The sequence below is a fragment of the Phascolarctos cinereus genome, unplaced genomic scaffold, assembly GCF_003287225.1.
Source record: "Phascolarctos cinereus isolate Bilbo 61053 unplaced genomic scaffold, phaCin_HiC Scaffold_4;HRSCAF=312, whole genome shotgun sequence".
NCBI lineage: Eukaryota > Metazoa > Chordata > Mammalia > Diprotodontia > Phascolarctidae > Phascolarctos > Phascolarctos cinereus.
Window position 1 is genome coordinate 510,735,356 of NW_027555847.1, and position 288,358 is coordinate 511,023,713.

At 36.7% G+C, this 288,358-nt stretch overlaps 2 protein-coding genes across 2 annotated transcripts; both read right to left on the reverse strand.

The window, feature by feature from the left end:
• Positions 1-62,686: 62,686 nt before the first annotated feature.
• On the reverse strand, positions 62,687-232,438 carry EPB41L3 (erythrocyte membrane protein band 4.1 like 3). The gene is given in 24 exon segments (XM_078153493.1): positions 62,687-63,777; positions 65,013-65,129; positions 65,400-65,480; positions 65,950-66,048; positions 67,508-67,639; positions 68,654-68,764; positions 68,767-69,039; positions 69,816-69,935; positions 78,601-78,792; positions 79,523-79,558; positions 81,955-82,008; positions 86,948-87,511; positions 92,531-92,751; positions 95,656-95,831; positions 96,575-96,672; positions 100,870-101,022; positions 107,778-107,865; positions 108,324-108,542; positions 110,012-110,087; positions 114,556-114,598; positions 115,849-115,953; positions 159,038-159,235; positions 167,734-167,936; positions 232,392-232,438. Coding segments are annotated over 22 exon segments (3,342 nt in total). The 5' UTR covers positions 167,926-167,936; positions 232,392-232,438; the 3' UTR covers positions 62,687-63,777; positions 65,013-65,018.
• On the reverse strand, positions 69,942-72,073 carry LOC110199956 (uncharacterized). Its single transcript, XM_020974979.1, has one exon. The coding sequence runs from the start codon at positions 71,054-71,056 to the stop codon at positions 70,352-70,354; it is 705 nt and encodes a 234-aa protein (XP_020830638.1). The 5' UTR covers positions 71,057-72,073; the 3' UTR covers positions 69,942-70,351.
• Positions 232,439-288,358: the final 55,920 nt, after the last annotated feature.

The window sequence follows — 288,358 nt, forward strand, 5'->3', positions numbered from 1 at the left end:
ATTGTAGTGAGCATATAATTGTAATGAGAATTATCAGGCTGAGAGATATCTTTGACCCAAACCCACCCACCTTAGGGTGGCTCAGGGCATCATAGAATCAACATACCCTTCCATAATTAGACCCTATTACTCAGGACTGACCCCAGTAATCCAAAAGATTGCAGGACTATCCCTGAATATAATTGGCAAGAATGGGTTTTTGAAGTGCCTATGATACTCAAACCAGGCATCACAAAGCCCCTACCATCAATCTGGATGCCACATTTAAAAAGGAAAAGGATGGTTATATAGCCACTGGAAAATTATACTATAATCGTGTATGTATATAATTATAGTGTAATATGTGATATAGTATAATATAATTACATATGATTATATGTATACATACATATGTATGTGTATAATTATATATACATATATAATACATAAATTTGGATTCTGTGATAAGTATTTTAGAATTGGTTTCTGCTGGCCCAATATCCTTATTTTGCAGAAGAGGAAACTGAGGCACACAGGGAAGTGCTTTACTGAATTTCCACAGTTACTAAAAGAGCTAGACTAGAGGTTAGACATGATATAGTAGGTGATAGAAAGATATTATCATTTCTTGAACATCAAAGTGACATGAAGAAAGGGATATTTTAAGAGTATTCAAGTTAACTTTTTAAAAGATAGCATTTTGCCGCTTAACCTGATTTCAGCCTGCTGAAAGAAGTTCATACAAAGCAGATTTCAAGGTGAAACAAATTGTAGTTGAATGAAGAGTATTTGCTGATTGAGTGTAAGAAATCTTCATTTTGTGTGGAATTTAAAAATATCTGTGGTTGCCATGGAATAGTGATAGTCATTATAACACATAAAAACAGTAGCATAAAAGCATTCTAGAAACTCATAAAATACTCATCTCCTTATGAAAATATTATGTGGTAGGAGTTGTAGCATGATCAATAAAATGCTAAATACCATGGCTGGATGCATTTCTATATTTCTGCTTATTAATGGTATCCATAAAGAAACTATTGTATTCAGTGAGAATTTTATAGACTGATAAATTCCATGAACAAATGTCCAAGTAAATTCCACACAGTTATAGACAATATTTCATTCACACAAACAATGAAAAATAATCAGTTTCTTTTTACTCCTATGTGATACTAGTGCTCAACATAGCCAGAAGGTGATTATGATGGGGATAGAGAGGACCACGCTCCCATACATATACAGCCCTGTATAATCCTACCACATCCACATGTACCTCAGACTATGCCTAGTAGCTATCCCAAAGTGGAAATTGCTGCTTGAGGAAGTAGTGGGGTTCCCTTCAGGTGGGACTTCTCACTAGAAGTCTTCAGGTGGAGGCTGGATGACCAATTGTGGAGTAATGCTATAGAAGGCATTTTTCTTATTTTAGATGGTTTCCAAGGTTTCTGAGATTCTATGAAATCGTCTTATGACTGAGAATAACATGGGAATCTTATTTCTTTATAAGGCTTCTGTTGCTTTTTAAGATTAACTACTCACATATTTGAATTAAAGTTTTTATATCATACATTAAATTACTAGAAGTTTTAAGATGGAAAGAAAAAAACCTTCTGTCCTAAAATGCCCTCTGTTACAACTGGCTTACCAATAAACAACCTGCTTCCCATTATACCTATCATTAAAGTAATTTCTTTAGTTTAAGACATTATGTCTTCAAAGGCCCTGTTAAGATACATATAGGTTACCTGGGGCAGAAGGAAGAAAGGAAAGTCTGATTAACTCCCATTAATAATTGCCAACAGTGTGTCAGATTCATTAGTTTAAAGTGGAGAGGCCAAGGTCTTAAGATAATGATACAGAGGACAGGTAAGTTTCAAAGGAGAGAATGAAAAAGATCAGAGTTGTTCCTCAGGATGGGAACACCTGAGTGAGTTGCTGGAGTGAGAGGCCTTGACCATGTAGGTGAAAATGTCTCAGAGGGGCAATAAATGAGAAAAACCAAAGACACTACTACAGTCTTTTCAATTATCATTTTAACAGTCCTCCAGACTGTGCTTATGGTTGGGGGTGAGACAGGACTAGACTTTTAACATAGAAGTGAGTGGTATATAAGCAATCATCCAATCCTGGACATAAACTGAAATGGATTATAGTACTCTGCAGGGAAGTCTCTTCAGGGCCTTCACTTTGCATGGCTTGAAGAGTCAGTGATGTTCAATGGAAAGGGCACTGGATTTAAAATCAATGATGTGGGTTCAACTCAGAGTTGAACATTCCAGTTCTGCTACTTATTACCTTTGGGACTCTGGGCAAAGTTATTTAAATCTCAGCTTCCTCATCTGTAAAATAAGGGAATTGGATTAGATGATCTCTTTCAGTCCTATGTCCTGTGATTCTAGTCCCAGAAAACCCAAGGGGTCCTAGAGTTGATTACCTACAATGATGGAATCCAAACTGTATGTAACTTCCTTGGACAATGAATAAAGATTGTGATGTTAAACCAAGTGAAATCCGATTCCAATTAAGCACACAAGGTGTATTAGCTTATTATATTATATGGATCTTGCTGAGAACCTTCCTTTCTCTTTCCCCTTCTTCTGATTTAGTGCAGAAGAATGGTAGCAAATGGCATGACACTCATCTTGCAAGGAGAAGAAAAACACTATTGATCTTTGGAACTATTGAAAGTTAGAATGGGCTGTGTCAGGAGGTAAGCAGCTTCACCTTCACTAGAAAACTTCAAGCAAAGGTGAATAACCCTTTGTTAGAGATGTGGTAGAGAGGATTGTTGGTTAATTGCAAGTAGGACAAGATGATCTCTGTGGTCTCTTCAAACTCAGAGATTCAGAGATTTTGTGACTAATGGTTCTGTTTTCTTTTTTACATTCTTTCAAAGAAATATTCTGTAATAATGTGAATGGTGTGCTTGCGTTTGGAAAGTTGGCCTCAGTATGCCAGGCACTAGGTAGCATACAGGGAATTTTCACAGAATCCCTGGTGGTAGCTGTAAGTTGAAGGAAATAAAGAAACTTCACACAATATACTCAGGCCCTTTATGCCAGAAGAGCCTAGGTTGTGACACAAGGATTAGTTGGATTTAGATGAAGTAGGCTGAGTTTTGCCAATCATATTCTTACTGCAAAAGATTCAGAAATAGGGGAATTCTGTTATCATCAACAAGATCCTTGATTGCCTGAAATAGAAAGAATATCAAGTCGATTAAGTTCATATTTAAATTAAGCTTAAGGTTTTAAAAATACCATTCATGTTCAGGAAGTAAGAAAGAATACTTTTTTTCTTAACTCTTTCAACATACTCTAGTTACTATATTTTTAAGGAATGAAAATACTATTTGACTCAGAAAAGTCTTTGATCAAAAGTATTTTGATCCATTTTAGCATTAATTCAATCTTTTGCCAATATCCTAAAGGCTGCATAACTCCAATGACAATGATGGTTTGCTCAGGAGAAAGTAATGTCAAGGAACATATGTTAAAAACTAAGAACAGAAATTATCACTAAATTAAAATTATAGGGATATACTTAGCTGAAGAATAAAGGATCTGAGAAAGTCCTCCCCCATAGAAGTAGGGAATACATTCCAAACATCTTGCATTATGTGTTATAGGGACATGTGATAGATATGGCTCTAAAGCCAGCATCCTCTCAGTTCAAGTTTGATGCTGGGACAAAATGAGTCACTTGCAAGTCACTGAACATTTAACAAAGGAGGATGTTTACTTTGCCCTAAGAAGGCAAGGATATACAGCAAGGATACAGTGACACTTAGCATATCTGGACATTACTCCCCCCACCCCTATCTGTACCACCACTGCCAATTCCCATCTGGAAACACATCTGGTCAGTCATCAAGGTATGGTGATTTGCATGGTCTCAGGTGCCCACCAAGTCTGAGGGGCACCAAATACATGCTTCTGTGACCTTTTATGCCCTCAGACCAAGAGCTGCAGCCAATCAGATTGTGTAGGGGAGAAAGCTGTCTCAGGGAAGTCATGGAAACTGTGCCAAGAAACTGCTGGTCCCATCAAATACCTTGATCACAAAGTCTTAATGATCTTCTAGGGATATTTTACTATTTGAATGTCTACACAGTCTTCTTGTCATGTTTAGTACTAAAGAATGGAAGGGGAAAGGGAAAAACAAACACAATCAAACACAAAAATGTGAAGTCTAGGCCTTTCCACTTCCCTTTGGAAGGACCAAGTCTCAAGTCATTTAAAGGACAGTCCTTCTAGCATGGGTAGTACTAAAGGGAAAGAAAGAAAAACAAATAAAACAAAAATGTAGAGGAATACAGAAGCCATAATGATAATGAAGTTGACACAGGCATTGCCAGAGGCAGCTCAAAAGAAATGCAAGATGCACAAGTTTAGAGAATGCACCCTAAATGTTCACATGGACTATTCGTGCCCAATCTGGGGTAGAGCCTTCTGAACTCATACTGGTCTGATCAGCCAAAGTCAGACACACTGTAACATACTAATGTCACTTTGGTCCTCTTCGAGAATGAAGGACAACAACCAGCCAGTCTCTCACCCCCTATAACCAATCTGTTGACAAGATTTGTTGATTTCTCCTTTACATTTCCTGAATAAGTCCGCTTTCTCTCCTCTGACACTACTGTAGCACAGGCTCTCATCACCTCAAGCCTGGACTACTGCAACATCCTGCTGGTGGGTCTATCTGCCTCACGTCTCTCCCCACTCCAACTCACCCTCCATTCAGCCTCTAAAGTGATTTTCCTAAAGCATAGTTCTGCCAGGTCACTCCCCTACTCAATAAACTTCAGTGACTCCCTATTGCCTCCAGGATCAAGTACAAAATACTGTTTGATGTTCAAAGCCCTTCCTCATCTAGCCCCCTTCTACCTTTCCAGTCCTCTTACACCTTACTCTCTGCCATATACTCTTCAGTCCAACAACACTGGCCTCCTTGCTTTTCCATGAGCAAGACATTCCATCTCTTGGCTCTAGCCATTTTCTCTAGCTGTCCTCCATGACTAGAATGCTCTTCTCCATCTCTACCTACTGCTTCCCTTGTCTTCCTTTAAGTCCCAACTAAAATCTTATCTTCTTCTTCTTCTTCTTCTTCCTTCTTCTTCTTTTGCAAGGCAACAGGGTGAAGTGACTTGCCTAGGGTCACACAGTTAGTAAGTGTCAAGTTTCTGAGGCCACATTTGAACTCAGGTCTTCCTGAATACAGGGCTAGTGCTCTCTCCACTGTGCCATGCAGCTGCCCCCATATATTATTTCTTTAGGAAACTTTCTCCACCCCTCTTACATCTAGTGCCTTCCCTCTTTTAATTATTTTCTATTTACCTTGTATATAGCTTTTTTGTACATATTTGTTTGCTTGCTGTCTTACCCATTGGATTGTGAGCTCCTTGAGAGCAAAGACTGTCTTTTGGCTCCCTTTGTATTTCCAGCACTCAGCATTGTGCCTGTCACATAGTAGGCTTTTAAAAATATTTATGGACTGACTTAACCTTACATGTCATCCTTCTCAAGCACTGAGAGAATTGCTCCATGTTAGTGGGAGCCTGCACTGTGTTTCATTTATTTTTATTTTATTTTATTTTATTTGGTGAGGCAATTGGGGTTAAATGACTTGCCCAGAGTCATACAGCTAGTAAGTGTTATGTGTCTGAGGCCGGTCTGAACTCAGGCCCTCCTTCATTCACTGCGCCACTTAACTGCCCCCACTCTGTTTCATTTAGAATAGTATTCATACATCAATAGAAGAATCTTTGACACAGGGTTCTACAGTGCCATACCTGGCCACCCAAGCCCTTCACCCTCCACATCTGCAGTGCCCTTCTACTTCAATATGATGTGTGTCACGTAGCCATCTTTTCCTATTTAACAACTAATATGTTAAATGTTAAGGGCAGGCCTGACTCAGGTCAGTACTCTTATTTCAGGTTCAATGTTGGAACAAATTGAGAAACTTACAGATCATTCAAATGTTAATAAAATAAATGTATATAGCTCCAACATAGAGAAACACTAGCACTTAGCTGAGGGAAATATCCCTTCCCAGGCTACCTCTGAGCCTCCTCACAGATGCCCCTGATCAGTAAAGCAGGGTGTGTTGCTTTCTGTGCCCTCCAGTGACCAAGGAGGCATGTCAATCTGGTCAGAGCCCTTCAGGAAGCTGGATAAAGGGATATGGAGTTTGAGCCTTAGCCACCAGACCCAACTGAGTCCTTGGAACACTCTCATCATCTTTAAGAGGAAAAAAAAGCTAGTGTAACCCACATGGGAAGGGGAACTCTGGTAAATAGTGATCCTATCAAAATGTGCAGCCTGCCTTGTCATACATACCTTTACGTATTGACATGAAAGCTCAGGACCTAGGAAATTACTTCTTGCTGGTAAAGCAGACATCCCAGAATTCCTAATCATGAGAGGCCTTGCATGTGACTTAGGATAGACTTCCCACAGTTCTTATAAGTCTCAGAGGTTGAACTTAAGAAACTATAATGACGTGATTGTTGAAGATGCAATTCTGTTACTGATATGAGAGAAGCCATAGTGATTGCCAAAATCAAAGGAGGATGGAAACACTCAGATTATGGGTTAAAGATGGGACTACAATTCTGTTGCTGACCTAAGTAACCAGGAAGGTTGGTGAGATATCCCATCCCAGCTAACAATTCCTTCTTACCCAGGGAATTTTGTCTACTCCGACAGAAGCTGATTCTCCTGTTTTAACTTTTTGTTCCTCTTCCCTGCCCCACTAGAGGCTAGACCAACCCCTTTTATTCAGGCAGAAGGGTTCACTTTCATTGTATATGTTACTTAAAATGTATATAATGGGGAACTGGCCAATAAGGGCTCAATCCCAAGAGAATATACAGTATGTTTTACTGCTACCAATCCACATGAAGCGTTAATGAGCCTGCTTTTTAGAAATACAAGATGGAGGAGCCCTTTCCCTTCTAATGACGGAGAGAGCAGAAACAGGTATAGTCTATTTTCTGTCAGCTTACTTACATGGTGATGAAAAATCTCTTAGTTGGCTGCTGAGAAAGAATTAAAGGTCCATTGCTGAAATACTCTGGGAGTGGGAGAAATAACAATAATGGAACTAGCAGCAACTTGCTGCCTGGGTTGGCTGCTTTATCTCCCCACATAGCTGCCATTCCGGTAGCCGTGAATGCCTGGTTCTTGTCTCTACTATCTCTTTCGTGTTTCATTCTTTTCTGATCTTAGGTGAATTTACATTTTAGACTGAAGAGACCAGGTTATAAATTTGTGAGCATAAATAAAAAAGAAGAAAAGAAAAGTCAGGAGAACCATCAGAAGTACCAGCAACCACATCTGATAACAGCAACAGCCAAATCTGATGAAGAGCCAGGAGAAACCAGATTGACTCAGAGCAATGGTGACCCAACTTGTCAGCCAAGACACCATGCCGTGAGAGCAAGGGAATGACTGGTCCATTGGTTATGACACACCCCAAAGTGAATTTAGTGGGGACAACATGTTGTAGCAACTATTTAAAGTTTGATCCAAGTCCCTCCAGGGACAGAGTACGCAGAGCAGAGTGTGCTCCTGGTTTGGGACATGGTTTGCCTTTGTATTTGCTATACACACACACACACACACACACACACACGCACACACACACACACACACACACACACATATATATTAGTAAACATCCCTTTATAAAAGCTAATTGATGTTAACTGGTTACATGATATTGGGAAGATATTAACTAGCAAGTGATGTTGAGAGGAACACAGTATATGGGGGGTTAGGAGAAAAAGTTCTAGAATCCTTATACCCAACATGTTTACCCCAAACCTGAGGAAAGCAATAGCAATACCAGAGCCTTGTACTGCATGTATAAATCTTAATTGTCATTAATACTGTTTGTGCTAGGTAGTTTGAGAGAGTAGGAAGAGATTTTTTTCCTTTGCTTAGCAAGTTAGGCTAGGGTTAAGAGGAGTAGAGAAAGACTGCTAGTGTTGTTTTCCTTAAGCATTGCAGTATACACATGTAGGAGTACCCAGGTCCAGCAAAGATATCCATGAACCGTCTTGGGGAATTTTCTTGAACTTTTGAGAAAGGGGTACCAATCAGTAATGGCCCAATGAATATAGGATAAAGATAGGGACATCAAATGGAAAGAAAAGAGATGTATTCACATGCTAAGGAAACTGATCTTGCTTAAGGCAAATTTAGATTCCTGGGGTACAGATTTAATTTTTATAACAACTGTCCAAACCCATTTAAAATATACATCCAATTAATAGTATTTTTGGCAACTTAGCATAGAAAAGTAAAGCATTTCACAGAAGGAGGGAGTAGGGAAATAGGAAGATCTGTCAAGGGAGAAGAGGAGAATATTTGTATTTTAAGTAGAAGGATTTATTATCAGAATAAGAAAAGAGGGAAGGAGAGAAGTGTGAGAAATCCAATACTTTCATAGGTATGAAAGCATTCCTTTCAGACAAAACTGCAGGTTCTCTTATCTAAGATGAGACCATCCACTCTACCATATCCTTTCATAGAGGTTGGAGACTTTTTAATATTAAGTCACCATGTGGTAGGAGAATTTCTACATTTTTAGTCTATCAAAATGTAGCTAAATAATTGTGGTTAATATATTTTTTTCTCACAACTGGAAATAGAAAACATTTAGGCCATAAAATCCTAGGTTGGATTTATTTCCACATAGCAACTTGAGAGAAAAGTCCAGCCCTCAAAGGAGAGAGAAAAGCAAGGCCACTGATTTGACTTGAAACAACCAATTATGCTATTATTGTAAGTGACAGCCGGCTATCTGTGCTCAAAGTTGTCACTATCTTGGGGTTTAAGGGTTCATTACCTCATTTATGAGCTCCCCCTTGTGGTTAGCTATATAGAAACAAAGCCCCTCTTGTCAATGTCTTTGTTTCTTCAATTTGTAAGACAAGAGAATAAAGAACTGAGGATGTAGAGGGAAAAGGACCAAATGAAGAGACTCAGGCAACCCAGATTTGGGAGTAACAATACAAGTTACTTAAACAGTTACTTGACGACATCCAATTCTGTTTACTTTCATTAAGCACCTACAACACGAAAAGAACTATTGTAGGTTCTAGAAATAGAAAGATTAAAAATAACATAATCCCTGCCCTGCTTACTATCTAGTAGAGGGGTAAGACGTCAGAAATAGAGCTGAAACAGACCTTAGAGTTTATATAGTCCAACCCCTTCATCTTACAATAATCATTTATGGACACATAACATTCTCTCTGAGTACCTCCCCCTTAACTTGTACTCAAACCCACAGGTTGGATCCCTAGAAGGATGATTACTCTTCCCTCTTAAGAGTGATCTTTTGAGCCCCTAGCTTCTCCTAGTACTATAACTCACAAGTCACCACCAGGGTGCTTCCTATTAACAGATAATAGACAGCACTTAGTAACTGTCTTAGTAGTACTTAGTAAGACATTTTTTCTTTTTTTTATTATTAATTTATTTTGATTTATCAACAATCACTTCCATAAGCTTTTGAGTTTTGAATTTTTCTCCCCCTCCTTCCCCCTCTCCCTCCCCAAGATGGCTTGCAATCTGATATAGGCTATACATATATATATTCCTATTAAATATATTTTTACGTTAGTGATGTTGTAAGGAAGAATTAGAACCAATAGGAGGAACCATCAGAAAGAGGAAACAAAACAAAACAGAAGAAAAAAATAGCACATAGCATGCTTTGATCTGCATTCAAACTCCATAGTTCTTTCTTTGGATGTGGATACCATTTTCCATCATGAGAAGGGCTAAGTCTATGAACGTTAGTCATTGTACAACGTGGCTATTACTGTGTACAATGTTCTCTTGGTTCTGCTCATTTCACTCAGCATTAGTCCTTACAAGTCTTTCCAGGTTTTTCTGAAGTCCACCGGCTCATCATTTCATTACATTCATATACCACAACTTGTTCAGCCATTCCCCAATTGATGGGCATTCCCTCAATTTCTAATTCTTTGCCACCACAAAAAGAGCTGCTATAAATATTTTTGAACATATGGATCTTTTTCCCATTTGTATGATCTCTTTGGGATACAGCCCTAGAAGTGCTATTGCTGGGTCAAAGGGTGTGCACATTTTTATAGCCCTTTGGGCATAGTTCCAAATTGCTCTCTGAAATAGTGGGATCATTTCACACCTCTACCAACAATGCATTAGTGTCCCAATTTTCCCGTGTCTTCTCCAATATTTGTCATTTTGCTCTTTTGTCATGTTGGCCAATCTGATAGGTGTGATGTGGTAACTCAGAGTTGTTTTAATTTACATTTCTCTAATCAATAGTGATTTAGAGCATTTTTTCATATGACTACAGATGGCTTTAATTTCTTCCATTGAGAACTGCCTCTTCATATCCTTTGACCATTTATCAATTGGGGAATGACTTGTATTCTTACAAATTTGACTTAATTCTCTATATATTTTAGAAATGAGGCCCTTATCAGAGACACTCATTGTAAAAATTCTTTCCCAGTTTTCTACTTTCCTTCTAATCTTGGTTGCATTGGCTTTGTGCAAAAACTTTTCAATTTAATGTAATCAAAATGATCTATTTTGCATTTTTTAATGTTCTCTATCTCCTGTTTGGTCATGAATTCTTCCATTCTCCATAAATCTGATAGGTAAACTATTCTCTGCTCTCCCAGTTTGCTTACAGTATTAGCCTTTATATCTAAATCATGAACCCATTTTGACTTTATTTTTGTATATAGTGTGAGATTTTGGTCTATGGTTTCTACCATACTCTAGTGAAGACATTTTTACCGAAGTAATGTAGCAAGAAAAGTAGTTAAAAAATATTTCCCTCATAAACCTGTGATGCACTCCTCAGCAAATGCACATTTGCCCATGGGAAGAAGGGACTCAAACTTAAGAGTATAATGGTAGTGAAACATGTGTTGGATAAGCAATCTCTACGAAAGGATATGGTAAAGTGGATGGTCTCATCTACTGTTGTAACAGTTACTTGCTGTTCTTGGATAAGAGAACCTGCAGTTTTTGTCTGAAAGGACTGCTTTCATACCTATGAAAGTATTGGATTTCTCACACTTGTCTCCTTCCCTCTTTTCTTATTCTGATAATAAATCCTTCTACTTAAAATACAAATATTCTCCTCTTCTCCCTTGACAGATCTTCCTATTTCCCTACTCCCTCCTTCTGTGAAATGCTTTACTTTTCTATGCTAAGTTGCTAAAAATGCCATTAATTGGACGGAGAATTGCAAAGGCAATTCACAGCTCCAGATCTGTAGGGCCCCATGTCATCCCTCTCTTCATTGAGGCTGATCAAAGTTAACAAAAGGTGTGCATCTGGCCTCCTTTGATTAACTGACTACATCTTTAAATTTGATCAGACTGAGCCAATCTGGCTATTTTCAGCCACATTTTACTACTATCTCTTTTCTGTAGCACATTCATGCACAGCATTGGACACTGTGAACTGAATTAGTGAGGGGGAAGGACTTCCTTCCCCTGCTCTCCATCTTTTACCCTAACTCCAAGAAATGAGTCTGGGAATGTTTGTTTCTCTTCTGTGTTGTTCATCTGTCTCAGTTTCATGTTCCAGAAATGATCTTTATGGTGCCCAGCAGTTTCAGCCATGATGACCTTGGAGGCAGAATTGCAAGTAGGATGGTGCAGCCAGCCAGTCCAGTATGGAAGCCCTGAGAATCCAGGGTGCCTAAGACTCAAGCCCTAGAGGTGCTGGTCATGGACCTGTGACTATACTCTATGGGAACTGAGCTAAAGTATAAATTTAATCCCCTTCTTCTCCCTAAAGACAAAGGTGGGGCAACAGCAGAGCTCAGGAGGCAGAGTGGATTATGCCTCCCATGTGTTGGAAAAGTAAGTTTTTATATTTGTGATTATACCTTTTGAAGTAAATATTTCCTTGTAAAAGCTAATATGACTATTACTAGCTAAATAGAACTGGAGTTCAGGAGTACCCTTGGGGGGAACATAAGGAGTGGAAACTACATTTGAGAAGAACCTAGACACCATTCTAAACTCCCTTAAGGGTACCAGAGAACCTTGGGATTAAAATGGTAAAATTTAACCTAACTGGCCTTCAGGCAATGGGGGACAAGATGGCCAGTATTACACAAAGCCATCGTAAACAGAAATCAGAGACGTTATGCAAATTAGAATATACCAAGACACCCCCTCACACACAGATAGACAGAGAAAACTGATCTCACCAAAGGAGAAATTTCCTGAATCTCTAGTTTGGCAAGCAAGGAACAGCAATATATTTGAGGCATCAGCCCTTCAACCTGTTGGCTTCTTCCCAGAATCTCTCTCTTTTTCCAGGTACCTCTCCCTAAAGAGATCCTGGAACCATATGTATGCTCTCTCAAAGCTGAAAAATGAAAGACCAGGATCTCTCCTCTTTCAAGCTCTTACCAATTCTGCCCCTCATGAAGCATGGAACATAATAATTTTCTCTGCTATAGAGGAGGGTCTTATGCAATGCCAGGTTTGAGCTCTGGTTTACACTAGAGTATATAAATGTCAGTGAAATTGTGTGATGGAGACAGTATGTGTCATAGTGAGAACAAAATTATATCCGTGGTACTGGTTGTAGTTCTTTGTTCTCAAAGAGGACCAAAATGACATCACTATGCAGCCTTCTGGGAAAGCTAGGGAAGACAGTAGGTGAGAGTCTGTGGCTAAATTCAGAAGGACCACATGCTCTGAGTTTTTTAGTACTCTTCCCCATGGGGCTGAGTTGAACAGAAGGGCTAGGCTGTTCCTACATACAGGGGAACCCTGGGAAGAACACATAGCTGAATTTAGTAAACCAAGCCCAGAGGAGTACTCCGTAGCCATAGGTTCAGAAATTCTGGGAAGGGTGAAATAGTTGAGATAGCCCAAGGCATGGGAAGACAGAAAGACACATGCATGGCAGCAACTAGAGAGATATTGCCTGAGAAAGGCAATAGTTTTACAGGCCTAAGTAAGAGATGGATTACTGAGCTGCTTTCTAATGGTTGGACTAACTGTATCTTTGCACTAGGGTTCTGTAACCTAACAGTGTGTGGTGGAAGGGAGTTGGGAAAGGGGGAACATATTGCAATGCAGACTTCTTATGAAATATTGTTGGTAAAAGCAACTACATACGGAGTAAAATTTTACCATGTGGAGGGATCCTGAACACCATACTTTACTCTGAACACCACACTCAAAGTAGGTATCTACACAACTAGAGATTAGAGACATCACAAAAAGTATCTATTATAAATCTGTTGAAAATTTATGCTCCTTTTAAATATCTGTTATCTTCTTCCCCATATTTTTTTTTCTTTGACTAAAACACCACTTTTTTTTGATGTGTTTTCTTTCCTATACTGAACTCAAAGGTTACATCTTTCTCAGCTCAATTACATGTAGAAATGTTATTATGGATTCAAATATCCTTTCATTCTGACAGATCCCAAACCATATGGCAAACTATAAAATGCAGTCACCTCTAGCAAGAAACTAATGTAATCTGACAGCTCTACAGAATAACTCAAGAAAGGCAATGAAAATTATCCTTCTGGTTAAGACTGTGGTGTGAATTTGGATAATCATAGTGGGCTTAATTTTTTTTCAATATTAGAATTTAGGCAATTCCTGTGGAAAAAATATCATAGAACTTGTAAAAGAGTGCCTATTATTAACAATTTGGATTGGTAACATATTTGGATACTAGGAAAATGGTAAAGACAATAATGGTCTTAGAGTGATACTGTCTACCCCATACAGTTCTGCTCCATTCTTGGGTAACCAGTTCTAGGAATTTGGATGTGACTTAAGCCTGAAGTTCATGTTGAATTCTCAAATGAACTTTAGAAGGTCTAGTCCAATCAAAAAAATTTAGAAGATACCAGATACTTGGATTTCTCCAGGGTCAGTCTATACAGTAAATTAGAACTCTTCTTCTGTTCAGGGGGGAAACCAAAGCTAGAGTTGACCCCTAGGCCACTTGTGACCTAAAAATGAGGCCTTCATAAGACTGGACAAAGACTAGATCAGCAAGACTAGGTGTAAGCATTATTTCTAGGACTACTTTCTTTTTTCTTGTTATCCCACAATCACCCAGCATCCCATCCTTACTTTGGGAGAGTAGAGGCTCAAACTAAAGTATTATTTCCTCAGGTAGCCACAAAAGTTCCTCTAGGGCAGAGATTCCTGAGTGATTTTTGTTGGCATTTCTTCTTCCTGGGTCAGGGCCCTGCTTCTCCAAGTTGTTCATGTACCCATTTTGACCTTAACTTGGTATATGGTATGAGATGTTGGTCTACACTTGGTTTCTGCCATAATTTCCCAGTTTTCCCAGCAGTTTTTGTCAAATCATGAGTTTTTGTCCCAAAAGATTGGATCTTTGGGTGTATCAGATACTAGATTTCTATGGTTATTTACTACAATGTATTGTGTGTCTAATCTATTCCACTGATCCACCACTCTATTTCTTAGCCAATACCAGACTGTTTTGATGATTACCACTTTATAATACAGTTTGAGATCTGGTACAGCTAGGCTACCTTTCTTTACATTTTGTTTTCCATGAATTCCCTTGATATCTTGATATTTTGTGCTTCAAGATTACTTTTGTTATTATTTTTTCTAGTTCTATGAAATAATTTTTGGTGGTTTTATTGGAATGACACTGAATAATTAAATTAATTTAGGTAGAATTGTCATTTTTATTTTATTGGCTCAGCCTCTCCATGAGCAATTAATATTTTTCCAATTGTTTAGATCTGACTTTATTTGTGTGAAAAGTGTTTTGTAATTGTGTTCATATACATCCTGGCTTTGTCTTGGGAGGTAGATTCTAAAGTATTTTATAGTCTACATTTATTTTAAATGTAATTTCTCTTTCTATCTCTTGCTGCTGGACTTTGTTGGCAATATATGGAAATACTGATGATATATGTGGGTTTATTCTATATTCTGCAACTTTGCTAAAGTTGTAAATTATTTCAACTTTTTTCAGTTGATTCTCTAAGTATCTGCAAAGAGTGATAATCTTGTTTCCTCATTTCCTATTCTATTTCTTCGATTTCTTTTTCTTCTCTTATTGCTAAGGCTAACACTTCTAGTACAATATTGAATAACAGTAATGCTAATGGGCATCCTTGCTTCACCCCGATCTTATTGGGAAGACTTCTAGCTTATCCCCATTATATATAATGCTTGCTGATGGTTTTAGAGAGATGCTAGTTATCATTTTAAGGAAAGCTCCATTTATTCCTGTGCTCTCTAGTGTTATTGATAGGAATGGGTGTTGTATTTTGTCAAAGGCTTTTTCTGAATCTATTGAGATAATCACATGATTTCTGTAGGTTTTGTTATTAAGATGATCAATTATACTTATCATTTTCCTAATATTGAACCAGCCCTGTGTTCCTGGTATAAATCTCACCTGGTCATAATGTATGATCCTGGTGATATATTGCTGTAATCTCCCTGTTAATGTTTTATTTAAAATTTTTGCATCAATGTTCATTAGGGAAATCTCTAACTTGCTCAAGAAGGGATATGGTCTCTTAAATTGTTTCTCAATCTCCTAAAGAGTCAGAGACTATTCTAAGATATGTTCTTTATTCCAGGCATATGAGGCCTAAAAGATCCATGAAAACTTCAGGCATGTCTAGAAATATAAAAGAAACCTTTAGGGACTATTTCTCTAAGAGCCTGGAGTTTTTGTTTTGTTGTTGTTATTTTTACTTTATTCTGGAGGCTTCTTATTCACATATTTAAATTTCAAGACTTGTGTGATTTGAAGAGAACAAAAGCCACATGAAGAAAGTGGGACTGTCATCTTGTAAAACCTAGTAAATCATCCATAGAGGCAGAATAGCTCAGTCTCAAAATGTCACAAGACTAATTGTATAATATTCTTATACTGAATTATCAAGTAAATCACATTAACTGTCCCCCAGAGGTTATTCTTCAAAGGGAAAAAAAAGAGTGGCACAACATTTAGAGAGCCTGAAATCGATACAGCTTAGCCTTGGCGTCAGGAAGACCTGAGTATAAATTCTGCTTTAGCTATTTACCTAGCTTTATGACCACTTAACCTGTCTTCCCCCTGGTTTCCTCATCTTTGAAATGGGGATAATAGCACCTCTCTCATAGGGTTGTTGATCACAAGAGATATATAAAGTCTTAAAAACCTTAGGCCAGTGTACAAAAATGGGGTCTTTTTATTTTATGTAATGGTGTTAAAGCTAAAAAGGCATTCGGTGCTTTTCTAAAGTCATAATGTCCTATGCTGGAAAACACTATACCTTCTCTCATCTTTATTTTTACAGCCTCAACTGTCCTCTCTTTACTTAACCAGCAGTAAATCCCTGTACCTATTCACTCGCTCAACTGACTGACACAAAGGTGGGGATTTAAATATGTATATGTGTATATATATATATATATATATATATATATATATATACACACACACACACACACACACACACACACACACACACACATACACACTACATATGTATATATACACACACACACACACACACATATACATACACACACATATGTATAGTAGGGATAAGAACAACCTGTAATTTCTATGACTTTCTTCAATGTAAGTTATTGAGCTATTTTTAATTTTTACACATGTTAAAACTTAGGAATCTTTTTAAAAGAACCAGGAGAAATGCATAGGCCCAATAAGAGTGGACCCTGTATATGGAATGACTTACTTGAGCCCTGACCTCTGAAACAATTACCATTAAAAGCGTATTTGCATACTGTTGAATGACTTGTCACTTACTGGGCCAGGAAGCTAGGAAATGTCCTTCCACCTCTTTGCCCTCATTTCTTTCATTAGTCTAAAATAGAAGCTCTGTACACGAGGGAAGGAAAAGCTGTGAATTGCAACCAACCTGTATTATGAGATGCCCTCATGTTACAGAAAATTAATGATTTTTTTTAAACCAGACCTATGATTTCCTCAATGTATTGTTCTCCTAGTAAGAGATTTTCTCTACCAGCACCTTCTCTGAAACTGAGAGTCTAGAAAGCTAAGCCTCTGAAAGGTTGTGACTTGACCAGGAAAACCAAATGGGTATGCCAAAGGCAAGGCTCGAACCTAGGTCTTCCCAACTTTGAAACCAGTACAACAGTCTTCCAATACTCCCCCTTTCTTAGAAAATCTAAATTCCAGAATAGGAACTTGCTGGTACTTCAGCAAAAGTAAAAAGGAAAACTTTTACTGACAGAAGTGTCCTTTAAATGAATTTGGAACTCTTCCTGTGAGGTTGCTTGAGGTGCAGGCATGCATGTACACACTTGACCACGCTCCCCTTCCAGGCCCACCCCCACCCCGTCACACACCGATTTATTTGGTCTGTTAGTTACGTCCATACCATAAAGAAAAATTTCCACCAAAAAAAACCCCATCCCTTTAACACACTTAAAGGCACTAAGATATAAAACAAGAAAAAATAAAAATAGGCTTTTAAAAAACTGTATGTTTTTTATAAAAACTGTATTCAAAAGCTTTCCCCAGAAAAGTCATCTGCTTACACTTCTCCACCTGATCTTTTAATCATGGCATTAAAAAAAATAAGCAATTGCAATATCAGAATCACAATTTGAAGATTTTTCTAATTAGCAAGCTTTCCAGGGTAATTATTGCTCACAAAAAGCAACGCTTGATCAAATAAGGCGAGGCAATGGTTTTATTTCCAATTGATATCAAAATCTTCTTTTCAATGTGTAAAGACATGATTCTAAGCAGGAAGAAGACAACATTCAAAGGCAAAAACCAGAACTGTTCTTACCTTAAGTTTTCTTTACTCTTATTTCTAATATAGACCTTCAACCTAGAGCTTTTGGAATGGCTCTACAATTCTCACTAAACACTGACCTCTTAAGAGGTGTGGACTCCTGAGACAAAGGTTGCTTTTTGTTAAAAAGGATTTCACTAGCACCTAATAGAAAATAAAACAGCTTCCAGAATTTAAAATGAATGAGGTACAGAGATGGGAAATATCTTATATCCAGAACACCATCCTAAGACTAATTAGCCATTGACCTCAACTATCTTCTAGGCCTAGAACGACTACATGTGCAACTACTATGCTTTCTTTCTCATTTTCCAAGCCTGCACTCAGGTCATCCTGCTCCTCTACCTCCCACCAGATTCTGGGCTTTGTCCCTGGGATCCTGGGATCCTAAGCTCTGATAAGTGAGCTTTCACTTAATCTTCTCAGAACTAGATCTTCATTTTGTCGCCATTTCCAAATCAAGTATACACGCATACTTCCCTTCCTTAGTTTTCTATGTATTGTTTCCCACCACTAGACTGTAAACTCCCTGAAGGCAGGGACTATCTTATTTACATTTATACCACCAACATTTGTGCACATAATGCTCACACAGTGTTCACAGAGCTCACACAGTGAGCGCTAAACAAATGTTTTTTCATTCATTCTTGTAGTCATGAAAGAGATGTTGCCTACCTATCCCTGTTAACATCTAAAACCAATTCTTCATTCTTTTCATCTTGAAAAATTCAAGACTTCTCTTGCCTCCTACCAAGTACTGGCTTCATATATGAATTATTATAGATAAGGAATAAATTGCTTCTAGGCAATTTCAAACCCATGATTAAACCTGTTCCAGCATAGCAGTCATCTATACTTATTACAATTTGATGCATCTGTCAACAGTGAAACACCCAAAGGAACAGGTATGCACAGAGTATGTGTGCTGGCACACCTTGGATGAATATTGACATTGGCCTTCTCTCAATGGGAAGAAATTACTATACCTTCATTCTTATAGGTGAGGGTTTTACCTTGAGAGTGGGCCCAAGGGCCAACAGTACTCACCCTAAGGTGTGCCAGCGAACCCAGCATGTTCTCTATGTAGACCTGTGAGCAAAGGCCTTTATACTTGTACAATACCATTTATACATGGCAGGGAGGTAAAGTAGATGTGAAATTGGCTTCAAGGCCAGGAAGCCCTAGATTCAAGTCCTGACTCTGACATATATTAACTGTATGACCCTGGCCAAGGCACTTAAACTTTCAACATTCAAGTTAACTCTCTAACGCTAATAAAGTTTCAAAGAAGATACCAATCTTCTAGAAGGCATTTCTTCATCTGAGAGTTCCCTATACCAAAAAAGTCACAGGTCTAGTCCTTATCTCTATCCTATGTATAAATTAAATATTTTGCAATGTATAATTTCCACCCACTTATAGAAGAACAGGGTCATTTCACCACATGACACTGTCTCTCCATGATACATGAAGCAGCTAGGTGGTACAGTGGGGTAGAGAGCTGGGCCTGGAGTTAGAAAGACTTCAGTTTAAATCCAGCCTGACACGTACTAGCCATGTGATCCTAGGCAAGTTATTTAACCTCTGTTTGCCTCAGTTTCTTCAATTGTAAAATCAGGATTACAACAGCACCTACTTCACAGGGGTTGTTGTGAGGATCAAATGATATAATATTTGTAAAGCACTAAGTACAGTGCCTGCAACATAGTAGGCACTACATAAATGCTTATTCTCTTCTGTTTCTCCATTTATACTTAAATGCTTTCTCTTGCAACTGGTAAATGTTTTCAGGTGAGTGACCGAAAAAAATACATACACACACACACACACACACACACACACACATATGTGATGCATGTGTGTATGTTATAATAAAAACAAATTTTCCTTTTATGTATCACATAAATTATGTTTCTGTCCTTAACAGCAATAAACATGGTACTAAGGTAAAACATAATTGGTCGTTCAGTTGTTTTTCAGTTATGTCTGACTCTTCATGACCCCGTTTGTGGTTTTCTTGGCCATGATATTGGAGTGCTTTACCATTTCCTTTTCTAGCTCATTTTACAGATGAGGAACTGAGGCAAACAGGATTAAGTGACTTGCCCTGGATCACACAGCTGCTAAGTGTCTAAAGCCAAATTTGAACTCACAAAGATGAGTCTTCCTGACCCCAGGCCTGGCACTCCATCCACTGCGCCACCTAGCTGCCCTTACCTTACACATAGTAGTCAATAAATGTTCATTGATTTGCTTTTATTTTCATAAAAAAATTACACAAGTGCATTCTTAACTCAGAATATCATACAATTGGATTTTCAGTGGTACCTAAAGAAATATTTATCTCCAAATTTTCTTTTGAAATTCAAACTAAGTGCATGAATTTCTTCAATGGATATGTGATGTCATCAGTGTGCCAGAGTTCTAATTCATCCATGCTGGCTTTTCACCCCAGGCAATTGTTGCTCATGATCTTCCATAGAGGATTTGTCCAGTGCATTTGAAGCTTTTCTATAAGCATTTTAACATTTGGTGGATGCTAGTACCATACTTAGGCTGTCCATTTCTTAGCTCTAAGTCTCACTGCATAACTATCTATTTCCTTTGCTGATCATGAGTTGCTATGTTTTTAACCACTTCTTACACACATCATCTTTGCTAATATGCTGCAACAGTAAATTCATTCATTAGTTTATAATGTAGCCATATAACATCACCAGAAGAATATAAAGGTTAAAAGAGGAATTCTGGGATAAACACTGGTTAAAAAAAAAAGATAGTTTTCTTTATTTGAAGATAATATAATGATTAGCTGGAAAACTTCAGAGAATTATGAGGAATCTAGTTGATACAGGTTTAATTTCTAAGATATACAAGGACTTAAGTCAAATTTAAAAGAATAAGGGACATTCCCAATATTCAAGGGATATGAACACTTTTCAAAGGAAGAATTCCAAGCTATCAACAACCTTATGGGGGGGGCACTCTAAATAACTAATAGAGAAATGCAAATTAGAAGAACTCTGAGGTACCACCGCACACCCATCAGATGGGCAAAGATGATAAAAAAGTAAAATGACAAGTACTGGAGGGACTATGAGAAATCAGGTTCATTAATAAATTGTAGGCAGAAATGTCAACTGGTCCAGCCATTCTGCAAAGCATTTTGGAGATATGACCCAAATGCTATTAAACTGTGCATGCCCTTTTATCCAGTGGTACTGATGCTAAGTTGATAACCCAGAGACCAAAGAAAGAGGAAAAGGATAGATATGTAGAAAAATATTTATAGCAGTTCTTTTTGTGTTGGTAAAGAATTAGAAATTGAGGGATGCCCATCAATTAGATTATGACTGAACATATTAGGGTATATTAATGTGATGGAAAAGTATTGTACTATATAAGAAATTATGAAGTCATAGTTTTGAAGAAACCATGGTAAGTCTTGTATGAACTGATGCAAAGTGAAGTGAGCAAAACCAGGATAACAATTTATATTAAAAAAAAACCACAACAATACTGTAAAAACAAATAATTCTGAAAGATTTAGGAACTTGGATTAAAACAATAACCAAGCACAATTTCTGAAGACTCACAATGAAACCATGCTTCCAACCTTCAGATACAGAGGTGATGAACTGAAGAGTATAGAGTGAGGCTTTTGCTTTGTTTTGTTTTGTTTCGGATACGCCAAGTAGGGAATTTATTTTGCTCGACTAACATGTTTATAACAGGTTTAATTTTTCTTGCTTTCTCAATGAGAATGAGGAAAAAGAGGGAGGAGAGAGAGAACTCAGTACTGAAAATAAAATAAAATTGAAGATTAAAACAAATGTTAAAGGCCATATTATTATTTTAAATAGAATAAAATGGAAACAGATACTTTTTACAATTATAGCATGAAGAGAAATTCTTAAGCAAAGCACAGAAGACATGATGAAAGAAAAAAATAGACAATTTTGATTAGCCAATTTAAAAGTGTTTCACACGTACAAAATCAATTCAGCTAGAAGGAGAAACCATTGAATAGGAAATATTTTTGCATCAAATATGTATAATTTTTAAGATATATAGTAAATTACCACTAATACATAAGACCAAATGCAATTCCATAATAAATAAAGGCTCAAAGAATATGCATAGTCTGCAAAAGAACTGCCAACTTTCATTAACTACATGAGCTTATGCTCCTGATCATTAATAGCAAAACAACTCTTTTGTTTTAATTCACATTGATTAAATTGGCAAAAATGGTAAAAACTTGGGGGAAGGACAAGGCTGAGAAAAGATACACCTATTAGTCCAACCATTTTGGGAACTGATTTGGTATTCTGTGAATCACTAAATTCTGTGAGTCACTAAATTCCTCATACTCTTTAACTTAGTGATCCCAGTACTAGGCACACACTCAGATAAAAATAATAGCTAACATTTCAGGCTTACTTCATGGGGGCAGTGAGGTGGTGTAGTGGATAGAGCACCGGCCCTGAAGTCAGGAGTACATGAGTTCAAATCCGGCCTCAGATCAAACACTTAACACTTACTAGCTGTGTGACCCTGGGCAAGTCACTTAACCCCAATTGCCTAAAAATAAAAAAATAATAATAATAATCAAAGTACTTCATGTACATTTTCCCATTAGACACCAAGGAAGTTAATGACAGAAATAAGTGTTCTATATATAACAAAATATTCAAGGCAACACTTGATGGTAGCCAACAAAACAAAATTGGAAAATGGTTGCCTATAAATTGAATAATGGCTAAACAAATTGTGACATATGCATATAGTAGAATATTTTTGCTCAAAAGGAAATGACAAATGTGAAGAATTGAAAGAATCATCCAAGGTCTGGTATGAGGTACAACATAGTAAAGAAAACAGAACTGATAGAACTAATGCCTACAATAACGTAAATGATAAGAAGTAGGCCAACTATGTTGAATTCTAATCAACAATCTTATCCTGAAGAAGCAAAGAAACAGACCTCCCTCCTCTCACTAGAGAGGTGGGAAGAACAGATGGGGAATGTGGTGCTATGTCAATTGACTGCTTAAATTTTTGTTATGGTGGTGGGCAACAAACTATTAAAAATGGACTTTTGAATCAGTAAAAGATTGCATCATTTCTCCAATACAATCCAGCCTGAACTCTTCCCCTTCTATGCTTCTACACACAGCTCACTGTCCTTTTGCAAAGTCTCCAAGATACATGTACTGAGGGACTGGCATAATGGGCTGCCCATTCAATCACGTGTCATAATGTGGGCAACATATATGTTTTCTCTAATTGTTTTTTCTTATGTGGGTTACTACACTAATCTGTTTTGAGAGGTTGTGAATCTAACTGAGGAAGCCATGTAGTCTTTCCAGGTTCAATACAAAGAACACAATGCCATATGCAAGCAGAAGTACCTATGTGGAGAATCTTACAACTTATAAGAAATCTCTCTGTTTTGACTTTGCATAGGGACTCCTCCATGATGCTTGTGAACAGTTTTAGAAAGCATGTATCTCTCTGGTTTTTTTTTTGTTTCGCTTAATATTCAAGGGACCATTAAACAAAGTTATCTCCATAGTTCCAACTATCAAGGAATTTTCTGTGATATTAACACACACACACACACACACACACACACACACACACCATGCAGCTTATTGGAGGACAACTTTAAAGACTGTGTTTTGCTCCACCAAATAAAACATTTTTGGATGGCCAACAACAAACAACATAAGCAAAATGAGATCCTATACTGTATTTCAATAAATGGTGTGACTGTAAAGATGTAGTCTGCTATAGAATAGCATTTGTGAAAGCCTATCTTCTATTACAACTCTTCACTTCATTAATGGTGTTTCATCAGTGTTCCTCTTTCATATTTTAATCAACTCTGTACTCCATTCACATGTAGATTATTCTCATAAGGTATTTCAATAGATTATAAAGTAGGCATATAAATCAGTTGTTATCAATATCTTCTTGAAAGGTAATTTGCCTTAACATCTCCTTTTTTTTTTAATTGTATATCTTTCCCTCTTTCAGATTTGTTGAGAATCATTCTCTCAGTGCTTCAACTGTGTTGCCTCAATTATAGATCTTCTTTGGGTATGCTTGGAACAGTCCAGGAATTCATTCCATCCTTTTCTTTTTTTTTATAGTAACTTTTTCTTTCTCATGTATCACATTAGGGATCATGATGTTTGAAGTCCAGATGTGGTGATCCCACCACCGTCATTGATAAAGTGAAGAGTTTGTAATGGAAATATTGACATTCCCCATGTTTGTCTGTTTTTCTCTTTTCAATTTCATCCTTAAATGGACTTAGGATGATCTAGCTTAATTGGATCTCATGTCAAGCTTTCAGGAAACTCATTTTCTCCTCTGTTGCTTCTCATTTTTAATGACTAGATAATGCTATAATCTTGCACTATTCTCCTCCCACAAGATTTTTAAAAATCAGTTTATATCCTACACTGGTTTTGTCTTTGGTTGTCATGTTTCCTCTTGGCCAGGAGATCAAATGTTTGCTAATATAGTTTGTGAACTCTTTTGACTTTCTCATTGTTAGAAATGCTTTACCCTAGTCATATTCCCAAAAGAAATACAGGAGTCTGAATGATGCTTAGGTTTAGGAGAGAAGATAATTGTTTTATATATGTTGAGATGTCGATGGGACATTAAGAAGATTCCTGCCAGCAGGTAAAAATGCAGAACTGAGGTTTGTTCAGCAAGATGGTTAAATAGTCATTTCCCTCACACCTTTCTAACCCCACCCCCAAAATAAACTATCCACCAAATATAGAGTAACTAAAGCTGAATCTACAAGACAAGACAACAGAAATACTTTACAAAGTTTTATATGTGTGTCTGTGTATAAATATGCACATTTATATACACATATACACAAACAACACAGGCTAATTAAAGACTTAGAGCTCCACTAAGTGCCCTCCATTTCACTCTTCAAACTGGGCACAGAGAGTGCAAATGGCCTTATAGGCTTGTGCTGAAAAGTTTGGCTGGGGAGTTGGTTACCTCACAGAAGTGACTGAGGCTTAACCTCCCCATCCTTCATACCCATAAAAGGTGGCAGGATACACTGATCTTGCCTATATACCTGAAGGAATAGGAGATTAACTGGTGGACATGAAGGAGGAAATACGCAGGCAGCTCAGAGTATCTGTCCCTGAGGAAACACTGCTGGCCAACCAAGTTGGGACTAGTTTTCTTATTCCCCTCCTTCGAGTTCACTATGGTTAAGGACTCAGGCTAAACATCCCCACTTGAGAAGACTGAGAACACCCAACTTTAGGGTCTTTGTCATGTTGGAAAAGGGAGAAGCCAAAGAGGGAGGAAGGAAACCAGTTGCAAAACACTGGGAAACAAAAGAATACAATGGAAACACGAAAAAAAACTAAAATATTTTGTTAAAGTTTAAGGGAGAAATTCTTAGTAAAATGTAGCTCACAAGTAAATAAGCAAACGGAAAGGTTTATAAAGAGAGGTGAAAAGCAGCAAAAACCTAAAGTGAATTCAGAACATTATGACCAAGTGTTAAACATACAATGAACAATGACTTAAACTCCCTTTTCCAAAGAGAATTCTGCATATACATCAGAGATCATAGAGCAACACCAAGAAACTCCATAATAGTTTTTAAAAATAATCAGATTTTTTGGAGGAAAAAATTAAGAATGCAATTAAGTCAGAAATCAAAACTTTCAATGAACATTTAGAAAACCATGAACATTAGTATATAAAACTCAGAAGATACAATAGACACTCCAAGGAAATGGAAGCTCTGAGAGAGATTATCAACTGGGAACAGAAGAATGTGGAAAGGGAAAAAAATTTGACAGAAGATAAGCAAAAGGAAACAATTTAAAAAGAACCTGTGAATACTATATAAGCCAAAGTATATGACCTTAATAAGAAAAAGAAAAATAGCTAATATTTACATAGCATTTTCTATGTATCCAGCACTGTGCTAAGCAATTTGCAATTATTATCCCATTTCATTCTCATAACAACCTTGGGAAGTAGGTGCTTTTATTATCCCCATTTTACAGATAAGGAAATTGAAGCAAACAGATGTTAAGTCATTTGCCCAGGGTCACACAGGTAGTAAGTTTATGTCTTGAGGTTACATTTGAACTCAAGTCTTCCTGACTCCAAGCCTGGGTCTCTATCTACTACAGCACTAAGCTGCCTTGAAGAAAGGACATGCAGAGATAACTTAAGGGTTATAAAATACGTGAAAAAAAATACAAAAAACCAAAACAAAATACATAGCCATACTGCAGAAAATAACACAAGAAAATTTCCCATAGTTTTTGAAAAAGACAACAACTGAATTCATACATCACTGCCACTGATAAAAACCTGCAGAGGGTAGGGGGCAGCTAGGTAGCGTAGTGGATAGACCCCAGGCCCCGGAGTCAGGAGGACCTGAGTTCAAATCCTGTGTCAGACCAGACACTTGACACTTACTAGCTGTGTGACCCTGGGCAAGTCACTTAACCCCAATTGCCAACAAAACAAAACAAACAAAAAAAAAAACTGGCAGAGGCCATGCACAAGGTCCCTCCTATCCAAAATGTTCTTCCATGATCCTACGTGGATCCTACAGGAAATGGTAGGACTTTCCCTACCATTTTGCCATTATTAGAATTCTAACAAGTCTTTAAGGCCATAGAATTTTTCCTAGGAGTTTCTTAATAAAATGCATATTATAGTTTGTGTGTTCAGGGAAGACTGGGTGGGAGAGAAGACACATTAGCAAATTTCAGCTTTCATTGGTTTATCAAATTAGTCAATTATCATCTCATCAGAAAATTGGGCCCTAACCTAATAGGGTTAGAATAGTTATGATAACAGTTTAATGTTGGGAAAGTTATGGAATATATGATACTACATTGCAAAACATTTGAAAAACTAGAACTCCAGTGGCCCCCAAGTGGACCCCACGAAAGCTACTACACATCTTAGGTACTTTCTCCACTGATGTGTTTATTTTTACCTGTCAGCCAAAGGACTCAATTCAAAGCAAAGACTTTTAATGTGACCTCATAGTTATAAAAATAATGGAACTTCCACCCACTACCCATAAATATTGAGCGTATTTTTTCACAAATTTGCACACTTTCACTGGGGAGAATGAACCATTCAGATCAAAAATGGGTTTTAGACACGTAGGGAATACATATAGGCTGGGCACCTATGTCAAGGGGTATACGTTCAGGGCACATATATCTAGGACACACATATAAAGAGTCAACTAATGCCTCAGACACTGAGGAACTGCTGATATCTTCTAATGATGTCACCCTCTCTGCTGGGCCTTCTCCCTACTTGACTTTCTTCTCTCCTCCCTACTTACTGAATGTAGTTTCTACTCCTTGCTATTGAGTGTTACATCTCTATTCCACACAGTTATCCAGCTATATTTAGGGTCATCTAATACCCTGTCCAATCTTTTCCAATAATGGTGGAATTAGTAAGCAGAGCTCCCTTAGCTTAATTATTCAGGGCTGCCTTGGACTGTCTTCTATCACTGGATGCCATGGTTACTATGATTAATATCTGAGCTGTTTACCTGTTATCTCTCACTCTTGCCACGTGACCAGCCTATCTTCTTTTTCTATTATACATTTCCCTACTGATGTCATTTGCTCCTGTTCTTCTATGAAGTTCCTTTGTTGTTAAATGTTGCAGCCTACTCATACCTACCATATGCCTTTCTGCTTCTCTCTGCATGAGACTTATTTTCTGTTCTTCAAAGACTGTTTTATTACACGTTTTTGCTCATTTTGGCTGTTGGTACTCTAAATGTGAGCTCCTTGTCCAATAATTAACAAGAAAGCAAACTGTTGGAGGCACTAAATCATATCTGGGCATTTTCGTTTTAAACAAAACCAGAAGAAAGAAAGAAGCTGCAGCTAAATGGAAGACTGGATATCAGGTAGTCCTCAGAGTGGTAAAGAAAGGACTTGGTTATCATACTTGTAGAATATTAGTATTAAAAAGATGGCCCTTTGTTTCTGGGAGAAATTTGGTGTAATGAAAGAAGCTTTGCAGTTTGCTGAAAGCAATCCAGCCTGCTCTACCTCTCTTGTTTTACCCTAGGTCCAATTTGTCCATTTTTATGTGCTGAAGGATATTGTACACATAATTTTGAAAATGTTAGATGTAAAATTAAAAAATGTATATTAATCTTAAGTTTCTAATGAACCACACAAATTTTTATGGGTACTCTTGTGTTTTAACCTTAATAAACATTTCTTTGCTCTACTCATTCTCTATGTCTTCTACATCATATTTTCATAAAATTTGAGGGACTGAAGGTCCTTAGTGATCCTATTATCCGAACTTTCATTTTTCAAAAAAGAAACCCAACCCCCACAGAAGGTAAGTCTGAGGTTATGCAAATAGATCATGGCAGAGTCAAGACTCAGGTCTCCTGACTCCCAAGGTTCTTTCCATTATACTACGTTGCTTTATATTTATTATATTTATTATTATATATGTTATTATATTTATTAAACAATTACATGATAAATCAATCTCCTCTAGGGTAAATGAAGAAAAAATTGTTAAATCAGTTTGTGGGTGCAGAATATAGCATATGAATAAGGCATGCTAAAGAGAGAACTCAGAAGAGAGTCAATTAGTAATCTCTGAAAGGAATTATCATTAAAATCATAATTGCACCTTTAGGTCTCAATTTCTGTAGATTAAACAGTGTTCTATTTATAAACCATGTGAATAATAACAGAATTCGTGCATTATAGAAATCAAATATAGAAATCAAATCACCATTTTTATTATCACTGCAATCATCCCAAAGAGGGAAGATAACTTAGCTATTTATTTCTTTTCTTTTCATTTTTTTAAAATTAAAAACCCCACTAAGGACCCCTAATAAAAAAAATTATTCTAAAATAATGATGCAAAAATCAGTCCAATGCCAAGATTAGTTAATCCCACATTTTCCAAATTAAGCTCTACTTTGATGATTTATATTAATAAATTGAGAATCACAATCATTTAGTCAAAGAGATCAGTCATCAATATTAAATATCAGAGTCAGAAATAGAGGCAAGCAAGGTATGCAGCTATCTACAGTGATACTCAGTAGGTACAACGAGGGACACACCAAAATGTGCAAAGAGAACATGGTAGCCAGGGAAGTGATGCCCAAGGAGATGGACCTGCAGGTCACTTAACTGTCTTTGGACCTTAGTTTTCTCATCTGTACAACAGAGGGGTTAGACTAGATGATCTTTTTTTAGATGATCTTTAAGGTCCCTTCTAACCTAAATGGCATCATCCCATGACCTATCCAAAGGGAGTGGAGTGGATGCACAGAGATTTTACATATCAATTACCCTACATGTTTAAGAGACATATACAGAAGAAGGAAGTAAGGGCAAGTACAGTGTGTCAATGCAAAAGAGTTATATGGCTTTTTTTTAAATATAAATTTATTTATTTTTAGTTTTCAATATTCACTTCCACAAGTTTTTGAGTTCCAAATTTCTCACCCCTCCCCCACCCCAAGATGGCATGCATTCTGAATACCCTTCCCCTGGTCTGCCTTCTCTTCTATCTCTCCCCCCTCCCTTCTCTTATCCCCTTCCGCTTCTATTTTCCTGTACAGCAGGATAGACTTCTGTACCCCATTTCCTGTATTTCTTATTTCCCAGTTGCATGTGAAAACATCTTTTTTAAAACATGTGTTTTTAAAACTTTGAGTTCCAAATTTTCTCCCTTCCTCCCTCCCCACCACCCTCATTGAAAAGGCAAGCAACTCAATATAGGTTGTACATGTGCAGTTATGCAAAACACTTCCTTAGTAGACATGTTGTGAAAAATAAACTCTATTTCCCTTAAACCTATCCTGCCCTCCCATTTATTCTATTCTTTCTTTTGACCCTGTCCCTCCTCAGAAGTATTTGCTTCTGATTACCCTCTTTCCCAATCTGACCTCCTATCACCCCCCTGCTCTCTTGTCCCCTTCTCCCCCTATTTTCCTGTAGGGTAAGACAGATTTCCATACCCAATTGAATGTGTATGTTATTCTCTCCTTAAGCCAAATCCTATGAGAATAAGATTCCCTCATTCCCTCTCACCTTCCCCTGTTTCCCCTCCACTGTGAGAGACTTTTCTTTTCTGTTTTTTTTTGTGAGATAATTTACCCCATTCTACCTCTCCCTTTCTTCTCCGAGTATCATCCTCTCTCATCCCTTAATTTTATTCTCCAGATATGACCCCTTAATCTTCAACTCACCCTGTGCCCTCTATCTATCTATCTATCTATCTATCTATCTATCTATCTATCTATCTATCTATCTATACATACATACAATTTTTTTCCTTCAACTACCCTAATACTGACAAAGTTCTCATGAGTTACAAATATCATCTTTCCATGCAGGAATGTAAACAGTTCAATCTTAATAAGTCTCTTATGATTTCTCTTTCCTGTTTACCTCTTCATGTTCCACTGAGTCCTGTATTTGAAAGTCAAATTTTCTATTCAGCTCTGGTCTTTTCATCAGGAATGCTTGAAAGTCCTCTATTTCACTGAATGACCATTTTTTCCCCTGAAGGATTATACTCAGTTTTGCTGGGTAGGTGATTCTTGGTTGTAATCCTATCTCCTTTGCCCTCCGGAATATTATATTCCATGCCCTGCGGTCCTTTAATGTAGAAGCTGCTAAATCTTGTGTTATCCTGATTGTGTTTCCACAGTACTTGAATTGTTTCCTTCTGGCAGCTTGTAATATTTTCTCCTTGACCTGGGAACTCTGGAATTTGGCTACAATATTCCTAGGAGTTTTCCTTTGGGGATCTCTTTCAGGAGGAGATCTGTGGATTCTTTCCATTTCTATTTTGCCCTCTGGTTCTAATATATCAGGGCAGTTTTCTTTGATAATTTCTTGAAAGATGATGTCTAGGCTCTTTTTTTGATCATGGCTTTCAGATAGTCCAATAATTTTTAAATTCTCTCTCCTGGATCTATTTTCCAGGTCAGTTGTTTTTCCAATGAGATATTTCACATTGTTTTCTAATTTTTCATTCTTTTGGATTTGTTTACTGTGTCTGATTTCTCATAAAGTCACTGTCTTCCAATTGCTCTATTCTTATTTTTAAGGAAGTATTTTCTTCAGTAATCTTTTGGACTTCCTTTTCCATTTGGCCAATTTTTCTTTTTAGGGCATTTTTCTCATTGGCTTTTTGGACCTCTTTGGCCATTTGGGTTAGGCTGTTATTAAGGTGTTATTTTCTTCAGTATTTTTTTGGGTCTCCTTTAGCAAGCTGTTGACTTGTTTTTCATGATTTTCTTGCATCACTCTCATTTCTCTTCCCAGTTTTTCCTCTACTTCCCTTACTTGCTTCTCAAAATCCCTTTTGAGCTCTTCCAAGGCCTGGGACTGATTCATATTTTTCTTGGAGGCTTTGGATGTAGGAGCTTTGATTTTGTTGTCTTCTTCTGGTTGTATATTTTGATCTTCTTTTTCACCAAAGCAAGATAATATAGTCTGACTGTTTTTGCGCTGCTTGCTCATGATCCCAGCCAATTACTTGAGTTTTAAACTCTTTGTTAAGGTAAGAGTCTGCTTCCAATGTGGAGAGTGTACTGTCCCAAGCTTCAGGGGTTTGTGTAGCTGTTTTCAGAGATACTTGTAGGGACCTGTAAATTTTCAGTTCTTCCAAGGTGGTATGATAAGGGGTGAGGTGTTTACTCCTTTCCTGGCCTGTGACCACAAGTATTCCTTTCTGTCCCATAACTGTGAGGAGGGGTTTCTCTCCACAGCCACTCCAAGCTCCACCACGCCAGCGCTCCTCCTCACCCCAGCGCTGCCGCCCAGAACTGTGACCCAGATCCACACACGGGCAAAGCAAGAGATTCCTGCCTCAGCACTGGCAAAGAGATCCCTGCAGTCCCTCTCTGATCAGCCACTCAATTCCCCCTCAGTCTGTGGGCCAGAAGCTTGGGAAGCAGCTGCCCCCCCAGGACCAGGCTCTTGGGGAATGGTGCTGAGACCCCGCCTTCCTCTTCTGACCACCGACAGAAACAGACTTTTCCCACTGACCTTCTAAGTTGTCTTTGGCATTCGTGGATTGAGGAGTCTGGAAACCTCCACAGCTGCCCACGATTCAGTCCTCTGAGGCCGGCTCCAGGTTTGCTGCGGCCTGCGCGCCCACGCTGCGCTGAGCTGCGCTCCCAGCCGGCGCGATACACCTTTCTGATCAATCATCCAGGTTGCCTTGGGCTGGAAATTTGTTTCACTCTGTCTTTTTGTGGGTTCTGCTGCTTCAGAATTTGTTTAGAGCCATTTTTTATGAGTATTTGGAGGGGTTTCAGGGAGAGCTCAAGCAAGTCACTGCTTTCACTCCACCATCTTGGCTCCGCCCCCCAGTTATATGGCTTTTTTAAAATAGTGTCAGGCCCCTAGCCACTGGGACTCACCATTTGACAAAAACTGCTGAGAAAACTGGAAAGCAATTTGGCAGAAAATAGGTATAGGCCAACAACTCGCACTGTATGTGAAGATAAATACCAAAGTGATACATAATTGCTACATAAAAGATGATATAAGCAAATTAGAGGAGAAAGTAAAAAATTACTTTTTGGATCTATGGATAAGGGACAAATTCATAATGAAAAGGAATGGAGGATCACAGAAGGGAAAAGAGATCATTTTGATTATGTAAAATTACAAAGGTTTTACACAAACAAAACTGATGCAGTTAAAATTAGAAGAGAAATAGGTGGCTGGGGAAAATCCTTACAAGCATGTTTCATTGATAAAGGTCTTATTTCCAAGATATATAAGGAACTGCTTAAAATGTATAAATAAGACTAACAGCTATTCCTCCAACTGAAAAATGGTCAAGGGACATGTTTTCAAAGGAGGAAATTCAAACAATCAATAACCATATAAAAATGTTCTAAATCACTATCATTGTACCTTTACAAATGATGATAGAGATAATTTTAGAGAAACTTAGGAAGGCTTATATAAATTGATGCTGATTAAAATGAGCAGAACCAGAAGAACATTTATAAATATCAACATTGTACAGGTACAAAAATGCTGCTATTATCTTGTCCTGAATTAATAGAAATATACTTTTACACTTTTATAATGTCTAAGACAAGGATGATAACAGGCCTATTTTATTTACTCTTCATTAGTCAACTCACATCTGACTCATGGATCCTTTTATCAACGTCTAATTTTCATAGGAAAAGAACAAAATGGTGGGATAGAATAATGGGTAGCATGCTAGATGTGAAATGAGAAAGATCTGCCACCTATGTCAATTATATCTATCCATTGTGTGACCATGGACAAATTACTTAAGCCCTTGGAACCTCAAAAACTCCCTTAGACTATAAGTTGGGTTGCCAACAACCTTGGGCACCCATTAAATCACAATTGCTTGATGGATTGATATGTGGATATTGGAACAAACTAGAGCATATTTGAAAGAGAGTGAATTGACAAATGGTTGAAAGAACTGGGGCATGAAGTCTGGAGAAATAAAGACTTGGGGGAAATAATAGTTATCCAGCTGAAGCTATTTATATGGAAGTGATGTTAAATTTGTTCAATGATTGGCCACAGAGGGAAGAATCAGGACTAATAAGTATAAGTTGTAAGGATGCATATTTGGTATTCAGCATCAAGAAAAATATTTTAACTAGAGTCACTGACAGATGGACTGGATTGACTTAGGAGGTAATGAGTTCCCTGGCACTATATGTATTTTTTTTTTCGGCAGTTGGGGTTAAGTGACTTGCCCAGGGTCACACAGCTAGTAAATGTCAAGTGTGTGGTCTGAGACCAGATTTGAACTCAGATCCTCCTGACTTCAGGGCCAATGCTCTATCCACTGCACCACCTAGCTGCTCCGACTATATGTATTTTTGCAGTGGCTAGGTGACCACCATCTATCAGAGATGTTATAGGGAAGATTACTGCATGAGGTTGTACCCATCTAGACCCAGCTCCCTTCCTTTCAGGAAGCAGTAGCTATGAATAGAAGGTACCCACAGTAGGTTCATCTAAAAGGTTTGGTAATAGGGGTGGGGAAACATCCAGCCCCACATATTTTCTCCTTGAGAGACTATACATGTTGAGATTCTCTCTTCCCCCCCTCCCTCTCTCTCTCTTTCTCTCTCCCCCTCTCTCTTCTCTCTCCTCCTCCCTCTCTCTCTCTCTCTCTCTCTCTCTCTCTCTCTCTCTCTCTCTCTCTCTCTCTCTCTCTCTCTCTCTCTCTTTTGCTCAAGCTCAGACTCTTTCTCTGACCTACTTGTTATCAGATTTTGATGACCCTTGTTTTGGCCTTAGACTACTGTTTCTGTCTGCTTCCTCAGATCAGCCTGAGTGCATCACAATAACATAATGACTTTCCATTTTGCCTCTGACCTTTTCCAGACATTTTTATAGCATGGCCTTTAATTAGTCTGCAGCTATCTGCTTCTCTTCTTCTGCTGCTGTCCTTTCATGAACTTTGTCTCAATGCAAACCTTCCTTTACATTCCAGTGCCCATACTCCCTGCTGTCATAAGCCACAAGATCCACCAGCACCATGGAAATCACTTGGAAGCCCTAAACCTCCAGTTCCACCCCTGGCCCCAAATCTATGGATAAGGCCAGGGAGAAAAGGAGAGATTAAAGGTTGTACCAGATCAGAGATCACAAACTCATGGATTGCCAGTCCATTGCGCAGCTTACAGCCCCCAAAGTGATAAAGTAGCACTTTGACTTTTTACTAATTGGACTGACAAGTCTTTGAGAAGAGAAAGATTTAGATGGCAGTAGTACAAACACAAAAGTCTTATAAACTTAAAAAACCAAACATAAAATATGAGTTTGAGACCATTGGACAAGATGATATTTAGAGGACTTGTATACAGTAAGGAGTTACTCTTGGCGTATAGGCCTTATATCAACTTCACAAGAATCATCTCCTTCCCTGAACTGACCCAAGGGAACCAGAGCATACTTATTGTACTTCATAGTGAAACTACTATCTATGACTCCATGTAGGTGAGCTAAATAAAACTCACTATTCTATCCTACTAAAACTTCAGCATCCACTGCCACCTATCATTCTGGCCCACATATTTTCATTTTATCCACAACAATATCATGTGATACTATGTTAGATGCTTTGTTAAAATATTGATAAACTGTACAGTGCTCTTCTGACATATTCTGATATGATCAAAAAAGAAACGAGTTTATTCCAACATTACTTTTTCCTGATGAAACCATGTTGTCTCTTTCTTATCACAACTTCCTCTTCTCTATTTTCACTAATCATCCCTTCAATAATATAGTCTAAATACTTTCTATATCAAAAGTTGAGCTCATGGCTCATAGCCTGAACACTGTTTCCTCTCCAACCCCCCCTTACTGTTTTTTTTATTAAATAAGGAAATTATCCTTTCCCCAATCCTATGGTACCCCTCATGTTCTCTATAATATTTCAGAGATAAATGGCAGGAGCTCAGTGATAATATCTGCCAGTTCTTTCAGTACTCAGGGATATAGTTCACCTGGGCCCAGTGACTTGACTTCTTCAAGGGCAGCTAAATATTCTTTGACTCTCTTTAGACTTATCTTGTATTTTGATTCCTTATCAGTCAACACTGCAGTGTTCTTTTCAGTACAAAGAATATTATACTTATTAGAAAAAAAAGAAGGCAAAGCAGCATTACATATAGTTCTGCCTTCTCTTTGTCATTCAGCATCACTGTCCCATAGACTCCAGCTGGTGGTCCTAATCAGTCTTTGATCCTCTTCTTTATTCTAGTGTAGCTTTAAAAACCTACATTGTTTTGTTGTTCTTAGGATTCTTTGCCAGCCTGCCCTTACTTAGAGATTTAGCTTGTTGGATGCTAAGCTTATAAGACCTTCCAGTGCTTTTGTATTCATCTTACATTGTGTTGTCCATCTTTGACACATCTTTCATAAAATATAAGTAGGTCAATGGGTTCCGTGTGTATTCACATCACACTCTTTAGATAAGTGTCTCCTTCCTCTTCATTGTAATTGTTTCTTAATGTGACTTCAGAACTTGGTTCTAGTAAGAGGAATTTCTTCAGTGCTAGCAGTGAAGACTTGCTTCCTTAGAGGTCATTCAAAAATAGCATATTTTTAAGTTCACAGTATTTAGATCTGGAAAATACTCTAGTCATAATCTAAGCATCATTTTTACATATATAATAACAGGCCCATAAAAGTGAAATGAATTATCCAAGGCCACAAAGGAAGTAAGTACCAGACCATGGATTTGAACCCAGGTCTTCTGACTCTAAAGCTAGTCTGTCACTATTATACCACAGCTTCCTTTTGAGTGCTTGCAAGTTGGTGATTTATTAGGGCTTGGGGAAATTTATGATTAATTTTAAGTTAGGAAAACTGATGAAACAGAGAAGTCTGGTTTACATTTTTTCCTTATAGGTAGAAAATGATATGAAATAAGTTGTATTGACAATTAATAAGGGATAGAATACAGCCAAAGTAGGAAGAAAGCAGAAAACTTGCGGGAAATTTTATAATGTTTCTCTGATAAAGGCCTCATTTCTCAAATATATAAGAAACTGAGCCAAATGTATAAAAAATAGAGCCATTATACAAATTATAAATTGTCAAAGGATACGAACAGGTAGTTTTCAGAAGAAATCAAGGCCATCAATGGTCATATGAAAAAATGCCTCCAAATCACTAGAGAAATACATATTAAAACAACTCTGAAGTAAGTACCACTTCATCCCTACCAGACTGGCTAATATGATAGAAAAGGAAAATGACAAATGCTGGAGGGGATGTTGAAAAATAGGTACACTGATGCATTGTTGGTAGCGTTGTGAACTGGTTCAACCGTTCTGGAGAACAATTTGGAACAATGTCTAAAGGGTTAGAAAACTGGGTATATCATTTGACCTATCAATACCACTACTAGGTCTGTATCCCAAAAAGATCAAAGAAAAAGGAAAAGGATGCGTATGTACAAAAATATTTATAACACCTCTTTTTGTGGTGGCAAAGGATTAGAAACTGAGGGGATGCCCATCAATTGGGGAATGGAGGAACAAGTTATGGTATACAATTGTGATGGAATATTATTGTACTGTACTGTAAAAAAAAAATGACAAAGGGGATGGTTTCAGAAAAACCTGGGAAGACTTATATGAACTGATACAAAGTGAAGTAAACAGAACCAGGAGAGCATTGTACATAGTAACAGCAATTTTGTAAAAATAATCAACTGTGAAAAATTAGCTACTCAGCTCAATACACTGATACACAGGAATTCCAAAAGACTCATGAAGAAAAATGCTATCCATCTCCACAGAGAAAACTGATAAATTCTAAAAGCAGATTGAAGCATGTTTTTTTAAAAAATTTCCTTATTTTGCTTGCTTTTTAAAAACCAATATGGCCAATATAGAAATATGTTTTGCATGATTTCACATGTATAATAGGTACTGTGTTGTTTGCCTTCTCCATAGGTGGGGGAAGGGCTGGAGGGAGGGAGGAAATTTGGAACACAAAATTTTAAAAATGGATATACAAATAGAAAAGCAATTTTTTTTTCTGGGGGCCTAGGCAATGGGGTTAAATAACTTGCCCAGAGTCACACAGCTAGTGAGTCGTGTTATGTGTCTGAGGCTGGATTTGAACTCAGGTCCTCCTGACTCCAGGGCTGGTGTTCCATCCACTGTGCCACCTAGCTGCCCCAAAAAAACAAATTAAAAAAAAATCAATCAGGGATGGAGAAGACACAGAGAAGGTTTAGGTATTTCCCATAAAAATTATGAAAATGTCATAAAAAGTAGATAAGAGATAATATGATAAGAGATAATGGAATTGCTTAGTCTTAAATTGAGACAAGAATTTGAAAGTTTTTATACCCATGAAGATTTCTTATATTGAGGAAACTGGATAGTTGTCTTCTATTTCTATTAAGAAAGGGGTAAAAGAAAATAGATGTAGGCTTCTGGATGAGGATTTAAGTGCAGTATGTGACAGAATAATCTGAGAGTAAGTATTACTGGACATTCAAATGCTTTGGCCAGAGGTACTTATGCTGTATTTATCAGGAGGCCTTCATAAAGGCAGTGGTAGAGAAAGAATTTTATTTCTCTCAGATTTTTTTCTTTTTAAAAAAAGTGATATAAAGGATAAGTAGATGACATAGTAAGATATATTCCAACCTTCTGCATCCATCTCGAAGTTTTCTTCCAACCCTATAGTAATTTAATATTAATGACTTTCCAAGTCATGCTCAGGACCTGATTGATAACAGAATCACGGACAGTTACAGCAGCCAATGTTTCATAGAGTAACTAAAACATCTGCAAAAAGTTTGGGCATTTATAAGATCACAGTATTGTGTAGCTGAAAGGCAATTTACAATTCTATCAACTCCTCAACCCGAATTCATGTAGATGTCTTAAACTATTTTGTTCATAAAGGCACTCAGAAAATGAGATCACACAACTCTCTTAGTAAGCCCTTTGAAATAAACAGATGGACACCAAATATTCATCAGAAATAATTTAATTTTTATCAAAAAGACATACAAAAATGTAGGATTGAAGAAAAACAAAAGAAAAATCCAAAGTCAAAATTATATGGAATAAAATACTGTTACTTGAAAAGAACTAAGGTGCAATTAAATAAATATTGAGAACAGAAAGGGACCACAGATAATATTCTTAATAGCACAACATGAACATTGGAGTGACTTTTTCTTGTTTAGAAAACATGCTGACTTTTAGTAGTAGACTCAATAATTATTTCATCACTGCTAAGAAAATGTTTCTAGAATGAAGCATTTGCCATAAATATTTCAAAGCTACTTACTACTCAAGGTGCTTATTTTTGAAAAGTGAAATCCCTGTCACTTCATGAGTACGTGAAATAAAACAACATGTTGAATGATTTGACAGGCCTGTTGTTGAGTATAAAATCAGACACAACAGTCCAAACAAACTCTAAAAATAACTGCACAAATAATGCCAGCCTCTAGCTCTATGTGTTATAAAAAGTCACCAGTGATTTCTAAACTAGAAAATAAGTTGCAGTAATTTTGAATTACAACAGTTTTTAATGCAAATCATTAATAACAAAAAAGCATAATGCTCTCGAAGCAGTTTCATCCATACCTTTACATAAGATGCAGATAGCAAATTTCCAAACGTTGGTTGATAAGTAAATTTGAAAAGTGCATCTATTTCACTTGCTTGTACTGCAAGTAAACTGTCCTTTTGTACCTAAAAACAAACACAATGCAAAGTGGAATATAGATAACTTTCAGCAATTTTGTGATTCTTCTTTTGTTCACTGTAAAGGACGTGTTCAACATAGATCAAAATCCATTCCTTCATTAAGTGGCTGGGGTTGTATTATCCAAAATTAAATTTGAATATTAACTAATAGGATGACATCAATAGTTCACAGATACATATTAAAATAATGAATTTCTAAATATTAAAATAATCATGGCCTCAACCATTATCTTGCTTTCAAAAGAATACAAAACCCTAAACTCAGTCACTATGAAACTCTTCTGTATTATTTTTGTGGAACTTTCACTGGCCTTGGGATAGAACATTAACACAACACTTGAAGAGTCAGTGGTTTTGTCAATGTGGGTACTCCCTCTACCAACACAGCTCATAGTTACTTTATTACTAGTTGGATGGTTTTTGAAGTTGCTATGGTCAAAACCCTGAGTTCAAACTGGTGATGAAACTTCCCAAACTGAACCCAATCTGGTCCTCATATACAGATAAACAATTCACTGCCAAGCCCAAACTTGAAATAGAACTTTCACTGAAGTGTCATGACATTTAAAAAGAATTTTAAAAATACTTTTCTTTCAAAGACTTTCATATACCACATTATTTCAGAAATTCATAAAGTTTCAAGTAAAAGTCACAAGGAGCTAGCTAGCTTGTGGACTCCATTTGGCAGAATATTCTGAGGCACAATAACAAAATTAATTCAAATATATTTACCTAGGTCCCATATAGCACACACTATATTAATGGCAGATATAGAAGTATTTGACATGGTCTCCACTTTCACAGTACTTATAATCAGTAGGGGGAGACAAACAAGTACATATGAAATTATGAAAGAGTAATTATCTTTTTTTTTTTTTGAGGCAATTGGGGTTAAGCGACTTGCCCAGAGTCACACAGCTAGCTAAGGGTTATGTGTCTGAAGCCGTATTTGAACTCAGGTCCTCCTGACTCCAAGGCCAGTGCTCTATCCACCCCCACCATCTAGCTGCCCCCAAGAGAATAATTATCTTCTAAGCTATGCAGGACTAACTTTAGGAATTCAGAGGGGGGAAGGGACATTCTGAACTAAAATAGTTTGAGTAGGTTTCATGTAGGACTCTGAAGGATAGTTAAGGAAGGGACAGATGAGTGACAGGGGAATTTCCTAGGTGCCTGGATCAGCACACGGAAGTAGAAGTGGGAATGAGCAGGAAATGTGCTCAAAACAGCAAGGAAATTAACTACGCGAAATAGATACTGCATGCTAGGGAACAGTAGGGAATAAAAAAATAGTTAAGATGAATACCGATTCCATAATTCTTCTACAGAAATAAAAAAAATATGGGGAAAGGAACCATGTGCCTTAGAACTGAGACTGACCTTAGATTTCGTATATAGTCCAATCTCTTTATTTTATGAACAAAGGCATGAGATAAGTTTGCACTAATAGTTAATGACTACAACACCAACCACCACAGACACTTATATACTGCTCTAAGGTTTGAGTATCAGAAAGGTTGAATGACTTACTCAAAGTCACACAACTAGTGTCAGAATTGGGATTTGAGCCCCTGTTTCTATGGACTCCAAGAACACCATTTTCCCACTACATATGACATATTAATTTATCTCATCCAGGAATATTCCCATTTTAATAGGGAACAAGATCACATCTTGGATATGTAATGGATGTGATAAGGGAAAAAAATTGGAGGCCAAATATAGCGTACCTTGGCAAGTCACTTAACCCCAATTGCCTCCAAAAAAAAGATAATTACTCTCATAATTTCACATGTGCTTGTTCTGTATGCATCTGTGCTAATGCAGTATGACTGGACTACACTTGTTTCATCAGCACCTATGCCTCTACATTGGTTTGCTTCTATTCCTCAGTATTTATATCATGCACTTGCTGTGTGCAATAAATTATACGAGACACCATGGGAGCATTACAGGGTGTGGTAAGGACTGTCATTCCCCTAAAGCAGTCCTAAATAATGGTTCTATTTAGCACTTAATGGATTTTTAAATGAGAAAATTATTTTAGATAACAAAGAATGATAATGGGAAACATGTTGTTTATAATATTTTAGGGCTTTAAGAACTACTGACTTATAAATATTAGTGATTAGGATTGGGGCAGAGAAGTGATAAACTCAGAACGAGCTAAGGTAGAGGATGAGTGCTTAGGGGAAAGGGGAAACTTTATTGAGGATAATCAAAGAAGAGCTGGGTGTATGAGGCAATGATAATAGGCATGAAAATGAAACTTCTCAACTTCTATTTTCTGTACCTACTAGGAGAATTAGCTCTGGAACAGTTAAGATACAATAAAAATAGATAATGGGGAGTTGATACTTAAGCTAAGTGAGGAGATGGCAAATGAGTACTCATTAGCCCTCAATGAAATCCTTACCTGACTCAGATAAACTACAGTATTGAAAGCAGTAGACAGCATGGTTGATAATCCTGAAAAGAACACAGAGAATAGGAGATGTGGATGGGCTTAACTTCAACTACATGTAAAATTGTAGAATGAATCATTAAAGGGATGGTTTGTGAGTTTTTAAAAACAGAAGCACTAAGGACCAGCATGATTTTATTAAGAATAAATCAAGCCAGACTAACTTCATTTACTTCTTGGGAGGGTTACTAGACTGATAGATAAGAAGTGCTGTAGACATAGTTTATCTGGATTTCAGCAAAGCATTTACTATCATTCTACAGGAGATGGAGAGATGTGTGTTAGATTATAGCACACTTAGGTGCATTTAGAATTTGCTAAGTGCACGTGAAAAGTACCATTAATGACTCACTGTCAACTTGGAAGGCATTTTCCAGTGGAATGGCCCAGGGATCTAGTCTTGGTTCTCTATTACTTAGCATTTTCATCAGTGAGCATAGACGAGTGCAACTGCATGCTTCTTAAAGTTGGAGATGACTCCAGTTTAACATGTAAGATCACAGAGTAACTAGCCAAATAAATATCAACAGTACATAGAACGATGGGCTGGATCAAACAAGATGGAATTTGATTGGTTTTGTTGCTGTTGTTGGAAGACCTGAGCTCAAATCTGGCCTCAGACATTTACAAGCAGTGTAACCCTAGGTAAGTCACGTAAACCTCTTTGTCTCAGTTTCCTCATCTGTAAAATGAGGTGGGGGAAGGATATGGCAAATCACTCCAGCATCTTTGCCAAGAAAACTCCAAATGGGATCAAGAAGAGTCAAACATGATTGAAAATGACTCATCAACAACAACAATGAATAGATGATTCATAAAAAAAGAAGTCTGTGAGTTTTAGCTGACTGAAAACTCAACAGTTGTAATAATATGACATCGCAATCAAAAAAGGTAATAAATTCTTAGGCTATATGGAGAGGCATCATGTCCAAAACAAGGGAGATGACAGTACTGCTATACTCTGCCCTGTTACTTTTACATCTGGAGTATTGAAGTCAGTTGGGGGTTACATGTTTTAGGGAGGATATTGACAAATTGGAGGGTAACCAGAAGACAGTGAACAGAATGTTAAAGAATATCAAGATCATGTCATATGTAGATTCTTTGAAAACAGCTGGGGTTTTATGTTATGTCTTCAGGTATTTGAAAGGCTATCATTTGGAAGAGGAATTATATTTGTTCTTCTTGGCACCAGAGGAGTGAACTAAGAGAAGTTGCAGAGAAACAAATTTCAGCTTGACATAAGCAGAAATTTCCAAACAATTATAGATATGCAAAAGGGAAGGAAAATATTAGTCTATGAAAGCTTATCTAGCCAAGAATTAATTTCCATTAATGGAGAATGTTACATAAAAGATTTCTGTTCAGGTACAGATTGGATTAGTTGGCCTCTGAGATCCTTTTCCACACCGAGATTCTGATATACTCTGATCTTTAATTAGAGAAGGAAGAAGATTTAGGTAAGGTTAACACTTCAACCAATACTGGTGTATGAATGACAAACCAGTCAGTTTCTAATAATGTTCAATATGCAGTGTGTGAGAATACAGGGAAACAAATGACTAGCTTAAGGCTTCTGGGAGTGGTGCATGTTTAAAACACTGTCTGGCCCATATTAGGTGCTTAATGAATTAATTGGTTGTCAGTTCTCCTTTGCAATTCTCTAATTTGCTCTTCATGGTTCTGAAAATTGACCATCTGGCAGAGGCTGTAGGAAACTCAAGTTCCCTTGGGTGTCTCCATATGTATCCATTGTCACCCCCCTACTACCACAGGACCTCAACATAGAATAGAGAGGATGTTATAGGTGATTCACATGGGCTCACAAGTGCGTTTCCACCTATAATTCATTACTCTCACATTTGAGCTTTGGGTTTATTGGCTTCTCCCTGAGTGTTCTCCTTTCCCAAATGGAGTCTATTAGGAAGCTAAAATTGTGCCATTCAGATCTGTGCCATATGTAAGAGCTCATTAATCAGAGACCCCAAAATATTGGTATTTCTGAGCACAGCAAGACCTAGAGTTTCACATAGTGTCAGAGATCGAAGCACCATCAGAATGATTCAGCTTCCAAATACCTCACTCTTTCCATGTTCCCCCTCAAGGCCCACACTAGGGGTGGACACAACCCCTTAAGGATTGCTACCTGGACAACTCATCCCTTGCAATAACCTATAATATTTCAGTTTACATTGTCTCATAACTTATCATAGAATCATAGATTTGGAATTCCAAGGGACCTTAGAGGTTCATTTAGTCCTGTACTTCTCAGTGTCGTTCACCCTTTCAGTGAGTCCATCAGATCAATACTAAGACGGTTTAATTTCCAATAGGTAAAATACTGATAGCTATAACCTATGTAAATAAAAGCTCTGTGTATGGGGTGCAGGGATCCTAAATAATATTTAATAATATAAAGTGGTCCTAAGACCAAAATTTTGAGAAGTACTGAATTCTAGTCCACCTCCCTCATTGTACAGATGAAGAAACTGATGGCCAAAGAAGTTAAGTGATGTGGCCATGGTGATACAGCTTGTTAGAGGCAGAAAGAGAATTTTAACTCAGGTCCTCTGACTCCACATCCAGCATTTTTCCCCCTTCGATGCATTCTCTCTCTCTATCATAGCACAGAATTGTGATTTACTTTCTCAATTCTCAAGAAAGAACTCAACAACATCTCCACACTTAGTCACGTGAACCCAGGAGCTAAATTGCATACTATTAAGATAAATAACTATCACGAGTCAAATAAATGTCTTGATGTTCTTTTGTAACCTACAAGTGATTTTTACAATTTCAGACACTTGCTGCCATGCAGGCATCTTCCACTCAGGTTCTCAGCCTAATAAGAGTGTGACTAAGCAATGACGATGTCTTAGAGATCTGGTGGATAATTTTGTAGCTGATGCTGTTTGATTGAATGAAGTCTCCTGATTCTAGCTAAGGGGCATCCAGTGGCAGACACTGGGACCTGCCACCAAACCTGTTGAGGGCTTACAATGTCTAATCCCATTGTAGGGTGTCAAACCACACTCTATGATCTCTTAGTGTTTGCCGAATTGAATTGAACTGAGCTAAATTGAGGCTTTCCCAAGGGATTCTGGCTGTTCTGCTGCATGGTTTTTTTTTTGTTTGGTTTGGTTTGGTTTGGTTTTATTTTTAACAGAAGTGGCTACTGTCTAAAAGAGTGAGGCCAATGGTAAGAAAACAATAACACTTAAGTGAAAGAAATCAATTTGTGCAACTGGCATTATCTTCACTTGCTGGTGAGCTTATTAAATTAAGGGAGTTTGAAAGTCACTACTATCCATGATCTAGTAAGGATCTTTTCATTTCAGACAAAAAATGAATGAAATCACTTACTCATTTTTCTTAACACCTGGAGACAACTCAACTATGAGTGCACTGTAAGACAGTACTGGGCACAAGGCCAGCATTTCCTGTAATAGCATGATCAAAGAATAAATAAATGTTGTTCAGTGGTTTTTGTTCATTTCACTTAAAGTCAAACTTTGATTAAAAGGAATCCAAATGACCTGAACCTTCAGGTAACTAGATTTGTTATTTTTGTTCTCTTGCAATTTTAGGTGAAAGAGAAAACTGATAAACACACAAGGTGATGTAAGAATAATTTTAAATAAACTTTAAAACCACTTCCAAAATGAGAGTGCATAATTCAGCCCAAACTCCTACAACTACATTCACAAGGGCATACAGTGAGAATCAATTCTCAAAACAACCATAGGCATCAAGACTCTCAATCACTAAAGAATAAGATGAAGTTTACTGTGTCCAGGTTTCTAAGGCATAAAAGTGAACGGAGTCTAGCCAAATTTGCAGAAACAGTGGTTGGAAAAAATATTTTCTGCTATTCCTTAGTTCATGAGAATTTAACTCATTAATGCAAACTATCATGAACTCATAAGTTCAATGTTAGAATTGGAAGGGACTTTATATTATATACACCAACCCCCTTACTTTATGAAAAAGGAAACCTGAACATTCTGGTCATTACTTCAAAATTAGAATGTTTTGTATGTTTAATCTAAAAATTGAGTCAGAATCAGACCATATATGAATGGGGGGGGTGATGGAACCAATCTTTCATTTGTCAATCAAACCAATTTAAAGCAACTCTCTTAATAAGGTGAGAACGGATCTTGAATCAATCAATTAAAGGCATTAAACCAGGTGGGAAAGGCCCTTAATAAATCTGAAAGGAATTAAAATCATTGGATTAAATAATATGATGCTACACATGGAGTGTATTGGGAGTTGCTGAAGAGACTCAGCCATGCTTTGAAGGATAAAATAGCAAGTCAGTCTGCATCACTGCTGGTGGAGTTGTGAACTGGTCCAAGCATTTTGGAGAACAATGACGACCTATGCCCAAAAGGCTATAAGGATGTGCATATCCTTTGACCCAGCAAAATTACTAGTAGTTCTGTATCCCAAAGAGATAAAAGGAAAAGAACATATATGTACAAAAATATTAATAGCTCTTTTGTGGTGGCAAAGAATTGGAAACTAAAGGGATGCCCATTCATTGGGGATTGGCTGAACAAGCTGTAGTATATAATTGTGATGGAATACTATTGTGGTATAAGAAATGATGAACAGGTTTCAGAAAACCTGGGAACACCAAGTGAATCGTTGCAGAGTGAAAGAAGAACTAGGAGATCACTGTACATAGAAAACAGCAACATTGTAAAGATGGTCAACTATGAAAAACTTAGCTACTCTGATCCAAGACAACTTTGAAGGACTCGTTATGAAAAATGCTATCCACCTCCAAAGAGAGACTAATTAATTCTGAGCACAAATTGAAATACATTTTTCCACTTTCTTTTTCTCATTTTTTCTTGGCTACATGGCTAAAATGGAACTATGTTTTGCATGATTTCACATGTACAAGTGGTATCATATTTCTTGCCTTCCCAAAGGCTGGGAGAAAGGGAATTTGGAACTCAAAATTTTAAAAAAGAATGTAAAAATAAATAATAAATATAAAGTATATAAATATGTAAATAAAATATAAATACACATAATAACACTATATTATAGAATAAAAAAGAATAAATTGGAAAATAAAAATACACAAAAATACTAGCTTAGGGGAAAAAAGGAAATGTTTGCGTCAATATCCGAGGATAAACTAGGCACACTATGAAAAACCACATTCAGGATTCTAAAAGGAGCCTAGATGAAAGTTTCATCATACCTGTACAGAATCTCATGAGTGTGCTCGAAGGGGAGGAAAAGACTTCCAGTAAAAGAAATTCCCCTTGCCACATCACACATTTTAAGTTTGAGTCCCACCTTCCCCAGGACTCTGTATGTACTTGTGGGAGAGTGAGCCCCTAGTCTAAGGGGAATGTTTGTTCCAACTCTTCTTACTGTACTATCTTTGTAATTGCCCCTTGCTAAAAAGTCAATTAAGTCTGATTGGTTAATTGATATCAACTGAACTCGATGAGGAAGCACATCATTGGGGGCTTACCAGCCACAGTATTAGGAAATTAGCCCCAACCCTTCAGCTGTACCCCATAGATCAGCTAATTACTTGCTGGGGACCCAGCCTGCCTGTGCAAGTAGAGGTTGGGAGAGTAAACCCAGGGCTAATGGGCTCACATATAAATGTATTATTTCATGTTTGGTGTTGATTGGACAATAAATATAATGCGATTTTGGAAGAGAAGGCATTAGTAACTGGGGGCAGGATTAGGAAGGGCTTCATAACAGGTGACATTTGAGCAGAATCTTGAGGAAAACTAGGAATTCTAAGCAGGGGACATGAAGAGGGAGGGTTTTGCATGTATGAGAGACAATCAGCAAAGGTACAGTGATGAAAAATGGAATGTTATGTATGAGGCACAGAACAAACACCACTTGATTGGCTTGTAGAGTGATAGGCAATCACGTGTAATTAGGCTGGAAAGAAGACTAGGTCCAGGCTGGGAAGGGCTTCAATTACCAGAGCAGTTTATATATAATCGTAGATAGGGACTCACTGGAAATATTGAGTAATGACACAGTCAAACCTGAACTTTAGGAAATCACTTTGGTAGTGGTGTGGAGGATGGACTCACGTGGGTCAAAAATTAAGTCTCAGAAACCAAATGGGAAGCAATCTCAATGGTTCAAGTGAGAAGTCATAAAGGCTTGAATTGGGGTGTTGGCCATATGAAGGAATAAAACAAGTTACACATAGTATTGCAACCTTTTAATGTACAGCTTAGGACCTGCCCTGTTTGGAAGATAGAGACAGGGTAGCTACATTATTAACATCTCCTTGTTGTTACTGCCTCATGTACATCCTCTGAATTACTCTGTTCTGCCCTCTTGGTTGTTCCTCTCACTCCTGTAGAACACTCAGTGGTAGGAGATACCAACTCCTCTATTCCACAACTCTCCCAACACGTGGATAAACAATGAGCTATTCTATAGAGCCCTTTAATCTTTTCTAAAAACAACTTCAAGGGGCAGCTAGGTGGTGAAGTGGATAGAACTCCAGCCTTGGAGTCAGGAGGACCTGAGTTCAAATGTGACCTCAGACACTTGACACGTAATAGCTGTGTGAGCCTGAGCAAGTCACTTAACCCCAACTGCTTCACCAATAAATAAAAAATAAATAAAAGCGACTTCAGGTGTATTATCTCATTTTACCCTTTAACAACCTTAATTTCAAAAGTTAAGTATTACTATCTTCATTTTAGAGATGAGGAAATTGAAAGATTAAGATAAGTGTGAGTTAGGTTCCACATTGGGGTACAACTCAGTTCTTCTGACTCTTAGATGTGGCTCTTGCTATTAGACTACCTCAAAGCCATGTATCTTCCATCTCTTAACTGTCAATGCCCCTCCCCCCAAAAAAGAACAGATGAGAAGTCATAATTTTTCATAAGACCCAGCTAAAGAGCTTCAAGGATCTTTAGGCCTTACAAGCTGAGTACAACCCTATGATTTTACATATGGGAATCTGAGACCTAGAGAGTTCAAGTGAATTATCCAAGGTAAAACAATTAAATGGTGACTCTAGCTCTTATGACTCCAAATCCATGTTTTCTTCTGCACCAGCCTTTAGTACAGTACCTGGTATACAGCAGGTGTTTAGTAAATACTAATTGACTGATTAGTACTGGTTGTACTATATTGCCTCCCCAAAGGCAGTTACTGAGATCTACTTACTTTGTAGGTAAGTGCATGGATTAGGTGCTGAGAAATTCACTATCACACATATGGAAGAACTATAATTAAGCCAGATATATGCACACGCCTCCCCAAATATCTTCATGTATACTCAACATCTTTCACAAATTTTTGTTGTTCAGTTGTTTCAGTTTTGTCTGACTCTTCATGACCCCTTTTGGGGTTTTCTTGGAGGAGAAAATGGGGTTTGCCATTTTCTTCTCCAGGTCATTTTATAGATTTTATAGAAGAAACTGAGGCAAACAGGGTTACGTGATTTGCCCAGAGTCATATAGCTAGTAAGTGTTGGGAGCCAGACTTGAATTCAGAAAGATGAGTCTTCCTGACTCCAGGCCTGGTGCCACCAAACTACCCCATACAAATTGACACATGCCTATTACAGACAACTGAGACAATTGTATAGAGTAATCATACATTCACTTTCCATTTTCACATGTGCAGAAAAACTAAAGCTTCAAATAATAGAACCATTCTAGAGAATATTTAACTTTTTTGAACCGACCTTTGATTTCATTGTTATAGGAAATTCTTATAACAACATATTTAGTGCTTACTGTGCACCAGGCACTATGCTAAGGCTTTACAAATATTTCATTTTATCCTCACAACAACCCTGGGAGGTAGGTGCTATTATTATCCTCATTTTACAGATGAGGAAACTGAGGAAAACAGAGGTTAAGTGACTTGCCCAGGGTCACAAATCCAGTTAACTGTGTGAAGCTGGATTTGAACTTACTGACTCCAGGCCCAGTACTCTATGAGCTGCCTCAACTCCTAGTGAATAAGCTTGCTCTACCAATGTAAACCCTCTTCCCTTCCAAACTTCCCTATTACTGTTGAGGGTACCACCATTCTCTCAGTCCTCCTGGGTCACAACTTAGGTGTCATTGCTGACTCTTCACTATCTTTCAGCTCCCCCCTTCCAATCCTCTGCCCCAATGCCTGTCGATTTCACCTTTGTAACATTTTTCAAATATTCCCAGTTCTCTGATATTGCCACCACTATGGTATAGGCCCTCATCACTTTAAGCCTGGACCACTGAAATAGGCTGCTGGTTGGTTTGCCTGCCACAAGTCTTTCTCCACTTCAGGCCATCCAGCACTCAACTGCCAAAATGATTTCCCAAAACGAAGGTCAGAACATGTCACACCCCTACTGAATAAACTCCAGTGGTTCCTTATACCTCCTGGATCAGACATAAAATCCTTCAGCCTTCAATGCCCTTCGTAACCTGCCTCCTCTCCCCCCTCCCCTGCCCTTTCCTTCATCAGTCTCCTCACATTTTTATCCCCCATATACTCTTTGATGCAGTAACCTTATGATTCCACCAACAAGATGCCCCAAATCCAGGCTTTTTCACCTACTGTCCTGGAATAATCCCCCTCTTTATCTCTACCTCCCAGCTTTCCTTGCTTCCTTGAAGTCTCAGTTAAAATGTCACCTTCTATAGGAAGACTTCCCCAATCTCTCTTAATTCTAGTGCCTTGCCTCTGTTGATTATCTCCTAATTATCCTGTATATAGCTTAAATGTCACCTTCTATAGGAAGACTTCCCCAATCTCTCTTAATTCTAGTGCCTTGCCTCTGTTGATTATCTCCTAATTATCCTGTATATAGCTTATTAGTACATATTTGTTTCTATGTCGTTTCCCCTTTACATTGTGAGCTCCTCAAGGGCAAAGACAGTCTTCTGCCTTTCTTTGTATTCCTGGCACACAGTAGGTACTAAATAAATGTTTATTGTCTAACTGACTGATTGGCATCTGTTCTGTAACTTGTGGTCTTAGAGAGTTGCCTAGAGCACTGAAAACTCAGGTGACTTTCCAAGGGCCACACAGCCAACAGTTATCAATAGTCAGACCCTGAACTCAGGTTTTCAGACTTAGGGCCAGCTCTTTATCCCCTACGTTAGAGACATACACACATGTACACACACGTATGTGTATAAATATCTATATATAGTATATATGTGTGTGTCTTCTCTATACATACTTATAAAATACATATATATTCCTATGTAATATACACAACTACTATGCGTATATATGTGTGTGCATCTGTGTGTGTGTGTGTATATATATACACGCTCATTCCTAGTAGTAATAATGGCTCTTTTTTCTACAGCCCTTTTCAGTTTACAACAGACCTTTCTCAACAACAGCAGGCGTGGCCAGTTTACTTACTACAAGTGCACAGAAAGGTCTTGCCACCACTTGTGTCCCTATCTTCACTCTGTCAGATACTGAGTATTTGAGTACGAGCTGCCCAAACCACCAGAAACTAGCCATTACTGAGCCACACATAGCATCTGCTGGTATTAAAACAAAGAAACAAATGCTTCGTAGTGTTGAGACAGAAAGAGCAAAGCAGATGTCAAAAAATGGAGTAAGACCCAGAAATTTTAGAAGACCCAGGCATATAAGAAAGCCACACTTTGGGCATAAATTAAACTTTTTTTGAAGAATATTATCTTTAAGATAAAACATGGCTACATTTTAAAATTACATTTAATTGTACTTAAATGATACCCTTGAAAACCAAATGTAGCTCCTAAACTGCTAATATGCATCCAAGGAATAGCTTATTCATCTGTCAGGATTAAGCATAAAGAGTTACTAAAAATACCTTCATTATCTGTACTAGAAGCTCATCTATCACCAATGCTAATTAGAGTGTGACTAAAAACCTCCAGGAGTCTGCAGATTCTTCTTTAAATTTAAAGACTATAAAGATCAAACTTGACGCTTATTAACTAATCTAGGACCTCATTTTTCCCAAATTCTCATTTTCTCAACATGTAGTCTCCATCATCAAAATTCTAGACAGGTGTATTATCATTACTGAATATATTCTCAGAACTTGGCATAATGAAAGAATGTACACTCCCTTAATTCTCCAGAATATTTTGACTCCTGCTCCTTTACTTTCAATGTTTTAAAATAAATTTTCACCTTTATATATTTATGCCCAAACTTCATTTAGCAATTGGAGAAAGAGTAAAACCTAGGCAGAAAGAAGACCCTTATTCCAAAGGAAAAAAGGAGGGGGAATGTTGCCAATATTTATGATAGTTGCTCTGTTTTCCACTTACATTCAGGTGATTTCCAGGATACTAAATCAAATTGTACTTGTATCTCTGTAGCTTGATAGGAAAGGAGTATGTGAAAATTCATTGTAATCTTGTCTAACCATTGAACTTGCCAAGTTTGTTTGTTTTTTTCGTTGTTTTATTATTTTTTTTTTTAGTCCAAGAGCTTTCCTGCTACCCACTGATGGCACTACCTTTGAGCAAAAAATATGATGCCTTCCTTATACCATTTAAGATACTTATTGTCTGTACTAACTAGGTTTCCAAAATATACTAACTCCCTGTCCCTGCTAAAATTTTATCATAAAGAATATGTCTCCCATCCACTTTTTATGACTTGTCCCATGTCAGGCAATTCATTTAGCATAAAGTGCATTCTTAGTCATTATGAAGGGGAAAAGTTGAAGAAAGGAACATACAAGAGGAAGTTACATATTTATTATCTAGTAGACCATCACCTGGAATACATATGGATTTGTCCTTGAGTGATTTCAGGCGTATCAAAATGAACATTAAAAAAAAAGATTATCCATAATATAAAACATATATAAGAAGCACCCTGCTTGTGACAACACATTAGTCAAGCAGGTCAAATACTGGTGGGTAGATTGGTAACCCTAATTGGGGTTTGGGACATGCATGAATTTCTTTTAAAAGTGAAAGTAGGTAAAATGAACATCAAAGACCATCATTTAGAGGAAAACACATAAGACAAGCTTTAACAATATATTTGTAGTTGGAGAGAAGCAGTCTTATTCACTTTGGTGAATTTATTTACAGTTTAGAAACCTCAAGCCCTTTTTAAAAAGTAGGCCTGGTTGGCAGACCACATGCTCTTGCTTTGTTTTTACCCTCACCCCCATCCTATTTCCCAGACAGTCTGTTCAGCCACATAATCTGTAAGGTCCTCCAAATCATAGGTCCCAGAGTGATCACCTCCTCCTCTTCCTCTCTCAACTAAACAGCTCTAATACACACCACACGCAAGGCCTTATGAAAGATACAAATAAACACAACCACCTCTGTCCTCAAATTTAAAATCTTACTAGGGAATTAAGGTACACACAAGTACGTTTGTGTGTCTATTATCTATCTCACAACACTTGACAATACAAGGGTCAAATGAAAGTATACACTTTAAGTGCTACAAGAATTTGGGTGAAGGAGAAATCTTGCTCACTGCGGTGGTCAGTGAATACTTCACAGATGTGGATAAAATTGAGTTAACCCCTGAAAGATGGGTAGGGTTTGCATACTTGGGAAGGAGAAGGGACTTTTAAAAACAAGGAATTAAGAATGCATAAGGCATTCAGAGGATAGTGTAAGGAACCTACCATGGATAATATGGAAAATTTTTGTAGGAATGGTTGGAGATAAGACTGGAAAGGGCAGTATTGTGGCAAGGCCTTGAATGCCTGGCTAAGAAATCTTGCTTTATCCTGTATGAAGGGGGAGGTCATTTAATTTTTTTAAACTAGGGAAAGTCATCAAGAAAATATTTTTTGGGGAATATAAATTTTGCATTGGTGGACACAATAGGTCAGAGAAGAAACTGAAGGGAAAGGAGGCTTTCACAATCAACACAAGACATCATAAGGCCTTATACCTAGGTATGGGAATGAAAAGGGAGGATCAATAGAACTTGATGAGCATCAGCAGAAGAGAATGAATTAGAAGCTTACTGCATATTTCACTCCTGAGTGTGATCTTCTTGATAGATCCCCTCTTTCACGGACTTATAAAACAACACACTGTCAGTCCCCTCATGAGGTATACAGTCCTCTTATGAAGGAGGTCAGCCACTGACAGTGTAGTAATCATACCCCAGTACCTATACCCCAGCTACACTAAATGGTATGTCATTTATAATTATTTGGAGTCATAACTGGAGGCTGCCACACTTTCCTTAAGTCCTGCAAGAAGAACACCACGATGCATGTGAACAAGTTTAGTGGCTTTAGAGACACCTAAGCCTGTGCATGTCAAAAAGAATTCATGTGGTTAGAATTTAAAACCCTGTCATTATCCAAAACTAAAAAATTACAAAAGATTCACAGGCTTCTCTGATTCTCAACCAACCAGTCATCTCTTTACTCCAACTTCTGAGATTTACAAGCAAAGGATTTTATTGATCATTTTTTTGGGGGGGGAGGGTGAGACAATCGGGGTTAAGTGACTTGCCTAGGGTCACACAGCTAGTGTCAAGTGTCTGGATTTGAACTCCCGTCCCCCTCATTCCAGGGCCGGTGCTCTATCCACGATCATTTCTCTTTAATTTCAAAAAGTAGCTTTTACCCAATTCAAATCAAAAGCCATTTATTGAACAACTCTTTTTGAACACCTTGACACTGTGCCAAGCACTGGGAATACAAAGAATGATTTTTAAAAATTGTCCCTGCTCTCAAGATGCTCCCAGTCCCATGGGAAAGACAACATGAAAATAACTACAAGGACATATACATAGGATAAACTGGAGATAAACTTAGAGGGAATGCATTATTACTAAAGGGGATCAGGAAAAAGCTTCTTGCAGAAGGTGGGATTTTATATTATTTTTGTCTGGTGGCATTTTATTTTTACTAGGGAAACTAAGCAAGCATTCTCGGTAAACAGTCTATATTCCAGCCAATGGCTAAGTTTCACTTTATCAACTTGAGGTCTTCAGGTCTGAAGCACTGACCACCTGGAAAAAGATAACACCAAGTGATAAAGAATGCCTATAGCTAAAGCTCTACTGTTCTTGTTTAATTTAAAGTCTGATGTTTTTTTCCCCCTCAGAAGGGCAAGCCATGCCCTTCAGAAATTACTTGTTTGTTCTCTAAAACACTGGCATACTTTAAAAAATCAGAATGCTCATTTCTAGATTGACTATTGGTGGTGGTTGTTTGAGGCTGGTTTCAGTGGTTGTTCTATCATTTGCTACTGACAAGAGGGCACAAATCAATTCATTGAGTCCAACATTAGCTTTGGGAAGGAGATTACCACTTGCTGAAGAGGAACTCTTCAAATAGCAACTTGACAGTGCTGAGAATGTGGAGGAGAAAGGATTCTAAATAAAATTCTGCAGTTTTAAGCCTCATGCTCCCTACATTTCTTTCCAAATATCTTAGGTCATATCTTCCGCTCAAGACTAGCTAATAATAGCCTTTTGAAAGACCTATTATTAAGTCTAAAAAACCACTTCAACAACAAAAATACCCTATTTCTTTATGTGAAGAAAATTGATCTTGATAAAGACGTATTTGAATGTGGCACTTTTCTACACAAGGTTTGCAAAGAGCTAAGAATGTGGTGGGGTTTGATCCTTCTTGATATTATGCCAGATTTTCCCTGCAGTTCTATGAGGTTCTTTTGGGTGAAGTGAATACGCTCTTCTAGGAAATTTGCTTAAGTTATTATTAAGGAGAGATGGAAGTTTGGGGAGAATCTAATTCCACATGGTGAGGAAAATGCTATAGCTACAGATTCGGAGAAATGGAGAGTTGAAGGGAACTATCAGCTTGAGGAACTGCTCTAAGTCTGGTCTTGAGCCTAGGAAAGGAGCTATTCCAAAGGCATCCACTTTATATCATAGCTATTCTTAGGAGGTAGCAGCAACAAAACTAGCAACACAGTTAAATAGCCCTGACAAGAAGTCATTCTTCAAGGCTTTTTAGCAATCAGGAACTCAATGTCTTAAGGATTCTCCTCTCATCAGATCTTTATTTTTAAAAAGTTAATCCTGCTTAACTGCAATTATATCCCCTCTTGTCAAGTCTGAATCTCATTCATCTTTATGCCACTTTATAACACAAGTCCCAGAAACAGGTAAATTTACCACAGTGAGGCCACTAATAGGCATGTAAGATAGTACTTCAAGTTGAATATATACATACAGCACAAAATAGAAGCAACTTGGGGTCTAAGTTCTAAGCAGAAGTTCTTAACCTGGGGTCCATGAACTTTGTTCAAAAAAATAACTGAATTGTATTTGAATATAATTTGTTTCCTTTGTAATACTATGTATTTGATTTTATGCATTTAAAGAACTTTACTCTGAGAAAGGGTCTGTAGACTTCATCAGACTGCCAAAAGCGGTCCATGACATAAAAAATTAGGTGAAAAATCCCTGAATTCTAGGGCTTGAATAAATTTCAAAAGCAAAAAGGCAGATGCGGACTCACTCAATAAGAGATAGGAGCAATGGCAAGCCTAAGTGATATCATAAAGAAAATTCATGATTGAGATTCCAAAGCCAGCTTACAGGGGATAATTTTTCACTGTGATTTCTTATCAGACTGGAAGACCACACTTTGAAGTCTTGAAAGAATATGGAAAGGGTTTTAAAGGGAACACAGTACAAGGAGAATAAAATCACACAAAACCCCAAGTTATTTAAACTATCTTTATTTCTCTTGCCTTGACAGTGTGATCTTCTCAATCTCACTGCATCTTGACACATTAATCCCAGTTATATGGGATGATAATTACAAAACAATTAGCTGAAGTCATCTACAGGCACTGGCTGAGACCTAAATTAATACCACTGAACATGGAAAAGTGATGACAGCTTTTTATCTTAGTTACAGGTGAAGGCAGTCTTTTTTTTTTTTTTCCCAACAAGCACTTTTTGAAATCTTGCCACAAATTTTCTCTAACAACACTATTACTAGCAGCATATACCTCAAAAACCCAAGAGGTGAGAGTGCACTTGAAATAAGGATTGGGGGGAGGGGAAAGTATAAGCGCTTGTGGGAAAACAGAAACTATATATGCTACAACGTGGTCGTCAGGCATTTCCACTTTATAGTTAAAGACTTAGGGAGAAGCAGCTTAAGGTAGTTTAGAATAGAAGCCTTAAGAATTTTTTTTTCTTACATACACATATATTTACAAAACACTGATTTAAGTTGGCAAATTCGGGGTAGTGGGTTCCTAAGATGCCATGATGTTGTAATCTTTTCAGGAAACCTGAAAGAATTACAAACGGCTTCTTTGGGAAGTCTTAACACATCATTTCTTCATGATCCCAGATATGAATATTACAGAAAGTCGGGGGCAAGCTTTTTCTTCTTGATATAGTAACAAACTAACTGTATTTTCCTTCTCTTCTATTTCTATTCATGCAATCAACACTTCGGAGTAGTTTCCAACTTAACAGAATGTTGCATTTTCCCCACTGGAAAACATTAGGTAAAAGTGGAAGTTATAGATACAGCTGAACATAGCAATTTCCTCAATATCAATTATGAAAAAGCACCTAAAGACAGTATATTTGTCATTTTCTATCAAATGAGATAAATGTATTGACAATGCTTTGTAAACTTAAAAGGCATTATTCATTATTCTTATCCCCCATGTGGTTAGGACACTTTCAGAGCGAACAAAGGGATGTGAGCCAGCTCTACTAATAACACTGGGAGAATGTGGAAAACAGTGCTTGAAATTTTTAAGAAGTTAAAAACTGAATCCTTACTGATAGTCCTGAATCTTATAATCAACAAGTCAGTAAGTCAACACGCATTTTTTAAATGTCTACTATGTGCCAGGCACTGTGCTAAGTCTTGGTGATACAAAGAAAGGCAAAAGCTAGTCTGCACTCTCAAGGAGCTCATCATCATCTGATGGTGGAGACAGCACACAAACAACCATGTACAGACAAGACATGTGCAAGACAAATTGGAGATAATCAATATAAGGCAGGCAATATGTTTAGGGAGGATCAAGAAAAGTTAGTTGGAGAAAGTGGGATTTTAGCTGAGTCTTGAAGGAAACCAAGGAAGTTAAAAGTCAGAGATAAGGGGGGGGAAATAGTATGGAGGACATAAGTTAAAATTGCCTGGAGTCAGGGGATGGGGTGTCTGACTTGAGAAACAGTAAGGAAGTTAGTGTCAATGGCTTGCAGAGGACATGTGTGTGGGTGCTTAAATGTAAGGAGTAAGAAGACTGACAAGGTTGGAAGGATGCACATTATGGAGAGCTTTAAAAGCCAAGCAAGATAATTTTATATTTGTTCCTGAGGGTAATAGAGAGGCACTCTAATTGATTCAGTGGTAGGGGTTGGGAGTGGGGTTGTGATTGACATGATCTGACATGGTCAGATCTGTACTTTAGGAACATCAATTTGACAGCTGAGTGGAGAACATACTGGAGTGTAGGCAGAGCAACCAGCAGGCTACTGGAATAGTCTAGACATGAGGTAAGGGCCTGCACTAGAGTGGTTCAAATATCAAAGAAGAGAAGGGCTGTGTAAGAGATGTAAATGTAGAAACCACAGGACTTTGCAACTGATTGGATATGGGGGCGGGGTAAGAAGTCAAAGACAATACCTAGGTTGTGAGCATTGGGAGCTGGGAGTGTGGTGGTATCAACAGTAATAGGGAAATTAGGAAGAGGGAAAGATTTGGTCAGTTTTGAACATGTTGAATCTAGTGTGTCTGTGAGGACATAGACCTCTTATATCCAATAAGGAATTTGAGATGAGACTAATGGTCAGGAGAGGTAGGGCTAGACAAAATAAGTCAGAATCATCTGCACTGAGATGATAGTTGAAATTATGGGAGCTGATGAGATGTGAAATACCAAATGAAATAGCATAGAGGGAGAAGAGGGCCAGGACAGAGCTTTGGGTGACACTCATGGTTAGCAGGCATGACCTCGATGAAGATCAAGCAATAAAAGATGCACCAAAAAGACTGAGAAGCAGTCAGATAGGTAATGGGGAATCAGGAGGGCACAGTGTCATGAAAACCAAGAGAAAAGAGAGTATCAAAGAAGGTGATTAACACTGTCAAAGGCTGAAGAAAGATCAAGGATGAGGAGAAAAAGCCATTGGATTTGGCAATTAAGAGATCATTCACTGATAACTTTGGAGAGACTAGTTTCAGTTGTGTGTTGAGGTCAGAGCAGAGTGAAGAATGGAGTAAGATGAAAAGTAGAGGTATTGATTGTAGACAGACTTCTCTAGTTTAGCTAGCAGGAATGAATGGATCAAATGAGGATTTTTTGAGGCCGGGGAGATACCTGGGCATGTTTGTAGGCATCAGGGAAGCAGCTAGCAGACATGGAGAGACTAGATAAGTGAGAGTAGGAATGAGAAAGGGCAATTGCTGGTGACGACTGAACTGAATGGGATTACTTGTGCATGTAGAGATCCTTGGCAAGAAGGGGCACTTCTTCATGTGAAACAGAAGTGAAGGAGGAGGAAGTAACATTTTAGTAATGTGACATAGAGGGGAGATTCTCAGCAAATGACCTTGGTTTTTTTATTTTTATTTTTTCTGTAAAGTACGAGATAAGATTCTCCCAGCTGAGCGGACGGGAGATAGAAGAGCCAGGGAGACTTAAGAAGGGATGAAAATTCTGTGAAGAGCTGCTGCAGTTTGGGAAAGAGGTGAGGGGTGGAGGGATTGGAGGTCAGGATGTGGACAAAGAATAGATTTTGTGGCTGTGAGGCCGAGGGAGAGGTGGAAAGACAACGGATGGTGATCAGATAAGGAAATTTCAGAGTTCATGAACATGGAAATAGAACATTGGAGAATGATGGAAAGATCCAGAGGGGTGGAGGAGAAGGTCATGAGAAATGAGTAAATTGAGGAATTCAGTGATTAGGGTGTTTGAGGAACTATCAGTATGTGAGCTTCAGTCCTCTAATATGAAGGGAGGAGGTGGGAAGGAGAAAGAGAATGTGAGTCAGGTGCGGAACTCATTGAGGAAGAAATTCAAAATCCTAGACATCTGCAGACAATAACCTATAGCTAGTAGTAAATGACAGGCACTAGAACCTTTCCTCAATTATAGAACATTTCAAAGATTTATTTTTCTTTTTCCTGTTCCTCTCCCTCTAAATGAAGTCACAGGATCCATCCTTATTCCTAAACCTACACTTAAAATGATACTTTACATTTCTGTGTTCTTTAGCATTACCTCTAAATAGTCTATGTGAGTACTATTATCTTGATTTTATAGAAAAGGAAACAGTTTAGTGTGCTCAAGGAGTTTGTCAATAGTTACACAAGTTAGCAGGAATAATGGAGCTGGGAGTCAAACCTTCCTAGAGATGGGGCTTCTCTCTACTACCTAATGTAATGACCATGTTTGATTTTAAAAGAGTTGTCAACAAGGATGTGCAGTCTGACAGTGCAAAAGAATAAAGGGGGAGTAAAACGAGTAGAAAGACCACCTCAATCTAAAGGTGGCAAAAAAGAATTCTCTCAGATATTCTTTGGTGCTTTTGCTTCCTGATAAATCTATCTAAAGTCCATAATATATTTCTCTCACCATGTTTGCAAATTTTTAAAAGAGGAGTCTAAATGAAGATCTATGTACCTTATTATGTTTCTCCTCTATTCCTTCCCCTTCCCTCCTGCCCCAATCAAATTTAATATAATTTTTAAGAAATATCATTAAACTCCCACAAAAATGGGACTCTTAAAACTTAAGAGAAACTGTTCTCAAGCAATTAAAAAAGACAATCAGAATTTGTCATCTCTGAGCTCTGAATTCTCCATCTACGAGACTAGGTGATGACAATGGTCACGGCCACCTTGGCAGCCTGACTTACATGCTCGTCTACCCCAGCAGTTATTGGTTAAAATGCTTTATTAAACAGCTGTGTCCAAGCTTTAGAAACCTCAGCTCCTTGTAAGCCTGATTTCAGTTGTAAGTAAGCCTAAACACCATATGGGAGGTTTCTAGAGAGGATCAATATGGAGAAAGACCTCAACAGGTCATGAGGAAGACATGACTAAGGGGAAAGAGAGAAGTATTCTACCTCGTATGTGATAAATAATAGCATTTTAAAAGGTAGTCATCGTTACAGGACAAATGTTCTCCTGGATCTTTAACATAACTGGATATAATGCTGTTTTATGCTTATTGCTGCCAGGGCTACTCTACATCTTAACAACGTACCTACCAAATACGGTTTCTCTCTGAAAGATCCTTTTCTTAAATTACAGCATTTATATTTCAGACTTACTGTTAACATAGTTACCTTCCTAGTTAAAAAGCTAAAGGTGGAGCTTGGATGAAAGGAATCACGAATCATACCATCAGAGTAATGGAAGATCTTCTAAGTCTTACTGCCTCACCCATCCTTCACAAACAGAGAAATTCTCTTTACACCAACCCTGACAAATGGCAATCTCACTGACCGACCTTGCCATCTCTCCATGGCAAAAAAATCTCACACAAAAAAATTCAAGTTGTTAGAGGCTGATTCAAGAACTTTTTTACTTGTATTAAAAAAAAATACTCTATGTGCCTTGCAGAAGTAAGAACTAGAAATATGTTTTTCTTCCTGAGACATTGTTCAAATTCCACAACAGAAATTGCTTCCAACCTCTCTGTGAAGATATAAAACTCACAGGAAGTATCATTAATGGCAGAAAAAATAAAATTGGAAAGAATTAGCATAATATGACTTCTATGTTTTTCCATTATTTTCTCCCCAAATATGAAGAATTAATCTGGATGAAGGCTTTTGGAAGAACCAAAACAAAAATAGGTCACCCTAACTTGCTAACTTTACATTGAAGAAGCATCACAAAGGTATTGTTATTCTGAAAATATTACACAAGCATGCTTTCCTATCTTATACATATTTTGACTGAAGCCTAAGAACATGACACAAAAGTCACATAAATAGTTAAATATAGATTTTGGTCTTTTAAATTAATTTTCATGAAGGATGCACTAATTCAGAGACTGTCAACCAAGTAGTTTGAGGAAATAAGCCAAAGAAAATGAGAAAAGACATTTTCTTAAATGGCTTTTTTGGTTATAAAAGCTATACAGCTATTACTAAGTACAGAAACAAATGAAGACAAGAATGCCACAATGGGGTTTAAGAATGGCAACATCTTTATGAACACAGATGGGACAGATCTTCATGCGGATAGTCCTTAGAGGTCATGTGATATTTCCCACAGGTCCACTGCTGATTTACCAGACTAGAATCTTCTATTGGTCACAACTGCATTTATGATGACTCATTTCCTCAATAGCATTCATAAGAGACTGGAAATTTGCACAGACTGCCAGCTAATTATAATTAGCTCTTGATAGTATTTGTTCTCTGGAAGAGGGTGACAGAAATCTTATCCCTCCACATAATTAACACATATGGCTTAATGTAACTTTTCTTCAAAAGGTGTCCTGCTCTTTGAGCAGGATAGTTTAAATTTCTCAACCCTGGGCAAAGCAGAAAGTGAAGGCATGAGGTCAGCACTAGTTTAAATAGCCACTGGCATGGGAGCAGATGCACTAAGGAAGGGCTCACACTTACAGTCACACAATAGTGAACAATCTGTGGAAGTACATTGAATGCATTGTGTGCAGAACATATACCACACTTCCATTTGTTTAGTTAGGAAACTGATGAAAAGTGAAAAGAGTAGACCCCTTCCTTTTCCTGAGGGCCTCCTCACACTCTCCCCAAAAAAATTATTCTAGAGCTGCTATAACTTTCTTCACTCAGCATTGGAAAGTGAGATTCCATGGTAGATTTTTTTTTTAATTTCAGTTAGACTACACAAAAAACAAAATGAGTGAGCATGCTTTTGCAGAGCACCTTTAACAAACCTTGCAATGACAAGAGTATTTTCATGCTTTCCATTCCATTTTCACTCTCCTCTCCCTGCCCCCACCACAATATCTCAAATGGTCCGAGTGCTACAGTGTGCTCCATTAAAAGACAAGACACCTATATCACGTAAATGAATGAGGCCTTTGATGTCATGCAGTTCCTGTCTTTGTAATGAACATATACAATATTAAGATTTTAGACATAGAACGATACAGTTTTGAATGCATTTACCACTTTTATTTCACTATGCAGAAACATACATTCACTATGTGTTGTGATGCAATTGACAGTGTGATGGAGATAGAACTCTTCAATGGATATTTATAACTGAACACTCAATAGTTTACAGTGGAAGTTCTGTACAGTTTAAGGCTTGGCTCTGAACTAGATTATAAATGTTGACCAGGTTTTGAAATGAAACATTTTTTTTCTCAAATAACATAAGGGAAAAAAATCAATTAAAAAAACAATACGGTTATTACAGAGTAATAATCTTGTAATATAAGGAAAGTACAAGTTTCCCCAAAATAATGACAATTTATAGATTCAGGACCTGTGAAGGGCAAACGGAAGCTTTCTGGATTTAATGCAGAACAAGGCAGACAACAGAAAGAAAATCAAGTCGAAATACTAAAATCATGACTACCTCGTAAGGTATTAAATCAGATATACAAAGCACATTTTGTAAGCATTAAATATTTCCATAGGATTAGGCATTCATCATTTTATAGGGGAATAATAATAATAATAATAAAACCAGAAGAAACAACAACAAGATTCAAGTTGTTTACTGAATAAACTGTGTTATTGGCACATCTAACGTGTAATAAAACATTATACACCGTACCTATACAGCTTCTAGCAGTGGAGAGTAATTTTCCTTTAATTTGTAAACAAAAAAGGTTTTGCCATCTAACAAATTATCATTTTGTTTAGACTTTAATAATAAACTGTGAAAGGCATGAATTGTTTATGTGTTACATGAGATCACTGTTTATATTGTTGGTTATGAACGTGCAGGTATAGCTGAAAACTTAGACATTTTGTAAAAATTAGAAATGCTGCTCTTTTGCAATTTAATTGTTGCTTCATGCAATATCGGTTTACTGATGCTGAATCGGATTGCTCTATTATGGGAAGATCTCTCTGCCAGTGTCTTTATTAACAGTCAAGATCAATTCTTCTGGACTGAAATTTTCCACGGACAGATACAAGTCAGTCAGTCGGGTTAGAACGGGGACTCCATATAGGCTCTGGTGTTCCTAATGGTGTGCATGACTGGATTCATATGCAAGCTAAATTATTCCTGCAGGAAAGAGATTTGATGAGTTAATTATTTATTTGAAGTCTTTGGAGTGACTCACTCCAATGGAGGTTGCAAGAGAAACGTCTCTCAGTTTAAATGCTTCCTCTGACAACAGATAACCACTCCATTCCAGTACACATAACTGCTGATGAAATGCTTTCTCTTAAAGAATTAATGCAATGCCACTGAAGTGGCTGTACTCACTCCAGAAGGCCTGTTTTCATCATCCAAAATAAATTAGTAGTCTGAATATAATGATCTTTAGATTTCTTTTTTTTGCAAAGCAGGAAAATAATTTTTTAAAGGAGATGTCACTCATCACACTATGTTTCTTATACCAATACTAGAGAACATAAATATACACTTATGTTTATAAGATGTTTTTCCAAGTCCAGAGGCCATTATCCAAAACAAACTTTACAAGCAGCTCAGCGGTTGCATTCAGCATTCAAAGCAAGGCATTGAGGGCTCTTGCATAGCAGGTTAGTACGCGTGACAAATCTGTGCACATACAGAAGACACAGTCTAGTTATGGTGCTCACCAAAGAAGAGCTAGACAGACATGCCATTTTGAAGAGGAGTCATTGCAAAAAGGCTGCATTGCTGCCTTATTCTGAGACACAATGCTATACAAGAACATACACATACACACACAAACCAATCTGAAAAATTCAAGAGATAGAAGACATCGAAACTGCAAAAAACCTCTCAGGCTTTCAGATACAAATGAAGATACAGCCTGGGCCAGAACCAAAACTACATTCGGGTAATTTTGCCATCGAACAGAGAAATGGGACCATTTTGTTTCCACAGTTTACAACATACAAATTGCACCTTTCAGAAAAAAAAATGGCTTTTGTTCTGATTAGGCGGCACAATAAGAGAAAAATGACTTTGACAGTTCAAATTTTGGCAATGAAAAGAGCACATCAAAGCAAGGATAATGTGGGACGGCCAGCAAGATCACCCGAGCCAAAGCTGTTCTCTTCTTAATTCTTTAACTGGCAGTAAAGGCTATGCCTCAGACTGTGAAGAAGCAAATGAAGAATGTACAGATCCGAAGGAAACCAGCACCCCTGAATGATAAGTCCTTCATACTCTTGGTATCCATCATTAGAAATGCCAGTGAGAGAAACAAGAAAAGAGAGGTGCATTAAGGTGAAGAATGAAAGGGAAGTGCCCTGTGCCACATGCCAGCCTAGACGGAGCCTAAGACAGTCATCTATGCCTCTTACCTGGGGTCAGTCCTCTCCATCTTCTGGTGTGATCTCTGTCTCTTTATGTACCACTACTTTGGTCACTGACATGTCAGGGTGCTGCTCTTTGGCCTCTTTAATTGCCTGAGCCAGCGCCTATCCCCGGGAAACCACAGAAGGGCAAAAACAAAAAGGAGGTGGAACATGCATGATCAGTAGCCAGGTGAAGATTCATGAGATCTTTACACAATTTACAAATGAGGAAAAATGACTTAGATAGGAATTATGCCATCATTCTTTGAAAAGTTTATCAATATACTTTTTTTTTTCAGAGAACATGCCAGAAAAAATAGTATTGTAACTATTACGGCTATCAAGTTTCTTTCTGGTCCTCTGCCCAGGTATTGTCTAGCATACACACGCTACCTGGTCATGGTCAATGTCTGCATCTCCTGTGATGACTATTCGCTTTTCAATTCTTGTCTCTGAAATGCCTCCTTTCACAGTCTAAAAGGAACAAAGGCACACTTCATAAATGTAGTCATAAAAAGAATACTCATTTTTTGCAGGAGGAGAACAAAACCTGAAAATACTGAGAGAACAGTTTTACATAGTTTGCTCTTTAAAAAATGAAAGAGTATTAATGAAAAGATTTTAGGGTTAGAATTGAGGATAAGATGGAGAAAGCCTTTAAGACTAGCAAATATTTAACGAACATCTATAATATATAAGGAATGGAACAAAGTGCTAAATTCCCTAAGGATAGTGTCTGCTTTATGTCTCCTAGCATAGAAGAGACACTTGATGAATATTCAAGAAGTGGTGATACATCTTATCAAGAAAAGAGTATAAAAATTGAGGGATTTTTTAAAAAATTCACTGAACTGAAGTTCCATCCTCAAAAAAGCTGCGTTTTTCATTTGTTTGTTTTGACTTTCTTTGGGGGGAGGGGGAATGAAATTTGTTTTTCACTTACTTTGGTGATGTGTGTGGTGGTTGTAGTACTTGTTGTTTCTGATGTGATCGTTTGTGCGCTCATCAATACACCTGGCTCAGTATCAGCACTGGAATCGACCTACCCCGCAAAGAGGAAGGGAGAAAAAACACACCCTGAGTTAATGAAAAATATTTTTAACAATTTTATCTGCACTGCTGAAATAAACACTCCTGTCTATATTCAGAAACAACCAGAGAGTGAGAGAGCTGAGAAGAAAATTCTTATCTTTTCCTCCATTTTCTTAACACAACAGAGCTTTATTTCTTTAGTCTCAAAACATATTGAGGAAAGTGCACCCTATCCCAAAATCAAAGAGCACTATATCTCTTTTGTGTAACAGACCCTTCGGCAGTCAGGCAAAGCCTACAGACCACTTCATAGGATAATTAACCCTATTATAGAGCTCTTCACTAAACAACGTTTTTAAACAGAATCAATACACAAGATTACAAATGAAATCAATTATATTAATTATCAAATGTTTTGAAGAAAGTTCACAGACCCTAGACTAAAAGCCTTTGATCTAGTCCAACACCCCAATTTTATAGATGATGAAACTAACTTGACTCAGGTCATACTGATGGCAAATGGCACACCTGTGATCTGAACTCCAATTCTCTGGTGTAATAGAAAACACACTGGCTCCACAGGAAGAAGACCTGGGCTCAAATTCTGGCTGTGCTACGCATGAACTGTGTGACCCTGGATAACTCATTTGAAATCAATAAACTAGAGATTTTCCAAAGGGGAGGAAGTACGATGGTAACAGTCCTGAGTTCATGTCACATGAGGGTCAATGGAAGGAAGTGGGCATTTTTAGTCTATAGAAGAGAAAACTCAAGGAGTACATAACAGCTACCTTTAAGCATTTCAAAAGCTGTCACGTGGAAGAAGAATTGTTCTATCTGGCCTCAAAGGTCAGAACCAGTAGCAATGGTTGAAAGTTGTGAAGAGGTCTGTGTAGGGTTGATTTCAGGAAAAAATTCCTAACAATTAGAGACAGCCAAAAGTGGAATGGACTACCCTCAAGCAGGAGTGGGTTTCCCTTCCTTGGAGGTCTTTAAGCAAGAATCTAGATGACTACTTTCCCATCTGTGAGAATGGGGTTTCCTTTCCATGCCAGCTTCATCATCTATAAAACAATGTGGTTGTACTAATTTCTATAGTCTCTCTTGGGTTTTTTTTTTAAATACTATGACTCCAAGTTCAGTGCTCAATGCTGCTATTCTTGCATCCTGTTTGTGAGAACCTATACCACACTGCCTGTGTTATGTTCAAAGGCCTACTTGAATTACAAATGGACAGGCAAATCTAGCTATTATAGCCATGTGCTCAATGATCTTTAATAATTATATTTAATAAGAGTTTTTAAAAAATTACCAATATCTATTGATTAGATAACAGAATGAGGTTTGGGCTTTCCAGCTGTCATTAAATGAAAATCAAATTCATAAAAACAGTTCATCTTAAATTCAGGCTAAAACACAGTGAGACTAAATTAAAGTAAGAATGTCTTGGCTTCTACCATGTGTCTTACCTGTGATGATTCATATGTTATGGTTTTTGTCTCTGTATGAACTACTGGCACTTCCTTAGTTGAAATTTCCAGTTTTATTCCCCCTGGGGAGACACTGCCAAAACTGATGGTTTCTGTCTTCACAGATGGTGACTGTGTCAATGGGAAACAGGAAAAATGATTATTATAGTTTAGAGACACATTTTTTTCCCCTGTGTCTTTTTTTTAATGATATAAGCATTATATTAGTGTGGAATATATGTATGCTGTATTACATGGGGAGCAAGGAAAACATGAGGCCCACATACATATGGGATAATAGAATCTCTTGGAATTCTAAGGCATTCTTTACATTTGTTAAAATGTTCTAGGTGAAAGAATTTTGGAGAAAAAAATTTCTAGTGATTTTTCCTCTCTTTTCCATCCTAAACTCCTACTGTACAGACTAATAACAAAATCCTTTGGAAGTAGCATAAGAAATCAACAGCCAGTTCATTAATCGCAAAAGGAGTTCTTCTCTAGGAGGACAAAGTTGAAGGAATAGTTTTTTACTGCAATTTTTGGCATTCAAAATATGGGACTTAGACTTCTTGATTCTTTTAAATAAATGTATAAAAGAGAAAAGAAAAACCTACCAAATCATCTAAATTTTTTTTTTTGGTGGATCAAACCTTCTATCCCCCATTGCCAATTTTAAGGATTACAAGAGTGAGATGTCCTATCTCCTGGAACTCTCTAGGTGACAACTAATAACACCGGCCTTTTCCACAGCACGTTACAAAGGGCTTCCTCACAACCATCTTGTTGTTGTGAGATAGGCAGGGCAATTACCACCGGCTCCATTTTACAGAGGTGGAAACATCTTTGAGTGGTTAAGTGACTGTTCCATAGTTACAGAGCCAGTTAAGTGACTGGGGCAGGACCAGAACCCAGGTCTCCCGATCCTGAGTCCAGGGTTCTTTCCACATCATGATAAGTGTTGCCAAAGATGGAAACCAGCAATGAGCCCCGTAACTGCCATGCAGGAAGGAAATATGAGGAGAAACAAACTGCACTTTGAAAAGAGAGAGAACCAAACTGAACTCTATGTGCTTATTTGAACTCTCTTGACAATTTCAGGACAGAATTGATTAGTTTGCCTTTAGCATAGAAAGGACCACTAGTTACCTCAAAATGAGGTTTTGATTCCAATGATTCCGAAATGAGGGATCTTGCAGTCTGCTCCTCCTCTCGCTCATGAGAAGCAGTGGCAATCTCTTCCTGTTTGATTACAGCTTTATCAGCTCCACCTCCTCCCTCTTCTCCTCTTTAGCCCCCTCAGTCAGAGCAGAACCCGCCTTCCCGACAACATTAGAAGCCACAGCAGATGCTGCTTGAGCTGCAGCATCCAAATGAGTTCCAGCCAGGTTAGAACCATCCCCACTTGCATGCACATTCATCACATGTCTCTCTTCCACCACCACCGTCTGCTGAACAACCTTCTCTGTACTAAGCTGCTGGTGAAGCTCGTGTGATTCCTCTATTTCACTGGGCTCCAACTTGGTTTCTGTTCTCTGCAGGGAAAAAGATTAGGATGTCAGGATGCCTCTTCAGAAACAAAAAGAGAAAACAGAAGGTGCTTACCCAGTTGCCTAATGTTTATGTTAAAGTCTAAACACTGGAAACAGGCATAAAAAAAAAATCAATCATCCCCAACTCCATCACTTTTCCTTCCCTCTTCCAACATCTGTTTTAGCCCCCAACAGAAATCTAGGTTATTACTTCAGAATATGTGCAACAGAAGAACAAAATGCACAGACAAAAAACCACACAGACATTAAAATAAAAATATTACAGCATATCCACACTGATATCAACACTCTAGGGCCAGGTGCTAAGCCAAGTAAAACAAAATAAAAATAAACACTGCAGAGATTCACAGTGTGAAAGCTTTATGAACTTTTTTCCTACTTTATTAGAGATGAATGAAAGGCATACAATAGACATAATAATAATATGCATAATAAACACGTGCTAGAAAAATAACCTAAGACATTCTGAGAGTGTTTTTTAGGACAAAGTGACTTGCATACACATGTACACACACACACATGTATGTATAAGCCGTATATGTCTATATACCTATAGACACGCATATGTACATGCATGTATGCATATATGTAGTCATATACGTGCAAAATCATATAAGTATACATTCATATATTTACACACGGGTGTGCACAAAGCCATAGTCTGAATGTACATAGATACCCACACTGCAGGAAGGACACAAAGCAAGAAACATAAACGTGGACAGTCAGAAAAGCCAAAAAGGAAAGCAAATGGCCACCTGAACCCATTTTTGTGAAGAAGTAGTAACCCCTCCTATGAACTCTGTGGGTTTTCTTGCAGAGTCTATTAAAGTGAAGATATCTGAGCCATCCAAGATCTTTTCACCAGCAGACTTAGTCTGAGTAAACAAAGAAATGTAAAGTCAGACACAGGACAGAACATTCACCCACACACACATTCATACACGTTATTTTAACAAAGCCATAGGCAAGAGGGAAAGGAAGGAAGGAAGAAAGGAAGGAAAGGAAGAAATCTGAGAGACTGAGGTCAGGAACAGAAAAGAATGGGAAATAAAACAGCACAAATCTGTAGTGACTCTAAGCTTTTTTTTTTCTTTTAAAAAGCAGAGTTATTAGGATTGGGATGATGCTGGTTTAAGCAGACCTTTCTCTCCCCATTTTCTTTGCAAGCCACAGCAGCGATATTACACTTCAGTTACAGGGAATTTGAAATAAAAGTGCAAGGCTGAATGTCTACACTGGACTGCCGTCCTTATTTAACGATGAGAAAATAAACAAGCTGGGTTGGCTGTTGTCAACATAAAGCCAAGTAGCAAGAGGAAACTGAAAGGTTCAGGGTAGAAGCGTATGGCTCCAAAAAAAGCCATGCTTTATTCTTTAAATTACAGGACATATAAGAGTCACTGGTTACCACCACTCGGGATGCAGATGACTCATTGACATAATGAGCAGTGGCAATGGTGAATCCTGGCTCCCGGGAATATCTCCATTCAGATGGGCTTTTCTCTTTTCGAGCAAAGAACCCTGCTTTTAAAGCCTCACTGTCTGGTGTTTGTCCTACTCCAGTAGGCTGTATACTTCCTAGGCCAGTACGGAATTCCAAATCCTTTTCCAGTTTCTGGGTTTTCTTCAGACATTCTTCATCTGGACTTGGCAGCCGGGATTCTGCTTCCTTTATGGGAGCCAGAGATTCTGACAATTTCCTTCTCACGATCTGCACCTCAGATCCTCTCCTGGCCTTGTCATCTGAGATGGCTTCTAGGACCTCATATTCTGTCATTACAGGGATGATTTTCACGGATTCTGTCATCCCTCTCTCAAATTTCTGAAGGGCTTCAAGTGTGGAGGGCTCCCCTGCCTTTTCACCCTCTTTAGCTTTTCCTGTCATGGTCACAATTTTTCCAGAGATGGTATCATAAGATTTTCCTAAAGTGTATGTTTTTTGTTTGCTCTCTTCTTTCCACTGTATTTCCCGTGTTAAGTCATCAAAACTCTGCATTTCAATAGCGCTGGATTTTAACACGTCAGCAGGAAGGTCACCAGTTTTGCTGCTCACAGTCACCACTTTGTAAGTGACAATTCTTTTTGAATCACCATCAACTACCTCAGTGGGTATTTTGTCTACAATAACCCAATCCTCTGTGCCCTATATTTGAAATATAAAAGCTAAATTAGAATGTCTGTTTCTCTGGTTTTTCAAGTAAGAATCCTTTAAGAAAACTAGAGGGGCTTTTTGAAGACACATAACTATGCTCACTTCTGGAGTGCCACAAAATGGCAGGTGGCAACGTTGCCATCTGATAGCTTTGGGTTAAAAACTCCTTTCAGGTAAAAAGTATTAGCTGTAAATAACATGCCACTCTTTGAGGCACCAGTCTAATGCTAAGTATGACTAAAGGCAGATATGCTTTTTGTGCTAAGCAGTAGGGCAGCACATGAACACATTGCATTATTTACAGCTTTTCATATGTGCTTTTTAGAGTAGTATGAGAAAATCAAAGGATTTTTAAAAATATGCTAGAAAATGTTTCAATGCTTTCTTTTCTGCTCCTTTTAAATAACTGCCAAAATCCCACAAAGTTTGGAGAAAAAGATGTCATATTCTTAGTTACATCTCTCTGCCTCTGTGGAATCAAGTTGCATCTCAGAGATGTTCTATCATTAAATATTTTCTGTTTTGAACATGGTTGAAATCTCTTATAAATAGTGACAGTGTGACTTTCAACTTTTCCCCATTTTGCTTGTTTTTCATCCATTCTCCTCAACTTTATGAAGAAGCCAAACTTCTCTACAATAAATCTCTCTATGAAAGTAGAGGACGAACAGGATGTGATGAGACAGCTAAAGAACTTTATATGCTATTAATAGTATACTATTAATATGGCATCTAATTTCACATTTACCACAGGCCAAAACCTGAACCCAGGCATTTGATCAAAATATAAATGTGTGTATGTATGTATATGCATATGAATCATCTTTATCTGTACATTGGTAATGGTTTAAGGAATTGAAAAATAACCTCTAGGGTTGATGGGACCGTTTTCTGCAAAATGATCTGATGAGAAGAAACCATAGTGCCAGCTGAATCTCTTTCTTGCAGCTTCTTTAATTCCGCTGGCTAATGGAAAAACCAATAAGAATTCAGAACTGTCATTATCAGTCAAGATCATCTGAGTTAATGGAATCCCATAAAGGAAATGTACATCAGTCATAGGAAAAGGTAAAGGTTTCAAAGTGATAGTGACTGAAAAAATACATGGTTTGTACATCAAAAACACAGATACATACTCACCTGAAGACAGAAGGCATCAAGAAAGAAAAGATTGGCATCTGCTAATAGCAATAGTTAGAGAGGCTACCCTAACTCCCCCCCCTCCCCAGGATCCAATCAGAAAATAGCACACCTACCTTCATTTTAAAATATGGTAACTGCTGCAAGGAAAATGAAAACTAAAGACTAATTCTAATGAAACTTATGTGTGCCAAAGCAATTCCATCTTGAAAATTCCTGTATGTTTGTTTTTTACCTGAGACTCAAGGAATGAAGAACTTCCCTGCTGCAAAAATATAATTTTTTCAGATATTTCTCTTTCTTCTTTGGTCTGTTTGAATAAAGGGGGTTGGGTTGGAGAGGGGGAAGTAGACAATTTCCAAAAAAGGAAAGTTAGGAAGAGAATTCTTATATTTTGCAATATAAATGCTTATCTAGTATTCATGCATTTTTCCAGCAGAAGCAGATTATTTATTGTGCTAAATTTATCTGAAGAAGAACCAAGGAGAAAATAAAAAGAAATTCGCTGATAATATCCAAGTAAATGGTTTTGTTCCTGGTTCCCTTGATGGAACAGTCAATACATAGACTTTTTACCTTCAAGCCTTTTCCCTTCCCCCATTTCTACTTTTGTGAATGTGCAACCAACTGTCTGCCACTTTAAATAGCATTTGGATATTAATTTTACAAAAAGTAGTTACCAGAAAAGTCATTAAGTTAGCACAGAAAGAAAAATGCCCGAAGTAAAGGAATCTATCCTTACAAATTAACAAGCATTAATTTCCTCAGTTCTACTTGTTAAGCCAGTTTACTTCTTGCCAGACAGAATATTTGTATCCTGAGAGGCAGTTTTTATGTCATTAATTTTAACAAAAGAAAAATTCTATATGTCTATATCTATAGATATCTATAGATAAAGATATATATATACACCTCTCTTCCTCTCTTTACTTTCCCACAAAGATTTAAAAGCTTATTTGGTCTTTTAATGATACAGTGAAAATTGTGTTTTATGCTAATTCAAAGACTTCTTGGACAAAGACTAGCAGGCAGTAATTGCTCAAACATAGTAATCTTAGAGAAAAGGAATAAAATATCTTATGAACTAGTTTATAATTACATTTTCTAAGAAGATTTCTAGTCTTTCTATTTGGGGATTATTTTATGTTAAAAAGGATGAAAAGCAACCACATTTAATATGGGTTTTGTTATCTCTTCAATCAATGTCTCTAACAAATTATAAAACAGTGAGGAGAGGTCAAAATTAAATACCTCCCCTCCCCCCCCAATTATGCTGGTAGGCACTGAAAGGGAGTTTTAAAAGCATCATTTTCCACTCACTGAAGTGACTATGATGGCTAAAAATGAAGGTAAACTTGGTCCTCAGGAAATCCTGGTATTTACCATCAGGTAATATCAGCATAGACCACTCATGATTCTAAATGTATATGTTTTTATGTGTGTGTATATACACATATATGTAAAGGTAGTATGTCAGAGGGAAATGGTCTAGATTTTAAAATGTGAACTCTGAATATAATCAAATTAACTACCCAAGATAATGGGAGTAGAAGAGATGCAGACAGTTTTTTCTTGTTGTTTTTTTCTTGTTTTTTTTTTTAAATAAAGCAGATGAGCTCAAACATTTATTCTGACTTCTGAGTATGGTCAATTTAGTTCAACATACATTTATTAAACACCTGTGTGCAGAGCATTCTGCTAGGTAGTAGAGGAGTTATAAAATTTAGATAAGGTATGATGCCTACCCTTACGAAAAGTTACTAAAGTTTGTAACTTTTGCTGCAATTTATGATACATGCACACACAATTACAGTGCAAAAAGCATGCCAGAGATGTGCAAAGAAAGCTCTATGGGAGATATAAGAGATTAAAAATCATTACAAATGGTAGCATGTGTGTTTGGGGGTGGAAAGGAGATCAGGAAAGGCTTCACTGAGGAGGACATTTCAGTTTTTCAGGCGCATATTTCAATCCTGTCAATCACTCATACGCCTATTCCTATTCGATTATATCAAACCCCTTCATACCTTCAGCCTTATTTTGAGTGCTTTAAGAACCAGCTCAATAATTTGGGAGTCATGATTTGCAGTTGTAACAGAGAATTAATTAGTCAGTAATCTTCAGAAGAACTGGAATTTAGGAATACTTCTAAGGACCAAGCTGCTCTTGTGAACTGACATACTGCTCCCTTTGATTAAGGGCTGTCTGTAAAAGACCAGGTCCTCATCTATAAACTAGACAGAAATTCAGAGACACATGACAGAACAATACAATCAACCTTGTATTATCCAAGAATGGAATGAATTAACTACATTAAGTCTCCCGGTCATGAGAAGATTCTAGCTAAATCTGCTGTTATGGGCAAGCCAAAAGAGGGCTGAGAGGAGAGGCCTCTCAAACTAAATATAATGGCATAAATGACAATATAAGTTTCTTGACAGTAAGGACTGCTTAATTTTTTTTTTTTGTTTGTGCCCTCAAGTGCCTAGCACAGCTCCTGGCACATAGCAGGCATTTAATAAATACCAGAGGATTGATTGATACATATGCAGAACCAGCCTGAGGAAAAATGGAAAGTAATTCTATCCCAAATCCTTTTGTTTTTATTTCACAACCTCCTCTTTCAACACGCTTCTTCTCCCTATTCTGTCCTTCTGCCTAACCTGGTAACTATTCTGAATTTTGTTCCAGAGAGGTTTGCTTTCTCGGCTAGACTTCAAGTTTGAAAGTATTCCCCAGGAAAGTTTAATCTAATAATAGGTTAGGGTATATTACTCTCTAAGAGGACTTGCCATTTTAAGAAGTCTAAAAGGAATACATCTTTAATGAAATTTTAGACATAGGTAGAGGTCCCTGTGCTGAGAATCTCTTCAAATCATGCCATATACAAGTGATAGGTATCACTCTACCTATTCAAGAGCTGGCCCTCTTTGTGTATGTATATTTAACTTCATTCTAAAACAAATATATTTTCTATATTACTGATTATCTTATATTATCCATGCTGCCTTTCTGCTATCAGTAAAGATATTTACAACTTGACTACATGATATACTGCTGGTAAAGTAAAACTAGGCTTTATAAAATTTAAATCAATGAAATTAGCAAGTAAATGCAAATGTTAAATGTTAGCAAAATGGACTGAATCCTATTAGCTCATTTATTTAAATAGATATTGATTTCCATTTCCTTTCCCCTTTTCAACTGTTCATAAATCAGAAGTGTTTAGTAAAACAATTGGGGTTCATTAAGATTCAGTTCAAATAGATAAAGCAAAAAAAAAAGTCACACTAAAAATCTGCAGCCTTTCTTCAGTTTTTATGAAATGCCATCTTATCAGAGATTGTAACAAAGGGAACAGTCAAAGAGACATAATCAGTCCTTGAGGCCAAGTTCTGTTGGCATTTTGTTGGCATTCTGTTGGCTGGTATCTTTTAGAATGGTGTGGAAGGGGAAAGAAATCCCATCATCTAAAAGTTAAATAGGGGATTTGATTTTATAATTTAAAAGTAAGCAAAATTAATCCATATGAGTGTTAATGCTCCTGATTCCCAATTTGAACGTGCTTTGTCATAAAAATGAACTGTTTAGATATTAACTTGTAGACCAATGCGTTTTATTTTCTGATATTTCAGAGTACAAAATTCTCTCATGCTTTTTAAAATGCAAAGAGCAAGATACATAAAAAGCAGTTTTATGTTGAAAATGGGTAAGAATTTTTAATGTATGAACTTTTAATGTGTTTATGATGCCATCAGTTGGGTCAAATCCTCACATTAGGTCTAGAGTTGACTGTTATCACATTATCCTGAAAGAATTGTATAATTGGAGAATTCTAAAGAGTTCATTCTGATTTCTTATCATTAGAGGAGATCAAACCTTGAAATTCTCAGAGATCCAGACAGGAGATTCCACAATCACCCCTGAGAACCTGTTCTTGTACTGTGGGATTACTACAGTCTAGAAACTCTTTAGAATTTAAACCCATTTTTCTCTCACCCTCTTCCTTGTAGGTTCAGAGAATTTCTGCCTATTATAGCCCTTCACATGCTTTTTAAAAAAGAATAATAAATTAGAAAAGGAAAAGAAGAGACTTCAAAAGTCTTTCCACTCAATCCCCTAATTCTAGCCTAAGCTCTCTGAAACAGAAGGATATACACACCTTGAGCTTAAAGATCAGCAAGCACAGAACCTATTATTGCTCTTGGTAATTTAATACTGGCTCTTCCAAGAAATCTCTGGCTCTCAGGTTATGTTGAACAAAAAATATATTAAAAGAACAATAGCTGTGGGGCAGAGGTAAGACCTTGGGAGCCTGAAAAGCTTTGATTATGTTTGACATGTGTGATGACCTTGATAATGCAAATCCAGTTGTATTCAAAAGTACGTTAATTTAAAAGAAGGTTAATTTTTAAAAAATCTTATTTGAGGCTCAAGTGGTTTTTTTAAAAAATAGAATGAGTATATATAGTAGGACAGGTGCTTTGATAATCCTACAATGGTAACTCATATTTCTATAGCATCTCTAGGTTTACAGTGTGCTTACTCTCTATAATATGAATCTATAATTGACCTTTTAGATTAAGAGCAGTAGTGACAAAGTTTCTTACTTTTCAGAAAGAATGAAAACTTTTATATGGAGGGATACTGGGTACTGCAGCCACTCTTATTAAACCAAGACTACACACAGAAATTGAGAATCTGGGATTGTAGTTTTCAGTCATGTCCCCTATTTAGTGTTCTTGGGAAAGAAACTGGAGTAATTTGCCATTTTCTTCTCCAGTTCATTTTCCAGATGAGGAAACCAAGGCAAAGAGGGTTAAGAGACTTGCCTTGGGTCACACAACTAGCTAGTAAGTCTCTGAGGCCATATTTGAACTCCAAAAGATGAATTTTCCTGACTCCAGGCCCAGAGCTCTAACCACTGGGCAACCTAGCTGCCCCAATTGAGAATCTACTGAACTACAAATATTCTGTACTAAACTCTACGGGAAGGATCAATACACTACATGTTAAAAACTCTTTAGAAGATGGTTTTAAACAGCTTAAGAGTTTTCCTGATCTTTTCTGTTTCCTGTAGCTGAGCCCTGCTTCACAGTAAAGCAGTCATTATCAGAAACAAATTAAATCAATGTAAAAACCTTCCTTTTACAGATACAGGAAGAGTAAAGAGACTAAATAAACAAAGAAACAACTTATTGCATGTTAAATTTCTATGTAGAAGCAAGTTATTATTCGTTCAAGGATTCCAAAATCCTTCCTATGTACTCTGAGGGGCTTGTGAGATGAAAGATAATTATTATTTTTTTTTTGTACAGACAAAATATATTCCTTCTCCCTTCAAAAACTAATTTTGGACTGATTTCCCAGTACAACCTGAAATATGTGTCTGCAATAGAATGCTGGCTGGAGAACAATTAACTGCAGATCACTGAAACCACATAGCTTTTTCAGCATCCCAGATCAAGGATCTAAGGAAGGCAGAGAAGCCCAATAGAAAGAATTATTGTCTCCCAAATGAAAGGACCCTGGTTCAAATCCTGCCTCTGATGCTTAATATTTAGGTGACTTTGAGCAAATAGCAACTTCTATGGACCTCAGTTTCCTTATCTAGAAAATGAGGTGGCTGGATTAGATGGCCTCTGAGGTCTCTTTCAACTCTATGATCTAATGATCTTCTCACAGAAAGCCATCAGATCCTTCTACTGGCTTCCTCTTATTTTACCTCACATCACCTGTCCCTGAAACAACTCAAGAAAAAGACTCAAGAGTTTGAGAGAACTTCCTTAGCTAAAAGAAGCAAAAAAAAAATGCTGAAAGAAAACTAGTATATCATATCACACTGTAATTTTCTGGATTTCTCCTTTTAATTCATTTCTCCTTTTAATTTAAAGGGTTTCTTCAAGTCCTTACTCATCTTTGGTAGTTTATAGTTTGTCCAGCTTTTATTATGCCTAATTTTTAATACACACTATCTTTTATTTTGTTATTCTGCCCTCTACATACTATCTGGTCCCAAAGCAAAATATGAATTAATGAGCTAGCTAATCCTCTGGAAGCATCCCATATTGAAAAGCCTTTTTGTGAGGCTGTTTTCAATTCATGCAACAGTCAGCAGGTGAAATCAGCTCAATCAGTCCATGCTCAGACCCTACTTAAATCTCTTTCCACATTGCAGAAGAACAAATGAGTGGGAGCAAAGGAGGCATGAAAGGATGATACTTCCAACATGAAGATGAATCACTGACCTCTTCAGGCACAAGTGGTTCAATCATTGGGGCATCCTCCTGTCTCATAGCGAGCCGCACTGGAGATGTGGAAAGTCTCTTTTCCCATTCATTAGTCACAGCAGTTTCTGTGGAGGTCTCTAAAAAGGTTCTTTTCAGCTCACTAATGTTGGTCTGATGTTTCATCAGTTCTTCCTGATTTTTATCTAATTCCTATATGCAAAAAGCAAAGAAAAAGAAACCAAAACCCAATGCATTACACCTGATTCTTTTTTTCTGCCTGCCTGTTAATAAAAATAAACATTCAAATGACAATCTGGTTAGTATAGAATAATTTTCAAGTAGCACTCTTAGGCATCAGGTTTCATGACACTGCCACACACACATGGGTGAAAATGTGGTATTTTTAAAAGGCAATGACAGAAGAAATCTACTTCAAATGAAATAAAAATCAAAATATCTAAAAGGTAGATTGTGAAGAGCTAGATTGCAAATAATCAAAGAGAATTCAAACATATGCACACACATGTAAAAAAAAAAAAGAAGGCATCTATCTCTAATACAGGATAAAGAAGGTCACAGGAAGCTGGAGAGGTACACCCAGTTTATTAGCAGGTGGAAGAACACATTTCATGCACCATAGTGAGAGTCCACAGGTCGATCACTGAGAATCACCACACACATACATGCACTGGTATATACCAATACCAACCTCTAACATTAGATTACTATGTTTGATATACACATTTTCACCCTTTATTCGCTTAATCAGACTATTCTGAAAAAAGTGGAGAAGAAAGGGAAAGGTAAGGGACATGGTAGTCAAAGGGAACGAATGCTATCATCCTACATACTGCATCAATAACAGACTAACTAACTACATGGCATGCTGAGAGATTTGACCACCACATCTTAGAGTACACATTCACTTTTCCATTTCTACCTGTGCCTTGAGGTCTGCATCTTCCTCCTGATCCGACTGTCAGCATCAAGAAAAAGTGGAAAATAAAGTCTTACCAAGACAAATCATTCTAAGACTGAAACAGATGAGCTGCACATTCCTGCTCCGTAGCTCTACCGTAGACTTCACATCACACAAGACTCACACACCCATGTATTAAGAGAGGGAATAGGAAAGACAGAACGATGGCTTCCATCTCTTCTAAGCACGCTTTCGAAACATCAATATTTTGATTTCCAAGTGTGATAAACAGCTACATGTACAGTTAAGGCTAAAAACAAGGACCTGAAAGGTTGTATCCCACAAGAGTTCAGGCTGAACCTTGGAAGCACATCTAATGGCTTCTGTAGGTACTGGCTCACTATCATTTCATGTATCACTAACAAAATGACAGCAGAGCTAAACCAGGCTTATATTCAAGGATCACATCAGCCTAGAAAGTTTAGGAAGAATCACATCACCCTAGAAAGTCGGTACTGTGGAGAATAGGTTTAAAATTCAAAAGGACCAAGTACATTAATTTATAAGATGAAACTCTAGTATAAACTACACACAAGTAAGATAGGCATGAAAATTACAAGTATGATTACATACATTAATATACAACGAGAGAATATAAAATTGGTGGCAGATCACAAGTTGAAAGGGGGTCAGAAAAAGGACAGTATTCATTTGTATGTCCTTAGATACACCATTTAACTTCTCTGCATCTGAGTTTCCTTATCAATAACACACTGTAATCCCCACACCATGCAACACACAGGATTCAAAAGTTCGTGCAAATGTTGCCTGTAAAAAACAGGACAACAATATTCATAGTACCTATCACTTAGCGACTTAGGGAAGATAAAATAAGACCATATATGTAAAGCACTTTGTAAACCTTAAAGAGTTATTTATATGTCAATATTTATGATGATAAATCATTCAACATTTATTAAGCACCTCTGGAGATATAAAGACAGAAATGAAGTAGCCCTAACCTTAAAGTTGACTATGACACAGATTAAATTAAAGCTAAAAGCACCATGAATATAGGCTGTATACACACACATGCATATACATACATGTGTATGTAGATGTTAAGTGTACATAAAATTTGGGATACATTAACCAAGAAATACTATTATAGTATTTCTATTACATTTGATAATTTTTTAAAAAATTCTAAAAATCATACAGAAGTTTCCCTAATCTGTACGCCAGATTTTACTATATTATTTCTAATTTTAATCTTAAATCAATAATTTTCAAATATTCAAGTTTTATATCTGAATGTTTGTTTGTTTCTCAATAACTACTCACATTTATATGATGCTTTAAGGTTTACAGGTTTCTTTCCTCACAACCATCTTCTGTGGCAGGTGGTATACCAATACTCTTTTCACACGTAAGGAAAAGAGGCTCTGAGTGGTTAAATGATTTTTTTCATGGTCATGACCAGTAAATCTCTTTCTCTGCTCTCCAGAATTGCCTTTCTATAGTCTGGGTTATTTCCAAGGCAGACAACTAAACTCACATCTCAAGCTGGTTCACCACATTATCAACAGTGACTTTCAGGTATTATTTAGAATAGTTCCAGATTCCTCCAAAGATCAATAAATCGTATAAATGTATCAGTGAATTTTTTTTAAAAATAGATAATTCAATTTACTTATATATAGACATCTAATTATTTCTTGACAAAGCACGCATGAGTAAAAAACAAATCTATCACATTGAAGGAAAGTTTTAATAAATTACTAGAAAAGGAACTCTTTCATTATGAGAGTGTAATGCCATCATTTTCCATCAAAAATATTAATTTTGGAAAAGAAAGTTTGTTCTCTATGATTGCCAGATTCTAACAAGTAAAGAAAACATGAATGATGTATATGGGCTGTTTAGATTTATTTTTTTTTAAGAGCTTTATTCCAAAATGTATGATGAGTGAAAAAAAGGAAGAACTACTGACATGGATTTCTAGGCAGCAAAATTCTTAGCATAAATTGTCAATTTTCATATACTGCTTGAATATACTTTTTCCCTCTTGTAAGCAAATGACTTTGGTATAGGCTCATTTTTTAAAAATTAGACTTCATGATTTGAAAAAGGAAAGAAAGGAAGAATCATTTATTTATATATATACATATATATATCTAGTTCTTTAAGGGCAAAAATTGGGTGAAGAGGGAAAATGGTATAAGGAAACTACCATACATAAACTTTTTTATGATTTTTATACTTGGTTAATAATAATATTCAAATCTTATTGAAGTCCCCTGATTCAGGTGAAAATTCATTTCCTTTACAAGCAAAGCCGTGTAAAATAAGCACGATGTCCAAAGTATTCATTACAGGCAAAGTTATACCATATGTTACACTTCCTTGGCTGACAACTGTATACCATATGTGCTCGTAGTTACTATACCAACCTCAGTGGCAGTGGTTTCACCATCAGCTGCAGTATCCGTCCGTTCACTGTCAGTCTATTGATTACACAAGTAATCAAGGTCCAGAAGGTAGGCAGGAATAGAAAATAAACACATGGTGTCAAACAGGGCAGGTCACAGCTCACATAGGTCCATCTCTATGACGGGGACCTACAACACACTATACCTTCCCAATAGTATGCAGCTTTAAGCAAGAGTAAAAGAAAAACCATAACTAGGTTTGGTCAACAGAACAGACTCAGAGGAAGACTCAAGATAGACATAGCATGATGCTTTATTGTAGTGACTATTTTAGCCAATCTGAACTGTCTGGGAAAAGAGTCTAATGGGTTTTTTCCTTGGGGAAAGTAGGTTTGTTGCCCTTTCCCTCCCATTTTTTCTTCAACTAAACCCTTGATAAATCTATTAAATATTTCTGTTTAATGTATTAAAAGTTGCCTTTCATGTTAAGCTTACTTGGAGTTGAGAGGTGAAATTTATTATAAAATATTTAAAAAAGCTACTATAACAGTCACCTGACTTTCAGCCCCTCATTTATACAGATTTGATTATTTACATTGTTTATGAACCATTAGGCTGTCTGCATTACCAATTAGTTCCTACAGGCAGATCAAAGTAACTCAACAGCATACGTAGCATTCGTGCAAAAATGTCATTCACTTGACAAAGAAAGTTGTTATTGAATGTTTTCCAGATTAAATATGTATATTTGCTTCTGCTTTTTCCAAAATAGAAAGTATATTGAACTATATTCTTAAACATGTCATTCTGATAAATACTGTACAAATAAAGCAGAAAAATAACATCTAGTAGATACAATAAAAACAAAGCACAGCATTCTATAGTCTAGACTGGACCTAGATTGATGTAGATGCACTCTTAGGCTTATTGGCAAGTTCTAGACCGGCTTAAAATCAGTTCTAGTGCCAATATTTTAAACAGTACAATTTACATAGATTACTTTCTCATGAAGATGACAAGATGTAGGCATTACTGTATTACACTGAATTCTAGTCTTTTCAGGTGACTTTTATTTTTATAACTATCTACCCAAATATGAAGAAGAGACTACTGATGAATACAGAGTCCCAGCTAGAATATGGAATAACTGAAGCTGGGATAATCTAGACGTTTGGACTATATGAGGTTGAGGAGTCTTCCTCCATTTTTAGTCTTCCAGAGGGAGTACAAAAAAGACACACATCTTGTATTCTGACTTTCTTTACTTAGAAAAGTTGTTTCCTAATTGGTGATATTTAAAAATCACTTTTGGATGCGTCTATGAAGCTATAAGAAATAGCTCTCTAGTTATTCAAAATTTCTATGGCTTTAGAAGCATGAAAGGAAACCTTAAAAATAGCTACTTTATTAGAGTAAATGATGATGTTAGGTCACTGGGATACAATGTCAATGTATATTTCTCAACATGAGGACAATTAAAATTTAAATATGGGTAAACTGGTATGGTCTCCTTTTCCTATTTAATTGTAAGGATGATGTTAAAATATCTTTGAATTGCAATGATTAGGGGGAAAGGATAGCCTGAATTAGTAAAAAGTCTAGTAAAAATGGCACATTTTGAAAGGAATTTAAGGTTTCATGAATAGATAAAAATGACTCAAAATTAGTATATAAACTACTTCAAGCGTTTACTACTAAATTTCAAGAAAAAGAGTTTCTTCTCTTAAGAAGGTAATGAGTATTTACCTTAAAAATGTGTTCACATTATGAATTTGTTTAGCAAATAATTTTTCATAAATAGTGCTAAGATCAAAACTCTTAAGTTGTCCAAACTTTCACAAATTCCAAATCAATGGATCCCAAATTAATGAAATTTTGTTCCATTTGCAGGTTTTATTTGTCAACTAAGGTAAGATAGAGTGCTCCATGATCTTTCATGATAAAACATGATGTCTGTACACTTCAAAGAATAATTTATTAAACCAAACAGTTTATTTCTTAGCATTTTGTGTACTTAAGCGTATTGTAGCAATGCAAATTGCACTGAAGAATCTTAAGGGGCCAAGTGCCATACAGTAGTGAGGCAGATTCCTCCTCCTTGTGTACTGAGATCTGATCAAAGCCTGTTGTTGTTGTCATTTGTCCTTCATTCTTGAAGAGGACCATGACATTAGGGAGGTGATGCCATGACCTGCAAGTGAATTGGATTTAAGCGAGGGAGGGCTGTGCAAAGTCACCAGCCTCACTTTCTCCTCCAGAGCCATCTGGGTCCAGTGGCAAGATATAGATCAGGACTGGAGATGGCTCCGCTGATCTAAGCCTAACGTCTTCCTGATTAACTCAATTCTCAAAAATCTGTCCCTTCCTCTTTTTTTTTTTCTGAAACTACCAAAAAGAAACTTATCAGCTAATAATTATTTTTAAATGCATTCTGGACACATGGGAGATATGGATCAGGATGAAAAGAAACCTGATTTTCAGTATAGAGAAAATTTCTACTTTTACAATGTGTTGTTGAATACCATTATCACTTTAAAATGTGAGCAATGATGTTACAATTTTAAGGCATCATCATAATTGACATTAGTTGATTAAAAAGAATAAGAAAATTAAGGAGCTGCAAAGAACCCTAAGAAGTCACCTAATCTAGCTGCCTCTGGTGAGGAATGATTGATTACAGTTTTGTGGAATCTAGAAAATATTATGGATAATGTAGGTAGATTGCATAATGCTGGTTATTTTTACCAGAGGAGTGAATACATTCCAAATATTCAGCCTCTTAACTTTTTTACCCAAATAGATGACCCAGCTAATAACCAGAACTACATTCAGAAACTAAGTGGTAACTTCAGATAAATGACCGAATACAAATTTGGTACCACTGAAGAGCAATGGAATGTGTGGAGGGTTCCTCATGCAGGCAGGGTTTTTACCAAGAGTAGAGGGCTAAGTAAACTCTTCAGTTGCTGGTTTTAATTTGTAGATTTTGAGTATTTCAAATACAAAGATAGCTATGTGCTAAAAAGCTTCAGTCCCATTTCCTCTTACTTGCAACAATTAACTGCTGTGATTTGTTTTGCCAATGTAATGCAGACATGCCCAAGTTTAACATTAATTTTCATGCATAGTTTACAACAAGATGTATACCCTGGATTAGGCACAAGATCTCTGTAGTTTCCTACATAAAAGTACAAAATTTTGCATAAAACTGCAAAACTTATATACCAATGCTAATGTTAATACTCTGAGTCATCAATTCAAGTGTTAAGTGGGAAAAGATCATTTCCAGAACTGACGTAAATTAAAGTTTTAAATTAGCAGATCAACACAAGCACATATTTGATCTATTCCTAGACCTTTATTAAATGTTACTATTACTGTTAAAACTAATGGTAGCATGGCCACAGATTTAAGGTAACCCTTAAAGGGCTTATTGTGTTGAGGTAACAAAGACTCTTTATAGCCAATGACCTAACCTATACAGTTTGTTAATTTCTGATCGACAGACATTATAGAATTAGCTTCTATTATGTGGCTCAGATATAGTATAGCCTTCTGTATTTAGCAACTAAACTCTTTCTCCCTCTACCCCCACTCCCCAAATCTCTGCCAAAACACGCACACTTTATGCTGTCTGCCTGCAAAGAAAGGTTCAGACCATATCTTAATATTGGTCCATGCATTACACCTTTAATTCCTATATGCTCCCAGGTGAAACCTAAATCGATGTATTTTAAGTAAAACTGATGAGACATTCTTCCTCTTCCTGTGTTACCTTGATTTTGTATTTTATCTTAAAGATATATGATACACACATATCTCCATGATATATATATATATATATATATATACACACACATACATGTACATATCCAAGAGAATATACCTTATTATTTAAGATAATACATGTACATATGTATTGTGTTTTATACTTTTCAGGAATATTTGCACTATCTGTTGCAATAAAATGCTCCATGTTTATGTGATACTGGTGCCTGGGAAGAAATTTAGGCAGAAAAAAAAATGACACCCTGATGACTATGCTTAGCAGATTCTGTTCTCTCTTTCTCAGAATGAAATTTACTGAGGTGCTCATGTTTCTATGGAAGTAGAAAGGATGCCAGGCAAAGGGTAATCTGTTGGCAGTACGGTTAATTTAGGTTGCTTCTACTTCACTTACTAGCATACTCATATTACAAGGAAGTATTCAGAATCAAAATCTTGGAATGGTTGTTCTAGAGAAGTTAATTTCCAGAAGTTCCAGAACTCACCTACCAGGACTCCACTGGTTGACTGTTCCGTGGTGGACTACTAGAATCCCCTGATATTGTCGGTGTGTTTTTGGATATATGGACCCCGAATTCATCATCAGTTGAAAAATTTGCCCGTTCTACATCCCTGACACAAAATATACGGGGCTGGTCTTGCCAATCCACAGGCAAATGTTTGAAGATTTTAGCTTCAAGTGGTTCATCACATGTCTCCTGATGAAGTATGTCTGGAACTGACTACATGGAGTTCTCTCTACTTACTGGCCTGACACTGCTCAAGTATAGTATGATCGAAACCTTAACTACCTCAATCATTACTCTAATAGCAAATTGGAATATTTTTCACGGCATCAACATAAATGTCTTCATTCTTATTTTTTTATCTCATACTTATTTTACATATAATGTATCTTCTTCGGTAGTTTTTCCTGATGTTTACAGCTGAATAAGAACTTTAAAATGGATGTCAGGTTTGATTCAGTATTTATGTTGCCAGGTGCACAATGCATTGAAGAGCTGAGAGATCTCCCAAGCTGGACCCAGACTATGACAAAACACAAGGTGTTGTGCCTAACCCCAGGGACCTTGTTATACTCTCAAACACACAAAACCTCTTAACATATTGGCACAGACAATAAATGAGGCTCTGAAAGTAGGACCACTATCGAAGCAGCCGTCTAACATTATTTCGGACTGAAGCACTGAACACAAAAAGGAACTGTGTTCTATGCCGAGGTACACACCTCTTCCTCTGAACTGTCACTCAGGTCATTGTCTAGTGAGGCGCTCAAGGAGGCTGCCTTGGGCTCCAGGTAGCAGAGGCACATAGCCAGAGGGAAGGAAAGAGTGAGGGCATACGGCACTGAGAAAGAAGCGGACAGCAGAAAGAAAAAGATGAAGAGGAAACAGGGCACAAGCGATGGAGAACGAATCGGCAGGTAATGCTGCAAGTTCGCAGGGAGGAAGTTGGTTTCAGAAAGGTTGGGGAAAGAGAGGTACCCATCATCGTCTAGAAGAGAAGGAAATGACTCTGGGAGTTGTAAGGAGAAGGAAAACAGCGTTGCGCCTTTGCAAGTTTGTTGTTTGTAGCTAAAGGCCAGATCTTGATCCCCTGCGTAAGCTTTCCCTTTCCCATTAGAATCCAAGTCAGGCTCACCACGAGTCTGCCCAGTGTCTTTGGCTGGCTCACAACCTAACGCTTTTTGAACATTCTCCTTACATCTCCTACGGAGTGTTGCTGGAGATGCAGTGGGACCACTGTATGAGGATGATGAGGAGAAAAATGAACTGTTGCCAAGCCAAGGTGACTGATGCAAGAAAGAGAGAAACAGAGAGAAAGAGAAAGCAGCAAAAAAAGGTGCAAAAAGGACAAAAAGAAAATCGTAATTAGTTCATTTTCTTCTAGGAATAAGTATAAAATTCTAAAACAAGAATTTTAGCACTAGGGTTGTTCACAGAATTAAAAAAAATATTCAAGCTGCATGCCAAAATTGTCATGAATGGCTAATGGTTACAAATTTTTAAAAAACATACAAATAAGTTTTTTATTAGCCTGCCTATAAAGTTATATATAAATATATGCATATACAAATACATTTTAAAAAGCTATAACATGGGGGTCTGTGCATGTTCAACTCTAGATTTTATGGAATTCAAATGGCTGTAAAATTTCTGCCAAAACAGATTTTAAAAGTACTTTCACTATGACACAGCAAAATAATTGCAAAGCTTTTGGGGTTTGACAACAGAAATAAATGCACTTGACAACCTGAGATACCAAGACTTTCAAGAACCTTTCCCTGACCTCTGGATGAAAGAAATGTAACTGATATTTCAGTTGGCTGAAAAACTGAAAATAAATCCTGACCTGGTACAACATTTTCACTATCCTTTTATTTCCATTGAGTTTGAAATCAAGTGAGCTGCTAAAATTTAAATTTCTGGCCTCATTCCTTTTCAAAAGGCTAGTATGACTTGGGCCACCATATCAAAGAGTAATCTGAAACAGATATAAATGAATTTCTACCCAGTTAGCTAATTAAATCTCAAATCAGACTTTTTTAAATCACTCACAAAAAACCAAGATTTCTTTTAGTTTTTTTTGGTCCCTTTGAATATAATTTAAGTTAAAACACCAAGTGGTTTTTAAGAAATTAACTAGGAAAAATTAGGATATAAAAAGAGGATGAGAGGATATTTCTTAAAGTTTGCTTCACTGGTACAATGGTTAGCTCGCAAAGAGAATATTTCTTGCCTCATCAACTAGTCATTTTTAACATAGTAAGAACAGGCATTTCTATGGATAGATTAGTCCAGAGTGTCCAAAGAAAGGTAAGACTCAACTTCACTGCCATGTGTCACACAGCACATCACATTTCATTATGACATTGTTTAAATTGTTGTTCAACATAAAAACACCCCTACCATATCATTTATCTAAATCTCATTATATTTAGCAGAACAAACAATGCTTTGTTCAGAGGTAGCTGACGACTCAGAGGATAGAGTGCTGGGCTAGGAGCCAGGAAAACCAGAGTTCAAATCTGGCCTTAGATACATACTAGCTGTACGACCATGGGCAAGTCACATAACCTTTGTCTGCCTCAATTTCCTCAAATGTAACATAGGGGTTGTTGTGACAATCAAAGGAGGGAATATTTGTAAAGTAAGCACTTAGCTCAGTGTGCGGCACATAGTAAGTGCTACAAAAATTTTATTCCTTTCTCTTCTTGGAATAATGAAACCTGGGTTCTAGCGTTAGATCCGCCATGGTGGGAACTTGAGAAAAATATAACCTCTCTGCCCCTCAGTTTTACCATCTGGAAAACATTATCTACTTCTCTCTGTCTCAAAGGAAGATTTTGAGCATGAAGAAATTAGCTATAAAGCTTTCTTTTTCAAACAATGAATAATCTGACGTACTATCAATAATAGCATTCTTAATTTGAAGACTCCAGTTGGGAGGTGTGGTCCCATTTTATGCCAACACTTTAGTGAATCTGGTTCCTAATTAATAAAGAAAAAAAAATCCCAGGTAAAATCTGTCACAACTGAAATACACCAAAGGAAATTTCACTTTGAAAAGAAATTAATAATAATTTTACAAGGAGCTTCCAATGTGAAAATGATTTCATGTATACGAAATAGCTTTTATAATTATCATAAACATTTTTTAGCATATAGTTATCACTTGTGTTCAAATCCCATCTTGAGCACCTAAAACAGGAGGTGTCTAATAATAGATGAGAAAACCACATTTTGACTTAAGTGGCCTCTCAATGAGATCTAGGTCAGGGCAGGGGGTAGGCTATTTCAGGCATTTGAGTCTTTATCCCAAAAGGCTTCCAGAGTAGACTATATCCAAGGCAGCTTCCTTTTCCTCTGGCTACCTGAGAGGCCACTCATATAAAAAGGAATACATTTTTGATGCACATTTCATGTATATGCCAGTGTTATTAATAAATTAGTATTTATTTTTAATCCTAACCCTAGGTATGGTAATGTCTTTGAGGCTCTACTTAGGAAGAGGTGCATATCCTGGATTGGTGAGACCTATTTACAGTGTTCTCCCCCACGGGTTGCCCCTGTCAAATTCAGCGAAATGTGGAAAGCTGGGAAAGCAAGATGCCTGGAAACTGGGTCAGTCAGGCAGGGAAGCATTTTCTAGCAACTGTGAGGTAATCTGAACTTCTTTTATTTTTTTCTATTGTGGGCAGTTAGAATAATGACTAAACTAATACTTCTGACAAGTGACTAATGGTCTGGCATCAATGAAGTATTCCCAGCATACACTGTGCAGTATTTTACAAAGCATCTTCATTAAACGAAGGAAAGCAGTGCAGGCATTTTCACCATTTTAAAGATAAGAAAACTCAATTTTAAGGGTGAAATGAGAAGAAGCAGAACGTGCATTAATATCATCATGCCTTACATGTATACATACTTAGTAAGGCCTGTGCTATATTAACAGATGTAAACCTGTATTTCTCCTAGTATGCCATATGAAAACACAATCACATTATACATGGAAAAAATTTGTAAATATGAGTCTCCATGAAGCTGATTTTCTAATACTAACAGGGTTCTGAATGAAAATCATCCTTTCTGGCTTGTACTAGAGTACCAAGTGCATACAAGTGATCATTAGCCTACAGAGAGAAGCACAACGTCTTCATTATTGGGCTTAAGACTACCTGCATTTTAGAAATTATTTACCAATCATGGTTTACACACATTTCATATGTGGGGTGAAAATATTTCTAAAAACAAAACTCTGAAGCATTATTTCGAAAGTGTTCAAGGGATGGAATGGACAAGTAAAATTTGGTCAGGTCGTGCTTTTGGGCCCCAGTGCTGAGCAAAGTACTTCCTAAGGAACATCTGGAAATGAAGCATTGTAAGAGAAGGTTAATGTGCTTCAATCACTGGGTCAGTGTCAATGTCTCAGAGAGTAAAAGGGTTTCACCTACTCAAAGCATAGGCTTTTAGGATACATGGATTTGCCATGTTTATGACAAATATTGTTATTTCCCTTGGGTACATTCAGCCACAGTTCTAATTACTTCTCATTCAAGTAAAACGTTTCAAAACCACAAGATTTTGTGGACTGGTTTATGTCAGAAATGGATACAACCCACTAGTGCTACATGCTTTAGTTAATACAATTAGCACTTGCTTTAAAAACCTAAGTAAGTGACTATTTTAAAGTCAACTGAAAAGAATGCTTCTAATTGTATTCAAATTGTACAGCTGCCATAAACAGCATGAAGCTAGCAAAACAATTAGCATAAAACTATCCACTGTCACTCAGCTAGATTACCTCAAATTTTAAAAAAAATACTAAATTATTGGTTTATTTACAGATCAACTCAAATGAAGAAATAAAACATTAAATAAGCTATCTTAAAAGTTATAATGAATGTGTTTAAGGAAGACTACACATAATCTGAAAACTCACGTCCTTATTTTCTGCTATAGCTACATTTGAATATCTAGTTAATTTATTCTCTCAACCCAAAAAAACACACTATCTAGGAAAATCAACTATTACTAGCCTGTAGAAAAATAACAGCAGAGATCAACATTTAATATAATGTAATACACTTGAACATTCTAGACCTTTGTTTAAGGACGTCCTACTAGAAGATGTTACTGGAAAAAATAATCAGAAATGCTATTTGTCTACAGAATTGTATATTATATCCACTACATTAATCATCTGTATTTGAAGAGTATCTATCCTGAAGACCACAATTCTATGTAATCCTGAGGGGCTATTCTAAAGGTAGCTTTAAAATATCTCCACTAATAGGCATAATCAGATGCTGTTTGATCATAAATGCAATGACTATAATTTCAATGTATGTCAACTACCAATGTTGGCTTCACAGCTCTACTTATTTCAGAAGCACCACTTTCCTGCCTCTTTCTCTTACTCATTATTTACCAAATTTCCAGCAAGATTTATAATGTTTGAGTTAATTTTTTGGAAAGTTGTCTTACAGTGCCTGAAATACAGATCATCAGAAAGAGAAGACTTATAGAATAAACAAGTAGCAAGAACTAATCAACAGCATAATAACAATAACAATAACAATAATAATAATAATGAGTAGGAGGTTTGTTTCTAGGTTCAAACCTGGCTTTCTACATAGCTTTTCTTTGTTTTGCTTTACCTAATTAATACACAGTCACTAACTGCTGCGATGACTGCATGCTTCTTAAGTTGCCATGGCGAAACTGTTCATCACCTGCCAGTCAACTTCTGGCGATGAATTTCCCTATATACTTGGTTTGGTCCTCAAGTGGGAGCCTGTCACTAGGACCATACTATTTGGAATCTATAAGATCCATGATAAGAGATGGCATATAAATGTACAAACTATAGTTACGCAACACATCTAAACATAGGAATAGCAATTTTGTACCTTTGTTAATAGAAAAAAATATATACTAAGCAGTGGAATAGGAAAATGGGGCCAGAAACAAATACAGGAAAACTACTATTGAGTCTAAATTATGACTCAAAGTTGCAAATTATCATCTGGTTATAATAAATCAACTTTTAGAGACATTACTGGGTTAGCTATTGAAAGTCTTACATAGAACCTCAGTCATCTTTTTTTTAAAAGGAATTGTTTCAGAAGCAAATAAGAGTTATAATAAGTGAATGAATGAAGCTGACATTTATATGATCAATGTTGAAATATTGTCATCAATATAAGTCATCCCAAGACTTAACTCATTCTTTGCTTACTTCCTCTAATAATGGCTTGATAGTCCCCAGAACAGTGAGCAAACTGTAGAAGAAGCCTAGAAAAATCTACCTTTGCCTCATGCCGTACTGCTGAGACGGGAGTGATTTCTTCAGCCTTTTTCCTCTTGTCTTCTTCCTCATCACGCTCTTCTTCTGCCTTTTTCTCTGGCGTCACAGTTGTTATCAAGTTGGTCTGAGAGATGCCCTTTGTCGTGGCGTACTGGCCAGTACCAACCTCTGCAGCAGACATAGAATCCTTCATGTACATTTCATGGTTTTCATTCACTGATGCTAAAGGCAAATATAAAAAAATCTGACATAGTTAATTCTGTATGATATTAAAAGGCAGGTTAAAAATGTCACAATTATTATTGAAAATTTTCCCCACATATCAGAAAGCTTGGAAAACTGGCTGATGAAATTTGCTCAGTGAATACTTAAGCCTAGGGGCACACATAGCTTTTGTAGATTTTGTATACCCACATTTGCAAATTCTTCATGTGCTTATTAACACAAAAAACAAACAGAATGCTTTTAGCCAATCCCCATGCTGAAAGTAATAATTTAAAAGAAAGAGCTCTGAAGACGTAAGAGTTTAAAAACAACTGGAAAATACGGGAGGAAAAGCCTGAGGTGACCCCTCCTCCAAGTCCATTTACAGACAATCAGATACCAAGCAGCAACTCCTGTAGTTCAGCCCATTTAATGCTAGTTTTTTTTAGGAGATACATTTGCTTCAATATCCATGGCCAGGAATTGGTGTTAGATTGAAAATTTTTTTGACAATATTTTTGGAAATGTCTTTCATTAATAAGTGCTATATTAATAATGATCTATGTATTAAAAAATGTTGCTGGGATACATGGAAACATAATCACCATATATTAAAGTCATTACTATAATTAAACACCACTATCTAGCCAAAGATGAAAAAAACAAGTGGTAACTAATCAAAAGAAGATGAGAAACATTGCAATCTCCATTGCAGGGTAACCTGGCAGCAATGAAAGGTAACAGGCATTTGTATTATATTTGGGAAGCATGACAAACAGATGCTAAATGGAAGCCATACAAATGCAATGCATGCAGAGCATCTAAGATTTAAGAAATGTCCTTTTATACTGTGAAAAATGTTTTAATTAAAAAAGACCCAATTAAATTGCAAGAAACTAGTGCTAATCATTTTAGGACATGAATGTCATAAAATTTATCAAAACTTAACAAATATGTCTCTATATACACAACAGTTAAACAAACAAAAAAGAATGAACTACAATTGGTGTTGGATTTAAAGACCTTTGGATACTAAAACAAAATGTTGGAAAGGGATCCTTAAAATCTTTGTAATAGCAAATCCCTTCACTAAGCATTCACTTTTCTTCACAGAGTGCATGCCTAAATCTTAAAAGTTCCTTTAAAGGTTTCAAAGAGTTTCTTTAACCCATGATATTTCTCCGGACTTGCTATCTTAAATACAATGCAGCTAAGCAAAAAAAGCAATTTATGCTGCAACATGCATTTCCCAGCTTGCAATCAGCACAATCCCAATTCATGACAGACAAGACATACTAACATCATTTTTGGGCAGGGAGAGGAAGAGATAGGATGTTATTAGCACATATACTTGACAATATTTTTCCCTTTCACAGCAACAAACATCATACCAAAATCATTATTGGAACCACATTCAAAACAAACATGTTTCTCATAAGGAGACACAATACAAACATCAAACAGTGAAATAAAATTTTAAAAGACATGACTTTAAAAGACATAACTTAGATTTCTTAGATGTTTAATATAAAGGAGCTAACTCAGAGTCTGTGATTAAGAAAGCCAAGTGAGAATATCAGGGTAAGCAGAGAGAAGAGGGTATTATTAATCAAAAAAAGTATCTGGGATATTCTAATCTACATTCAATTACTGGCAATCCCGATTTGGGGACAGGTTTGTGTTTAAAAGTAAAAATGTAAGTTGATTCACTCTAATATGGAATAAATTTCCCCAAAGAAACAATGCTACCAATGGTGACCTAACATATCTTGGAGTATAACAAGAGAGCCAATTTCATCAATAACCACATCTGAATTGTACTGAATTATCTATCATGGATAACAATATTTCTATGTGGAAACGTATTCTGAGTTTTCCCCTAGCAATGTATCTAATACATCTCCCTTCCATAGCAGTTGGGTAGAAGTTGAGGGCAAAAGAGTTGAGAGGTAGGAAAAGTAGCTACAATACAGATAACATATTATTTTGTAAAAAGAATTTCAGGAACAACCATGTACCAGTACAATTTTACCATACATTCATTTAACTTAATCATTAATAGCAGGTAATGTCCCTAAGTTTGTTGGGTGATTAAGCAGTTCTTTCTTTTATTTACAACAAATGACATTAACTTCAAGCCCTTAATATAGTTTCTATAACAGGCAACAGAGCCTAGTATGATCATTTCTATCCACCATTATTAGTCAATTATAAAAACTAAATTATATTTATTACTTGAAAGTAAGGACATATGTAACACATTGTTTACTTTCTGGAACTGTCAATAAACCTGCTCCAAAGATTTATACAGGGTTGACCTGCAACAGATTCATATTACTTATATACTCAATGACTGCCATTTTTTGGTGCTACAGCACATCTTTCTCTTGAATCAAAAATTTCCTGAATTATCAATAAAAGCTAAGAGGCAAGATTGTATGGAGTGGATAGAGAACTGGTCTTGGAGTCAGGAAGGTGCGAGTTCAAGTCATGCCTTTCATATATACTGAATGTGTGACACTGGACAAACCACTTAATCTCTCCCAGGCAACTCTATAAAATTATAAATTGCAACCCACATGCAGAGATATGTATTTGCAGAGGGAATTTCCCCATACCAATGAAATCACAGGTGCAGTCCCATCCCCTCCCTGTCAAAACCAGTTAGCCTAACACGAAGAGGCAGGATTCTTTATTTCCTACAACCCCCCGTCTACATTTTGATCTAAGAGAAACTGGAAAAAATATATAAATTGAGGCTGCAGGTAGACTTGTTAGTTTAAAAATTATCACCCAGTCACATACAACAGCGTTTCTTTTATCACAAGATGAGGAAATCTGAGTTTATGGAAAGCTCACGCTCTTTCTTGAGCCCATCATAACTAGAAATAATTCTGAAGTGGGATAGTCAATGACCCTTACCCCCATCCAGGCTGCGGGACATTGTGTACCGTTTGCTAGAAGAACGCTCAAAATAAGGTGCCGGTCGGTCTATCAGTGCACTAGCTCTCCTCGTTTGGGCTTGAGTTCTGCCGCTATAGCGGAATTTGGAACCCAAGGTAAGGAATTTCTTTGGCGGTGCTTCTGGTAGTAAGAGCCTAAGAAGTATCAGGGGAAAAAATGATTAAGCGTTTCTCTCATTCTCTCTCTCTCTCTCTCTCTCTCTCACACACACACACACACACACACACACACACACACACACACACACACACACTCTCTCTCTCGGAAAGTGAAATACTATAGATTCTCCTGCTTCAGCAAATTATTATGTAAATATCAAGCTGAGAAAATTGACTGGACAAGAGGAGTACAATTCAATTCAAATACCATTTCTGAAGAACAAAAAGCAATTAGATGATATTAACGAACTAAAATAATTATTTCCCAAACTAGAACATGTCAGGTTTCATGTGTTGGTTTTTATGAGCAGATATTTCCTTTTTTATTACACAGGTAAGAAAGAGAGATTGAATCTAGAGTAGTGATGGGCAAATTTCAAAGAAATAAAGAATGGAAGAAATATTCTGAGGAAAAAATATTATTATAGAAAAGAGAAAGATGAGGATTCTAGAAACAAGACCAAGGAAAAGGTCAGGGTAGAAACTGATAAGGTGGGAAAGTGTTGGAAACTTCTGTATAAAAATGTACATGAGCCCCGAAACTAATTGTTTGCAAACCACTCATCTGAGTTGGTAAAAAAAATACTTACTTCTGAATTTTAAATATATTTCTTCCTCTAAGAAATTTTCCTTAGGATAATTAATTGCTAACAATTTGCCTTCATTAGCTGAATTATTCTACAGCTGTTAAAAAAAAGAAAGAAAAGATCTCTACTTACCTGAAAAATGTGTGGTGTTCAACACATACTTTCCATAAACGCTTTGCAGCACGATGGTTTGGCAACTTAAATCCAATGGTACTTTCAAATTGTTCAAACTAGATGAGGGGAAGAAAAGGAAAAAAAACCTTTGATTGAACATTGATTTTTCAATAACAGTTTTTATGACACGTAAATACAGTAGCCTCAAAAATAGTTTGCAAAATTCATTAGGATCCACATATAATTATATAATCATATTTAACGCACCAAATTTATAGTGGCCTTCATATATTTTAAGCTTTTAAGTAAAGCCAATTTTCACAGGAATGTCTCTGCCTTTTAATAATCTTCCATACATCAGACTTAGAGGACCTAAGGATCTCCCTTCAGCAAATATTCCATTTTGCTACATACAAATCATAAATGCATAAAAGGTATTTGCCCCTTTCTTTGTACACCTACTGCTTACTCATTTACTGAATGCTTGTTGACCAAGTGCTAAATTTAGATAGTCTCTTCTTACAATGGATTTAGAATGTCCAATTAAAGCATAGAAATTCCCTGTTAGTACTTGTCTAGCTAATGAATAAAATTCCTGAGGATTTTGTGAAATTCTTCCATTTCATCCTTCACCCAATAACATATACCCTGCTGATTTGGTGGTTCAATTTGATCTAACATGAATTATCTTGCCAGATGTGAAGTATTTTGGTCTCCACTGTATTTAAGTTCCAAGTTGTCTTCCCAAAGTCCAAACCTTTGGGTAGTTTTCAGAATGACCTGATATTCTTTGGATGCTTCACTGAAATTTAAAAAAAAAAAGCTTCATGGGTCTAGGTTTTATTTTGATGTTTGTTGAACTGATAATGCTATCAATCAAACCACCAGAGGGCAGTAATCATAAACATTAACATCTTTCAAACTAAACCTTCATCACTACCTTTTCACCAAATAAATTTTTTCAGTGTCATCACCCTTCTCCCTATCTTTTTTCCAATCAATTCGTTACTTGTTTCTGATTAAATTGATTACAGCAAAGTGGTTCATGTGGCCAACAATAAAGGTGACAGATAAAGGAGAAGACATACAAATTCAGCCAAGTTTGGGCTGCTCTTCAATCTCCTTGGGCTATCAAGGTTTGGTTAAAGCCTCTGAACGGTTGAGAGAGAAAAGCTTGATGTTCCAGGTGTAATGTGTTCTCTATTCTCATTTACCATGTAAAGAATGCACAGGAGGTAGCATAAACTATTGTCCAATAGGCAAAGATATCATTCATTTATATCTATATGTATATACAATACATTTCTATGATGTAGCCTCTAGGCTATGATTATTATACAAATTTACTGTAATTTCAAGTTAACCTCTTACATAGCAAAAAAACCCTTTGTTTTTATCTACATAAAATTTCATGGTTTAAAATTTTTATTCTTTTATTTCTCTTGCTTTTAAAAAATGAATGGTATATTTCCTCCATAATGAAACTGCCATTAGGAATAAATAGTTTGAAGAAGAATTTTTTAGGATTTCCATTAAAAACTCCTATATTAAGTAATAAAGTACTCAAAATTAAAAATAAATAATATGTATCTGTGTGTATTATACTTGTTTTATATGTGTGTGTCTGTGTATTTATAAGAACATGAACTCCTTGAGAGAATAATTTGCTTTTCCATTTGTACTTTGGTATCAGTAGTTATTTACTTAGCATAATGCCTTGGTTAAAGTAGGTACTTAATAATTGTTGAACTGAATATAAGAACAGTCAAATCACTGAAGATTCAGAGAACTTCCTTAGTGCTCCTATATCATTCTTCCACATTTCTTCCCAATAGCTACAAGATATCCAATTTTAAGTAAGGAACAAAGTACAGATGAAATTTTTCTGGAGTTCACATGGTTCACACAAATGCACACAAAAGAAACATGATTATTTACCTGAAAAATTATTACTAACAAAATGAAAACTGAGGGTTTCTTAATACTATAATTTATAATTTGTAAGAGATAAAATTACTAATTAACCTTGCATTTCCACTTAGGTACAGAATTAGAACTCAAGATGGAAAACTGGAATTCAAGGATAGTGAGCATTTATAGAGGGAAGCAGTGATCAAAAGCCACTACCAATTTATCACTGTAACATAGGAAGATAAAACCATGCCAGGCTACTTATTTCATTTACACATATAGTTAGTTAATTTGTTAGAACAGAAGAATTTCAAAGACAAACTATATTTGGATTTTAGCATATGCATAAGATGATTATCTTTGGTGGACTTAGAAATAATTAACTGATGAAATTCCAAACAGTGATCAATAAATAAGTCTCCATTATAGAAGGAAGTTTCTAATGAATGTCATGAGATTGATGTTCTTGGCCCAATTCTATTCAGTTAAAAAAAACTAATTACTAGGACTAAAGAATAGATGGAACGCTTGCTAATTTAGCAGGTGACACAAAGTTGAAAGGAATCACCAACACAACGCATGACAAAATTGGAATTTTAAAAGTTCTTGACCTGCTAAAACGATGGGTAATTTCTAGTAAGATCAGATAGGATAGTAACAATAATAGCTAGTATTTATACAGTGCTCTAAAGGTTTGAAAAATGCTTTACAAATGTTTTATTTCAATGTAAAATCCCATATTCACAATCAAAAAACAAATAAATAGTGGATGAAGGAAATATCCTAGACAACAGTTTTGACTAAGTTGTTAGTGGAGTACAAAGACCAGGAGAGTCAATGGGGCAGCATAAGGGGAAAAAAGTGATCTTAGTCTGCATGATGAACATTATATCGTTCAGAATAAAGAAAAACACTGGATCTTAGTAACAGTGCATCTACTGTATCTGATCACTTCAATGAAAAACATTTTAGGAAAGATAAGCTGCAACATGTCTGAGAAAGTGGCTAAGATGGTGAGGATACTTAAAAAAGACTATTGAGGGAGATAGGCATGCTTTAGCCTGGATTCAATGCAATTCAAGAACTGTTTATTCACCAAAAACTATATGCAAAACAGTATGCCACGCAATGGAGGTTCTAAAACAAAAAAAGGCACTAGTCATATTCCCTCAAGGAGCTTACATTATCGCTGGGGGAAGGGAGTGTGGAGGGGAAGTGGGATACAACATGTACATAAATAAATAAGTATAATGTAATTTCACAACAAAGTGAGCACTAACAACTTGGGATGGCTGGGGGAAGGACAGGAAATGCTTTGCATTAGAGGTGGCACCTAAACTGAATTTTGAAGGAAGATAAGTACAAAGTAGACTAAACTATAGGAATCAAGAAGATGTGTTCAAATTCCACCTCTAGAGACAACAATTTCCATAATGAAGTATCTAGGTGAAGTTACTACTAACAAGTAGTTGGTGATGTGCAACTAGAATTTAGCAGTGACAGACATGGGCTAAATAAACATCTGGGGTTCAACTGTGAAAAATACATTGAAACCAATTGAGTAGATGAGATCAACAAGAGACAGTGACTATAAAAGGAGAAGAAAAGAGGGCAAAGGATAGAGACACATGTTTAAAGAGTAGGAGGTGAATGCTGGTTCAGTGAAAGAGAATGAGAAGTGACCAGATAGGAGGAGAACCAGGAGAAAGCAGTGTCACAGAAGCCAAAAGAACAGAAAATATACAGGAGGAAAAGGTGGTTGATGGTATAAAAACCTTCATAAAGGGCAATGAGAATGAGGACTGACAAAAGGCAATCAGAGTTAGCAATGAGACTATTAGTGAAAAAAAAATCAGACTTTTTCAGAAGTTTATGAGATGACATCAGGATCAGAAGATAGATGTCTACAAGTATTTGATTGAATGGTATATGGAAAAGAAGGGGACTTCCTTTGTTTGGCACTAGATGACAGAATTAGGAGAAATGTTTATGGATTACAAATAGTAGAGATGTACAGATGTGGAATGGACTGCCTCAGGACATAATGGGCCTGCCATCATCACATGTCTTTGAATGAAGAATGGATCATCCTTGTCAGATATGTTTGTAAAAGAAATCATTGACTGAAGTTGACTAGATAACTTCAGAAGTCCCTTTAAACTGAGATTCTGTGATTAGATGAAAAATCTTGGAAGCAAGTTATAAGATAGACGAAATAGGACACAAGAGAACACAAATGAAAGAAATACTTAACACATTTTGGATCATCCGAAAAACTTCAAAAATCCTTCCAGATACTTCCGGATATATATCAGTAATGAAAGCTTTTGAAAAGATATAATTTAATTTGTCCATGATATCAAGAACTTACCCAGTGGAAATTATGACATATATTTACTTACCTCCCCTGGTCTGATTTTTATGTAAAAATTGTTCCTTTTGTAAGAAATTTTCAGAACTTTTGGCCAGGCAAATCTGTTAATTCGGAGTCTGTCTCGATATATCAAAAGACCACTTGCACAAACTCCTAACATAATTTCTACTCCTTCAGAGTCCTGAGGGGAGAAAACAGCAGAAATAACAAAATTATGTCAGTTTCTTTCTTTTCATGTATCTAACATCATCACCACAATTTATAGCTCTGTAGGGTATTATGATTTTCAAAGTGTTATCTCATAAATCATCTTATTTAATTGTCACACCAATCCTGTGACATAGTAGTATTTATATAGCACTTTAAGATTTGCAAAAGATTTTATAAATAATATCTTATTTGACTCTCACACCCTGGGAGGTAGGTGCTATTATCACTTCCATTTTACAGTTGAAGAAACTGAGGCAACAGCAAAATGACTTTTTCATACAGCTAGTATGTAGGGCCAGATTTGAATTCAGGTATTCATGGCTTCAGGTCGAGTGCTCTGTTCACAAAGCTGCACAGTAGCTAAGAAATTAAAATGAATGACATGACCAATCAGTGCCTATGAATTCAGGATCAATGCTAAGGACAATGTACTCTTCGTTTTAAAGTTGCAAATGCATCAAAGGTAATGATAACTATACCTACGGCTTGACTTAGTCAAACTGTCCAGGAAAAGAAAAAGCCTAAAAAACTCATAGCATGTTATAGTTTGTCCAAATTATAAATAAAGGCAGAAGGCTTAAACAATGACATCAACAGAGCAACATAAACATGAAATGCCCCAGCACTGCAAAAGTCAAGAAATGATGGCCATTTTATATAGACATCCTATCTCTTATTTTAAATCTTATAAATCTTATTTATTTAAATACATATAAATATTATACAAATATGTAATATGTATTTAATATATAACATTTATTTGTATTTATATAATTATGTAATTATTACATTATATTTAATGTATATATTTAAATCTTATTAAATAAACAAAGATCCATACAGTTGTGAGAATTAAATAATGTAATATGTCTAAAGGGGGCAGCTAGGTGGTGTGGTTGATACAACACTGATCTTGGAAACAGGAAGACTCATCTTCTTGAGTTCAAATCCAGCCTCAGACCAAACATTTGACACTTACTAGCCGTGTGACCTTGGGAAAGTCACTTAACCCCAACTGCCTTTAAAAAAAAAAAGAATATGTGGCATGTTGAATAATCCCAAGATTTGGGGGCAACTAACTGTCGCAGTGGATAGCACACTGGCCTTGGAGTCAGGGGAACCTGAGTCCAAATCCGGTCTCAGACACTTGACACTTAACTAGCTGGGGCTCAAGAGAAGCTCAGATGTAGGACCTAGGCCTTTTGGTGTCCACAGTAGTGCTTTCGCTACTAGACAAAACTCTTGTTGCAATAAAATCTTTTAATTTTATCTTTGAGTGACTTTAAAAAAAACTTAGATATTCACTACTGGGTAAGATATGTATGCATATGTATACATATTTTTAAATGAAAAAGCATGCCAAGAATATAAAACCTATCTGAAAAATTTAAAATTAATTGGGAAACAAATTAAACTGTTCACTTCAAAGAAACACTACTACTTAGTATCTCTGGTATATAGCTAAATCCCTGAATCCTAAGATAATTTTTTGGTCCATTTGAAGGAAAATGTAAGATTATAAACAGAACTTAATCATGTTAAAATAAAAGCCCTGTATACTGAAAATGCATTGCTTCATTTTCACAGCTGATGATGGGAGCAGACTAAATTGACCACAGGATATTATAATATATAATATATATTAGAAAATATGTAATACAATTTGAAAATAAGCCAGTGAGTTTTGTTCCAAAGAGGAGGACTCATCTAATACCTATCTAGCAAGACCTTTAAGACATTTTCATCTAAGAAACTGTCACTTTATGCTGATGAATGGCTAGTGCTTCCTTTATGTAAATCAATTTTCCAAAACTATACCTAATCCCAGTGCCTATCTCATAAACTAGCAGGATCTCAGATTAAGTACCTAGTATACACTCCTCACATGGCAATTTGGGAAAGAAAGAATGGAGAAACATGGATTCCTCTGGCATATGGAAAGAATTTCTGACATTCACCTAAAAAGCCCTGTTATATATACATTTACTGGTCACAAAACACATACAGGCTCACTGTCAAGAACCTAATTTCACAGATTGCTAGAGACAGAGAACAATAATCTTGATCGATGTCTGGAACATTTTATATGGGAGGCAATACTGTACAAGGTTTTCTTTTAAATGAAATCTTTATTTCAAATATTTCATCATTCTTTCTAGAACAGTTCTTCACTGGACACTCATCACTGACCGAGCATTTATAATACAGCCTGAGAAGGTAGCACTGGAAGACAGTCAAGTAAGAATGACAGACTTTAAAATTTAACTACTGGGCCTTATAGAACTAGAAATTGCATCAGGTCTGATGAAATTTTAGAACTGCTGAAAGATACCATTCACTTTTTAAATCAGTTGTGCCTTAAATATATCATATTTCTATTGTTTAGAAGCATTTGTTTTTAAAGAGGTAGAAGTCTACCTATGATTTAGAAGCGCGCATAAAATAATGATTATGGCAATAAACACAGATAGTGCCTTACATGGGCATAGCCATTCAAAATTTTAAAAGCACTTTCCTAAACATGATCATTTGCTTCTTACAAGATCTCTTAGAGGCAGGCACGAAGGGGGACAATCATTTTATTTTATTTTATTTTTTAGTGAGATTGAGACTGAGGCTGAGAGAAATTGAGTGATTTTCCTGGAGGTCAACTGTCATGAAGTCACATAAGTGGCAATGTCAGAGATTGAACTTAGGGTCTGCTAACTTCCTCAGTGCTGTTTCTACTATGTAGCAAAACTTCCTAATTGAAATTGCCCATACTTTTCAAAATCAGAGGTGAAACAATTGGCTGTAAATGCAAGATGATAAGCACAATATCTAGTATTGCTGGCAAGAGACATATCGGGAGGGGAAAGACAAAGAAAAACAAAGCCTCACGGAACAAAACCCCCCAAGATACAGACATAATGTTGACAAAATACACTTGTGAGATGAAACAGAAGAAATGCAAGAGTAACACACAACATACACTGAAATGATCATTTGGATTTTTATTGCAAATGACTCTGAAAGACATAGGATTTTCATGCTATAAACAGAAGACCAGGATCTCACTTGTAACTGGAAATCAGTTCTCATTTCACTTAGTGACTTCTCTGTTGGAAATTATGAAATTACGATGAATTTCAGCTGCATAAAAAATCCTGGTCCATCACTGAAGTACTGTACTTAATGTCTCAATGAAATGATCTACACGCCAGCATTCACACACCTTTACTGATGAGGACAAATTAATTTTCCTTTATTGATTCCATTCCAAACCATATTATGAATGCTATTTTCAATGATTAGCTATTGTTATAATTCGCGATTTTATTTACTTGAATTTTGTGAACATACATATATCCTGGATCAAAACTTGCTTGAAATTTTGCCCTAATGCTTCCTACTTTTACTAGGCATCAGACTAATTCTCCATTTTTAAAATGTGCAAAGTCCGCCAGCTACCTGTGTTTCTCTTCTTCTGCATTATCCAAACTTTAAAATAATCAACAACACGGAAAACTTTGAAACTTATAAAAAAGAGTGTGTGGCACTTATTTTATATTTGCATCTCTGATCCTGTGCCACAATTAGATGCTTGGCATAGGAATCTTTTACAATTTCCTTGTGATTTTCATGGGTACAGAGGCAAAAGAAAAAATGAACTGCCACTGTAATAGGATTTGTATCAGCAGTTCAAATCACAACCAATCTAAATTCCAGATGTTTGGAGTGTTCCTCCAATAGCATATCATACCCTGGACAAGACACATTTGTCATCCATTTGTTTTTTCCTAGATAGATAATTAGGTTGAACTACTTCAAGTGATTATGGAACTGATTCAGGAGGCACTGCAATATTACAGAGCATTATTCATTCACTAAAAGGCAAAGGCCAAAGTAGAGGCTTCTGAAGAACTTCATTGTGCTGGACATGCTCCATGACAGTGGCAAAGATTTTAAGAAAGACTTCAAAATATGTTAATTTAAAGTAGGGTACTGTTCATAGCACCTGAAGTTTGAGGTTTAAAGACATTCAATTCAACAAATACATTTTAAATGGCTACCATAGGTATCAAACTGTATTAGGCAGCTGGGTGTGATGGAAAGAACAATGAACTTGGAGTAACAAGATGTGTATTTTAACTTTATTCTGCCACGGACAACTTGTATAACCTTAAGCCAGTTAACCATTTGGGGCCTCCATTTCCATAGTTGTAAAATGAAAGGATTGAACTAGATGACCTCCAAGTGCCTTCCAACTATGGATTTCTGATCCTGTGAAATGTATAAAAACTGTAGTTGAAATAGGGGAGAAACAAAACAAGCTTTTGGAATGTATTCAGAATCTGTTGAAAGATTTACATAAAATGAAACACAAAACAAAATAATTGGGTGCCAAAATGTGGACTAAAGTCAAGTTTTGACTGAAAATGGGTGAGTTAATTGTGGCTTGGAGAAACCAAAGAGAAGAGAACTGAGCAGAGCCGGGCTACTCCTCATTGTCTGAAGTAAGTAAGACAAGTAAGACAAAGCAAGGCATTTCAGCAGTGTCGAAGAAAATGGAGAACAAAGCCCCAAAGAGAAGCCTGTTTAAGTCGTGCTTTTCAAAAGGGGAAAGGAAGGAGACTACAGCAGACTGAGACAGAAGAGCATGTGGAAGCAAAAAATGGGAGATGTGTTTGGACAAATAAGGTAGGATTAGATTATGGAAGATAATCAAAATAAGGATCAAAGAATTAGAGATGAAAGAGGCTTTACTGTACCATAAAGTTCAGTCTCATTATTTTATATATGAGGAAATTAAGGCCAATGAAAATTAAATGATTTGCCTCACATAGGTAAGTAAATAGCTGAGCTTGGATTCACACCAAGGACCTCTAAATCCAAAACATTTTAACCTCTTGGTTACATTAACCTGCATCAGGTTTGAAATTTATTCAACAGTCAATTCTTGAACAGAGGAGGAAAAATATGGAAAAAGAAATGTTTTAAGTCTAGATACCTGTGTAGGAAGCAATGAGGAGAGGAAAAAAATGAGATACAGAGAAATTAATTTAGAGACTATCACAAAAATCCAAGTGTGAGGTGATGAGGACGTCAACAGAGATGGTGAAAGCAGAGATGGGAAAAGATAACAAAAATTTCCAAGGAAGAATTAACTAACAAGATGGTGATCAATTTAACAATAAAAAATAATTCCCACATGACTAAGCTTTTAAGCTGTGGCTGGGAAAAAAATGATGTTGGTATTGGAAATGTGCAAAAATGTGTAGGTTGAGGGTGTGAGAATAAGAATAGAAGTCCCCTTTTGGTTTCAAATTTGAATACAAATATTTAAAGAGAAATGTCTAGCCGTCAATTGGAAATGCAGAGATGAAACACAGTTAAGAAGTCAAAATGGGTGATATGGTGAAAGGAAAGTCAAACTTTAGAGCTGAAAAAAAAACCCAACAACAATATTAGGTTGTCATTTAAACTAAACCACTTATTTTATACTTAAGGAAACTGAGGTATGGGGTGTGAGTGGCTAAAGATCACACAACATATTTTTATAAAGTTAACATGTGAATCCAAGAAAGTGTCTTAACTGCTGGAATCATCACAGTGTAATAGAACTGGGAAGGATCTTGGAGGTGATCTAGTCTGGCCTATACCACAACAAAAATCTCACAAGTGGTAAGTGGGCCTTTCCTTGAAGACCACTCATGAAGGGCAATGTGCCACCTTCCTGAAGCAGATCCTTTAACTTGTAGATAATTCTCACTGTAGTTACTTACACCAAACTTATTTTGCATCTTTGCTACTTCAACTCACGGTTTTCTTTTTTTGTTCTTTAGGTCCAAACTTGTCATTACTGCTGCTCAGTCATGTCCAACTCTTCGTGACCCCATTTGGAATATTCTTAGCAAAGATACTGGAGTGGTTTAACATTTCCTTCTCCAGCTCATTTAATAGATGAGAAATATGAGGCAAACAGAGTTAGGTGACTTGACAAGGTCACATGTAGTAAGTGTCTGAGGTCAGATTTGACTCAAGAAAATGAGTCTCCCTGCCTCTAGGGTTTGCACTATATCCACCAGGCCACCTAACTGCCCTTTAGGTCCACGTAGCATGAGTCTATTACCTTTTCCACACAATAGCTTTTGCAATGCTGACTGATATTTACCATATCCCCATTAAATCTTTTCCTCTCCAGGTTAAACTCACCAAAGTCTTTGAATGAAGCCTTGTATAGTATAAACTTGAGATCCTTTTCCATGAAGGTTGTTTTCCCTCAATATACTCTCCAACTTATTAACATCTTTTCTAAAACGTGGAACCCATAACTCAACAGAATCAGTCAAGCAGTTATTAAGTGCTTAATACATGTGAGGTACAAAGGACCAAGGCAGAGGAGAGGAGCAGAAAAAAAAAGAATAAAGTTCCAAGGAATGATCCTTTAAAAATATATATTTTGTTTTGTTTTGTTTTAAAGCATGTTTTGATTTTTCTGTAGTTCTCCAAAAGCAGGGGTGAGAAAACTGCAGCCTCAAGGCCATGTTTGGCAGATTCCCCCATCAGTTAAGACCTATTGCTTCTCTAAGGATAGCTAGTTTTTCCACATACACTCAAACTGCATCTAACTGAATGGGTGAAGGGAATGATAACACAATTTATGGGCCCAATGTTTAGGGTTTGGTTGGGGTGAGGAGGAATCTGGAGAAGGAGAAAGAAATATAAATAAAAACATCCATCTACCTTGGCATGATGTAGATCAACTCCATACATGGATAATTTTTTGGCATTTTCTAAGAAATGCATCTCTGCTTCTGCTGGTGTCATTCCCCTGAAGAAAAAGAAAAAAAAAATCAAAAGTTTAAACACGGTCAAGAAAGTAGTTTTTTCTATAGAATTAGCTACTTGGCCATCTGCTAAACAAGTCATTATATAAGGCATTAGGCCTTTCCTACACAATACTAGGTAGCAAAATCTATTCCTAGACTGATAAGAGATACTCAGAAAGCACCAAGCAGAATAATGAGAAAAGAATTTAAGATAAAAAATTCAAATTAAGTATTTTAATATTCTGAGCCAGACATAGTATAGAAAGAGCCCATTCAGCCAAAGATGACTAATTTCCTGGGGGACAGAACTAGATTTGTTGGGGGAATTAAGAGTTTATCTACATCAGGGGTGGGGAGCCTATGGCCTGGAGGCATCTCTGTTCCCAACCCCTGATCTAGATAATATTCCCATTCCCAAAGCGAACCTAAGCAAAAAGCTTTAAGTATTTTTACTATTCACCTGTGGCTCTTGTGGAGCTCAATTACTTTATCTTCCAATTCTTTCGTATGGTTTGGTGCAAAACGGAATTCACTGACATAATCACTTCCACATTCATCGGGGTCATAGTCTCCAAGTTCAGACTGAACGGTATAGGATCCCAGGAGGGCCAGTGTGACGAAAGAACATGGCAACCTTCCCGATACTATATCATCTCTCAGCTGCAAACAGAGGTAGTACCTTCCAAAGACAAAGAACAGTGCTCAGACAGTTACAGTGTTTTCGGCTTACAGCGGTGGGAGGAATTTTCCTTTGCCCACTACAACTTCTTTTTCATATATAGTGCCCTGGAACTAAGAGAAAATGTCTTATGTTACCTTAAAACAAAACAAACAAACAAACAAACAAAACCCCACTACAGTGACTATTTAACTAGTTTCTAAAATATACAAACTATCCTAAGAATATTTTAGAATGTAGATAAGGACATCTGTTTCTGTTGGAATTAAGTCAAAGCCATGCTTTGGCTTCGGGTTTGATGTCAATAAATTTAATGGAGAATTATTCTTTGCCACTGAGCAACCAAGAGTCCAAGTCACTGATAATTCTGGATGATTTATAGCATTTGAAGAATGATAGAATCATGGACTATGTTGAAACAAATTCTGAGTGTGTGTTTGCACATGTATCCGCGGGTTGACTCTTACTGCGAGGTATAATTAGAAGACTTCTGAATCAGCTGCACAAAGGAAATTAGCTGAGCAAGATTTTATTAATAATGTATATGTGTATGTACACATACATGTATATGTGTGTATATGTATATTATATATATATGTGTGTGTGTGTATATATATATGTTCATATACGTAAAAGAATCGTATTAAATGGTTCCACTAATATCTCCTAAAGGCATCCATTGATCTGTGTGAACATGCTTCACAAAAATATCTGGTGTGAGTCCTCACAATACAATTTTCCAAAACATAATTACTGCAAAGGGAGGGGAGAGGGTGTTATTTCATCAAGAACATCAAAAATCTTACTTGTGACATCCTGGCAACATTTATGGAGGCCAAAAGAAAAATGTAAATCACCACTTACGCTCTAATTTTATGGCATTTCTACTTGAGTATAATTTACTTTCACAGTATGGACTTGAATCAGGGCTTTAAACAAAGATGTGTTGTGGGCATGAGGACTAATTCTAAAGCTGGGAAGTCTACCTAACCCTACCGTAGCAGTACTGCAAGTCAGCACTCACATACCTGCATATTTTTCCACCAGTTAGAAGTATATGGAAGAACAAAATGAGCAGAATCAAGAGAATATTGTATACAGTAATAACAGCATTGTTTTAAGGTTTTTCTGAAAAAGAAATTCATTGTTTTTTTATTGAATCCTCTCTTATGGTCTCCTGTGTACATGGCAATCTTTCTTTTCTCATTTTTATATTTAAATTTAAAATTAAAAAATTACAAAAAAAATATGGAAGTATCAACCAGAATCAAAGATTCAACAGTGAATATCCTTCATTTCTGACAATGTTATCACTTTCCTTTTTACCAACCAGTTGCTATCAATTTGCCAAGTGAAAGTGGCTGTTTTAGAGTCTATCTGAAACAAGCAAAGTTGTTCTCAAGAGAACTTGGGAAAAAGATCTTTCCTCCTACTGTGCCTGAGACTTTCAAATTTATTTTTTCAAATACCTGGTGATATCTTCAGATAGCTGGGCAGGGTCTGGTGGATAGAATTTCACATTAAATGAAAACTGCCAAGCACCACCTGCAGAAAGACAGAAATTCACAGAATCTCTTTCCATTTATAGTTCCAATCGGTTTCCAAATTAGCATCTATTCACACCTACCACATTTAGAAACCTGTAGATTATCCATGACAAAATAGAGATAGGACAGTTAACTCTTTAAATATCAGGGATTTTTGTTAACAGTTATAATCTTATTGTCAAATTTTTTACTAGCATCTCTAACAACCAGTAAAATTTATTGCTTTGAGTTCTACCCTTTTTTTTTGTTCTCTTTCTCTCTCTCTCTCTCTCAGGAATTCTTAAACTTCAATGTGTCATAGTCCCCTTGGGCAGTCTGTGGAAGCCTATGCATAGTATACTTTCAGAATAATGTTTTAAAATGCATAAAGTAAAATACATGGGATTACAAAGGAAACTAACTGCATTGAAATACATTACTGAAATAAGAATAATATGTGCTATACTCTACAGACTGCTTAAATTCTAGCCATGGACTTCTTTGGATTCCATGGACTATGGGTTAAGAACTGCTACTCTATCTGATGATACAAGCAAAGGAAATCAGTAATAACATCACTCAGAGGAAATGTTCGGAGAAAAATAAGAGACCAAATGCATGGAAAATTCTGAAATTGGACTGTGCCTGCAAAGTGTTAAGTTCTGCATTGAAACATACAAAAAGATATGATCTCTGCCTTCCAGGAGACTATGGGCTACGGCAGTGGTGTCAAACTCAAAAACAAATGTAGGCTACTAACGCAGAATAAGGGTCTCTGTGGGCCACATATTGATTTAGTTTTAAAGTGTGATATTACCTGTTTTATTATTTTTTTTGGTTAAATAATTCCCAATTCTATTTTCATATGGTTTCAGCTGCACTTAGTACTATGGGTCACATGAGGCTCGTAGGCCTTTGGTCTAGAGACACATTAAATAGATGTGAAAATGACACTTTCATTATTTTTTTTTCTGGAGAGATAGGATTGGTGGTAGTCATATTGGGGAGCTCACAGTCTCCTGCTTGAGGAGGAGAATAACCTCATATAAGTTTTGATTAAAGGGACAAAGGGGCTTATCAGGTGGGGAAGAAAAGAATCAGAAACATAGAAAAACATGGACACAGAGACAGAAGTAAAAGCAGGGAAATAATAGGAGAAAATGGAGTGGTTTGGACTAAATTGATGAAGATCATGGGATGGTGCCATCACCATGCAACGTTTTTTGTGTGGAAAAATATGATCATGCATACATTTACACGTGTGTGTGTGTATGTATGTATGTATGTATACACACACACATATACACACTGATTGTTACACTCCAATATGCAAAAGTTTATGGATAGAATAGTTTACACATACACACACACACACACACACACACACACACACACATATACACACAATGTCTAATGATAGCCATCTCAAGGACTGGGAGGAGACAGGGAAGAAAAAAATAAATTTACATGATAATTTTGTTGCATATTTGGAAGGAATGGCAAGTTAGACATAGCAGATTTGCAATTTCTTGTGCAATCATCTTGTTTATCATACTATGTTATCGAAATGCTTGTTGTATTCCAGAAATTAAAAATAAAATTTGATAATAAAAAAAATCACAGCTCTCAAAGAGTATACTTCAATGACTGTAAAACACCTATCTAAAAAGTGTTTTAGGAATTTTTTATTTTTGCTGGTCTAGGAAGTCTTGTACTCATGGAAGGAGTGAACTCTGATAAAATATGCTCATGTACTGAGAAACAGAATTGTTCCAGAATCAAAGAAATTCCTAAATGGAGATAGAGAACTGCAATTTGACCTTGCACCATGACACAGAATATGTCCAACTGATGGAGCTACGGAGCTAACTATGTTTCAGGGGTCTGGGAACTGTTCTGAATCTAAAACCCAATGAAAACACGTAAGATGCATGCGCACGCGCGCACACTCACACTCACACACACACACACACAGTAGACTTGGGAAAATGAACAAATTATCAAAGACATGTTTGATATGCAATGTAATAAAAGTGAGACTTCATTATGAAGACTTAAAGACAATATCTCAAAAATCTTGTGAGGTCAATGCCAAATCCTGCTATACAGACTACTGTAGCAAAAAGAGGACTTATTAAATATTTAAAGTTTCCTAAGAATGCAAAAAAGTTGTGTGGTTTATTTTATGTCAATAAATTTCCATGTTTTTACTGTCCCAAGTATTTCATATACGCATTACACACATGCGCACACATACATACACACACAGAATCACAGAACTGTCTAGCTGAATTTTAAAATGGGAGTTCTAATAAGACAGAAGTAATGTTGTATAAACAAAAATTGCTATAGATAATTTTATATGCTGTCTTTAAAATCTATTTTTATCCCAATTTTTTTTCTGTGTTCTTATCAATGGGCTAGAGGTGATCATTTAATTTTCTTCAAAATGAGCAAGGTACATGTAATGTGATCTGTATAATGGAAAACATACAAAGTCTGATAGCTCATTCTTTCCTTTGGCTTTAAGGACAGTTAGGAGACAAAATATAAAGTTACAATGGGAAAACAGAACTCTAGCAACAAGTTGTAACCAAATTAAACTATTCAAGCAGGCTTTTTGCTAATAGTATCATAGTATCTTATTTGTAGTGTTACATTTTTAAAGTACTTTGCAATTATTAGAAGAGTACTAATTACTATGCATTAATTATGTGACTACATGTGGTTTCCTATGACTACAGAGAAAGCTCTTGAGAAAATTTCAGCATCTAAATTTTTTAAAAACTCTCCAAAGCAAAAATAATTGTATTTTCAACTATTTATCACAACGGCAGTCATCTCTGGCTTTAATATGAGTTAATCTGTTACGGTCACACTACTTCTCTGACAAGCTGCTGGTTAGGGAAACACATTAAATAAAATTTAAAGTGTGTGTTAAAGGAAGCTTGATTGTATAAATTATCATCAGGACTGTCAATACCAAGAGATTAGGCTTTGGGATGTTGTGTTTTGTTGTTTTCTTTTTTCCTGAAGAAACCTCCACGGTTTTGCTACAGTGGAGTTTTAAGTACAATTACCTATCAGATGCCCATTGACTTATCTTATCTCTTTGTGGTACTTTGGGCATTTTTATCTCAAAGTAATTTATTCCATAGGCAACTGGAAGAAGTTATTTGTTCCTCCTACTCATGGTAATTGTTGAAAAGAGGAAATGTGGGACTTATAATCAAAATGAATTCATTTACTGGACTCCAAGAAAGACAGGCTGGATTCAGTGAATAATGATAAAGCAACTCCTTTAATGGCTTTTCAAGGACCAATGAAAGTGCAGACCAGCTAACCAACAACAACAACAAAAAATTATGGTGACATATAATTACATTTCTAGTGTGAAATGATAATTTCCATTTGCTTGCTTTCTATATTCTTATAGCAGGATTTCTTTTACAAGACTATAAGTTAGCTACTTTTGATTTGTTAATGGCCAACTAAAAACTACATGAACTATATGACTGATTAAGTATAGAGCAGGGGTTTGTAAACTATTTTGTGTCATTGATCCCTTTGGCAGTCTGAAGAAGCCAACGGGCTCCTCAGAATAATGATGTGGTTTTCTCCCCAGTAGGAAGCATTTTATTTTTTTCCAATTACATGTATAAATAATTTTTTTATATAAAATTTTGAGTTCAAATTTTCTTCCTTACTTCCTTGCCTCCCCCTTGCTTAAGATGGTAAGTAATTTGATACAGGCTATATATGTGCAATCACGTAAAACATGTATTCATATTAGTCATGTTGTGAAAGAAACAGAACAAAAAGGGGGGAAAAAACCATGAAAAAGATAAAGTGAAAATAATATGCTTTGATCTGTGTATAATAATGTTTATAAATGCATAAAGTATAATATATAGGATTTCAAAGAAAAGCAGCTCACAGACCCCAAGTAAAGAATCTCTGGGATAGAGCATCAATCCCAATAGTGTAATACTCTCTCAAATAAGATAACATGCAAAGTATTTTACAAATCTTAAAATACTATATACATGCTAGTTGTTATTAATATCAGTGGAGAAGTATGTGGACATAAATATATTTATTACATTTATATTTTCATTCACTAAAATAATTTTCTGAAAACAAAATCTTCCTAGATTTAAATATTTTTTAAAAAAGCTTCTCTTTAATCATAACAGCTTCTGAAAATAAAAAGAACAGTCATTGTTAATAGAATGATAGAAGTTCAATTAAATAAATAAGGCTTATTAAGCACCTAGGTACATACAATGTGCTGTTCACCACTAGATTCATTGCAAATAGTAAAAATAGGAGCTATAATGAGGGACCTGTGGTTTTAACCTCTCTTATATAATACTGTTTATAGTATTTTCTGCACAGCCATCAGTCACCAGCTCAACACTTCATTTCTGTATGAGTTCTCCCCACATTCTTTCCAACAGTCCAAAAAAGAATTCAGTAACACTTACTTCGGATCTGTTTTTTTATTTCCTTAGCAGGATCTAGCCAGTTCTGAAAAAGAAGTCACATTTTGGAATTAAATCAAAAGGTTAAAAGTAACTTGGGGTTCATTAAGCACACACACACTTACTAATCATGCCCAGGGTGATTCCTTACTGCAGCTGGCACTATCCAAGTCCCTCACACCATTAACTCCAACTGGATGCTCCTTCGCCTCCTTTCAGGCATTATATTTTTCTGGACACTCTTCTCAGTCTCTGATTGTGGACAGAACTGCAGGCAGTTCATTTTTAATGCACTTTTCAAGAAATTAGTTTACTATCATTGGTTTTAAGGGGTCAATCTAGCACAGATATAGGAAAGCTATTACAGGAGGGTCAATATGATCAAACAAATAGCTTGATGAAATTAGATACATCTAATTTAGCACATAATTGATGCTTGGTCCATTCCTCTCTTCTTTGCAGAAAAGCACCTCTACATTAGTGACTCTGCCAGGTTTCTTAGCTGTTAAAATCTTCCTCTCAGAGGTTATATTCCATCTGCTCTGTGTATCTTGTATGTTCCTATTTATTTCCATGTTGTCTTCCCCATTAGAATGTAAACTCCTTGAGGCAGAGACTGTTTGGCCTTCCTTGGTAGCCCCAGCAACTTAGCACAATGTCTGGTACATCACAAGCTCTTGTTAACTGACAGATGTAAATGTTGTTGTTCAGTTGTTTTAGTTATGTATATCATGACCCCATTTTGGGGTTTCCTTGGCAAAGCTATGGGAATGGTTTTCCATTTCCTTCTCCAGTTCATTTTACAGATGAGGTAACTGAGGCAAATAGGGTTAAGTGACTTGCCCTGGGTCACATGGCTAGTAAATGTCTGAACTCAGGAATATGAGTCTTCCTCACTCCAGTACCTGCACGCTACCCACTATACTACCTAGCTGCTTTTAATTTACTTTAACTCACTCATTTTACAGATCAGGGAACTTAAATTCAGGAAGGTTGATGACTTGCTCCAAGTCTCACAGATCAGTACTGTCAAAACTGGATCCAGAGCCCAGGGGTTTTCACAACAAAGTAAAGTAATTAAGTGACTTCTGGTAAGATAGGGTAGGAGTTAAGTGTAGGTGAAAGGTGGATGAAATTAGAAGTCCTAGGGATTCAAAAGATAGAAAGAAAAAGGGAATGTAACCCATAAAATATGTAAAATAATTGGTTAGTTTAGTTTATTCAATGAAAAGGTAGATTAGTCCCAAGATATTTTCCTTGCTCTTAATACAAGATAACGCTAACGGATTATTTCACCTTTTGGTTTTCAGTGTCCCGGTATGTTAAACCAAAGTAGTCTTTTTCTAACAGGTTCAGATGTTCACACACTTTGTCGAATAGCACTTGGCCTCTGGAACGTTTCTGTGGGTAGGAAAAAAAAAAGAAAGCTAAGTTCTTTCTTAAATATTATGAGTCACCATTTAACATACTTCATGCTGCATTTCAAAAAAAAATTGGGAGGAAGATTGCTAAAGCAGATAAAACCACTCTCATTCTCACTCTTTTTCAGAAAGACTCATCTGCAATGGGGTAAAACTGACTGAGCTAAAGAAAGACTTCTGGAAATATTCAAAAGGCAAAGCTAAAGATGTAAATTATAACACTGCTTTCTAAATCTTTATTCACAGATATGATCACAAGTCTTGTGCTGGGCAAGTAAAAAAGTCCTAAGGAGGTAAAACAGAAATGACTAAGGGATGAGCATCCAAAAACCACAAGTCAGGCAACAGTGTACAGGAGACTTTACTAAGGAGCCTCCCTGCTGAAGCCTAAATCCCACGTGGCCAAAGGAAGGACAGCTCAAAAGGCAGAAAGCTGGCAGGGAGCTGGATTACCAATGAAGCTGCTCTCCTAGCATGAATCTGCACAAATCCCGGAACAGTGACCTACACAACCAGGTGGGGTGCCCCTGTCCCTCTCCCCAGTGTCTAGTCCTGCTTGACTTAACCCTATAAAAAGCATGAGGGATTCAAATATTTTGGCACCTGCTTTTACTGGGCATCTCAGTGAATCCCACAAGTTTCCACCTTCCCGAGTCCCTTTTTGTGCTCTATTTCCCCTCCTCATGCTATGTTTTGTCTTGCAGTGCTCCACCCTCTCATTGTACTGCACCTGGCAACCCCAAACATCATTCAAACTACATTAAGAAAGTGTGGTAGAGGAGGTTTTGGTGGGTGGAGAGCAAGGTTGGGTCTTGAGGAGTCACCTGAGGCGATTATTTGCCTGCTGGGCACTTGACTTGTCTACTGAAATCTCCAAATAGGAGTTTAAATTATTGATCACTCTCAAGCCATAATGCTACGGCTATGAACTAAAATCATCTTATATCATTTTAAAAACATCATCTTACAATAGGCCCCAAGTTGTAGTATCCATATGCTACCAGTAAGCTCTAATGCCAGTATGTACATAGCTCCACATACAAACCTACATATAGGCTCATGATATCCAAATATACTGCTTTAAACATGTGAGAAACATTTAAAATAGTCTTGTTTAAACAGCCTCATGATTCTTTTTGAAGCATATGATGAACTATTAAGTCCAGTGGTAAATTTTTATACTTTCTCCAGAAAGCTGAAATAATTCCTACTCTACATCAATGAATTGCCATGCTGAGTTTGAATTCTAGGTTTCATATCAGATATTAATCACCCTAGGGAGCTGGTTTATAGTCAGGGAACTCGATGAGAAAGGGGAAAAAAATCCTTGACTTACTCTGTCTGGGCTATAGGGCAGAGACCCAGCTTGGAGGTACTAGTGATAACATATGCGCTTTGCTATTTGGTGGTGGTTGTTGTTATTATGTGAAGTTGTTTCAGTTATATGAGGGTTATATCTTGGCCTTCTTCTCTCTATACTATTTCACCTGATGACTTCACAGCTCCCAGGGATCATCCCTATATTAGTGACTCTCAAATCTACTTATCTATACCTAAGCTCTATGCTGATCTCTAGGCTCTCACCTCCAATTGCCTAAAAGACATCTTAATGTACTATACACATCTGAAATTCCACATGTCCAAGACTGAACTCATTATCTTTCTTCCAAACTCTCTGCCCTTTCAAACCTCTCTGTTCTGTCTAAGGCACCAGCATCTTCTCAGTCCTCCATGAACATCTTCCTCGACCACTCACTCTTACTCCCTGTATCCAATCTGTTGACTTTTACCTCCGTATCATGTCTCACATATACCTCCTTCTCTCCTCTAACATTGGCTGGTGCAAGCCTTCATTACCTTACATTTGGACTATTAGAATAGTCTGCCTGTAGCTGTAATACTTTAAGCCTCTCTTCACTCCATTCATCTTCCACTCAGCTGCCAATATGATCTTCCTAAAGTGTAGGTCTAACCATGTCATCCTCCTACTAAATCAACTCCAGTGGCACCCTTCAGGATCAACTATAAAATCCTCAGGTATTCAAATCCCTCTATAACCTTCCTCCCACACACATCTTTCCAATCTTCTTAGACTTTACACCCCACCACCTACTCTTTTATATAGTGATACTGGCTTCCTTGCTGTTTCTCAAACCTCCTCATTTACCTCAACGCTCCATCTTTAGACTCTGGACATTTTCAATTCCTGTCCCTACTCTGTAAAATTCTCTCTCCTCTTCTGGCTTCCTTCAAGTTCCAGCTAAAATCACATCTTCTACAGGAATCCTTTTCTGATCTCCTTTAATTCTAGTGTTTTCCCTCTGTTGATTATGTCCAACTTATCCCGTATATATCTTGTTTGTATACAGCCTTGCATGTTGTCTCCTGCCATAAAATGTGAGCTCCTCAAAAAGCAGGGACTGTCTTTTGCCTTTCTTTGCATTACCAGTGCTTAGCACAGTTCCTGGCACATAGTAGGTACTTACTAAATGTTACTGAGTGACCGGCAAATTGCATGATAGCAGAAATGTCACATGAAGCTGAAATAAAAGCAATACTCGGATTTGAATGAGTAGCACGAAAAATTAAACACTGCTAATTTGCACTTCATAAATATATGACGTAATAAAATGATAGGCATGCAAAAGATCATGCAATAGGTAATTATGCTGAAAATTAAAGTTTTATTTCCCCAAATCATAATTATTTAGTAAAAAGAAATTTATGGTAGGTAGGTTAAAGCCTAGTTGAAGAGAGTTCTATCTTCTATTGTACATTTGAAAAAACATTGGTGATAAAAAAAATTGTATATTAACAGAAATGCATCATAGGCTGAAATAAAAGTATTATTCACTGGATTTGAATGAGTAGCATGAAAGTGAAACATTGTCAGTTTGAACTTCATAAATATTATAAAGTCAGTTATTCCTACTATTTGACAGCCACATATAATTTATGCTGAAGGAAGGCTGGGAGACAAGTTTCCTTTATGTAACATTTTCTATATAATCAAAACTAAATGAGCACAAAGGAAATCATCATTAGATATTTTAAGTCTTGTGAGTGTTGTGGCCCCTATAGCCAAATCACTACTATAGCAATCAACATTACCACAATGACTCACATTTAACATTTAAAAAGGACTCTATTCTCCCAAATAAGCCCTAGAAATGGATAGTGTAAGCAGTACTAAAATGAGTTCCAAGAGACATCAAACCCTTTGTCCAGAGCAAGAGATCTCCCAAGCAGCAGAGATGCTAACCTAGTTCTCTTGATGCCCCTTCTACTATGCTGTGCTGTCTTCTACAATAAGTCATTGAATGAATATCATATACATTACTGACAACTGGATATACATTTGTAGCCACCATTAGAGAAAAATTGGATGGGTAACCTTGGGGGAAATCACTTTCCTAATCATAAATTCAATGACAAATTTCATTATTAACACTACTACTAAAGTCTAGAAAAGAAACTACCATTCCTTCTGACTTGCTAAGTCATCTCCAACTCAAAGGAGTGTGTACATCACATACAGACATTTCTCTATCAACCACAAACAATCCAGTAAAGTTGATTTCACTTTAAATAACCTGATTCAGTTGTAGATTCCCCTCAGCCCAAGTTTTCCACTGACTGGTTCATTGCTCTCCAGTCTCAGGTAGATAAGATGAAGAAAGCAGCTTAACTGTCTGAATCAAGATTTTCTCATATTCTAGAAATGAAAGGTATTAGCAACTGAGCTAGTGCTTTGCTTTCTCCTGGGGGCTCAGCAAAAAGTTGGATGCCCGCTCCAGTAACCAAGGAACATTTGTCTTAATAATATACTGTGTTTTTACATTCAAGTTGATCGCCAATGTTTCATCGTGATGACGCAGAGTCCCAGGGTTTCCAGAAGCTATGCTAGTATAAAGTATAACCTCTGGTAGGTCTAGCCTAGCCAGAACACTTCCAGAAGTCAGCCAGCAGCCCATGGCTCACTAAAAACCAACCTCGCTCAGCTCAGGCTGAGGTTGGACATGCGGTATTCACAAAGGGTTGGACACAAGGTGGTGAACTCAGTGGCCACAGCCCCTCATAAAAATCATCTGTACAATGAGGGGAGACTGTAATCTGTAACAGATCAAGCCAATGAACAATTTTCAATTGCTGTAAAATGGAAGCTGGAAAGGAAACAGAAATAGTTCCGATTCAATTCAATTCCACTATTAACCATCCTTCCCTCTCTATAACCCTCCCATAGAATGAGGCATCTTTCTAAACTCCCTGCAATACACCAGCATTATTTCCTGGAAAACACAAGACATTTAAGAACCTTTACATATTGGCTATGCTAGAAGAATAGCTTGTCCGAGGAATTAAAGGACGATTTAAAGAAACTGATTTATTACTCCCATTTATCACACTTAGGAGGAGCTGATTTGTCACTAATCTGCTTTTGTTATCAGTGTCATCATATTAGTATTTGAAGAATGAGCAAAAGAAATTTAATAAGGTAACTTGGCACACAAGGTTAAATAAATCTTTCACCTGCCTCTCCTAATTTTTCCAACCGGTACAACTTTCACCACCTCTTCCAATACATTCCAATAGTCCAAAACTGAACACATCATCTTTCTCCTCAATCCTCCCCTTTTCCAAATTTCCCTATTTCTGTTAAAAGCACTGCTATCCTGGGGGTCAGCTAGGTGGCACAGTGGATAGAGCACTGGCCCTGGATTCAGGAGGACCTGAGTTCAAATCCAACCTCAGACACATAACACTTCCTAGCTGTGTGACCCTGGAGAGTCACTTAACCCCATTGCCTAGCCATAGATAGATAGACAAATAAAGAGAGGGAGAGAAGGGGAGAGAGAGAGAGAGAGAGAGAGAGAGAGAGAGAGAGAGAGAGAGAGAGAGAGAGAGAGAGAGAGAGAGAGAGAAAGAAAGAAAGAAAAGAAAAATAAAAAGCACCACCATCCTCCCAATCCCCCAAGATCCCAACCTACGTGTCATGTTGGACTCCTCACTACCTCTCATCCTTCATATCCAATCTGTTGCCAAGACCTTCCATTTTACCTTTGCAACATCTCTCAAATACAGCCCCTGGGACCACCCTCATGCAGGCTTTTATTACCTGACACCTGGACTATTAAAATAGCCTGCTGGTTGCTCTGCCTGCCACAAGTCTCTTTCTCCCCACTCCAATACATCCTCCACCAAAGCAATTTGCCTAAAACACAGTCTGACCATGTCACCACCCCTCCCCACTCAGTAAACTCCAGTGATTCCCTATCACCTCCAAGATCAAATCAACATCATCATCATCAACAACATCATCACTAAATTTATATAGCACCTATTATGTGCCAGGCACTGTGCTGAGGGCTTTACAATTATCTCATTTGATCTTTACAACAACCCTTGGAGGTAGGTGCCATGATTATCTCCATTTTACATATGAGTAAACTGAGGCAAACAGCTGTGAAGTGATTTCGCTAGGGTCAGGCAGCTAGTAAGCATCTGAGGCTATATTTGAACTCAGGTCTTCCTGACTCCACAGAAACACCTAACTGCCCCAAATACAAAGTCTTCTGTTTAGCATTCAAAGCCCTTCATAATCTAACCCCTCTCCCCAATCCTGCTGCCAGTCTGCTCACACATTACTCCCTACCACTTACTTTTGTAACCCCAGTGCTTAGCACAGTGCTTGGCACAGTTTAATGACTGATGCAGTGGCACTGGCTTTCTGGCTGTTCCACAAACAAAACACTCCATCTCTTGGCACCAAACATTTTCCCTCTCTTTTCCCCATGCCTACTGACTTTCTTAAAGACCCAACTGAAAGCCCATCTTTCAAGGTAAATTTTTCTGTGCCCCTTTCCAGTACCTTCTCTCCATTAATCAATTCCTATTTGTCCTGTATAGAGCTTACTTGTAGTCTCTTCCTTTAGACTATGAGTTCCTTGAAGGTAGAGGCTATCTTTTGCCTCTTTTTCTATCCTCAGAACTTAATACAGTGCCTGGCACACAGTAGGTACTTAATAAATGCTTACTGACTGGCTGACTAGTATTTTATGATGTTCTGACCTAAAGAGTCTTAGGTACCAAGAATATAAAGTCATAGCCTTTTTTACAAAAAAACAAAAACAAAAAATGACTTACTTTCTCAGAATGCAATTTAGTTTGGGCCTAGTTTAATTTATTTTAAGTTTCCAGTACCAATTTTCATGGCTACATCAAGAGGCATAATGGATACAGAGCTAGAGAGATAGGAAGACCTGGATTCAGGTCCTACCTCAGGAGCTACCGACCATGTTAAGTTTTCAGTGGCCCACAACTCTCTCTCATTCCCTAAACATACTCTAAGTTACAAAGACTGTGCTGACTTGCATTGGTAAAAAGCGATTTTTCCTCTGAGAGCTTCCTATTATCAAAGAAATCACAATTTGCAGAAAGCTCTGTCTTCTCTCGCCTCTATCTAATATTATCCACTTCTATCTTCTTGTTCACTCTAGACTCTGATGAAGATGTAGTCCTCCTTGCACCGGTCAATCACTACACGAACCCTATTTCCTTCCATTCCTTCTCCTCTTCTCCAAAACACTGATTCCATTATCTCCTCACTCTCTAATCTTCAGTTACTCCCTAAATACAGACTCCTTTTCGGCTGCCTATAAAGATATTAATTCTCCCCTACACTTAAACAACCCTCACTATATTGTACCATTCCTCTTCACTATCTGTCCCACATCTCTCCTCCTCTTCTCAGCTAAACTCCCTAAAAAAGTTATTGGTACTTAGCACCTCCATTTCTTCTCCAAATGTTCTTCTGAAATCTCTGCAATCTGGCTTCTGACCTCATCATTCAACTGAAATCACTCCCTCCAAAGTTTCCAATGATCTCTTAACTGCCAAATCTAATATACTTTCCTCAATCCTCATACTTGATTTTTTTCTGAAGCATTTGGCTGTGTCGGTGCCCCTCTCTTTCTGGATAACCTCTCCTCTCTAGATTTTGATGACACTGCTCTCTCTCTTGGTTCTCTTCCCTCCTTGCTGACCGGCTAGCAGATGACTCCTCAGTTTTGCAGAAATCCATGTCATGCACACTACAGGTGTCCCCCAAGACTCTGTCCTCAGGTATCTTCACTTTTTATTTTATACTCCTTTGCTTGGAGATCCCATTAGTTTCCATAAGTTCGCTTAGCATCTCTATGTAAATGACTCTCAGATCTCTATATCCAGCCCTACTATCTCTCCCAAACTCCAATTCTGCATTATGTGCTATCTCTTGATCCTTCCAAACAGGTGTCCTGTACGCATCTCAAACTCAACATGTCCAAAATAAAATGCATACTTTCTTTCGCCCAAAATCTAGTCTTCTCACAAACTTCTCTAACACTGTTAAGGATATCATCACCTTCCCAGATTTACAACCTCGGTTTCATTTTCTATTCCTTATTTTTCTTTGCCTCACACATCCAATCACTTGCCAAATCTTGCCATTTCTTTTTTCACAGCACCTCTAGGATACTACCCCTTCTCTCTATTAACAAAGCCATGACCCTAGCTCGAGTCTTCTTCACCTCTCACCTGGACTACTGCAGGAGTCTCCTATTTGGCCTCCATGCCTTAAGTCTTTCCCCACTCCAATTCATCCTACACTCAGCTGCCTAAGTTACTTTCCCAAAGAGCTGGTCCAACCATGTCACCCCTTCTACTTAATGAACATCAGTGCTTCCCTATACTATCTCTGGGAACAAATATAAATGCCTTTGTTGGATACTTATATTCTTTATGACCTTCCCCTTTCCTTTCTTTCCAGTCTAGCACATGTTCCGCATCTCCATAAACTCTACAGTTTAGCTATACTGGCCTACTTGCTGCTACTCATACGTGTTGCTTTTTGTCCCAACTCTATGTCTTTTTATATAGTTGCTTCTCATTTCTGGAATGCTTTCCCCCTTTACTTCTGTCTCGCAGACCCCATAACTTCCTTCAAAATTTAACTCAAGCACTATCTTCGGCAGGTGGCCTTTCCTGGTCCCTCCAAGCTACTAGTGCGTTCTCCACTAATGTTACTTTTCATCTAACTCTGTACTATGTCTTGCATATACCTTCTGATGGATGTGTTGTTTCCTACATCAGATGGTGAGTGCCAAGAGTGCAAGGGACCATTTCTACTTTTTCTTTGGATTCTTGGTACTTACCAGTGTGCTTTGTACATAGAAAGCAATTAACTATTTATTAATTGACTGATATTGGTGTCCTCACTTGGCCCACGTGTTAGATGGTCATACATTATGTACAGCTGGAGATATTTGTGGGGAGAGTTGGAACTCCAAAACACAAAGGGATTGGACAATGGCCCTCAAACATTTGTTTGATTTTTGTTACATATAAGCAGTCAAGAGTATTTATGGATGATGGTATCTTGTTTGAACTATACTAACCCTCAGCAAATGGACAAATGGATTAAAAAAGAAATTAATGGAAAGAAACTGCATTGGTATCTCCTACTATAGGGGCTTTTTTCAACTATGTCAAGAGGTTAAAACAACGATAATATAACCAGATCTGATGAGGTTTATTAAAAAAATGTGAAATCATAATAGATTATTTGAAATGTAATTCACATCCACTATTATTAAAAATAAATCTCACTAGCTAAAACATTAATGTTAGTGATAGCATGAAGACATCATGATTAATAAAATGGTTAAAAACCAAGCTTGTTTCTAAAGTGATGCTAGTATATCACCTTTAAATGTCCTATCGACATATTAAAAAACAACAACAACAATAAAAATGGTATTTTCCAAACTTTAAACAAAAGTCTTCCAAATAAGTCTGAATGGGTCTTGAACCCATTTGTTACAAATAAAAGAAATCAACATCTTCCAATCAATTTGTAAGAACAAATGACTGAAATAAGGGAAGATTAAAAAATGTACTGAGTGAATTGTAACAAAAACTTCTAAATAACTGGTAGACAAGATAGGAAAATAGGTATCAGAATTTAGTAAGCATGGTCAATGATGTATTTTTTCCATTTGGATTTATCTTTGTAAGACATCTTTTTTTTTAAACCTACCCCAGCCAATAAAACCAAATATCAAGATAAACTCAACTTAGAATCAGACTTTCCAATTGCTGCTATCAAAAAGTACTAAACTAATATTCTCAAAAATAATGAAGCATGTCTAATCACATTGCTCTCCCTAGAATATTAATATCTTAGTGATATCAAAAAGGTTTTTTGTACCATTGACAAATTTTTGTTGTTGCTGTCAGATCATTTTTCAGTTGTGAGCACTGACCTCATTCCAAAGTCTTCCTTTATAGAGGGAACAGATCTGGACCTTCCAGCTGACTCTCCATTTTCCATGTGAAGCTCTGCTTGGTTTGAACTTCACAAAACAAATGCTGGGTACTTCTTCATGTCCTGTCCTCCCTTTCTAGCCTCCTTTGTGTGGTCTTCTTCAATTAGATTGTAAGCTCCTGGAGGGTAGGGATTGTCTTTCTTTTTCTTATTTGTAACCCCAGCCCTTAGCACAGTGCCTGGCACATAGTAGCTACTTAATAAGTATCTAATGAATTGAATTACTGAATTATGATAATACCAGAGCTAGAAATATGTCATGTTAGTTGCCGCAGAACATCTCTACTGTGAAGTTACATAAGAGCCTTTACATTACGTTGCAGCCCAAATGAAGATGAGTTAATGAAATCCAATTTGGGAAGAATATCTGTGATGAGCTAGCTCTGGAACTTGCCTCTCAAAAGGTAAAGTCTTAATTTTAAACTTAAACAATAACGTAGCTGGTGAAAACATTTCAATACTTTCACTGGGTTTAAAAAAAATTAAACTCAATTAGAGTTTGTGGTATTTGCGTTTTTTTTTTTAATTATGCTTTGAAAATACTCTCTTAAAAATCTTCTCTAAACTTGAGCAGGTTAGAATTGACAGATTTCTGATATTATAGGTTTCTTTTTTTCCGCATTATGCTCTCCATTTTCCGCCAACAGTTGATTTAGTTTGCTTAAAAACAATCTTCGGTCCTTACCCCAATGTATTCATTGAAGTTATCTTAGAAAAATTAAACAGCAAAAAACCACCACAACCACCACAAAAATCGCTTTCTCCCATATGCTGTTTTGTTTAAAAAGCTAATATAAATATGCAGCTGATCTTGTCTGTCCCTGGATAGTGGTAGCACATGGGTAAAGTAAAATATTGACTGGTTTTCTATTTAGTGACAGGCAGGGAAGGAAGGCTGTAAGAAATTAAGTAGGACCATAGGATTACAGGTTTAGAGGCAGAAAAGACCTTAAACGTCACGTGGAAGGTAGTTGGTGGCACAGTAGATAGAGCGCTGGCCCTGGAGTCAGGAGGTCCTGATTTCAAATCTGGCCTCAGACACCTACGAGCTGTGTGACCCAGGGCAAGTCACTTAACCTCTCTTTGTCTCCCAACAAAGTCTAGTTCAACACCCTCCTTTTACAAATGAGGAAACTGAGGCCCAGAATGGTTAAGTGATATGCCCAAGGTCACACACATAGTGGAAGAGGAAGGATTTAAACCAAGATCCTCTGCCTTCAAGGCAAGAGCTCTGTCTATGGTTCTACATCTATGTATTTATCTGTTTAGAAAGCTTCAGGCGGGCAGACAAATAAAATAAGGGGAGGAGGGGACGTGTCGATGAAAAACAAACCTAAATTCCAGGCCTAGGCAGGTCAAAAATCTCTGAAATCTCATATATTCACACAAACACACCATTTTAACCACGCCCCCTGATGTTTTCCATCACTGTTTTACTTCACAGTTTTATCAGCAAGCATCATAGAGCTCACCATTATACCAGCAGCTCATCATTTTAAAACAACATGGTTTTCACACAGTAAGTGGAGCAGCATGCCTGTGGCAGCAGCATGCCTGTGACAATCTCACCGCAACAGAACACTGCCGAGTCACAGAAAGCCTGTGCCAACAGATTCAGGAGAACATATATTTTAAGTGGCCTTTGATGTCAAGGCCAAGGAGGATAAAGCTTGAGGGAGAAATACCTACCTACAGACATGGAAATTAGAAATTAAAAGACAGAGGTGAAATGGGGGGGAAAACCCTTCAGAAGTAAAAGAGAAATTACAAGCATGTGAAAAATTAAGTTTGAGGTGGGGAGGAATCTATGTAAATGCTAAATTAATTATTTCAGGGGTCCCTGAAGAAAACTGAGGCCTTGCAAAGAACTCTATGAGGCAGGAGGTATCGCAATGCCTGATTTAAAGTCAGCAAAGAAGCATTCCCATGGTAAAAAAAACAAAACAAAACAAAACAAAACAAAAAAACAAACCTGACATTTCTATAGAGTTTTAAGGTTTTCAAAGCACTTTATAAAGTATAAATGGAGTGATGGCAGTAAAAGGCAAAGAACAAGGGGCTGGGAAGTTAAATAGAATGAGGATAAAGAAGAAGTAAGTGTCAGTGATTCTACGCATATGAATCCTATGCATACATTTTCAGACACATTCTCTATATCTCAGGTAGTAAAGGGTCCTTTGTTGGTTAGTTGTTTCACTCATGTCCGCCTCTTTGCGACCCCACTTGGGGTTTTCTTGGCAAAGATATTGGAGTGGTTTGCCATTTCCTTCTTCACTTCTATTTTACAGATAAGACAACTGAGGCAAACAGGGTTAAGTGACTTGCCCAAGGTCACACAGCTAGTAAGTATCAAGGGTTTGGTCTGAGACCACATTTGAACTCAGGTCCTCCTGACTTCAGGTCCAGTGCTCTATCCACTGCGCCACCTAGCTGCCCCTTTGATTTTTTTTTAAACCAATAATTTCTCAATAGTTTTCCCCTATCAAGAACAACAACAATCTTGCCTTATAACAAGTACATTCAAGCAAAATGAAAAATATATATGTATATATGTGTATATGTGTATGTATATATGTATATGTGTGTATGTATGTGCGTATATATGTATGTCTGTATATATATGTATGTATATATGTATGTGCGTGTGTGTGTGTGTGTGTGTGTGTGTGTGTGTGTGTGTGTGTGTGTGTGTAGGCAATGTTTGCCTCATTCTTTCCCTAGAGCGCAGGGATGGGAGTGATGGGAGGCATACTTCCCCACTGGTCCTCCGAAGCCACAACAGGACACTGCACTGATTAGAGTTCAGAAGGCTTTCAATGCTGTACCCCTATACACAACTGCCACCACCCATTCTTCCAACTTGGCTCTGTCCTCCTCCCAAGCCCACTGCTGAAAGACTCCTGCAGTAAACACACAGGCTTCTGATAATTTCTAAGAATCTCCACTGTTAAGTACTGAAAAGAACAAAGTAAAATTGCAAAGCTTTAAGAAATCTACATTATTCCTGATGTTAGACCCAGTGCTAGAAGTGGCAAGCTACAACACCATTTTGTGTACAGCAGGTGGGTAGCTGGAAAGGAAAGCAGCAAAGAACACTTTAATATCTTGACTTTTACAAATGCATGTATTTCTTTTTTAAAAAATACATTTCTATTTATTTCATTAGTTTCCAATTATATATTAAAAATTGTAAACATTCCTTTTTTAAAAATTTGAATTCCAAATTCTTTCTCCCTCCCACCCCTCCTCCATCCCTTGAGAAGTAATATGATATCAATTATATATGTGAAATCAAATGCATATGTATTCCTAATGTCAAAAATTTCCACTACCCGGGGCACATAAAGTAATTATTTTGTGATGAGTCAAGTCCTATGTGTTACCATAAATGCCAGTGAAGAGTAACACATGGGAGCTGCAAGTTTCTAACCTTGCATGGACTATACAATTGCTTAAAATGTAAGTGGAGCTAGACAAGATTAGTTCCTAGGGAACCAATCACACTAAATTCTGCCCTCCCAAATTCTTCCAATCCTCAACATATTTATGTACAACACATATTATATAAGTTTCACAAAGTACTTTACAAATATTATCTCATTTATCCTCACAAGCCCATTTTATAGATGAGGAAACTGAGACAGATGGAGGTTAACTGACTTGCCCAGGGTAACACAGCTAGTTAAAATGTGAGGTTGAATTTGAACTCAGGTTTCCCTTATTCCATGTCCAGAGCTCTGCCTATTTTGCCACACATGCACATCCACACCTTGATATAATACCCAGGCTTGGAAATGCCATATAGATTAAGGTCTTCTACAACACAAGATTCCTTCAATACTTCACTAACCCTAACTCTAACCCTTTAGGATAGGACACAAAGATGGAACCAAGTTGTTATACTCCATCCCAGTGTTATAGCAAAACATCATAGAATAATTTCAGAAATAAAATAATAAATAATTTCAAAATATAGAATAATGTCAGAAATGTTAGAGATCTTAAATGTCACCTAGTCTAATCCATCCCTGGGGAAAGAAAAAAAAATCTCCATCTATAAAAGATAGTCAATCACTCAAACTTTACTTAAAGACTGTGAGTAAGAAAGTACCTACTGTTTCCTAAGGCAGCTCATTCCACTTTGACATCATTCCAATAGTTCAGGAAATTTTTTCTTGCATAAAGCCTAAATACGCCTCTTTACAACTTCCAGAGTGCCCTTTGGGGCCAAGCAGAACAAGCCTAATCCTTCCAAATAACATCCTTTTGGGGACTTGAAAACAATTACATCATACTGTTTCTACCTCCCAATTTTCTCTTCCACAGTTCCTTCAATTATTCCTTATATGGTACGAACTCAAGGATTTCCACCATTTTAGGTACCCTCCCCTAGATGCTCTCTAGCTTTCAAATTTCTTCCTAAAATATGGAACCAAGAATTGAACATAAAACTTAAATAAAAGAAGATAAGCACTTGGTTAGTCCTGAAAGCTCTGCCTCACTTAATGGAGCCTCAAGATGGCACTGTTGAAAGTAAATGGCCATAGACCAGAGAGAAGCCAAACAAACTGCAGCCCATTAATGGGATGGGAGTATTACTGTGCTGCAAGAAATTGTGATATGAAAAATACAGAAGCATGGGAATAAATATTAACCATATAAAGTGAAATAAGCAGAAGTGGGAAAACAATACGCAAAAAGATAACAATATTGAAAATGAAGGCTATATAATTATAACGACCAAGCCTGGCATCAAAGAAGATATGGGAATACACCCACCTCCCACCCCCACCTTTTTTGCAAAAGTCAGGCACTATGTGTGTGCTTTCATAAAATGACTAACAGAACCAGGTGATACTTTTTACTTATACAAAATTAACTAATGTGGAAAATTTAAAATTTACAAAATGTCTTTTAGTGACTATGTTTTCAAGTGGGATATGATCCTAATTACAAACATCCACACAGTACAGGTAATTATTCCCACCCAGGTTTGTGGGCAGGAAAGAACATTTATGAAACATTTGGTAGCTGGGAAAAAGTTTAGTGGGACTAGTCAGAAAGAGAATGAATAAAAGGGAGGTAAGTCACATTTTTTTTTCCCTTAGACATAAAATAATTGAAAAGTTCTGTATTCAAAGTCAGAGACAAGGTTTCCCAGTCCTAGGTTTCTCAAATGAGCTGTATGACTCTGAATGAATCAAAACTTTTCTGTACCTCAGTTTCCCTCATCTGAACAATGAGAAAGTTGGATTAGTTTATCTCTAAAGTCCCTTCCTGCTCTGATACTCTATGATTCCATGTTTAGAGGTGGCATGAACGGACAGCCTTCAGGCAGACAGTCATATACTCCACAGACTGACTGCTGCTACAATAAGAGACTATTGCTGAACAAAGATTATAACATGCAATGACAATTCTTAGGAAGATAAAAGCAGGTGGGTAAAGAGGCATTAAAGTTTTTGCCCCTTTGGCACTAGACACTCTCATTTTCTAGCTTTTATGCTTCTATCTTATTCTGAATGTGATTAACAGTTTTTTAGGATGCAGACTTTTTTATTCTAGTCATATTATTGCACCCTGTCTGTGTTCATTCTCTTCTTCTTCTTCATAAAATCACAAACTCAGAGTTAGAAGGGACGTTGGTGGTGGCTCATACCTGAACAAGAATCTCTCCTACAAAGTACTCAACAAGTGGTCACCAACAATGGATTTCACTTTTGAATAGCTCAAAATCTGGGGGTAATTGTTCTTACATAAAGCCTAAATCTGTTCTCTGTAGCTTCCACGTACTGCCCCCTAGTTCTGCTCTCTGAAGCAAAGAACTAGCATAATACCACTTTCAGAAATTCTTCATTTTGTAAATTTATTAATCATCAAATGCTAACATTTTAATAAGCAAAGAATATGGATTGTACAAAAAATTGTGAACTGTTATATACATGTTTGCCATATACATATACATGTATATATGTATGTATATGCACACACATATGGAAATACATAACAGACATATATATGGAGTATTCCAAAATTCTAAGTACAGTTTTAAGCTTTAATAACTTGAGCAGTATAAATGTTACAAATTACAAAAAGCACTACTTTAAAGTTAATTATTAATATTTCTTTTCATATTTAATTTTGCAAATAATAAATTCATTAGACTTTTTCTTTTGGGGGTCACATCTTTTGTATGCAGCAAACCCTTACTGTTTGGATGGTCTTAAGGCTAGGATTACAAATACAACCCCTTCGGTCACTGAGGAGCAAATGATGAAAGATTTTTATTTTTCTCAACATTCAAAAACTCAACTAGATTGATATACAGCACAAGATAGTGATTATGTTGAATTTTAATAACATTAATATTTTAAAATCTTAAATAATTGTTTAAATTTTTTGTTTGTAGTGTTTATGCTTATGAAATCATCAAAATTTAAAACTGTATTAAGACTTTCAAGACATACTGTACATTAATAATAATAACAATAACATGAAAATCCAAGTATTTCATCAGCTACCATGAACTTGCTAAGACTTCTCTTCAGATAAAGTATCCTTAGTTTATTCAACCAATCCTGCTTGCCCATCTCTGGATGATATCATGCTTACTAGTGGCCATTCTCTAATTAGCACATAGAACTTTATATAATATTTCAAATCTCGTACAACCCAGGCGGAATATAGTTATTTTTGTCAATGCCACTGTAATCAGATTACATTTTTCTGCTGACAGGCATTCTGCATTAATAAGCCATTTCATTCTACATACTGCATGTCCAAGATAGGCGCAAAAATTTTGAGCTGAAAGGTTAACATAGAAGTTATTTAGCAGAATGCCTTGATTTTGCACATAATGAAAATGAATTCTAGAAAAGGAAAACGATGGCCCAAAGAAATAAGAAGAAGGGCCAGGATTTGAACACAGTTCAGCTGATCCCAAAGCCAGTGTTCTTTCCACTAAACTGTGCTGTTTCTCCTTTATGTTACAAGCAGTGATTCCTGGTCAGGGGGAAAATATCCCATGATGTACTTATGGAAGTTTATAGTCCACTGAACCAATGATTAGGGAGGTGTCCCTGAATGAACAAGCCAGGGAAGCTTTCCAGGCAGTCAGGACAGCTGTCCTAGAATGAGTGTGCTCCCATTATAATTTTGAAGAATATATACACAGGGTATTCAGTGGTTTCAACTGAACAAGCATTAATTAAACATCTACTCTATGCCAGGCATTGTGCTGGATGTTGAGCATACAAAAACAGAAATTAAGCAGTCCCTTCCCCCAAGGAATTACATGATCCTGGGAAAGAATAACATCTTCATAGATCAGTTAATGCAAACTATGCACAATGTATATAAACCGAGGTACAAGGTACAAAGTAATTTCAAGGAGGAGCACTGACAACAGGGAAGATCAAGAAAGACCTCATGGAAAAGCACTTGAGCTGAGTTTTGAAATGAATCGGAAACTGATTCCAGTAGGAATGGTGGTGGTGAGGAAACAACCTTCTAGACGTGGGTGAAAGCTTATGCAAAGGCAATGAGGTAGGAAATGGAATGGCATGTCTAAGAAATATCAAACAGTAGTCTAGTTTGGTGGAGAGGTGAGGTGGCACAGCAGAATGTGCACTGGGTCTGAAGTCTGGAAGACTCAGCTTCCTGAGTTCAAATTCCACTTCAGATCGTTACCAGCTGTGTGAACCCGGGTAAGTCGCTTAAGCCTGTTTGCCTCAGTTTCTTCAAATGTAAAATGAGATGGAGAAGGAAATGGCAAAGCATTCCAGTATCTTTGCCAAGAGAAGCCCCGAAGGAGTCTTGAGGAGTCAGACATGATCGAAAGGACTGAACAACAGCTAATTTGGCCAGAAAGTGGAGTGGAATAATGTAAACCAACTTGGAATAAGACTGGAACCAAATTGTGAAGGGCCTCAAATGTCAAACAGAGAAAAGTTTATTTTATCCTAAAGATAACTGGAAGCCACTGGAGTTTCTTGTGCAGTAGAGTAGCATGGTCAAAACCGAGCTTAGAACATCAATTTGGCAGCTATAGAGACAGCATACTGTTAAGGGCAGAAATGGAAGACATGTAACCAACTAGGTAATGACTGTAATCATCTAAGAAAAAGTTAATGGGGGTCCAGACTGTAATGGTGGCTGTATGGATTGAGCCATGGTGACAAAGATGCTCTAGAGGTAAACATGGTAAGACTTAAAAATTAATTGGAGATAGAAGGTAAGGGAGAGTTCAAGGGTTGGATAGTTCATAGGTTGGGAATTGGATGCCTAGAAGTATACTATCCATGACAGAAAAACAGAAGTAGCATATAAGGGTGGATTTTGGGTGGCAAGATAATGAATTCTGAAATGTTTTAGAAAATTACAGGATGTCTAGGAGGAAATATCCATCATTGGTTATGATGTGTGACAAAATCTTGAGACAGATGAGGGTTAAATGTGTAGGTTAGGGAATCATCTACATAAAGATGATTTAATCTCTGGGAGATGGTGAGATCTGAGGCAGAGACAGGCCCAAGACACACATTCCTGGGGTAGCCCCACCAATAAGGAAAGGAACATGAATGATGATCACAAAAACACACTGAGAAGCAGCCAGACCGGGGAGAACAGAACCAGGAGAAAGCAGTGTCATGAAAACCTAGGGATGAGGTAGTATCCAGAAGGAGAAGGTAATTAACAATGCCAAATGCTGCAGAAGTTAAAAATATTTCTTTCTAAAAAAACTGAGAGAAAGGGGGCCATTCTATTTAATAATCCAGTACCAATCAGTATCGCTCAACAGAACATTTTCAGTCAACTTGTGGGGTCAGAAGCTAACTTACTAGAAGTGAATGGGAGGTTAAAGAAGCAGAGATGAGTGTGGATAGCTCGATGGAGGAGTCTGTTGTTTGACTTTCTGAAATTTAAAGCCATTCCCAGTCTGGTTCCAGCCCACCTTTTGAGGCTTAGTACATATTACTACCCTTCATACTCTCCATGTTCTAGCTCCATTGACCTATTTCTGTCCCTAATGCACAGCACTCTATTGCATCCTTTTACATAGGTCTGTTTGTGGACTTCTTAATCCAACTCATAATCCAACACTGTTATCTGTGTGACATTGGACTATTCACTTAAAGAAGCCTCAATTTGTTTACTCTTAAAATGAGGCATTTGTAATAACTCATCTATAAGATCTTTTCTAGATTAAAATCCTATTTTTTTTGTACAACTGAAAAAAAAAAGTCCATTTATACTCTGGGTTGTTAGTAAACTTTTATTTCCCCTACGATCTGCTTCATTTTTCATTTAGTTTAGCATTTTTAGTGTCTGTTTCAATTAGAAACTTGGTGTTCACCATGCAGAGTCACACTATGGTAAATAATAGCTTTTCATTTAAGGATGATTCTTCTCAGCCAGCAACACATTCTGAGCATCATTTCACAAAGAGTTTCACAACACACATGAGATTCTGGCAAAAAATAGTCTGCTAATATTTCCTGCTGTTAATCTGTTAAGGATGCAGGACATAAAGCTAAAGTGTGTTGTCAGAGTAAAATGTATGATGTCCATGTAAAATAGACAGCAGAAGAAAAAGAACATTTACAAGGAAATTACAACTTAAAACTAAGTTACTCTGTATGTTCTTAATGGTTAGTTTTGAATGGAATGGTTATTTAAGAATATTCTTAAAATCTATTCTTTAAAAATGGCCTTAATATGTCTTTAAAAGAACTCTACAACATGTACTAAAACCATGGTAGGCTATTGATTCTTGACAGTTTCCCAGAAGGCAGTATAATTATAAAAATAAAAGAGGGTAACATGATAACAACAAACCGCCATTTTTATAATACAAACAATAATCTGAGGCTGTTGTACTAGATAGATCATCTTCACATCCTACAAACCTATTATTTCTCACAAAGATTTGCAGCACTGTCAGCAGCCATGTCAGTGTGGAAAATATTAATTTTAAAAACAAAATATACAAGAAATATTTATTGTCTAAAAACTCTTATTTTTAGTTGGCTATTTTAAATGGCACTTGAATGGAGGGAGAAAAGTTAGTTATTAAACGTATAATATACACATTAAAGAACTATAATTCAGAATTATTTTCAAAACAAAATTTTAATTAAATATTTAAATAAATATGTAATAAAATACTTAATTTTAATTTAATAAAATATTTTAAACAAATACAACTACTTTAACAGAAAAAAATTTTTTTCACAAGTGACAGAGCATTCCTCCCTCCTCACACACACACACACATATATCCCCCAAGTGCAAATGAATGTCTGTTAAGAACAAATCTATTACAAGTAATTATATATCAAGTGATGCTTTCAGGCCATTTCCCTCTGTTTAGTTGAGCATATAATAGTCTGGATTAGTCTTTCAAATTCAAGCAACATATTTCAAAGAAAAAAAATCTTTTCTAGTGTTTAAATATTTTAGTCCCTCATTCTTGCTTCTAGATTTGTATTATGTTTAGTATGACAAAATAATATCTAACACACAATAACAATATTGCCCAGGATCAATTATCTAACACTATCAGGACCAGAGTTAGATCCATATGCCAAATGTGAGTGACATCTTATAACACCATTTCCTCTATTGGAGACAACCTATATTAATACTATTTGAGCTCACAATCCTAAAAAGCCAGTACTAATCTGGGGGGGGGGGGAAAGAAGAGAATGATTGCTAAATACCACTAAGAAGATTGATGGGTTAGTTCTAATTCTGGAACTGGAACAAATAGGAATGTGTCTTCTTTGTCCGAAGCCAAGTCCTGGCTAGGTCTAATACTGAGATACCATACTGCCAGGCTCTAAAGATTTAGTATTCTACAGGTAAAGAAACACAACCTTATCAGGATATTACTTCTGATATATGCCACACACACAGACAATGCAAATGCATTAAGTATTAGTAAAAAAAAAATACTAGTTTAAAAAAAGCTATTGCATAGTATTAGCAATGGATACTAAATATCAGGCACAGAGACTGTGCAAATAAAGGAATTATGCATTTTTCATTAAAATAATATTGACAAGGCAATTTGAATACAAAAAGCATAACTCAACTTTTAGAAATTACCCTGGCAAGAATTTGCATTTGTTTATTTGGAGGAGAATTTAAAATGAACTCCGTTCATCTAAAGAAATGAAATATTTAAAAACCATTCTGACTAAGTCCCTTAGGCTAAGATGACAGCTGCTGTAACTTGTATTGTACTCAGTAAATATGTTACCAGGACCCCAAATAATAATAAAATGTAATCTTAAAGTATACTGCATTAAACTGTCAATTTAGGTAACATCCCTAATATCAAGTATTATGAATTCTCCTTGATCTGTGCATTACTAAGAAGAAATGCAGCAGACACAGTCTACCATACCAATTTTTTTAAAATGGATCAACTCTAGACTTTGCTGGAGTATTCTGATTTAGAGTAATAACTAAAAATTGTTCATGTACCTTACAAGATCAGTCTAATGAAAGCACTGCGATCAAAAATGGTTTATATGCTATAAAATTAATATTCCATAAGAATTATAAGCTTCTTTTTTATAGTTTCCATTTATCAAAGTCAATGGTTAGGGTTGGCGATGCATCAGCTCTTTGTCATTCATATCTGAAAAAGACAGTAGAGAAAAGTAGACTGATTCCAAGGTCTACTTTTTACTGCACCCGCTTTAGGAAACAATTAGACCATTAGAATAAAGCACACACAACAGCTGTTTGACAAGGTTATTTCATTTGTTAATAAGACATCTCCACTCTTCAGAACAGTTCATGCTCTGATGTCTAATCTGGATATTTTAATTCAACAATTCCAAAGCCATCCCTGACCTAGATTGCAGGAAACAATCACTAGGCAACTCTAACAAAGTAGGACACTTCTGACAGATGAAGCAGCAGGAAGTCAGAGTTCAAGTTCACCAGATATATAACTATCTATATACCACCAATAATCATCTTATTCAATATAACAGAGAAAATGAAAGGAAGAAAAAAACCCTTTAGGTGACTGACTTTCTTGTCAGCAAACAAAAGTGTCATGATTTAAGTCTCATGCCAAACTACAAAAACCTCTTCAAGGATAAACAACAACAAATATCCCATAGTTTATCTAACAGGTCATCTAACCCAGCTTTGAGAAGAGGAAATAGAAAGGGAAGATCAGGCAGGTGCCCACTCCAGTTTTGATGGAGAAGAAAAGCAAGATTTGGAAGGCAATTCTAGATTTTTCCGTGTTCCCTCTCTTAGGGGAGGGGGGACAGGAGATGAGAAAGGAGATGAAAGGATAGGAAGAGGGATACTTGTAGAAAGGGGAATAAGGCAGGTTGTTACCCTCTTCTCCACTTCAAAAATACGGCCCTATTATTATTCTTAACGGATTTGTTTAGTGTCAGTACAGCAGATGATTATCTGAATTCTGTTTTTTAAAACTAAAAACAATTCTCTGGAGGCAGTTGCTCTTTCAGACTTAATTTTATGCTAACAGTGCTTTTAAGACTTCAAATATAAGACATATTAATGCAAAACCTATTCACAGCATTCACCTTGAGCTTCCCAAAAGAGTGCAGGGGGCATACCACACATTGGTTATACTTCCATAAACTAATTTTTAACATTTCTTGGGTTCCATTCCATTTAGATAATTAGAGTTCTATTACATAATCAACTACAGAAAATTGAAGTAAAGATGCAAAATGAGAGAACAAGCAAGGAATTTAAATGGGTAACCAAAGCAAATAGTGAAAATGAATTCTGAATTCTGTCTCCATCTATATATCTTGAGCAGGGCATTATGATCCACCCTAGGGAGCACCTTAGTTTCTGTATCTGTTTCTAATGCCTTGGGTACTTCAAATACCTGTGTGCATGTGTGTTTGTACACACATCTGACGATGTTCCTGTGATACCATCTATAGCGTGTACCTTTTATGAACAGTGCTGAACATGGGGCAGCTAGGTGGCACAGTGGATAGAACACTGACCCTGGAATCAGGAGGACCTGAGTTCAAATCCGGCCTCAGACACTTGACACTTACTAGCCCCGTGACCCTGCAGAAGTCACTTCACCCCACTGCCTAGCCAAAAATGAAATAAAATAAAAAAGAATAGTGCTGAATAGTACTTAGTAAAAGATAATGTGTGAACTTAGAAAACACAGTGTCCCTTAACAATATTCTAATGAAAGTGTATTTATTCTATCTAATGTTACCAGCTTGATATCATTAGGTAGAATACATATCATCAAACATCTACTGAATACCTATTTATCTACATGTAGAACACTGAACCAACTATTATTTATCTCTGTTGACTTTAATGACACGTTTCAATGCTTAATTTTGCCTTCAGACTCACTTATTTTCAGTCATCTCTAAAATATAGAGGGCTTTAAGGGATTCCTACTGCCCAGAACTGATTTTCAACCAAGGTTCTCTATAAAACAGTTTAGTTACAAGTCACATTACTGCTGGAGAAAGGGAGAAGAAGGAATTACAAAATAAGGTCCTACCAATTAAGCACCGTCAAATTATTGTAAGTGGGGTGGGAAGAAAGGTCTATATAATAAGAGATTTCTTCTTGGATAAATCTCTATTTCTTCCTTCCTTCTGTTTCTATTTTCTTAAACGAAATTTGACTAAATATTCTCAGACTGTAGAACCTTATATTTGGTAACAGAGGAAAATATTCTACACAGGGCAGCTAGCTGGCACAGTGAATAGAGCACTGGGCTTGAAATCAGTAAGACTCATTTTCCTGAGCTCAAATTTGGTCTCAGACACTTACTAGCTTTGTAACCCTGGGTAAGTGACTTAACCCTGTTTGCCTCAGACACTTATCTGTAAAATGAGCTGGAGAACAAAAGAGCAAATCACTGCCATATCTTTGCCAAGAAAACCCCAAATGGGGTCACGAAGAATTTGACACGACTGAACAGCTCTACACAAAAACCCACACATTTATCTGCTAGTGCATAAGAGATAATATAGTGACCTGTGGGATGTTTGGTTTTTTTAAGCCATTAAAAAACAAATTGTGTTACACTGGACTTTGTTAATAAGGGTGCTTCTTTGTATATGGCAGAGCATAAAATCAGATAAGTAAAAGCATAGAAGAATTGTCAGCCCATAAAGGGAACTTCTCCTTGACCCATTCTGCAATGCTCCATAAGACATAAAACTATGAGTTTTATCTTAACAGAAGCATGCTACTTCACTATTTACCATAGCCCTGAGCTGACTCACATTTTATTTGACAAGTACTAGAAAGCCAGAAATGGTGTATGTATAATTTTTTCAGAACATATCTAGGCTTGTAAAACTCCCACTGATTTCTGACAAGATAGCAATAGTACCTTTGCTGAATTTTCTGCCTCTCCTCAATTTTTCTATTGTCAGAAATGGGCTGTCTTTCCAGGCTCATTTTTCTCAATATAGACAACTGATTTATAACTACTCGTGAAACAAAAATTATCTAAATAAAATTGTCTGATGATCAAGAACCTACAGCTTATTTTTTTTTACATTCAAAGCAAATAACTTCCTTTCTGCTTTAACCAAACTGTCCACCTTTTCTAAATGAGTACCTGATATGAATTACTAATATGAAAAGTTTCAAAAAAAAAATTTCAAGGCAAAAACATTAAAATGGATAGGTAAGGGAAGAACTGTCTTAATTTTTAAATGACATGCATATCTGAAAAATATTGTCTTATTCAAACAATTTATATCCAAACTAAACCTCCCAAACATTTTGGGTATGCATGCTCCCTACCTAGACCATAGAGAACCATTAACAGGCCAAATGCCCTTACAACAAACAGGATAACATTTCTGTATTGGGGGAAAAAAATTGCCAAACCATAATTAATCAATGGTTCATTTATTCTTAATGTTTTATACACCAAAATTAGAGCACAATAACAAAAGTATCGTGAAGTCAGCTCATCATAATGTAATAGGATTTAATGGATGGCATAACTGAATGATAATTTATTAACTAGGACCTTGGTGGCTCAAAGCACTCCCAAAGTATATAATTTACACAATAAGACACATTTTACTTAGTATTAGACCTTCTACCGCCACAGTCCTAAATGTCAGTAATATGTCTTGATTTTTCTTCTTTCTAGTTTTTATAAATACATCTTGAAGTTTTCAAACCAAGAAATAAATAATAGCACAATGTCAAAAAATATTAAAAATGTGTTGATATATGCCTTTAAGGTTTCCTAGAAAAGAACACTACTGTAAAGAATGATTCATTTTATAGTAACTTTAAATGGGGCATCATAAAATCACAAAAGATTTTATTTTACAGAATCTAGTAGAATCTGTTTACAATCTATTTTAAAAACCTCAAACTTTCTTTAAGGAGATTAAAAAAATGTTCATTGGGAAAGAAGCTCAAACTCCAAGTAGAATCTTTATGCAAAAACAAGATAGTCAAGGTATTTTACACAAGCTTGGGCAATGTATGATGTCACTCAGTAGGCATAAGGATGGTTTCAGCAGACTTCTATCTCTTGCTACCAGCAGGCACATTTGCTATAAACTGTTTTCATATTCCTGAAGTACTATTTTGGACAATTTCTCACTTATAAACTACATAAGATCTAATACAGATGAACCACCTTACCCTCAAACATGGTCATGACATCAAAACTTCATCTTTCTAAGTATAACCCTCAGTTTAAAAAAAAAAAGATAAAAATTTCCAATTTTGAAGGGATGGTTTTTAACTTAAATAGTATTAATGGAAGAATGGCTTTAACAAAGAAATATAATTATACTATTATACAATATTACATAATAAATATAGTATAATAATATAATATAATTTATAATATGCTGGCATAATAGTATAGTATATTATTATACAATAAATCTAGTATAAACAGTATAATATAGTATAATATAATTACATAATAACATATTATACATTATGCAATAAACCTAGTATAAATAGTATAGCATAATAGTATAATATGTAATAGCATAATAGTATGGTATAAATAGAATAATAATATACTTTGTACAATAAATATAGCATAAATCATATAATATAATAACATACTATTATCTAATATTATACAATAGCCAAATTCATCTTTTTTTCAATAAAACAAATCAATGAATATGTTCTTCTGAATGAGCATCATCATCTTCATGTAGTAAAGAGTACATTCAGGTTAATTTCCAAATAAATTCAAATTAATTGAATAAACTAGACAAATCAAAGAATGAAAAAAGATCCTGACTCTGCTTTAGAAAGAAACTAAAAATGACCAAAGCAGATTTAAATGTTCTTCTCTCTCCATGGGATATCAAAATTATGGCTTAACAGCTTTTGAGAGAACTAAAATTACAACTATGTAAAGCCTTATCTTAAGGAGTTTGGCAGAAGGAGCTAAGGAGCGAGATGGATAGAACTCTGGGCCTGGGGTAAGGAGGACCTCAGTGCAAACCCAACCTTAAGCACTTAATAACTATGTGACCCTGGGCAAGTCACATAATCTATTTTTGCCTTAGTTTCCTCAACCGTAAAAGAGTAACCTCTACCACCTTCCAGGATTGTTCTGAGGATCAAATGAGATATTTGTAAGCATTTAGCAGAGTGCCTGGCACATAATAGGTGTTCAATAAACATTTGTTTTCTTCTTTATCTGCTATCTTGTAAGTATAAAAGGAAAGATTCTAAAGACTTAATATAAACTAAATGACATCTAACCTTTTCTGATTTCGAAACCAAATATAAAACATCTGATTACTAATGGAAAAAGACAAGTAACAATCTGATGCTCTACCAAAGTGTAATTGTATGTAATTTATAAAAGTTTCATTTTCTTTAACTGTGACTCATCTCACATTCTTTTTACTTTGTTCATGTTTATTCATGTACTTTGATACTATCGTACTCTGATTTCTAAGACTGGTCCTATTCATCATTATCAGAGAAATATAAAGATTCAGCTTGTGAGAATATTTGCAGAAAATATGCAACAACAAAAATTGTGGGTGTGATTTTCTTTCCCCCAACCCCCACCCTAATTAAGGGGGTATGGAATTCTGCAACACTGGAACTCCACTCCTTGGTTCCCTAGTTGAGTGGACCTAGACATAAATAAAAGAAACATTAATACAGCCATTCTGCTTGACACCAGAACCCCGAAAGCTCCAAGGAATACCAATGCAAAGTGGCAGGACAAATGTCATCCATAGCTAAAGACAATTAATGACTTGGAAGATAACTGACCAGACTTATAATAAACCTAATCATTTAACAATATCAGATATATTTTTTGCTGTTCAGTTGTTTTTCAGTCGTGTCCAACTCTTTGTGACCCCATTTGGCCTTTTCTTGGCAAAGATACTGGGATGGTTTGCTATGTCCTCCAACTTATTTTACAGATGAGGAAACTGAGGCAAACAGGATCAAGTGACTTGTCCACAGTCACTCAGCTAGTGTCTAAGGCTGGCTCTGAACTCAGGTCTTACTGACTCCAGCCCCAGCATTCTATCCACTGAACCACCAAGCTGCTTTTGAGATATATTTAGTTGATAAGAATTCCTAACACATAAATCAAGTGTTTGCTTTTGGAAAAAATAAGTTAATAAAGAAAAATTAAACAACTCAGAGGAATGATAAATAGCCTTTCTCCTAACAACTCTGTCAGCCAAATAATAATCTTAGGCCTAGGGCAGACTTTGCAAATACAGGCTCTAATCTACCAACATGTATCTACCAACATCTATATTATTTCAGTCCATACCATTTTAAACACAGAAATACTTCAATATATGTAAATGCTTTTTCCTTCTCTATTTGCATATTTTATTTTTAGATCCAAACTATATAAACAGGGCCGTACCGAAAACATTGAGAAATTTCTCCCTTCTTTTCCTACAAAAAACCCAAAAAACAAAAAACCACAAAAAAAACCCAATAGCAATCTAACCTGAATGGTAATAAGCAATTAAAAAAAAAAACCTTGAGACACAGAGTTCCAAACCATAAATATCTGATATTTCCTGACATGAGATAGGAAAAAAAAATGATTTCAAACTAAAAGAGCACCTCTTCAGATCCTTTAAGGGAAAAAATAAAAAGCCTACACCAGTCTGCTCTCCTGAAGAGAGCTAAGACATAGCAAGTTTGGAAGCTAAACCAATTTTATAGCTAATTATTCTCTGCATATGAATGCCCTTTTAAGTTGATCTAGGACAGCAACCTGGTCCTACCAGGCTCCCCTACATAGAGTAAAAACTTAGAAAATGTTAAGACAGATAAATGATGAATTAACAAGAAATTGAACTAGTCAACATGTAGACTAGGGCAAAGTCAAGATCGCTTTTGTAATCCTCTAGAAATATTTTGCTATGACTCTGTTTGGAAGTTTTAAATACTACCCTATCAAATTCCCCTGCAACTACATACAACCCATATCTCAATATAACAAAAGTTTCCCAATACTACTGCTTTTTGACTTTTTTTTTTAAACTCGCTATTACCAAGTAAAAAGAAACAGCCCAGAAGAGCAGGACCAGGTAGGTCTATAGGCACTGTTCCTGTTCATACGTACTTTCCATAGATGCATGTACACTGGTCTCATTTCTATGTCTACCGTATAAAGACATCTACTTGATCCCTAAAAGCTCAATTTAGTATAGTATTTGAATTACTGTTATCTGATTCATGTGGGAGGCTTTTCCATTTTTCTGTGGTCTCCAAATTGTTTTATGAAATAAAATATGACATATTAGAAAAAATTCTATCCAATCAAAACCCATCGTTAATATTGAGGATATCTCTGTCTAGTCAGAGCTTGTGGTTGTACCAAACTTAGTAATATTAAGGAACAGTTTGATAGAAGAGAAAGGGAGGATCCTGATATGAGAGAGAATCAGCTCTAGCAAAGATTTCCTGGGAGTGCCCTTGGCACAGAGATCAGCTGTATAGTCTTAAGCACCATTTCAACTTTAATAGCTTATTAGAGATTGAGGTAATAGTGTCCAAATGAGAAAAATATTCTATTTTCCATCTATCTGCTAGCCTCCTGCAAATTTCCTCTGTGAATGCTCTCAAATTGATACAGTTCAAGTAGGTCCTCCTCCAAACTTTCTATAGGCTTGATATCCTTTCCATTGCTTTCCATTATTTTGAAGGTTGATATTGCTTGTCATCTTCCAGCATCCTCCTTAGTTAAGCTTTACAAATGAGTCTATATTTCGACCTAGCCTTGCTTCTGCAGTCACGTCTCTCAGCTCAGCAAGAAGATCGAGTTATTTTCTGGTTAAGGCAGTTTTGTGGCCTCTTTTTGACCTTTTCAACTATGATGAATGCTGTGCATCAGAAAAGGTCAATTTGAAACTACAACAATTTTTCATAATATGAAGAATTTTTCTCATATTTACCCCTTTTATTAATTTGATGTTAATTTTGACCTTTGCTCCAAGGGCCTGATGTTCTGACTGGGCAGTGATCAGTCATTTCCTATTAGCATAAATCAGTTTCATTTTTTTGTGTATATGATATAGTTGAGCGCACATCATGTCTACCATCCTTTAACCTCCTTCGAGAAGAAAGTATTATGATAGAGTCACCTGTGGCTTCTGAAAATATGAAAAGCCTATTTTCCAATATATTTTTCACCATCCTTTCCCATGCCCACCTTCACAATGAAGTCACTGAGAATTCTCTTCTGGTCAGACTAAATGCACTTGGTCTGGGAAACCACACTTTAGGAAGGGCATTGACAAGTTGGAGCTTTAATTTTATAACAATAACAACAATAATAACCAAAGGCAGCATTCTGTGTTTGTGCCACATTCCTCTGCAAGACTGTAATTTGAGAAGGCAGGAAACATATCTTACCAGAACTCTATATTTTCTCTTTGCACACAACAGTTAAGTAATAAATATTTGCTGGACTGATCAATCAATCAATCCAGGCACTGTGCTAAGTGTTGAGAATGTGATTACTATATTACACTGCATTGTGTTGTGTTGTATTGTATTGCATTGTATCACAACATCTGAGAAAACCTATTCCTCATAGGGATGGCTCAAACTGTTGAAGTTTTTCTGTACTGATCTTAAACCTCCCTCTTTGTAATTTTGTCATAGTCATGAATTTGAAGCTACAAGGGAGATTATTCCTAGTTTTGGGTGCTGATCTGAACAAATATAATTCCCTTCTTCATATAACTGCTTCTCAAATAACTGAAGACAGCTATCATATTTCCCTTAATTTTTTCATCTCCAGGCTAAAATTTTGAAGTTTATCAATTGAGAATCATAGGCCACATCTCATAATACTCTTCATGTTCTTCTGAAAATGTTCCAGTTTAGAGAGAGAAAAAACATTATTTAGAGGTACAAAAGACCTAGAATCTGAAGAGAAATAATGAAAAAAGTAAGACTGGAAGAAGATTAGTACTCAGACTTCAAATTATACCACAAGGCTTCAATCAAAAGTATTTAGTACTAGTTAAAAAATAAAAGGTAGCTAGGTGGCTCATCAGGCAGAGTGCCAAGCCTGGCGTTGAGAAGTCTGAGTTCAAATCCAGCCTCATACGCTTACTACCTATATGACCTTGAGCAAGTCATTTAACCTCTGTTTGCTTCAGTTTCCTCATCTATAAAATAAGGACAATAGTAGCACCTACCTCTCAGAATTGTTGTTAGTAGCATCTACCTCTCAGAATTGTTGTTAGGGTTAAATGAGATAATAATTGTAAAGAGTTTAGAGTGCCTGGCACATAGCGTTCAGCAATATATTTCAAAAACCTAACTTATTTGGGGAAGAACCACCATAAAAAAAATTAGATGAGAAGTAGAAGGGGTGATTTTTACACATATGGCCAGGAGAAGAATTCTCAATGAAGAAAGGGGCATAAGCAGTCACCAAAGTTTAAAAAAAAAAGTATATGAAATTGAAAAAAAAATCTGCATAAAGAAAAATCAATGCAACTATGATTAAAAGGGAAGTGCTCAACTGGAAAAAAATTCTTTGAATCAAATTTCTCGGTATTCAGCCTCTTCTTGAAGACTTCCAGAATGGGGAAATCACTCCACAATATCAGTTATATATTAGAGTTTTCTGTGTTGTGCCTTGCCCACCTCTAAACTAGTAATCTAGTAGAAGGATAAGACATGAACACAAATAAATATTATATTCACCAAATATTATTGTGCTGTGATTTCCTCATTATAGGAGGTTTCCAAATAAAGGCTGGTTGCCAACTCTTCAGGAATATTATAGGACATTTTGATTCTATTATAGGCTACAGTAAATTGACTTCTGATGGACAGTATTTTAATTTTCAGTTTCTATGATTCTAATTATAACTGAATTAGAATTGCTTACTATGAATGACCACATAAAAACATATTTCAAAATATTAATAGCACGATAATTCTAAATTAAAACAATTTTAGAAATCATTTAGGCAAGCCAGTTAACCTCCCTGTACTTTAAATTTCCTTGTTTATAAGATGAGAGAGTTGCTTTTAGATAGCCTCTGAAGTCCCTTCCAGCTCTGTGTGTGTGTGTGTGTGTGTGACAGAGAGAGAGAGAGAGACAGAGAGACAGAGAAACAGTGAAAGAGAAATAGAAAGTGAGATAATGAGTATAAAACATAAAACCCTCACATCATGCAAATTGGCAAAGATGATAAGAAATGCAGGCTGAAGAGACTATGGGAAAAGAGGAATGCTATTAATAGGCTAGGAATTGATCTACCCATTCTAGATATTAATCTGGAAATATGATAAGGTATATAAACTGTTCGCATTAAACATATAACATATCATAACAAACAAGAACCAAGTTTCAACTATATAAAATATATGGTAGCACTCTTTGTTGTAGCAAAGAACTGGACGCTAAGTAGATGCCTATCGACTGGGGAATGGCTGCAAAAACTAAGAGATATGAAGGAAATATTATGATGTGAGAAATTATAAATATGAAGAATTCAGAGAAACATAAGAAGACATGAAATATTTATGTATTGTGAAATCACGAAAACTAAAAGATCAATACACAGAATGACTATAACAACATCAACGAATAGATCACTTGGAGGGAATCCAACACTGAGCAACAGAAACACCAGTGAAGATCCTGGTAAAGAGATAATGAAGCATGCTTATCTCCTCGTGGCAGGGAAGAGGGCAACTATTAAAACAAAGTGTTGTATATTTAGCTATATACAGAAATTTTATTCGGATGTTTTTGCTTTTCTGTTTTGTTTTGTCAAACGAGATAGCAGAGGTTATCTTTTGTCCTGAAATAACACATTTAAAAACAAAAAGACTGCTCTTAGTACAGTATAATCAGGCACACAGTAGGCACCTAATAAAAGCTTGCTGACTTGACAAACATAATTAATCACCACTTTTCCCAACCCCACGAAGTAGTCTGGTTGCAAACTGGTGCAAACTTGGCACTGTGCTATGCTTTATGCTTGTTGACTTTTGTTATTTTGTATGCCAAAATCAAGACTGTCATGTGGTTAATAAGAATTTATAATATACCTCTTTCATGACAGAGATATGCATATATAAAGCTCAATAATTCTTTTAAAGGGTCAGGGAGGTGACACATTGGATAGAGTACCTGGCCAGGAGTCAGGAAGATTGATTGTTCCAAGTTCAAATCTGGCCTAAGACACTTACTAGTTGTGTGACCCTGGACAAGTCACTTTACTCTGCCTCAGTTTCCTCATTTGTAAAATGAACCGGAGAAGGAAATAGCAAACTGCTCCAGTATCTTTACCAAGAAAACCCCAGTGGGGTGATGAAGAGTCAGGCACAACTGAAAAACAACTGAAGTGAATTCTTTGACATCCATTTTTTTAATATCCATATTCATAATAAATCAGCTTATGCTTTATCAAAAAAGGAGATAATGTTGGTTTTTTTTTTTAACTGGTTTGCTGCCATCATGATCTCCTCTCACCATGACTGTCAAAATAGCCTCTTGATTGGTTTCTTGCCTCTCTCCAAACCTGCACAGAGCCATCAAAGTGATATTCCTAAAGCACAGATCCGACCACATCACTCCCTGGCTCCAAAAAGCTAATTGTTTCCCTTTTGCCTATACAATCAAATATAAATTCCTTTGTTTTAAGTTTAAATTCCTACATTATTTGATCCTGGCCCACATTTTCAGGCACATTACATGTCACTTTTGTTCACAAACTCTATATTCCATCTAAATTGGCCTACTTTCTGTTCCTGTATCCTGACAATTTACCTTGATTTCTTGTCTTAGCCCTTGAACAGATTTTCTCTCACCTAAAATCCCTAGTCCCTTCAAAGCTCATGTACTATTGCATGCATGATGCCATTCCCTATTTCCTTGCAAAATGGCATTGTTTCATTCTTCCTGCTTGCATTTCCAGGGCATAGCAGGGCGTGTAGTAGCTTCTTAATGTATATGTATTGATTTATCTCACTCAGCTACTAGCATCCATCTGCCTAAAATTACTTTGCATTTTCCTTGTATACTCTTTGTATTTACTCATATATGTGCATCTTATTTCCTTGGACAGACTATAAATTCATTGAGGGTAGATATGATTTCATTTTTCTCTTGAAATCCCCAAACCCTCACACAGCTCCTGGCAATAAGAATTAGTGGGATGCCTTTCCCAAGCCTTCTCAATTCTAATACCTTTCCTCTTATAATTACTTCCTATTTTTCCTATATATAGTTTGTATCTGTTAGTTGGCTTGCTATCTCTCCCATTAGATTGTGAGTTCCTTAGGGCAGCAACTGTCTTCTGTCTCTTTTGTATCCTTGGTGCTTAGCACAATGCCTAACACATAGTAGGCATTAATAAATACCTACTGAGTGACTTTCAGGCATATAGGAGGTGATTAATAAATGCCTGTTGATTCATTACTTTCTAGGTAAGTGGTGGGTAATTCAAATCTAGGAGTGTGTGTGTGTGTGTAAGGCACTGTACTAGTTGAAGATACAAATAGAGATGATTTGGAATGTGTGTGTGCACGCCTGCGCACACGTGCACACACGTATATGACTGTGCTAGCTGAGGGATATAAAGATGAGTGTGATTTAGTACATGTCATTAATGATCTAACAATGCAGTAAGCAAATATATACAAATATAGATGATTTAGAATGGGTGTGTGTGCATGCATAAAGCACTGTACTAGCTGAAGATAAAAAGATGAGGGTGATTTAGTACATGTCATTAATGACCTAATAATGTAATAAGGGAAAAAAAAGACATATATACAAGCAGAGATGACGGAGGGGCGGGGGACAGAAACAGGGGAATGTGACTTCACTGTTAAACAGAGCTCCCAAAGACAAAATTCCATGTACAAATATAGAATGATACCTTCTTTGACTTACAAGAGCTGATAGGCCATTGAAAGGCTATGATTTGCCCATTATCACACAGGTAGTATAAGCCAGAGATGGGGACCTGAATCTACTCTGAAACTCTCCACTCTCCACTCTGAAACAATCTATGATTCTCTATCCATTACACCATGCAAATTCTCTTAGAATGATTTGCTTGGGAAAAACCTCCCAGCTTAAATTCTTGTCGGGAAAAAGCCACCATCATTCCAAATATGTAACATAAAATGTTAGTTAAAAATAAACTGCTCCTATGTTGTACTAATGAAATGCTAAGTATTAATAACTAAATCTTTTAAACTCACACTTTGACAAATTAAATTTTTAATTCTGAACTTCAGGTTAAGTCACCCAAAGGAAATTTGGGCAAATGCAAAAAAAAGAAAATTCAAGCTATTTATGCATTGATGCAGCGCTCGACAAAGCACCTGGCACTTTAGACCAAAAGTCACTCAAGCTTTGAAAATTAAAGCTCAGAACATTTAAAATGGCATTGTAATATACTTCAGAGTCTTATCATTTGTGTTTCCTGACATATACGCTTCAATTCACAACTTTGCTATGAGTTTAAAGTGCTTAATAGGCTATATACACACTAATTACAGAATATTAAAGTTAATTACTTTTTCAAAATGAAAACCTGTAGACTATAGCAATCATTTTCATCAAAATGGTCTGTGTTTGTTAGTAAAAACCTTAATGAATACAGATCAAGATGATTCCTACACCCCTGGGCAGCAGATTTAATATTGGAGATGTTAAGGAAATGAGAGGGTGTTTTAAAGGGCTTAGCATGTAGGCCTTCCAATTGTTATTCCTAAGTGTCATCACACAAGGAAATAAAGTTAATTACAATTTTCTTCAGCCTTGCAAATTCTTCATCGGTCTGATTTTTCAAGATAAAGAGTTAGTCATTCAGTTATAAAAAAAGAGACCTTGCTTCAGCTGATGAATCATTTCACCTATGAAAGGATAGAGGTATGAAATAAAAATTCAGATAATTTCACAGAATCAAAATGCAATGCTTGCATATAAGAGGGGCTCAATAAATATCTACTGAATGAATGAATGAATTCACTGGGTTTGGACAGAACAGCCATTTTTTGCTGGCCATGTTTCTGGATTATGGCTGTCCTATTAGCTACTCAACCAAAAACTTCAAAAGGAAATGGAAAGAATTTTAATTAAGCTCCTACAGGAGATGGAAAATTTGCAAATGGGATTTATTTTTCCATTCATTCCATGAAAAGAAACAGACAAAATAGAAACACATTTTCTGCACAGATAATTAAATCACCTACAAGACAAAGCACAAGGTAATTGCCTTTATAATCCCTTTACTGCATATTTTAAAACAAATCACAAAGTTCTATGCACTTTGGGCATCTAACCCTACCTAGTCCACACATCCCCTCCCACAACACACACACACACACACACACACACACACACACACACACACACACACACACACACACGGACAAACTGCTATAAAAAGGTTTGTACGTACAGATCCTTTTTTTCTTTCTTTGATCTCTTTGGGAAATAAGCCTACTAATATTATCACTGTGGCAATGGTATCCCTGGATATTATGGGTATTTGACTTATCAGCAATATCTGATATGATTTTCTCCACTCTATATGTCTACCTTTGTTAATTTGATTCATGCAAAAACATTTTCATTTTACATAGTGTTTCCCCCTCATTTTCCTTGTATTTGTTTTTTAAATGAATTTTATTATTTTGACTAGTTCTATAGGTGATTTATAAATACATCACTAAATCTATAAATTAACTTAGATGTTGGTGTTATTTTCATTGTGTTGGCATAATGAAAACATTAGAGGTGACTATCCAATTATTTAAGTCCCTCTTCATTTCTGTAAAGAGTTATAATTAGAGTTATATAAATATTATATAGGGACAGCTAGGTGTGTTAAGTGGATAGAATGCAGGCGTGGTGTTAGAAAGACTTAGCTTCCCAAATTTCAAATCTGACCTCAGATACTTACTAGTGGTATGCCTCTAGGAAAGTTACCTAACCTTGTTTGCCTCAGTTTCTTCATCTGTAAAATGAGCTGGAGAAGGAAATGGTAACCCACTTCAATATCTCTGCCAAAAAAACCTCCTAAATAGGGTCAGGAAGAGTCAGACATGATTGAAAAGCCACTGAACAGCAAAAATCTTATACATATCTTGGAAGGATAACTCCAAGATATTTTATGCATTTTGTAGTTCTTTTGAACAGAATTTCTTTTCATTTCTTTATATTTTTTTATACAATTATACAGAAATGCTGATAATTTTACCTAGTATTTTGATACTTTGATGGTACCATTAAAAGTCTCAGGGCAGCTAGGTAGCCCAGTGGATAGGGCACAGGCCCTGAAGTCAGGAGGACCGGAGTTCAAATCTGGCCTCAGACTAAGCACTTGACACTCACTAGCTGTGTGACCCTGGGCAAGTCACTTTAACCCAACTGCCTTAAAAAAAAAGTCTCTAATAATTTCTTCACTTCACTTCACCACAATGCCATCTACAAATAAAGATTGTTTTCCCTCTTCTATGCAATTGTTTGAACCTCTGCTTTTGGTTTGTGTCTTATTGCTAGAGCTAACCTATCTAGAACTATGTAAAATAATAGCAGGGAGAGGAGATATTTCTGCTTTTTCTCTACTTGCACAAGAAAAAATTTCAGGGTTTCTTTACTACAAAGAATACTACTTCCTAATAACAAATAGATGCTACTGATCACAGTAAAGGAGGCTGCTTCCCCGCCTATTCTTTTTAGTTGTTTTTACGTAAATGTGCACTGCCATTTGTCAAATGCTTGTTTTTCTGTCTTTTTTTTAAATAATGTTGTTTTTGTTTCTAGGATTAGATTGTTTTTAAGTCAAAAATAATAATTTAACTAAAAAAAGAAAGGAAAAGGAAAAAAAACATACATTTATGTAGTGCCTACTATGTGCCAGGCACCGTGCTAAGCACTTTTTAAAAATTTTAATCTCATATGATCATCACAACAATCCCAGAAAGGTAGTACTCTTATGGATCTGAGGCAGAGGTTTTATGACTTGCTGAGGGTCACACAACCAGTAAGTTTCTGAAAATGGAGTCTTCCTGACTCCAGTCTTGCCACTCTATTCACTGCTCCACCTAGCTATCTGTGAAAAAAATAGCTTTCAAACAAAATACACAGAATTCCACAGCATGGCCAAATTTGTGAAGCAAATGACTGGGAAACCTTCTGCTACAGCTGTGCAGCTATTATGCCTTTCACCAATTAGATTGCTGAAGCAAAGAAACAAAGCCCCACCATGTTCCTATTTTATTATCCTGTGTAAGTGGCCTGTAATTTTAAGTATCTGTAGCTGGAAAATTAGCCTCTATCAGGATGTACTCAATAAACCGGATTAGAAGATCTCATATTATTGGCAAAAAAGTCTGAGTCTTCCTGAAAGTTATTGCACTAAGGTAGTTTGTTGCTTACAATTTCATAGAGATTTGGAGATAGAAGTAACTTTAAAGACTATCTAGCACCCAATCTGTCTAATTTTATAGATATGGTGATAAATCAAATGATAAAGCCAGTTCTTAAACTACAGTCTTGTGATTCCTAGGCCAATGCTTTGTTTTGGTTTGTTTTAAATAAGTTTTCACTGAAGTCTTTTGCTTCTTACATGACCATAATTTCCCTCCCCATGCCAAAGAGCCATTCCATGCAAAAAAAAAAAAAAACCAGATTTAAAGACAAGTATTTTTAAAAACAAATAAATTGAGGGGAGAAAACTATACTTTAAACTAATCAATACATCTAAATAATATGAAAATATATGCAATGTGCATACGTCATTTTCCCACCTCTGTCAAAAGATGGAGCATGTCTTCTCATTTCTCTTTTATTGAGCCCTGCTTGTTTTTTATAACATTCACTTTTGATTTTTTTCTTTGTGATTGTTCTGTATATATTGGTGTATTCATTTGCATATTGTTTTCTTGGTAATGCTTACTTCACTGTGAATGAGTTCATACTGGTATATAGTAATGTACCAAAATTTGTTTAAGCCATTCCCCAACTGATTTTGTTCCCAATTCTTTGTTATCAAAAAGTGGTGCTATACATATTTTGGTGTATATGGAGATTTCTTCTTATCAATGGTCTTCTTGGGTATGAGCCTAGTAAATGGAATCTCTGGGTCAAAGGGCATGGACATTTTAGTCATTTTATTTGCATAGTTCCAAACTGCTTTCCAAAATGGTAATACAGCTCTGCCAACAATACAGTGGTGTGTCTTATTGTTATCTTTGCCAATATGAAGGGAGAGTGAAGTGATAAATTAGGATGTTTTTTTTAATTTGCATTTCTCTTATTGTTGGGATATTCTAGAGCATTTTTTCTTGATCATGGCTCTTAATATTGGCAATTTTTTTATAAGAATTCTTTTTCATATTCTTTGACCACTTACCTATTGGAGAATTGATTCTGGTTTTACACACACACATATTTATTTTGTGTATACACACACAGAGGCTACATATTTTCCAAATATATGCTTAGGCCATCACAACTATCCCATTCAAATTAGCTTTTCCTTAAACTTCAAGTAACGAAGATTAGAGCATTAAAAATTTTTGAGGTGAACCTTTGACAAAGAAAAATAGTGCCAAAAATAAAAAAATAAATAAAAATATCTCAGAAGTAGGGTAGAACCCAAACCAGGATTCTGTGATGAAGACTGAGAAAACCATTTATGTCTTGTGAAAAGAAATAAGTAAAAAAACAATATCTTTTTTAGGAACTATTCTTGGAAAGACCTCACTTTTGACCCAGTGAGAATTCTTCCTTTGGGTGTCCCATACGGATACGGTATTCTGCCATCTTGTGGTCCAAAAAGAATGGAAGAGCCTGCTATTCTTTTTTTTTCCCCTAATTGCTTAAAATTCTCCTATATTTTGTCTCTAAATTCCTACCTAAGTTCTAGGATTTCATCTTACTTTTAGTGGTGAAGACATTTATTAAGGAAAAAGGAAACTTGAATTGTCCTAATGGATTCTTATTTCACGTCCCACTGTATACTTGGATCAGGTCTCTTCAATTCAGCTTTTAAAAGTATTTGTTGTTGTTTTGAGAATAGGCTTCTATCACTTAAATAAGGCTAGAATTTTAGAGCCTGCATTTTTCCTGTGGCCCACCTTCTTCATTTTCACCATTCCATGTCATCAAGGAACAGTACGATATACTAGACTTGTAAGTTAAGAAAACTGTAGTTTAAATCCCACTTCAACCATTTATGAGTTGTATAATTAAAAACAAGTCACTCTATCCTCAGAGCCACAGTTCCTCTTCTATAAATAAGGTTAATAATACTTGCACTACCAGGATTGTCATAAGAAAAGTGCTTTGCAAACTTAAAGTAGCAAGATCTATAAATGGGAACTACAGTCAATTCTCAACATTCACCATTTAACTTTTGTGACTTCAAGCATTCACATGATTTTATTAGTAATCTCATTTTCATTTTCACATTAGCAGCTATGAATAGTAGAGAAAAAAAAAATGAGAGACACTGATGTGCACAAATTTGTGGAGCAGTTGGTATCCTACTAAGTACTTCCCTGCTCTTGCTCACCCTACCATTGTAAAGAACTCTCTGCACATTTACTGCATATTTTCATCATTTGCTTTTAAAACTCAAGTTCTACATTGCAATTATGCCTTCACAGTGTAATGCAAGTCTTTGTGAATTACAACAGATATCTGAGATTATTCTGTCCAATTCTTTCATTTTATAGACAAGGAAAATGGGAGTCAGAAAATTTGACTGACTTGGTCAAGATCACATGGTAAATGTGAGACAGACCATGGGTAAAAATCCATAGATACCAACTGCAAGTGTGCAGATCTTTACACGATACCACTTGTTTCTGTAGACTCTTCTGAATCTACAATTCCATAGCATAGTTTCAACATCATCTGATAGTAGTGACTAAAGCCCCAGCAATCTCTCCTTTGGTTTTCAGAGGGTGACCAGGATAGAGAGGTTTACAGCAATATAGTATATAGAACACCCCCCTCACACTGCTATCTGACACAGTGGAAGGTAAGATTCAGGTTAAAAAACAAGTTTTAGTTTTAAGAGTTTTATTTGCTGTACAGTATTTATAATATTGTGGATTTCACATGTTATGAAAAGTGAATGTTTTCTGAAATCAATGTGCATTTTCAATTGAGATGTTAGCACAAAAGGTCACAGAATTCTAGGAAATTACTAGCAAAAAAAATACTTTGCTTGTTACCAATTTTATTTTGTGTACTGCATTTTATGGATTATTTTATGGTTACTTGTGTTAAGAAAAGGGCATATTATAAGAATTAAAGTTTTGTTATAAAGAATTGTATGTAGGAAAATGTATTTTCAGCAATCTCTAACAAAAGATTATGGTTTTTGGTGGTCATGGGAACACAACCCTCTATTTACCATAGGTTCAGTGTATCAACATTTAAGTTTTTTACTTTCATGTCATTTTCTAGGAACAGTACCCCTAATGAAAGTTTAGGCTTGACTGTATTATTATTCAGTTCACAGGATTATGGATTTAGAGGTGGAAGGGATTTAAAATAGATCTGGCATATCTCATTTTACAGATGGGAAAACTGAGTTCCCCAGAGATTTTATGAGTTGCTCAATATCACATAAGTAGTACATGGCTAGCTATTTGAATCCAAGTTCAAACTCCCAATCCAAAGATCTTTACATTATACAACAATGCCTCCTGTTCTCATAGCTAAACAGATTAGGTTCCAATAGCCATAGTCATATGTTTAGCAAAACAAATGACTCACGTGTGAAAGATACTGTGTTCAAATAAATCTGTTTGTGATGTGGGTATTTTAGAAAATGCATGGTCTGCAAGTCAAAAGTCAAAGGTTCTTACCCCACTGCTGCAACTGATTTGTGACCTGTGACATGGTCATTTAAGCCTAGGCTTTCTATGAAAATTAAGTTACAAGCATCGAACCAATCAGAGTCTTTGTGAATGAGAACAGATATATGAGATTATTTAGTCTAACTCTTTCACTTTATAGACAATGAAAATGGGACTCAGAAAACTCGACTGACTTGGTCAAGATCACAGGGTTAATTTGTGACAGGCCATGAGTAAAAATCCATAGATACCAACTGCAAGTCTGGAAATCTTTACACAATACCACTTGTTTCTGTAGACCCTACTGAATCTAAGATTCTATAGCACAGTTCAAACCAAGTATTAAAACTTCCTTCAGTTTTATGTGCCAAACTTGCATGTATTTATGCACTTTGTACTTAGAGAAGTGCTGTAAAGAAAAATGGAATGCTGAATTGCTTACTGCTAGGGATTTAGCATGCAAAGGCATTCCACATATCTCTTGCTTAATAGAAGAGATGTATTTCTGAACAGTCCAATGAATTTATTTCCCCAGTTGACTTTAACTATGTAAGAAACTTAAAAAAAATAATTTTTAACCTAGATATAATAAAATTATATTTAAGAATATGACAAGTGTTTTCAAATTGCAATTAAAAAGAAAAGGAACTCAAACAGCATTATCACTACCACCTAAAACAACACTAATATAAAACTTGATAAACCACAAAATAACACCTGAACATGAAAATATAATACCAGAAAACACAGCATGTACTAGTGGCATAGTGTTACTCTGTGTGGATGTGTGTGTACCAGACTTCTGTATGTACCTCATAGTAAACTGATCAATACTACAGATACTAGAAGTGGTTCAAAGGATATTGTACTGACTCTGTCTACATGACATAGATTCTTCTTTAGAAAATTAATGTTCCCATGACAACAAAGTAGTCTCCAATGCCTCCATTTGAATTTTCTCTCAAATATGAATTTAGAATTAATAGCAGATATCTTTCTACTAGGCAAGGAGAATAGTCAATGTTCCTTGACCAAGAACAGTTTTTCCAAAAAGCAGGAAATTTTCAAAATAGAAATCAATATTATATCTTGTCAGAGATTGTCATGGTCGCTCAGATTATAGAAGAAAACTTGCACATTCCTATATTTTCTGGTGACAAAGTCAGCATTTAAATCCCTCTGTCTATGACCCAAGAACAGACAAATTCACAGTCTGTCATAAAGGATGTTCTACCATGGGAACATTTAGAGCCCTGGGACATATTTTTTCACCTTGGTACTATCCATTTATTTTGGCATTAACAGTTACAAAATCATGAACATTTATCAAAGATTACTAAATAACTCAGGTGGACAAATTCTGCTATAATTAGAATACTGTCCACTGAACATTTTGTCCAAAAGTTTTTCAAAAGACAAAAGGATATCCCCGTTCAAAGATTCTCGAGGTCTATGAACATTTACGTTTAGGGGACAGTAGTTCTAAGAATTTCTTCCCCCATCCCCATTCCACTCCAAACAATTTTATTGGCAAAAAACTATTTTGCCTTTTTCTTTTAAAAGAAAAAGACCAAATATATTGTGATCCAATTCAAGATGAAAAATAAGAAATGAAGTATTTTCAAAATCAACCAAAACACCAATCTCTTTGCCTGTTATTGTGAATGCCCCTATTAACATGGCACTACAAAATCTTTGCACTGAAATCCACTACACTATTCACTTTAAAGCAAGATAACTTCTTGCATGTATCTCCAGCAAAAACTGTCAGCAGGCCCTTCACTGACGTGAATTTTTTTTCTGTGCAAACATCTGAAAATGCCTCAACATTTGAGAAAAGGCTTTTGTAGGTCAAAGCATAAGACAACTTCCATGTGCAGAAATATGGCCGAATCCTACCAACTAGGTAGTTAATCCTGACCATGCATTACTCAGATGGCCAACAAATCATTTAAGTAAAATGCTTATAATTAAGATACAAAAACATGTTGACTGTCAACACCTAGCAATAAAACTTGCTACCTAGTTTTAAATGAAGAAAAGATGAAAAATCAGGCTTCTTGTATATAATCCTAGATGCTAACTCAAATGATTGTATGGAATGCTATTTTTTAAGTACATTTCTGAGTAATAACTAGATCTCTTGGTACAAGTAAAGCCAATAAAACTGTACACATGGAATAAATCTGCAAACATACGTAGTTTGCCAGAATTTGCATAAACTATACTTGAGCTCAGTAGGTTTTATATTAATACTACCCTTTGTTCAAGAATCTTGGACCAAAATCTCCCTCAAAACCCAAACCCTTTGGTGCCCCCAAAATAACCCACAACAACTTACTTCGACATCACAGAGATATTCTGTTCCATCTAAAAGTATCACTTTGCACTGCATGTTTTTGGGCTTTTTAACTATCTTCAAAGGAGATCGAGAGAGTTTGCTGGAAGATGATTTCTGAGAAAGTTTATCGTCTTCAAACTGCTGATATTCGAGCTGTCTTGAAGCCGCAGCAGCAAACTCCTGTTCCTTGTCAGTGACCTGTGAAGAACATACAAAAGAAGTTTTAATTGCAAAATGAGAAAAAAATATAATACTGTGTAACTCAGGCACAACATGGTACATTAAGAACAGATTTTTTTTCCCACTACAGAGTAAGCAATATTGAAAGGATGTTAATAACTGACATGCAGATAGATTTATATACACATATGATTTTACCTAAAGTGCTTCTATTGGCATAATGTAGCAATAATCATTTTATTTCAAGCATGAATCCTGAAATATTCAATAAGAAGAAAAGGATGAAATATTTACACTGATCTTTTTCTAGCCATTATGTGATAGCTGGACACTTGCAGGACTCTAAAATAAATCCTGTTCATTTGTATCTACTATATCCTAATTTTAATTCATTGTAATCTCATAATTTGTACCTATTAAATATATTCTAAAAATGCACAACATGTACATATATTTCACTGTGTGTATATATAGGCATATATACAGACATACAGGTATATACATATATTGCATGTATATGTACATGAATGCACATATTTGAATGCAGGGCAGCTACGTAGTACAGTGAACAGAGTGCTGGGCCTGGAGTCAAGAAGACTCATCTTCATGAGTTCAAATCTGGCCTCAAACACATACTAGCAGTGTGACCCTGGGCAAGTAACAGAGAAGTCTGCCTCAGTTTCCTCATTTGCTGGAGAAGGAAATGGCAAACTACTCCAGTATCTTTGCCAAGAAAACCTCAAATGGGGCCACAAAGTGTCAGACGTGACTGAAATGACTGAACAACATTAACAAACTTTATACGTATGCATATAAACAGAGTGAGTGTGAGTGTGTGTGTATACACACAAGCTCCTTGAAAGCAAGGACTATTTATTTTTTTTCTTTGTTTTTCAGTACCAGGAACGTAGTAAGTGCTTAATAAATTCTTGCTGATTGACTGACTGTTACCACATAAACAAATATGCTAACAATTTTTTCAGGTAAAGGAAACATAGGAAAATAAGTAAAGCTGTAAAACCTAATCTTTTTCTGTAATTTTACTAGCATAAAAATATCTGATGACTCAAAATTAATTCAATATACTAAGCATCACTGAAATTCATCACAAATTAATCCCCCAAGTCTGCTTCCCTTCACTATAATGAGCCAGCATGAGAATGGATCAGATCTGTTCCAAAGCTTTAATCTGCTTTCAAATAGAAACAGACCAGTCCAGGCTAGATTCAACAGGACACAGGAAGTCCTACTGCAACAACAAGATTCTCCTTTAAGTCCCCTAAAAATCCTTTAAATCCCTGATAGACTCAATGCACCTCCTTCAAAAATGCCTTCGTTCTATGCCTTGTGTATCAAAACAACCCCCCCCCCAATAACCATAACAAAGGCCAACAATTCATGCCAGTTCCAAAAGACGGAAAATACATGCCAAAAGACAGAACAAAGAAAGACAAGGGCATCTCAAATTCCGCATGATTTTCTTCAGTATTCAGGAAACTCTTTTTCAACGGTCTTCCAACATCCTGTTAAATTAGTGTCTCTAAATCCAAGTCACTGGAGTGGCCATTTGTCGCTGCTATGCCTAAGTTTCTCTTAGGTTCTAATATAACAACAAAAAAAGGTTAATATTTTGGTGTCAACACCTAGCCCTTCTCTCTCTCCTGTTAGAAAGTATCTCCTGCCATCTACTACTCCTATTGAGTAGACTGTTAACATCATCATTTCATCCGTTATTTTGTCCAGGTAGAAGCCCTGAGGAGTAGTTAAGAAAAATAAGGAACCAATTCTCAGAGCTGGTGAGGAGAAAAGAAAATGGAACATCATTTACTTCAGAAGAATGCTTAGCTAGAGGGTTGTCCTCACCTAAGAAACCTGTGTTTGACAGCTCAGTCCAATGTCTTTACTATAAATATCCTGGCTCCTGAGCATTAAAACAAAAGGTCATAAAAATGTTAGCTTTGTTTTGGCCTTGAAGCAGTTTAAGAAGAAGTCTGGGAATCCTGGAATTTTGTCTACAATGATACCTATAAGGATGAGTAGCCACGGCAAGTTAGCCACAAATAACAAACTGGTTTAAATTTTCCCCTTAAACATTCTCCCTTCATACAAGCAAATCTGAAGTTTTATATTTCTACTGACAAAATAAATGTATTTCTATGTAATTTTTTTTTTTTAGAATAAGCTTAAGTTCCAAGACCAGGATCCACCTTCTATGGAAAAGAGAGGGCTTTATCTGAGGCATAAGTAGTCATTTGACACTTTGTATGGGAGCTAATGGGAATAGAAATTACAATGAAAGGCACTTTTTGTTTTTTGTAGTACGGCAAACATTTCATTATAAACTTAACACTGAACTTCAATATAACCAATTAAGCTTGCTAAGTAACTATGTTGAAACTAATTTCAACATATACAATATCCTAAGCCTTTTTCATTTATTCTTATCAATTCTTCAAGATTTTTTTCCTCCTTTATTCTCATTTACTTTTTCTCTTATAAGGTCTTAGAAAGTATATACTCCAGCGTTATGCTTTCCCTCCCATTTTCCATTATTTCATAAGGTGTTTTTAGATTTCTTTGTATTTCTTAAATTTACTGGTCTTAAATGGATTATAATATTCCATTTCACTAATATAACACGATTTATTTAATGATTCCTCTGTTGTTTTACAATTTAAGTTTTTACATTTTTTGTTGGTTTCTTTGTGATTATATAGAATGCTTCTATAAGAATCTTTGTACAGAAAGCTCATTTTTTTGTTGCTTTTGCCATCATTTTCAGGACCTATACCAAATAGCATAATTAGTGAGTCAAAAACTTCTGATTATTTTTTAACTTACTACATACTGCTCTCCAAAAAGGTTGTACAAGTTTGCAACTCGACCAGTAATGAATGAGAATACCTGTTCCTCCACAACCCCATTAGCATTGGGCTTCTTTCCATTTTTTAGGAATGGTATCTAATCCTTGTCACAGCTGGTGAGCCTCAGCAAGGAGCAACCAATGTAAGTGAAGAATATATAAAAGGGTAGCTCCTATGACTTGGGAATTAAAAAAGGACATTTACTATTATCTCTCCTAAGGCACATGACTGGTTTCCTATAAATGTGTGGTTTTATTTTTCATTTCAAGGCTATGATTACAAGAAGTTGAAGAGAGGTTCTATTTAGTTTTCTCATTTCTCCCAGCTCATGAATAAATCTAGACACTCTTCATGCCTAACAATTCAACAGAATGCCAAAAAATGTATTCCCTTTCAATTAGAAAAAAAATATCTATTAAGTGCTTGATATGTGCAGAAGTATATGAACTTACTGTGTGCAGAGGGTTGTGCAACCTTTTAGAGAGTAGAATACAATAAGTCGCTCTTTGGTTCATTAATTATATTTTTAGGAATATATCTTGAAAGTTATTGTCAAAACAAATATCAATTTTCCATTCAAAACTTTTATAATAGCATATATAATCACAAAGAAACTAGCAAAAATATTAACAAGTTACAGGTCCAACAATAGGGGAATGATCAAAGAAATTAATGAAATGGAACATCATAATCCATTCACTATCAGTAAGAATTAGTTCTTAGATAAGACACTGTCTTGCCTTCAGAGAATTTACACACTAGTCAAGGGAGAGTAAATGAAATACATGCATAAATGTAATATTATAACCCTTGTTAAAAAATTCAATAGGAAGGTTACATTTGGGGGGGTTGATCTAGGGTCTGGTGTGTTTCATTTGTTTTTAAAGCATAGGCTTTCTGTATTAGCAGGAACTGAGACCGAGCTGCAACTCTTGTGAGCAACAAGGTATGTGAAAGGCTAGGGAACATTGTATAAATTGCATGTTGTATGTTTGGGGACAAGGAAGTGTTTGCTCACTTACTGCTGGACTAGCTCTCCTTCTGAAAATCCTATTGAAAAACTGAGACTACAGGAGGCAAATGATTGGGAGCCACAATAGTGAATTTCTATAGGCGGGAGAAGCCAAGTGGCAACAGGATATGACGTAAGCCTTTTAGAAACAGATGGCAATAACAGTAGTATATATGAAAAAGGTTGATGTGTCAAGGAGTAAAAAGCAATGACAAGAGGAGGGGGCCAGCCAAAAAGGCAACATCAAATCAGGAAAGACCTCTGTTGGAATGTCCCCACTGATATGGACAAATCACTTAGCCTCTCTGAGACTCAGTTTCCTCATCTGCAAAACAGGAAAACCAATGTTTATAGCACCTACCAAACAGGGTTATTGTAAGGATAAAATTCAGTAATATTTATAAAATGCTTTGTGAATTTTATAATGCTATACAAATGTCAGCTATTGTTATTATCAAGACAGTCTGATGTAGTGGATAAGGAATTGGCTTCAGTTAAGGAGAATTGGGTTTAAGTCTTGCCTCTAAAGCAACTTACTGGAAGCTTAGGAAAGGCCTTAACCTTAACAAGTAACACTATAAAGAAGGTTCTGATCTCCCATGGTACAGAAGTTTCTCACCAGCAATTCCCACCACCCATTAAATCACAGGTACAGAAAAAAAAGTAACAAAATAAAATTAGTATTAAATCAGATCAGTTGCCACCTGCTACAGCAGAATTTTCCTAAGCCTCTCAGCTATCACCGATCCCTCTCCCAAATCCTGGTGCAAAATATTGTGTAGATACATTTTGTATTGATGCATCTGTGTACATGCTATTTCCAACTGTATACAGGTAAACTCTCTGAGGGAAGGAATTTTTCATTTTTCTTTTTGTATTCCCATTGCCTAGTCTTATGTCCCATACATAGTACACACTCAATAAATGCTTGGTGAATCAAATCAAATTGGGTTTCAAGCTACCCAGGTCAGAAGTAGAGCTGAACAGAAAAACAATGAGGCTTCAGGAAAAGACAGTAGTAATATGCTTCTTACATCTAAAGCTAAATCAATGGTAATGAGAAACCAATAAGATGGCAGATACAATGAAGAGGCATGTTGGCATTGAAGGACTGGCCTTGCTCCCTTAGGCAACAGAACAACATGAAGATTTAACCCACCCATAGGTATTAAATGGAATGCTGGATGCTGTCACTTAAAAGCTGTCACTTTCTAAAATCGACAGTAAATATCTATGCTAACTGCTCTTAATGCTTGATGTATTGCAATCATGATGGGGAATCTCTAAAAACATTTTACCAATTCCAAACATTGCAAGAAGATGGTTGCACAGCTCCTTCCAGATGTATTGCTGTTAATATTAGACAGAATACGAATTCTCACAGTTGGCTTCTCACATATATTTTTAGCTGAGTTTAATTTTATACTCTTATGCTGTGACTTCTTGAGTGTTTCAGTGATACAATCTCTCTATTTTGAAGTAATACATATACTAACTCTTTTGCAAGCTTAGTAACTGTCAATTGTGTTAAATTCTTTGCCAAAGTTCTTTCCAAGCTTACAAAATCATCATCATCACGTGACTATCTGAAGCACCCATAGGATTCCAATATGGAGGCTTTAAAGCAAAATTGTTTTAAGAACTCACTTGGCAAGTATAATAATATTTAAACATACATTCAAAACACAGGTACAACTTATTGTTCTCTCCTTATGAATATTCTCTCTTTTCTGGGTTTTTATGACATTGCTTTCTCCTGGTTCTCTTCCTATCTGTATGGCTACTTCTTCTATCTCTGTTGCTAGACCAACATCCGTGTCCTGTCCTGGACCCTCTTCTTTTGTCTCTGTACCTTTCTCTCACATTAATCTCACCAACTCCTATGAATAAAATTGTCATTTTTCTATGGATTACTCGCAGATCCATAGAGCCAGCACTAACCTCATTCCTGTCCCAGTCCCACATTCCCAGCTGCCTAATGGACATTTCAGACTGGACATGCCACAAATATCTCAAACTGAACAAGTCAAAACAAGCCTCATTATCTCCTCTTACGTTCTCCTGCCAACCCACCTCTTGTCTTTATTTCCCTATTTCTGCTGAGGTCACCATCATCCTCATTCTTGCAGTCACTCAGGCTTACAAGCTTATAGTTATTTATCCTCAACTCTTCCCTCTCCTTCACCCACTATGTCAAACCGGTAGTCAAGTCTTGGCTATCTCTACAACTCCTCTCACATCCATCTCTTTCTTTCCACTCCTGTGGCCCCCACCCTAGATGTGCGTGTGCACACACACACACACACACACACACACACACACAAAATAAGTGTTCATGGAGAACAGGGAGCTACCAAAAAACTTCTGACTCAATAGTCTCTTGCCTGCAGCTTGGCTTGACAAGATACCATGTCCTAAAGGACTCAACCTTTTTATGCCTAGAACCTATGTACTGGAGCCCCACTGTCCCACTGGATATTTGTTTCACCTGGCCCATTACATGAAGCCATGCTTCACTTTAACATACCTTATTCTGCCCCAACCTCGCTGCCAACCTCCAGTCTTGCATCTACAAATGCATTGTTAGACATCTCAAACTGGATGCCCAGTAGACATCTTAAATTCAACATGTTCAAAACAGAATTCATTATTTTTCTCCCGAAACTCTCGCCCATAGCTTGCCTATTACATATGGAGTACAACAATCCTGCCCCAATCACTCTGCTGATCTCCAATCTCCACCTGCCTTCCAGACATCTCAAACTAGATGTCCAGCAGACATCTTAAAGTCATGATGTCAAAAATGGAACTCCTATCTTTCCTCTAAATCCTTCTTCCCTCCTACCTTTCCTATACACTAGGGGGCAATACCATCTTTCCAGTCCTTAAGGTTCAAAAAGTGAGTGTCACTCTTGACTCCTCACTATCTCGCACTCTCCATATCTAATCTGTTGCCAAAGCCTATCGATTTCACCTTTGCAACATCTCTCAAATAGGTTCCCTTTTCTCCTCTGACATTGCCACCATCCTGGTGCACATCTTCATCACCGCACTCCTGGACTATTGCAATAGTCTGCTGGTGGGTCTGCCTGCCTCTAGTATCTTACCATTCTAATCCATCCTCTATTCAGCCACTAAAATGATTTTCCTAAAGTGCAGATCCAACCACCCCCTCAAATAAACTCAAGTGACTCCCTATAGCCTCCAGGAGCAAATACAAATCCTCTATTTGGTGTTTAAAGCCCTTTATAACTTAGTTCCTCTTACCTTTCAAAGCTTCTTGCACATTATTCCCTGGCACACGCTCTTCAGTCCAGTGTCACTGGCCTCCTCGTTGTTCCACTAACAAGACACCCCATCTTTCCTTCCAGGCAAAAATTTTCTCTGACCATCCCCCATGCCTGAAAGGTATCTCTGCACACTGTCTTCCCTGGCTTCCTTGACTTCTTTTAGTTCTCAACTAAAATCCCATCTTCTTCAGGAAACATTCCCCAATCTCTCTTAACTCTAGAACCTTCCCTATTTCCTACCTGTCCTTTCTATAGCTTATTTGTACATTTTTATTTTACCAGTGGTTTCCTCCATTAGATTGCTCTCTCCCTGAGTGCAGGGGCTGCCTTTTACCTCCTTTTATAGCTACAGCACTTAGCCCAGTGCCTGGCACACAGTAGGTACTTAAATGTTTATTGACTAACTGACTTTTTCTTGCAGCCATCTTTCACTTACATCCTTTCCATGGTGCACTCATACCATCCAATCCTTACCCTCACCAAGTTTTTTGATTTCTAGAAGCATAATCAAATCAATACCACCTCTGCTCTTGGAAAGGATATATCAATCTACTCCCTTATGGCTCTACTCACCATCCCTATAATTCATTCGACCATAATACTTCGCCCTGGCCACCATTCTTCTATTTGTTACCTCTTCCTGTAAAAATGTAAGTTCCTTGAGATCAAACACTGTCTTGGTTTTTATTTGTGAATACCCCAGGCTTGGTCCAAGCCTTGGAATGAACACAGTTAAGTGCTTAATAAATACTTATCCATTCATTCATCTTTTATATTTTATGATGCTCAAACAGTGACCCCCAAAGAAGTTCTGAAATACAACAACAAAAACAATAATAATAAAATATCCATAGGACAAATTCTTAAATGATATACCTGGGAGAGGAAAAGAGAAAATCTCAAACCCATTTTTGCAATATTTGGTACAACGTGATAACTTATACAAATAGGGGGAATTTTCCTTCCTATCAAAAGAGACACATACAAGAGTCAGAAGTCCAGGTTTTTGGTGAGGGTTCTTGTTGAATGATGGAATAAATAAGGAAGAAAGTTCGTGAAATGTAACTTTTTGAAGGCTTTTAAAACAGGATAAATTTTTGCCTGCTGGAGATATGAAGAGAATGAACTTTGGTCCCTCATAGTTTCTAATTTTAAGACATCAAGTCTTCTAGGAAATACTTAAAATAAGCACAATAAATATTCTTAATTGATTTTTTTTTTACGGGGAAATGATCAATTCAATTATGACCTCTCTGTATTTGCTGGGTAACTAGAAGACACAGTATGGGGAGCTGGCTGACAAAGAAGAGAAACTTTTGAAGAACTGCTGCTGACTGAACTGAGACTGACCTCTTTTTTCACTGGGGTGCTATGTGCTGCTGCTGCAGAGAACTGCTCCAATGCCTGCTGATGTTCCTCCCTGAGTGGCTGTTCTGCTGGCTGCTGTTGAGCCCCAGCTTGTCCCTGCTGTCCAGAGGCTTCCTGGGGCTCTGGCTCTTGGTCCTGTTTCGATTCAGAGTCAGATCCAGATTCCGTAGTCATGATTGATTGTTCTGCAAGAAAAGAAAGAGGATCCGACCACTCAATACAATTTTCTCTCGACTGAAATGGAAAAAGCATGAAGATGCTCTATTAGATAGGAAAAAAGAAATAAAGGAAAAAATGAAGAAATACTGAATATTCAACATAAGGTTCTGTTTCTATAGTCTAACAATAGACTGATCAAATTCATTAAATGTATTACACTCATTACACTCATTTACAGCCATGTGAGTGTGAGCCATGGACATTTTAAGATTAAGATGAACCTACAGGGAAAGATTACAGACTGATGAAGATGACTATGGGTTTTGTTCTTTACTAACTTTTTGCCATAAAACAGTCAAAGCCTAATATTAAAGTAACAAATCACCATAATTAAACAATTAAAGTACACACTCAACTTTCTTTAAACAAATTTGACTCCTCAGCCAAATCAGTTATTGCCTATGAAGTACTAATATGCTGTTCCCTCTCTTCCCTCCCTGACATGGCACTTTTAGGAGGGAATGAAGAGAACGGAGAAACAGGGAAGCCCTGCTAATGCCCCCAAACTTCTTTTGATTAATCAATTTTGATTTGTCCTTGTTAAAGCATACCAAGGATTAAAACCTGGCTTATTTTCTATTAGATAAAAGCAATTTAGCATAGCTTTCTACTCTGATTCAATTGTTTCTCCAACTACTCACTTATCATACATCTGCCTTCTTCCTAACTCCAATGGGAACAGTACACAGCTATGTTGTTTAGTCGTTTCACTCATGTTTGACTCTCTGTGATGCCTTTTGGGGTTTTTTTGGCAGAGATATTAGAGTGGTTTGCTATTTCCTTCTCCAGCTCATTTTACAAATGATGAACTGAGGGAAACAGGGTTAAGTGACTTATCCAAGGTCACAGATGTTTGAGAGTCTTTCTGACTCCAGACCCACCACTCTATCCACTCTGCCACCTACAGGGCTATTGGCTCTACTCCAAAGTACCTCCCATCTCATAAGCCGTAGGTGGTTAACCTGAGTCCATAAACTTTTAGAAAATATCCTGATTATTGTATTTCCATATAAGTAGCTTCCTTTGTACTCTTGCATATTTTATTTAATGAATTTTAAAACACTGTTTAAAGAAGAACTCCATGGGCTTTACCAGACTGCCAAAGGGAACCATGACACAAAAAAGGTTTATGGCACTGGCCAAAAATAAATCAAGCAGTTAATTAAAGTGAAGGCAGGCATGAATTCTCGCCCTGGATTTTGGGTCCTTTAGATTCAAATCTAAAATCTGACAACAAAGGATATTTTAAATGTATCTATCACTTTCCAACATCTTGTGTAACAAGTCACTTAACCTCCCTAGGTCTCAATTTATTCATCTACAAAATTAGGTTAGACTTGATGATCTCAAAATCCCTTGTTCTCCTTAAGACAGATGAGATGAATGAAATTTCAGAATTGGAAGGGATCTCAATGGCCTTACAGTCTCACTTATCCCCAAAAGGAATTCCACTCTCATATTCCCAACAAGTAGGTATCCAGACTTTACTTGAAGACTTTCAGTGAGGGGAAAAAACGACTTTTCTAGGCAGCTCATTCTACTTTGGGATTGACCTAATATTACCCAAAAAGTCCAAGCAATTTTGCCTCTTTACAACTTCTTGTTGCTCCTGGCTTTGCCCTGTAGGATCAAACGCCTGCAACAAATCTAATCTTTCAGAGGAATTCCCTTAGAAGTACTTGAAGGCAGCAATCATGTTCAAGTTTTCTCTTCTTCAGGCAAAATGTTCCCATTTCCTCCTGCTGACCTCACAGAACATAGCCCATCATGATGGCCCCGTTCTAGAATGGTCCAGTTTATGTCTTTCCTATAATGCAGAACCCAGAACTATTATCTGCTTTTCCAGATGTCTTCTTATTAAAGAAGCAGACAGCAGAAAAACAAGACTTCCTTATTCCTGTGGTTCAGTCATACTTGACTCTTCATTGACCCCATCTGGAGTTTTCTTGGCAAAGATACTGCAGTGGTTTGCCGTTTCCTTCTCCAGCTCATTTTACAGATGAGGAAACTGAGGCAAACAGGGTTAAGTGACTGGCCCAGGGTCATATAGCTATTAAGTGTCTGAAGCCAGATCTGAACTCACAAAAAAAGTGTTTTTCTGACTCCAGACCCACCACTCTATTCACTCTGCCACCTACAGGGCTATTGGCTCTACTCCAAAGTACCAGCCCTCTATCCACTGCACACTCTAGTTGCCCCTTTATTCCTAGATGCTGCTATCCCTCTCAATGTAGTTCAAGATTACATTAATTAGCTTTTTTGGCCACAACATCACAATGCTGACTCATATTGAATTTGCAGTCAATTAAAATCCCCACATCTTTTTCATACAAACTAACCCTGCCTCCCCCCTCCCCAGCTTGAGGGAATAATTTTGTATAATTCTATTCCGAGCTAATGGAATTACCATATTTATTTGCATACACCAAAGAGTCAATGATACGATCAGTGTGAATACCTACTCCAGTGACACAGTACTTCTTAATACATAAGACATTACAGTTAATATGGCTTTATTACACAATCTGCTTTTTTTAGATAAATATGTCCAACTAACTAAACATGTTTAGCCCAAGCCCCCAAAAATATACCAGGTTAAAATTCAGAAGAGACAATGATCACAAAAAAGTAATAATTCCTGCCTTAACATTTCATTGTCTGTATAAGTTCCCCCCCCAAAAGTACAGTTATTAGTAAGATCTGGGTGCATTTTGTTGCAGGAAAAGTTTTGGTTCTCTCTTAGATAAAAAGATATGAATACTCTAACACTTTGGAATTCTTGGTCCATGCACTTCATCCCACCAAAATCTGTGCACTTTGTTTTTACATCTCTAGCCAAGACTGCACAATAAATCTACTGCTTTGAATGTAACATAAATATTTTAAAAGTTATTTATGTAGGATATAACCTCTAAGAACTTTACATTTTTCTCTAGCTTTCTCAAATCTTAATGCGTGTAAACCTCCTTGTAGAAAACTAAGCAGTATTCAATGAAATCCATTTTGATGATTCAATTCAAATACCAGTTGCATGCCTACTATGAACCAGACACTGTGCTAGACATAAACTGGGGAAGGGGATCAGTTACCATAATTAACACGATGTTCTATGACCTGATACTTTTATGAGCTGAGAATACTTCTGAGTAACAATCAAATATGTAAACTAGATATAAACAATCCCTAGACACCTTTATTGAATCAATAAATCAAAAATATAAGCTGGATATGAGGACTTAAGTGCTTCCAGCCATTGAATGGCATAGATAACCACTGAGTCCAAACTGCTGCTTGCATCGGGTCATTAGCAGTTATCTGCTAACTAGATATTGGGGGGGGGCCCTGACCAAAAATGGGAAAACCAGCTATTACAAATGCCTCCTTAGAGGTCCCTTATTGCTAATAAGCTGGGCCGCATCAAGAAGAGGATTTGTTTCAGCAGGTACAGAAGCAGAGAAGACGGTGCCAATGCCCTACAGGTATCACCACATTTGTGTGTGGGCTTGTGGTTTTTTAAAAAAATTTTTATTTGTTTTTTTAAAATCTAATGGCTTCTAACTGCTTCTGATATCAAATTCAAACTCTAGATTGGCATGTAGAGCCCTTCATCATCACCTTTCTGGGCTGATTACATACAACTCCCTTTCACACACTTTACATTCCAGTAATGGTCTTTCTGCTTTTCTTTGAGTAGTCTTGATCTAGAAAGAAACTGAGGCTGGTGATTTTGCACAGCTCTCCCTCACTTAAATCCAAGTCACTTGCACATCACGGCATCGTCCTCCTGGTGTCATCATCCTCTTCAAAAACAAAGGACAAACAGCACCATTTCTGTTCCTCCTACACAATATTCCGCTTCCCATCTCTAGGCACAAAATGAACCCATGCCTGGAATATCCTTCCCTTCTCACTTTTGCCTCTTAAAATTCCCAATCCCCTTCAAAGATTAGCTTAAAGGGCATCTCCTTATCCTCCAGATTATAATGCTCTATCTCACAACTTTGTATTTATATATTTGTATTTGTACTTAGCGTTTAGTATAAGGACATATGTTGTTTTCCTTGATAGAATTTAAGCTCCAGGTGGGCAGAGACTAGCAGAAATGTTTAATACTCAAATCACAGAGATAAGATACAGGAACAGGGGAAATGATAACATTCATGGCCTCAAGTGTCCATACCTAGACATGAAAACAGGGGTAACTGCTAGTCTGGACCAAAATAGATAAAATTAATATATAAAATAAATTTCATTTATTTTTTTTCCAGACTTATGATGTTATTGATGTAGGAAGTCTTCATTGAGACAACTACCTCTACCACTTCATATCAACAATTGTTCTCTAATTTACTGTCTCAGAGAGTTAGTGGTTTTGCACAGAGCCAGCCTCACAGCTGGAATATTGCCAGGGGTTGAACACAGATCTGCCTTCATGACTCCAAGGCTGATTCTCTGTCTAGTACAGCATACTATCTCTCACAAAGCTTAATACAACAAACAAATACAAACTTATGCATACCATGGAGACCATGAGACATGATTCCATGACGGGAATTATTTAAAATTCTATTCTGGGATTTATTAAACATTAGTGGACCTTATTTAAAACAAAAATGCTTATTGTTGTTCTTACTTCATTTTCAAAAGAGAATCAATGATTTCATAAGGTGATGTCTTGACTAGAGCATAATTGGATTTAAGTGAGGCAGAGATGCACAAAGTCACATCAGTCTCACTCTCTCTTCAGAGATATCAAAATCCAGTGGCAGGAAAAAAAAATCAAGACGACTGGCAATAGCCCAGGAAGCAATGGATGACCTTCGCGTCTTCACTTCAACTGCCTTCATGGTTGCTGGAACAAATTGTTCTCATCTGCCCCATTCTGCCTGGGAGAAGTCTTCACATGCTTGGGGTAGACATCTCCCTAACTTGCCAATGAGTTTCAGGCCTGCTGTTACCCTCAATCTGATTTACCCTACACCAAGACAGTTTTATCAGGCTATGGCTGCTGGGTATGCTACAGCTTCTTCGAGACACAGGTGAGAGCTGAGTACCCTAAATTTCTATCATAACTTAAATCTAACTTGTCCTTAAAGTGGTCTGCAAGGGCAAAATTCAAGTCTGCTACCTAACTACCAGCAGGCCTTTGCCAGATAAATTCTAATTCAATTAATCAATCAACAAGCTTTTACTCTAATCTCTGGTGATACAAGCGCAAAGAATAACTTTCCTACTCAAAAGAAGCTTACATTTGAAAACATGGCCATTGAGGTAAGGCAGAAGGAGTTGTGGCAAAGCATTCTACATATTTTGGTAAATTTACTTGTGGTATGGAAATCCACCAATAATAGGATCATAAAAAGATTTCTAATCATTTTTAACCTCTTCAAACAAATGGGAGGCTTGTCACCTAGTTTCAGGATCTGGTCAGATTTTTTTAAAAGTTGAACATTGATTACTTTTCAAATATAATCAAGTGCCATAATATAAAATCTCTTTATTAATGTGGAGGGCTTCTGATTTCAATGCTCCTTATATCCTAATCGTAAAAACAAAAACAAAAACAAAAAGGCAACAACTGTTCATAAGAATTTCTCTAACAAGTTGACCTCAGGGCCAAGAGATTTTTCCAATGCCAGTGTAACTGTTCCCTTAATCTGTCATTTTTGATTTGATTCTGCCTTCAGAATAACTTCACAGCTACTGCCCAAAGCAATACTGCCTGCTCTACATAATTTGAATCAAAACATAAAATTAAATATGGCCCAACATTTGATGATCAAATTTCTCAAAAGGCAATCTCCCAAATATTTATTATAATCACATGCCTATATAGAATACTTTCACTGTATCTTACTTATTGCTGTATTTAACACTACATGCACTATGTAACACATCGTAACTATTGTTTCTTCATGAATTGTTCTGATAAAATAAAACTTTGATTGCTTTTGATGTATTGATTACAACCCTTTACATTTAGCAAATGCAAGTGGAATTAAATCTCCAATGACAAAAGCGAGGAAAAGTAAGAGTATTTAATGTGCTTATAATAAAGTAATATTAATGCACCCAATTTCAAAAAGCTGTTCCATCTTTCTCTCCTCTTCCATTCCCATCCATCACTCTACCAGGTAATAAACTGATTTTTACATCTAGTAGTCATTGTAAACATATGCCACCAAACACTGTATTTCCAAAAAATTTTACCTTTTATCTTTATAGTTGAGAAGTTGCATTTTTTAAAGTTCTTTTTAAATGGTTCAGTCTGAATTAAGCCTCCACACATTACACAATTATGGTTCTCCTTTCTCTGACTATTCTCTTTCCTTTGTTGTCTCTTTTCATCATTAGTTTTTCTTCTTCCCTTTGAATGATTAATTATGGCTATTTTCTAAGTCTCAGTTCTAACTTCCTTCTTTTCTCCCTTTGTACTCTACTCCTTTGAAGAAGATTGTTCATTCATGTGGTGGTAACTATCACATATAAGATAAACAACTCCCAAAGTAATTTGCCCAACTCTGACCTCTTTGAAGTGCAATACTTCCAGTTGCCTACAGGCCCTATCCACTTGAAGATCCTGTCAACATTAGAAAGAGTTCAAAACTGAACTTTTGTGATCATTTTTATCATGTCAATTCTCTAAATGACCAAAAATTGTTCAACTGTTCTACTTACTTGACTTGGCTTTTAGGACTCTTTTACCAAATTGTACCCATTCAACCTTTCTCCTTACTACCTACACAATCAAAAAGGATTTTTATTGCAATAACCAATCTGAATGGTTTATGGTCCACTAAACATGGGATGTTCATTTGCTTTACTTCATGCATCTGCACCCTGAATTCTTCCACTTGATATGTCTTCCTCTTCTCTACCAATATGCAAAATGGCTTCCCTCCACTATGTTATTTACCTCCTGCAAAATAGTGTACAAACTTTAATTCCTTCAGAAAATCTTCCATGATTACTACTAATTATTGGTGACTCCTTACCTCAGTACCTCATCAATATTCACATTCTCAGTTTGTGTTAAAACCAGTTCTCAGTTTTCTGGGCTAATGGAAGAAGCCATGCCATATGCAATCCCAAATAGCAGATAACCAAAATTCATTGGTGTATGGTTGTTTAAATGCACTGCAGAGTAAAGACTGATCTTATTCTCAGGCATATTTAACTTTATAAATATGTCTAGCACAGATGAAACAGGGATGGATGGACTATGTGTAGGCTTGGGTGGAAAGGAAAAGACTCATTCTTTTTGAAACGTGCATTTTATTTCATTACACATATCTCAAGGTTGTATTAAAAATAACTATAAAGAAATAGGTATGTTAATTGCTGCCTACACGATTACTTTAAATTTAATGTGTTGTATACGGTAAAAGTTAGCATCCTAGGCAAAGAAGCACCTAATGATACAATCTCAGAAATGGAAGGGACTTCAGAAGCCATCTCATCCAACCCACATTGAGACAATTTCCTTCAGGGTCCAAGAGTCAAATGGGCACCAGCCATTAACATGAGAACAGGGAAGGTGGATCAGTTGATAAATTCTGAAGTCCCAATCACTACCTGGACCCCCAAGGGAGATGTCAAAAGCAGATATCAAGAGCTCAAACTTCAATTGATAAATGGTCAAAGGATATGAACAGGCAGTTTTAAGAAGAAGAAATCAAAGCTCTCTATAGTCATACGAAAAAAATGTTCTGAATCACTATTGATTAGAGAAATGTACATTAAAATAATTCTGAAATACCCACCTCACACCTAACAAGTTGGCTAATATGACAGCAAAGGGAAAATGACAAATGTTAGAGGTGATGTGGAAAAATTGGGACACTAATACACTATTGGTGAAGTTGTGAAGCAATCCAACCATTCCAAGAACAATTTGGAACTATGCCCAAATGGATATAAAACTGTGCATACCCTTTGACCCAGCAATACCACTACTAGGTCTGTATACCAAAGACATCAGAAGGACAGGCAAAGGATCTATATCAGCAAAAGTATTTATAGCAGCTCCTTTTTGTGGCAGCAAATAACTGGATGTTGAGGGGACGCTTATCAATTGAGGAACGACTGAACAAGTCGTGGTAAATGATTGTGATGGAGTACTACTGTGCTACAAGAAATGATGAGCAAGATATTTTTAGAAAAATCAAGACTTAATGAACTGACGCAAAGTGAACTGAGCACAGTCAGGAGAACATCATACACAAAACCAGCAACACTGTACAATGATCATCTGTGAATGACTCAGCTATTCTGATCAATACAATGATCCAAGACAGTTCCAAAGGACTTATAAAGAAAAATGCTATTCACCTCCAGAGAAAGAACTGATGGAATCTGAATGCAGATTGAAGCATATTTTTTTTTCACTTTCTTTATCCTTCTGGCTTTTTTTTTCTTTTGCTAACATGGTAATACAGAATTATGTTTTGCATGAGTTCACACACATAATAATATCACATTTCTTGCCTTCACAATAGGTGAAGGAGGTGTTGGAAGGAAAGAATTCAGAAATTGAAAAAAAATTATATTCTCATACATATGACTTAGTTCTATGTATATTTCAGAAATGAGGCCCCTATTTATAAGAATATAAGTCATTCCCCAATTGATAAATGGTCAAAGGATATGAACAGGCAGTTTTCAGATGAACAAATTAAAGCCATCTATGGTCATATGAAAAAATGCTCTAAATCACCATTGATTAAAGAAATGCAAATCAAAAACCACATCACACCTATCAGACTGGCTAACATGACAAAACAGGAAAATGATATGTGTTGGAAAAGATGTAGGAAAATTGGAGCACTAATGCATTGTTGGTGGAGTTGTGAAATGATCCAACCATTCTGGAGAGCAATTTGGAACTATGCCCAAAGGGCTACAAAAATGTGCATACCCTTTGACCCAGCAATAGCACTTCTAGGGCTGCATTCCAAAAAGGTCATACACATGGCAAAAGGACCCACATGTACAAAAATATTTATAGCAGCTCTTTCTGTGGGGCAAAGAATTGGAAATTAAGAGGACACCCATCAATTAGGGAATGACTGAACAAGTTGTGATATATGAATGTAATGGAATACTATTGTGCTATAAGAAATGATGAACAGGCTGACTTCAGAAAAACCTGGGAAGACTTGTATGGTCTGATGCTGAGTGAAGTGAGCAGAACCAGGAGAATGTTGTACACAGGAACAGCCACATTGTATGATGACAAACTTTGATAGACTTAACTCTTCTCAGCAATGCAAGGATTTAAGACATCTCCAAAAGTCTATCCACATCTAGAGAAAGAACTATAGAGTCTGAATGCAGACTGAAGCACAGTTTGCTCTTTTTTTTCTTCTGGTTTGTATTGTTTCTTCTTTCTTGTTGTTTCTGCTATTGGTTCTAATTCTTTTTTACAACCTGACTAATGTGACAATATGTTTAATAGGAATGTATATGCAGAGCCTATATCAGATTGCACATTGTCTTTGGGAGTGAGGGGAAGAAAATTTAAAACTCAAAAGCTTATGGAAGTGATTGTTAAAAACTAAAAATAAGTTGGTTAATTAAAAAACATTTTTTAAACAAACACTAAAAATAAATATTGTTTTTAAAAGCTAGGACTTGGGAGGAAGTGCACTGGGCAACAAAGGTGCTAAAGCCTGAAAAAAAGAGGCGGTTTGTTCTGAGTAGTTGGAAAGTAAAACATGCAGGATGGAGAAGAGCTATGCAAGAATGGAGGGCTTCAGGACTTGACCTAAGACCTAGTTAAAATCTGAGATTCTAGTTAAAGGTGAAAAAGCTAAAATTCACTTCAAAGAAGATGAGACATAAATAGCCAAAAGAGCATGCTTCATATTGATGATTTCCAAATTCAGGCCATGGCCTGATTCCAAGGAGTATGTGTATCAACCAATGGAAGGGTAGGAAGATGGACAAGATCCCATCCTTCCCACAGCAGGGATTGTCTCCAATACAACCATACCTATCCTTAGGTCCCAGCATTCCCTTATTCTACCCCTTCCCTTCACTATGTAAGCAAGCAATACCATCTCCCCTTCCCTTCTGCTTCTCAACCAGGCATCAGGTCCCCAGCACAATTATAAACCAACCTTTTCTCCAGGAATCTACTGTAATAACCAGTAGGAAAATCTCTCTCCCTGCAGAATACTGACCTCCACCTTCCCAGATTAGGTGTTGTCAGGCAGCAGGCTGTATGCTCTGGTAAGAAGGAGTGCTGCTTCCCTTTTTATTTTTAGTAGAAAAATGTAATCCACATAGGATGAACAGGCATGGATGGGTTGAGATCTTCATTGAAGATTTTATTACATTATCTTTTCCCCAAAACCAACCTCCCTTCCAAACTTCCCTATTAGTGTTGAGGGTACCATCATTCTTCCAGCTTTCACTATCTCTTGCCCCACGTATCCAATCATCAGTTAGCAAATCGTATACTTCTACCTCCACAAGGTCTCTCCTATCTGTCCTCTGCTTATTACTCAGACTGTCACCACCATAGTTAGGCTCTCATCACCTCTCACCTAGATCATTACAATAATCTCCTAAATGGTCTCAAGTGTCTCCCTCTGGTTTCCAAAGTAATATTCCAGAAGAGCAAGATTTCATCATGTAATACTCCCCAACACTCAAACTCCACTGGCTGGCCTTTGGTTCTAGGGCCAAATATCATTTATCTTCATCCCATTCTTTTTAAAAATCTATTTTGTCTGATGATATTTTAAATGATTAATACTGTAGTATATGCATACAACTTATAAATGAGAAAATATACAATTATTGATACATTCTCAAAAATTTTAACTAGGTGAGCAATCAAAATTATGTATAAAATTAGAGATGTGTCAGAGGTGAGGATATTTCATCTGCCCCATTCAGACTTATACAGAGTTAACTGGAGAATTTCCTTATGTCTTTGCAAATTTAATTTTCTCTGTGTAATTTTTATTTACCTTCCCTGTTAATTTTCTGGGTTTCTTACTCTCTTGGTTTATACGAAAGAAAGGAAGAGTTCTGTCCATTCTGGGACCAAGAGTTCTCTGAGGGAACCCAATTGTCCCAGACACTGGGTTAGAACTGGTGGCAGCCAAGACTGTAATCATTTAAATAATCCTCTTGGTAGACAGGGACTTGGAATTCAGAGGAAGAGGTTACTCTTAGCTTCCTACAGGCTAAGAATGAAAGAGTGAAAGGATGAAAGTTCCAAAGGCAGCATTTGCAAGTGTAAGTAGAACCACAGCAGAATTCTCAGCTCAATTTCACTAAAAGATAGTCATCAGCACACATTTGGGGCATTGCTCTCTTACAGACAGGTTTATTTTAAAGAAATTTTGTGAAAGCTGAAAAAAAAAAACCAACCTTTATGTTTCCCACTTAAAAGAAGGTCATCTCAATTTCCCAATAAATAATAGCTTTACTAAGCCAGTTTCTATGTTTAAAATCAAACTGTTTTCTACAGCTGACTGAAAATATTCTCAAGAGGCTGTACAAAAATAATTGTGAAATTTAAATCCATACCATTTATGTGCAAAAGAAAGAATTCATAAGTAAGCAATGTAACTTTTCAATATTGGCAAAAATGGATTTTATTTATAGTGTCTTCTTGCCAAGGAAAGTAGAAATAAAATGACCAAAAGGAAAAGAACATTGATTTATTTCACTTATTTCCCCCGTAAGTAACTTCATGGGGGAGGTGAGACTCATAAAATTCCATCAATATTATGTAGGTCTCTGAGTCTTTTGTGAATTTTTTAACATTCATGAACAAGCTAATATCTATCAGTGATGGAATAAATTAGTAGACCATTCCTGCTCATTAGAAACATGCCTTTCCTTTAGGATTCCCAAGGGTTAGATTTAAAGGAAAAAGGAGTGGTGGGGCTTGGTCACTGACGAGGATGTAACATAGAAAGAGAGACTTAAGACCTTTGAAGCTGAATAAGTTCAGAGCAATTGACATGACAAATTGTCCCTTTTGACATAAAGCTTTGCCATAAAGCTCTCATATACTTTATTGGAATGGTCATGGCTAATTATTTCTCTAAGGAAAAAGACATTTATTTACTTTGAGTTTTATATAACCTCAATATTATCTTGTAATTAATGCATGTCCATAGATAAAAAGGCTAAATATCTAAATCTATGGGGGGTGACACGGTATAGCTTAAGTTATAAAAGTAAAGCAGCCAAATATTACATAATTAACCAACCAAAAATGTTTATTAAGCAATTATTATGCTCCTAACACTACAGAAGATATAAAAGTAGCATAAATCATTGTACACAAGGAGTATGCAATCTTATTGAGGATTATGCACAATATATGTGCGTTCAATGTAATAGACAAAATAATATTAATATATGTAAACAACTGGGAAACCATTAAGATGGCACAGTTCTTCTTACTCTGATGAGGGAGGGAATCTTAGATCACAAGTTCTTAAGACCCAAGGGTCCTAAACTGTCACAGGGGAAGAGACAAGTTGTTCCCCTGATGATGTAAGAAAACAGAGGGAAGAGATCAAGACTCGTTAGAAAGCGCTAAACAAGTTTGCTTGTCTATAAAATAGAATGCATAACAGCAACGTGGTGGATGGCTCAAAGGTTAGTGAGTGTAAGAGTAGGTGGGGCATATATAGAAGACCACTAGCATTTTCAAAAATTCTTTCAGTGAATGAATTTACAAGTGCCATTCATTTTTATGTGTAATGGTTTGGATATATTTTTTCAAATCCTTGTAATTCATTCAAAAGAATTTATTTGCTAGGCACTGTGATAGATGATGGGAATATAAAAACAAAAACAAAACAGTCCTTACTCTCAAGAAGATTGGTTTTCCCCATGTAGTAACATGTACATCCAAAAACAAAAGTTGATAAAATGTATTTAAAGTAAATATAAGGTAATTAAATGGGGAGAATGTACTCAACAAGAGAAAATGGGGAAACCATATGTAGGCGATGACACATGCAAAGACACACAAAAAAAACCATAAAGGAAGCTAGAGACTTGAATAGGCAGAGATGAGAATTGAAAGCATTCTAGTTAGGGAGGGATGGCTTATGTAAAGGCATGGGGGGAAGGAAGATGGAATGTTGTGAACAGAGAACAGAAAATAAATAAATTTGACTCATCTGTAAAGTCCATGAGGAAGAGTAAATATGAAATCAGTGGGGAAAGGGATAAGAATTTGAAAAGCTTTAAAGATCAAGCTGGAATTTTTATTTTATTCTGGAGGCAAACAGCAGTGGAAGAGTGACAAGGTAGACCTGGTTTTAGGCATATAAATTTGGAAGCTATATGAAAAATGAATTGGAAAGTGGGGGTACTCCATAGACCAATTAGGAGGCTACAAAATAATCCATACAAGAGGTGACTATGCCTAAGATGGTTATGTTGTGACTGGACAGGAAATGGATGAGAAGGATATTTTGTAGGAGAATTAATAAGAATTGAAATTGATAAGGAAGAATATAAAATTGAAAGTAACTTCGAGGTTGTAATTTTAACTGGGAAAATGGTGGGACCTTCAACAGAAAAAGGTAATTCAGAAAGGATGGGTTTTATACAGAAAAAATAAGTAGAGTTTCAGAAGATGGTGTGTTTGACATATTTATGAGCTTCCAGTTATATATGCCCAATGGAGAGTAACTGATAAAGCCCTGAAGATCCAGAAGCAGACAAGGTATGATCCATTTAGGATACATCGAGGAGTGTTGGGAATAGAGAGCATGATAGTAACAAGGTGACATGCTTACTAAGAGAGAGTACAGAACGAGAAAAAGAGACCCAGGGCAAATCTTTGGAGGACTCTACAGTTTATCCTCTTCATATACAAAGATCCACCCAAGGAGATTGCTGAGTTGCCAAATAATTAGGAAGATAGCCATTAAAAATCAGTTTAATGAAAATCCAAGATAAGGCGGGGGATCATGTTCAATGATGACAAGTGCTCCTAATTAAATCATGGACACCTATAGAACCACTGATCAACAATAATAAGAGAACTCACATAACACTTTGATTTTAGTCTGTTCCTACCTCAGAAGGTTCAGTCCCACTGAACAAGGCAGTTTAAAAAAAATAATAATTCCTTTAGTGCAAGGCCACAGAGATCAAAATATTTGTCCCCCCACCCCCACACCAACCCTTCTACCTTAATATCTATGCCTTACTTTTCCCAAATGGCTTGGGCTGGTGAAGAGATCAGGTAGATAAGGAGCAAGAGGAAACGTAGCACAGAAGAAACAGGAATGACACTAAAAAAAAAAATGAACATAGGCATGCCATGCTCCAAGTCTATTTGCTTTGCTTTTCTAATCAGCTATAATCTTTTTCAGTCTATAAAGTGAATGACAAAGAGAAAAAAACTGGAAGAATGCAGATGAAAATAGAAACATTCTTGGAGGCAGGAAGAAAATAGGAATTGCCAACATAAAGAAGGAGGAGTAGATCAATTACAAGAAATAAAAGAGAAAAGAAGACAGAAAGACTGGAAGAAAGTAAGTCCAAGGACAGAAAGGTAAAGATTACAACAGAGAAGAGAAGAACAGGATATCTGGAAGGGATGGTAAAGGATGTAGAAACTATTTACAGATTCTTACATTAACCAATATACAAATGCTTTAAACACCTGTGGTTAACTAGAGTCTATTTCCATTCCTATTGCTAGAATAAAGTAGGGTATAGCAGAGAGAGTCCTTCAATATATCAGAGATGTAGTCAAGGGAAGGGGTGAACATCTGGTTAACAAAATGATATTTGTGAATGGGTTTTGGATTTCTGTACAACAGCTTAAATATAGGAATGATGAACCCTTAGCCAAGGAAAGAGGAAATCTATAATAAGAGCTGGTAAAAAGGTATTGGTCTGAAGTAAATCTAATCAAAAGGGCTTTAAAATGAAAAAGACAGGGGAATGAGGGGGAGGGAGGAAATGCCAAGATATAGATAGATTTGTGTGTGTATATGCTCGTGCGCACGCGCACACGCGCACACACACACACACAGAGCTAGATACACTACATATAAGAAGAAAACATCAAGAAATTCACAGGAGATAAAATCAAAGAAAAGATGCTGCATGGGAATCTCTCAAGAACTACATTGGAAAGAAACAGTGGGGTTGAAGGTTGGTTGGGGCAGGTAAGTTCTATAAAGAGACCAATGCGAATACACAGGGAACCCATCAACGAAACTAATTTTAAAATCAAGACAGACAGAAGATTGAAGCAAGGGCAGGCAACAGAGGATGTACACAAAGATGGGGCATAGTGCTGTAAAAGTAGTGTCAGAAGCATTGAAGCTGAGAATGACCTGAAGCCTGGCAAAGAATGCTAATGGCAACAAGATGATTTTTTTAGTTAGACTGAGGAAAAGTACATTTAAAATGGACAGCAGCACTGATCAGGGTGAATGGGATGAGGAAGAGAAGGCAGGGCTGCTCAATCCTTCTTTTGTTTTTGTTTTCTCCACCAAGGGAAATGACCATTGGAGTAGAAAAGACAAAGTACAGAGAATACCATGTGTAAACTATTATCAGTCAGTGAGTTTGATTTCTGTGTTTCTGCCAAAATTTTATTAGAAATTATTAAAGGGACAGTTAGTGAATATGCAGAAAAGGAATCATATTCTAAAAATCAGCTCGGTTTCAACAAAACCAGGTTAGACTAGTCTTGTTTCCCTTACAACAAAAAAATAGGATTACTAGATCAATAAGATCAGAAGAATGTTAGAGTTACATATTTTAGCAAAGTATTTGACAAAATATCTATCATTTTTTTTTGTGGAAAACACAGAGAGATGTGAGTTAGACAATAAATGGATAAATTTTGAAAAAGGTTGGAATTGCAGGCTCAATGAGTAGTCATTTAGGGGTCAATGATCAACCTGGAAAGATTTGTCCAACGAAGCACCTCAGGATTCTCCCCTTGACCTTGTGCTAGTTAACATCTTTTGCCAACAATGTGGACCAAGAAATAAATGTCATGCTTATCAAATTAACACAAAGCTGGGAGGAAACTAATATAACAGAGGCAGCTAGATGGTAAAGTGGAGTGGAGAAAAACCTAAATTCAAATTTGACCTTATTCACTTATTAGCTGTATGACCCTCAAGCAAGTCACTTAACCTCTCTCAGGCTCAGTTTCTTCAACTGTAAAATGGGGATAATAATAGCACCTCTCTCTGAGGATTGTTGTGGGGATAAAAGGTTGTGGGAATAAAACCTCAAAGCACTATATAAATCCTAGGCATTATTGATATTATTATGATAGATGACAGAGTTGGTATACAAAAATATCAATAATCTAGAGAGGTGGACTGACAAGATAAATATTAATGAAAATAAATGTAAATGCTACACTTGGTCTAAAAAACCAATTTCACATCTACATCAAGAGAAAGGGAAAGCTGAAGACTGCATTTGTCTGAAAAAGATTTGGGGTATCTAACAGCCAGAGAGAAGGCAGTCATTCATCTAGATAAGACACTGGGCCCTCTCTGACCTGTTAGGAGGGATACAAAGGAGTTCAAAACAAATTTCATTAGGAGATTCAATAAATGGAAATTTAAAAAGTAAATCACCCCAGAATTACTACAAAGTGAAACTATACTGACTAGAAGGAGCATACATCATCATTTGTAATCCAAGAAAAATCTGTGGTTTGGTGAAATTTTATTCTGTATGATGAGAGGCAGCTGTGACATGTTCCGTGAGGATTACGAGCTGTTCTTGGAAGCAAGAAGCCCTAAATTCAAGTTCTTCCTCTGACAATTAATGGCTAAGCTCTGTTAGACAAATCACTTTTATTTGCTCCAGGCAATTCTCTGACTACAAATTGCAGAGAAGGAGCTGACCTACAGCATTAGTGTCCATTTTCTCATCCACGAGTTCCTTATACCACTAAAATCACAAATCTAGTCCCTATCCCTATGATAATGAGAAAGAGAGTGAGATACCACTGGATGAGCCCTTCAGGTATGTTATAATCAGCATCCTAATACAGAAAGAACAACCACCACCTTTCCTTAGCAGAGGAGGAGGCTGGCTAAAGGCAGCATTAATTACTTCACTCTACTAAGGAGCTATTCAGGGTCCTGGAATAGAAATGTACTAGTGATTCCACCTAATAAACTGGAAAAGGTGAAGACAACTGTTATTTTCTCTCACTAGGAATGTTTACATATGCTGATAAATTTTCTCATTTTTTGCAAAAAAAGGTTTTCTTTTTTTTAAACCAGCAAAGAAACATTTAATTTTTAAGTACAAAAAATACAACGTATTTTTGACATCAAGTGGTAAATAATTTACAAAATCAAATAACACATAGTATTATAAGAAGCCAGTCTAAAATTATTCTTTAAAATTTCACTGATACCGAATGCCAGAGGAAAGAAGCTCCCAATATTCCTGTTAACAAGAGAACATTTCAAAAGGCAAGAGAGTTAGAACGTTCCTGGGGAAAAGGGAAGCTCAGGAAAGCTTTCAAAGCAGCCAGAAGTAAATCACTTAAACAGGCTGGATGTAAGTGAAGACCACTACTTCTAAAATAGGAAGGTCTGACTCAGCAAAATAGAGGGAAACTGACTAAATTTTATCCCATGGACATCTGTGTTGCTCCAGAGAGAATCTTCCACTGTGCAGATTTCTTAGTTTTATGTCTGTGGCTCCTGAAGCAGGGAAGAAAGTTGACAACATAAAAAAGGGTCAGCTTTTAGTTACTAACATCACTACAGATTTCAAGAAGAATTTAAATTTCTAATTAGGAAATCACATATAACCTACAATGTTAAAAATCTCACACGCATATATACAGATTCAGATGGATAGCAAGAGCTGACTTCACTCTGGAAAAATTTAATTTCATGGTTAAGTAAGCACTAGCTCCAACATTCTCAAAATACAAATCAAGAAACAGATACTGATGTATCGTCAATAAAATAGATTTTTTAAAGTTATATGTTTCTAGAATTAAAAAAAAAATCTTTTAGTGTTACATAATATAAATTATATTCCTGCATTATATGTATGCTGTTGTTATTAGTCATTTTTTTCAGTCGTGTCCAACTCTTTGTGACTATATTTGGGGTTTTCTTGGCCGACATACTAGAGTGGTTTGGCAATTTCTTTCTCCAACTCATTTTACAGATGAAGAAACTGAGGCTAACAGGGTTAAATGACTTACTCAAAGTCAATAGCTAGTAAGTGTCTGAGGCCAGATTTGAACTCAGGAAGATGAGCCTTCCTGACTGCAGGCCCAACATTCTATACACTGAGCGACCTAGATACCCATATATATATGAGAACCAAACTAATAATAGATTAAATAGGTTATCCTCCAAAGATAGTAAGTTAACAGCCTGGTTGAAACCCCAGCAGTGAGGCTATAATTTTGTTGTTGTTATTTGTTTTACAGTTATGTTCAATTCTTTGTGGATTTTCTTAGCAAAGATACTGGGATGGTTCGCCATTTCCTTTTCCAGCTCATTTCACAGATAAGAAAACTGAGGCAAATGGGGTCAAGTGACTTGCCCAGAGTCACACAGCTAGTAAGTGTCTCGAGGCCAATTTCAACTCTGGAAGATGAGTCTTCCTGACTCCAGGCCTGTCACTCTATCGACTGCACCACCTAGCTGCCCAATTGTTATCATATCATATCATATAGGTTTTATGCTCCCCAAAAGAGTTGCAACAGATGAACTATAAAGTTTTTTTCCTAGTGCCATGATTAAGTCATCAAGGTCTAGAATTTCTAGAACAGTCTATTTCTACTTCACATATGGATACACATTTCTTTTATGTGTCTATATATGGGGAATAGAACAGATATTAAGAGAAACACATAACTAGAAATGAACTTCTAGGGCTCTTTCTTTACAGACTTAATACAATGGCATATTATCAGGATAATAAAAAGTTATGATTCTTCACTAATCCTTTGATGAATGAGCCCTAAAATCATGACTATAAGAAGGATACAGTGGAAAAACCCATGAGTCACTGTATATTTTTCATTTTCAATAATTTTTCATTTTATGTAGGAATTTTAATAGAAAACAACAGCGATGACATAACGAAATTAAACTTTATACGGTAAGTTTCCGGTAGAAAAGTTACCCAAAAATACTTTTAACAGATAACTCTTTTAGCCCTAAAACTCAGCTTCTCAAAATTATAATAATTCATGAGTTTTTCTTGCAGTAAGTGTAATTTAATGACATGATTTCCTTTAGCAAAAAATAGATAAGTCAATCTCAAAATAACCAAGATTGAAGTTTAAGGAAAAATTATATTAAAAGGGGAAAATATGTCAAGTTCTGACAAACTACAAAAGAAACAACAGCAAAGCTCAGTACTTTTACCAAATACAATATTGGATGAAGTGTAACTCAATGAACTAAATATAACGCCGACTTTCCTCCATCTCTCATGAAATGCACATAGAATGACTAGAATGTCATTCAGATACGATCTGCAGAGACAATGCTTTTCAACTAAAAACCAGAAATACTCACTGCCTTTCAGAATTTTAAATGAGTGCTGACAGAAATTTTAACAATAATTTATAAAATGTTACATGATGCTCATTAGTGACATTTATGAGTTATTTTCTCATTAGAGACAATCTTTTGTTTTCTTAAATGGGAGGCTAATTATAGGAAGCATTTAGAAATTCCAGGATGGTGGCTGTTATATATGATCACCTATGCAGAGGCAGCATGGTCCAATGGAGAGAGAGCGGGCATGGAGGTCAGGAGACCTAGCTTCAAATCCAGCCTCTGACACACTCTGACACATCCTGGGCAAATCACTTAACTTCTTGGTACGTTAGGCAACTCTCCGCAAATGTAAGTTGCCAAGAAGGTGCCAACCTGCTTTGATAGAGTTGTTTCATCACCATCTTCCCACAAGATTCTGAAGGAGACAGTCAAGGACCCTGAACCCAAGAGCCTTGGAGACAGCAATGCTTTCAGCCTAGTGTATGCAACTCTTGTGGAGACACAAGTTGGCAAGTGCCCCTGCTTTTACCAAAGTCACTGAAGCAACTGAAGATTCAGGAAAGTTCTTGTTACCAAAGTCCTTGGCACTGTCAACTGGCTAGACACCAGAAACTGATATGATTTTTATCAGTGAAAATAACATTACCATCTGCTTTGCTGCTGTATTCTAAAGACCATGGGACCTTTCAATCTGACTTGCAGCTCAGACCTCCATATGTGTTGTCTCTCCTACTAAAATATGAGATCTTTGGAGGCAGCTAGGTGGCGCAGTGGATAGAGTACAGGCCCTGGAGTCAGGAGGACCTGAGTTCAAATCCAGCCTCAGACAGATGATACTAGTTATGTGCGTCTGGGCAAGTCACTTAATCCCAATTGCCGGGAGAGGAGAGAGAGAGAGAGAGAGAGAGAGAGAGAGAGAGAGAGAGAGAGAGAGAAAGAACAGGGACTATCTTACTACTTTTCTGTCTGTATCCCCAACACTTAGCACAAAGCTTTGCACAGAATAAACACTTAATAAATATTTGATTCTTGGGGGCAGCTAGGTGGTGCAATGGATAAAGCACCGGCCTTGAAGTCAGGAGGACCTGAGTTCAAATCCAGCCTCAGACCAAACACTTGACGCTTACTAGCTGTGTGATCCTGGGCAAGTCACTTAACCCCAATTGCCTAAATAAATAAATAAATAAATAAATAAGTGTTTGATTCTTTCAGCCAGTCATACATTTACTTTAAACCAAAGAAATGACAAGTTCAGGACCTGATTCCCAATGAACAAATACAATTCCACATTATCTGAAACTCTTGATATTTACTTCAAGCCCAATTCCACTCACTGCCTCAATCACCAAAGTTTAACTTTATATAGTTTAAAATGTTAGTTTAGTTGTTTATGTTTTAACCACATCTGTGATTTTATTTCTATTTGGAGCACCCAGGGAGGAAATTCCTCTACAAATGCAGATCTACACCTTCTCTCAAATTTACAATCAGAGAGAGGTGCCAGGGCATGTAGAGGCTAAGTGACTTACCCACATAACCAGATGTGGCAGCAGTGGGCCTTGAATCTAGGTCTTCCTTACTCCAGAATCAGGTCTCTACGCATTAAGAAACACTGCCTCTCACTTCATTTAAAAAATAAAATAACACAAAATTAACAAACACTATGTCCCCTACTTAAAGTTCCTTATAAAGAGAATAGTCTTAATGGGGGGGTGGGGAGTGGGGTGTTACATGGCATAGTGGATAAAGTACTGAAGAACTGGCCCTAGAGTCAGAAGGCCCTGAATTCAAATTTGGCCTCAGATACTTACTAGCTGTGTGACCCTGGGTAAGTTACTTAACCCTACTGACCTCAGCTCCTCATTTATAAAATGAGCTGTAAAAGAAAATGGCAAACCACTTTAGTAATTTTAGTATTTTTACAAAAACAAAAAATCTCAAGTGGGGTCATGAAGTCAGACACAACTGAAATGACTCAAAAACAGCTTGTTGTAAAACAACCAAATGTTTTAATCCTGAAAGATAATGTATAGATCCCTGGTGCTTCTGGGCAGAGGACATATCTCCGTTTAGTGGATTTCACCTCTCTAGATACTAATGATGTAGATGGTACTTGTCACTGATTCTCAGAGTTAAATCAGCTTTTTAGAGGCCCTCTTAAGCAATCTCGACCCAAACAAGAATCCTCATCTACAATATCCCTAATAAGGCATTCCCTAGTTGGAACTTGAAGACATCAAGGGATGGAAACATACCTCTTGAAACAATCCATTCCATTTCTGGAGAACTCGAATTTTTTCTTTACCAACAAGTCAAAAATCAGTATCTTTGCAACATCCTTGCTCTTAGTTCTGCCCTCTGGAGCCAAATGAAACAAGCCCAATCCCTCTTTCACGTGACAACCTTTCAATGACTTAAAAACATGTAAGTTGCCAGTGGATAGCTTAAAAAGTGATAAAATCCCATTCCCTGGCAACCATTTGCTATAAGCCTGCCCTTGTGACAGGCAAATGAATGAGCTTGTCAGTCTCAAGGGTGCCACTAAAAAAAGCAAAAAGGAAAGGTGAGAAAGAAGTTACTACCTTCCATTCTTCTGCTGTCGTCACCTTCTCATACGCAGACAAAAAATAGCACTAGGACTTCATTACCTCCCCACAATCCCCAGTGCACATTTCTACTACACATTTCTATTATCAGACAAACAGGAGATACTGCACTTGCCAGAAACAAGAATGGGAGCTGGAGAATGTTCACTGAAAAGCCTTAACCTAAAGAAATGCTAAGAAAACAGGTAAGCTATGTGGGGTTTAGATTTAGTTGTCTAACATTGAATTTGGAGCTAGAAGTTCCAATCCCAGGTCATTTACTTACTACCTCTATGACCTTGGACAATTTGTTTGTTTTTCAATTCAACTGTTTCAGCTGTAAAATGAGGGATTGGCCTAATTTGTCTTCAAACAAAATCTAATTCTAACATTAGACCCCATGACAGATAGAGCAGCAAACTGGTATGGTATATGAGGGCTGACAGAATCTCTTACTTCTTCTGAATCCCTCCAGCACATTTTTATTGGGGGAAGGAGTGTTGTGAGGGGATCAACCTATGATTTCACTGTTGTAAGGATCTTCCAGTATGCAAAAATCCACCCACCAATACAGATCTTGGATGCATCTGTAACTTGTAATCCTAGTGCATTTTTTTAGGGCACAGAAATGTTAAGTAACTTATTAATGGTCACCTAGCTAATATATGTAAGGGGCAAGTCTCGCTTAAATTAAGTAAAACTTTCTATCTACTATACCATGCAGCTTCTCACAATATTAAAATGGAAATCTTATAAATATTTATTTAATCATGAAAGAAATGAGTCCTACTTTGCCCTGTATCCTACTAAGCCATGATAGCATGATATTGTTTCCTTTACATAGGAGAATAACAGATAAGCAGCTGGGCATCACCAGCCTACTTCAGATGGCTATCTCCAAAGAATGAATCCAGATATTTACCACTATGGTTGCCTTAGTGGATCTCTATCACACTCCACCCCTTTGCTAACTCAAAAGCTAATCCTTTGGTCCAGATGCTGTTTTTTGATAGTCATGAGGAGAAGAAAATTAACTTCTGGTTCTAAATTAAGTAGAGAAGGGAAACCAAAAGGATGAGAAAGAAAAGATTTCAGGATGAGAAAAAAAAGATGAGTTAAAAAAGCAGGTTAACAAGAATGTCACTGTAAGTGAATTACAGTTTTTTAAAATATATATTTATAAGGCTTTCCAAGGGTAGATTGTGATGGGTCTCAAAAAGGCAAGCACGCAAGAATATGAGCAGATTCTATTCACTCAGCTAAAGAAAAATGAAAAAATTATTAATTGCTAAAATCATGAATGCAGCTGAAAAGCTGTCAGTTCTCCTCATGTGACTGGCCTGCTTAGGTATGGAATAGAGCTAAGAAGGTACTGGTATCAGATCAGGAGGTAAAAGACCACATCTGCATTTCAAAGAGAAGTAATTCAACTTTTTTTCCTAGTTATTTCAATGTAACGCCTCCTTCTTCCCTCCTAACTGCAAAATACAATTATTATAGAGAAAAGCTCAAAGTAATACTTGTCTAATATAAGGCTACTAACATTTATATGGCACTTTCTGAAAGTTTGTCAAGCTTTTTCTCTACATTAGCTAAGCTGAGTTGAATGGTAACACTATGAAGTTAATACTATGCGTTAATATCCTCACTCTACAAATGGGGAAACTGGGGGTCCAGACAGGTTAAGGTGATTTGCCCAAGCTGACATACGAGATAACAAATGTCACAGGCATGATTTGAACCTAGGTCTTCCTGATTCCAAATCTAGCACTGCATTCATTATGCTACACGCTTTGTCTTTGTAGCTTAGTAATTATTAACAGAGGCAGCTAGGTGGCACCGTTGATAAAGTGCCAGACCTGAACCTAAGAAAACTCAACTTCAAGAATTCAAATGAGGCCTTAGACACTTCCACAGTGGTGTGACCCTGGATGTGTCACTTAACCCTGTTTGCCTCACTTTCCTCATCTGTAAATTCAGCTGGAAAAGGAAATGGCAAACCACTCCAGTATCTGCCAAGAAAACCCCAAATGGGGTCACAAAGAGTCAGATACAACTGAAAAACAACTGAACAACAACAATTACTATTAACATCTTATTTTCTTTTGAGTTTGGGAATCTTTCCAAAAAAACACAGGGCCAAAAGTTTATTTTGCTTTCACCATCAATTAGCAACTTTTATTAGTAAGTGATGAAATCTATCATCAATGCTTTAATGGTACACAGGTGAATTGCTCGGGGAAATGTTCAAACCAGTGCTTCTATAGAATCCCAGGATATTGGTGCTGGAAGGGGCAAAGGAAATCCTGTACATCTAATGTGATTCACCTGTGATCACACAGCTATTAAACTGCAGAGCAAAAATTCAGCTCAGCTCTTCTGTCTGAGAACCAAAAGAAACCACTTTTCTCTGTCTGTCTCTCTCTCTCTCCACCAGTTTTCTTTAAAGGTCAAAAGAAAACATTAGCAAATCTTCATCTGTTCAGCGACCACCACAGCATGTCTTCCCTAAAAGTGCATGCCACTTACACCTGACTTTTCAAATATCTTATAATTATTGCTGGAAGGGACAACCTGGACCAAAAGATCCTCTCTTAGCTAAAAGCAAACTCAATAGACATAAGTAGCAAGATCATTGGTGGACATACATTCTGATCATGTGAGCTGGGGTTTTTAAATAATATTCTTAAAATAACTAAGTTTCATGTGTGGTATGTATAGTAAGAAGATAACTTGCTACAGTTGAAAGCAGCAGAATCACAGATTTAACGCTAGAAAGACTTTAGAGTACCTAGGCCAGCCTACTTATTTTATACATAAACTAAGGAACAGAGGTTCCATTCTCTTACCTACCCTCACACAGATATAAATAGATAAGATTTAAGCCCCAGAGTTTTAACACAAAATTCAGTGCTCTTTTCATTACACAGATTCAGGCTCAAAGCCTGGCTCTGATATCACAGCAACCTTAAACTTCCCTGGACCTCAGTTTCTTCACATATAAAATAACAGTCTTGGCCTAGACACCCTCTGAAGTTTCAATCTCTAAAGTCCCTTTTAAGTCTAAATCTTATAGAAAAAACAAAAAAACCTCCAAGTAACACAAGACAAAGCTGTTAGGATAAGACCACAAAGGACCTTGAATGTCAGGCTAAAACAAAAAACGGATTTATGTGGTAATATGCTCTGTCCTAAATCATAGCAATTTTCCTCTTCAAACACTCCCTTGTGAATGCCTTGACAGCAAAGACTGTCTTTCTATTTGTACCTGCGTTCTTGGTACTTAGCACCATGCCTGGCACACAGTAGGGACTTCATAAATACTTGCTGACTAGCCGCTGCTACACTGCCCTTCAGTGGACCTCTTACCCTCACATAAACCACTCACGTGCTCCAATTACCAATTGGTATTGGCCAATCTAATCAAGACACACCAACCCCCTTATCGTATATGCCTCAGACACTTACAAATGTGACCCTGTGCAAGTCACTTAACTTCCGTAAAATGGGGATAATAAGAACTTGTTTCCCTAGGCTGTAAGGAGAACAAAATGAGATAACAGATTAAAAGCATTTTGCAAACTTTACTACTGTGTAAATGTTAGTTGCTGTGGTTGTAAACCAAGCTGTACTCATTCATCTACTTCTATAATAAGAAACCACCTGTGCCTTCTTCCACTTCCAGGTTCCCATTCTCCCTCATCTCCTGACAATTAAGATTAATATTAATCAAGTTGGTGAATTCTGAGCTAAGTGATCTTACTCATTGTCATATGCTTCTGTGCAGGTGCCAGCTTGCTTTCATGGACCTCTTCAGATGGTAGTAGACTTTCTTGAATTTTGTATGATTTCCTTAATACTTCTAAAGCTGTTCCAATCTGTTAGAACACCATAAACTTTCATAATGAGTACTAACAAAACTTTTGCAGTTAAATTGTACCTGATCCCCTTCCCTAAAAATTTTTTAGGGAATCACTATCACTATCTTCACACACTTACCTAGGAAGGTTTTTCACCATAACTAGGCCGCTTCAAGGCAAATTAGAAAAGCAAAACATGGAAACTGTTTCTTTTATTCCTAGGGCAAGATGTAGGTCTAGCCAACCTATGCGTATCTTGGAGAAAGATCTCTTGATCAAAATTATAAACATGCTTTTGGAGGAGAAATTAATGACCAAATGGGGAACAGCTGACTTCCTCTTTTCTATAAAGAAACTTGTCCATTAAGTTGCAACTGAGCTGACACCAGAAAGGAGACAATTTGAGGAAGCTATTGCCATAGCAACTAACCAGCCTAGAACACTCTCGAATCCTTCAGTCAACATGTTGCACAGGCTCAAAGAAGACTTCGTGATCTAAAGCTCCATCAATACACATGTTGTAATCATTCCAGCTGCTGACTCAGCTCTACTGGAATGTACTCTGCTTCCTAGTAGAGGCTGGGCTGGGAAGACCAAGATCTTCCAATGTCCATTCTTTGTAAATGCAGTTCTTTTTTCAAAGACTGTAAAACCAGATGTCTAATGTTGCCCCTTCTCCTCCTTCAATCTTATGATATATAAAATAATGATTTTTTTTCCTTCTCACAAGACATACAATAAATAATCTCAAATGTTTCATCAGTGATATAACAAAGGTTAAAGACTGGCTATAACTTTTAACTTAATTTAAAAAAAATTCTAACTAACCTATCATACATGTTAGCATTGGATATAAAACAGTCTTTAAAATGAACAACAAGACAATGTTATAAAAATTCTCCTCTTTGTCATTAATTACCTCTGGCTTAATACTCATCAGATCCATAGATCTACCCAGTTCCTGTCATTCTTGCAGATGGGGGAGGAGAGACTATGTAATTCTTTGAAATTTCCTTTAATTATATATTTTCCTGGAATGGATAAAAAAATAGGTCCATTCCTAAAGACGACAGAAAACTCCAATTTTCACATAGCTTCTTAATAGCCAGTTTAATCAGCTGGAAGTCAGTAAGTACCTACTATGCATCAGGCACTGTTAAGTGCCATGGATACAAAGAAGAGGAAGGCAGTCCCTGTTCTCTAGGTGGTCACAATCTGAGGGGGGGAGATAACATAAAAACAACTGTGTATAAACAAGATCTATACAGGATAAATTGTAGAAAATCAACAGAGGGAAGGCATCAAGGGAGAAGAGGAAAGGCTTCTCTGGAAAGATTCTATTGAAATGGCTAAAAATAGGCCAAAGTCTAAGGACCAGTCAAGCACTAATGAACCTATGTCTCCAATAAGTAATTGCCATTCTGTTAGAGGCTAAAAAAAATTTCCCACTTCATGTCCACTTTGATCCATTCCTCAGGACAGTTCTGCAAATTCTGGCTACTCACATCTATTTTTAGCATTTGCCTAGATTGGGACTGGCCTAGGTTCTATAGTACATCAGGATGGTGCAAAATTAAATTTGAAAAGGATTACTTTAATCTTCAGCTAACAGATCAAACTCATTCCCTAATTTTAAAACTCCCTAACTGAAATTTTCACATCCCATTCATGTAACTTGAAGAATGCTCTATTCAATCAATTTGGATTAGTCTTTTGCTTACTCCTCCCCCCAAAAAAATCTTTCTGGTAAACTACTTCCCCCCCTTTAAAAAAAAAAAACCCTGCCTTAAATTGTTTATCACATCGTGTCCTTTGTATTTCTTAAGCATTCAATTTGGATGCAAAGAAAAAAAAATTGTATGCTTGATACTGGATATTTAGCTGTTAATATTCACAAAAGTTATTTGACAATACACTTTTAAAGGAACTTATTCCTCAGGAAACCTTTAAAATTCCTTCACAGGATTAACCTTTGTGAGAACAGAACTAAAGGAAAAAGCACACATCTCCACATTTAAAGGCAATAAGTCTGAAACTGAAAGGAGAAACTGTATTATCTCCTTGTCACTCTCAATAAAAAAAATAACAATAGCAAGCATAATTTCTCTGTCTTCATCTTCAGTAATGTGCTTATATGAAAATGTGACTTTAAGAGATATTAGTCACACTCCAGGACCTTTGCAAAAGAAATGAGAAAAAGGATGAGAATTCAGACAAAGGTTCATAAAACAATGAAGTCAGTCCTTGGCTTTTTCAGAAGCATATTGCAAAAAACACATTTTCCATCCACCCAAAGTCTGGTCATATTGCTCTTTGCATAATTAACATAATCTTCACATTTATTTGGCACTGTAAATCATTTGTTCTCTTACTTTCTCTTTGGAGAAACATTTTAAGAATGCCTTCTCCCAACCCTTTCACAGAGTTAGGAAATAAGAAGAACATTAAGCCAAGTTGAATACTATTTTGATGTAAAGGCAAAATGTTTTGTTTTGGCCAAAAACTGTGTTTTCATCTGAGTGGGGAACACCCGTTGGAGAAACTTTATCTATTCAAACTGACAGCTCTTCTGCAAATTAAAGTCTTTTTCAAAGTTCAAGTGACTTGTTCAGGGTCATACTAACCAGTACTTATGGATGAAGACTGGAAACCAAGTGTTCCTGACTGCCAGACTTGCCATCTCTTCAGCCACTCTCCTCTGCTAAATTACATATCAAGATTAACAGACAATAAAGAAAGAAATACTAATAACCTGATAAAAAACACACCCTAGAAAGGAATAAAGAAGCAGAATAGTCCAGTGAAAAGAGCATTTTTTGTGGAGAAAGACGAGACCTGGGTTTGCATCACAGCTATACCACTTATTACCTGTGGAATCTCCTGGATGTCACATAAATTCTCTGGGTTTCATTTTCCTTGTCTATAAAATGAAGGGGTTGCAAAAGATAACCTCCAACTAGAAAGCTCTAAATCTATGATTGTGATAGCTTTTGTCCCCTTCTCTTTTTCCCACCCAACAACCCAACACATTTTTCATCAAATTGGGTCTAAATTTCATAGGCAGAAACCAAAGGAATCATTAAAGGCCATTCAGTGTTGACTTAGATCCATCTTGGGTCTGTACTATAAGGTGAATGTATCATGGAAGTTACAGTATGATACATATACAAATAAAGATAGAATCGTAAGATGATATTTAAGGGATATTAGAAATCATTTAGCATAGCCCCTTTATTTTATGGAGGAGGAAACAGACCCAGAGAGGTAAAATGATATTTACACAGGTAGTAAATAGCAGAGCATTCCCAATTTATGAAAGAGTTGCATTCCAAAAGTTTATCTGTTTTAAGTAGGTTGTTGCTGATATTATTGCGTTTTTGTTTTTGGAACTCAAAGCTCATCACAAAGAAATAAAGCTATAAAGTTAAAATCTTGAATAGGATCCCAATGTGATCCCTGAGAGCTTACTTAATAAAAATTAAACTTAAAATAAGCATATTCCTTAACCCTTACAATCAGGTTTCTGCTTCTAAGACTCCACTGAAATGTTTCTCAAAGGGTCAACAATCACTTCATCATCATCCTTTTCTCAGAGTCCATCCTCATGGACTTCTCTCCAGCATCTGACAGTGGTAACCATTCCATTCTTCTTTAAACTCCTTCCTTGCTGTGATACTGCCCCAAAGTTTCTCTCTAAAGCTTCACTACTTCCTTGTATTCCTCCTTCCCCTCAGATCATGGGATCAGTGAGCTGGAAAAGATCTTAGAAGCCCTTGAAACCAAATATATATACATATACATATACATATATATGTATATATATGTATATATATATATACATATACATATATATGTATATATATATATATATATATACACACACACACACACACACACACACACACACACACACACACACACACACACACACACTACTAAATCTGTAGCATTTAAGGCGTGTACAGTTTAGGGTTGGGCAGCTAGATAGTTCAGAGTATAAAGTACTGGGTGTGGAGTTGGGAAGACCTGAGTTCAAATTTGCCTTCACACGCTTACTAGCTGTGTGAACTTGGCCAAGTCACTCAACCTCTGTTTGCCTTAATCCACTGGAGAAGGAAATGGCAAATCAATTCAGAATCTTCACCAAGAAAATCCCATGGACAGCATGGTTCACAGAATCATGAAGAGGCAGACATGACTAAACATCAACCAAATGGTCTGGGGAAATACCAATTTTGCAGTCACCAAAGTGACCTTTGAGGGGTGCTCCAAAAGCTCCTTTGTTAGTTTGTGGGCTAGAGGTGTTCAGCCAAGTTATGGGTTACCTAGCTTTTGTGGGTTGGCCTGCAACCTTAACTACAACTTAAAAGACTGGGAAGTTAAAAATTTTTTTGTTTGGAGTTCCAACTTTAAAGCAGGGCACCATGAACGGAGAAATCATAGGGTCTTTTGGAGCTGAAGTCAGCTTTTTTTTTTTTATAGATAAAGAAACTGAGAGTCCAAGAATTTAAGTGACTAGCTCAACATCAGATAGACAGCAAGTGGAAAAGTCAACATTTGAACTCAGGTCTAAGACTCCAAGTTCCACACTCTCTATATTACATCATGCTACTTCCTATAGAGGTATCCTCTCAGGAAACTTCTGTCCCAAGCTTGCTTTTCTCTATACTTTCTCCCTCTAGGACATTATCTACTGGACTTCAACTAACAGCTCCACATTAATGAAGGAATCAACAAACTTTTATTAAGTGCCTATTATATTCCAAGCACAGAGGCAACAAAGACAACAATCAAACACTCCCTGCTCTTGAAGACCCTACAATCTAGGAGGGGAAGATATGTCCATGGATAGAATGAACAAGATAAATCCAAGATGATTTTGGGAAAGAATGCATTAGTAGCTTGGGAGCAGGGAGGGGGGAGAAATGGGAGGGGAAGCTCAAAAAAGCTTCACGTAAAAGATGATACCCGAGCAGAGGCTTGTCTAGTTTTCTATACATATCAGCACATATCTGAGTACCAACAGGCCTGGGGCTATGGGTAACATAGGGAAGCTAGGTGGTACACTGAGTAGAATGACAGGCCTGGAATCACAAAGATATCTTCCTGAGCTCAAATCTGGCCTTGGATACTTAGTGACCCTGGGAAAGTCCCTTTACCCAATTTGCCTCAGTTTTCTCATCTGTAAAATGAACTGGAGAAGGAAATGGCAAACCACTCCAGTATTTCTGCCAAGAAAACCCCAAATGGGGTCACAAAGAGTCAGACATGACTGAAAATGACTAAACAGCAACAATAATGGATAATAAACAGATGCTTTCAAATGAAATAAATGTTATATTGACATGCTTTAGTTACACTATATATTACTGGGAGAAATAAAAAAAAAGTTTAAAACTTTTTCCCCTTCTAGTGAACTATACAGTCCAGTCCCAGCAAGACACTAAAACAAATAGCATGACATGAAATATTCCATGTCCAGCACATTAGAGTTTGGGTGGGGTTTTTTTGTTTGTTTTGTTTTGTTTTTTGTTTTAAGCATTATTATGAGCTCTGAGGAGAAACTGTTCAGAGAAGAAAGCTGATATCTGAGTTACATATAAAGAAAGATGGCTAGAAATTCAACATTCAGAGAGAGACAAAGAATGAAAACATTCTAAGAACAAGAATAAATAATAATAATAATAATAATAAAGCACCAATGTTGGACTATGCCTCTTAAAATATAGTTCTAATCACGTACCATCTACCAAATATAAAAAACAAAACCAAAAATTTCAGTGGCTCCTTAATACCTGACAAATTAAGTTCAAACTAATTAGGCAAAGTCATTTTGCTTTTTAAAGTCTGTTTTGTCACTTGTCAATTGAGAATAATAATAATTGCACTATGGTCCTTCACAGGATTGTCTCCAGCCACATTTCAAGTTTTTCTCCTTCACTTTAAACTCATTCTGTTCCAAAAGACCTTGATTTCTCCCTCCATTGTGCCCAATTTTCAAATTGGAACTCTAAACCAAAATTCTTTAGTTTCTCAAACTCTTAAGTAGTAGTTAAGTTTGCATGCCAGACCACAAAAACCATTTAATATTTAATATGGCTAAAATCTGCAGCTCACAAACTAACGAAGGAGTTTTTGGAACACAACAGAAGGATCAGTTGGTAGCTGCCTGGATTCCCCAAACCACACACACACAATTTAAATACTACAGATATAGTACTTCAATAAAATAATGCCCACAGAGTTTTTTTTAATAATAAAATTTCCTAAATGCAGCAGTCCAAATGAGAAAGTTAATCAGGAAACAGAAATAAAGGGTATGAATGTCCCCATCCCCCAACAATAATCAATGGCCAGTTATAAAATAGGAAAACAGTTATTGGGTGATATACAAACTCCCTAAGCATGAATTTAAGAGTACACAACATATCTGCCTGTTCTCTAGGTATCCAAAAACTGACATTTTTAAGAGCCTACGAAAAACACACACACACACACACAACAGTAACATATGTTGTTCAACTCAAGTTTCATTTCCTTCAATAGGCCTCTTCTGATCCCTATCGTCAGCAGTTGGTGTTAGTATCCCCCCCTGAAATCTATTACTGTTTATTGTAGGATGGAGAGGGGATGGGTTGTATCTCCTACCTAATTTTATGTGAACAAAGTATATCTCTCCCAGTTTAGAGTATAAACTCTTTCCAGGCCACTTGATGTTTGTATCCCCAGTATAAAAGCATATTTGAAACCACTTTTTTAGTTCAGCTAGAAATATTAAGAAACAAGATTTTCTCTAGCCTAAAAACCCTTCCAAGACTTTTTCTAGTTTATGCCAAGAAAAGATCTTTTTAGAGTAACGAATCATGGGTGATAACCAAATTTAACTCTTATCCAGATAATGTCATTGCAGTGTCTTTTGCATTCAAGGTTTGCCCAGGTTTAGTGGTAAACTATAATCCCAACTGTGAAGGGAGTCTGAAACTCAGAGTTGCTGAAATAAAGCAGATAAGGAGTGGGAAGAAATGGAGGCCAATGAGTGGAAGCTGGGCTTACAGCCTGGTAGAGATAGAGAGATCCAATTTCAGTAAGGAAAAAAAAAGGCTTATTAGCTGTGTGACCCTGGGCAAGTCACTTAATCCCAATTGCCTCACCAAAAAAAAAAAAGTTAAAATATTAATGGGAGGGAGAAAACCTTTTTCATTCCTTGAGGAAGTGATCTAGGAAGGAACTAAGCAGTGACATGTTTTTGGATGCTAATTCTAAAATGCATTTAACATATCATGATCTTTTCCACGTTCAAGATTCCTCTGTTCCCTTACTTACTACAGTGCCTGGCACACAGTGAGTGCTTAATAAATGCTTGTTGACTTGACCTCAAATTATCTTGGGGTAAAGTCATATCTGAGTGCAAGCAGGGATGAGGGCATTTTAACGTCTTTCTCTCTAATCTAGAAATGTTTAAATATAAGAATAACAATAAATTAAATTGTTTTTGGCAGGCTTGTGACTAAAATGCAGAATATAGTATTTATATTTTTTTCTTCAACCTCAGCACATACAAAAGTTCCTGGCACACAGTAGGTATTTAATAAATGCCTCTTTAAAAAAAATTTTAAAAACTAAAATTTTTTTTTAAATGCCTCTTTTGATTGATTGAAGTTAGATGACTTGGGTTACCCAGTATAAATATTTTCTCAAGTGGAGAGATATCAATATGATATCAAATCTAGACCTATAATACAACCATTATAGGGTGAAATTAGGAGATAATGATAAAATTTCCACATAATAACATATCCATGTTATTGTAAGATCTCACAATTTCTCACAATACTCACAGGGTACAAAAACTATACACTATCAGAATTAGAAGGAGCCTCAGAATTGATCCAGTTCAGCCTATACTTGAACACTAATAGCCTCTGTAATCTCTGAGAAATGACAATTCAGCCTCTGCTTAAAGACTTCTATTGAGGGGGAAAACATTACCTCTCCTCCCCTCCCTACTACAAGGTACCTCATTCTACTTTTGGATAGCTCTCATTGTAAATTTTTCTTTACATCTGCCTCTCTGCAGCTTCCATTCTTTGCCCCTAATTGTGCCCATGGAGCTAATCAAAATAACTTTTATCTCTCTACTTCACCAGAGCACTTTGAATACACAGAAACCGCTATCATGACCCCATTTAGTACTCTCTTCTCCAGGCTAAATATTCCCAATTCCTTTTATTGCATGGCTTCAAATTCCTTCAACATCTGACTTCCTCTGAATGATCTCCAGTCTGTCAATGTTCTTCCTAAAATATGGCACCTAGAATTAATTATTCAAGATGTGGAATAAACAGGGCAGAATATAGGCTGTTACATCCCTGGTTCCAGCAAGTACACTGACATTCATGCAGACTAAGTCAGTTTGCCTGCTGCATCAAACTGAACGTGCCATTCACTAAAACACCTAGTCATAGATTCCTAGGGCTTAGAGCTAGAAAGGATGTATTTTTATATGAATAGTATAGCTATTGTCTCTCCCAAACTGTACTCGCATGGTTTTTTTTTTAAATTCCAGGTGAAAGATTTTGTATTTGTTCTTGTTAAAATGTCATTTATTAGATTCATATCATTCTAGCTTTTTATAGTCTTTAAGCACCCCAACTCTATTGTGTGATGTATTGTCTTTTCAAGGAATTCATGTCACCCATGGACTTGATAAGAATGTCAACTGTGCACATTTTTTAAAAAATGTTGAACAGGGCCAAGGAAGACTGATCTCTGCTGGGCAGCAGTTGAGACATAATGGCCACTTTTAAGATGAAGTATAATTTACCATCATACTGAGGGCTTTGTATGTATTTAAACATAATCTTACATCAGTAACATTGTGTGTCAATCAAATTATCTACTGTGAGAAAAGGGCCAATTTAACACAAGTTGAAGTTATTGTTAACCTATGCCAAACAGTTTCCCAGAGAAGAGAGCTCTTGAAATCACCATGCACATGCTTTATCAAAAGCAATTTCATCACCCAGCACACTAACCTTCCTGAAAACAAATGTCCTGCTCCTCTAATAAGTGTCACAGTTATTTGACTATGGAAAATATTGTTTAATTTGAACACTTGCCAACCTCTAATATGGGAGGAAGAGAGTGTCTCATTGCTGTATTGTCTGTGTGCTTTCTATTTCCCATTGTCAGCCTTTTGGTGATTTTACTGTTCACTGGTGCCTATAGAGAAAAGAGTGTTGGAAAAAGGCAAGCATGGAAAATTCAAATCTATTAACTCTGATTTTCATTATCAGCTCTTTAGAAAAACTAAGTGGAGAAGAGTTTATAATAGAAGGTTAAAGTATAGTTTTTGATTAACTCATTTGTATATGCTATACTTTCCGCTCATTAGCAAAGCTAATACAATTGTCAGGAATTACCGCTCTTGCCACCTTTATTTTCCTTTGGTTGTATCTCATTTTTGCTTGGTTGTACACACTTTACTTCAAAAAATTCTTATTTTTTTATTGTTACCTATAAGAAGGGCCTTGCTCAACTTTAAAAAAATATATACTTATGTTTATTTTTAAATTCTGAGCAGAATGTATGAAGGAGAGAGTGATTAATAGCATTAAATACTGTGGAGAAGTCAAAGAGTGTGAGGATTGAGAAAGGGCCATTGGATTTGGCATCTACGAGATCATTAGTAACTTTGGAGAGAGCAATCTGGTTGAATCATAAGATCAGAAACCAGACTGTAAGGGGTTAAGAAGAGAGGAGAGAAAATGAAGGCACCTTTTGTAGACTGCTTTTTCCAGGAGTTTAGACACAAAGGACAGAAGAGTTACAGGATGAGAATTACCAGTAATAGAAAGACCAAATGAGGATTTTCAATATGAGGCAGACATAGGCAGGTTTGTAGACAGTAGGAAATGAGTCAGTAGTAGACAGGGAAAGATTGAAAATATATGAAAGAGTGTTCGCGATAGAGTGGCCAATCTCTCGGAACAGACAGGATGGAATGGGATCACTCGAATAAGTAGAGGGGTTAGCCCTGGGAGGGAGTAAGACTACTTCATCATGTGAGATAGGAGGGAAGGAGAACACAGTGGCAGAAGGCACCTGAGTGATAGTTGAGGAGGAAGAAGAGAGAAGAGGGGAATGGACTCAATTTTTTCTGTAAGAGGCAAGGTTCTCAATTGAGAGAATGAGGAGAGCAGGTACCTTCACTTTCCTTTCACTAGTTTCAGAAACCTTTACAATCTGGCTTCTGACCTTATTCTTCCTCTAAAGCTGTTCTTGCCAAAGTTACTAAAGGTTCCTTACTTGCCAAATTCAACAGCCTTTTTTTCAATCTTCTTTCTTCTTAATCTCTCTGTAGGCTTTGAAACTACAGATCACTCTCTCCTGCTTGATATATTCCTCTCTAGGTTTTCAGGACACCATTTCCTTTTACCTATCTAACCGCTCCTCTTTCTCTTTTGATGGATCATCTCCCAGATCAAACCCTCCAGCCACTGGTGTCCTTCAGGCCTCTGTCTGAAGCCCTCTTTACTCATCTCCCTCTGTACTACTTTACTTTGTGATGTCATCAGTTCCCATAGATTTAGTTACCATCTCTGTACTGTTGATTCTCAAATCCACCTATCCTGCCCTAACCTTGTGCTGACCTCCAATCTTGCATCTTCAAATGCCTTTCATACAGCTCAAACTAGATGTCCATTACACATCATAAACTCCAGACGTCCAAAATGGAATGCCTATCTTTCTCCTAAATCCTCCCTCCCTATCTTCCCTATTATTGTAGAGGGCAACAGCATTCTTCTAACTCAAAATTTAAGGGTTATCCTTGACTCTTCATTATCTCCCACCCCACCCCAAATCCAACATCTCTTGAAAACACCCCCTTATCTTCTCTGACACCACCAATATTCTAGCACAGGTCTGATCACCTAACATTTGGACAACTGCAATAGCCTGTTGGAGGGTGTGCCTCCTTCCACCCCACTTCAACCCATTAAGCCACTAAAGTGATTCCCCTAAAGCCCAGATCTGATCATGTAACACTCCCTACTCAGTAAACTAGAGATTCCTTTTTGCCTCCAGGATCAAACACAAAATGCTCTCTGGCATTCAAAGCCTTTCCTAACCTAGTCCCCTTCCTATCTTTTCAGTCTTGTTACACCTTACATGCCAACACACACTTTGATCCAGTGACACTTGCCCTCTGACTGTTCCACAAGATACTCCACTTCTTGTCTCCAGATTTCTCTGGCTATCCCCCATGCCTGGAAGGTTCTCCTTCCTCCATTCCAGCTACTGATGTCCCTGGTTTCCTTTAAGTCCCAACTAAAATCACTCCTTCTACAGGAAGCCTTCCCCAACCTCTCTCAATCCCACTACCTTCTCTCTGTTGATTTCCTACGTATCCTCTATATAGCTTGCTTTGTATTGTTAAGGGCTGTTAAAGGGTCCCCTGAACTTGTCTTTTTGAAAAAAATTGCCATATTTTCCAAAAACTCTGGACACAGAGCATGAATGTATCAAGGATGAAGCTCTCCCTGAGCTGACATAATTTGTTGTTGCACCCCAAGCTGGACTCCCTGTGTGTCCTTGGGAGGCAAGCCAGGTGCCAGCCAGTCTGTGTCAGGGTGGGATAATGCTTGTGCAGCTTGGCTTCTTTACAGATAAGAGGACTCTCCTATTTTCAAAGTCTAATAGTTCCCAATGGAAAATAATTTGGCTTTTGCCATCACTTTGCTCCTCCCTGTGGGGAGTGGTCTTGTCTTTTTTTTTCCCCACCTTTGCTACACCATTCCCACTCTCATGCAACAACCCCTCCCTGGTATGTCCTGCTATTATAAAAATGTAAACTTCTATAAGGACTGTGAACTCTTTGCTCTGACTTTGAGGCTTTAATTTCCACATGCACGTTCATTCCTCTTATAATAAACTTAGTTTTCACTTAGGTTTCATGGAGGTATTAATTTCCTGTTGACAGTATATGTTCATGTTGTCTCCCCCATTACATTGTAAGCTCTTTGAGGGCAAAAACTATCTTTTGTGTTTTTGTAGCCCCAATGCTAACTTAGCACAGTGCCTGACACATACTCGGCATTTAATAAATGTTTATGGAGTCATGGATTGAGTGTATTAGTGATTTATATTTAATTACCCTGAAAATTTCCCAATATACCTTGAGATAGCAGCAATAGCTAATAATAATAGTTAACAATCACAATGCCCTGTATAAAGCACTAGATATATGTGTTTGTATATAAATATGAGTGTGTGTGTATGAATAAATTATATCATTTGATCCTCTCATATAGGCAGCTAAATGGTACAATGGGTAGAATGGGCAGTAATTCATTTAACTTCTCAGTTTCTTCATCTATAAAACAGGGATAAGAGTAGTACCCATCCCATAGGTTTGTTTTGAGGATTAAATGACATTACAATTTATATAAATAACAATTTATATAAATAAATAATAAATGTAAAATATATGAGTTTTTCAGACCTTAAAGTGCTATGCAAATGCTGGCTAACAACAATCCTGTGAGGTCTGTGTGACTACCCCTATTTCACAAAGGAGGAAACTAAGCATCTTTCACACAGCTACAAAACTGCTAAGTGTCTAAGGCAGGATTGGAACTCAGGTCTTCCTAACTCCAAATCCAGCATTCTATACATCACCTAGTTGCCTTCTATGGTAGATTACTCAGAAGTTTGAGATAAGAAGCGTTGATAGTCACTGACTCTACTAAAGATAGATGTTTAAAATATTCAAAAATGCTCTAATACATCTAGTTTCAAATGACATCTTATATGATTTAAACACTGAGGCTTCTCAAAACGAAAGGATGGTTACTACAGCACTGCAGGTAGGTGGTACATGTGGCATCAAGCAAAAAGTTCAGATTATGAAGGAGGAAAACAATACTAAAAAGAAGAATTTAGATTAAAATTTAAGGCAAGTTGGAGAGATGAAAATGGTGGCAAGCAGAGACACTGACAATGAGTCTGCAACTCAGAGAAAGAGGAAAAAAGCTATCAAGTTGGTTATGATTGCTCATAGTATCCATTTACTAGTGCCCTTCCCTTCAGAAACTGCTTGGTATTTACCTTGTATATATTTTATTCTTAATTATATGTGTATGCATTGTTTCCCCTCAACAAAATGTAAGCTGCTTAAGGATAGATTATTATATTTTCATTTTTGTATCCTTAGAACCTAGAAGTGCCAGGCAAAGTGTAGGTGCTTTTAAGATGCTTATTTTAAATAGACTTCCTGTTGCTATAGAAGATCCTTGCCTAGAAATTCACATATTCCCCAATTCTTCATTTAAAATAAATCCTAACTATCCTGGTTTTCCAATCAAAGTGACACAGAGCAAATAAACTTACATATAAAAATAATATATTTCATTTTTGGAGGTCTATAGTGAAAGAAGTTGCTCCATTATATATGTGTGTGTTATGTATGTATGTGCATATATGTACATGTGTATACATACACACATGTATATTTATATGTATGTGTATATCACATTATTATTGTATGTATATATGTGGGGGGAAGGAGAAAGAGATGGAGAGAGGGAAGAAGATGGGGGAGTCAGAGAGAATCACCTGGGAGCTACACTTAAAGATATCAACCAATTCCACAAGAATTAATTCATATGATTTTCCGTTACATATATAAAACAGCTTGAATTGTGTAATGAAGATATGTAGAGCTATCTGCCATGAAAAAAAAAGTTACCAAGTAATCAAAGACATAAGCACCTCTCCAGCAGGAGAAAGGGGAGGAGAGAGAAGGAAGAGAAGTACTTAGAGCTTGGTGGTTGCCTGAGAAAGTAGTCAGTGTGATGAGACACAAAATGAACTTGTAACTCAGAGCCTTCTCTTACACAGGACTATGGGACAACAGAAGAAAAAGAATAGAAACCTCATAGTGCAAATCAGTAGAAGTAGGAGTAAGGGACTATACATATTTGGTGAATTGGGAAACCAAGTCTCATTGTCCCAAAGCTTGTAGTGAAAGTGATAATTAATCCACATTATGCAGAACTCATAGAGTAAGGAGAGAACATTAAGTTGTGGGGTTTTTTTAAAGGGTTATTATAATATATACTACTCAGAATTCAAAGATGCAGCATTCTCAACAACTACTCACTAATGTTTAAAGCAGTTGGCTTTGGGGACAAAGGTTACAATCTGAAGTTGGACTACTTAATATTTACATATAGGACTACAGAACATTAACTCGGGAAAAGCCCTCAGAGATCATTATGGTCTAACAGATGAGGAAACAGTCCTAGAGAAAAGTGGCTTGCCTAAGTCCATCACACTAAGTTAAAAAAAAAAACTGGGATAAGAATTCAATATGATACAGGAGAAAAAATACTGGCTTTGAAGACAGAAGATCTGAGTTCAAATCTCTGCTCTGCCATACTATCTGTATGACCACGAGCAAGCTGACTTCAACTCTCCAGTCTCAGCCTCTCCATCTGTAAAATGAAGGGATTGGACTAGGACACTCAAAGTTTCCTAGAGTCATAAATTTGTAATCTCCAGATCCCAGTGTTCCTATCGCAATATATAATCTTTGCACCCACAAGAATTTCATTAAATTTTATTTAACAGATTTTCTTTTGTTGCCGCTATGTTTTTCATTCTTTTAAACTATATATTCATTAGACTCAGAACTATGAAGCCTATAACCAAAAACTGAAAAAAAATGCAATCATTATTAATATTAAAATCCTTTAAAAAGCTATGGAGATAGTAAACTTAAAGTACACCTAAACTCAAAAATATTGAAACACAATGCAATATGAATCATAATTTCTACTTACATAGATGACAATATATCATTTTACAACATTTTCTGGAAATATTTCCTTCCTAATCTTATGTATGCTCCTAGACTCAGAGGGTAGAGAAAGAGCACAAAATTTGAAATTATACTCAAGATCATGCATCTGACATAGTGACACAAAATGTTTTGCCTATGAGTTTTATTCTTAGAATCCATGTCAATATAAACTAGAAACAATTATTACTATAGAAAGCAAAACCAAAATTACAAACTTACAAAACTGAAAGAAAACTCTAGCATTTTCTCAGCATGTCTTGCATATTAAATTACAAGTTTTTCACAGTAGTATGGTTGATACAACACATGTGTAATGATTATTGCTGTATGAAACACTCGTTATTTCTTCCTCTCACAACTTAGCTAAAACAGAATGCCAGAACAGCTGTTAGGGTAGTACATGCTTCAGAATTTGTCACACAGAGAGTTTTATTTTTTCCTTTCTGCCAGACAGGCCAATAAAAAAATGAAATTAATATATTTTCGAATCAGGAGCCATGATTCAAAAATTTATAAAAGAATAGGCTCATAGCTTTTTTCAAGGGCATTTCTCTGAATTTCCTCTCTCTTACTAGAATATTATCAAACTACTTTATATAGTTTCAGCCAAACACAATATAGTTTTTCCTTCCCATACAGACTAAGTATATATGAATTTCATTCAGCTTTCAGGTTCCTTTTTGAAGTTTCTAAAGGAATTTTCTATTTATCTCCCCAAGACAAATACCAAACACACACACATACCCACACACACACACACACACAAATGGTGACCTACAAGCACTGAATATTATATACCACATGCTAGTTTTAAATTCATAATAATTTTTATTATTAAGAAAAAGTTATACAGAAAAGGTTAACTAAAGCAACAAGCTAACTCAAATATTCTATGGAAAATTTAGAAATCTGAGAACTCACATTCAGTTGAGAAGAGAACTAGCACGTTCATTTTTTTTTTACTTTTGTACCAAAGGGTGTTTTTGGTTTGGTTTCATTTGTAAAGCACCAGGCACATTCCCCAAATGGTATGATTTTGAGAAGAATTTGGAATTTCCTTGTTCCTGGAGCTAAAAATGCATACAGAGCACAGCTGTATCTACAATTAGTGTTTTGACACCCAAAATTCCAGGTGCAAAATGTTTATCTTCTATGCCATCTTTAAACCATGCATACACAGGTGCTGATATTCAATGTCTCATAGTGAGAATAAAGAAGTTATTCTTAGCCATAGAAGGAATATACATGTTCACTTCCTCACACATGCCTCTGTGCCCAAGGTCTTAAAATGGCTTACTATAAATCTTTCACATAAGCACTCAAAACATTGACTTTTCTAAGTGTCAAAAACCAACATATGTTGGGCAGTACATTTTACTTTCATTCTATATATGCTGGGCCTTCTTGGTGCCTAAAGCTAACAGCTGTCATTTATATTCTCCCGTCTGCTAACACTTTCCTTAATTCCTAAGGGGCTTCCCAACCTATAATTAAACTTTCCAGCTGCCACAGCATCTTTTTCCTGGAAAGCTCCCTACCCATCCCTTGCTTAAGAATATTCTCTAAAAATGCCTCTTTCAAAGCTGCATTACTGGAACCAGGATATTCAACGATCAGGTTTGAGATGAAATACACAGTTTTCAATCAAAGAAACATTTTATGCAGAAACTTGCACTATGATCAAGTTTTCCTTTGTAATATAGGGTATCACGCGTTAAAGAACTGGAAGCCAAATATATGGTAGTGAATATTCCGGAATCTTCCCCATGTTTTGCAAAGATCATCAAAAACTATAAAACTGTAAATGTTCTCTTGTCCTCAAACATCTTTCTCCTATCAACACACAATCTTTCTGACAGAAGAGATGAGCCAGGAAGAAAATTGTGAATATTTAACTAAATAGCAGGTTCTGCTCTGCTCTAGGACGCCTGTGGCTAACACTGCCCCTTCCCCCAGTGTAGCTTTTAAATTAGAGTCATTCTTCATGTGCAAAGCCTTCTTCTTCACAGAAAAGCAGACATTTCAGAACAAAACCCCCAGCAGTGAGCCCTTTAATTCAAAGCCATGACGTTTGCCAGAGATACAGAATGCATAGCAGCTGATTTGTTAAACCCAGAAACAAATGAATGTGTATATGCGTGCGTGCACACATACACACACTCTCTCTCTCTCTCTCTCTCTCTCTCTCTCTCTCTCTCTCTCTCTCAAGGGGCAGGGGAGTTGCAGAATCTACGCATGGTATACAGAGATATGAATCAATCAACACAAATTTATTAAAGAACTTACTGAATACCAAATACTGTCCTAGGCACTTTGAGATACAAAAGCCAATCAGTCCCTACCCTCAAGGAACGTATATTCTATAGTGAGAAATACTATGTATGTGTGTATACATATATATGTATATAATAATATACAAGTATGTATTATATATATGCAAAATGGACAAAAGTTTGGGTTTTGGCAGGGATGAGTGAGGGAGTGCTAGTAGCTAGGAGAATTAGGAAAAGCTCAAAGTTTTGTTTGAACTGAATACTTTCTTAAAAATTTATTTTATTTTTAATTCATGGAATAAAACAAGCATTCTATTAACATAGTATAATAAAAAGATGATTGCACATAAAAGTGAAAATCTATTATGTGCAACTTGCCATTCCTTTCAAATGTGAACTGAGTCTTAAAGAAAAAGAGGTATTTTAAGAGGTTGGGGTAAAAAGCAACTGCATTCTAGGCATGGGGGAGAGACAGCCTGGGCACAAGAACTTCTCCAGACAAAGGAGTGCTGCATACAAGGAAACAGTAGGAAGGCCAGTCTAGCCACATTGTAGGTAGAGAAGCAGATAGGCTGTGCCTGAAGTCAGAAAGAGGTGAATTCAAATGTGACCTCAGACACCTACTATCTTTATGACCCTGGGCAAGTCACCTAACCCAGTTTGCCTCATCTGTAAAATGAGCTGGAGAAGGAAATGGCAAACCATTCTAGTATCTTTGCCAAGAAAATCCCAAATTGGGTCACAATGATTCGGACATGACTGAAACCACTGAACAACAACAGGCAGATTTGGGCCAGCTTTAAATGTACAAAAGGGGAGTTTATATTTGATTCCAAAAGTAACAGAGTCACTGAAATCAGTAGGAAAATGACATGGTCAAATGTGCTCATTAAGAATAGGACCCTGATAGGTGTGTGGAGGACAGACTGGAGTATAGTGAAGACTAGAAGAAGCAGAGAGATTACTTCAAAAGCAGTATCTGCTTATACTGAACTAGCAAAAAGGCTAATTTGGCAAATGCTTTCATCAAACTAATATACATCAAGAAGCTGCAGAGGATATATAGCTTCAAATAAAGATGAAATTACCAATATTTCTCATGGCAAAAGTGACATAAACAAACAGAAAAATCCTAACTGAGCAAGAATGTGAAACCTATCATCCAAACCACTGTATGCAAACTCTCCATTCAGAGAAAGGAGGAGCACAAAACGTACCTCCTAAACACATGACTGGGCACACCCAAGGGAATAAATAATATTAATGCTTTGCTAGAGGTATGGAAGAGATGCACAAGTGAATATTCTGGAAAAAGTGACGCTGACTTAGCTTTACCAGAATCAGTTCTTTCACAAGTTTTATTTAATGTAAAAGGTACCACACAGTTTCTTGCCTTCTTATATTGCAACCTGAGTAATAATTTAATATTTTGCAGAATTTCTCTACCAAATCTTTTCTCTTGACCTATAATTTTTAAAAATTCTGAAATGGTATGTCATATGAAACTTGTACTTAATCTAGTAAAATAGTCAAGAGTGGCAAACTAGGGGCCAGGTTCTATTGAAGCAGAATAGGAACCCAAGTTGGTCCAGTGGAAACAGTCATGGATTAAGGATGGGAAAGGAGAGGACCAGAGACCTGTAAGACTATGCTGTGAAATCCAGAGTCCAGAAATGCCAGAGATATGGCAGGAGAAGCAAACTTTTCATCCCAGAATCCATTTAACTCCATTTTGTGGAATATGCTTCAAGAGATTGGAAAAATAAGAAGAGTAGGAAAAATCAGTGTAGCAAAAGCACCATGGCATAGTTCTTCCCATCTATATAAAATGATAACTACTGTCAAATGAGATTATATATGCAAAGCATTTTGCAAACCTTAAAGTGCTATATAAATGCTAACCATCATTATTGTTATTAATTACTATCATTACTCCAACAAACACTGAGAACAAGCATCATACCCTGGTAACAGGTAAATCCAAGAAATCACAGTAGGCCATTTTTCCAGGCCAACATTGCAAATTCAGTCCTTAGGCAACCAATTATAGCAGGGAATTTGGATCAGGAGTGGGGTAGCATTCTTGTCTCTAAATCTGGAATATTTGGGAAACCTTACATGGGGAAAAACCAGGAGTGAATGGGCCTGAAGTTCTGTCACTCTGATCTTAACAGCAGAATCACTTGTTCAGACAACAGGAGAATAACCAGGGAAGCAGGGACTGTGGATCAATAATGCCTACACCTCTCCATCACTCTGAACTTGCAAAGTCTTCCAGCTGCCTGACCGGGGGCTGGGGGCGAGTGCCAGGAACTATTTATTGGAGCTTCACCGAAAACCAAGTCTTCAGTTATATTACCCAATCCAGGGGTTCAGAACCTGCAAAAGCGCAGCTAAACCAGACCTCTTAGGGCCCACTGAAAGTCTACAGCTATCTCACCTGAGGTACCCCCTGATATCTTAAAAAATGTAACATTCAACTACTGGAAAACACAATGACAGGACACAAGGAAATACAAATCATAATCAACAGTCCCTCCAAAAATACACAAAGCTTAATGCTACTACAAAGTATCAACTGAAGAAGTGAGGATAAAAGAATTTCTTTTTTTTTTAAAGCAACTAAAATAAAATGAAATAAAATAAAATAAAAAACCCTTTGTGGAGAATGGCTTATTTGAAACACAAAACTACAGGAGTAACTCTAAAACATCTTCAAGAAAAGCTTGAAAGACACAGATTACAAAATCAACCACAGTTCCTAAAAGAAATGAAGGAAGAGATAAAGAATTTTTATATAAATTAAATGAGAGCTCTAGAGGAAAGAATTGAAAAAGAAATGAGAGCACTGGAAATACCACTTGGAAGTCAATAAATATTTCTGTTAATAAATATTTATTAAGTACCTGCTATGCACTGAATATCTGCTAACCACTATGGAAACAATTAAAAGTCAAAGATTGCCACTCCCTGCCCTCAAGAAAAGTGGCAAAGGTACGAAAACTAACAGCTTGATATAAAAGTAGAAAACATTACTTAAGTTATAGACGCTATAAAAATTAGAATGTACAAAATATAAGTTAATGACTCCATGAGAAAAGACTTATTTTTAAATAAAAAAACTTTTTGAAAAGACAACATATTACACATCTGATTAAAACAAACTAACCTGAAAAATAGGCCAATATAAAAAAATTTAATAACTATAGACTACCTGAAATTCATAACCACAAGGAAATTCTCAGTATCATAATTCAGGAAATCATTAAAGAAACCTGGCCAGATCTATTAGGACAAAAAAGCAAAATGCAAATAAAAAGGTTCCAACAGTCACTTCCTTAAAAAAAAAAATAATAATGTAAACTCCCGGGAAGATCATAACCAAAATGTAGGTATTCTAGGTCAAAGAACAATATGACAAGAAGCCAGAAACAGTACTGAGGAACCACAAAAATGAACACATAAAATTTAGTAGCTACCACCATAAAGTACTGGAGAGCTTAGAATTAAATATTCCAAAAGGCAAAAAAAAAAAACTTACATCCAAAAATAATGTATCCAACAAAACAGAATATAATCCTACAAAGGAGGAAAATAAGCATTTACTGAAAACAGAAGATTGCCAAGCATTCCTAATAAAAAGATCAGAGCTGAGTAAAAAATTTGAAATACAAACACAGCAGTCAAGAGAAACATAAAAAAGATAAATATGACTGAACAAGCAGAAGGGCTAGTAGATAGAGCCCTGGGCTTGAAGTTAGGAAGATCTGAGTTTAAATCCTGCCTCAGACACTTACTAGCTGTGTGACCCTGACCAAGTCACTTAATCTGTCTTCCTAAGTTTCCTCATCTGTAAAATGAGGATAATAATAGCACCTACCTCCCAGGGTTGTGGTGAGGATCAAATGAGATAATAATTATAAAGTACTCAGCACAGTGATAGGTACACAGTAAGTGCTGTATTATTATTGCTGCTGTTTAGTTGTTTCAATCATGTCTGACTCTTCCTGAGCCCTTTGTTGGGGGGAGGAGGGAGGGAGGAGGTACTTCTTGGCAAAAATACTGGAGCAGTTTGCCATTTCCTTCTCAAGCTCATTTTACAGATGAGAAACTGAGGAAAACAGGATTAAGTGACTTGCCCAGGGCCACACAACTGGCAAGAGTCTGAGGCTGGATTTGAACTCGTGAAGATGAGCCTTCCTAATTACAAGCGCAGTATGCCACATAGCTGCCCAAGCCCTACATAAATATTAGCTATTATTTGTTCTTAATAGGAGAGATGATATGTATCCTCTCAGAACTCTAATGTTATTAGGGATCACAGGGAAAATTAAACAAGACAGAGGAAAACGTATAATTCTTAATAGTAGGCCATGTATTTGTTCATGCTACCCACCTATTCAAATTTTCAACAACTTCTGTAATAAAGAGATTTTAAAAGTTAGTAACATACATTCAAGGAAGAAAGAGGGCACTATATTCTTTTCATATATGAGTGCATATTGGTACATATGAGGAAAAGGTTTTCACCATGACTGCTATTTCTCCCTTGCAAAGCATAATTAACAAAAATCTGCAAAAACTAGAATTCATACAGTGACCTCACCTGGGAAAATAGGAAAACACTTTACTGAGAAATCATAAAGCTAAGGTTTTAGTCTTCAAATATCACCTTACTCATCAATACTAACTATACAAGTGATACTGGTTATGTGTAGCATTGTTAACTGTAATGTAAAGCACTGCATTAATACCAAGAGTAACACAATATCTTATTACCTAGAAGTAGGTATAATGTAGGTATAATAATCTTTTCTGATATATTTTTGTTGCTGCTATTAAGTCATTTCAGTTATTTTCAACTCCTCATGACTCCATTTGAGGTTTCTTAGTAAAGATATCTGAATGGTTTACCACTTCCTTCTCAAGTTTTCTGATAGATAGCACCAATATATTGGTCAAAGTCTGATGCAATAGGGTTAACCTGTAAACACAGCTATTAGTTCTAGCACCCCAAACTCTATAATTTGGGGTTGATTTTATATAACATTCACTATTATGTATGTTCAAAGCACCAGTGAATGAGGGTGATAAACCAATGCATAATTTAATGAAAGACGGGTGTGTGTGTGTGTGTGTGTGTGTGTGTGTGTGTGTGTGTCTGTCTGTCTGTCTGTCTTCAGTCATCTTTCTCCATCCTTATCAGTCTGGTAAACTGAAACCAATGCCTTAATTCATGATTCAGTGCCTAACTTCCTTAAGCAAAAAATCTGTGACTTTCTTTATGCTGTTTCCTAGTGTTCTGGGGAGCAGAAGCAGAAAGAGAGAGAGAAGGAATTCAAAATAAAAAGGAAGCTAATCTAGTAGAATCCCAAGACCTAATTTCAAGATCAGAGCTCTATAAGTTCTCAAATTAAAACCAAAATTAAACTCTACAAAGTCAAACTGAAAATTGGGCCATAAAAGAGTAAGTTTGCTTCACTATTTTTTATTAACCAAATGCATACACAAGCCATAAAACCACTCAAATAACAACAGCTTAATGTACTCAACTTTTCAGGAAGAATAATGGAAAGTAAAAAGGTTTTAATTCCTCTATACACAAAACAAATTGCACCACTTGAAACATATCATATTTGTTAAATGTCAGTTTCATTTAATACAACAGTTGAGTAGAAACAGAAATGGAAAATAAATGTCAATAATATATTTGAGCACTCAAATAAACCATACATACATAACAGGCAAACACACAGGAAATCTTAACTAAAGAATGAGATTCTCTCCATACAATGTCAACCAATAACAATGATGTGAAGCTTCCATGTTGTCCACTGAAATCATGTTGCAAGAGTATAACTATATTAAAAGGCTTTCTCTTCAAACAGCTAAAAACCTCAGATAATGCTGGTAAAACATACATGGCATACTACAGAAGGCGTCAATACATGAAAATAAGCTCAACTAATTCCTACAGGGTTTCACATCTCTATTTTCCTCACTACTGTTATGTACTTGTGTTTGAAATTCATTATTAGTACAGAAGAAAATTTCACAGCAAAGTTTATCACATTAATAGTAGAGCATGATGCTACAGGTTTTTTCAACATGTTTATGGATATGTTTGTCTTTGAGTCACATTCATTTCCAAATATATAATTCAGTTCAGTCATTTTTCAGTCATAGCTGACTGTTTATGACCCCATTTGGGGTTTTCTTTGCAGAGATATTAGAGTGGCTTGCCATTTTCTTCACTTCATTTTACAGATGAGGAAACTGAGGCCAAAAGGGTTAAGTAACTTGACGAGGGTCACACATCTAATAAGTGTCTAAGGCCAGATTTGAACTCAGGAAGATGAATCTTCCTGACCCAGGCCTGACACTCTATCCACTGAGCCGCCTAACTGCCCACCAAATAAATATAGCTGGTACTTAATAAATGTTTGCTGACAGACAAACATATCCCCACCCCCAAACCTTACACAGAGCAAACATCTTAAATAATTAAAAGGAGTAAAAATGAGCAATTCAGGAAATAAACAAACACTGTCAATGTCTGATAGTACATGCTAAATTCCACATTCATGCCCCTCATCCATCCACTTTCACAATAAAAGAGGCACTTTTTCTCCACTCTTGTCCAAGACTAAATTTGGTTATTATAATCATATAGTGTTCCCTTAATTTTTTTTCTTTTCTTTTATTCATTTCTTTCCATTTACACTGTTATAGTCATTATGTATATTGTTTTCTTTGTTCTGCTTTCTTTTCCATTTACACAATATTAGAGGAGAATGAGGAAGAACAAGAACAAGAAGAGGAAGAGGAAGAAGAGAAACAATCCTCTGTTAAACTCCTGATTCTCGCTGTGCTTAGCTGGACACTGCACAGTATTAAAGAAATCTCAGAAATTCATAGTGGAAAGGACCTCACAACCACCTAGTTTAGTCCATATTTGTATAAGAACTCTCCCAACAAGGGGTCATCTAGCCTTCCCTTAAAGACCTCAAAAGAAGAACCTTTGGATACAAGGTCAGCCCATTCCACTTTGGAAGAGTTTAAATTTTTTAAAACTTTTTCCCCCTTACATCAAATCTAAATGTGTTTCTCTGTAGCTCATACATACGCTGGTTATGCTATCTAGGGGAAAGAAGAATAAATATAATCCTTCTTCAATAAAATAAGCATTCTATTGTTTAAAGACATCTGTCATGTCTTCCCTCAGTCCTCTCTTTTCCAGGCTAAACATTTCCAGTGCTTTCAGGCAATCCTCAGATGGCATGGCATCAGAAATGTGCTGGACAATGTTTAACAACTAACCAGTTCTCCAGAAGAAAAAATCAGATCTATGATCCTATGGACTTCGTTTTGTCTGGAGAATTAGTAGATATTTTGCTTAAAGGCAAAAACAATTGTTCATGTACTGAGTGACATCAGCCCTCTCATACCCCCTCATCCATAAAATCAAATTATAGGATGGTGAAGAGAGAAAATGGCAGAGAAGAGGAATCATCCTCAGTCACTAAAATCTGAAAAGAGGCAAACAATAGTATGTACAACACTTCAGACCAAAAGTATTAAATTATCATGGAAACATGAATACTAGTCTGACCAAACTGTACACATGTAAAATGAAGATCTAGGAATAAACCAGTGGCCCTTTTTTTGCTCTAAATCTTGTGAAACCCATGAAACCTTTTGTGACACATACACACGTAGGATACATAAATCAACATAGTGATGCTTTTTAGTACCAAAAGTACTAAATTATGGAAACATGAATACTAGTAAGATATATACATGCACAGACAGACTGAATTTAAGTGAAGTCATTGTAACTCTAAAATCAAAAAGTAGGAAGGAACTTATTACAAGCAGTACTTCCACTATCTCACTTCAACCCCTTGGATATTTCAATTACATTCTTTATCGCCACTGTTTCCCAGTTTTACCTAAAAAAACCAGAGACTTCATCACCCTCCACTACCCCAAAAACTGCTGCACTTCCACAAAAATCAAGAGTCAGAGCATCTAATATCATTCATTAAAATATATGATGGAGGATGCCAATCAAATAGAGAAGAGTTAAACAAAGAGAATGGAATATTATTCATAGTGACTGAGACAGTATAGTCAGGTGAATCGAGAACTGGCCACAGCCAGAGTTTAAGTCTTGCCTCAGACACCTACAGGCTGCCCATCCTAGTCAATTCATTTGAACTAGCGCTCCTAGCAACTCACTAAGACTAAAAGTTAGAGAGAAAGGGTTGATACACACTGGTTCAGGTTTTCCTCATTTAGGGGTTCTTTAAATAGGAAATCACAGATCTGTGCCCTATTCCTCTTCGTCATTTTATACATGAGAAAAATGAAATCCACAGAGGTTATGACTTTTCCATAGTAATAGGCAGTTGCCTAAAGTGAGAACAAGAACCCTGACCCCTTGTCCAGGTCTCTTTCCACTGCACTGCTACTAATAATGTTCTAAATAAGTGGTACACGAAATAATGTTATTCACTGAGGCCACTCAGGGGAAAAAAGCATCACTATGTTGATCTACGTATCCTACATGTATGTATGTCACAAAAGGTTTCATAGGTTTCACAAGATTTAGAGCAAAAAAAAGGGCCATTGGTTTATTCCTAGATCTTCATTTTACATGTGCACAGTAGGCATGGAACTAAAAGTACTTGCCTGAGTTAATATATAATAGTGTCAGATTCTGAATCTAGGACTTGTCACTCCAAATCAAACTGGTTCTTCCACTAGCCATAATCTTCCATGGTAAAAGCCATGCATGAATTAAAGGATCCAAAAATGTATAGAAATTCTCGAGGCTTAAAGAAAAAGAGTTAGGGAGCAGGTCTATTTTCGTAGCTCGTTCTCATCAGATAATGGTTGATTATGATGATGAAGATAATTAGTAACAGGATGTAATTTGATCATCTCTTCTAAACCACAACAATTTCTACCCTCTCCCCCAAAAAAGAAGCTTCTTTACTGTTCCACAATGACAGATCAAGGAAATATCTCCAAGGATAGACCTGTTATATGAGGTATGTTACTAAGTTTATAACTTACTTTTTATTTAACAAATTTGCCTAAATTATAAGTCAAGAAAAACATTTTACTAGGAAATGCCAGCATAAGAAAATAAAGTATAGGGATTTTTTTCCATTTGGAATCAAATTTTTACAGTTAATGACTTCCAATAAAATCATGAAACAAAAGATTAAGATGAAACGTCTTATTTCTAGTTACAACACTTTTCAAACCTGTGGGATCTGCAATTTGTCTTCAAGTGAAACCCTACTTAAAAAATTCTAAAGCTGCAAAAACAGTTCTTTAATAATCGGGGGTGAGGGGGGGTGGAGATAGTAAAAACTCCTGCCAGCCATAATTTCCATTCAAAGCACCCTCACTTATCCAGCATGCTCAAGTGGTAAATCAATTGGATTTAAAGGATCTGTATTCAAATTCTAGTTCTGCAACTTGCTACCTTGTGAACTTCCCAAATTCTTTTACTCTTTAGCCTTCAGGGTCTTTATCATTAAAATCAAGTAGGCAGTCCCACAAGCTCTAAAGCCTATGAATCTCAATAATGGTTTTATTGGGTGTGTATGTGGGTGCGGGTGTGTATATGGATATATGTGTGTCAGATATTCCAATTCAAATCATTTAGGTCATTATTGTTGTTGATTCATTAGAGATACAAATTATAATCCCATTTATAGAAGGTGCAGCTGCTCCCCAAAGGAGCTGAATATTCCAAGGGGAAGATGAAGGAAATAAGCATTTACATAGTGCTGAGAATGTGCTAAGCCCTTTTGTGAAGATAGTCTTACTTTTTTTTTTCATGCACAGCCCTTCAAATTAAGTATTATTATCATCCCCATTTCATAATTGAGGAAATTGGGACAAACAGAAGTTAAGTGACTTGCCCAGAGTCACTGTAAGTGTCTGAGGCCAAATCTGAACTCAGGTCTTTCTGATACCAGCGTCAGAGCTGAGTACACATCCCAATGATGAGGCAATAGGGTATAATTTGGGAAGAGAAAAGTAGGAACCAGGAGACTCAGACACTGTCTTAGTTCTGCTACAAATTGTGGGACCTGGGCATAACACTTCATTTCTCTAATATAAAACAAAAAGATGGTACTGAACTAGAATTCTACAAATCTATGATGGGAAGTGTCCAATTAATAAGATATTTGTAGAGAAAGTAAAGACAAAAAGGGGAGTTCAGGAAGTAGCAGAAACATTTTTTAAAACACAGGAGTTTTAAGAACATCTACAAATATTAGCATTATTTTTCCTCTTTACCCCAAACAAATTTATTTGTTGCTGTTGGGTTCAGTTGTTTTTCAGATGTGTCCAACTCTTCATGACCCCATTTGGAGTTTTCTTGGCAAAGGTACTGGAGTGGTTTGCCATTTCCTTCTCCAGCTCATTTTACAGATGAGGAAACTAAGGCAAACAGAGTTAAGTGACTTGCTCAGGGTCAAATAGCTATGAAGTGTCTCAAGCCAGATTTGAACTCAGGAAGATGAATCTTCCTGACTCCAGGCCCAACACTCTTATCCACTGCACCACCAATGATAAACTTATCAGCATTCATTAATTAACTGGTATGAAACACACACATATAAGATAATACCCTTTGCAATAATTCTGTCTAAATTATAACTATGATTAGCAATTACACACTGAATTCTAGGCATAATTTCAATGGTATCCATGTCAATAAGAAATATCTGTCATCTTGGATTCCATTTAAATTGTTTCCTTGGCCAACACAGAGAGCTTGGGGGTTTGGGGGAGGTAGAGGTCTAAAGATGAAGTCCCTAACTGGCTTCTTTCCAAACAACTGGCTAAGGAGAAACCTTAACAAATCAGCGGGCAACACGTGGAGAGTGCTGAAATAAGGAAAGATGAAAGAAAAACCTTGTGTTCCAAACTTGAACTCAAAAGTCTAGTCCTAGGTCACAATGTAGCCTTTTCCTATAAAGGCACATCTTCAGAAAGTATGATGAAGAAAGAGACAATGAAGTTGATATTATTTATAACACATGCATTATAAGAGAGAACAAATTCAATTTCCAAAAAAAAATTGTTTGATACTTCAGGTTCAAGTACTGATGCAATCACATGCACCTGGAGGATGATTACAACAGAAAAAAGGAGGACATTTGCAGACTGGGAAGTATCTCTTCCTTCCACAAACCCTATATAGTATTTTGAAAGATTCCTTATATGACCAAGAAAAACCCAAATGGGGTCACAAAGAATTGGACATGACTGCAAGGATGGAATAATCTCATATATATGTATGTGTATGTATATTATATGTATGCATAGCCATATATACACATACATAATCACATATACATGTGTATCCCATATTTACATATGTATATACATGTACACACATGTTTGTTATGTGTATCTTTACATATATAATTTGTTGTTGTTGTTTTGGGGTTTTTTTGGTGAGGCAATTGAGGTTAAGTGGCTTGCCCACTGTCACACAGCTAGGAAATCTATAAAATTTTCCAATAGCAAGCAGGGGCCTTCAAATCCGTTGTATTGACAGTGGAGCCCTCTTAACCTAGGTCAGACAATCAATAAGCATTTATTAAGCACCTCTACTTTGCCAGGCATTGTGCTAAGAACCAGAATACAGGAAAAGCAGAAGAAGAATACCACACATATTTGTTTTGGATGCTAATTAATGCTGATAGCGTTTCCTCAGTAAGAAATACTGCCTTTGAATAAGGCAGGCATAACTTCCTTCAAATTTTACTCTTTTCTACTCCATCATTTTATTCAAAAATTTGCTCAGCACGAAGATCAGATAAAGGCCACCAGGAAACAGAGACTTACTTGCCCTTCATTTGAAAGCCATAAAAATAATTATCAGGCTTTTAGGGAATTTTTTTTCCCCTAAACTTCAAAATCCAATTGACAGAATTATTAAAACAAGAATAAGATGATGTGCAGGCTACATAAACAGGGCTGCCAAATAAGCAATAAAAGCAGAGAAAATTCAGGTTAACATTGTCAAGTATTTCCAAATTAGTCAAGCTTGATATAGGAGCAGCAATGGGTAGGACCAGCATAAACTTCCAAGTTGGTAATCTATACATAGTCCATAAGGGCACTTTTTTTTAAATGAATTACTTTATGGATTAAGAAAAAGTAAGGAATTAATAAAGGAACAACAACCTGCCAAGCAAAGGTAACTCAATCAACTGGAAGATGATTAAAAAAAAAGTTCTGGATTATTTACTTACTTGTGAAGAGCACACTCAAACTAGAAGTAAATAATGTGAGTTGGGTTGAAAAACACAAAAACCAAGTAAGTCAAAAAGCCATTTTGCTAAAAATTACATTCAATCAAAACTAAGTTTCAAATTATTTTATTGATGGAGAAGCTTAATTTATGCAAATAACAATATTGATATTCTAGGATAATTTACTGCAGTAACACAAATGCAGAATGATCATTTGGTTTGTTGTTTAGTGAGTTCCTATCTAATCACAATCTCTCAGTTATTTACTTAGTTTAGTCTAGCTAAAGAGCTCAGACTTAATCACCAATTTCACTTGATTTTTCTACAAATACAAATACTGACAAGAACAGAAGAATTAAATTTAAGAGTTCTGTTTTTCAGTTTCAAATTTTACTGGATGATAAGGCAGGAAGTATTCACCTAAAACTAAAATGGAAATGCTAGGGAAAGCCAGATTATATTTCTAAGAAAAGTATTAAGATCAAGAATGGTACTTCTCGGAGATAGGAGAAAAAACTATCCTTATGCTCTACTGGTCATAATGAATTACAATTCAAAAGCAAATCGGGGCAACTTATAAAAAAACAACGTTCATTGCATTTAATGGTTCGCCTCATAGGAGTCATTAATCAGTGTGGTGAGGTATCAACTTAAGCAGACCCAAGAGCGTGTCTGAAATTATATTCTGAGCTGATTTTCAGAAAACTGTTTAAAGATTTCCCTCATGTACATAAGAACATTTTTTCTATATATTTTCATACTTTTACCTATGGATTTTCTCCCCATTTTTGTGTGTGATGAGGTCTTAGTGCTTTGGGGAAAAAACCTGTTCAACCTCCCAAAGAACTACCTATTTAAGGATATTTCAGAGTGATTGCTATTGTCTCCAGCCTACTTTTTTCCTTTCTTCTACAGCCTCTAGTGTCTAAATTTTTCACCTCTGAGCCACTGTGAAACTGCTCTTTACCAATATTATACTAGATGTTTCTAGTAGTGTCTGGCCCAAGAACCTATTAACACCAGGGTAATCATTTCCTCTATGAACTCTTATCAAGAGGAGAAGATGTAAAATAAAAGATGACTCCAAATTTGTAAGCTAGTAAATGCTATCAATAGAAATGAGAAGGTTGAGGAAGAGCTGATGCTTCTTCACGGTGGTGATTTAAGAACTACCTCAGAAAGCTTCATGGTGTAAGGTGGAAGATACATAAACACATTCCTATTATATAAGGCATCTACATTACACTACAGCTGAAGACAAGTAACTACAATAACAAGCTACAATTCCAGTTTTCTTATTTTTTCTCCCAGTCCTGCTTGGTGGCATTTTGAGGCTTCCCTGCATCTTTTTACATGCACATCTTTTTCAGCACAAGCCCAGAATCTTAGATGTGGTTACAGAAAATAACATATTAACAAATGTGCAAAACAACTGAAGAGATACCCCTACCATTTACATTCATTAACACATTAAAAAAAATAAAATAAAATAAAATAAAATAAAATAAAATAAATAAAAAGGCAGTAACTTGCCAATAGAGCAACAAAGTTTTTAATCTCCATGCCTTCAGCTAAAAAGTGAAGGTTTTCAATGTGTTGAGACCCCTTAGGCGATGTAAATATGTTAGGGTGATCTTTGTCAACAGAATTATTCTCTTATTCTGGTAAAAACCCTACCCTCCAATTCTAGCTATTTGCCTAATACCAATAACAAAGACTGTTCACAAATGTTATCTGTCAAGTCTAGATGTTTATCTGACAATATGAATAGTTCACATTAAAACACTTCCCTCAGGCTTACCAAAACAAACATTTGGGAAGCTTAAAAGACCAAAGAGTACATAAACTAAGAACTGTTAACCTGAGGTTTGTGAACCTTTTAAAAATATTTTGATAACTATATCAATAAAATTGGTTTCCTTTGTAATCTTGTCCATTTTATTTCATGCATTAAAAATACCCCAAGAAGGGTTCCGTAGCCTTCAACAGACTGCCAAAGACGTCCAAAACATGAAAAAAGATTAAGAAACCCTTCTATATGCCAAAAGATGACGCTCTACACCTTAGCAAAACTCTACAGGCATCTGAAATTCAAAACTAAGAGTTATACTTCAATCATATTTGCAATCTCCTCCTCAGCTATGAGGTCAATTGGTACCTTTATATTCATTTAACAAATTAAGATAAGGAACTTTCCCTAGATCATACAACACACAAATGAGAGGCAAGGGTCAGAAAACAGATGTCTAATTTCTCAATATGCTACTTAGTTCACAAATTAAAAACCACTTCTTCCAAATGAAAGTTAATGAATTTGGAACTGCAAATTTTTTCTTCCTGACTCCGGGACTGAAGAGTGGCTTTTTTGTTATTGTTGTTCTCATCAGATAAATAAATATAGAATCTCAAGAGCTAGAAGGAATTCCATATCGCTCCATTATTAGCTTTGGTTTTTTTTTCTTTTTTTTTTTGCCATCTAACACTGTTGACTCATACTGCATTTTCATGTATCTAAACCCATCAGGTCTCTTACATATGTATTACTGTGTAATCATGTCTCCTATCTTGAACTCCTGAGCCAAAATGTAGGACTTGACATATATCTATTCAATCTCACCAATCACTTCATTTTTGGTTTTCTGTATCCACCACCTATTTGCATTGTATATAATGGGCACTTAGGTGATGTTTTGCTAAATTGAATTGAATCTGATCCATTCTTGATTCTAGCTAGTCAAAACCTTTATGGGAATCTGTCATTCAACACTGGTACTCATCTTCCAAGCTGTGTAACATCCACAGATTAAAGCATTCATTAAAGTCATTGATAAAAATGTTGAATAGAAAAGCCCCAAGAACAGATCCCTAGGGCATGTTATTAGATAACAATTCTGGTTGACATCACACCATTAATCACATCTTTCAGTCCAGTCATTCAACTACCTCCAAACCCACCAAACTGTACTATTATCTAGGCCACTAGATTGACAGTCTGTTAAATGCCTTACTCCAATTCAGACATACTACTGTATGTTTACAGTATTCCTTTTATCTAAATTAGTGTAGAAACCTTGTTTAAAAAGGAAATGAGAATAATTTGGCAAGACTGGCTCCAAATCAAGAACGAGCTATCAATCTGTCAATCTTTTCCAGGTCTTAGCCAGGGAAGCTTTCTTTTGCTCTTAATGATTAATACTTTCCTTTCTAAGAACTAACAAAATAATCTCTTTAACATGTGAGCTGAAAGGCACCTTGGAAATCTAACTCAAGTCCCTCATTTTAAAAGATGAAGAAGCTGAGGCCTAAAAAGTGTAAACGACCTACCTGCCCATGGTCACATAGTTGGTGACAAAGCCAAAGCTATAATCCAGGTTTCTTAAATCTCAATTCAATTAGCATGTTAGCAATATAACCATTTTAGTGAGACTGCAACATTCATACTATGTGAAAATGCTAAGAGCACAAACTAGACAGCAAATCACAAGTACACAATTCATAGTCAATTTTACCTACATCTGGCTGCTCAGTACCAATCTATTTTACCTTCAGTCTATTCTCTCAGCTACTTAAAGGAGGGAGAAATCCTATTTGACTTAGATTTGGGTACAACCCAAAGACTGGGTTGAAAACAACTCTCTTTTCAGCTGCCAAACATTGTGCTATTCCAAGCTGGATACTCCTGTTTCTAGGCTCCCACAACAAGGACTTCCTGAATCATCTTCTAACTTTAGTTTCCTGCCACAGGAGGATGCTCTATGAATTTATTTAATTTCCAAGTAGTTCTTTTTCTTCACTATCCCTGTCACCCTCCACTCACTCACACCCACAACACCCACACACACACACACACACACACACACACACACACACATACACACCCACACACACCCATACCCCTTCTAGTTATTTGATAATTTTGGGAGCTATGTGGAAGATGGATAGAAAACGGGGGGGGGGGAGGTAAAGACAGGAAGACCAATTAGAAGATTATTATTATTAGAAGACAATAATTTGATAACTTCCTGCCCTCAAGTCATTTCTCTGTCCCCAAGATCACAGGATTTTGAGTTGAAAAGGACCATAGAGTTCATCTTCTCTAATCCTCCCCTCATCCCATTTTACAGATAAAGAAACTAAGAAACTAACAGATTAAAGATCACACAAATAGCAAGCAGAGGAGTCTGGATGTCTCCCTTCCTATGTTTCCTATTTCCAACATGTAAGTACTGGCTCTTTAAAATGTCCACTGTCAGGTGTGATATTGGGGAAAATCACTTTCTCTGAATCTCAATTTCCTCATTTTCGAAATGAGAGTATTAAACCAGATGATCTGCCAAATAAATCTGAAGTATGCCATTCTATCACAATTCTATTAACAATATGATAGATGGCTTCAAGTGCTTGAATATCTCCCCTCATATGAAAGAAGGCTCAGGTTTGTATTGCTTAGACCTAGGTGAACAGAAAGAGGAACAAATAGGAGTAGTTACAGAGATGCAAATACAGACTTTCAAGTAAAGAAAAAACTTCCTAACACTTAAAATTTTCCAAAAGTGGACTTGGCTGGTTTGTGGAGTAATGAGTTACCCCTTCAATCAAAGGTCAAATGACTATTTCTTGCATAAGTTTATAGATGGGAATTAATGTCAAATCAGATATCCCACAGGGATCTGAAACTCAAGTGTCCAAAACATGTCATAAGCCGCATTCTCCCAATTCTCCCTTCTTTCCCATTTCCCTATTTCTTCTGAAGGCACCACTATCCTCCAAGTCACCTAGGTTCACAACATTTCTTTGACTGCTCAATATCACTGACCACACATATCCAATCTGTTGCCAAATCTTGTTGTTTCTACCTTCACAACGTCTCATGTTATACACTTGTCTCTACTCACTAGAGTAGACGGGCCACTACACTAGTTCAGGCTGGACTTCACTTGTTGACTAAACTATTGCAATAGTCTTCTAATTGGTCTTCCTATCTCTAGTTTTTCCTCCTTTTCCATCCATCTTCCACACAGCTCCCAAAGTGATTTTCCTAGGACTGACAGGGTCAATCCATGCTTAATAAACCACAGTGACTCCCTATTACCTCTAAGAGAGAAAATCCTTTGGCATTTCAAGCTCTTAATAATCTGCCTGCTTCCTCCTACCTATCAAGTCTTATCACATTTTACTCTCGCCCTTCATACAGTCTACAATCCAGGAATACAAGCCTAATTGCTGTTCCCTGCACACTATACTCCATGTCCTCTCTCTGTACCTTTTTGCTGGCAATTTCCCAGGCCTAGAATTTTCTCCTATCTTACCTTTATCTCTTGACACTGCTCACTCCCTTCAAGTCTCAGCTCAAAGGTTACCTGGCCTCCCCAGGCACCTGAGCTTTCACCTCTAAATTTCATTCCTTCTACTCTGTAAGTATCTTACTACATACCTATTTATTTACATGTTGGCTCCCTCAATTAATATGTAGGCTCCTTAAAAGAAGAGACTGTTTTTGGGGTCTTACTTTTCTTCTGTATCACCAATGTTTAACAGTATCTGGCATTTCATAAACATTTAATAAATGTTTGTTGATTGGTTGAAGTTTAAGACTACCCAGATGGTCTCTAAGGCAAGGATTATCAACTTTTTTGTATGATGACACTTTTCAGCATTCTGGTAAAGCCTACAGACTCCTCAGAATTGTTTTTAAATGCATAGAATAAGTAGTATTACACAGGAAACCAATTATATTGAAATACAGTTATCAAAAAAAAAATTAACTTCACAAACTCTGCCCCCAGGTTAAAAACCCCTGCTAAAGGTCTCTTCCAATTCTGATATAATGTGAACTATAGTGTCCAAAGATAACTAATGTGGGGAGGATGGGGTATTATTCCAAAATACACATAATCAAGTAGGAAATCATTATCATAACAAGACCTTCCCTCCATCCCTTGCCACTTCAATGATTCCTTTCTGTTTTGTGAGGGTTGATAATTAATTAATTAATGATTAAAACCTGTGAGCATGAGTCCTACTCACTTAACGGAGTAGTCTTTTACCACACCCAATGGCAGAGTGAGGATTTCCTATCCAACTGAGAGAGTAGACAACAAATGTTACCCCCTTACGCAGACAACTGCCCCAACCACTTCCAGTTTTGCTAGCCATCTTTCTCTCTAATCCATCAATCTGTCTCCTTCTCTCTCCACTTTTCCACAGAATTCTCCTCTTCCCTGCCCCCATTTTTATTTCACAAGGCTTCTTCTTTTCAAATATTTTCTTCTCCACTCCTCCAAATACATATAAATACCAGTGATATCTTTGGGAAAAGGGATTTCAGTTTGGGAAGCTTCTGTTGCAGTAACCCTCTCCATAAATGCTGGTCCACAACTTTTCTGAAACTTATACATCTTACAGATTTGCATGGAGGTTAAACATCTTGCCAGTGACTACATGGCAAGACACACGTGTCCAAAGCAGAATTTCAACCCAGGTTTTTCTGACACCAAGATGGCCACATTATTCACTAAACCAACCTAAAACCTTGATAAAGAGACTGACTTCAATTTCATATTAACAGGGGAAGAAAATTGAAACTATAGATATCAGGAGGAAGTCAGAGGCCTGGGATGAATAGCACTCCCTTACTCAAAAATCTTCACTCACTCCCCAATGTCTAATCAATAAATTTTAAACTTCTTAGCCTGGCATTCGAAACCCTCTATAGATAGCTAGACCAACCTACCCTTCCAGTCTTTTTTCACCACCACCTACTCAAAGTAAGCTTTCTGTTTCTTCCAGTCCCTCAAATCATACACACAACTTTGTTCATGTCATTTTCAATATGGTGCCAGGGAGAGAGTAATTCTACTACAGTCTACCACTTGCCAGTGGCCACACAATTAAGAAAATGCATTCCCTTTGGACTTGTTTCCTCAGCTCAAAAATAGGGATATCACTACTTAGTCTCCTTTCCTGACAAGGTTATTGGGAGAAATACAATAAAAACAGGTGTAAAGTACCTTGCAAAATGAGAGATGATACCCATACGACTTTCTATGATTCCTCCCATTTCCTTCACTCCAAATCTTTGTCTATTATGTTTTTCATGCCTAATACAAAGAAATCTCCTCCTTGATCTCCTAGTCAAGTTTCCCTCCTCTGAATCATCTTGGCACTTTATTTTTACCCATCACATGGCATACTGTCTTGGTACTGTGGTTTTTCATATATTTTTCTTATTCCCCTACTACTTTGTGAATCCCTTGAGGGCTTTTGTACTGTATAATGTTATAATCTATACAGCACCTATCACACAGGACATACTTACCAATTATTTATTTTGGAGGCATATGGTTGGATTAACCTAAAATTCTTTTGAAATGAAGAATTCATAATAGAAAATGACATAAATTAAAGGGTTTTTTTCTAGAAAAGGTATAAATAGGGTAATTAATCCAGAGATGTTATAATGATAGGCACAGAACATTAAAATATACATTTAATGGTGACAGAAAAAGTCTTTTCAAAAAAAGCCACAAGTGCACAGAAACTGAGTTTCCAATATACTAAATTCCAGAAATATAAAAGGAAAATATTTTCCAGATTTCCTACAACTGAGAACTATTTCCTCTAGTGATGCTACTGTTATTATCGGCAGTACTGATTTTTTTTCAGTTTTTTTTCCAGTTTCCTTTTATATCATCATATCATTTATTCCTTTCTTCTGAGATCTCCCTCTCTGCTGATGCTCCCTGAAACACCAATTAAGGCTAGGAAGAGAAGGACTTCTCTCAATGAAGTAATTCTTTTTTTTCCCCTGATACCTGCACTGTTCTCTTCTCCCATATGGCAGAACCTCCAGCACTTGCCTAATTTACAGCTGAGAATATAAGTAGTTAGGTCATTACAAAGAATATTAGGCCATTAAAACAAAAAAAAAAGGCAGCATAGATGAGTTCAGTAATAGAAATTTTAAAATGAAACATGAGTAAAAATAAATGAACCTTTTTAAACATTCTCTTTGTGGGAAAGTACTTTTACAAGAAGCCTCAATTCTAATCAGTTTAACAAGTGAGTACCTAATATGTGCTTCTGTCCATGCTAGGCACCAGTGCCTTGCCCTCCTGGAGCTCATAATTTATCTGGAGGGGAGAGAGGGAGGGGGAAGCATACTCAAAGCCATTTGGTTTATTTCCTTTGTTTTTAAATCTAACACTCATCTTTTCCCCCTTAAGTGAAGACCATAAGAACAATGTATCAAAATGCCAGCATTCTAGAAATTAAGTTGTCAGCTTTTTTTCTAGACTATGACTACAAAAGAATTATGGGGTTAGAGCTAATGAAACCTTACGCTTGAGCACTGTGCAATTTCCCTAAACATTCTAAAGTCTAAAAATGTACCAAAGAAAATACAACCATTAGATTTGCAATTTTCTCTATTTAATTTCACTTTCTCTCACTCTTGTTAAGTTTTTTCTTACGCTTTTGCTTTTGAAGTCTGCATCCAGGTGTAGCTGTACAGTTATATTCATATGTATGTGAACATAACATATATTATATATATAAACAGTTATGTTCACATATATACATATATATATGTGTGTGTATGTGTGTGTGTGTGTGTGTATATATATATATGTATATGAACTGCATGTAATACACATACATTTATACCTAATGTGTACGTTGGTGTTCATCTCTCATATAGGGTCACTCTGGTTAAGAGGAATCTTAAACATACTTTAACAATTTACAGAAATTTCTATAATTAAACATGATATGCATAATCATATCAACTCTTAAAAAACCAAATAATACTTTAAAAGAGAAGTTTGAATTAATCTTCTAACTTCTTGTCCATAGAAATAATTATAAAAAATATTAGTTCAGGGTAGGAAACTCACAATAATAATTCCTGCATTAAAATTCTAAGATAAAAATATTTAAACTCTAAAGTAACTGATAAATATAATAAAATGCAACTGGAAATCAATTTCCTACACAGGGAACAAAAAAACTTAATCTTACTTTGAGGAATTCCTATGTTTCTTCTCTTGTCAACTGAAGTTACATAACTTTAATAAAAGAGAAAATAAAAGCTCAACCACCATAGGAAGACTCTTCCCTGTTCAAAAAGATATATTATTTATTGTGTGACTTAACACATCTTTTAAATCAAGAAGTTTTAATAAAAACATTAATTCTAATGCACTTGAAGAAAATTAGGAAATGTGTTTGATCACCTTATCAAATGGAAACATCTGAAACAGTATGCCTATTGTTCACTAGTTTTCTCCCCACATTTTAGAATAGTGACTCCCACCATCCCATAAAATCCTTTTCCGTTTTATCTGTGAAACACCCTCACATGCAGGTTTTAATTTACTTCTATCTTGCAATTTTTTGAAAAATACCTTATGGTGCAGTTCAACTTGAAGGACAGTCTCATTCATTTAGCAGACAAAGTTGAATCCACCAAGATGGTTCAGACAGTCTGGTTTTCCCTGCCCCACCCTTGTTTCCTTTGAGCCATAGTGATGTCACAACACAGGGCAGTGCAATGACTTCACTGCTACAGTTCTCCTGGCTTCTGATCACACAATTCTTTGCAGCCAAGGCAAATCAAGTAATAAGGAAAGCTGTACTTCTCTCAGAGGAGCACTGATTATCGGACACATTTCCAACAGATTAGTGGCCAGCATTTAAAGGAAACATATGTAACAATTGTACCACTACAGAACCTCTCGAAATGAAGTGGGGCTAAAGATGAATGTTTCAGGGTTTTGAAGACTAAGTCTACATTCTATATTATATAAGAGTCAAAGCTAGAGATTCACGTGTTGAATGACGGAGATAAGATGATTAGGACAGACTACATAAACCTGTTTTTTTCATGATGTCAACTTTTCACAGAAAATACACTTGCAATTACTCTTCAGGCCACTCAGAGTTTTCTTTTGACCATCAGCAATGTGATTACTGATATGCAAATTTTAAAATCTTCTTTGAAACTTCAACTCAAAAGGGCAAGAGTATGATCTTACTATGCCTAAGAAAAATAATACCTTGTACAGCAAATGCCCTTCATAGTCTATCATGTGGTAAGTATATAAGATGACAACAAAAGGCCATATCGGGGGTTTTTTTTTTTCAAACCTTGAAAGATTCTTTCAGTACATGAATGGATCTCTCATCTATCTAAGCAGAGATCTCTTTGGAACACGGTTTTATAAGTAAACTTGGTCAAATGTAGCTAAGAAGTATCTATCATAACATCATCTAACATCCAGGGTCTAGTATTTCAACAGCTGAATAATCCTTATATAGTCAAAGTCCTATGTGTAACATACAAGAATAAAAACAAGAACTGCTTTCAAATTGATCACTTATGAGGGAAAAGCCCATCACGAAGAAAATCATTATATTAAAATATTTTGTCTTGATCTAAGACAACTCAGTCCTTTTCACTAAAAAAGACTGTAATTTGAAGTTGGCACATTTTGATTGTTCGTACTGGGGGGAAATAACGCATAAAACAGCAGTCTTAATTTTATGAAATGTTTTCAAGGAAGCACAGGCTTCGTGTTTATGCTAGATAAACTATATGCAGCAACATGAGTGTCCACATTTTACTTTTCATAGTTTTTCTTTTAATGGCATGCAAATTTTTTTTAAAAGGACATGGACATGAATTTAATTTCCACAACTGTACTGAAATTAAGATATTTTTACTCTTTTGGCCAATTAAACTTAAGGAAATTAACAGAAGTTACAGTTTTGTCACAATCTCGAAATGCAACACCAAAAGTTTTAAAATTCAAGAAAAGCCCATTTTAAAAATAATTCTAAATCCTAACAAATAGCTTATTATGCTTTTGTTTGGCCAAAAAAGGGTATTTTAGATTTTAAGATTTAGTTAAACCTGTGACCAGAATATAATGAGTTTACCAGAGAAGGCAAAACCAATGTGCTCACATTACCCATACATCCAGTACATGTTATTATTTTTGTTTCCATAACACTTTTAAATCAATATTGAGTTCTCAGGGGGAATTTTCATCATATGACACCAAGATATTGTAACTAAGGAAGTAGTTTCTGCAACTAAGTATAACTTCAGCACACCTGGCCATCTCGAATAAAGTGTAAACTGTTTTGAAAAGACAGGTAAAGACCTCTGCAAAGGCAATTCAACAAGACCAATGTAAAGTAGCAAAAATTCCAAATAGAAAATAATGAAAGCTGTGACTTAACAGGACGAAGATTGCCTAAGATTGCCCCCACAGTATCGGTGTCCAGACCCCTGTCTGATTAATGCCATCTGTTTTCCCTTTATCATCTAGTGGTGTCAGTAAAGAAGCTTGTCCCAACTTAACTCCAGGCATCAGCTGAGCAAAACCTTAGGAAACCTTTCATTTGAAAATGCCAAAAGCAAAAGAAATACAGCGCTGCCACTGCAGAGGACCAGTTACAATTTACTATGTAACCACACCCACCGCATTGCAGAAGCCATAGACTTGGTGGGGAGGTAGCGAGTGGAGAAGGGTGCAGGCTATCAGAAAGGAAATTCAAGAAGCAAAGCAACTACTCCGTTAACGAGAAAACATTCCCCTCCCCAGCTTCACAGAAATGGCTATGAACAAACTAAAGTAAAATGGCCAGCGAGCTTCCCCCAACCCCCACTCGAACCCTACACTGCACTGCCTCTTTTGCAGCTAGCCTGGCCTGAATGCAGATAGCAGCCCAGCAGTCAGTCAGGTAGGCAATGCAGCACAGACACCCCCACTCAGATGCTCAGGGGTGCAACTCCCTGCTCTTATCAAGTTAAATTGGGGGCAGAGGGGACAGGAGAAGTCGAGAGTGGAAGGAAGGAGTAAGTAAAAGAGGCAGGGGTTTACCCAGGTGTCCAAGCCAAGAGTAACATCCATTTAGACACTCGCTCCTCCTCTCCCCACCCCACCCCCCACCCCCGCCGGGAATGCAGCATTTGCCGTTAGTCTTAGGGAATCATGCCCTAGTTAAAAGGAAGCAGGGAAGTTACATAAAAGCCAGGAGGTTGTGCTTGGGAAGGGGGGATGCTTTGTGCGCTACATACCTTATCCTGACCTCAAATTCAAAACAACCCCCTTGGTGTCCCCTCTGAAAAGCCTACATGGGGAGCGTCTCTGGTGCCGCGTTAGCAGGGGGCAAGGCGCAGCGAGAAGAACACGCAAGCAGAGATTCCCCCCCTCCCTCCTCTCGCCTGACAAACCGCTGCAAGGAAGCGGGGCATCTGGCATGGAGGGCCCCAGGAGAGCTGCAGAGACAGCTGCGTCGCATCGCTCTCCTTCCTCTTTGCGGGCCAAGGGCTGGTCTAAGAGGAAGGGCCGGCGTGTAGGAGGGGATAGAGGAAACCCCGTCTCGTACATGCAGGATTCCCCCTCCCCAGCTCGTCCCCCAATCCCTAATCTCCACCCACCACCAAGTGTTAACTTTAAAAATGGCGCCTCGAAATAGGAATTTAAAAAATAATAACAATAATTCAGATAAAGAAGTGGAAAAGAAGACTGCATTTTAAAAATTCCCTCGCTCAATTACGGCCTCCAAGGAAACCGAGGCTAGCGACCAGCTATCCTGCTCAGCCGGGCTCCCTCCCCCCACACCCCCCAAGCCATCTCTGCAAAATGGGAAAGCAAAGCGAGGAATGTACCTTGGCGAACCGGCGTAAGAATAGCCAACAGCTGCCGGCGCTAGAGGAGAAATCAGGGTCTGGGGCCCCGGAAGCTTCCTGATAATCAGAGCGGGACGTACGGGGGTGACTGGCGACGGTGGCGGCAGCAGCAGCAGCTCCGGCCACGCGTCAGCCGCCCCGCGCAGCCCAGCTCAGCTCCGGACTAGCCTAGGACACATTTCCAGCAAATCAGGAAGGTGGAGACTCCCTTTGGATGCGTCCCCCCTCCCCCTACGAATCACAGCAAGGAGAGAAAAGTTACCTTTCAGATCAGTAATGTGTCCAGGACTTGCCAGGGTTTGGGGCAAGCGGCTTGTCACTTTCCTCTCCTTTCGACCAGTTTCATCTGCCAGACTAGACAGTCCCAAGTGTAATGTAGAATCAGCAAAGAGAGGAGGATGGGTTTTCTTGCCCCCGGTCCCCTCCCCTCCCTGTCCGCCCCCTCTTTTTGCTCAAGATGCAGAGGCACACGGGTACACGCACTGAGATGTCTCACTGAAAACCGACGTCGCTCCAGATCCACCCTCCTCGAAGTGGAGGAGTGGTTAAGCCTACAGTACTTTACAAGAGTTACAATGTAACAGTTTTCTCCGCCCTAGGAGGCTATTTGAAGATAACACCCCTTAAGAACCTTTGCAACGACTATAATTTTGATTTCTGCTTTAATTATTTGCTTTGTAAAAAGACTACGTTTGACTTGGAATGAGCTTAGTGTCACGTCTGTAGGAGCCTGGGGAGCACTGGTGTGCTTTAATATTCAACTACAAGAAAATTCAAATTACCTTAGCAGTAGAGCATGATACTGCTGTTCTCTGGGACTCTATCCCCATATTTAAAAGTGTGTCTTCTTGATTCCCAATCTTTTTCGAAACACTAAAACAATTACCTAATGAAGTTTTCTGCTCCAGTGACCAGGTTGGGAATTCTGATTCTATGGGACAAGAAAGAATTGTTTGGCTCAGCAGAGCCAAGCTTTTCTATCTGTCAACTACCAAACATTTATTGGGCACCTACTAGTCTAATAAAGATGTTCGTGGAAGGCACAGAGTACGAGAAAGCATAGTCCTTGAGATGGAGGTTAACATATAATTGGGCAGATAAGACAGCCTATGAAACCAGACATACGCACATAATACCAACAGAGACAACTTCCTTTAGTAGCCATGGGCAAGTCATAACCTCTCCGTCAGTCACTCCCGGCACTTCTCTAAGTCTGTAAATTACAGGTGAGTTTTCCATCTGCATCTGTGGAGAATGTTTGGAATTTCCCACATCTGTCCTGGACCCTAAAAATATTCTTAACCTCGTGTGGTTTTTGTAAGGCTCAAATGAGAGTTACTTGAAGCATTTTGCAAAACTTTGAAACTATTCATCATTAAGTGCAAAGAATAAAGGCTATAGGAACTCAAAAGAAGGGAGAGAAAGACTGACTAGGGACAATCAAGGAAACTTGTTTCATTTAGAAGACGTAGGCCCTAAAGGAAGGAGGAAAGTATGAAGCATTCTAGATAGACATGAACGAAAGTGCACATAAGGGAATGTCCAAGGAATGAGAATTATCAGGTCAGACTGGCTGGAGAAGAAATAAAGTTGATAAAAAATGTAGTGAGATAAGCAATTGAACTGCTTATTTTCGAATTGAATGAAGCCAAATTGTGGCAAGCCCTAAATGCCGTATTAAGAAGTTTGGACTTTCTGGGGGCAGCTGGGTGGCGCAGAGAATAGAGCACCGGCGCTGAAGTCAGGAGGACCTGAGTTCAAATGCGGCCTCAGACCGAACACTTGACACTTACTAGCTGTGTGACCCTGGGCAAGTCACTTAACCCCAATTGCCTAAAAGAAAAAAACCACAAGAAGTTTGGACCTTTTGTAGTAAGCAATAGGAAGTCGCTGAAGGGATATGAATAAGGGAGACTAACAAAACGGTGTTTCTATAACATTCATCTTGTGGGATTAAGATAAATTTGGTGTAAGGAAACATTAAAAACCAAGTAGGATAATGTTGAAATAGGGTAGCTTTAAGTTAATAAGGTAGAACGGTAGCTCTGGGCATGAAGAAGAAAGAAAGAGATAGAGATATGGATATACTGTGGTTTTGGTGATGCCAAGGCAATTGAGAAGAAATTACAGAATCTTAGAGATCTGGATCCACTAACAGAATTTTAAAGATGCAATATAAGTTTGGAAATCATCCACAGGTAAGGGGGAAAGTCCACATCTATTTTTTCACAGTTAAGGCCACTGACAACTTTCATGAAAAGAATTTTTTTTCAATGTGTTACACATGGGGGGTGAAAAAAACTCATAGCAAGATTTGGAGTATTTGTATTTTTATTGCTAGCTCTACCTGTTGGATAATGCTGGACTTGGATCCTGAAAGACCTGAATTTAAAGGCTACCACAGATATTTACTAGCCTTGTGATTCTGGGCAAATTACCTAATCTCTCTTTGCCTCAGTTACCTCATTTGTAAAATTGGAATAATAATAGTGCCTACCTCCGGGGGCTGTTATGGGAATAAAATTAGGTAAAATTTGTAAAACGCTTTGCAATTTTAAAAGTGTTATATAATGCTGTTGTTATTACTATAACGTACTAATACACCACTTTCTTGCAAAGGCATTTTTTTTTAATGAGGGACAAAGTCAACCACTGATCCCTTTAACATTCATTCCTACTCTAAGGGAGGGAGGCAACAAAGTGATGAAATTCAGACCAATTAATTTATTTACTCGTTTGCAGCTCTAAATAAATATTTTTGGGTAAAGGAAGATGGTAAATAGAGCTTGGAGAATCTTTCTGGATTTCCTTCTCTTATTATGTAGAATGACTATTATCCAGATACCTGTATGAGTGTGAGGTGGAGAATACAGAATAAGTGGATTTCTTTTCCATTTTTTAAGGACAGAACACTTGCTTTTTAAGAAGTGGACTTGAACAAATTGTATTGTTTACAGTAAACACTAACTTGGCATTACTATTCTAGACAGACAGATGGCTTCACATTTTCATTCATTTCTTTGCCATATTTATGCTAGTTTTTTATTCAAAACAAACTGTTCTTCCCATGACTCATAAATCTTGGCCTTAGTGAATATCATATCAACTAGTTATGGAACATATTCAACAACTAGTATCTGAATTACTAGATTGCTGAAAAGAAAGCCAAAGTACTAGGCATTATTACTATTTTAAAGTTAATATATCCAAATAATTGCCCCAATATTCTAGAAAACCCAAAATAATCACAAGAAAATGTTAACATATATTGCTTCATTATTGCATGGGAAAGGATAGCAGCTACCATTTTACAAAGTGCTTTACAATTTACAAAACACTTCTATTTAATAATAATAGTTACCATTTATATAACACTTTACATATTTTATCCCCATTAGATTCTCACAACAACAGTGTGAGATAGTTCCTATTATTATTCCCATTTTACAGATGAGGAAATTGAGATTCAAATAAGGAGCAGCTAGGTGGTGCACTGGAAGAAGCCCTGGCCTTGGAATCAGGAAGACCCAAGTTCAAATCCTGACTCAGATATTTACTGTGTCTGTTTGCCTCAGTTTCTTTCTCTGTAAAATGGGCATGATAATAATAATAACAGCTACCTCCCAGGATTGTTAGTGAGGATAAGATAAGATAATATTTGTGCTTACCACAGTGCCTGGCACATCATAAGAATGATATGTTAGTGATGATGGTGGTGGCAGTGGTGGTAATGACGATAATTATGTTTGCCCATCTTCATACAGCTAGCAAATGTTTGAAAGAGGATTTGAACTTGTTTTCGTGATTCTAAGTCTTGTGCCACCTAACCACTCTGTACATTATATGTATATGTATATGTATAATGTTTGATTATACATATACATATACATATACATATACATATACATATACATATACATATACATATACATATACATATACAACAGCCTTGGAAGACAGTACAAGTATCATTGGAAGGAATGTCTTATAGTTAATAGATGCTAAACTTGGAATCAGAAAGCCACAGGCTTGAAACCTATTTCTGACATTCACTGGGTCAATGACTTTGGGAAGTCACATCACATTTCTAAGCCTCAGCTTCCTGAAGTGCAAAAAATGAAGGTAATAACTGCAGTTAGCCCCAATCTCCCAGGGTGGTTGTGAGAATCAAATGAAATAAAGTATGTAAAGTACTTTGTAAAAATGAAAGAAGGAACCAAATGTCAGTTGTCATCACTATGCCCATCCCACAGATTTTGAAATTGAAACTCAGAGAAGTTAACTCAAGGTCAGCCTACTAGGGAAGGAAAGAGCTAAATTTTAAACCAAGTTTTTCTGTTCCTAAATTTAGTTTTTATTCTTCTACCATCCCTTGGCATTGGTTCTAAGGCATTGCTCTTTTAATTTAATGGTTGAATTAAACTGTTTACCATGGGATTATATAAAGAAATTTAAAAGTCAGAAAACAACTGATGATCAATATTGTCTTGACTGGTTTTAAAATGAACTTTTGTTTTTCTGAGGTACCCTGGAAACAGGATTGACAATTAAATGCACCAATACGGCTAATCATTTCTCATGTAGTCCCACAGTGAAGAGCTTTTTTTTAAGATGATAAAGAGAAAATTAGCAAAAAAAAAAAAAGAATGGATACAATATAACTGAAATTAAGACTTCTTACTGAGAAGCCTGACCTTAATTTTCCCTTCATAAACAATTCAATAAAATGAAAAAGAGGACTAGGAATTATAGAAACTCTATTCATTACCCTGGGAGGAAGTGGTGCTAGGGAAATTTCTCAGTGTGGAGTAATTTATTTATAGTATATATGGCACAGTGGATAGAGGGCTAGGCCTGGAGTCAGGAAGACTGGAGTTCAAATCCACCCTCCAACACTTAACAAGCTGTGTGACCAATATGTACAAGCTGTGTGACCCTGGCCAAGTCATTTCATCCTGTTTGCCTCAGTTTCCTCATCTGTAAAGTGAGCTGGGGAAGGAAATGGCAAATCACTCTAGTTAATCTTTGCCAAGAAAACCCCAAATCGAGTTATGAAGAGTAGATAACAATTGAACAACAAAAATATGTATAACATATTGGCAATGAGGTAGCCCAATGCATAAAATACTGGACCTGTAGTCAGGAAGACCTAAGTTTAAATCCTGTCTCAGACACTTCACTTGCTATGTGATCCAGGGCAAATAATTTAAAATTTTTTTTGCCCAAGTATCCTCATCGGTAAAACAGGGATTATAATAGGACTTAACCTCCCAGGATTGTTATGATGTGAAGTGTTTTCTAAAGCTGGAAACACTTATATACACAGATCTATGCAATAAGGTCTGGAATTATTCTTTTTTTCATATAGAGAATTCTGAAGTTATTATTTCATTCATTTAGAGAATTTTGAGGTTACTCCTACCAGTGCAAGTTGGCACCTTCTCAGCAACTTTATAGTTTTAGAGAGCTTCCTAAAGCACTGAAAACTTAAATGACTTGTCTAAAGTCACATGGCCAAAGTCATAGATGGGATTTAAATGCAAGACTTAATAATTTCAAAGCTGGCTCTCTAGCCACTATTCCAAGCTGCTATTAAATGTATGTATTGTACATATATAATATATGATATACATGTGTGTTTATGCTTATATATACATTACACGGAAATACTTTTAAAATTGAGTGTTTCTGTATCTGATGAGCAGGCATTTGATTTTCCTTTGCTGTTCCCTCCTATCTTTTTCATTGTCCCTATCTAACCCATAAGTTCTTTTGCAGTCTAAGTAATGTGCGTTAGTACAGCTTTGACTTTGCTTTCATCACTTTGCTTTTGCTCAATTCAAGGGCTAAGAGGAGGAGAGGCTCATAGAATTCGCCTAATTTTTTCTCTCACTTTACAGAACAGGGGTTCTCTGACTTCTGTGGACCTCTTTGTCAGTCTGGTGACACTTCTGGGCTTCTTCTAAAAATAAAGTTTTTCAGTAATTGAAGTAAATGCTAAATTTTGGTTAGAAATTAATGAAAATAAAGATGTAATTTTCACCATACCACATTCACAGATACCACCCCCCCCAATCCATCCACAGACCCTTTCAGAGTCCTTGGATCCTAGTTAGAGAAACTACCTAAAGAATTACTCTTAAAAAAAAAAAGAATTACTCTTCAATATCCCAGACATGTGGTCATCCAGACTTGTGCTCTAACCTTCTTCAGGTTACCTTGTATTAGAACTAGACAGATTGACTCTTCTGAAAAGAATGTCGGTCCCTTTTGGAGATGGGTGTTTTGTTTTTGTCATTGTATCTGCAGCATCTAGCCTAGTCCCTTGCAAGCAGTAAAACTGAATTGTTGCACTGTACCCTCCCAGCAGCAAAACATGGAACATGTGGCTACTCCAACCATATCACGCTGCTTCCATCTGTCATTGCTTCTTCCATTAACTGACATTTCTGTGAGTTGGATAACAGAAAATATGGAGGATGAGGTAAGATCCACAAAGGCATAGAATGGAGGCACAGAAAAGGAATAGAGGGGCAGCTAGGTAGCACAGTGGATAGAACACCGGCCCTAAAGTCAGGACGACCTGAGTTCAAATCCAGTCTCAGACACATAACACTAGCTGTGTGACTCTGGGCAAGTCACTTAACCCCAACTGCCTCACCAAAAATAAAAGAAAATAAAAATCATAGCTTACTTCATCAAAATTTGATATGCTCTAGTACAATGGCTCTCAAACTTTTTGGTTTAGGACGCCTTTACACTATTAAAAATTACTGAAGAACCCTTCCCCCCAAGGGCTTTGATTGATGTGGGTTATATCTATTGGTATTTACTATATTCAAAATTAAACATCTTAGTATTACTATGAAAATAGTTTTAACTTTGAAGACCTGCTGAGGGATAGCTGGACCATATTTTGAAAACTGTTTCTCTGGTATAATGTAGATAGGTGGGGAAGTGGATAGAGCACTGGCCTTGGAGTCAGGAGGACCCAAGCTTAAAAACAGCCTCAAACACTTACTAGCTGTGTAACCTTGGGCAAGTCACTTAATCCTATTTGCCTCAGTGTCCTCATCTGTAAAATAAACCAGAAAAGGAAAACCACTCCACTATCTTTGCCAACAAAGAGTGAGACATGACTGAAACGACTCAACATTAACAAGAGTATAATGTCCCCTGGTAACCCTAAATGCTGAAGCCTTTGGATGAAACTGTGACACAGTGGGTCACAGTGGGTCACAGTGTTGTGACACAAGGGTATAGAACATTGCATCTGCACCCTAAGCTGCCGTGAAGTTCCACCTCTACATCAGCACATTACAGCATGGAAAACGAGTCTACTTTAGCAAGTTAATTTAAATAATAATCATATTTAAAAATATCTCCACCTTCTTTAGTTGGGCTATTTTTAAGTCAGAGCTATCTTTGTAATTTTAATGAACCAAAGCCAACTAGACCCCAACTAGTTGAGACCTTTTTTACATTCAGGGTCATGTGCACCTCAATTACTTATAACAATCTGGAAACTGGGGCACAGAGTCCTCAACCACACCAATATAACTGGGGATTATAAATAAAGAGAAAATCCATGGAGAATGCATGATCACAGACCTCTTGTTATTCTTCTGAAATTTAAAAACACACAGAACAAATATTCAGCAGGCTTTGTTTCCTAGTCAAATGTTACATCCACTTGCCATCAAGCTTTCCAAACCTTTATGTTAGTGGTTTGCATATTATTTGGAGCCTAACCAAAAAAAAAAATTACAGAAAAGTTCCAGTGCAAGTAGAGCAATGCTGAGCCCAAAAACATATCAAGGGAGTTTGAGAATTAGATCAGCCTAATTTAAACACGGGCAGGTAACTCAGTGTGTTGTGCATACTGTCAGACCTGGAGTGAGAAAGACTCATCTTCCTGAGTTCAAATCTGGCCTCAGACACTTACTAACTGTGTGACCCTGGGCAAGTCACTTCATCCCATTTACCTCAGTTTCCTCATCTGTAAAAAGAGATGGAGAAGGAAATGGCAAACCACTGCTGTATCTCTGCCAAGAAAACCCTAAATGAGGTCATGAAAAGTCAGCCAAGACTGAACAATAACAAAAATTTAAACATAACAAAGGAAGAAATTAAGGAAAGACAGATTAGATTAACTTGCTTTCTACCATAAATATGTATCTTCTTATTGAAAATTTCTGTACCGAAAATTGAAAATCAGTTTTAGAGTCCCTCTCTTTTGTATTTTGTACTTGTAGCAGCTGGTCACTCAATAGGTAGAGCACTGGACCTGGAATCAGAAGGACCTAAGTTCTAAGTTGGCCTCAGACACTTCCTAGTTGTGTGACTCTGGGCAAGTCACTTCATCTCTGTCTGCTCAATTTCTTCCTCTGTAAAACTAGAAATAATAATAGCACCTAACTCTCAGAGTTGCTGAGAGAATCAAATGAGATAATATTTGTGAGGTCCTTCGAAAACATTAAAGTGCTATGTAAATGCTAGCTATTATTATTAGTGCCTAGAATATCATAACCACTTAATAGATTATTTTGTTTATTGGCTGATGATATTCTTATGCAAATAATTTAAGCTATTAAAGCATAAAACTCCACTAAGTCTTTTGGGACACCTTATATTAGCCAGATAGTTGGGAGTCAACCTGATACCACATAAAGTCATTGTATCTATATACATCTTTATGAATTTGTACTTTATCTATTTCTGTAATGCTGGTGTTAACACAATCCAAAGGCACAAATCAAGTAGTAGGAAGTTAATAAGCTAATTATTTTTTAAATCATAAAAAGTATTTTTAAAATACATTTGAAAACATTTAAATAGAATGTTTTTAAAAGTAGGTTTTTTAAAAGTTGTTCCAGTTTTTATCCTTATTTATACCAGTTAAATGTTTGATCGATTTATCCTCAGTCTTTTCTTGAGAGAAAATAAAAATCCCTTTACATAGAATTCAGTGATTATTTCCTTTTCCTGAAACAATGTTCCTATAGCCTAGAATGAGTTTTTATACAAATCCAAGGAATAAGAATGCCAGAACAAATGTATTCCTTCAAACTAGAAAAAAATAAATGGATTCCTTTATAAAGAACTCAACAACAACAAAACACTCTTTCAGAAAAATTTACTCCCTAAACAAAACTGAAATGTTGGATTAAGTCATCAAAGACACTCTAGGATTCAACCAATTTAGATTAAAGGATATAATAAATCTATGGTTTTTCCATAAAACTATAAACAATTTGTAAGGAGCTATTAAATGGCATATACAGAAACAATGAGAAAAAGACCATAGTGAGAAATAACTGTATCAGAGCTTTTTGTCTTGTAGCAAAGAACTGGGAACAAGATAAATGCCAATCTCCTGAGGAATTCGGCCTCCAGTCAAAGGGCTGCATTTGAGGACATAAAGAGCCACATGTGGCCTTGAGGCCACAGGCTCCCCACCCCTGGATTAATCTAACTGAAGTACAGGAACCTAATGAAAAATGACTGTGTTGTAAAAACTAGGTGATCAATCCAACAGAGTGCTGAACTTGGACTAGAGAAGACCTAAGTTCAAATCCTACATAGATCATTTAGCAAATGTAGGTACAAAGCAATAAAACAATCAAAACTGATATAAAATGATCATGACAAAGTTTGGGTTTAAAGAGGATAAAGGATAAATCCCCTTGTTTCTTTATTAGACACAAATGTGGGAGGCTATACCATCATGGTTGATACATTGGTTAGGTTTGCTGATCTGTACACTATTTTTCCTCTCTTTTTATTTTTTGCTGTATGGGTGGCTCTCTGGGAAGAGGAGATGGACATAATAGGAAATATTGGTGAAACAGAATGAGAGTAATAAAAAAAAATTAAAATTTAAAAGCCATTAAATTTCATACCTACTTTCTTCAAGAATTATCTAAAGAACAGAAATGTGAACATTTCCAGTAAGTTAAATATTCATCTTTAAAACAGTTTTCTAAGGGCACTCAGTTGTCTATTTTCTTTAATTATTAACTCCTCCTCCAGGTTTACATACTACTTAAAATGTAAATACATGCCTGATTATCTTTAAAAAGAAAAAAATTAAGTTTGTATTACTAAGCACTCCAAGAAAAATTCATTTCATTTTCCCACTCTCTATGGATATTTTTCTCTTTACATCCATTAGCTACTACCTGTATACATGGATTTGATTGATGTACATACAACTTAAGAACAAGCACTATGGCATAAGACCAAATGGAGTATTTCTTGACAGCTCTTTTAAATGTTTAACAAATTTTTAGCAAAATTCTAGTAACCCATAAAATGCCTAGGTTGCCACTAATTGGTAACTTCCAACACAGCTCAACTCTTTTACTCTCTGGACTTTTCTACCTCCTCCCCAGATGCCTTCTCAAGCTGGAGATGCCTCCGCCTCTGAAGCTCCTATCCCAAATGGTACATTTCTGACTAGAACCTCCATCTGAAGAAGTACCCAGGCCAGCCATGCTCACTTCTAAACAGGTTCCACTCTTGACTACTCTAACATAGGCATCAACATTTTGAAACATCATAGACAATGCATATGAATTTTAACAGGCCATTTAACAAATTTCTCATCCCACTAATCAGGACAGAGAAAGAAGGGCTCGAGTTGAGTCCAATGAATTCCTAGTGAAACAATGAAACCCAAAAGGAGTGGATTAAAGTCAAAAAAGGTTTTGAGATGGGAGCTGGGAAAGAGTTTCTAGTAGCATACCATAAGGCCATGTATATGCTCTATATTTTCATCAATGACTTGAATAGAGACATAGAAATCTCCAAGTGCTCAGTACAAATTAAGAAGATGAGTCCAAATTACTTCAACTCTAGTTTTATCATGTGTAAAAATGAGGGAATTGGATTACACAACCTCTCATGTCTCTTCAGGTCTAAATCTATGATCCCATGCTTATTAAATCTGTAATTCTTGAGATTTGTTAAGCATATATGGAAAGGATTATTAATATATTGGAATTAATATTTTAAAAGATCTCTACTTGCTAAGACTACAAAGATGAATTTAATGTGGCTAAATGTAAAGTCTTATCTTGGGCTCAAATATGCAATTGAATAAGTACTAAATGGGGGAGACCTGGCAGCCTGGAGGCACAGTGAATAAAAAGCTGCATCAGGTGTGAGAAGGTCCTTAATTCAGGTCCTAACTAGCTATGTGACAAATCACTTAATCTCTGTCTCAGTTTCTTCATCTCTAAAATGGGGGTAATAATAGTACTTACTTCACAAAAGTGTGAGGATAAAATGAGATGACTGTAAAGCATTTTGCAAGTCTTAAAAATGCTTTATCAATGGAAGTTATCACTATTTCAAAAAAAATTATATGAAAAAAACTCCAACTCCCTTGTAGAGTATAATGCAAACTGAAATTAGATCTATAGGAGTGCTTTCCCAACACCAGAATTTCTAATCAATGAATCTAAACGCTTTCATTAAGTGGATACCATGTGCCAGGCACTGTGCTAGCTGCTAGGGTAACAATGACTAAAAGTCCTTGGAACACCCCACAAATCTGATGTGCTTGTCCTACCCTCCCTCACTACAGCCTTTTGCTCAACTCTAACTTCAAGGAGGTGCTTAAAAAAGCAACAGCTATGGGAGTCATGGGGCACACTTTTGGATTAATTCATTCCATTCTGTGACACAGCCAGCATGTCACCCTGAGGATTCCCCACCCCAGTTTTCCCATCATTCAGAAGAACCATATATTTTACAAATATCCTTTTAATATATTTATAATATATACATAAGTATATAATTACTTTTAGTAGTCAAAGTAGCTTGGTGGAGAAAAGACAAGGCCAACTCCAGAAAAAAGGTTTCAGCTTCTAGTGTCTCATATATGCTAAAAACTTTTCTCTAATTATATCTTCCCAAGGTCTAAAAGTTTTCAGAGTTCATCATATTTCAAAAGGTTCCATATGAAAATGCAATTAACATAACCATCAGGTTATTTGAATCATAATTTTTTTTAAAAATTGAGCACCATAAGAGAAGCTACTGATTTATATCTACAGACTGATCTAATCTCAACTAAATTGGGTTCTCATTAGCACCTACCTCATGTAATTGGTCTTTGGTATAGCCCGCTTTCATATCTTCACATCCACAAACTTGCTTGGATGAAACACTAGCATGCAGAAAGTTCCTGAATTCACAGCAATGTGCCAAGAAAATGCTGGCATGTGTAATGACTGGAGTAAAAAAATCATGACACTTTATATATCAAGACTAAGATTTCAACAATTCTTCCAATGCCAAAAGAGAAAAAAAAAATCCATCTTTGATGTTTTTCCTCCCAAAGTTTTTTTTTCCTCTGTATATTTACTGTCATGCGGAAACTGGACACAGACACTACTGCTATACTTAGATGTGGAATAAAATAACAGTCTGAAATGAAAATCATATTACCACTTTTAAAGCACTTTTTTGGAAAAGGAAAACAAATGCAAATGTTTGGGGAAGTGTGATGTATAGAAAAAATGTTTTATAAATATCCACTGGGGGAAAAAAAACCCTGTGTCTCTTACAGTAGCTTCCACAAGAAATCTTCAAAACCTCAACAGAGCTCTTAAAACCCATACTAGATATACTAGTGCATCGAAGTGAAACCATGCAATTATGTATTCTGAGATGAGAATTGATCTCATTGAAGTGTGAACACAGAGAGAACTAGAATGAGGCAGAAGAGAACAATCTTTCTGCTACCTTGTTTGTTATTTTAGAGAAGTCCTTGACACTTGTCTTAGTGGGGTGGAGTGGATACAGGTTGTAGAATGTCCTCCCTGCTGTTTTCCTGAGCTTGGTATTTCTGCTCCTATTTCTGCATCTCCCCATAGGTTGCCCCCCATGCCTCAAGAGCCCCTGTCCTCTCAGAGCATCCTACACCTCTCGGAATGCCTAACTTCTTTCATGATTCAGCTCATGAAGACACCTCCTACCAGAAGGCTTCATTGATCATCTAGATGTTAATGCTCACTTTTCACCTCCTCCCAAAATCATCATGGATTTTTATGTGTACTACCACTGAGCTTTTTTAAGTACTCCACCAACACTCTAATCTGAAATATCACAGATTCCTTTTGTTCTGATTCTTCTTTCACAACATGACTAAGGTGGAAAAATGCTAAATATGATTGTACATGTATAGCCTATATCAGATGGCATGCCATCTTGGGGAGGGAAAGGGAGGGGGGAATTGAGAACTCAAAATCTTATAAAAATGAATGTTGAAAACTAAAAATTAAAATTTAAAAAATATCAGAAAGAATTCTACTACTTACATCTTGATCTAATCCACCACCATGTTTAGGTGGATTCTGCATCAAGCCAGCAAACTAATTTGGGGTCTTGCCAAAATCACTCGTTTTCAAAATATATACCCTGCTGTTGGGAAATGGCTGATTGTGCCTAATCTGTTTACATGCAGCTAAGTGGGACAGTGGAGAGAGCTGGACCTGGAGTCAAGAAGACCTGAATTCAAATCCTGCCACAGACACTTAGAAGTTGTGTGACCCTGGACAAGTCATTGAACCTCTGTCTTCCTCAGTTTCCTCAACTGCAAAATGGGAATAATAATGCCTCAGGATTCTTGCGAGGAACAAATGAGACAATATTTGTAAAGCACTTAACATAGTGCCTGACACATAGCAGGCCCTTAATAAATGCTTATTGCTTCCTTATGTACCCCCATCATGTTATATCCCTGGGTTCTCTCATGGCCCTCCAGGAGAATGTAAGCTTCTTGAACACAGGGACTGTTTATTATGCTGTCTTCGTGTGTTACCAGAGCTTACCATCTTTCCTTGCACTTCATAGATGGTTAAATAAATGCTTGTTGGACAGTACAGAATTGAAGAAATGATCAAAGTACTTCAAGACTTCTTGGTTTCCATAATAATAATTTTCACTATTATGACAAATAAGTATAGATGTTTAGAGATATAGCATGGTAGGGGAAGATGTTATATACCAAAGAGTGTCATCACCTAGTTACCTGAAGTTCACTTTAAAGAGTAATGAATTCCAAGATTTACATACTCAAACCAAAAAGAAACCCACCTGTGTTTTATTCAGGAAGACAGCAAAGCACCCTACCATCAGGTGAATATGTATAATTCATTGTACCATCTTGAACGTTCCTAGGTATCTTCAAGTATGCTTTGATGACTAATTAATTATAAAGGAAGCAATCAAATGATCCCATGCCTTATTTTACACTCCTCCCACAATTTCCAAACTTTAGCCAAAGTGGAATACTAGCTGTTCCCCAAACGTTCCCTGAATTCCCTTGTCTCCACACATTTATGCAAGTTATCTCCTATAGGCACTCCTTCCTCATCTCCACCTTTTAAAATCTTTCTCCTCTTTCTAGGCTCAGCTTAGGTGCCACCTACTCATGAAGCCTTTGTAAGCCTCAAAGCTGAAAGTTTTCTTGCTCTGTTCAATAGTCCCTAGGGCATTTTATCTAGAATTCCCCTTTGTCTCTATCACAGTCTGGACCCATATAACTTATGTCTTAGCAAATAAGTTAGAGGGAAAGAACCTTCTGTCCAGTGTCTAGCACAGTGCCTTGTATATAAAAAACATTAAAGTGATCATTGAACTTCTTTGGTTAGTTTTCAAGCCAAATAAGCTTTAGAATAGATTTATGTGCAAACAACACCACCAAAAAAAATCCAGCAGCTTTTTGAGGCATAGGCACTAACTTAAGCAATGTTCATAGTGATACTCAGAATATATTGATCCTCACTGTCATTGATAAACATTAACTAACTGTTGTGCTATAAGAAATGATGAAGGAGATGGTTTCAGAAAAACCTGGGAAGATTTGTGTGAGCTGATGCAGAGGGAAGTGAGCAGAACCACAAGATCTTTGTACACAATAACAGCAATATTGCCATGATAATCAACTATGAAAGATTTAATTACTCTGACCAATACACAATGATCCAAGGTATTTATGATAAAAATTCTTATCTGTCTCCCGAGAGAGAATTGATGGACTTTGAGTGAATACTGAAGCACATTTTTCACTCTCTTTATATTTCTTGCTTTTTTTTTTTTAGCATGGCTAATATGGAAATGTTTTGCATTACTTCACATGTATCATGGTTATTTTATTGCTTGCCTTCTCAATGGATGGGGGAGGGGCTGGGAGAGAATTTGGAGCTGAAATTTTTTTAATTGAACTTAAAAAAATTTTACTGAGTTCCTACTAGGCACAAGTTACTGTGAAAAACACTTAAGATGATAGCAATAGCTTTATCTCCTAGGAATTTCAACTATTCATTTATCCTGAGCAGACGAGTATAAAATACATACTTCAATGTTGCACTAGTCACAACATTTGACTTCAGAGGTGCAGCCCTCTACAGGTGAGGGATCAATAGCTATTCTACCATGGTGGTGAAGTTCAGAATGCCAGCCTTTGAACTTCATTATTTATTGATTCAGAAAGACTCACATCATTAAAGCTTTTCAGTCTTTTTTTTTTAAAGCAATGTTGTTGACTCTTTAAATGTGCCTGTGGTTACATTCAGGGACTGAAATGAAAGGATACTAGAATAAAAAATTTAAAAAACATCTATAGCATAAGATAGGCTAGACAGTAGGAAAATCAAAGATTTTTAGACTACTAAAAAGCCTCATGTCCTTACATCACGAATAGTTTCTTAAAGCAGAAACTAGGAAGAGTCAAGTACTGAACAATAAGGGTTTTGTTATTGTTTTTTTGTTTTTTAAAAATAATATTATCTTTACAGAAAAGGAAGCAACTGGTTACAGTCATGGTTAATCAACTTCATAAATCTGTGACTATAAGCAAGTCATTTAACCTTTCTAACACTCATTTTCTCTATCTCTAAAATGAGGATAATAATGCCTGTGTTGTTATTCAGTCATTTTTCAATCATGCCCAACTCTTTGTAACTCTATCTGGGGTTTTCTTGGCAAAGAAACTGGAGTGGTTTGCCGTTTCCTTCTCCAGCTCATTTTACAGATGGGGAAACGGAGGTAAACAGGGTTAAGTGACTTGCCCAGGGTTACGCAGCCTGTGTTTAAGGTCACATCTGAACTCAGGAAGTTGAGTCTTCCTGACTCCAGTCCAGCTCTCTATGCACTGTGCCACCTAGCTGCCCAATAATAGTCCTTACCCAACAGGGTTATTGTGAGGCTCAAGTAAGATGTTGTAAATAAAGTGCTTTGTAAGCATTTAAAAGCACTATAAAATATCAGTCGTTATTATTGTTATTATTTCAGAATTAGAAAGTGTGGCAGCCAGATCATAAAACAAAGGTTAAAGCAATTATCAAATTAGAAACAAAGATAAAGATAAGAAGATATTATGATTATACCTATGCCAGCTCTCTATTTAAATAAGTTTTTTGACTTGACAAAATTGGCGAATCAACAAAAATAAGGACAGCAATTATGACTACTACCATGTCATAGAGAAGTTTAACTGGTACTAAAGTTTAACTTATATCCAAACAGTTGCCATGCTGAGGAGGCCAAGAGGCCCCAGAAAATGCCTCAGTCAATGTAGGCTTACACTCTTGCCAAGCAGAAGGATACATGATCTGAGGCCAACAATGGCTGGAGGTAAAATTTCCTTTGTAAAACATTAGGTAAGACTCCAAACAGCATCACTTCAGAGAGCAGTGAAAAACACTGAAGGAAAAACAACGAGCAGAGAGTCTGACGTCAAAAAAAGATAATCCAACTCACCCCAAGAAGGAAGATAATATCTAAACTTGAAATGGCACAGATCTGGCAGCCTTTACATAAGTGAGCTACTTTCATAGTTGACAATGACAGAACAACCACATTTGGATTCTAGTCAAGCAATAAACATTTATTAAGTACCTGCTGTATGCACTAAGCACAGGAGAATGCAAAGAGAAGCAAATCAGAGGCCCTGGTCTCAAGCTGCTCATAGTTCAGTGGAGGAGGCAACATGAAAACAGCTGTGTACAAACAAGATAAACCCAAGATGAACTGGAGTTACCAAGGGAAGGCCCTAGCACTGAGGGGGATCATCAGCATCTGATCCCCATACCCACTGGTGGGATTTTAACTGGGACATGTAAGAAACCAAGGAAGTCAGAAAGTGGAGATGGTAGGAAGAGTATTGCAGGATGGGGACATCCAGTGGAAATGCCCAGAGGCTGGAGATGAAGTATGTTGTTTGAGGAACAAACAGCAAACAGGCCAGCATCACTGGATTGCAAAGTATGTGGAGAGGAGTAAGGTGTGAGAACACTGGAAAGGAAGGAGGAAATTCTACTACCTCCCTACCCAAGAAGAAAGTGGAAGTGATATTTATGAAGAGTATGTAAGGGAGAGCAGCTGGGTTTGACCAAATACACACAGAAATGATCCAGGCAGGAGGAAACACAATTTAAAAGATTCTCAGGGGTCAATTTTCAAGATATTATAAAAGGTGAAGATTTGAAATGAATGGAAAAGATCACTGAAGGTATCCATATATAGAAATTGGTTCTATAAATCTCCCCCTTGGCCTCTCTGATTCAATGTTGAATGCCTTTACCTTCTTTCAAACCAGCATCTTGGTGTCTAAATCTTTGTTAAGTCCATGAAGATAATGGGGAAAGGCTGTTGCAACCTTCCCTATCCCTACCCCCACCCAGACAGCTAATTCCATTTATCCAACAATCCTAACTGTTGTCCTTTTTGCACTGAGTGTAGCCTCAATACTGCTGGTACACTATGTACTCAACCTATGTACTGCCTCACTGTAACTTTCTCCCTGTGTCCATGGGGCCAATTCTTTCTCTCAGATATTATCTTGTTATGTTATGTTATGTTATGTTATGTTATGTTATGTTATGTTATGTTATGTTATATTATAATGTTATGTCATGTCATATCGTATTATGTTATATTACATTATGTGATATTGTGTTGTATTATCATATTATACTATGTTATATTGTTATACTACAACATAATGTTATGTTATGAGATAACATGTTTTGTTATGATATTGTATAATATAATAAAATATAATATACCATATTATATCATGTTATTTATATTATATTACATTATGTTATATTAAGTTATATTATGTCATATTACATATTATACTGTTAAATATTATGTTATATTATATTATATTATATTATATTATATTATATTATATTATATTATATTATATTATATTTATATTATATTATATTATATATTATCTATGGTACCTGTTATAAGTATTCTACGGCACTAAGGCCTGACCTGACCTGTGAACCCAGCAAATAAAAAATGGAAAGGCCTCTCTTCCTGGTTCCATTTAAGAGAATGTTTCTGATTCTGATGGGAAGCAGAATGACACTTAATGAAAACTTGGAATCAATTAATCAAACAACAAGCATTTATTCTACCTTTGATGCGGTAGAGGTGTTAACTGTGGAAAGTAGTGATGAGTGAGTAATTGGAATACAGACCTAGACAACACTAAATTGTAGACAGATTAAATCTAAAGATAAATATTTTAAAAATTAAATAGCCTACACTGCATCTTAAGAGTCAACATGTAACTGTAATTTATATTCTACTTATAGACTTCACATCTGAGAGAGACAGCCAAATTTATCAATTTCCCAACAAATAATAGCTTTTGAACATTAAAAGTATTTTTCCTGCCAACATTAAACAGTTTGTGCAATTAATTAAATGATAGTTGCAAAAGTGAGCATTTTCCAGGACAAATGCTCTATAAAAGCTGCTATATAAGAGATTACTTTTTGGCATGGACTCTTTAGCAAGATGAGCACACATTTTCTTTAGAGGACTTTGGGATCTTCGAAATGGATGGCTACCCTTTTTTTTCCCCTAAAGTTAGATTGAGTGTTTTCCCAGTTGTTGCAATTAATATGTCAGATAATACTTTCTTAGCGTTACAGTCCTACTACTTATTCTTTACATGAAAGATCTTAAATTTACAGTCAGACCCTGATTTAAGAACATCCAATTTAAATGAATTAGGATTGAGGTAAATTACTGTTTTTTCCCCTAAAACACATAATATAAGTGAATAAATGACCTAAAAAGTCAATTACTTTCTATGCAAGGTGTAGAGCAGCTAGGTGACACAGTGGATAGTGTGCTGGGCCTGGAATCAGGAAGACCCATCTTCATGAGTTCAAACCTGGTCTCAGATACTTAATAGCTGTGTGACCCTGAACAAGTCACTTAAACCCCGTTGGCCTCAGTTTTCTCATCTGTAAAATGAGCTAGAGAAGGAAAGGGCAAACCACTCTAGTATTTTTGTGCAAAGAAAACCCCAAATGGGGCCATGAAGAGTCAGACACGACTGAAATGACTCAACAACATGACAGTATAGTCCTGCAGTAGACTACTTCTTGCCTAGTACATAGTATGTCCTTAACAAATGATTATTGAATGCATAATATAAAATGCAAATATTGTAAAAGGCATAGTGTGAGAGGCAGAATGGTATAATGGATAAATGACTCACTTTCAAGAAATCATAAAATTATAAGATCATAGTTCTAGTGCTGTAGAAGGATCTGGGAAGCTATTTAGTCCAACCCCTTAAAGATGAGGAAACTAAGGTCCAGAGCATAAGTGATTTGCCCAAGATCCCAAAAGTCATAAGTAGCAAAGATGGAATTTGAATGTGGGTTCTCTGAGTCCAAATCCAGTGCTCTTTCCACTATTCCATGATACTTCCTAGGTTCAAATCCTTCCTCAGCACATACTAGCCATGGGCAAGTCACAACCTATTAGTAACCCTAGTCAATAAGTTACACAAGAATTATTAATATTTTCATATGAAGGTGTTCTCTATATCCATTTAATCATACATTCTGACCACCCTCCCCTCAAAGGAAAAAAAAACACAGAGTATACTATTAAAAATCATATCTTGCCCAGATTTACCAAAGGTAATCTTTCAATCTTATGAGTTACCTGAAGGAAGATTTCTTCATCATTTCTTATGTGGTTCAATTTGAACTGCACTTTGAAATCTTAGTCAAGTAACATCTATCTCCCTTTACAATACTAACAAAAATGTGATTTTCTCTGTCTACCATTATTTCTAAAACCTATTTTCTAAGCTAAGCCTTTTTAAACTCTATTTTTTATTAATGCTAGAAACAGTGTTTGTATAAAAGTGTGGAATACAAATGGAAAGAGTAAAGAAATTCATTAAAGCCCAACCTAAAATAAAGTCGAGGGGGTTTGATTAATTGCATAGCAACAAACTGATGAGTGACGGAGTGGAACATCTAAACTGTCTACTCTAATCAAGATTCTCGATCCTCTAGACTGGAAAACTCTTCTCTAGCTAAAGATTATTCCAGAAGAAAAATAACCTCAGGATATGGACTCAGAAAATCTAAATTCTGTTAATATATTCCCTTGTGAGGAATAAGCTTCAGATGGCTTTTTTTTTTAAATTTTAACTACTTCAAACTTATCTCACTCTGTAGTAAAAGACAACAGAGCTAATTAAAAGTTTCAGGTAAAGCACATGTTCATCTAATTAAAGGGAATAAGCAACCTGATTCTAAAATTTAAGAGCTCTCGGCAGGGCTCCCCTCCATACCATTCCAAACATTCACAATATTTGTTTAGAAGCATTAGCAAGAATGGAAACATTTGCCTATTTATTGAAAGGAAATTAAATTGCAGGTGTGTGCTCGGTGACTTGACTATTGTATACCATACTTTACATAATATTTTGTAAGAGAATGGGGGGGGGAAAGAAACATATAGTACTAATGCTTATGCTGTTCCATGAAGATTTTACTAACAGTGCAGGAGACAATTTTTTTTCATAATGAGTAATGATACCTTCCAACAAAGAGAAGTGATTGACTATTGTGTATTGTAAACAAGAAGTGTGATTAGTGACAAACCTTTATTTTCATATTTGATAGATAGCGGTTATTTCTTTTGCGACTACAAAGCAATTAGCTTTGGTGCTCTAATAAGACAATGCTCATCTTACAAACACCTAACTTATGAGCAACCTTTACAACAGATACTTGATTAGTCAAGCCTGTTGACTAATATTCAGGGTTGAAAAATTTCCATAAGAAAGCCTGAGCAAATTACGATGATGCTCAACCAGTAGCAGTTTGGGTGGGGGAGGAGGGATCCTGTTGTTTCCACTGCTCCAACATCTCTGTAAAAAGTCCCAGTGGGAAATGCAAAAAAAAATTATAGATATTGTTCCTTTTTTTTCTGACTATGACACAGCAGGGAAATTTGGGGGCCATCTTTTAGACCATGCCCTACCACCTCATATTACAGCTATGACATAGGTAGAACAACACACGTCCATTACCAGACTCTTTACTAACCAAAACACTTTTAGATGACAAATACATACGGCTTTGAGGTTAGCCAAACACTTTATAGGCAGCATTCCCCTGTCAGACAGCTCTGCCACATATTAACTTGTGACCTTGGGCAAGTGACTTCACTTCTGTAGCTTCAGTTTATGAAATAAGGAAGCTGGAGTAGATGGCGTCTGAGGGCCTTTCCAGCTCTACATGGATGGTCTATAAACAATCTGACTCCAGCCTACCTTACCAGGCTTATTAGACATCACTACTCTTTTCACACTCTATATTCCAGCCAAATCAACCTAATCATTGTTCTTCATACACAACATTCTTAATCCTTTTTCCCTTGCATAACCTTTGCATAGGGTGTCTGTTCCCTGTGCCTGGAATTCCTTTCCTCCTCACCTCCACTAAAGCTCAGCTCAAGCACCACATCCCATATGAAAACTTTCCTGATCTTCTCAGTTACAAAAGCCCGGTACTTAAAATTATTTTGTAATTATACAGATGTGTTATGCATTTGTTTTCCCCAACAGAATGTAAGCCTGTTGAGGGCAGGAAATGTTTTGGGTTTTGTCCTATATCCAGAACTTAGTATGATGCCTGATATTTTGCAGGCATGCGTTTAATTAATTGTGACAGCTAGGTGGTACAGTAGATAGAGCATCAGATCTTGGGGTCAGGAAGACCCCAAATCTGGACTGAGACACTTACTAACTGTATGACCCTGAGCAAATCACTTCACTCAGTTTCCTCACCTATAAAATGAGCTAGAGGAGGAAACAGCAAACTACTCCAGCATCTTTGCCTAATGGGGTCCCGAAGAGTCAGGCATGACTGGAAACGACTGAACAACAACAACAGCAACAAATTAATTAATGCCTGATGACTGATTTCATGACCTCCTCCCTAATGATAAGGCCTTTGGGCTACTCACAAACTCTTCAAATAACCAAGTTTACTCAATAATTTGCAATTGAAGTAGCTTTCAGGGGGAGGTTCTTAATTCTGATTTAAAGTTTTACTATGTAAACCACTTCCCAGAGGATTGCATGGCAGTCGGCAACACATTTACACATTTATTCACTCTTCCTTTTTAAACTCTTTTTCAAATAATGCTTTAAGGTTTTTAAAGTCCTTTCTTCCTAACAAACTTCTTAATGTAAGTATTGTTGTTGCTATTTTACAGATGGGAAAACTAAAGCCTGGAGAAGTTAACTAACTTGCCCTGGGTTGCATAGCTAGCAAATGTCAGATGTTGGAATTTGAACTGAGGTTTTCTGACTATAAAAATATTACAGTAGAAACACTACCATTCCTTTTTTTATGGAAATGTAAAATGTAAAACATTTCCATATTAGTCATTTTGCACAAGAAGACTCAAATAAAAGGAAAAAATGGAAAAAAAGGTGAAAAATAACATGCTTCAGTTGGTATTCAATATCAGTTCTTTCTCTGATGGTGGAGAGGATGCTTCATGGTTAGTCCTTTGGGATTGTCTTACATCACTGTATTGCTGAGAATGGCTAAGTCATTCACAGATCTTCATCAAACAATACGCTGTTATTTACTATGCACAATGTTCTCCTCGTTCTGTTTATTTCACTATGCGTTGGTCCATTTAAGTCCAGGTTTTTCTGAAATCGTCCTGCTTGTCATTTCTTATAGCACAATAATGTTCCATTACAAGCATATACTACAGTTTGTTTAAACATTCCCCAATTGATGGGCATGACATTAAGTTCCAATTCTCAGTCACACAAAAAGAGCTGCTATAAATATTTTTGTACAAGTAGGTCTTTCCCCACCCCCCCCTTTTTTGGATGTCTTTGGAATATAGGTCTAGCAGTGGTATTGCTGGATCAAAGGATATGCACAGTTTTAAGGCCCTGTAGGCAAAGTTCCCAATTGTTCTCCAGAATGGTTGGATCAGTTCACAACTGCACCAACAATGCATTAGTGTCCTAGTTTTCTTACATCCCCTCCAACATCCAACATTTTCCTTTTTTGCAATATTAGCCCATATGATAGGTGTGAGGTGGTACCTCAGAGATGTTTTAATTTGCATTTCTCTAATCATTAGTGATTTAGAGCATTTCCCCCTAGTTTTCTGCTTTCCTTATAATTTTGGTTGCATTGGTTTTGTTTGTACAGTAACTTTTAAATTTTATATAATCAAAATTATCTATTTTACATTTTGTAAAGCTTTCTATATCTTCTTGGGTCCTAAATTCTTCCCTTATCCATAAATCTGACATAAATTTGCTTATGGTATCACCCTTTATATGTAAATCATGTACCCATTTTGACCTTATCTTGGCATACAGTGTGAGATGTTGATCTATACCTACTTTTTGCCACTGTTTTTAGTTTTCCCAGCAGTTTTTGTCAAATAGTGCGTTCTTATCCCAGAAGCTGGACTCTTTGAGTTTATCATATACTACATTACTATGGCCATTTACTATAATGTAATTTGTACCTAATCTATTCCACTGACCCACCACTCTGCTTCTTAGCCAGTCCCAGACTGTTGGTATTACCACTTTATAATACAGTTTGAGATCTAGTGTGGCTAGACCACCTTCATTCTCATTTTTTTCATTGATTCCCTTGATATCCTTGACCTTTTGTTCTTCCAGATAAATTGTTGTTATTTTTTCAAGCTCTATCAAATAATTTTTTGACAGTTAATTGGAATGGCACTAAATAAATAGATTAATTTAGGTAGCATGTCATTTTTATTATGGTGGCTCAGCCTACTCATGAGCAATTAATATTTTTCCAGTTGTTTAGATCTGACTTTATTTGTGTGAAATATGTTTTATAGTTGTGTTCATATAGTGCCTGGGTTTGTCTCGGCAGGTAAACTCCCAAGTATTTTATATTATCTACAGCTATTTTAAATGGAAATTCTCTTTCTATCTCTTGCTGGTGGACTTTGTTGGTAATATATAGAAATGCTGATGATTTATGTGGGTTTATTTTGTATCCTGCAACTTCGCTAAAGTCGTTAATAATTTCAAGTAGTTTTTTAGTTGATTCTCTAGGATTTTCTGAGTATAACATCATATCATTTGCAAAAAGTGATAGTTTAGTTTCCTCATTGCCTATTCTAATTCTTTCAATTTATTTTTCTTCTCTTATTACTATGGCTAGCATTTCTAGTACAATATTAAATACTAGAGGTGATAATGGGCATCCTTGCTTCACCCTTGATTGTATTGGGAAGACTTCTGGCTTATCCCCATTACAGATAATGTTTGCTGATGGTTTTAAGTAAATATTACTTATCATTTTAAGTTAAGCCCCATTGATTCCTATGCTCTCTAGTGTTTTTAATAGGAATGGGTGCTGTGTTTTATTAAAGGCTTTTTCTGCATCTATTGAGATAATACGATTTGTTGGTTTTGTTATTGATATGGTCAATTGTGCTGATAGTTTTCCAAATATTGAACCAGCCCTGCATTCTCGAACATTACCATTCTTTAGGGGAATCTAAAACTTCAAAACTTTTAATATTGAAAACTGGGGAACTTCTTAAAGGTGGAGATAACTGCTGTTTATGCAGTCTTCTAAAGAACATTTCTACAAATACAATTTCACAAAATGCACCTTGATTATAACCTGTAGACTGGATTGGATCAACATTTGCTTCGACAAGCCTGCAAAGCATTTTAGAACAATTTTTTGTGAACTGGAATAGGGACATTCAAAATTAGTCCTTCAGATAAAAAGGCAATCTAGGGAAAGAAATAATAAAAGAAAGCAGCCAGACTTTTTTTTTTTGTAAACAGAGTATTTGAATTAGATTACTTTGCTTCTTAAAAAACTGGTTGTTTTCTGTCAAATCCATTTAGAAATTACTGGCATAATGTTTTTTCAATTCTTTGTGCTTACCATTCTCTTTCCCATTTGGATTTGGCCCTGACTTTCAAACATTAGGGGTATATAGATAGATGTAAGGAATGATGGACAGATGAATAAAGGTCCAAACCAAAGAATTTTAAATGATCTAGAGGGAGGCTTGTGGTTGCTGGGTTGAGGACATGGACAAGATGTTGTGGATAGATTCTGAGGTGCTGATCTCCATTACTGGAGAGACAGTACCCACATGGATGAGGTCACAGATCCATTATAGAGAACGATGAGGAGAAGGAAGAATAGCCACATTGATTCCAAATATCTTGCCCAGGGTCACAAAGGTAGGAAGTGTAGTGTCAGAGAAAGAGCACTAGATTTGCAATCATAGGACTTGGATTCAAATTTTGGCTCTACAAGTGTTTACTTGTGCGGGTATGTGACTTTGGGAACTTTCTTGACATCTCTGTTAAAAAACAGAAACATCTCTGAGTCTCAGTTTCCTTAACTGTAAAATGAGAGAGCTAGATGATCTATCTCTAAGTTACCTTCTAATTCTGAATCTATGAATAAAGGACTTTACTCCAAATCCAATATACTTTCCAGTGAATCATGTTTCATTTTAGTATGTAGACTGCAGGGCATCTCCTTTGGTTGCTCTGAGGCCATCTTATTTGCTTCTGATTCCTAATTGTGCTATAGATATGTGACATCAAATAGCTGAGTTTCACAAAGGTTAGGCATTACAAAGTTGTGTTTTAGTTCCATTATGGGTTAAATAAGGAGGGTGGGAGGGTTAATTTTAAATTCCAAAAACCCTACTTTCAAATATACTTTTGGAACAAAACCCATCCATTAGTTGGAGACTGCTATACTCATGCTTTTTTGCTTACCCTGCTATTACCAAAAAGTCTAGAAAGTACTATGGATATCAAAGGTCAAGGTGCAAACTCAAGTCATTAGGGAAAAAATGTCCTTGTCAGCATTTTCCATCTGATGTTGTAATCCTTGGAGCAAAATTTTTCATTGAATGGATATTTTATGATATTTTCCTCGCATATGCCATTAACTAAAATACCAGCTTGCTCTGTGTGTGTGTGTGTGTGTGTGTGTGTGTGTGTGTATGTGTGTCTTTCTCTCTCTCTAGCTCTCTCTTTCTGAGTACAACTCAGATGATCATACAGTAAAGAAGATAAACACATACATGGCTTTAAAATCTATTTCCAAGCTCTACCTGCATGTCTTTAAGGTAAAAGTCACAAACTATTTGCAGTCTGCAATCACATACTTTGTGAAACATAATTGTAGGCAAAATTGAATTTCTTCTCAAAAGTGTCAGCAAAAGTAATTCGGAATTTTGGTCTACAATAACTTCACTTTGAACCATGACTATTAATGGTGGATGCAAATGCATTTTTCTGCTGGTGGGCTTATCAGGAAGATTTCTTACTGAACAGAACATTCATTCTCCAAAAGCAGAAAGTTCTATAAATCTGGTTAGCTGCATTCTGAAGTCAGAATAAGTCAGCTTCAGGCATTTAAATATCATTTCTGGATTTTCTGTCCTCTGTAATTTTTTTCATTACCAAATGCAGAACTCTTAAATAGTGAGCATTACTAGACAGATAATTAGAGTCCTAAATTATGCTTTGAGGGAGACCTGTTGTCTGTTAGACCTAGTTTCATTTCCTTTACCACCATCTCGTTTCTAGGCACTGGGCCTAATCCAGTGGAGCAGCCTGTTCAAAAATAAAAATTTGCCTTAATTCTCCTTGTACACACAGCTCCACCTTCAGGTATGTTTGGTGTCTCCTGAGAGATAGGTCCACACAGAGAAACCTGCCTCTTGATTGGCAGAGAGACTTTGCAGGGGGAAGTGGAGGAAAGAAAGTGGAGAAAAGCTGGCACTCCAACGTGTCCCTGGATTTGCACTGTCTACACCTCAATAAATTGATAAGTGGACTTATTGGTGAAATTTTTCTCTCCCTATTTCATTTCCTAACTCCTTTGTATTTCATCACCTAAAGTAATCTATAAGGCTTTTCTGATTATGGTCTTACTTAGTTAAACTGATAAATGTATTTGCTTGCTATTTATGATTGTCTTTAGTGTGAGAGTCATATGATGGGGATGGGGAATGAAAGCTAAGTAGATAAGATTAAACTATTACCTTCCAGGTCTGGGACATAATTTCCCACCCCAAAATAACCAGTTCAGGAAGGTGGCTTTTATCCTGAACCCTCAAATTATACATATCTTATGTGTAAAAGCTAGATCTAATTCTAGCGTTATACTCCTCTTAAAGACAGGAAAGGAAGAGAGAGAATAAGCATTCAACTACCATCATCTTTTTGCTCTCCACAAATGTGGAAATCCAGTATCTTCAGAAATATGGGTAGGGTATCTCTATCTATCTATCATCTATCTATCTATCCATCCATCTCTGTATATGCATACATATATATACATTTATACATAAATACACATATATGGAAAGTCTTCCAAAACTTCACAAAACTTTGAGACATTCTGTGTCAATTTATTAACTTGATGAGGGCAGTCTACACTGGACTCAAGAGAACCTTTCATCAACCCTGGTAGCACCTTCATATTATAATACTACTGGTAAAGAATGATACCTGGCATTTATATAATATTTTGGCTTTAAAAACACTATCTTATTTGCACTTTGCCACAACACTGTGAGGTAGGTGCTAATGATAAATTCTTCTGGCAAATTCAGATGGCTCAGAGTGGTTCAATGATTTACCCATGCTCACAGAGCTAGTAAGTGTAAGAGGTTGAATTTGAACTCAGTTCTTTCTTCACTTTAATTCCAGCGTTTTCCTCTATACATCGCACTGACTTTACAAGTGAAAAAACAGAAACGCAATTTATCCTAAATGCTTATCATCGTTAGTTTGTATTATATATTGGGAAAGTCACTTCATCTCACTGTTTTCTAAACAACTCTAAGATTCTCAGCTGCAGACAAGGTACCAGAAAGCTAGACTGGTAGAAGGGATTGCTCATCCGGAAGAGTTCCCTGTTCTGAAGACATCTAGACCCTATTCCCTTTTATAACTTTGGCACACATTTATGAAGTGCTTGTGCAAAAATATGCATTAATTTACATCTACATCTTATGTTCATATGCTTCAAATATTATTTTTGAAAGTTCTTATTATTTTCTACCTGTAAAAGAGCAATTGCTAGTATGAGAAGGAAAAGTAAGGATGAATGATGATAGAGGGAAATGTAATAAGATCATAGATTTTGAGCTAAAAGAGACCTAAGAGACCATTTAATCCAACTCCCTCATTTTATAGATGAAAAAATTGAAGGTTCAAAAGCTTAAGTGACTGGTCTGATATTACCTACCTACTTGATGGCAGAGCCTGGATTTGAACCTGGGGCCTACAATTCCAAGTTCAGTGCTTTTGCCAAGTGAGGGGAGCAGGGAGAAATATGATACAATTACCTTGGCTAATTGCATTGTTATAAGCTTTTAATCAGAGAAATACATGCCTAGAAAAATGCCTAAATAATTTAAGACTTAAAAAAGAAATCTCATAGAATTCCTTGCGCTGCCAGGGGCAAGAATTGGGTTTTCAGATATAGTGTAAATATATTTTCACAGATGGAGAAAAAAAAACTATAAAAAGACAAAGCTAAACTAAAAACAAAAACCCAAACCTTGATTACATGCAATCTTCTTCCCTAGATCAGAAGTGTCAAACTCATAGGACAGGCCAAAACTGAACCAGATTAAAATGTAATTGGGAAATGTTTAACAAAATAAATAAAAATATAGCATAGCTAATGTTAATTTGTGTTTTTTTTCTTTCTTTCTTTTTTGTTTTCATGAGACAATCGGGGTTAAGTGACTTGCCCAGGGTCACATAGCTAGTAAGTGTCATGTGTCTGAAGCTGGACTTAAACTCGAGTCTTCCTGACTCCAAGGCCAGAGCTCTATCCACTAAGCCACCTAGCTGCACCTAATTTGTGGTTTTCTAAGTCAATATGTGGCCTACCCATTTCTATTTGAGTTTGATACCACCTCCCCCAAATCCTCAAACTTTAGGATTTTTATGTTCCGTGTCTCCCACTAGTACAGTGCTGAGAACACACAGCAGGTACTTAATAAATGCATGCTCACTCATCTTGAGTTTTACTAGTCCTTTCAATAAGAGTAATCTGTACCTTGAAATATTTTGACTATTTTTTTTCCACTGGCGGTAAAGGAAAACCAAGCGTGATTCCCAGAGGCCTTCCTTTCCACTTCTGTTCCTCTCTTCCCCAGAGCTGCTCTTTTTCTCAATTCACAGAGGGAAATTTGCATGGTGCTTTCAGGAAGACTGGAGCATAATTGAAGTCTATAGGATAAGCATCCTGATCTAGCAGGTTAATAGCAGCAGATGGGCCACACTCTGTGCAATGAGCTATATTCAAGCAGTCTGAGCTAGAGTTCAATTAACTGACTTCAGTTCAGCATTATCCTAACAGCAGAAGCAGTGATAAACCCTGCAGGCTGGAGCAAGTTGTAAAAAAAGACTCAAGTACACCCATGATCTCTGCTAAGCAGATATAGAGGGCATGTGTAGATTACAGGAGGTGGAGCTAAAAGGGATGTTATATGTCAACTAGGCTTAGTCTATCATTTTGCAGATGGGAAAACTGAGGTTGAGAGAAATTAAGTGACTTGTCTAAGGTCACGCATGTAGCAGATGGCAAAGCCAAGATTTAAACCCAGGTCCTCTGACTCTTTCCCATATACCAAATAACTAATCAGGTGAAATATATAAAAATCTCATATCAAAATGTTTCAAGGGGCAGCTAGGTGGCGCAGTGGATACAGCACCAGCCCTGGATTGAGGAGGACCTGAGTTTAAATGCAGACTCAGACACATAACACTTAGTAGCTGTGTGACCCTGGGCAAGTCACTTAACCCCATTGCCTAGCCAAAAAAAAAAATGTTTCGAACAAGATAACCAATGTAAACTACTTTGCAAACCTTAAAGTGCTACATGAAGGCTAGGTATTATTATTATTATCATCATTATTCAGGCATTCATGAAATATGTATTATACAGCTACTATTCAAGTCACTATTATTTCAGAGGGGAACCTATTTAAGACAAGAATAGCTTGCAATTATTTATATTGCAAAGTACTTCACAAATATTATCTCAATTTTCCCCCACAACAACCCCGGGAGGTAGGGGCTATTTTTATCCCTATTTTACAGACATGGGGACTGACATAGACAAGTGCCAAGTGACTTGACCAAGGTAATACAGCTAAGTTTCTTAATCCAGATTTGAACTCAGTTCTGACTCCAGTTCCGGTGCTGTGCCACCTAGATGCTTAAGGAGGGCTACTGGCCACTCCTCTGTTTATAAAGCACAGAGCTACTCCATTTCTACCTCTTCTTGCCTTTTCTCTTCTCAGCTAAGAATTTTAGCTCTATGCTGCCCCCATTTCCAACTCGTATTTTTTTTTTAATTTCACCCACTCTACTTGGGCAACATTCATGATTCCTGCCAGTCTTCTCTATTTTGCACCCCCCTCTAGCATGTGTATATGTCCCTATTCTGTTCCCCGGCAGCAAACAAATCCAAGTATGGCACAAAGAATAAATACTCAACCAGAAGAATAATTCCATTAAACAGTCTGACTACTACAGCAATTCCTCATACATGGCTGTCAGAAAACATTTTTCACTGAATATAATTTGTTGAGATCAATGAAGTGCCATTACTTTAGGCCACCCACAGGGGAATGAAGCTAGCTTTGTTATGGAGAACCTGTATTAAAATAGGAATCATAAAAATGGGATATTACATACATAGACAGGATTTGCCCTTCCTCTTACAACCCACCCTCCAGTGAAGTGGTTAAGGGCTGAAATGTGTCCCAAGTGGACAAAATGACTGAAGAAGATAAAAAGTAATGGGTCTGAAAAACCCCAAACTAAATTACTTCCTAAGTACTAAAAATTAAGTGTAAAGAGTAGATGATTCCTGGGAAAGGAGTTTTATTGGACCCTTTTCAGCCAAATGTGCATTCAATGGAGGCATCCCCGAAGCCAAAGCCTTTAAAATAGGAAGGCTAAAATAATTTGTTTAGTTTCTGTTTGAGGGACTGGTTTATTCATTATATCACTCTACCTAGGTGGATTCTCTACTATCTTTTCTCTTGCAAATGGGTAACCAGCAGCACTTCCCACCCTATCTAGCAAACAAGCAACAACAGATTCTCCTGCTTTGTTTGTATTTCAATTCTTCAACACGGTTATGTTTGTCAACAAGAGAAAATTAGCCGTACATGTTTAAAAAAAAAATCAAAGCCAGGTTAATCGAATTTGGGTCAGAGACTGCAATAAAAGATGGAATGAGATATACAGTGCAGAGCTGAGTAGATTCTGAACATTGCAAAGTGCATCTATTAAGCATGTGCCTAAATATCCATAATCCAGGATGTCCTTAAAATCTTAGTGCAGTTTTAAACTTTTATTAACAGAAAACTGAACTAAGACTTTTAAGACACCCTGCATTTTTGCTTTGAAATTGTGACTACCAATTATGTTCTCCACATCTAATATTGTAGATGGGTGTCAAAGACACACCACCTAGGCCAGTAGTTGCCAATCATGTGGACTTCAGATTCCTGTGGGATGCTATGGAATTATTACAAGGTGGTCCACAAATTCATAGGCACGCCAGCTATCTTAGTAAATGCTTCAGTAAAAACAAAAAATTACACTCGCAACAATACATCAGGAGCTTGTGATTTTGTCACCATGGCAACTCCCTCAACAAATGCAGACCCATCTATAATTGATAGTCCTTAGAGAGTTGTCTGAGCCTCAGAAAGGTTATATGACTTGCCCATGGTCAGACAGCTACTAAGTGTCAGAGGTTCTAACCAGAGATGCTTTGGCAGCATCTGAAGCCTACAGAGCTCTGTCCCTTGGGGGAGGTGGGGGAAGAACTCACAATGGGATGTCTGAGGTGAAGGAGGGAAGAAGTGGAGTGGAAACAGCACCTTGACCTCAAATGCTCTAGAGGGTTCTTAAGAACACAGTGCTTTAATCCAGGATGACGGGGGGGGGGGGGGGGGGGGGCTTGAAATTTGCCAGTGCTATGAATGTACACTCCAGGAGAGTGCAGCCATCCACCTAGTTCTGCATCCATCTGACTGTATTGTCTAATCAACATCTCTCTTTCCTTAGGAGTAAAGTACAAGATATTTGAAAGGAAAATTTTTGCTAAAATCTAGGAAAACCACATGTCCAACACACCTTTTTCTACTATTTTAGTAAGGCTATTAAAAAAAGGAAAAGGAAATAAGGTTAGTCTGTTACGCTCTGTTATTAATGAAGCTATGTTTCGCTTTCTAGATTAGATGTTCACCAACTCTCTCTTCAATGACACATTCTAAAAAATTTTCAGGTATGAATGTCAAGTCTACTAGCCTCTAGTTTGCAGACTCTCTTTTCTTTCCCTTGTTGACAACCCGCGCAACAGTTGCCTTTCTCCAATCTTGCATTACCTCTACCATTTTCCATGTTTTTTATATTATCACTGACTCGCTCAGCAATTCCATCTGCCAGGTCTTTCAGAGACCAAGGATGTCATTCAATCTGGTTAAGTGACTTTCATTCAATTCATGAAGGGCAGCTAGCTAAGTGTTCTCTTCCTATCTCTTTACTTATCTTGGGTATCAACTCCTAGTTAGTCATTTATCTTCTGTCATTTCCAATGTAAAGATCATTCTCCTTTGAGTATAGCTAGCAGAATCTAGCAATATGTTGTTCACAAGAAACAGTCCTGAAACAAAGATTCACACAGAATTAAAATAAGAGGTTGAGGAAGATTTTTTCTTTTGTATGCTTCAGGCAGATTTTTAAAAGTAGGAGTACAATCATAATCTTAGACAAGGTAACAGTTAAAATTAGAATCTCCCCAAACTGTGCCTGTTAAAGTTCCTTCCTTCAGGCCTAAGGAACCTCTTCCTCTTTCATGAAGCCTTCCAGGACTCTTGCTTAAAAGTCACGATTAATCTTCCTCAAATTTCTCTGCGCACACGACCTGTATCCCTCCTTTGAATTTACCACATTCTGCTTATTGTTTAGGTATTTGGGTACACTCCTCCCCCACAAAAAAAATTGGGGGGGCATTTTGTTGAGGCAAGTGGGGTTAAGTGACTTGCCCAGGGTCACACACAGCTAGTGTTGGTGTCTGAGGACAGATTTGAACTCAGGTCCTCCTGACTCCAAGGCTGGAGCTCTATCTACTGTGCCACCTAGCCACCCCCAAAAAATTTTTTTAAAAAAAAAAACCACACTCTTAGATCATAAACTACTTGTGTGCAGGGGCTGTTTTCATTTCCCATTTATGTATACCATCACCAAGCAGGGAGTTTGACACAATTAGGATCTAATAAATATTTCTTGAATTTTTATCTGGCTATTTCTCTCCTCCCCCACTTTGGCTTTTGAAACACCATACTACTCATTCTATGTCTCTAACCATTGCTTCTGACTCCCTTTCTTTTCTCTGTAGGCAACTTCGGTCACTTCCACACTTTACCAACCACCAGTCTCTATGGAGATAACTCCCAAATCAATATCCCTGGCCCTGATCTCTCTCAAGACTTTCATCTTCAGCTCTCTATAAGACAATTACACTGAGGGATCCTACCCAAACCTCCAAGTCAACATGTCCAGAATAGAGATTATTATCTCTTCCCCTAAGCCTGCTCCTCCCCCAACATCACAGTTTAGCTCCATAGCATCACCATTAACTCAATCTACCATGTCTGACATCCACCTAGGCTTATCTTTGGCTCTTCCCTTTCCTTCACCTCTCACATTGTCGTTCAGTTGTTTCTCACTCTTCATGACCCCATTTGAGGTTTTCTTGGCAAAGATACTTTAGTGGTTTGCCATTTCCTTCTCCAGCTCATTGTACAGATGAGGACACTGAGGGAAATGGGGTTAAGTGACTTTCCCAGGGTCACACAGGTAGTAAGTATCTGAGGCCAGGTTTGAACTCAGGAAGATGATTCTTCCTGACTACAGGCTCAGCACTCTATCCTCTCAACCACTTAGCTGCCCATGTCTCAGATTAAATGTTACTGAATATTGTCAGTTCCATTTCTGTAACATCTTTCCCATCTATTCCTTGCCCATTATTTACATAGCCACCACCATTAGTAGCATACAGGACATCATTATTACACCCTTGGACTTTACATCACTCTGTTCCCACTCCTTTTTGCAATCTATCTATCTTTCTCACTACTAACAAAAGAATGTTCTGCATAGATCTGGTCATGTCATTCCTCTCTCCAAATCACTTAATTGTCTCCAGAAGGAAGTTCAAGTGCCTAGGCCTTCAGTTTAGGAAATTTCAAATCTGGCACTGCCTTAGTTTCTGGTATTTTTCTAACATCTCTCCCCTCATAGCTTTCTGTCCTCAGTGGTCTGGCCAAAGGTGACTACATACCATCCCCCTCATATGTGACCTATACTATATGTCTATACCTCTGCTCACACTGTTCTCTCCTCCCTTCAACTGTTGAAGTCCTACTTACCTTTTATAGACCTACTTAAATACTACCCCTTCCATGAAGAAGGGGAGGGAACACGATAGAGTGAAAGACCACAGAATTTGTAGTTAGATTTTGTTTAAACCTTGTCCTTCCACTGCAACTTTTATGACCTTGAGCAAGTCACTTAACTTCCTGAGGCTTCAGTTTACTCACCTGTGAAACAAAGTCATTGGATGAGACAGATGACCTTTTTAGGGCCCTTCTAGCTCTAAATTTAGGGGCAACTAGGTGGCACAGTAAATACAGCACTAGCCCTGGAGTCAGGAAGACCTGAGTTCCAATATGGCCTCTCATCTGTAAAATCAGCTGAAGAAGAAAACAGCAAACAATTCCAGTATCTTTGTCAAGAAAACTCCAAATAAGGTAACAAAGAGTCACACACCACTGAAAAACAATTGAACAACAAAAGCTCTACATTTACGTCTCTATGATCCTTCCTTGATCTTCCCAGTTAATAATCATCTTCTCCCCACCCCAACCTCACACAGCACTTTTTTCACAACCTTCCTATTTCACTTATCATTTCATATTATTGTTAGTTGTATATGTATAGTACAAATATATTCCTAGATGGTAAGCTCTTTAACGCTGAGTCTTATCTAATCTTCACATCTCCTGGAGTTCCCAGATACAGGTTAAAATGAAGTGTTTAAATTTCATCAAAAGAAAAAGGCCCTGATCCCCAGGGACAAAAATGCTAATGGCCTAGTCTCCTTAAAAGCTAAAGACTTTCGTTAGCCCTGTAAGGCAGCTCCTAATGGTGCCCACCATCTTAATTCAGTATCTATGGCTCAGTACTCCAAAGGGCTGCTAAGTGGCACAGTGGACAGAGTTATTAGGCCTAGAGTCAAACTCATCTTCCCGACTTCAAATCTGGCCTCAAACATTTACTAGCTGGGTGACCCTGGGCAAGTCATTTAACCCTATTTGCCTCAGTTTTCTCATCTATAAAAGGAGCTGGAGAAGGAAATGGCAAACCACTCCAGTATCTTTGCCAAGAAAATCACAAATGGAGTCATGAAGAGTCAGACATAGTGTAAAACAACTGAACATCAATAACAAATATTCCAAACTGATCTCCAGACTGTGGTCTCTTCCTTTTCAAATGTATTCTACATAAACTTTCTAATGCACTGCTCTATTGCCTCACTCACCAACTCAGAGACATTCATCTGCCTTCTGGAGCAGAGATTAGCAAAATTAGGGAAGGGAGCAGACAGTAGAGACCATGAGGAAGCTGGAAGAGAGAAAAAGGGACCTGATACTGAACTTGGCAAGGAAGTGAAGACAAATTTTGACATGGGTCAACTAGGTTCCACAGCATTTCCTTCAATGCTACTAACGTAATCTCAACTTTATAAAATATAGGGCAAGAAGTAAAGTGGGAGGAACACTTCATTAGTCTATTTTAATTGTGTCACGTATTTGGAAGTTATAAATCTTTTAATATATATTTTAAAATAATCTCTAATTCAGACTTTTCTGTCATTAATAAATGTATAATATATATGTGTGTGTATATAGATAGATAGATAGATAGACATAGATATAGATATATAGATATACACATACTCACCACTGGTGACAATCAAGGTATATTTATATTTTCTCCTTTTAGAATTTATTTGAAGTGATTCCAATGAATGTATTAGAAACAGGAGATGTTACAGAATACCTGAATAAATTCTAACAAATTTTTCATCTCAGTCACAACCTACCCATTTTCCAAATCAGAAAAATGATAATTCATAATGTCCTCATTAATTTCAATAATTAGGAAGAGAGCTTATCTGAATTAGTTAAATATGAATTATGGAAAATTTTAAAGGATATTATTTTATTACTTCCAAAGACATGCAAACTTTCTTTGCCTCATCTCACTCAGGAGCTTTGTCAGCAGCACAGTTTCTAAGTAAACTGAGCTGAAAAGTCCCCAACAAAGGACTCAGCTTAACTATTTTAGTGGATAATCATCAAAAGATTAGCCACTTAGTGATTAGTTTTTTAGACTGGGCAACTCATGAAATATGGAAGGGCAGTAGCTGTCCTACAAGATACAATCTCAGATCTTTCTAATTAAACTATTACCATCATTAGATCTCCCAAATTAAATTATAAAATGAGTACATGGAGTAAATATAAATATACCAACCAAGTGTTGCCTTGGAAAGGCCCTATTTTAATGAATTAAACATAGCAGCATAGTAATAGCAGCTGACATTTAGACACTACTAACTGATTTACACATTATCTTATTTGAGCCTCAGAATAACTTGGTTTGAAGTCCCTCACTTCAGCTAAGTGGAGGAGTGGATAGAATGCTTCAATTAGATTCACTAAGATCTGAATCAAATCTGGGCTCAGACTCATTCTAGCTATATTGGCCAGGGCAAGTTACTTAACCACTTAATTAGCCTCAGTTTCCTCATCTGTAAAATGGGAATAATAATAGTACCTACCTCCTAGGGTTGTTGTGAACACAAAATGAGATAGTACTTGTAAAGTTATAAACCTTTAAACACTACATAAGTGCTGGCTATTTTTAGTAAGTACCACAAATAATATAATTATCACCATTTTGCAGATAAGAACACAAAGGCTCAGAGAGTTTAAGTGACTTATCCATATTTCTATAGCTAGTAAATACCAGAGGATTTGAGCCTACCTCCCTCCATTGTCAAACTCCAGCACTCTTTAAACTGATACTTGAGAACGAACAAAATGATTTGTAATAACAAAAGTGCTTGCCTATGAAGTGCTGGCATCTGTTTATAGTACAATTAAGTTTGTATGCAAATCAAGTTCTATAGTTCTTGAAAATAGTTTGTTCTTTTAAGTGGGTAAATATTCCTTTAACAAGCTTGTTTATGTGACACACTGAGCTAGTAAGCTACTTAACTTCTGTTTACAAGTTTAGTAAGCCCAGTTTAGAAATAATCACATATTTTGAATTCAAGTCAGTTCCGTTCTGTAAGCATTTATTTAACACCTACTATGTGCAAGGTACTATGCCAGGCAGTGGGAATGCAAAAGACAAAAAAAGAAATAGCCCCTGCCCTCAAAGAGCTTATATTTATTGGCATATGCTCTTCTTCCTCACCTCAACTTATGTTTCCCTGACTTCCTTCAAAACTCACCAAGAGTTCTCCTCTTTTCCCCTCCTCCTCATCTCACTCGTCTCACATCACTCAGCCTCCTCCCACCACTCTCTCCTCCTTCACTCCCATCTCATGTGTAGAGGAAGGCCCTTTCTCCCTTGTCATATCAAAGTACTCTACATGCACAAATGATCTCATTCCATCCTGGCTTCTCCAGCTCCTCTCATCTCCACTATCTCTCTAATCTTCAATCTCTCCCAATCTACTAGCCTTCTCCACTAATTTCTACAAGCACATTCATGTCTCCCCAATCTCCTGAGCCATCCATCCATTCTAGTCATTGTTCTTTATCTCTCCTTGTTGTTGTGGCTCCTGCTTGGAAAGGATCCACAACTGATTCCTTAACTTCCTTAGTTTCATTCTCTTCTTGACTTTCCACAGTCTAGCTTCCAACCTCATCATTCAACTGAAACTCTTTTCCAGAGTTACTAAAAAATGATCTCTTAATTGACAAATCTAATGACCCTTTCTCAATCCTCTTCCTTTTTTGCTTCTCTGCAGACTCTGACTGTCAGTCACGATTTTCTTGATACCCTCTTCTCTCTAGGTTTTCATGGTACTGTTCTCCTATCAATCTGACTGCTCTATCTCATTTTCCTCTGTGAAACCTTCATTGGGGCCCACTAAACCTTGGTGTCCCAAAAGGCTGTGTTCTGGGCCCTCTTCTTTTCTCCATGTATGCTATTTCACTTGGTAATTTCATCAGCTCTCACAGATTCAATTTTCATCTTGATGCAGATGACTCTCAGATCTATTTAAACATCCCTAACCTCTCTCCTGACTTCCAGTCTAGAATCAACAATCACCCTTCAGACATCTCTAATTGGATGTCCCATCTTCATCTTAAACGCAAAGTGTTCAAAACTGAATTCATTTTCTTTCCTTCAGAGGTGGGGAACCTGTGGTCTCAGAGATACATGTGGCCCTCTAGGTCTTCTTTGACTGAATCCAAACTTCACTGAACAAATCCCCTTGATAAAAGGATTTGTTCTGTAAAACTTGGACTCAGGAAAAGGCCGCACCCAAAGCCCTAGAGGGCCACGTGAGATCTTGAAAGGTGAAGGTTCCTCACCCCTGCTAAACATTCTCTTTTCCCAAATACTATACTACTGTTGAAGGCATCTCTATCATTCCAGTCATTCAGACTTGCAACCTAGTGGTCATGTTCAACTGCTCACTCTCTCACTTAAAATATCCAAACATTTGCCAAATCCTGTCAATTCTACTTCTGAAACATTTCTCAAATATGTGTCTTCTGACACAGCCACCACCTTAGGGCAGGCTCTCATCACTTTACAATATATAAAAATAGCAATCTGGTTGATCTTTCTGCTTCAGGTCTCTCCCTACCCAGTCCATCATTCACTCAGCTAACAACGTGAATCTCTTAAAGGTCAGGCTGATCACTCTACTATTCAATAAACTCGAAGAGGACTCCCTATTTCCTCCAGGATAAAATATTAAATCCTCTGTTTGGCTCTGAAAGCTTTTCATAACACAGTTCCTTTCTTGCTTTCCACTCTTCTTACTTCCCTCTATAATTCTGTGACACTCTCTCTCCTTGCTATTCTTCACACAATACACTCTACCTCCTGAATTTGGGCATTTTCACCAGTTGTCTCCATACCTAGAATTCTCTCCCTCCTCCTCATCACCTCCTGACTTCCTTCAAGTCTCAGCTAAAATCCCTCTTTCTGTAAAGAGTGTTCCCCAATATCCCTTAATACTAGTGCCTTCCATTTGAGATTATCTCCAATTTAAATTTTAGTTAGTATATGTTTGTATTAGGACAGCTAGGTAGGGCAGTGGATAGAGTGCTGGGCCTGGAGACAGGACTGACTTTAAATCCAGCCTTAGACACTTACTAGCTGTGTGACCCAGGACAAGTCACTTACTCCTGTTTGCCTGTTTGTAAATCTTGTTCGTAAAATGAGCTGGAAAAGGAAATGGCAAATCATTCCAATATCTTTGCCAAGAAAACACCAAATGAGGTCACGAAGAGTCAGACACAACTGAAACAACTGAACAACAACAACATTTGTTTGTGAGCTCAAGAAACTCCCCAAGAATAGTGGCCATTTTGCCTTTCTTTGTATCCCCAGCACTCCACAGAGTGTCTGCATATAGTAGGCACTTAATAAATGCTTGTTGACCTAACTGGACGCTAGGCAAAGGAATAATGCAAACAAAAAGTGTGGGGGAAAAAATGGCTAGGACCAAGTTATGAAGAATATTAAATGCCAAACAAAAAGAATTATACTATCTCACATAAGAGGCAACATGGTACACTGGAGAGAACATTCACCTTAAGATTCAAGAAGAGCTGGGTCCAAACGCTCCCTTAGATATTTAGTAGCTGTGTGACCTTGAGCTAGTGATTAAATCACTTAACCTCTCTGTGCCTTAATTTTGTCACCTATAAACTGAGGGGTTAGATTCATTAATCTCTAAGGTCCTTTCCAACTCCAAATCTATGACACTATGAGTTTGCATTTTATCAAAAAGGCAATACAGAGCCATTGAAACTTCTTGAGTGAGAGAATAATGTGGTCATATCTGTGCTTTATAAATATCAGTGTCATAGAATTACATGATCAAATAGTGTATAAAACTCCTTGGGAAAAGATGATAAAAGAAGCACATAGCATTGCTATATATTAAATTAATCCATAGAATATTTATTTAACATTGCCAAGATGCTGAGTAGATGGACTCAAGATGGATGTAAATAAAGCAAAGGCCTATTAAGTGTATCCTATTGGTTTAAGAGGGGCAGCTAGGTGACACAGAGGATAGAGTGCTTGGCCCGGAGTCAGGAAGACTAATCTTCATGAGTTCAAATCTAGCCTCAGACACTTACTATCTGTGTGACCCTGAGCAAATCACTTGACCTGTTTGTCTCAGCTTCCTCATCAATAAAATGAATTGGAGAAGAAAATGGCAAAACATTCCAGTATCTTTGCCAAGAAAACTCCAAATGAGGTCCTTCCATGAAGAGTCTGAAATGGCTGAAGAACAATTGGCTTAAGAATAAAAATCTAAATTGCATGCTATAGCTAACAGTTTGGCTCCCCAAATGGAATGTAATCAAATTAAGAATGCAGGAATTTTCACAAAATTATTTAAAATAATATGTAATCTCATAAAGCATGAATAATATCAAAATAATAAAAATGGCATGGTAATAAGACTCTCTCGGCTACCTATTCTCATTTAAAGTTATTTTCTTTCAGAGGATGATGGTAGGGAAAAGATAAGCAGTATTCTCAAACTGGATAAAAGTCTAGGACTCGTTCCTTTTCTCAGTGGTTCCGGGATTCTGTTGGCTGGTGCCACACAATTCAGCCACTACCTAAGCCTCCAGGAAGGACTCCATGTTTAAGTCAGAAGCATTGCATGAACAGATTCATCTTGCATTTAATTACAGTATTTTGTCAAACCCCAAACTAGAACTTTTTGTATTTGTGTGTGTGTGTGTGTGTGTGTGTGTGTGTCTGTTGTGTGTTAAGACAAAGAATTTATTTAGTCTTAGGACATCAGTTCCACTTAGCCATATTCACTCATTGACTAGGCTACAGACCTCCTCTGCAGCATGGAATAGTTTATCTGTCAGATTTATGGATAAGGGAAGAATTTAGGACCCAAGAAGATATAGAGAGCATTGTAAAATGTAAAATAGATAATTTTGATCATATAAAATTGAAAAGGTTTTGCACAAACAAAACCGGCGCAACCAAAATTATAAAGAAAGCAGAAAACTGGGTGGAAAATTTTGCAACAAGTATCTATCTCTGACAAAGGCCTCATTTCTCAAATATATAGATCATTGAATCAAATTTATAAAAACACAAGTTATTCCCCAATTGATAAATGGTCAAAGGATATGAACAGGCAGCTTTCAGACAAAGAAATCAAAGCTATCTATAGTCACATGAAAAAAGTGCTCTAAATCACAAACAGCTCTGATCAGACTGACTAATATGACAAAAAAGGAAAATGCTGGATGTTTGCAGGGGATGTGGAATAACTGAGACACTAATGCGCTGTTGGTGGAGCTGTGTGTGAACTGACCCAACCATTCTGGAAAGCAATTTGAACTATGTCCAAAGGGCTATAAAATTGTGCATACCCTTTGATTCAGCAATACCATTGCTAGGTTTAAATCCCAAAGACATCCATAAAAAGGGAAAAGGACCTATTTATACAAAAATATTTATAGCAGCTCTTTTTGTGGTAGCTAAGAATTGGAAATCAAAGGGACCCCCACCAATTGGGGAATGGTTAAACAAGGTGTGATATATGATTGTGATGGAATATTCTTGTTATAAGAAATGACAAGCAGGATGAGTTCAGAAAAACCTGGAAAGACTTACATGTTTTGTTTTCTCTTTCTTGTGGTTTCTTCTATTGGTTCTAATTGTTCCTTACAACATCACTAATGTGAAAATATGTTTAATAGGAATGTATATATATAGCCTATATCAGATTGTGTGCTGTCTTGGGAGGGAGGATGGGAGGGAAAGGGAGAAAAATTTAAAACTCAAAAGCTTATGGAAGTGATTGTTGATAAATCAAAATAAATTAATAAAAAAAAAAGACAACATGAACTGATACACAGTGAAGTGAACAGAACCAGGAGACATTGTACAGTGTAACACCAATATTGTTAGATGAACTGTGAATGACTTCGCTATTCTCAGGAATACAATGATCCAAGACAATCCCAAAAGACTAATGACGAAGCATACTATCCACCTTCAGAGAAAGAACTGATGATAGAAGACAGACTGAAGCATGCTATTTTTCACTTTCTTTCTTTCATTTTTTTCTTTAATTCAAGTCTTTTTGTCCAAAATGACTAATATGGAAATGTTACATAATTGCACAGGTATAACCTATGTTTGATTGCTTACTATCTCGAGGAGGGGGAAGAAAAGGAAGGGATAGAATTTGAAATTCAAAACTTTAAATAAAAATGCAAATAAATAAATAAATAAAGCACCCCCTGCACCTCCTCCCCTGTCCCACATCCTCCCACTCCCCCCAAGGGGATGTGAGAAGAAAAAAACAACAAGGAATTCAAAAGAGCATTAAGTTATGATTCTGCTAGAATTATATAGGCTTGAATCCTATCTGCATCTAAGATTGAGAAGTCCTCCCACTGAGTTCATCTGTAAACTACCTGAGGTATTAGGCATAGAGCATCCAAAGAGAGAGGTAACAATGTCATAAGATCCCTGAGTGCTTTATCCTTGCTAATAGCTTCTCATTCTTTCCCTATTATTCTGTATGTACTATCTATGTCATATATTTCATTGGTTAATAGGAGATGAACAGGACAAGAGTTGGCAATAGAAAATAATGAAGTTTAATTGGAACGCAATATGTGAAGTAGAATAGTATGACAAAAAATTGGAAAGGTAAGTTGGAATGAGTTTGGGTTAAGCTTTGGATGTCACAATAAGGAAGCACTGTTTAGTTTAACAACAACAATAACAACTGAATTTGGAGGTAAAGAAATAGGAGAGGATGCTATGGATAGTGCAATTACAGACAACACAGGAATTGGGGCAGATGACTGATACAAGAAACCACCTGGCTATACCCAAAGGCAGAGTAGCAACCCTGTTTGACTAAAAACATTATGGAGATCCTCAATATACAAAAAAAGTCTGCCCCCAAAAGGAAACATTTCTATGTACTAACTACCACTTCTATTTACATAACTCGCTAATTAGCAATTCTTCATGTCAATATTTACTGAAATTCTTTCTAAGATACCCAAAGGACCAGCCAAGTCAAGGAGCTATTCATAAACATCTCTTGCCTGAAACATGATAGCTTCACATTTAACTTACTGATACATCTTGTCCTTCTGAAGGTTGAAATATCATCCGTATTTAAAAAAAAAAAAGTAGGGTTACAAATTGTTTTTGAGATTCTTTACCAACCAAATATGGCTAATGTTTCACTGGTCTTTTATGTCAGTTGTCAGTGCCGAGAAAATTAATTACAACTTGTGAATTACAGTGACCAAGTGTTATTACATGACATGCCTTTCCTCTGGAGAGTAGGCAAACTTTGTTTTAAAGCCACTTCCTAAATTGTAGTTGCCATCACAACTGAAAGCTTCTTTCAAACTATCTTAATCTAGGTCCCTAGTGCAAAGAAACCAAATAAGAATGAGTATTCTGCCAGACTCACATGGAAAAAGAGGGACAAAGGGAAAGGTGGAATATCATTACAGCCAAATTCCATCTGTTTTCATTTCCAGACTTTTCTTTTCAAAACTGAAAGTCAGAGCTTTCAACCAGAAGGGAGAAAAATGAAAGTGAAAATCAGAATTGAAAAGTCATGAATAAGTAAATATCCTTAAAAGAGTTTTAGGTTATCTTGCATCAAAAGAAGGAAGTCCACAAAAAAGCTCCCTGCCAGACAATTCTATTTAAATATACATTTAATGCGCTGGTACACATTTGCTGTTAAAAAAAAAAAACTCAGTACAACTCTGTGTATACCACATTTAGAACTGTAAGAATTTTAGCTCTAAGTACTAAGAGGAACTTCAAAGGCCCAAAATGATAGATGAAAGATGACATTCTGGAGTGCTATAGTTTCAGAGTTACTCTGGGATTAATATCCTATCTTTCAGTCCTTAATGGGTGTGAATAAAGGAAAATTCACAGAGATAAATGGGATCATTTTAACAATCTGTTCCAGATGCTGCCCTCCCACACTTTACCACTTCATAGTTCCACATTCCCTATTCAAATATACCTCGATAACCAAGGGTAGCAAACAATAGTAAGGCCATATTGGATTGGGCTGTTTCTGTATCTTCTCTGCATGACTACAGTGTTATCTCTTCCACATTGTGACTTTCCCCATCATAGTTTCAACATATGGCAGGTCAGCATAAGAAATTAAATGGGAATTTTTTGCAAGTTTTGCAGAAGACACAGATGACATGAGAAGGCGGCAGACGATATAAAGTTTAGAAATTCAGAAATACATAATGTATATATAATATTATATAATATCGACATATTTTATCTTTTAATACCATAATAATTCAGACTTCTTCTCTGATATGAAGGGAGGGTCAAAAAATTTTCTGTGGATTTTCTAGACTGCCGGGGCACCGAACCCCTAATCCCAGAGATTTGGAAGGGATAACTGTATTGTATGCCAAGTTCATTCAAACAGTAATTTAGCATCAGAAATGACCAAAAAGTTTAAGAGTATACAAGTCAACCAAATGGCTTTTTCTTCCACAGATTTCCTGGATCTATTAGTTAGTGGGGGATCATTTTCTGGAACACTTCTCTATACAAACAGCAAAGAAACAGTTTCTTATTACGGTACTCATATCCAGCTATGCTAATACAAAAATGCATTGACATTGGTCAGGGTTGGGAGCTGATCAACTGGGTTATTGTTGGGAACCAATGCACCCTGAGCAGAAAGATAAAACTAATTTTTTTTTTTAACAAAGACCTCACTGAATGAATCCCTCCCTCTCCCCATTCCTTTGCCCTAGTTTCAAAAGTACCCTGGACCCTTTTACTAAATTGTGGTAACATCAATTGATCTTCGTTGGTCACCTACTTACAGGAAAGGCAGGGTTATCACTATAAAGCAAATGGGGCCAAGTTGCTAGTCAGATTTTCTAAGGGCAGTGGTACTCCTTTTCCCACTAGATAAGACCAAGCTTCCCTAAAAAGCTAAGGTCATAGAAAATTAGAGCAAGAAATATCTCAGAAGTCATTTAGTCCAATTTATTCATTTTACAAATAAAGAAACTGAAGCCCAGAGCTGTAAGGTAAATTACATCAAGTCATAAAGCAAGTCAATAATGGAGTCAGACTTAAAGCTGTCTTCTGCCTCCAAATCCCTCCCTTTTTTCACTGCACCATAACTGCTCACCTATGGGGAGAAGTCTGAGCCTGCCCAAAGATGACATTCTGAGAGCAATCAAAACTACTTCATCTCAATGAGGGGAAAGTACACAAACATCTTTCTACCTCTAACCTACTACTTAGCTGTATTATATAAATTATCTTCTGTCACAGATCCCTTTGGCAGTCTAATGAAGCCTATGGACCCATTCTCAGAATTGCATTCTTTAACGCATAAAATAGGATTACAAAGAAACTAAATTATACTGAAATACAGTAATCAAAATGTCTTTTTTTTTCTAAGTTCACATCAACATACCTCAAATTCCCCTGGTATCAGAGGAAACAGTGTTGGACCTGGAGTCATGAGAAACCCAGGCTGGAATTACATCTCTAGCATTTACTAGCCATGTGACTAAGTATAACTACTTTAAACTCTCTAAGCCTCAATTTCCTCATCTAAAAAATGGAAATAACAACATTTGCACACGGTTGCTGTGAGAAGCCAGTGTATGTAGTCTTTTATGAACCTCAAAGGTCTACCTCCATGTCCATGATAATTTTTAACAGTTTCCAAAATAGCAATAAGAGACCGTCTGATTTCCTGCCTTTGTCGACTCTTCCTTTAGCAAGCCACACATTAGTTTTGCTCCACTTGCTGGAGGAAAATGAACAGGTGAATAGATTTTTGCAAGATTTAACTTCAAGGGATAACTGTAAGATTCAATATACAATGCAAAGCTGTATCATAATGTCCATCAAAATGCAAAAAAAGGACATGGCTTTTGGTAGACAAGAGAATCCAACTCTGTATGATGACTTAGCCATTCTTTTCAGCAGAAAATTATTAAGTAGGACTGGAAATACTATTCTTAAATAGAACATAATTAAATAGAAATAAACACTCAGGCCTTTAGAACACAGAAGCTAGAATTTTTATCAATATTAAAATTTGTGTGTGCACATGTGACTCCAATTAAGAAAATGGATCAGTCACCTAGAAGCTGAGAGGGAACAGGAAAGAAGAATGATGATTCAAAATGATGAAATTGAAACTAAACTAGGGAAATTTGATTTGCAGTTGTCTCAGTCTGAAGTTCCCCAGTGACTTTGGAATCAAATACCACAAAAACCTTTTCAAATTGAATTTCAAGGCCTTGGGAGCTACCTTGGTCACTAGGTTTGGCACATAAGTCAATGAGGAAGTATAATGGAGGAAGTTCAGGTTGATTCTCCCTACTCTCCTCAGCAGCTAGGAAAGCTGCCAGAAATGGAGGAAAGGAAACCAAAGCTGGAAACAATTCACAAAATCCTCATCATACTAAAAGTAAAAAGCTAGTTGATGAAAGGTAGTAGATAAGTGTGGGGGGGAACTCAGAGATGGTCAAGAATGATTGGGTTAAAATAAATGTTTGCAGAGTACTAGACAACATCTGGAGCCTATATTACCATCTTCCAACATTAAACAGATCTTTGCATTGATAAAGAATATCACTGAGTTGAAATACAATCTGAAGGTGGTGTTTTCTAGCTTAAAATAATGACAAGTGTAACAGACAAACCTTAATATAGTATCCTAGAACATTAGTGTTGGAAGTGACTCATTTCCCACCAGACTGTTCTCTTTTGGACTTTTGTCTCTCACCCCCCAGAAACATCTTCATTTTAGAAGAGCAGTTCAGATCACTTCAGCCCTGGAGCTCACTCCTCAGAAACACCCTCCACTGGGGGGTGGGGGGGTCGTCCCTCCCTTTCATAGGATGGCTCCTCCCAGAACTTCCATGAAGAAGGGCTTCCTGGCTAGCCCTCTTGTCATTTCCTACTAGTCTGCACTACTCTGAACTTCATCATGCTCCTGTACTGGGTACCTTTTCCGCCCCCTCCCTCTCTACTTTTATATGTTGTCTTCTCCTTTAGAACATAAGATCTATGAAGGTACTCTTTTTCTTTTTGCTTGTATTTCCAGCACCTAGCATGGTGTCTGGAACATACTAAGTGCTTAATAAATGCTCACTGATTGATTGACTGAAGGGTTCATCTAATCCAACCCTGTGAAAAACAATTCATGGTAATGGAAAGACTCCAGGACTTAAAATCGTGTTTGAATCCCTGATCCTCTACTTACTAGCTGGAAGGGAAGGAGGAAGGGAGAAAAGAAAGACGGAAGGAAGGAAGGAAGGAAGGAAGGAAGGAAGGAAGGAAGGAAGGAAGGAAGGAAGGAAGGAAGGAAGGAAGGAAGGAAGGAAGGAAGAGAGGGAGGCCAGGAGGAAGGGAGGGATGCTTACTGAATGCCAGGCACTGTACTAAGTGCTTTATAAATATTATCTCATTTGATCCTCAACTTGGGAGGTAGATGCTATTATTATTTGCATTTTATAACTGAGGCAAACAGAAGTTAAGTGACCTGCCTGGGGTCACACAGATAAAGTAACTAAGATCTGATTTAAACTCAAGTCCTCCTGACTTCAGGACTGTCACTCTATCCCCACTGCACCACCAAGCTGCCTTTGTGACATTGGACAAGTCATCTCATTGCTTTAAGTTTCACTTACCTCATCTGCAACTTAGAGCTAATAATGCTTGCTCTACCTATCTCAGAGACCTGTCACCATCCAATGAGACAATATAAGTAAAGCCTTTTGCAACTATAAAGTGATAAAAATGCAAACTGGTATTATGTTACAGATGAGAAACTGGAAGGACAGACTTTTGAAAGGTTGCATTGCTACATGATGGCATTGCTTAGACCAGAACCCTAGTCTCATTCACAGTTGAGTGGTCAAATGTTAGGTTTTTTACTACAAATATTATAAGATGTCCAACTATAAGGCAATATATCAGGCTTGAACTATATCACTGGTAATAAAATTATATACTCTTGACAAGAAGTTACTTATTTGTAAAGTGTTTTGCAAACCTGAATGCACTATATAAATGCTAGTTCAAATATTAAACTTAGTTTTTATGTGCTTATTATATTAACTTTTTTCTCAACTACCAGTTTGTAGAACTAAAATCATATTTAAATCATGCTCAATACATTTCAAAAAACTGTTTAAAGACTTCAAGGTGAATTTCATGTTTAAAAGTAAATATCCGTAAGAAGCAGTATGGTGTAGTAGATAGTCAACTTCAGAATCAAATAGATCTGAGTTCAAATCATACTCTTTCACACACTAACTTTGTAATGCCTGAATAATCTCTTAATGTCTCTGGAAATTGTCCAAAACAATAGAGTAGTGGGAAAGTAACTGATATGCATAAGTTTAAAGAGTTTCCTCCTTGGGAGTTCACTATACCAATAAAAACACAACTCTGGTCAAACAACAATACCCAAAATGGCTGAGTGTGTGTGTGTGTGTGTTGTGTGTGTGTGTGTGTTGTGTGTGTGTGCGTGCATACATACACATATATGTACATATGTGTACGTATATGTGTACATATATATACACACATATATACAAACACATACACATATGAAGATAAATATTCCAAATGAACGATATAGAAATCCCAAGCTTAATCCCAAATATAGATGTGCATATATGTGTGTATGTGTATGTATACACATATATATACACATACATATATAAAATAATACATAATAAAATGAATATATATTTGTGTGTTGTATATTTTTATATATTAGCTAATTATACATTTTTATATATTAGCTAATTAAGCTACTCTTATTATACAAACATTTTTTCAAACAGTGCCTATTAGTCTTGATTTCATCCCAATGAAAAACCAATATGCATACCACCTCATTTCTTAGTCTTCAAATTATCTACATAACAATTAAAATATATAAAAATGTATATGTCTGTGTGTACATGTATACACACATACACACTAATTGCAAGAAATATTTATTGTCAAGATTTATTTCTTTCTGGAACTACTTCATAAACCCAATGGAAACAAATTATATCAGAAAGTACCTGTAATTTATACTAATGATGAACAACTCTGAGCATCAGATTTCTGAAATCACCATCCAACAGGTTATTGACCCGTGTATGCTCCATGTCGGTGAGAAGGGAAAAAAAGTTCAAATAGAAATTTTCTAGTGGTTTGGACCCTAGCAACTTTAAAATTCCTTTTCTTCCAGTGTGACTTACTATACAAAGGACCCATCTGCTGGCAGTTCCAACATTCCTCTGGAGACACAGAAACAGGGTATTTGCTGCAGAGGGATCCTATTTGTGAAATCACTTATTCTCCCTCTGTATGCCCCCTTCCCCTCCCCCAGTAATTGGAGAGCCATCATCTGCTGACTTTTGGGGCACGGTAGATGATATATCTTTCTAAGTTATAATTTTATTGGCCTTAACATATGCTGATTCCTCCTGGTACTCTTTCAAACGTTTGAATGTTATTTTTGTGCTAATTCCCTGGGGTCGTTGTGTATCATGGAGGGAACAATTTCACAATTCTAACCAATAAACAAACAACACATAATTTGCAACTGTCAGTGGAGAAGCCATATCCAAGGTATCAAATTATTTGCTTCTATTCTAATGTGAAAATGTGGCAATTAAAAATTTAAAGGACATATGGCACCAAATAGAAATTTGACTTGAATAGAGAAATGAATATGATCTCAGCTTAGCATGGGGAGGTGACTTAAGAATGGAGAGTTACACTGCATTAGTCAATGACTGTCTTTTTCATAGGATACTGTAGTCTCCAAAAATTCAATATAATGATTTTTGTAATACTCTGCTACACATCTAAAAGAAATAATAGCTGTAATCCCTGAATTAAAAAGACAAAAAGAGAAAGAAAAGGTTTAGATACATATTTGCTCTTCCTTGGAAACCTTAACCATATCAAGTCACTGCCAGAGGGAAAGAGAGAAGCAAACTCAAAATTCCTTAAAAGTGATCATCTTAAGCTAACTCACACTAAATATAATCTATCACATATCTGTAGCTTTATCACATTATCTGTAAATGCCCATCCAATTGGCAAGAGATTGACATAACAATCCACATAGGAAAAGACAACACGTGAAAAATGCTAACTATCCAACCTAGGTGGTGAAGTGGACAAAGCACTGAATCTTGAGTCCAAATCCAGCCTCAGAAACTTACTAGTTGTGTGATCCTTGGACAAGTCACTTAATGCCTGTTTGCCTCAGTTTCTCTCTGTTTTAAAATGGGGACACACTGGAGAAGGAAATAGAAAACTACTCCAGTAACTTTGCCAAGAAAATCCCATTGACAAGTCCATGGGATCACAAAGAGTTAGACGTGACTGAGCAACAAATCCAGACCTTTCAGAAAAGAAGGCAGGCTGGTGCAATGGAAGGAGCTTTGGATATGGAGTTTGGGGACATGGGTCCAAGCCTCGACTATGCCTCTCATTGTCTGTATAACTTTAGACATGTCACTTCATCTTAGTTTGCTCATCTGCAAAATTATTTCTAAGGTTCCTGCAGGGAAGGAAGGAAGGAAGGAAGGAAGGAAGGAAGAAAGAAGGAAGGAAGGAAGGAAGGAAGGAAGGAAGGAAGGAAGGAAGGAAGGAAGGAAGGAAGGAAGGAAGGAAGGAAGGAAGGAAGGAAAAATGGATTTGTTCAGCACTTACTATGTGTCTAGCATTATGGTAAGGTGCTAGGGATACAAATTCAAGCCAAAAAAAAAAAAAGACAGACCCTTTCCTGAGGGAACTCACATTTTAATAGAGGAAAACAACATACAAAAGGTAGCTGAAAAGAGAGGAGGGGAGGGGAATGAAGGTATCCCTTGAGGATAGAGTTTTGAAGTCCAGATAGGACTGAATTGAAAGAAGAATGAAGGCCATCCTGGGCTTCTTCCTCAAAATGGAGGCACCAGTAGGAACTTACTGTGGTTCTGTTAGCTAATAAGCTTCTCCCTTACCCATGTGCTGAGTATAGAAAAGAACATATGGCAGAGAAATTGTCATAATAACTAAGTCCATATATCAACAATTCTAAATACTAAAGAAAAATAGGATTTTCATTGCTTTGTGCTTTTCAACAGACTCAATTTTTAATATTGTTTTTTAAAAAACAAGTAGGATTTCATGTGTGATAATTTCAAATACAATATATTCAGGCAATAAAATGTTAAGTTTGCGGCACAATCCTGACAACATGGCACATTTCAAAAAGCACATACAGTGTGAACCCTAGAGTCTTGGGAAATAATTGTGATAATGTTTTATTAGTTATCAAGAATCTTTCCTCTTCTTTAGTTCTGTACCTGTTTAAGAATAGTTAGAAAGAAGTCTTAGATTCTAACTTCATAGAAGATTGTTTTGGGAGGGGGCTAGGCAATGGAGTTAAGTGACTTGACCAGGGTCACACAGCTAGTAAATAAGTGTCAAGTGTCTGAGGCCAGA

Excerpts from the sequence above, each read along its gene's own strand:
- LOC110199956 (XM_020974979.1), bottom strand. The coding sequence starts at position 71,056 with ATGCAGAGTTTTGATGACTTAACACGGGAAATACAGTGGAAAGAAGAG.